The sequence below is a fragment of the Vipera ursinii genome (genome assembly GCF_947247035.1).
Source record: "Vipera ursinii genome assembly, chromosome: 6".
In the NCBI taxonomy this organism is placed as follows: Eukaryota; Metazoa; Chordata; class Lepidosauria; order Squamata; family Viperidae; genus Vipera; species Vipera ursinii.
Genome location: NC_139515.1, coordinates 79,267,335 through 79,547,516, shown reverse-complemented (window position 1 = coordinate 79,547,516; position 280,182 = coordinate 79,267,335). Strand labels below are relative to the sequence as shown.

Sequence of the window (280,182 nt, the reverse complement as noted above, 5' to 3'; positions counted from 1 at the left end):
AGCCCTCGACTTATAACAGTGATTGTTTAGTGATTGTTCGAAGTTACAACGACACCAGTGGTGGGATTCAGCAATTCACACCAGTTTGGCAGAATCGTTAGCTAATTTTTTGTTGCCCAGGCCCGGAATGGGCTTCCGGAAGCGGCATCCACACAGAGAACTGGTTGTTCAGATATATTTGAAGCCCACCACTGAACAACACTGAAAAAAGTGACTAATAACTGCCTTTCACACTTACGACTGTTGCAACATCTCCCATGGTCACATGATCAAAATTTGATGCTTGGCCACTAGCTCCTATTTATGACAGTTGCTATGTCCCGGGGTCATGTGATCACCTTTTGTGTCTTTCTGACAAGTCATTGGGAAACCAGATTCACCCAACAGTCATGTTAACAACTTTGGTGATTCACTTAACAACCGTGGCAAGAAAGGTCATAAAATGGGGCAAAACTCATTTCATAGTTGTCTTGCTTAGCAATGGAAATTTTGGGCTCAATTGTGGTCATCAGTCAAGGATGATCTGTAACTAGGGAAGGTTCCTTGGCAACTACAGCGACTTAAAGATGAACCTCAAGTCAGGAGGGTTGAAGAATAATTTCAGGTGCTGCCTTTGGGGACAAGTCAATGAAGCCAGTTTGGGAGTATTACCTAACAGTGGGAAATCATGTGCTCAAACTGCAGAGGGCATGGGTGGGAAGGCACTAGCAGTATTCTCAAGACCTGCTTGTCACAGGTAATGGCAGCAACCTGGGTTAATGAAAAAACTAAGTCAGGAAACCACAAGGCTAAGGAGCTAAAACAACAACAACTCCAGCTACTCCTGCAATGTTGCAAGGAACATTAGCATGCCACATGCCACAACATGGACATGTTAGGAAAATCAGTCAGAATCGAAGTCAACTCGAGAAATCTTTCAGATCTCTTAGCTAAATAATACTTGTGGAAGTCGCCTTAAAGAGTAGCTCGGTGTTTCAAATGGTGGGCAAGCCTCCTTTGCCATACAGATAATTGAACCAAACCTAGCAAATAACGCTGAACTAGAAAACCAGCTGCCCAAGGAGATAATGGAAAGGTTTGCCAGACTAGCTGATCGGTGGGGATGGAGGGTTGAAGAAAAATATGCAAAAAAAAAAGAAAAAGAAAAAGAGAAAGATAGAAATATTCAGCTCCTCTAAAATACTAGCTAGGATGATACTTTCTGAAGTTAACTGTTCCGGAAGGCAGATGAGAATTGTTTAATTTCACGAGTTGCTCCTGAGTCAGTTGAGGAAAGTAGCTGAGTTTTATGTTTTGCTTTTGGAAATATTTTTTGAGGTGAAAGAGGGGAAGGTGACAGGCCTGCTGGGTACCCTTAATTTTTAAAGAGACAGGCAAAGTTGTAAGTGCAGCCTCTTTGTAGCAGATACTCTGTTTTCCAGCCATTGTGAGACAGCAGTTAAATCAAAGAGAATATGTTTAAATAATGAGCCTTGGGAAGGGAGAAAACAGCAAAACAGAAACAATTTGCGGTGGGGGGGTTTTGCTTTGGAGGCGATCAGTAGCATCAGCACATGAAATGAACTGCTGTGCATCTCTTTCTTTTTTGGCTGCAACAATATTATTTTTATCTGGGGTCTCTTTGACTACCAAGTAGCAAAACACTCCATTAATGCAACAGCGACTGGTTCATACTTGATTTCAAAGAAATAAGAGTCAACATTTCATTGTCAAAATAGAGAATCTTTACTGCTAAACCCCAGGCAAAGACATTGGCAAGTCTAAAGTAAATATGAGAGGTCACCAGAAGTTCAGCCAAGATATTGTTTAGCTTCATAAGCAAAAGGTCACGTCTCATAATAAAAACTGACCTGGGGCCTGCATGTCTCCCAGTGGCTCATAAATAATGGTATCCTTTCCCCAGCTTGCTTCTTTTCAAACTGACCTCTTTCCAAATTTGCTTGGAAAATGAAGATACAGAATTTGTGATCATGTACTGTCTAGGATAACTCACTGCAGCCTACTTGCTACTGCCAATTTGCCTTGGTCCACTCACCACGGCCATCTAGCTGTGGCCGACTCACTGTGGGACAAGAGTTACACAAATATCAAAGAAATGGTGGAATAGAATAATTAAAGCAAGGATGCCAAAGGAGCAACAAAATGAAATGTGAATGATAAAAATTAAAATAATTTTTAAAATAATTTTCAAAATTATTTTAAATAATTAAATGGAATTATTGAATTGTCCTGCAGTGAGTTGTCCAATGGCAAGTTGGCCCTGGGGAGTTGGCTGTGGCAAATTGTCCCATTCCGACTGCAGAGGAGGCAATCTAGAAGGATGCTTGGTACATTGGGAATGTTGAGGGACTTCTGGTTTGCGTCGTGGCAGAACAGGATGCAGGAAGGCAGGGCTCTGTCTTCTGCCCTGATTTCGCCCTGCTAGGGCCCTCAAAAGTGCTTAAAATCGCCCTGAAGAGGCGATGAAGAGGAGGGGTGCCTTGTCAATCACAGAAAGATGGTGGTCTTTCTATTCAATCCAAGGAAAACCCTCCAAACTGGCAAGGGTAAGACCGGCTACATTCCTGTGGCCGGACATTAGCTGCTGACAACCGAAGAGGAAAAAAGCACTTCTTAATACATTGTAAACAGCATGTCTGGAACTGGGTGAGATTATTAATCCTTTCTTTACCATATTACAACTGAATTTCCTGGGAAAGGCTCCCAAGAAGCGAAAAACCTCTGAATGTAAATGGAAGCGGCTTTTTAATTTTATGGGGGACAGAAACATACAACATTGAAGTGGAAGATACAGTTTCAATAAATTTGAGAACTGAGATAACTGTTAAGATTTTCTCTTTGAAAAAAGAAAAAAAACATTGAGGCAAAATATAAGAAATCAATCCTTTGTTTTAAGAGTCGAAAATGGACTTTGAATGACATCTAGTGATGGATTTGTGTATAGCCCTATAATTTGCTTTGCTTGGTGATTCCTACCCTGGGAGAACAGCTGGCAATAAAGTAAAATATTTTGGCATACTTATCATCCAGACCTTCTTGTATTATAAATATCTACTGAGCTTGGACTTTTAACTTCAAGAGCTAGTGGGAGAGAAAGAAAAATTTGGACTATGCGTGGCTGGGAAAGACCTTTGAGCTGTTTTCAGAGAGGTTGAACATTTTGAACACTTTGAATATTGTGGATTAAAACCTTGCCTGATTGACAATTTTTGAGACAAGGGATTACTATAAAATATTGCTTTCAGAACTGAACCTATACTTTGGGATATATTGGATTATAAAGGATACATATAAAGACCAGAAAACTAATCTCCAGGAATGAGGCCTCAAGAAAAAACAAACACCTTCCAGAAAGAAATATATTCTATTCTACAACTAATTCACCAAAAAAATTGTTGAATGCAAAGAGGATATAAAAAAAATCACAATGAGATTAAAAACAATTTAGACAATATAAACAAACAAATCTCAAAATTAAATCTATAACTAGAAAGCTCTCAGATAATGACTACAAAGTATGAACAAATAATTCAGAAATCAGAAGAAGAAACAGAGGAAATGGATTTAGAGATGGAAGAGATAAAAGAACTGCAAGACTTAGCTATAACAACGAAAATGCAAAAGAATTTTTACCCCTTAGGTCTGCAAAATATATTTGATGGCAAAGAAAAAGATTTTTAAAAAAGGAAATATAGACCTGTTAAGGGAAATGTCACAACTTGAGAGACAGGTAATAAAAAGAGAAATGGAGGGAGAAACTCCCAGTTGAGTTGTTTAAGGAATACAAATGGGCAGAATTCCCTCCCCCTCAAAAAACAAAACCTTATCCAAATTGTTTTCCTCATGCCAAGCAATTTTCACGAAAATAGAAAGAAAATTCCTGGGTGATCTAATTGCCCTGGCTTGGAAACTGACTTGTCAAAGGGAGAAAGCAAGAGTCAGATTTAAAGAAATAGAGGACTTGACCTTCTAGAGGGGGCATTATATGTTTAAATACTCTTTTGAATACGATTAAAAGAATGGAATTTTTTTTTCATATATAATTAGACTTTTACAATGAAACATATGATTTAGAATTAAGATAGCATTTTTTCCTCTTTTTTGATATGGGAAATATGAAGATGAGGAGGATTGATTTGAATAAAACTTTCAGCTATATAAATGTAATTAATTTTGAGAAAATCATAACTGATAAAGATATTTCAAATACTGATGGGAAACCAAACTTTAACAAGAGCACGAAAAACAGTGTATTGATTAATGAATTGACATTATTGACTTATGAATTGATATTATCATTATCTGTATGATATTAGTAAAATAGGATGAAGATGCTTATATCTAACTTTGTATACATTAACAGTACCAAAAATTGTCATGGTATAATGAAGGGAAAATGGAAAAAATATGGAGAAGAAAGGAGGATCAGGGAAAAAATACTGGATTGTGCAGTATTGAACAGATTTATATTGAAAAGGTTAATGTTAAATATTTGAACCCAGGCAACACGTTTACTAAGCACTAAAGACTGTAGTTTTTAAAAATTAATAAAACTTTTATGAAAAGAAGGGAATGTTGAAAAGATGCCTCCTGGATTTTCAAAAATATTGCCAAAAGGCAAACTGGTGAGATGTCCCCTTGCTATCCTGTTATGCTTGCACCAATCTTGGATGTCCTCTATGTTTCCAGCTTATCTTTGTCAGAATAAGGTAAAGGTAAAGGTTACCCCGCACATGCGTGCTAGTCGTTTCCAACTCTAGGGGCCAGTGCTCATCTCCGTTTCAAAGCCGAAGAGCCAGCGCTTGTCCAAGGATGTCTCCGTGATCATGTGGCCGGCATGATTAGACACCAAAGGCACACGGAACGCTTTTACCTTCCCTACCGTATTGGTCCCTATTTTTCTACTTGCATTTTTACATGCTTTCGAACTGCTAGGTTGGCAGAAGCTGGGACGAGTAACAGGCGCTCACTCTGTTACGTGGCACTCGGGATTCGACCCGCCAAACTGCCAACCTTCTGATCGGCAAGCTCAGCATCCTAACCCACTGAGCCACCACATCCCTTTTTGTCAGAATGACATATTTTAAAACAAGTACTGGGCTGTAGCCCGCCATAACTTTGACTAAGATACCTATGCTTAGAGGAAGAAGAGCAAGCAAGGTCCCATTCATAGCTATGGTTACAGAATTTTAAAAAAAATCTTAAAATAAGGGTGGGCTGATGGTGACGGGTACCAAAATAAGGGTCAATGGGACACTAGTATTTACAGGCATCTTTTAGCCAATCTCTGATGTATTCGGTTTTAATTGCTACCTTCATTTGTTCCTTCATTTTGTTTTAGTCCATCTCCAGAAGCTACTTTTTCATGAAACAGGTACATTTCACTTTGAGATGTGCAATGTGGGCTTCATACATGTCTACAATCCTTTATCACCGTGGTGGAGAACCTATGGCACGGGTGCCACAGGGTGGCATGCAGAGCTCTCTCTGTGGGCACACGAACTGTCGCCCCAGTCGTAGCCCTTCAGCTGGGTTTTATAAAACCTTTTCGCTTTAGGCCTTCACCGCCATGTGCAAAATAAAAAAAAAGTTTCAATCAATCAATCAATTTCAACTTCTCACTGGAAAAAAAAGATCTCGCAAAGTTGGAATTGATTGATTGAACTTTTTAGTCCCACCCAATCTGCTGTTACCACCGCAGCCACACCCACCTAATGGGCCATGCCCACTCACTTGGCCACACCCACACAATTGGCCACGCCCACCCAGCACCCAACAATACATAAGTGGGTTTTGGGTTGCAGTTTGGGCTCTCGGTCTCTAAAAGGTTCACCATCGCTGCCTTATCCTGAGATCCCTCAGGATTAAAAGGTGGTTCAAGTCAAGTCTGGTGTAAACATGGAAAATAATTTGGTTCATGTCCTGAAATAAGGGTTGCAATTTATTTCCAGGCAAGAAGAAGTCCATGGTTTCTTTCAGGAGAGGGCATTGTAAGGTCTTCTTCCTTTTTATCCGTAGTTTTCAATGCCTCATCATAAGGAATTTAAAAAGATGCCCAGAAGCTGCATAACGGTGGTCATATAGAAGTAGGTCCCTCCTATTTGTCAACAGTTCTCCAGAATCTCTGGCATTGCTACCTTGTGTCTTTGACTGGAGTTTAAACTCGAGACCTTCTGCATATATAACATGCATATTTCGGAGTAAATGATGGATAAACATATGTCATCCAACACCCATGCCTGCTACTTTTCCCCCCTTGGGCTCCAAAAACACAGGCAACCATTAGATGGCAGTCAAGAGAAACAGAAATCTAAATTCTTTACTGCCAAAATGTCTTGTCTTTGTAAAAATGACAGATGTCGCATTGTGCTGCAAGCTCCGCTCTTTTGGGCGTGGATTTGCATGTACGAAGGGGACAGAACTTGCAACAGGAAGGTGCAGTGCAGCCCTTCCACTCTGTTTTTAAATTCCAGGAGGTGTTTATTCCTCACTTAAAGATCAACTAAAGAAAAACGTATTTGCCCTAGGATCCAGTATCAACGGTTCCAAATGAATACTATTGATTATAGCAAGCAAACAACAGGGTTTATTGCTTGAAAAAAATTGAGTGCTGAGAGTCTATCTATCCCTATGGTCTGCTAGACAGCTCACTCTGCATCGGAGGCTGGGGAAGTGATAGCAAACAGGCGATGGAAGATTTGTAGAGTTCAAAGTGTGCCCAGCATTTTTGCTGCCACTCTTAGGTGCTGTCCCCTGGCTGGTTGGCATGGAATGAAGAAAAAGGGAGAAGGGACCTAACATCATATCTAGCTTAGAAAAGGTTGTACTGCTTCTACTGTTCCTAAATTAAATGCATGATCTTGCTCACTACCCATATCAGGGGGTATATTTCAAAATATTAAGTGGCTACAGCTCTCGATCATGAGAGACAAATTAATGTAAATTGAAGACAAACCTTCTAGTCTAGTGAAGTGAAGTCTAGTCTACTGAAGAGAAGGACCAGGGCAGACATGATAGCAGTGTCCCAATATTTGAAGGACTGTCACAGAGAAGAGGAGGTCAACCTATTTTCCAAAGCACCATAAGGTCAGACAAGGAATAACGGATGGAAACTGATCAAGGAGAGATTCAGCCTAGAAATAAGGAGAAATTTTCTGACATTGAGAACAATCAACCAATGGAAGAGCTTGCCTTCAGAAGTTGTGGGAGCTTCATCACTGGAAGCTTTCAAGAAGAGACTGGACTGCCATCTGTCAGAAATGGTGGGTTTCCTGCTTGGGCAGGGGTTGGACTAGATGACAAGGTCCCTTCAAACTCTGTCTATTCCTATTCCTATTCCTATTCCTATTCCTATTCCTATTCCTATTCCTATTCCTATTCCTATTCTATCCTATCCTATTCTAGAAATCTTCTCTCAAGTAGTTGGGACCCAGGTCCTATGGAGTTTTAAAGGTAATAGCCAGCCTTATATCTTTCATGCAGAAACAGATTAGCAGGCTGGCCCTGTTAACAAGGTCCCCACAGACAACTACAGAGGAAGTGATTTAACACAACAGAACTTAGAGTGGTGCCCATGTTCTTTTGCAGATGCCTTGAGAGTAAACCCCTGCTCTTTCCATCTCATGTTTCTTCTTGCTGCCTGACATTAAGAGCTCTAGGTTTATAAAACAGTCCCAATATTTTAAGGGGACCTTTGCATTTTGGACAGGTCATGTGAACTGAAAGATTGGGGGGGGGAGTTGGAGGGGAGAAGGAGGCATTTATTTCTGCTATGGAATGCAAGTAAGTACATGCCATAGCTATACTATGCCTATAGTAGGTAAGAGGGAGATGAGGGAAACTGAAGTGATGCGAGAGTGTCTAAGAATCAAGATTAGAAGATCAAGCGTAATGCATAGATGAGCTATTGGAGAAACTGTGTGTTCATTCTCCCCCTGTTGGAGAGACTGATCAGCCATCAAAGGCTTGGATCAAAGGACTGATACAGGTGCAACCCCTTCGGCAAGATAGGCTGTAATCAAGGAGGACCCACTGATGGAAAACTGCCTGGAGATACAAAGGGAGAGGCTAGTGGTATTTTTTTAGGAAGATGTTGCCCACATTTTGGATTTCCTGAAGCTATTAAAATTTAAAGAAAACAGTGGCATAGAACTGACTGCTCAAAAGGCTTGAAGATGTCCCTGGTGAGAAGAAAGTTCTGCCTCAGGTATGATCCACTTGTCCCTGCTCTTGTTTCTATTTCAAGAATACATCTTGACCCTAAATGGGCTTCTTGAGGTTTTTTTTTTAGAAAACAATTTTTTTTAAAAAAAATGGCAACAGGAGCCTACAGCCATATAGGAAACTGTGAACTCCTATCTGAACCAAGGCAGGGATAGCAGCGAAGAGAAAGAGAAGAGCAACGGTGTTGAGATAAATCCATGATTCAGAATTGATTAGGTTGCTCCTTATAGCTACTGCGCAAGAGCATCTATCGATCATTCTCACAATTCCAAAATTCTATCCATGAAACCTGGAGAACTTGTGGGATGTTAACTTTTGGAGAAGGAAATTAAAGCAAGTGGGGGCATATATATCCCTTGGCAAATGGCTGTTTTATTTTGAGCAAAAATAGTATGTAAGTCCAGAGTTGGGTCTCTTATTGATCAGGCAAATTCCACATCGTTTTTCACAATTTCCCCCCCCCCCAATAATCAAGTATTCCTGATCCTAAGCCAATAGCTCTCCATCGCAGGAAAAATAAATAAATCACCTCCCTCAACTAGGCAAATAATGTCCATTACTTCTAACAGAAATCTTAATTATACTGTCGCCACACGAGACTCCCTTGAAATAAGCTATTGCTTCACATCATTGGTGCCAGGCCTGACCTAATTTGCATTGTGATTAGATTTTCTCCCCCCTCCCACTTTTCAATCTTATATGGCCCTTGCAGAAATGTGCAGAGATTCATAATGCCAGATTAGCTGAAAATTATGTCCCCACCAAATATGACAAAACAGGCTCTGGATAAGTCACAAACCAGCTTTTGATCATTGAAGTACGACAGGAGCTTGGAAGGTAAGATGAAGGGTATCCTTGCTTTGGGGCAGGACACAGCTCAGCGGGAAGACAGACAGTGTTAGGAAAAACCCTGGCATGTTGCTGTCACCCACTGCAGGGGAAATGAAGTTGTCCTCGCTTGAACAAGCTGTCGCTCGCTGCCTGAGGCATTGACAGGTACCTTTCTTAAAATGCTTCACAAGGGCCGTTCTTCACAGGGTGTCTGCACCGCTTGCACTGAGCAAAGGAAAAATTGGCTATTGGTATTGCAGTAAAAAGATCCAGTGAAAAATCAATCTCTTAAAAAAACACACCCAAGTACAGAAAGATTAGCGGCATTAAATGAAGTAATTGGTTGCTGCAAAAGAGCAGGGGGGCTGGACTAGAAGACCTCTAAGGTCTCTTCCGGCTCTACGCTGATTGATTGATTGATTGATTGAAGAAGTACAGGTAGTCCTCGTCTTACAACAGTTCATTGAGTGACCATTCAAAGTTAAAACGGCACTGAAAAAATGAACTTGTGGTTGTTTTTTTTACAGCCACTTTGCAGCCATTGCAGCATCTCTAGGGTCATGTGATCAAAATTCAGCTGCTTGGCCACTGACTCATATTTATGACTGTTGCAGTGTCCCGGGGTCATGTGATCACCTTTTGCAACCTTCTGACAAGCAGAGTCAATGGGGAAGCCATTGGGGAAACCATGTTACTAACTTAACTGCAGTGATTCACTTAACAACTGTGGCAAGAAAGGTCGTGAAATGGGCAAAACTCAGTTAACCAATGTCTCACATAAATTTTGGGCTCAATTGTGGTCATAAGTCGAGGACTACCTGTAAAGGAACCATCAGACTAGGGGTTCTCCATTGTGAGGGGTCCTTGGTGCTGTGCGAGCCTGGTGTTTTCGTGCAGATGTTTCATTACCCAAAATAGGTAATATCATCATACAGTAAATATTGATGTTACTTAGTTGAAGCATCTGCAAGAAAACAACCAAGCTCAGAGAGCACCAAAGACTTCTCATTTCAACCCTGAGCTACAAATATTTCCCTTTACTGGTTCTCCATTTTTTTAAGGCCAACATTGGAGATAAGCTCCTAGGTGCTCTTAACTTAAAGGAGCCCTTGGTCTCTTACAAAACATGATTAGGCAAAACTGGTTAAAGAAGTTCACTACAGTTTTCTAAATCCCTCAGGGTACTTGACATCCTCAGGATTGTCCTCAGGGTGTAGTCAAAAAAGTCAAGATGGTGGCTGCAACAGTGCAAACAAAACTGTCCATTTCTTACGTGGATTTTTATGTAATCATCCCTCGTCACAACTGCCTGGCTCTGATCATATCCTGAGGATGTTCCTGACATCTCCAGGTGGGTGACCTTTAAGAAAACCTAGAGGCATAGATCAGATTGGGAATTTGAAAGAAATATCCCAGAATGGATCTATGGAAAAGCTCTTCCATATGTTGCCTAGAAAACTAGGTTAAGGTAAAGGTTCCCCTGCACATGTGTGCTAGTCATTTCCAACTCTAGGGGCCGGTGCTCATCTCCGTTTCAAAGCTGAAGAGCCAGCGCTTCTCCAAGGATGTCTCCGTGGTCATGTGGCCAGCATGACTAGACGCCAAAGGTGCACAGAACGCTGTTACCTTCTCACCGTAGTGGTCCTTATTTTTCTACTTGCATTTTTATGTGCTTTCCAACTGCTAGGTTGGCAGAAGCTGGGACGAGTAACCGGCACTCACTCTGCTATGCGGCACTCGGGATTTGACCTGCCAAACTGCTGACCTTCTGACCTTCTGATCGACAAGCTCAGCGTCCTAACCCACTGAGCCACAGGTCTGTTAATCATTTGCAGTGGAGGTTGATTCGAACTTTGCTTACAGATACTGCAAGCTTAACCCCAGCTATCTCACTCAACAGGAATTGTAAACTGATGCCTGACAGAGCAGGCAGTACTGGCCTAGATAGCTAAAAAGTCATTTGTATGTTAGCTTCTTCCCAGGCATGAATGAAGAGAAGCTGTAAAATTGTGTGAAGATTAGGAATCTCTTCCTGATTCTTTCCAGCTGTCTTGTCCTCCTGTTGGCATATTTCTAGCCAACATAGTCTAACATACTCAGGTGATAAAAGCTAATTTTGAGCACAGGACAATATTGAAAAAAATTGGAACCAGATTTTCAGTTTGCGGAGGACATTCTGAGAAGGAGCTAAGGGATACCGGGCCTCTCCCAACCCCATATTCTCTCATTAAGTTCCAGTTTGATAGTCTGTCTCCATTCACAAAAATCGCCTTTCAGTGCCCTGGAATTGGCTAGTGGCTTCTAGTTGCTAATAATCATTTCCAAAGGGCATAGGATGATAGTTAGCAATAGATCATAGGAGGCGATTAAATGGAGAGACTAGAGAACTGCTCTGATTTCCAGTATGTTTATGATTGCGTTTAAGGAAATCTTATTTCGCATTTTGAATAAAGAAATTATATGCATTTTTTGTATTATTGTCTCTTGAGGGTTTACTGAGATTCTGAAATTTAAAAAGTATGCTCAAAAACCAGTATTTTACATTCTTTCTATCTATCTATCTATCTATCTATCTATCTATCTATCTGTCTGTCTGTCTGTCTGTCTGTCTGTCTGTCTGTCTGTCTGTCTGTCTGTCTGTCTATCTATCTAATTATTTGCTACTCAGTAGATTTCTAAAGACACAAACACACACATACACAAACACACACACAGAGCAAAATTGTGTAGTGAGAATTCTAGGAACTACTGATTTAACTCATAAATAATAAAAAAAGATCTTTTGATCCCTAAACTGAATAGCATTTATTCATAGAGAGGAATCCGAATCTTTTTTGTCAATTATATTATAATATATTCCAGCTTCCCTTACAGCCTGCTATATCATATTGAAACTTTCTGCAGTGAACTGATTCTTTACTATTTTTTAAAAGATGTACTGTAGATCATCTTTAGGGATTTTTAAATTGCAAGAGATCTAGACCTTGATCTTTTAAAGAAACCTATATTATTCAAACTTCCAGAAGATCTTGAATTGTCTTGAATCTGTGGTGGGGAGGAGCGAATTTAACTTTCCTTCCCTCTCATTTTTTATGTAAGCCGTTTTCAACAAAGATAAATTGAAAAATAAATTACTTAAATCAAATAATAATAATAAGTTGGAAGGGACCTTGGAGGTCATCTAGTCCAACCCCCTGCTCAGCAGAAAACCCTATACCATTTCAGACAAATGGCTGGCCAGTCTCTTCTTAAAAACTTCCAGTGTTGGTGCATTCACCACTTCTGGAGGCATGTCAAGAATGTAGTTGATGTCAAGAATGCACTGCTGAAGATATACAAGTGGAAATCGAACTGGTATATCTGACATTGTTAAGCACTGTGTTCCCCACACTAGAATAAACATTTTGATTTTAGATTGATATAGTCTGTTAGACTACATTGTACTCAATAAAGCATCCTACTAAGTAATGTACATGAAATTAGAAAAGAGAAGCTAACAGGATTCCTATCTACTATACATCATTGTATGTTTGTGTGGGTGTGTGAAGGAACATGCTGTCATTGTTGTTTTAAAAATAACCTGACATAATGTCACTGTTTATGAAGTAATCACTATTTGGCGTTAAATACAAGCAAATCTGGAAAGCAAAGAGGAATCGCTGATTTGTGGCAAAATCATTATCAAACGGAAAAGAATTTGTTTTCATCTTTTTTTTCCTTGATCAAACTCCTGTTGTTAGGTCTCCTGTAGGCAGCAGAATGATGCTCTCTTCTGTTGACATAACAGCTTTTTTTTTTAAGCTTAGGGAGACATTTAAAGAAGAGACTGATTACAGGTAGTATATGAACAGGAACCAAGATTGGGAAGTAATGCCATATTTTCCGCAAGGAGAATCTGTGATCTTATAGCTCTCCTGGCTCAACCAGGAAATGGCAAATTCAAAATGTTTGGAAAGGAAACAGATAGTAGGCACCAGTTGGAGAGAAAACAGAAGATTAGCGTTGACCAAAAGGAAATATTTCACAACTAGAACAGGCTTTCCCAAGCCTGATTAGAATTCTAGACGTATTGGGTCTACGGTCCTTTTGGTGAGCTGGCTGGAATTTATGAATGGACCACTCATGTTGAAGAAGATTGGGCTAGAAAAGAAACTTGAACTTAAATGTTTAGAAGCTGAGCTTGGGAAAGGGGAGAAGAAAGACTGATATCAGAGTGATTTTTCCCCCCACTCTAATACCTACACGAGGCTTTGTGTACCACAGAGGCTATGATCCTGGCTGAGTTTTCTTTACAATATGAACAAACTAACTGAAAGAATGCTAGTTTAGTTATAAAAAGGTAAAGGTAAAGGTTCCCCCGCACATGCGTGCTAGTCGTTTCCGACTCTAGGGGCCGGTGCTCATCTCCGTTTCAAAGCCGAAGAGCCAGCGCTCATCTTAGGACGTCTCCGTGGTCATGTGGCCAGCATGACTAGACGCCAAAGGTGCACGGAATGCTGTTACCTTCCCACCGTAGGTTAGGTGCTGTCAGGACCCACCCTAAACCACGTCTTAGGAAGACAAAACTCTTGGAGCCAAATCTTAGTCCAAAAGAAATCTTTACTATGACATGCTTGGTTGTAGGAATACAAGACAGGACTTAATATTGTTCTACAAACTAAATCCTTATAAAGAGTTCCCGGTTCAACCCCCCCCTTAACCCCATTTGATCAGTCCCCCATCATTTACCTCGTATCATCCCTCTCGTGGGAAAAAGGAACTTAGGACCTTTTATGTTTATTGCTCTCTTCCGTGACACAAGCCAGATGCTCCTACCCTAACCCCTCCTTTTCTTCCTCCAGTTCAAAAGGCTTCTCTTTTCCTTTGAAATGCCTAATACAGGCTCAATACACATTCGTTCCCTCCTCCTCGGGAGATGGCAGGATCCATGTAATAATGTTTTAAACATACATTTATGAATATGATATAAATGGATTCTGACAGGTACTCCTAAACTTACAATCACAATTGGGACCAGAACTTCCATTGCTAAGGAAAGCAGTTGTTAAGTGAGTTGTGCTCAATTTTACAGCTCTTTTTTGCCACAGTTGGAAAGCAAATCGCTGCCATTTAAGTGAATCGCCTGGTTGTTGAGCAAATCCAGCTCCCCTCGTTGACTTCGCTTGTTGGAAGTCAGCTGGGGAGGTAGCGAATGGCAATCACCTGACCCCGGGACTTTGCAACTGTTGTAAATACGTGCCAGTTGCCAAGCATCTGAATTTTGATCATGTGATCCTGCGGGATGCTGCGATGCTTGCAAGTGTGAGTACTGGTTGCAAATCACATTTTTCCCAGGGCTGTTGTAGCTTTAAATGGTCACTGAACGAAAGGGGAGGGCTACCTGTATAAAAACAACAAAAAGGAATGGTGCAATGATCTGCAAACAGGGAAATGAAACAACATAACAGCATACGAAAACCAGCATGAACTACGTAAAATTCACAGTCAAGGTAATCCCATTCATCAGAACAATCAATACAGAGACTGCAGCGGCTCTATCACAGGACTGGGTCCTGATACCCCTTGGCAAAGCCGTGTCTTCAGGGCTGGCTTTGTGAAAAGGCAGCAGAGACGGGGCCAACCTGAACTCTGATGATTCCCGGGGCAGGTAGCAGAGCAGAAAACCTCTCTTCCTGCATAGTGTCGCTCCCCACCTGATGGGACCCGAAGTACATGCCTCTTGCTGGACCTGGTTGAATGGGTAAATGTAATTGGGGAGAGGTGATCCCTCATTTCACAAAGAAGGCATTAACTTATTCTCCAAAGTACCAGAGGGCAGTACAAGAAGCAATGGGTAGAAGCTTGTTAAAGGGAGAGCCAGCTTAGACGTAAGGAGAAGTTTTTTTGACAGTCAGAACAATTAATCAATGGAACAGTTTGCCTCCTGAGGTTGTCCATGCTCCATCATTGAAGGTTTTCAAAAATAGACTGGACAACAATTTGACCAGGATAGTATAAGGCTCCTGCACTGAGCTGGGTGGGGGTGGGGGAAAGAGACTACAAGACCTCCAGGGTCACTTCAAACTCTTATGATTCTATGCTTTTAAAAGGAAGGGCTCTGTTTTGTCCTTAGTGTGACCCTGTTAAATCTTTCAGGGGGATGGAAATGACAGAAAACATCAGGGTGTTTTTTCTTTCACAAGCATCCTTTGCAAAGGAGCTTGCTGCTTGAACGGCTCTCCAAATATTCCGAGGAACCTTACAGGACAGTTAAAGCTGGGTTTTCTGCCAAATGTGTTTTCCTGAGAGGTAAATTAAGACAGCATTTCATTTTTCCCCCTCTACCAATACAATGCCTGGCATTTTCACACACCAGATCAACACTGGAAAGGATTTAAAACTTCTTCGTGAAGATTTTACAACTGATCTTCCCACGTTTTGACCATTAATCAGTCCAGCAATTCTGTTGGTGGACCTTGGGGCCTGCATCCAAGGGCAACTGCACAATAGGGTGAGCTGGTCCAAGGATCTAGAAGAGCAAAGTGTCCTGAGTTAGGTCCCAGATTAATGCAGGCTTGGTTTTATGGTTAAGAGCCTTTGGAAATTTGCATCATTTTAAATAGAGTGAACCCTAACCTGGACTTAGTATATGGCAGGACCCGTGTGGGTGCCTGCATTAGGTATTTACAATTTGAAGTTCTGGCTTACCTGTCTTTGAAGCACACATGTTTTTGGCAAGAAGAAAGTGGCAGATGCGTTTATCAAATTCTGGATATGCCCTTTGGAGGTGAATGAGTCAACAGATACATCTGTAACTTCAGCTGTCAGCTGTGTTGAGAAAGAGGACCAGTTGCATGCATGAGGTATGTTGAATCATCTCTGGCAAGAGGGAAGCTGAAGCTAAAAGCATTTACTCCTTAGACCACAGGGGAGCATCAATCTATGAAGCAAACGGAGAAAATATTTTTTTTTAACATCAAGACACTGGTAAATCACTACAAAGATATACCTAACACAGTGTCTGTCCTTGGTACTTAATATTTCATTCCAGATCTTAATGAACAACAGAAGGGACTAGAACTTGTCCACAGCACTGGGGATGTTAGACACTAAAAGGAACATTATGCTATTTCATTTGGGGGTAGGCTACATTGACTCAAAAAGAAAACCATGAAATGAGCTATTCTGAAGGAAAATATGCTGTTAGAATTTTGTAGCATGTTCTGGGATATAGAGACAGTAGTACTGATGAATTTACCTAGTTGGGGTAATCAAATGTCTGCAAGAAAACAAGAGCGACCCCTGATATACAGACAGTCCTCGGCTTACAGCCAATTTTTTAGTAACCGTTTGAAGCTACCACGGCACTGAAAAAAAGTGATTTATGACTGTTTTTCCACACTTACCACCTTTGCAGCATTGTCATGGGGTCAAAATTTGGACGCTTTCACAACTGGTTTGTACTTACGACAGTTGCAGTGTCCCAGGGTCATGGGATCAAAATTCAGACCCTCGGCAACCAACTCATATTTATGACAGTTGCAGTGTCCCGGGGTCACGTGATCACCTTTTGCGACTTTCTGAGAAGCTAAGTCAAAGGGGAAGCCATTGACTAATTTAACAACTGCACTGATTTGCTTGGTGACTATGGCAAGAAAGGTCATAAAATGGTCAAAACCTCACTTAACAACTGTCTTGCTTAGCAATGGAAATTTTGGGCTCAGCTCTGATTGTAAGTTTAATTTAATTTAATTTAATAATATTTCTATACCGCCCTTCTCCCTGAGGACTCAGGGCGGTTCACAGGGCAAGAGTAAAATACAAAATTACAAATATTAAAAGGAAATTAAATAATTGCCCGATTTTAAAACAATTGATATATTACAATTATAAAACCCCAAAGATAATATTAAGAATACAAAAATAAAAACCCCCACCAATCCCCCATCAGGCTAGGCCGGCTTGTACAAACAAAAAGGTCTTGAGATCGCGACGAAAGGAGCGAAGATTGGGCGCCATCCGGAGCTCTACCGGTAACTGATTCCATAGTTCCGGAGCGCCCACAGAGAAGGATCTCCCCCTGGGGGCCACCAATCGACATTCTCTGATCGGTGGCACCCTGAGGAGGCCCTCTCTGTGGGAACGCACAGGGCGCAGGGAGCTTGATGCCGACAGCAGGTGTTCCCTGAGGTACTCCGGCCCCCTGCCATGGAGGGCTTTGAACACCATTACTAGTACCTTGAATCTCACCCGGAAGGCAACTGGTAACCAATGCAGCTCACGGAGCAAAGGTGTAACGTGGGAGTATCGGGAGACTCCCAACACAACTCTCGCAGCTGCATTCTGTACCAGTTGGAGCTTCCGGGTGGTCCTCAAGGGCAGCCCCATGTAGAGAGCGTTGCAGTAGTCCAGACGAGAGGCCACGAGCGCATGAGTGACCGTGCATAAATCATCCCGGCTTAGATAGGGCCGCAACTGGCGCACCAGGCGGACCTGGGCGAAAGCCCCCCTAGTCACAGCTCCTATATGGTCTTCCAAGGTGAGCCGTGAATCTAGGAGGACTCCCAAGTTGCGAGCCCTATCTACGGGGGGGTAATAGTTCACCCCCCATAGCAAGAGGTGGAATGTCCGAATAAACCCGGGATGAAGGTATGCAAAGCCACTCAGTCTTGTCGGGGTTGAGTTGAAGTCTGTTCCTCCCCATCCAGACCCGAACCGCCTCCAGGCAACGGGACATCACGTTGAGGGCATCACTGGGGTGGTTTGGGGTCGAAAGGAAAAGCTGGGTATCATCAGCATACTGATGATACCCAACTCCAAAACCACGAATGATCTCACCCAGCGGTTTCATGTAGATGTTGAACAGGAGAGGCGAGAGGACCGACCCCTGAGGAACTCCACAAACGAGAGACCTCGCGGTCGATCTCTGCCCTCCTGCCAACACCGACTGCGAACGTCCCTGGAGATAGGAGGAGAACCACTGTAAGACCGTGCCTCCCACTCCCAATCCCCTGAGACGCCGCAGCAAGATACCATGGTCGATGGTATCGAAAGCCGCTGAGAGGTCTAATAGGACTAGAACAGAGGAATGTCCCCTGTCCCGAGCCCTCCAGAGATCATTCACCAGCGCGACCAATGCCGTCTCCGTGCTGTGCCCGGGCCTGAAACCCGATTGGTACGGGTCTAGATAATCCGCTTCATCCAGGACCAGAGGGAGCTGATGCGCCACCACACTCTCAACAACCTTCACAAGAAAGCGAAGGTTGGAGACAGGACGGAAGTTGTTCAATACAACTGGGTCCAAGGCAGGCTTCTTGAGGAGGGGCCTCACCACCGCCTCTTTCAAGACGGCGGGGAAGCTACCCTCGTTCAAAGAAGCCTATATAACTGCCTGGAACCAGCTGCATGTCCTCTCCCGGGCTGCATAAACCAGCCAGGAAGGGCACGGGTCCAATAAACATGTGGTGGTGCTCAGCCTCCCCATGATCCTGTCCACTTCCTCCGGAGTCACAGAATCAAACTCCTCCCAGGTGATATCGACAAGACCGCCCGTGTCCTGATCGTCAGACTCTGCCCAGTCAGAGTCCAGACCGGTCCGAATCTGAGCGATTTTGTCTGACAGATGTTGGTTAAACTCCTCGGCACGGCCCTGCAAGGGATCCTCCCTCACCTCCTGATTTAGGAGGGAGCGAGTCACCCTAAACAGGGCGGCCGGGCGATTATCTGCGGACGCGATAAGGGTGGCGAAGTGGTTAGACCTCGCCTCCCTTATCGCAGCGAGATAAGACCTAATGTGGGCTCTTAGTTGCAATCGGTCGGATTCGGATCGGCTGGATCTCCAACCGCTCTCTAGGCCCCGTCTCCGACGCATCATCTCCTGGAGCTCCGCAGAGAACCATGGAGCTCGACAGGATCTGCACCGGGTCAGGGGCCGCAGGGGTACAACTCGGTCAAGAGCCTCAGTGGCCGTCCTTTCCCAGGCTTCCACTAAGGCATCTGCTGAGCTGTGAGCAAGGGAGGCAGGTGGGGACCCCAGCGCCGCCTGGAACCTCTGGGGATCCATTAAGCGTCTGCGGCGGTACCATTTAATTGGTTCCATACACCCACGGTGGGGGGGTGGCAAGACGGAAGACCAGCCGCAGGAGATGATGATCGGTCCATGACAGGGACATAATAACTGGAGAGCCCCCACCAAGATCATCTAACCACCGTCCAGATAAGAAAACTAAGTCAAGGGTGTGGCCTCCCTCATGAGTCGGTCCCAAAATTACTTGCGTCAGGTCCATGGCCGTCATGGAAGCCATGAACTCCCGAGCCAACTCAGATGATCCTCCCAGCGATGGTAGATTGAAGTCCCCCAAAACTATAAGTTTCGGGAACTCAATCACCAGCCCAGAGAGGACATCGAGCAGCTCAGGCAGGGCTGCTGCTACGTGACTAGGCGAAAGGTACACCAGCAGCAAGCCCAACTGCGCACCAGGGCCGCATCACAGAAAGAGAGACTCACACCCGACTATCTGGGGAACGGTGGCCTCCCGCGGACACAAGGTCTCCCTCATAACAACAGCCACACCCCCACCCCTACCCTGAGCCCGAGGCCGGTGTAGCACCCGGAAACCTGGTGGGCAAAGGTCAACCAGAGGAATCCCGCCCTCTGGGCCCAACCAAGTCTCTGTGATGCAAGCCAGGTCCGCCTGCTCACCCTCGACCAAGTCGCGGACGAGAGGAGCCTTATTAGCGACAGACCTGGCATTCAGGTACACCAGCCGGAGCTCGGGAGGCTGCACATCCTCACTCCTGGGACCTTGGGGCGGAGCCAGAGGGTCAGAGTGCCCCACCGCTTGTAAGCAGCGGAGAGGCCTTCCCTGAGATCGATACGGCCCTCTGCTCCTACATCTGCTGCCATTCCCTAACGTCGTGGGAATGGGTAATCCCATGACCAGCCTTGGAGCCCCGGAGGCAACCGACCCCCGCTCCTCCCCCCGCGATCTACATTGGCACTGGCCTGAACAGAGGTTGTTGGACCGCCCCCCTTGTCCAAACAACCAAAAGAAACCTCCCGCCTCCCTAACCCCCTAAAAATTTAGACAAAAAAATAATCAGGGGCCTCTTGTTAGGTCTACGTCGAAGGCCCCTACCCGTGCCCAGCCAACTCTCAGGGTCCCAATAAATGGGCCCTTCCTCGAGGTTATAATCGGCTAGAAAGGCGGGTCACACCCAGGAAGGGGGAGCACCCCTGAGGGCGAACAAGTCCATGGAAGAATATTTAAAGGAAGGCATAAGAAGCAGTCCGGATAGAAGGCAGTCCATAAATGATAGTCCGTGAGGAGGATCTGTTCAGAGGGTAGATAGGTGTCCCAGACCTCCGTCCAGCCGCTGCCACTCAGCTGGGTAAACCCCCCGGGCAGGCCCACCACCGTCCTCTCACGACGGCCGCAAAGCCAATTCTCAGGGGGATAGTAGTCTGGAACAACCACTCTGGGTATAGCATGCCCCATAGAGCTCTCACCTCTAGGGGCAGCAGATGTAAGTTCAAGCCACCCTCTCACGATGGCTAATACCCAGAGTTCTCTGAATCCTTTGGGGATATTGTTGAGGACTACCTCTATTGTAGAAAAGGTCCTGAGGAAGATAAAGCCTCACGTTCTGCTCTATCAGGCCTTCAATACCAAAATTTGGGCAATTATGATTTTCTGTGGAGACTCTTGATGGAGTGATATATTACAACTCCACAGCTTGCAGAAGGCTTGGATTTCAACTACCATCACTTCATTTCATATGGTTGTAGATGATGAACATTGAAGTCCAAAACTTTGGGGAGGGTCCCAAATTGAGGAAAACAGTATTAGAGCTTTTTTTCAGTCTGGGTCTTCAGAAAGAGAGGATGATTATTAAATCAGCTTAAACTTTCTGTGATAGAACTTCCAGATGCCATGGAAATCTTCAGAGCCCCTCCCAGCAAAATTATTTAAAAAGGAGATCAGGTATGGTTGGAAAGGAGTATAAATGCATTTATTATGCAGCTGATGTTGCCAACTGTAGTTTTACAGCTTCCAGGGACTTGCATGTTTGTTCAAACTGTCTGCTGATGACCTTCAAAAATGAGCAAAGGTATTTCCCCCCCCCAGTCTTTAAAACAGGGAGATATGCATCAATGCACTTACAAGGGGGGGGGGAAAACAGAAGCACTCTTCAGCTATTTCATTATTTCAGAAAAGTAATTATAGGTTTTACATAACAAATTATAGTTTTTTTAAAAAATTCCATTTATATCCAGCCCTTCTCCGAAGACTCAGGACGGTTTACAAGCTTAGCAGTAGCCTTCATTCTATGTATATGCCTGCTTATTAGGGCTTTCACACACACACCCCAAGCGGCATTATTACAAAGTCATCTTAATTGCCCCCAACAATCTGGGTCCTCATTCCCTTTTGCCTGTGTTCTAAGCAAGTAGCATTTGTTATCTCGGTACCACCAACTCCAGAATAATGGGCAGTATTATTCTTGTTGTTGTTGTTGTGTTGTACATTGATGCGCCCAAAAGTTTTTATTGAGGTGACTTGTAAATCTATTGCCTAGTTTGCATTTGAATTAGAAAAATTCATCTGTTATCAATGGATTTGCTAAGATCAGATTTGGAGTTCCAGAAATGATTCCAGTGGAATTTAAAAGAGGGAATTTGAAAAGGGGAAATTCCACATTCCCATCTTTCAGCATACAGAAAAATAGGGTGGCTGTGTGTCTTTTTTTTTTTAACTTCAACCATGAATTTGAGTTTGACTTATGCATACCCCCTTTATATTTCCCTTCTATTAAATTAAGGCCACTTAATACACTTTCTAAATGTTATGCTTAAAGGAATGCAGATTTTAGGACTCTTTCATAGAATCCCTTTGTGCCAGTCCTTGTCCCTATACTGTCATCGCTCTTCTGCAGCTATTAATTTCTGGCTCAGCTAAAGTGCAGGAGGAAATGCCACAAATATAGTTTTGCAGCATTAATTAACTATTTTTACTGGTCTGAACTTTTGCCTTGTCTCAATTCTCAGCTCTCCATTTTCCCTGCTCCAGGATAGTAAGTAAGTGCATTACTGCAGATATAAGAAAGAACCCTTGTATTTGTTATTTTCCCATTAATATGCTACTTTTAATTTTTTTTATTACTTTAATATCAGGATCTTGAGTCAAGCTGGGAATTTTGAAATTTGATAAGATAAGATAAGATAACCTTTATTGTCATTTTTTTTAACTGTGGGCACAATGGCACACATCAAAAATGAAATCTAGTTGCCCACTCTCAAAGTGGAACACATACATGACACACACCTAACCATACTATATACACATATGTATACATCCACACACCTACATATACATAACAAATAAATATTAAATACTGTCCATCTTGAATATATAACGGAAGGAGGAAGCTTGAGAGTTCACAAGGTTAGTGCTGTATGGAATGAAACTATGGCTGAATCTGGATGTTTTCCTACAGATACCACCAAGCCTCCTCCCAGAAGGTAACAAGGAAAACAGGTCGTGAAGAGGATGTATAGTGTCCCAGATAATCCTATGGACCCTGCTCAAGCAACGCTTCTGTGCTACAGTATGTCCTGGATGGATGGGAGGGAACTGCCAATCATCTTTTTGGCCATCCTCACCACTCTCTGCACCGCCTTCCTGTCTGAAGCAGTGATGCTTCCAAACCAGACTGTGATGCTGTATGACAGGATGCTCTCAATCGCTCCCCTGTAGAAAGTGGTCAGGACAGGGGAAGGAAGATATGCTTTTCTCATGTGATGCAGAAAATGCAGGCACTGCTGTACCCACTTCACCAATGTCTCGCTGTTTAACGACGAAGCCAGCCTACTTGTTAGCTGCACACCCAGGAATTTGATGCTGGTAACCATCTCCACAGGTAAGTCATGAATGCACAGAGAAGTGTGGTTGTGCCTGCCTTTTCTGAAATCGACGATGATCTCTTTGGTTTTTCTGGCATTTAAAACCAGGCTGTTTTTCTTACACCACTTCACAAACACCTCAACCTCCTTGAGGTAAGCTTCCACCCTGTCATCATGAACAAGGCCCACTACTGTTGTATCATCTGCGAACTTCACAATATGGTTGGTGGCAAACCTAGCACAACAGTCATGGGTCAACAGGGTGAACAGCAGCAGACTTAGGACGCAGCGCTGAGGAGAACCTGTGCTCAAGAAAATGGTATTAGAGGTATTTGTTCCAGCTTGCACATATTGGGGCCTGTTGGTAATATTTGTTTGGATGATTGGTAAATGCTGAGAAAAAAGTATGCATTCTAATATTCTCTTTTTCATTTGCTTCAGATGCAGATTAGAATAGGCTCAGGAAAGCAGCTTTTCCTTCTATGACTTAAATGCTTCCACCTATGACAAAGTTCTTATGGGGGGAAAAAGAATAGGTGCCTAGTGAAGTATTAAATATTATCTCAGTTTTTTACAATTAACTTAAAATAAATTCTTCATCTTCGTTTTACTTTTTACTGTCTGATGATGACTGCTCTTTAATGTGCTAGGAATATTTTGCTATGTTAGCACTGAACTCAGATTAACTCTAATTATTTCCCAGTTCCCATGCATAGCTGGAAACATTGTATATGGATAATATTTACTGATACTTGTCAACGCTAAATGTCTTTGTGGAACATTTTGCTCCTAGGCTGGATTTCTTCTTAGTGATCAATACAGATAGTCCCTGATTAATGATCATTCATTAGTGATTATTCAAAATTACAAAGCACTGAACAAGTATACTTTCAACTATTTCTTGAAGTTGCAATTATCACAGCAGCCCCAAGATCACGTGATTGTAATTCGGCACTTGGCAACTGGCTTCGACTTATGACAATTGTAGCATCCTCTGACCATTGTCATTTGTGATCTTCCCTGCTGAATTACCATAAGCAGTCAATGGACAAGTGGCAGGAAAGGCCACAAATTGCTACCAGCAATTACCTTTGTTCTCAAAAATAGTTTTTAAGAACATAAATTCATGGATTTATCATACTAGAAAGATCCACCAAATCTAATTACTGCTCAGAGTAGGAATTCAAATTAAACCATCCCAGATAGATGGCTATACAGTCTTTACTTGAACAAATATCCCCTTTTCAACCAAACAATATAAAAAGCATAACAGTAAAATAAAATAAAATAAAATAAAAGCAGCAAAACACAAAAATAATATAAAACCTATAATCAAAATATAATTCAAACTGGTATATACATATTCAACTATCAAGAATCTTTGCTAGGACTGCAAGGAAAAAAATCTTTTAGTTGCATTTTTAAAAACATGTATGTTTTTAATGTAAAGTAGAATGCCTATCTGCTACCATGAAATATGTAGTTCATAATTTCAAAAAGTGAAGATATTAATCTCTTTCAAATTAAATAGAAGGTACATAAAAATATTCTTTAGGTTGCAGACACGTAATCTATTTCTGCAATTAGGACAGTATATATAAAAATGTTTTCTGACAAGTCTCCAATTAATAAAATGCTAAAGGACTAGAAAGTTTCATAATGGATACTAAGTGCAGTATTAAAAGTAACCACTTGCTTTCAGCCCCTGGGCAATTATTTGGCATTCAGAATGGAAAAATGAAAAATAATTAGTGATTTTAACTGAAATGTTTTGCTGTTCAAAAGCAAACTTTAATTTAAAAAAGTGTAGGAAGACAGCATCCCCCCAGAGAAGGAAATAATTTGGGGGATATTAAAAAAATAATCAGAATATATTTCTCCAAAGGAAACCTGGAAACTCTGATTATTGGACTGACTGACCACATTGCTTGAATGTTTAAAGACCTTGGACTGTATTTTGGCTTCTCTTTTGAAACTGCTCGGGCAAGCCTATATTCACACAGACCCGTTAGGTTTATGATGTACGTTTCATTCCTTGTTATCTATGTGGCCTTGAGTACATTCCTCTCCTAATCAGACTGTATGTGAAACTACTCGCAGCCAGAGTCGGCTGAAGGTGTGTGTGTCTTCTTTTGTTGAAGGCTTGCCAGAAACGTGGGAGCATTTGGGGAAAATTTGGAGCAATTGAAAGGCTGTTTGAATTGCCAGCTGACTGCATTGCCTCTGTGCTGTGCCCTGGGTCATCACAGGACTCCTCATTCCAACCCTGAGCTACAAATATTCTCCTCTGTTGAAAACATGAATAACATTCTAGCTTCCTCTTCCCATTGCTTTTTGTCAGAGAAAAGCAATAACTGTGTACACCTTCCCTTAATGTTTGTAGACAACAAGCGCAGAGAAGGATATGTGTGGTACACAAATTGATTCTGGATTTTAATTTTCAGTCTCTATTACTTAGGCTGGATTTTTTATTACGTATCTCTTGCCCTGCAGTTGGTCTCACAGATGGGAATTATGCAATAGGGAACACAATCATTTGCTAGAGACGTATCTTGCATTTCTGCCAGGAATTTCATGAACTGTGTGTGTTATTACCCCATCTTATTTTGCCATCACAACCATCTTTGTGAAGTAGGCTGGGCTGAGAGTCCATACACTCAAAACCATTGAATAGGTTAGGTGAGGGTAGACTTGAACTAAAATCACAAAACTGAACCTCACTTATTTGGCCATGTCATGCAGGGGAATTCACTGGAGAAAGCAATTATGTTGGGAAGAATTAGCGGTAAAATGAAACCAGGCTGCCAAAGAACACGATGGCTGGACACCAGCAAAGCTGACATCAGTCAGAGCATGGAAAAACTCAAGTAGTACCAGATCAGAAGATGTGAAGAGACCTGGATCATAGAATCACCAAGAGTCAGAGACAATTGAATGGACAACATTATCATCATACTTGAACCTGGGTTTCTTTGGACCTAATTCATCACATTAACATCTACATGCTTTGGTTCCTTTAACTGGGGGTCAAAGGGTGTCCTGTCATCTCTGTAATCTACAGAGGTGAAGAAATGTTTGGCTGTGATGGCAACCTTGCCTTCTTATGGCCAGAGCTGACTAATGCTCAAGGTCTTCAGCCAAAGGCACACTCCAGGATCATGTCTTTTAAAAATATGAAACTTTTGGAGAAACTTTTCCTTCCCCTTTCCCTGCAAGTCCCATATTGAAGCCAATTTGATCTAAAAATGCTACACACACCCCAAAAAAAGGTGCATAGCTTTAGAAAGGGCAAAAACACAGGAGCCCAGAAACAGATATACTTTTCATCTGGTTTGCTTACCTATAGAGGAAATAAAGATCAGCATCAGAGGGTAAAAAGAATTATAATCACTGATCTTAGGAAATTGCAGTTTGTGTCTCTCTGTGTGAACCGATGGAATGTCTGAGCTTTCTTACTAACTACTTTAAATAAACCTCTAAAGCTTCACTTCATCATACTAATAGGCAACAAGCTATTCTCTCATGACCCAGAGCTGAAAGCTCCCTATGATCTCCTTTCTGCTTAGTATGCCTGATGTCTTCCAATTTGTTCTAATGATATAATTTGTTCATAATTTGTACCCTTATACAAGAACATGAAAGAACAGAAATGTACGTTCTCACAGAATTTCCAGGAGCCAGAGCTGATGATCCTGTTGAGGGTCTTGTTGATCCTGGAATTGAGAAACTGACGAGTCACAAACACAATGCTCCCTAAATGGTGCTATGGAATCACATTTCTCCCTGGTTCTCTAGAGAAGTCCGTAGAATAAAACAGGCCATAAATAACAAGAGTAGAAGTTGTGTGAGTTTTGTTAAGAGGTCAACTGGCCTTGCTATGATTATGCCTACTACGTGGTGGCTTATTTTGTGGTTTCCATTTCACCATCAAGCAGCCATCCAGTAAAGCTCTTCAGAGAGTTGAAGGGCTTATTGCAGGGGTCTTCAAACTTGGCCCTTTTATGACTTGTGGACTTCCAACTCCCAGAATTCCTCAACCAGCAAGTTATAAAAGGTCCACATTTGAAGACCCCTGGCTTATTGTCATCTGGCCCAGAAAACACACTATTGGAAGATCTATAAATCCCATTAAAGTAGATTTGCAAGACAACTTGAGGTTAAAACCATCTGCATTCATGCTTTAGACAAAAGATATATCGCAGTGTCTATTACGTGGTCTGTCCAATGATATGGGGTCACTTTCAGTTTATGAGTCTTAAAGATGAAGATGATTGCTAGGGCACCACATGTTCTCTAGACTTCTGTCCATCTCATCATATTGAGGTAGCCAAGCGATTATTTCAGTCCCTTTCAATTTGTGTTCAGGTCTGGTTTGGGATAGAAATGCCAATGATTGCTCTAGCAGGTGATCCCTTGGGGAAAGAGGGAATCTGTTGCTCATCTCTGATCCTCACAGCTTTTGACACTGTTGTTCATGGTACTCACTTAAGCCAATTATGTGAGTTGTGGCACACTCTTATATTGGTTCAGCTTCTATCTGCAGAAATGGTCTTAAAGAATAATATTGGGGACTGTGGCTCCATACCTGGGAGCTATGCTGTGGCACGCCATAGGGCACTGCTTTGTCCCCCAGTGAGTTTAATATCTAACATGGAACAGCTTGGGGAATTCCCCAGGGCTTTTGGAGCTGGGAGTTATCGATGTGCAATGACACTCAGCTCTATTTCTCCACAACACTTGAACTGGGGAGACAGAGCAGGTTCAGATGTAATGACAGACTATAATGATGAGATGGAAGAGGATTATTAAACTGAGACTGAATCCCAGCAAGATGGAGACTGGGGGTTGTCTGTTCTAAATAGGACTGCACGTTGTCCAAAAGAATGGGCACATAATTTAGAGATTTTCCTATAATCTGAAGGCTAGTTGCTTTCCATGGATGAATGGTTAGGCAGCTTATCTATCACTTGTTTGCTTTCCACAGACACACTCCTTCCTTCCTTCTGAGGTTGGTAAAATGAACACCCAGATTGTTGGGGGCCATATGTTGACTCTGTAAACAGTTTACAGAGGGCTGTAAAGCACCATGAAGTGGTATATATGTCTAAGTGCTATGGCTATTGCTACCTCATGGAAGTTAAATTTCTTAGTAATGCCCTATCTATAATGCAACAATCCAGATAAGCACTAGATTTACAATAAAGACAGACAGGAAACATTCTCTTCGCTGCCATTTAGTGATCATCTTGAGTTTTGTACACGATATGTCTGAAGGTTACATAAAACCATCCATAAATAATATAATTGTTTAAATATTCATATTTAGATATTTCATTAATGTGGATGATTTCTCTCTTTCTCTGTGAAACACTCACACATTTAACTTCATCTTCTTTTAAGGATCTTTTTCTTGACCTTATTAGACTCCCAATTCTAAGCCGCCTTCTAAATGCTTCCTTTCTTTCCTGGGCTAGCTACAAATCAGTATTAATTGGCATGTTCTAATTGGAAGGAGGAGAAATGTAGCAATGAAACATTTGTCCTAATTACCAGAGGCCCACAGGAATACAATTATCTGTTAGAGATTTATTTGGGTTCCACTTTTAAAAAAGGCATCATAAGAAACAAAGCTACTATCACCAAGATTACCTGAGCTGAAGCTTATTTTACCTGCTAGTAGTAAGACACTCCAGCTTCTGTCCCTTCCCTGGAATTGTCATTTTCTACACTCAGTTTATATGGAGAATCCAGATTACTATTTTTCTTTTCATGACTCTGTAATCCCTTAACTAGGGATCAAGTCAGTGTAACTGAGTGTTTACTGTCCTTCTTGATGCCTACATGCAGTTTGCAGCAGATATTTTCTCTTTGCGCTCTGAGAGAGAAACATTGATCAGTTCCTGGGATTGAACTCTCTCAACCTTCTGAGTGGGAGCGAGCATCTTCACTAGGCCACTCAGAAGAATCCACATTGTATTGTTGCATAAAGTAGTATTTACTGATTTTCCTCCCAGATTAGATTGGTATGTATGTATGTATGTATGTATGTATGTATGTATGTATGTTCTGCCAACCTAGCAGTTCAAAAGCACGTAAAAATGCAAGTAGAAAAATAGAGACCACTATGGTGGGAAGGTGGGTTAGGACGCTGAGCTTGTCGATTAGGTTGGCAGTTTGGCGGGTCGAATCCCGAGTGCTGCGTAACAGAGTGAGAGCCTGTTACTCGTCCCAGCTTCTGCCAGCCTAGCAGTTCGAAAGCACGTAAAAATGCAAGTAGAAAAATAGGGAGCACTACGGTGGGAAGGTAACAGCGTTCCGTGCGCCTTTGGCGTCTAGTCATGCTGGCCACATGACCAGAGACGTTCTTGGACAAGCGCTAGCTCTTCGGCTTTGAAATGGAGATGAGCACCGGCCCCTAGAGTCGGAAACGACTAGCATGCATGTGCGGGGGAAGCTTTACCTTTATGTATGTATGTATGTATGTATGTATTTATCATCATCATCATGCAGCACTGTTGCATCAGAAATTTTTTGAAGTTTTATACCTTCAAATGAAAATCTCCTATGCAGAGATTCTGCCTATTTTTATTTCGTTCTGCTCAGCATGACTGGAGATTAGTAATAGATAAGCCTTTAATTAATCATCTGTGGTCCTATTGGGTCAGGTGCTAGTTATTAGAACCTTTCAATTATTATTATTATTATTATTATTATTATTATTATTATTATTATTATTATTATTATTTTATTTATTTATTATTATTATCATTGCTTTTTCAAAATAAAAAAAACTAATGGGAAATAAGTAGCTAAAATGAAATCCAACCCTTAGAACAAAATGACTAATTAAAAACTACACTCTAGTAATCCCTCACAGATAGAAAGGATTTTTTTCTTTTAAAAAGCAGTATTGGTAAGTAATATTCATTACAGGCAGGATTTCGAAGAGGCAGAGGAACTAGAGATCAAATTGCCAACATACGCTGGATCATGGAGAAAGCTAGGGAGTTCCAGAAAAACATCTACTTCTGCTTCATTGACTATGCTAAAGCCTTTGATTGTGTGGATCATAACAAACTGTGGCAAGTTCTTAAAGAGATGGGAGTACCAGACCATCTTATTTGTCTCTTGAGAAACCTATATGCGGGCCAAGAAGCAACAGTGAGAACTGGACACGGAACCACTGATTGGTTCAAAATTGGGAAAGGAGTCCAGCAAGGCTGTATACTGTCGCCTTGCCTATTTAACTTATATGCAGAGCACATCATGAGAAAGGCAGGGCTAGATGAATCAAAAGTTGGAATTAAGATTGCTGGAAGAAATATCAACAACCTAAGATACGCAGAAAGTGGCAGAAAGTGAAGAAGAACTAAAGAGCCTCTTGTTGCGGGTGAAGAAGGAGAGTGCAAAACTTGGGTTGAAACTTAACATTAAGAAAACCAAGATCATGGCATCTGGCCCTCTCAATTCCTGGCAAATAGATGGGGAAGAAATGGAGGTAGTGACAGATTTTGTTTTCCTGGGCTCCAAGATCACTGCAGATGGGGACTGTAGCCAAGAAATTAAAAGGCGCTTGCTCCTGGGAAGGAAAGCCATGGCAAATCTAGACAGCACACTAAAAAGCAGAGACATCACCCTGTCAACAAAAGTGCGTATAGTCAAGGCTATGGTCTTCCCAGTTGCAATGTATGGCAGTGAAAGTTGGACCATAAGAAAGGCTGAGCGCCAAAGAATTGAGGCCTTTGAACTATGGTGCTGGAGAAGACTCCTGTGAGTCCCTTGGACTGCAAGGCAATCAAACCGGTCAGTCCTAGAGATCAACCCTGACTGCTCTTTAGAAGGCCAGATCTTGAAGCTAAAACTCAAATACTTTGGCCACCTAATGAGAAGGAAGGACTCACTGGAGAAGAGCCTAATGCTGGGAAAGATCGAGGGCAATAGAAGAAGGGGACGACAGAGAATGAGGTGGCTGGATGGAGTCACTGAAGCAGTAGGCGTGAGCTTAAATGGACTCCAGAAGATGGTAGAAGACAGGAAGGCCTGGAGGAATGTTGTCCATAGGGTCGCGATGAGTCGGACACGACTTCGCAGCTAACAACAACATTCATTATTTAATATTAGTGTATAAAGTTTGCTGATCAGGACATAGCTGTGTGAAAACATTATTAGAGAAAAGACTTTGACAGCTAAAATAAATTTTAATTGTTTGAGTTACAAAGGAGGTCCCCATGTCAAATGTTCCATGAAGTAGTTTTGCTAATGGAATGGAATAGAATGGAATGGAATAGAATAGAATAGAACAATCTTTAGCAGCCTTGTTTATATTTCTTAACTTACCTACTCTTTATTACCATAAACCAGGGCTTTTCAACCTTTTCACCCATTGTACCACTTTCAGGATACGTCAACATCTGAGTACCACCAGTTGGATGTCAAGGTGTCAAAAACTTGACCAAAAAAAAAAAAAGGAAAAAAGTGATGACGTACAGGTAGTCCTCAACTTACAACAGTTCACTTAGTGACTGTTCAAAGTTACAATGGCACTGGAAAAAGTACCCAAGCCACAGCCGAGCAAGACACCTGCCTGACCGCCCGGCGGTGCTCTTCCTCCTGTCCGAGGTTTTCATTGTTGTGAGCATTTCTGTTGAGGATTGGCAGCGGGGGTGGGGTGGGGTGTGTTTGGTTTTTATTCCCCCCCTCTGCTGGGTGGTTGCAGCAGGTTTTGGTCACTTCACATGACCCCAGGACACTGTGACCATCATAAATATGAATCAGTTGCCAAGCATCTGAATGTAAATCACAAGACCCTGGAGATGCTGCAACATTCCAGCTGATCGGCGCTTCTTCTGGGCTCAGCAGAAGCGCCAGGATCAGCGCCGAGCTCCAGCTGGAGTCTGGCACTGATCCTGGCGCTTCCGCTGAGCCCTGACAGCCCTAGCCATCTCTCGCTCAGGCTTGTGCGGTGCTGCCACCGGTTCAGCCCCTCCCCCGCTACCACTTTTCTAGGATGGTCGCTTACCACCTGCCAGGTGCCAATGTACCACAGGTGGTACCCGTACCACTGGTTGAAAAGCCCTGCCATAAACAACAGTCAAACTTGGAAACCAATTTAGGGTCTCATTTATTTGTCACTGTAAAATGAAGTATCACTGGTTTCCTCAGTATGAAACAAATCATTAGAACTAGTTCCTTGCTTTTTATTCCCAGCAGTGCTTTTCCAATGTACTTAATTGGGTAAGGGGGAAGTGTATAGCAATACCAAAAGCAGTTTAACTGATATACGTGATTAACCCTCTGAAGGTTACATTTAATCCAGAACAATTATCTGAAATTATTTACTGCCCTCCCCCTAAATGCCTCTGCTAGTATTCTTCCTCTGCCCCCTTCAAAATGCTAAATAGGAAGAGCAATTAATAAAAGAACAAACAAGTGTTCAATTATAGAACACAGTGATTTGAGGACCTTTTAATGTTTCAGACAAATATCTCCTTTTGCTGAAGGATATTCTTTGTTGTTTTCTCATGACTTAACATTATGAGACATCATCTGCTTATTGTCAAAGTGATGTCCAGAACTTTGCTTGGGCTAAGGATGTGTTCACGGTTTTGTTTATTATATTTTCACTGAAATTCGGTCTGATCTCTATATTGAGATTGGACAACCATTTATATAGGGTTTCCTGGTTGAGCAGGGGCTGGACTAGAAGACCTCCAAGGCCCCTTCCAACTGTTATTCTATTATCTTGAATTATTGTAGCAGCCTGTTGGCTGGGCTACCTAAGTCCTCATTCTTCCCTTTGTTTTAATTCAAATTCTACTGTTTATATTTTTCTGAGTCTTATTTTTCCCCTATTTTTTTGCCAATCATTACAGTGGCCTGGTATTCACGAAGGTCACCAGTATATTGCTGGTGCTAACACATCATGCCCTGTACATGGACTCAATCATTTCAAAGACCTGTGGGTGGCTAATGTGCATGATCTTGTTATCAGGTCAGGCATAACTGGTTTCTCAGCCTGCTAGAATAGCCATGCCGTTTGTGAGCCTTTTCACCTACAGTAGCTGTTTCTTTGAAATCAGCTTCTACCACGGTTACACTTGGAATCAGATCTCTTTAAAAAGCACTAAAAATTCTTCCCCCTCCCCCAGGTCCCCATGAATTTATTTTTTTTTTTAAAAAAAACTTACATATTAATCTGAATTCATAATTGTTGACAATATTATGTGCTACAGGCCTTTTGTTTTAGCGATTCCTTATTTTGTATTATGAGGTCATGACTGCTTATGTTAAATTCTTAATTGTTTTATCCTAAGCTTGTACTGTGCTTAAGTTTTAATTACATGATAAATTGCTAGTAGTATTCCTGACAAGGCCCATCAGGATGGCACATACTTCCCAAGCTGTTGCGTGTCTGGCGAATGAGGAAAGAATGATGTTGCAAAATGTTGTCTGTGGAGATTCTCAATCGTCCAGGTCATGGTTGCCCCAAAGGTGTTTTTCCAAAACACAATTGGGCTTTCTTGTTTTTTTCTTTGAAAACGTTTCGCTTCTCATCCAAAAAGCTTTTTCTTGCTCCCAATTCAAGACTAACAGTACTTCCGGGAGAAAGTGAGTAAGGCCTGTTTATTTTCAGAACAATGTTTGACTCAATTATTATGCTTATGTGCTGCTAGAATGATCTGGGTAGAGGCTAACCTGGGTGATTGTGGGAACAGGACTACTGGAAATTTGTATTGCCCTGCTGGAGCTCGTGAACAGACCTTTAAATTCAGGTGGATTTGGTACCTATGTGCAGAATTGATTATAAAGCTCCAGACAAAATTATTGCAGAGCATGCTTTGTTCTGGTTATGGTAAGGCAACAGGTAAATCCATTATGTAGAAGATTAAAAGATATATATTTAGAAAGTATTCATTTTATTCTGCCTCAGGAAAGAAGCTGATAAGTTTCTGCTTCAACAGGGGGGAAGTGTTGGCTGCCAGTGGAGTTGCAGGAGTGAGACATAGAATAATGGAATTGGAAGGGACCTTGGAGGTCTTCTAATCCAACCTCCTGCCCAAGCAGAAAACCCTATACCATTTCAGACAGGTGGTTGTCCAAGCTCTTCTTAAAGACCTCCAGTGTTGGAACAGCCACAACTCCTAGAGGGAAGACACAAAAAAGGGCGCTGGGATTCCTTTTTCTCAGACCAAACATGGATCTTCCCTGCAACTTTCCTCCTTGCTTGCTGGATGTCATTGTTGCTGCCCCAGCAGCAGTAGCGCAACAAGAATTTACAGTCACATCTGGCTCAAGCATGAATTATTCCAAGTGTGGTAGTTAACAATGGCTTACTGTTGGGCCGGCAGGCGCCGCCGCCCAGCAAGCATGGAGTTCCTTTGAAGAAAGCTGTAGCAAGGAAGGCAATATATGTGCACCTGATTTTGGGGGGCTGCAGGGAGGCATGAGGATGAATCAGGCAAGAGGAAAATGGGGGCAGGGAACTAAGATAGATTACTGGTGGGAAGGTTGGCATGGTGGGGGTTGATGGTAGGCTAAGAACATGCTACTGATGGGTCTGTTGACCTCAGGGACAATATCCCCCAAGATCAGTATTGTCCTGAGCTATATTGCCTTGCAAACTTTTGGTCTTTCTGTCAGCCAAAGCAGGGATAGGGTTATTTCCATGGAGGCACAGAGTCTTAAGTATGCAAAGGGTCAGTCCTGGGTTGAGTCCGGCAGGTCACTGCCTTTCTTCAGGATCTTCATGTGACACAGCATGTTTAGCAAGTAGGTTTTCTTCCATTTTTCTAATTGAAAACACTAATGTCCTCCCAAGTCACCTTGACCCAGGTTCAGTCTACATTTGCAACAGGCTGGAATGAGGTCTCTTGCTGTGAGGGGTTAGGGATGCATAGATGAGGTGAAGGACATGCACAAATAGAGAACATCAAGAAGAGGACCTTTGGCCAAATGCACTCGAATTAACACATCATTACAATGCAAGACTGAATAATGAATTATAGAAATTAGCTGTATTTTTATGAACTCTGCTCTAGTGATAATATACTTAAATATAAAATGTAGAGTGTTAAATAAAATGGGGAAAGCAGAATTTTAATGTTGTTTTAAAGTTGCATTTTTCTTTTTTCCAATCATCTTTAAGCTCATTGCTTTAAATATTTAAGTTTTTTTCCCTCGCTCTTGCCCTGGATTAGCAGCTTTCTTCTATCACATAGTTTTGTTTTCATTCGTGTGCTGCCTATGTGGTTATTTGTTGAGAATTTCATTAATATAAAGAGATTGCAAGAGCATCTCAAATTATGAAGAGATCCAGGGAAATTAATTCCCAACCACACATGCACAAAAGCAGACATATTTCATTATCCTGCCATGATACTGAACGATTAATGATGAAAATAATGCTGAACTCAGGAAAAAGTAAACAAAAATTATGAGTATAATTCTGAAGAACTAGAGCACTCTTCAACAGTAACCTTAGTCCTGGTGAGCTAAGAAATGAAGACAAAATAAGTCTAGTATGAAATCCTCAGGACACCAGGAGCTTAATGTCTGCCATAAAACAAACAAACAGCAAAACCATAGGTTGTAAGGGGAAAGATAGTGACTTGACTTATTCGAGAGGAACCAAATAACCTTGGAAGGAAAAATGAATGGCCAAATCAATAAACCAAAGGATTAATTTACTTGTTTTTTGCCTACATAATACCTACATATCTTCCTTACTCCCCACAATTATGTACCAAACAATTCTGAATATGAAGATATCCTGTTTTAACAGCCATCCAGTTCAATTTAATAGTAGAAAATAGAAAATCATAAATTACCTGAAATTGCCCATTATGAAAAAAATGTGTAACAATTATTGCAAAATAATTTTAGCATATGCATATTGTATGTATACCAATGAAATCTTTTTTCCTTTCTTTTGGTAATGTATTTCTCCTTTTATGATGAATGAGTAAAAACTGTGTCATCTGCGAAGATAAATCTGTGGCTGTATGAGATCTATACAGAATGGGATTGTTTGAAATTTATCCTGTGATAAAATAGTTAATTTCTTTTCCTCTCTTGTTGAAGATAGAAGCCTCATGGTTTGTCCACTTGGATAACCCTTCTGGAAAGATTCCTCTCCTGGATTGTGTCTTAGATTTCTTTTAGTAAATATTTTCAAACATATTATCAGCTTCAGTAGTGTAATGTTTGCTATGTAAATAGGAGTTATAGTAGTGTGATTTTATGCATTTTTCCTAGATGTTAAACTCCTTGTAAATACATACAAGATAGCAAACTTAATCATGGGATTGATATGGAAATGTTGGACTAAATTTAGACACAAGCTGCCTTACTAAGAAATTTATCTGCTGCCCATCTCATATCCAATGACTCTTTTGAAGACTTTTGAAGTTCTCCATTAAATTTATGGGCAGGGGAATTGAGATGATTCTTTTGAATTTCTCCTGCGGGAAGAGAAATTCTCCAATAATTTCCCAAGGATATGATTCCATTTTAAAAATGACTAGTAATTAAAAAAACCCAACTGGATAAGTTCCATTATGACGCCACCTCTAATCATGTAAAACTAGGGAGGCTATAGAATGCGGAAAAGATGATTGTGCAATAAAAGATATGATATTCATGTGGATTCCTAGCCACCTTGTAATTAAATACTGTAAATGAAAAAAACACACAACCACAATAGTCCATGCACATGAGAATACCTCTGAAATTCTCTTGAAGGCCATTTCAAAAGCAAATTCCCTTTAATACAGCTGAAGAAGAATCAGTAGAAAAAATGCAGAGAATTTCTCTGCCTGGCACTTGAATAAACACACCTAAGGAATAAGTACTATCAACATGCTGAAAATGATTACTTATTGTATTTGGCTAGGAATATCAAAGCATTTGTTGAAGACAGCTTTCAAGGGAAATTAAGTGATCTTTTAGGCAGCAATTCCATTTCTAACATATGCTCACAATTCAAAATATGTAATCTTCAAAAAACAATTAATATGTCTGCTGCAAATCCAAGACGGCATTTTGAAGAGAATAAATGAAAGTCGCACACAGGAAAATAAATTTTGAATGAAAATTATTATACTCTCTTGGCTTCCTAATATCTCCTTAACAAGATAGAAAATAAATGCAACACACCCAGATTTATTCACATGCCTGAAAGGGGAGGACGGGAAATAATAAACTCTGATCATTTGGGATTTGAAAGAACTTAGAAACATTTTGTAAAATGGTACTGAAGGCACACAACGTGAATTTAGAAAAGAATTAAAGAAGGATGGAGTATTTTGATGCAAACAATCTCAGTTGATGATGCCCTCTGATTTTAGATAAAATACCTCTTTCCTAAAGATTTGGAAGACTGTCCTCTTCTAAAATAGTAGTGTAACAAAATGCATGGCAAAATCTCTATTGGGCACCCAGTTATTTGATGACTAAATTATTTGCAGAAATGCTGACAACCAAATACTTCTTGTGGGAATGGCTGCTGATCAGCTGAGGAATCCTCATCTACCACTTTTACTAAACACAAGAAATGGAATTCAGCAGATTGTTTAAAGCCTTTTCTTTATGATTGGTGAATTTATCATCATTAGTTCTAGAATTAGCTCCAGAAATTCTCAGATGGCTGGAATTTACTGTAATGTGCCCCAAAGGGCTTGATTTTCTCTTGGATCTGCTGAGCTGAACACTTCTTCTCAATTGGGAGAAAAACCTTTGTGAGTCTTCTGCCCAATCCTTCCCCAGAGACCAGGGCTTTGCCAGTAAGTCTATCCCCTTCTTCCCCTCTTTGATCTTGGGTGAAGCTGCATTTGCAACCAGCTGGGTTTTGCCTTCCTGTTCTTGGGCCTTGGGTGGAGCTCTTGGTCCATCTGGGTCTTCACATCCCTTCTTCCAGAGGAACCATCTGTGGACCTGTCTTCTCCTTTCCCAACCAGGAATCAACAACTGCTCCACATGCTTAACTTCTCTCTCCAGCCACTCGAATCACTTCAGACAGACGTTTTCTCTCCTTTCCTTCTCTCTCTTCAATTTTTACGGTAGACCAGTGGAATATCCCCCAGCAACTGAGGGAGTCCTCTTAGGACTCTAGACTCTAACATCGATATCCAAGGTGGGACAAATGGGACTTGTTTCAAAATCTTCCCACAGTAGTCCTGGCTAGGAGCCAGGTCAGCCCATTACACTTTGTGACACTGCAGCTGCCATTCAAGGCCAGAATTGAGCTTCTTTCCCCTTTTTACTCACTCCAATGGTTGCCTTATGCCAACAGAACAGCAACCACACTAGGTCTCTCAAGCCCATATACTACAATCCAATTTCTCTACTTTGAGACATTCATCCTGATATCAGGTGCATGAAAGTTTTATCATCTCAGTTCTGGGACCTGATGAAAGCTTTCAGTGCAAAATGATTCTTCACTGCATCTATACACATGCAAGGCAGAGATGTCTACTACACAAAATTATATATTAAAAGTGTTTGGCTGAACCATAATGTATTTTTAGTTTGTATGCATTAAAATTTGATAATGTGTGTGTATTGTTGATTAAATAAGTACAATATATCCAGTAGTGTCAGTGAGGTGGTTTTTTTTAAAAAAAAAAAAGCAAAATGGCCCATGTAGCCCCCATAAAAGCCTTGCCCCTTTTGTACAATGTGAACACATGTATCAAAGGAGGCATGCTTGCATTTTGATGCTATTATTTGCCATTATGCTTTTTTTGACTTTTCCTATAAATGCTGCTTCTTTTAAGGTTATCAAAAATAACAAGTTAATTCTATTTACCATATTTCCTCCTAATACAAGCCATATATGAAAATGCAAACAGCATGTAAAATGCATTTTTGTAAAATGCATTTGTAAAACAGATTTTTCTGTTTTAGCTTATTTTTATTACACATAAATGTGGACCTTTAAGCCTTCCTGAAAATATTGGCCCTATATTGAAAATATAGGAATATCTTCCCTGACAGCTGAAATATTACATAATCCACATCATTTTCTGTTAGTCATTATTTCAACATCTGCAGTGTCTAGTGATGTAAACCATGCAGTCTGCTTGAAATATCCATCAGTGCAAAGTTGAATGCCAGTTCATGCTGCAATACTTCTATGAATGTACATATCCCCAAGGTCAATCGTGCCACTCAATAAAAGCAACAACATATACAACTCAATATTAATAACATATTGGATTATATAAAGAACCTGTTTCTATGAAATTTAGGTAATTATCAGCTACTGGCATAACACTGCACCAGGTTTTTTTTTTAAAAAAATTCAGAGCCTGGGGCAAATGGGAAAATGAAAGTGCACAAACTTGCCGACAGGGATCCATGTGACTGGGAACTCAGAAATTACTAAAAATGTGTGATGACATATTTGATTGGACCGACCTTTTTTCCAGAAGAGAAGTATGCTAAATTTTAAATTACATGCTTTTACAAATCCCTTGTTTACCTTTCTTGAATCATGAGTACATGCATTGGATGCATGAAAGAATGTCAAAGGTCCAGAAGCTTTCTTTCTTCTTAACAATAAAAATTAGTTACAACCTTCAAAAGATTGAAGATCTTCTAGTTATTACCGTAATTTATTTACCATATGTACAGTATAAGCTGTGCCTGTATACTAGGATTCTGGGTGGCAAATAATACAAGGTAAGCAGTTAAAATTATAGTAAGTCCAAAGAAAGACCCCCAAAAAAACCCACACACAAAAGGCATAAGTACAAACTGGGGGTCTCCTGGAATAACCTGAATTTAATTTAGCTCATGAATATCTGGAAGGAGGCCGTCCTCACCACTAGGGGTAACGAAGAGGACTACCACTGAGAAAGCCTCTTGTCCTACTCCTCATGGATTTTATGGAGGGGAGAAAGGTTGGCTCAACCTCTCTAGATGTTTGCACTAGCCAGTCACATACTAACTTGCCAAAATATTGTCCAATATAACCCAGTATAGGGCCAAGGAGGACTTTAAAATGATGGTTAGCACTTTGATTTGGGTCTGAAGTCAGGTGGCAGCCAATTCAATTACTTCAGAATAGAGATAATTTTACTCACAGCATTGTCCTGTCAGGAATCTTACGACCAATTTTGAACCAGTCTTAGTTACTGATTTGGCTCTCTTTGGAGACTGCTTCTAATGTTGAGTTTAAACTATGTGGCATGAAATAGCATTGATAGGTCTAAGATCACGGTGTTTTTGACAATTTACTGCAGTGTCCAAAGTTGTTTCTGTCCTACAACTGGGTCCGACACTTGACTGGAAAGAATCAAGATAAAACTGTATTGTTAAAACTTCCAGTATTGTCCGAGATTGAACTGCTACCATGTTTTTCACAATCCTCTTCAGAAAAGGATGCTAGAGACTGACAAAATGTTGTCAATGTAGACTGAGTCAAAAAAAGGTATCTTCAGAAATTAAACTATTGTGTCTACCTGCCATGGGAAACATCTTGCCCTCCCTCAAAGTGCTTAGATTTTCCAAATTCAGCTGCACACATACTTGCCTGACCACATAGAGGAGTCAGGAAGAGTACTGGTCAAGATTACTGATGGTAGCATTCTAACCAGAGGACCCTGTCTGCATCTTCAAATTCCATGGTGCAAAAGAAGTCTAAATAATTCCATGAACATAGCTCCACTTATTGCTGTGGACTACCAGTATGTCAAATCAGTGTCCAGAGCAGACATGAGCAATTTTATCTGGTAGGAAACTCACAAGTTTTATTTGGCTATAAAAAAAACCAAGGATCTGGCTGGGGTACAACACAGACATTTGCTTACGCCACTGGCTGTCTCAGAAATTGGGATTCCTGTTGTCCTTATCGTTGGGCACCTTATCTGACATGTTTGAGATCTTTACCACAGAATTTTCTTGGTGAGTTTTTGCAAAGTACGTCACTGATCTTATTGATGAAATGGGACCACTGCAGCATGAATGTTATGAAACCGTACAGGATGACTAGTTAAAAGAAAGAATTGTTTATGGTTACATCAAAATATTATGTTTGTCATTTTCTACAGAAATTTTAATATAACATTAAATGTTTGCACAATGTACTGTTTGCTTTTCCATATATGGTCTAATTTAACACTTATGAAAAAGTATGTTTATTTCTTTCTCATATCAACCATCTGGTTTTATTTTTTCCCTTAAGACTGCAGTAATTGTTCTTGGTAGTCAAATCAGTATCACCTCCTGATTGACTGTTTATGGGATTAAATAAAATAAAGTGTATATTGGCAATGAAATCCTGAGCATGCTTACTTAGAAATAAGTCCTACTGAGTTTGATAGTTTTACATAAATAATTTACATAAAATTGAAGCCTAAAACTAGCATTTTGCATGAACATAGAAATACTTAAATCTGCTGCAGCAAAACTACTATTATCTATTTTTCTCAGTTTTGAATCTACTAAATGGATTTAATTCCACAAAAGTATACTATAAGAATTAGTTCTGTCATAACATTCTATGTATTTTACAAGCACAGCATTTTCATGTTTTAAAAATGTCTACGTACAAATCACAGCACCTGGCTACAAAAACATAGCAGATGACAGAATTTTTGAGTTTTAAACAAAAAATCTAATAAAGCTAAGGGATCATCCACTCCTAAATTTTAAAGTGGTGGAAAATAAAAAAATATTCTTGGGTTCTTGCTGCTAAGAAAAAACCATTAAGCTACAGTGGTAGGACTTCACAGAAATCTGACATCTTTTCTCACATATAGGTGGCCCTTGTTTAATGTTATAATTTGGATGGGCAACTGCTGCTGAGCAACACGGTTATAAAGCCCGACTACGTGATGTGCCAACTTATGATGGAAATTGCAGCAGTTCTGGTAGCCATACATAATAACAGAATCACATATGCCTGAATGTGCTTCCCCACAGGGCTTATCTGAGACATTTCCTCAAGTTTTGATTTTTGGAATAGGCCCTAGTCTCTCTTATCTGACCATAGTCTTGGCAAACGATCTTCCCTCTGCCCTTCCAAGGCCATTCCCTGTGCCAATAAATAATATTTGTAGCTCAGGGTTGAAATGAGGGTTCCTTGACTGCTCTCTGGCTGTTTTCTTGCAGATGTTTCATTACTCAAACTAGATAACCCTCTGGGGCACTGATGATATTACTAGTACTCAAACAGCAACAAGGACCCCTCATTCCCTGTGCCATCTATAGATGGCTGGCGAGTCACTAATCAATCCCCAGATAAAAATGGCCTGGAGACTTGGGAACACCATTTCCTTCCCACCCACCCCCCAAAGCCTCTTGCTCTGCTACTGCCCTTACGTTTTCTTCAGGTTTTCTAATTGCCCTGGAATTACTGAAAATAAAAAATATTTAAACGAGTCTATTATGCATACTAGCTATTATGCAGATTGGAGAAGCTGTATAGGAAGTTATTTCGCACGGGCAACTGATTCAGAGACTTCCTCAACGGCTCCAGCGATTCCAGAGATGGAAGAGGTATTTTGGGGGGAATGAAGGGCGGCAAGGATGAAGGTCTGAGGAACTCCGGCTTCTCAAACGAAGAGGATTTCTCTGTCGTTCCTCAACGTGGCTTCCTAGACGGGATATACAATAAAGCACACAGAGCAAACCGTACATCTCGAAACGCCGGCCCACCACTCCCAATCGCCATCGGAGCAAACCTGCCAGCGGGTTGTTGTTTTTTTTTTAAAAAAAAAACACCTTCCCACATCGCGTTCTCTCCGCCGCCGGGCACGAGAAGACGCTCTCCTTCCCGCCTTTTTCATGGGCTGGCCAATCACGCCGCGGGGCGCGCGGGAAAACCGTTGGGCGAAGAACTCCAACTCGTGACGCCACAAGAGCCCCGCCCCTTTTTTTCCACACGCGCGCGCTTTTTTTTGTTTGTTTTGGGGCCAGGAGGCAGCCTGAGGCGGCGATGTCTACGGGGTTGACGCCCCGTTGCCTCTAACTGGACCGGGTGGGTGGGTGAGAAATATGCCGTGCAAGGAGCCGCTGACCCCATTGCAAGAGAGGAGCGAGGCGGAAAGCTCCGTGAGGAACTGCTGGGAACCATGGAGACCAGATATCCTTGCTCTCTCTCTCTCTCTCTCGGTTTCCACGCGTGGCTGAAGTGCCTTGAGCCCTGTGGGTTTAAGTGGCTTTGCCGTCTGTGGAGACAGAAGCTGTCCTATAAATTTAGCAACTGGGCGAGATTGTAGAGCCCAAACTTTTCTTTTAAGCTCAGTGAGTTCATCCTTGAAAGGGAAGAAAGGTCTGCCGTGTCTTCTTTGGCATCGAAATAAATACCTTAATTTGCTTCTTGTCCCTTGGGAGACATATTTCTCCCACGTGCCGTTATCCCTCTTTTAACAGGAATAATAAATACCTGCCCCACCCTCTTTGAAGAAGGAGCATCGGGCAGCTTATTAAGTGAATTACATATTATAGTTGGTCACAGAATCAGCCAGATGTTTAGACTGGATTTGGCTTTATTTTCCCCAGCCAGCCCTTTCCAAGGACATGGATCATCTTTACAGATACTCCTTAACTAACAGCGGTTGGTTTAGTGACTGTTCAAAGTTACAAGGGCATTGGGGGGGGGAAACGACTTAATGACCATTTTCCACACGACCATTGTTTGTGTCCCTGAAGTCATGTGATCAAAATTAGGACACTTGGCAACATTCATATTTATGACAGTTGCAGTGTCCTGGGGTCATGTGATCACCTTTTGCAACCCTCTGACAAGCAAAATCAATGGGGAAGTAGATCACTTAACAGCTGTGTCAGTAAACAGTTGCAGGGATTCACTTAATAACAGGCAAGAAAGGTGGTAAAATGGGGCAAAATTTACTTAAAGGTTTCACTTGACAGAAATTTTGGGCTCAATTGTGGTCATGTTCAGCAGTGCACTATTAGATTTGTGTGCTGCGTTTCTTATACATAAACTCAGTGTGGTGAATATGTATATAATACTCCTTCCTCTCCTATTTTCCCCAAAACAACAACCATGTGAGGTGGTTTAGGCTAAGAGGGTGACTAACTCAAAGTTACCTTTCTGCCTTTCATGCCTAAGGGATCACTTATTGCTCTGATCACAGAGTGTCTTTTAGTAGAAACTTCCAATTGGGGGGGGGGGGTGATACATTCCTTATCTCCATACTCTACAAAGGCATATAAATTTAATAAAAATCCTTGCACTCTAAAGTGGGAGGAGAAAAAGGAATTGCTGTCTTCCAGATTATTTATTCATTTTGGATTTTTCTTATCCTATATTATTTTTATAAATAACTCTGTGGTGAACATACCAAATACTCCTTATTTTCTCCACACCCCTGTGAGATAGGTTGGGTTGAGAGAGTGTGACTGGCTCCAAGTCACTCATTTGACTTTCGTGCCTAAGGCAAAACTAGAACTCATAAGTCTCCTGGTTTCTAGCCTGGTATCTTGACCACTAGACCAAACTGGCTCTCTTATGTCCATAATACATACTTCAGGGAAAATAATCACCAACAAGAGTGCACTGCTGACTACATTATTAAGAATGTATTAATTCAAAACTGGATTTTGGAGTGAATCACTTGAATGTCATCGATTAATCCTGTGCATAAAGAGGTATTTTTGTTACGTAAAATGCATGGGTTTTGCTTCTCCTTTTCCAATCTGTATAAACCATTGGCTCTCTAACCTCTTTGAAATACATTTTTGTTATTCGCTGGCTGTAACCTTTTTTAATTTGGTTATGTTTTTCAAGGTTTGATAGTTTTCAGCATTTAAAATACTGCCATATATAATAAAGCATTCTTAACTGCTGTCCTACTGAGATGCCCATTTTAAGCATCTTGGAATCAGACATCTTTATATCTAGGTTATCTGCAGATATAACAATTTGGTGTGCATATTTCAGCTTGGCACCAAATCAAAATGAGAATTATGATTTATATTTATTTCTGATTCCCTTAACCAGCTTTTCATTTACATGGTTTTTAAGCATTATCCATGACAGATTTAGAAAAGGAAAGATTAATTTGGAAAGTACCCTGGAACTTCTTAATAAATTTGACATTCCTTTTGATTATATTCATGTGAAATGCATTTTTAAGGTGAGAAATTATTATTTAATCATTTTAGAAGTAATATTAACATGCTTTTATTTTTAAAGATAAATATGTAACATATTAGATATTTACCAATTTAGTTATCATATCCTTCAATTATCATTTGGGGCAGTGGCAATTATTTTGTGGGACAATTGTGTGTTTCTTACAGTGCCATGTATGATAATTAAATATCAGAAAGAAACCAATAGACACACTAAATATCCATGGTAAATTGGTGGAATATCATGCAAGCATTATTGGTAGTGGCCACAATTTAAAATTATTGTATTAGTTAATTTAGTGCAATAGCTGTACATATCCAATCATATATCCTAATTAGGAATGCCCAATTTAATTACCTTTTGCAAAAACGATCATAGAGGTACTCTGTATCAGGGCCACAGTACTGAGATGGAGTTGAGCAGTTGAGCAATGCATGCTCAGTGAAGGTAATTTAGGGCTTTCTTTGCTAGCCAATAAAAGACTGGCATTGTGTTCTCTCTGAAGGGAAGTCCTAATCCCCCTTCCCAGAAACACTGATTTGTGAACTTTGCCTTTTTAAGTGTGGTTAACAGTGATTTCACCAAACCCCCACTGTTCTGTCAAAAGAGTTTGGAGGTTTCAATATTTATAGATTGCTTACATTTCTTACAACTGCAATTTGGATCAGAATTTTGGTTGCAAGCAAGGCAAAGAGAATTGCACCTGATTTTATAAACTTTTTTGCCACAGTTAAGTAAATCATTGCAGTTAAAAGAAGCAACATGATCATTAAGCGAATCTGGCTTCTTGCACTGACTTTGCTTGTGGAAATCCAGTTGAGAAGCTTACAAATAACAATCATATGACCCCAGGATATTGCAACTGTTGTAAATTCAAACAGAGTACCAAGAGCCTGAATTTTGATCACGTGATCATGGGGATGTAGTGCTGATGTTCTCCAAAGCAATGAAGATATGTTTGTTGTATTTGGTGAACTGGCCAGCTGGAAACTCTCCACATAAGCTTGGGTGAATTGATCCCTACTAACCATCTTACAAGATAACTATAAGATTGGGTGACAGCAGCAATAGAAATAGAGATTGCTCTGTTGGACCACAATGCCTTTTTGGTACAATAAATATCTAAGAAGAGTAACTGAATATTTTTTGGTGTTTTTCTTTTTCTATTCATGATATGTATTGTATATATCTTATTTTTCTTTTAAACCAGACAAGTGATTCATTCAAGGCTGGAAACATTACTATAGAGGATTTTAGAAGAATATATCGTGCTATAGCACATAGATGTGAAATTCATGAGCTCTTCACAATCCACTCTCCAAACCACAGAATACTATCACTACCAAATCTAGTTGGATTTCTCAGAAATGAACAGTTTCAGGATAATGCTGATGAAACAGTTGCATCTCAACTTATTGCAAAATTTGAGCCCATTGAAGAAGGTATGCTGTATTTTTAATTTCTGAATATCACATTTTTTTACCAAATGGAATTCAGTAGTACTACAGTATACATAATACTTTAGAAATAAAACATACTCTCAGGAATCTAATTTTTGAAATATAAAAATATGGATCACTTTTAATATTGAAATATCATAGATTTTTCAATACAAATTACTTAAAATATGGCAAAGATGGAATTGTCTTTCAGTTGTCATGCTAAAAATTATTCTTCTATTTTCTGGCATTTCTTAATGGAATGGGGCTGATGGAGAGGGGAATAATTGTGTGCTATTTTGTCCTGCTTTCCAAAGCAGCTTTGGACAAAGGTACCCTGCTTATCTGGTCATTCTTTGGTGGAGCCTTGGTGGAGCAGTGGGGTAATGCCTCCTTAAGTAACACCAGCTGCCTGCAATTAGTGCAGGTTCGCATCCCACCAGGCTCACGGTTGACTCAGCCTTCCATCCTTCCGAGGTAGGTAAAATGAGGACCCAGATTGTTGGGGGCAATTAAGCTGACTTTGTAATAATGCCGCTTGGGGGTGTGTGAAAGCCCTAATAAGCAGGCATATACATAGAATGAAGGCTACTGCTAAGTTTGTAAGCCGCCCTGAGTCTTCGGAGAAGGGCGGGATATAAATGGAATTAAAATAAATAAAAATAAATAAATAAAATTCTTAAAGAAAAGGCCAATATGTCCATATAGGGATTTTTTTTCATTTAATTTAAGCCAGTTTCTGCTGGAATATATAGTGTCCTTTCCTTCATTTGGTGGTGGTTGGATTGAGAAATGATTGCTGCTGAGCTTAGATATTTTTACAATTCACAAGTGATCTAAAATAAAAGATAAGGGTAATCAAGTCTTGTGATGGTACCATTTTATGCATATTGCACTGAAAATTGCACTGGGTAAGGGACAGATATTATGTAAAGGATTAACATTTCCATCTTTCCAATATTTACATCCTGCAGACATAAATAAGAAAATACATTCTGGAAAAAAGTCTCTGGGCAATTTGAAATTTTATTCCTAATTTGTACAGTATTTGACATATGTTGATACAGATTTTTCCCATTAATGATTAATTCAATTAAAAATTATATATCCTACAAATAAACAGTTGCCAGGTCCCATAGACTAATACTAGTACTTCATAGCCAATGGTTTCAAAGACCAGTGATATATTTACTTAGTCTAATATGATAATTCTTCTTATCTGTCTCACTAAGATTTAAGTCAATATAACTATGGCATCTTCAGACTATAAGCTGTGTAGCATGGGAAAAAGTGATGATATTTAGTCTGCAATTGTAACTGAAAGCAGACTGCAGAAAAGTCTTAAAGACAATACAGAATAAAATGACAGATATAATCAAATGCTGATAAATCTGAAAAATCTAATCTTCATTAAATTTACATAGATTCATTCTTAAAAAGATTTAGAATTGCTAATAGAATTTTAAAAAATGACCATACATGAATTATGTGTATAAAATTGTGATATTTTCAAAGCTTGAATGCATTGCAGACTTTAATTTGTACTTATTTTGAATAGTAATATTCTGTTTTCTACTTACAAGGATCCATAAATTAATCTTTGATAAATTTATAAAAATTATGTGACTTTACAGAAACAAAGCTAAAATAGCATTATCAAATAAAATCAGGTGTAGATGTTTAAATGCTAATTATGAATTCTGTTAAAGACTTTAAAGAATAAGATTATTTTAGCTTGGTATTAAGGCATAAGAGAAATTAAGGCCTTCCATACTTAGTCTCAGATTTCCCTCCTAACAAAATGCACATGAAAAGTTAATTGAAAGAACAAGTGTTTCAGAACTTCAATTACCGGTAGTAATATTTATTAGAAGGAAGATTAAGATTACTACATAAGAATCCAAGTGAGTATTCTATTCTTAAATGAGGCACTAATATATAGACAACAACAATGGTCACAGGCTTCAAATTGATGGGAATAACCGAGAGACTAAAGCCTCATACCTTTTTATGTGCCTGCAATGCTTGTGACATGCTTTAAAACGGGCAGACTTTGATGACCCAATTGGTTTTGCCATTTTTAGACTGTAGCTGTCAGAACCCTATGTTCTGTGTGCATGGGATTTCTTATTCTTTTCGGGTTCTGCTGTTCTCCTGGGGTGGGGGGAAGCTTGAGATGCCGATGTGTATTTGCTTTGCTCTGTCTTTTGCTGTATCCTCTTTGATGTGTCTAACGGGGTGAGAATGGAATGTACCTCTGGCCATCTGCCTTATTTCTGAGCGTGGAAGAAACGGCGCAGACACCTAACAGCCTTGGAAGCGGTGCTGTGATGACCCAGGGCACAGCACAGAGGCAATGCAGTCAGCTGGCAATTCAAACCGCCCTTTAATTGCTTAAAATTTTCCCCAAATGCTCCCATGTTTCTGGCAAGCCTCAGAACAAAGGAAGACACACAGACCTTCAGCCGCCTCTGGCAGTAAGTAGTTTCACATACAGTCTGATTAGAAGAGTAATTCACTCAAGGCCATGTAGATAACAAGGAATGAAACATACAATCCAAAATCTAATGAGTAGATGGAAATACAAGCTTGCCTGAGCAGTTTCAGAGAGAAGCCAAAATACAATCTGAGGACTTGAAAATCCAAGCAACGTTGTCAATCACTCCAATGGTCAGAGTTTCACGGTTTCCAGTTGTGCCTTGTGGAGAGGGGTGGGACGCTCTCCTCCTGAGTAGTTGAGCCTGCCTGCATTGTTCCCTCTTTCTCTCCACTCTCCGTGCTCTAGGATCAGGAGGGGGTGGCCCTTGATCATTGCCTGAACTCTGTCTCTCCTGTTCATCCTGTCCCAATCCTGAAGGGCCCTGGCCTACCTCGGCCTGCTCTTCCCCACATTCCTTGAAGCCACAGACACCTCTCCCTCGACCTCCATAGGGTCCCGTTCCAGCTCATTTTCCTCAGCAGATTCAGGTTCCAATGGTGGCATGACAGGCGCCTTATCACTTTGTTCCCATGGTATGTTCACACCTGCAGATTGGCCTGTTTAAACCATCCAGATGGACAGGGTGAGGTTACTATGGACACTTTTGATTACTTGATTCGCACGGGAAACTCAGATCCTGCCTTCTATTCCTGTTGTCAACACCTCCCAATAAAAGTTCCTTTTGAAATGATGCTGTTTCAAGAGTTCTGCTTTTAAGGTGGGTCCTTACATTAGCTATGAATTTCCATGATAGATAATATAATGGAAAAAACCATCTTCCATGTCCTTATACTCTTTCAAATGCAGGGGTCTATAAGCCTGCTATTGTGGGTGAAAGAGATCTCCCTGTTTCTGTTTTGCTATTAGATGTCTTATCAATATGAGAATCAACCCTCACACTTAAAAGAACAAAATAAATGAGTATCAGAAAGGAATAATACTTGTATAGCATGTTTCTGACCTGTAGATGTCAAAAATTGAAGGTACATAAAAATTAAAAGATTTAGGAAAGGATGAAAACAGTAGAAATACTAAAAATAAAGGATTTACATTTTAATTTTCCAGATACTGTAATCCTTGCAAGTTTAAGCATAGCCAAATCCTACATTTGTCTATTCTATGTTAAAAGTAATTAGTGTACTTGGCCTTAATCCCTATAGTGTTCTAACGTTAATTATATTTAGCTCATATGCATTGCTTTAAAATATTTTACAATATTTCAGAATGTGTATGCTAAGTCAAAGTGTTAAATCAGAAATACAGAGAATCTGTCTTGAAATTAGGATTGCCTTGTATGATACTAATCCTGATGCGGATCACAGTCTGGAAAGATTTTTGTCTGACTCTTTAAGTGTTACACTCCATCAACAGTTATTTGGTTATTGCAAAAATAATTTTCTTACCTATATATGAAAATGAAATTGTTTCCGATCCATTTCACTATACATTTCATGTCACACTATTTAGTTGTGGATACTGCATTTAAAAAAAACTGTTTTGAAGAAAATAAAAAGACACTCCCTTGAATAGACCTATACTGTATGCATGTGTGTGTATGTATGTATGTGTGTGTATATGTATGTATGTGTGTATATACACACAGAGAGAGGGAACATCTTCCTGAAATGGATAAAATAAAGTGAAGAAACATTAAAAAAAATCTTACTAATGCATTTTGGGTATTACATGGAAATGTAGAGGAGAATAGAGATTAATTATTCACACTAGTCAGAAAGCGAATTAATGGTTGTGTCCCCATTTCTGTACCTGATGTTAAACTATGAGTAAGATAACGTGATATACTACATAAAAATCAAGATGGAGATAAGATAGTGATGGCTGATTTGGGTGCCATTCATACATATAAATGGAATAAAATGGAATAAAAGTAAGATGGAATTGAATGGAATAGTGTTCATCTAGAAACATTGAATAATCCTCTTACTGGCTTTGAAAGTATAAATGCCAGCTGTAATTAGTTTACCATTCTGAATTGATACAGCACTTAGGGAAAACAGGACTAGTCTCACTTATATAAGCCTACTTACCTAGAGATGAGTACTACACTATGTCTGTGTCACGCCATCTAGATGATGATATGAAACATTTACTAATGAATGTGGTCATTAACACTTAGAACTAATTGGACTATCTATCCTCTATCAAAGATAATTAAAAGTTTGCCAAGAAAAAAAACTAAGAAAGTTTAAAATAGATTACAGGAACCATTGAATTTGGAATATTGTTTATTAAAGTACTTTTGAATTAATTAAATATAATACATATTCTATAAGGATTATTTAAACTTGTTATAAAGGATGATTGGGTGATTTCCATAAATAAAGACACAAAGAAAACTGGAAGCTGTAAAAGACCATATATAGAACTACAGAGTGCTAAAGGGATTTAAAAGTTAAAGGAAAAAATCCTCTATTTTCTATTTCTCATTTCTGGATTGCAAATTAAAAGGAAAATGGTTACTACTAAAAGAACAGCAAAAATAACAAGGAGATCATGGTTATAGAGCAAATAACAGAAAAAGAAATGGTGGCACAGGTTTTATGAAAGATATTTATAGAAATGGGGAAGAAGCATTAATCACAGTATTAGTGACTGAGGTAGCAGCAACTATAACTGCATCAACTAAAAGTCATCTGATTTCACTAGAAAGAATGAAAAGATTTGCAAATATGGAAAAAAGATGAACAAAAACTGAAAGAATCTCTAATACAGATGAATGGTGTGTCATAGTTCCTATAGATAGAGATGAATAAAGTAGAACTCTGAGGCTTGAAAATTCCTCAAAGAACATGTTTATTAGGTACAAACTATTGGCACAGTCAAAAGTGAAACCAAGTCTGAATATACAAATAACAATTGCCCAGTTACAAAGTTTAATGTCCTACCCACAAAACTATGCAAGTAACTACGTTCCCCAATATACTCATTTGGTGGGCTTTTTTATGCAACGCCCAGTACCTGGTCGCGGGAGCAGTAGATGACCTTGGTTCCCATGGGACAGAAAATTATTTTGACTAATGAAGCACCTGGGCAGCCCCTCTCCCTCCGTTCGATGTGGCAACCTAGAAGGAGAAGAAAAAATGGCTGCAGCCACACTCATTGTAGAGTCGACATGGAGAAGTTAAACAGTTTAAAGGAAAAAATGAAATTTTGGAAAATAAGACAAATGGAAATTTGGATAATTTGGCACTACTGGAATCGAGAGAAACACTTTTTTTCTAGGCTGAAAACAGCTCCAGAGGAACCTGGTGAAGATATTAGAGAGTTGTTGAAGCCTTACTAAAATTTTTGGAAGGAAACAAGTGGTCAAATTATGCAGAATTAATACAAGATATGCAAAGATTGTAACAAGAAATGTACCAAGAGATTCATGCTTGTGCTCTTTATCAGGAAGAAAAGAGGCCAAGATATTAACATTGTTATTGATTAACAATTCAGAAATGATTATATTCAAAGATATACTTATCAGAATATTGGAACTGGAGAGGGCACAGTTGCATCAAAAGGAAGGATAGGCAGAACAAATACAATAAGAAATTGAGGAAAAGATATGTTGGGAGCTACAGGGATAAACTTTGTATTGTATTTTTTTCTTCTTGGGAAATCCTGACTCAAATCTTAATAGACTAGAACAGACATGTCAAACTCGCGATGTCATGATGTCATGTGACGTATCAGAGCTTTTTCTCCATTGCCGGCAATGGGGTGGGTGCAGTTTCCTGATGATGCGGCTGGTTCACGGGCCAGCAGTTTGACACCCCTGGACTAGAACAAGTAATTTACTAATTAAATTAACTAAATAAAATTAACAACTGTTTTTCTTTTAAAATTTAGAGCATAGATAGAATGTGTTATGCTATGTGTGGCCCCTATTATGCTGAGCTTGAGCCAGAAGTTGATGGCAAATATTTAATTTTGGCAACATATTTTGGGGTCATTTTTCAGGTTTGGGTGGGTTTAAGTGTAGAATTGGTAGCAATTTGTTCCCCAAAGCTGTCATTTCCCTTATTAAAAAAAAAGAAAACAGGCTTAAAAAAGTGAGCTGTCCCATTTTCAGTGACAATACACTGTTAACAGGTGGCCTTTTTAGGTCCTTCAGACTAAAACACTGGGTTCAACTTTGGACTCTTTAGCACTTGCTCATTCCTGACTTGGTAGAAGTCAATAAGAGTCCTGCAATTAATGTGTAATTAGTAAGTAATCTACCTCAGAAGGTGTTAGGGGAGAGAATTTTTCTGATGCCTTGTACTGTATGTTGTGGTCATAAGTAACTGTAAATGTATCTTATTTGTAAAATTGTACATAGAACTTTAATGGCAAGTAATGAAATTCTAGACAAATGTACTAGTAAGTCATACACCAAACAAGGCAAGTAGTATATGTAGGAAATGTATTAATGGATGGGGTTGTACTTCCCCTGGCAGATGGTGTGCAACTTGGGGGCTCTTCTGGACTCATGACCCCTGCTCAAAGAGCAAGTGGCAGTCATGACTAGGAGAACCTTTGCACAACTTCATGTTGTGCGCCAGTTGTTCCCTTTTGTGGGAGTCCCTGTGCTCAGTCACTCAAGCCCTGGTCGTCTCATGTCTAGACTACTGAAATAAACTCCACATAATACTACTCTTGAAGAGTATTCAGAAGCTACAGCTGGCAAAGAATGCAGCTCCATGGACATTCTTGGTGCCTTGAGGGTGGTCCATGTAGCACCACTGTTGAGCTAGCTGCATTGTTTGCAGGTTGCTTCTGAGTCCAATTCAAGGTGTTACTACTTTAAAACCCTTTATGGCATGGATCCATTACTGTTGCCTGAGGAACTGTCTCACCCAATGGGATTGGCCTGCCCAGTCCAGGCTGGCAGAAAGGGCATACTGCGGCAATTCCATCAGTCAAGGAATTCTGCCCAGTGGGGTCCAGAAATAGATACCTGCCCTTTGGAATATTGTGTCCCTTGAGGTGAGATCTCCACCCATTCTCTTGGCTTCCCAAAAGAGCCTGAAGACCAGGCTCTGCCAACTGGCCTGAGGCCTCTATGGGGAAACATCATACTGGAGGTAGCTAATGAACTAACAGAAGGGTACCTCGCTCCCTTTCTCGCTATCTTTGTCAATTTTAATTTTATTGCTAATATTTATTATTGTAATATTTTAATGTTTTATTCTATTTATTTTACTTGCAAGCTACATAGAGACTCCTCTTGCTGCGATGGGTAGCGTATACATTTCATAATAAAAACAAATGAAATAAATTAAGAATATTCTTGTTATTATTTTAGGTTTCTTTGGTATAATAGTGAGTGGCATTATGGCCTAGTGGTGAAGACTCTTGCCTCCCACTCAGAAGGTTGAGAGTTCAGTTCTAGGTAGTGGCAGAGGTTTCTCTCCTAGGAAGCAAATAAAAAATATCTGCTGTGAACTCTGTAGTGTCAGGAAGGGCATCTGGCCAGTAAACTCAGCTCCATCTAGTCACCCCAACTGTACCCCGAATTAAGGGGTTACTGGGTTGTAAAAAAAAGAAGTTACGTTATAATAGTATGTGAGCTTGTTTGTATATGTAGTCCCTGAGTTTAGCTTGACTCCTAGTAATTTCATGACATGTCCACATAGTTTTTGAGTGGCTGTCTTCCGTATATTCCAGAAAACACTCCTTGAAACTTCCCATATTTGCTGTTCTGTAGCTTAAAAAAACATGTCAAAATCACTGAAATGCACCACAGTGCAGAAAAGTTAACCTTCCATCACTGTATGGCACTTTTATGAGAAAAAATGCCTGAGCAATTAATTTTACTAAATTAAAAGCTAAAATTGTTAAATTATTCTCATGGCTAAATGGCATGAAACTGCATGTCTAGTCCATTTGCCAGTAGTGACTTATTGTTTAGTAGCTGTTTTGCCAGGGATTTCTTAAGTGGAGATTTTTGTTGTAAAGTCCTCCGTTCAGGAAAAATTTGTGAACAGAAATTTAATGTAAACTCAATCAATCTTGCAAGTCATCTTAGAAGAAAATATATTAAGTTATAAGCCTACAAGCATACAAATACCGGTACATTATTTACTGATACAGTTGTGACTGTATTTATAGGCTCCAAAGATGGAGAGAGAAAAATATATATATTGAATTTTTTGGTACTAGATAATAAAGGTTGTATATTAGCAAAAAATTGTTTCTTGATTTGCTTTTCTTATTTTTCTACCGTACTTTTTTTTCTTGCATTAAAAATAGTGGAATATACAATTTTTGTACCCAAGGTGTGTCACAGTCCCATATAGTTAAGATACCGATACAAATCATATCTGTATGGCTATAGCAGATTTCATTGTCTGGGTCTTCCACTTTGCAAAAATTGATGGGTCATTGGGTAGGCTAGATAAAAGCGAGGTTCTGTTTACATTGTGGCAATTTATGTACAGTATCCCATAATTGCATGTGACCACATATGAGTTGTCTTTTGCATCTGGATGAGTATGCAAAGAGAGCCAAAAATGGATTCCGAAAAGGAGCATACTTGTGAAAGATAGTACGCAAGCCAAACTCCTTTGATCTAGTCAGTGGCTACAAGAATTAAATTGTCCTCTTGCCTTAAATATCTGAAACAGTCTTTAATTGCCGTTTGCCTTCATAACCTTTGCATTTGAAAATAGTATTTTTAGTCCTATTGTCTTCTTAGCTTCTTAGCACTTAGCAACAACAGCATCAGATTTGTATAGCAGAGACCTGCTGGAACATTAATAACAGAATGCTTGTGGAGCGTGGCAGTCTTAAGACGCAGTAGATAAAAACAGACCATACGCTGCATATACATTCTGCTTGACGCATTGGAATAGGAGGGTGAGAGATGGTATTATTGTCTTCAGGACTGTAACCTATGTTCTGTTTAACATTTTGAAGTACTATAAAAATGAATGCAGTCATTTAATTAGTTGCAGCTTACTTGTTCTAGGGGCCTAGATGTAGGAAAGTGTTCCTCCTTGACAAATACAGTTACTCTCTTCCTAAAGAACTTGTAGCCTAAGAAAGTGAGCCTTGGAAATAATTAGAATCAAAGGGAAGAATAAAAGTAAAATATGCTTTGGGTGTAAATAAAGCCAGTCATACACTTCATATTCTCAAACCCTCGTTTTATTCGGCTTTTTACATCTTTTTATATCCTGAACCTTGTAAGTCCCAAATGCAAGAGTAAATATATGAAATATATAAATAGAAGCATGTTATACACCTTTTAAAAAAAAGTCCAATAGATAAATTTATGTGCCATATTTTTTTCTTAAAAATTAAAGAAAAGAAAATACTATCCCACCTAAACAGATTTATTTGGAAAATCAGTCCTATTAACAGTAAATGTATTTTATCTGTGCTCTTTTGCAGTATTGCATGATATTCTAGTGTGACTAGAATCCTTTCTTATGTAGAATAAATCTTTCTCCTGTGAAACCTCAAATTTAACTCAGATCCTGGGAGGCTCGGACTCTCATGATAAAAATCCCTTGAGGGTTTATAAAATGGTTATACATAGATGGAGATGGGCCAGAGTCTCTCTATCCAGAGTCACTTGGTAGAGTAAAATGGGCATCAAATAAATTTAATAGATAGATACACCATACATTTATACAGCATTGGTGTTTTATTTCTGTATCTTTATATCAATACTGTGTGATAGAAAGGAGGCAAAACAATCATAATGGTGCTTAATTGACTTTGTTTTGAAGCAACGTCTTTGAACAAATTTGAGATTTTCTATTTACTGAGGAAAAAATTAAAGCGATTTGGGTGTCAAATACAACATGGGCATTAAATTATCCAGTAACATTAGGAAATTAAACCCTTTAAGCAGTGCTTTTTTTGTAAAAGAAAAAGGTGCCGGAACTCACACATGTCATACAACCCACCTTGCCTACTCCAGAAGGTTCTATCCAAAAAAGGTGCCGGAACTCCGTTCTGAGCGTTCTATGAGAAAAAAAGCCCTTCCTTTAAGTAAAGAACAATAATTGGGGAAAATAAGAGCTGCAGCATTGCTTTAGAATCAGAGGACAGAAATCAGTTAAGGAAAGGATTTTAAGTTTCATTGTGTCTGTAAAAATAATTTAAAATTGATTGAACTTAAGACTGCAATCCCCAGTTGAGTCCTACTCAACTATTTTCTAGACAAAATATGAATGGACATGCACTCTGACTTGGGGATTGGCAAAATTGTACCTCTAGGCCACAGAATCAAGTGCAGCCACAGATGCATTTCCTCACAGCCTCAGTAAATTAAAAGAGGTAGAAATCTCATAAGATCATAGTATCTTTTGTCATTTTGACAGTTTCAGATGAGAACTTGCAAGGTGATAGTGCTTTATTTTATTTATTGGGCATCTAACTGATTATATGACAGTCCATACAATGGTGCCCAGGTGAACATTCTGAAAGCCTCACTGGCATAGTACTAAATCTTATACGTGGAAAAGCTATGATAGGATTTATTGCTTTACAATATATACTAAATGCACACACAAGTATGCAGCATAGTATGTTAGCTAATATCAAATGTAGTTTGTGATCTGACTGATAATATTTTCTATCAATTTGAACAGCAAACACTATTCTGAGGGAATTTCACTTATAAGATGTTAGGCTTAACCTAAATAACTGGCAAGAAAAATATACTGAGGGTGCATCAGCAAAAGCTCACGAAAGATATCACTCAATTACTGAGTTGATAAATAAGTTATATGAGCATATAAAATACTTATCAGATGTGATTCATTTTCTTTCAATTCCTCATCACTGAATGCCATAACAGTTTAGATTTTCACATGTGATCTAACATTCTGTGTTACATTAATATATTTAGTCTGGAATGTTTTCGGTTTGTGCTTAATTCTGTTTGTGTCCATGCTGGAGATATGTATATATGTTTGTAATGTTCTGGATTTCAGCAAGGAGAAATAAAGAGATGACCTTTGAAGGATTTATAAGATATGTGACCTCTGAGGACTGCACAATATTTAAAAATGAGCACAGAATCGTTTACCAGGATATGTCCCGTCCGCTCTGTGAATACTTTATTTCATCCTCACACAACACCTACCTCATATCTGATCAGCTAATAGGGTCAAGTCACCTGTGGGGCTATGCAAGGTATTTGTATCCATTTTAAACCATTAGTTTAATATAACAAGTAGTTCAGTAGAGCAGCTTCTTCTGTTTTCCTGAATCTCATTTTTAAAAGCATAAATTAAAGCATCATTAAAAAACCCCACTGAAAACCACAAATAGAAAGCAAAGTAGCTAGACTACAGTTCAGTATGACAGATAAATATTTTAGTGTTGCAATTGGGTTTTGATTTAAAGAGAAGAATATACATTTTCAAAATATAAATATACCAAGGAAACCCATGTAGCCTGTGCCAAAGCATGCTAGGGTAAAATGTTTACTTTCCATAAATAGTCCTCTGCATGATTTATAAACTCATTTCCCCATATTCATGTATGTGTATATATGGAGTGTTCAGAGTTTCTAAGATTTGCTAGAGCCATTTTTGAGGCAGACCATTAAACAAAATGAACAATAAAGGAGTGCGAGAACTTATAGGACTCTAGGGTTTCTCATTAAGAACTAGAATTGTACCATGTTTTGTGCTATACTTTCTCAGTTCCAGGAGTTCTTTAATTTATGTGGATAAATCCTGTGCATGGAAGGAGTGAGGAGCAGATCATAGAAGATTAGCAGCAAGAGGGAAGAACAAGCACTTTGCGCAGACATTGAAACCTAGAATTTTTTAGGAGCCAATGCTGTGTATGAGGTTTAAGAAACATATGTTAATAATTGAGACAGACCTCCCAAGCATACTGATTTCTTGGGCCTGGGAACAATATGTACAGAACATTTTTTTGCTTAAGAGGGAGAAAAAGATCTAATTGAGCCTAGCTGAACTAGTAGTAACTATATGGATGCATCCATCTCATTTTCTTGGCAAGAATATGGTAGTTGCCTGCCATCAATTCTCATGCTAGTGTAGAGATTTTGCCTTGAGATTTTAGGATAGTTTTTTTCTGCAAACACTGATCAGGCTTGACAATGCTTAGCTTTCTAATGTAAGGTACTGACTGAAGTGTCCACTTGTGTATGATGAAACATGTGCATGCCATCAAAAGTTATGAATAACTAACAATATAAAGGAGATTAAAGGAGGACAGGAAAACAGGTATGAGTCAGATCATCAGTTGCCTAAAACTGTTTAAGCATTGTCAAAGGTTCAGTAAGAGTGTAGGAACATATTTGTAGTAGCCCCAGATAAATCACGTTATGGGCCTGCACATAGATCCTTATGGAAGATCACTAAATATTGCTTAAATGATATACTTCAGGATCTAAAAGCTTGTTTAAACATCCACAAGCCTCTTAACACTTTTTGTGTTAAAAGCACAGATTGAGGAATGAACTAACATTGATCTTGTGAAACTTATCCTGTTCTGAGCTGGGCCCCCACAGAAGTACCAAATATTTTAACAGAAATTAATACAATAATAGAGTTGGCAGGAACCTTGGAGGTATTCTAGTCCAACCCTCTGCTCGAGCAGGAGATCTTGTACCATTTCAAACAAATGGCTGTTCAGTCTCTTCAAAAGCCTCCATTGATGAAGTACCCACAATTTCTGAAGGCAAGCCATTCCACTAGTTTATTGTTCCTACTGTCAGGAAATTTCTCCTTAGTTCTAGGTTGCTTCTCTCCTTGGTTAGTTTCCATCTATTGCTTCTTGTCTTGCCTTCTGGTGCTTTGGAAAATAGATTGACCCCCTCTTCTTTGCAGCAGTCCCTCAAATATTGGAACACTGCTATCATGTCACCCCTTGTCCTTTTTACTAGACTAGATATACTCAATTCCTGCAACATCTTTTTATATTGTGTTGACTAAAACTGGATGCAGTATTCCATGTGTGATCTTACCAAGGCCTTATAAAGTGGTAATAATACTTCATGTGGTCTTGATTTTATCCCTGTGTTAATGCAGCCTAGGATTGCATTGGCTTTTTGGGCAGCTAAGGTACATTGCTGACTCATATTTAAGTGTTTTTCCACTAGGACTCCAAGATCCCTCTTGCAGTTGCTGCTATTGAGCCAAGTTTCACCTAATCTGTTATCTGTATATTTTACAAGAGAGTAGTTAATTGTTTCTGGATAGATCCTGGTGGGGTTTAAGAGGTTGGGTACAGGGAAGAAAAGCAAACTAAGGATAATTCCAGAGCCTATTTTGGAATCAGTTGTGACTTAGCATAATCCTGCTGCTACTAAGCTGTTTCTACTTTGTCTCCTCAGAGAATAGCTAACATAATAAGTGTTCGTGCCCTAGCCCTGAGGTGGTACTACCTTCACTGTGTAGGGCATCCTGTTATGTCTATCGTTAAAACAACTTTTGTTAAACCATGTACCTTATTCAATAGGGTTCTGTCAGACAAAATGAGTGAACAAAGAGTTCTAATAGTAGTTTGCCAGTAGAGTTCAATAAAGAGATTAAAAAAGAAGAAAGAACAGATAATCTCTATTTTGAAAGATTATATACACAATTGTGAGGGGTAAAAAGTTTATCTCCTGAATAGCTGCTAAGTGCAAGAGTTGTGCCTTGAGACCTATTGATTGCTCATTCTGAGTATGTGAGTGACTCCTCTTTCCCATTGGCTCTCCTACTTGAATAGACTTAGCTGAGGAAGTAGACATAGTAGGAACAGGAAATAGCCATTTAATATTATTTTTCTTAATGCGAACAGAAGCTAAATTTTAATACAATTGATCGTGTGTCTTGGACTTCAAAAAAGTGGATTTCAATAAATTCAGAGAAAGTTGAATGGATTCCATTTGATAACAAGCTAATGGGAAAATAAGTTTAAGATGGATACAAATTCCAGGAGACACTAAAAGCATAGCTGCAAATAATTCCAATTAATAAGAAGAGTATATAGAAGAAACTAATACAGGTAGTCTTCAACTTACAAGCACAACTGAGTCCAAAATTTCCATTGCTAAGCAAGACAATTGTGAATTTTACCCCATTTTACGACCTTTTTGGCCACAGTTAAGTGAATCACTGCAGTTGTTAAGTTAGTAGCATGGCTGGTAAGTGAAACTGGCTTCCTCACTGACTTGTCAGAAGATCACAAAAGGTGACCACATTGCAACCATCATAAATATGAGCCAGTTGCCAAGCATCCAAATTTTGATCATGTGGCCATGGGGATGCTGCAACACTTGTAAGTGTGAAAAACAATCATAAGTCTATTTTTTTTCTGGTGCCTTTGTAACTTGAACAGTCACTAAACAAATGATTGTAAGTCGAGAACTACCTATATAACTTTCACAAAATGCTAATTCTGCAAACAAAAAAGAGCATAATAGACATTACTAAGGAAGAATAGGTATCGTTAACCTGGAACTGTAGAGAGTGCTAGAAAAAAAATAGGCCCCTTTTAAAAAAAACACCACAATAACCTGTTTAGTGAAAATGACAGTACTAAGACCTCTTTACTTTGAATAAGGCCATGAATTATATCATAGAATTCTGAAATAAGTAGATATAATGAACTGAAGACTAGTTAGTCTGATACCAAATAGCAGATCAAATAATATGTATTTACCAGAAACCAATATATATTTATCAAGAACAAATCTTGTCAGGCTAATTTTATCTCATTTTTAATTTGGATGCTTCTTTAGTAAATATTAAGGGACGCGGTGACTCAGTGGGTTAGGACGCTGAGCTTGTTGATCAGAAGGTCGGCAGTTTGGCGGGTTGAATCCCGAGTGCCACGTAACAGAGTGAGTGCCTGTTACTTGTCCCAGCTTCTGCCAACCTAGCAGTTCGAAAGCACGTAAAAATGCAAGTAGAAAAATAGGGACCACTATGGTGGGGAGGTAACAGCATTCCGTGCGCCTTTGGCGTCTAGTCATGCCGGCCACATGACCACGGAGACGTCCTAGGACAAGCGCTGGCTCTTTGGCTTTGAAATGGAGATGAGCACCGGCCCCTAGAGTTGGAAATGACTAGCACGCATGTGTGGGGGAAACTTTACCTTTACCTTAGTAAAATATTAGAATACCATAGACATAATGTATATTGACTTCAGCAAGACATTTGGTAAAGTACTCCATGGAATAAAGCTGGTTCAAAAATTGAATTCAAATGTTGCTTGAAGACTCTTATCAAATTGGAATCAAATATAATAACTCTTCCATGCAAATTGCATAAAATTGACTGTGATAATTGATATCCTAGAAAACAAAAATTAATTTAAAACAATGTTGATTGGTAGAGAAATGGGGTGAAAATAACAAAATGATATTAAACTTAGACAAATGCCAAGTCAAATGTACAGGTATAGGTATAGGATAATAATACTTGTGAATTTGGAGTAATAGTTAATTGCCAAGTGAATATTGATGCAGTCTCAAGTGTCATTCCAGGCACAACTGACTAAGCAGTGTGATATGTCTATAAAAAAGGCAACAACTTGAGTACTTGTGTCAATTTCTGGGCAATTTACTTTTAAGAGGATGCAGATAAATTATAAAAGATTCACAGATTGATAGGGCTAGAAGGAACTGGGAATATTTAGCTTCTTGAAAAGACGGGGAATAGAAGAGCACTGCAAATACCTGAAAATATTTTCTCAGAAAGTCAAAAACCTATTTTCAAACATTTTAGAGTTCCGAAAATGGAATAATGGATTTAAGTTAAGCTAGGCAAATTCTACTTGTTAGAAAAAAAATACTACCAGTAAGAACAATATGACAATGAACCAAAGTACGTACAGAAGTGGTACACTTTACTCTGGATATATAGAGATTGAGTGAAGATAATCCCTGTCTGGGATATTTTAATTGGGTCTCTTGAATTTAGGGGATGGAATCATTAACAAAACTAGCAAAATCATTGTCTATTAGAATATTTATTTATGATTCTAAAGCTATATTTGATTAAATGAAAAATTAAAATGAAAGTCAAAGTTGGCAAATATTCAATATCTGGATTCCCCATTTTCCTTTTAAAGTATTCCAGGAAATGATGCTGTGTAATGAGTTTTGCAGTTGTTGGGATCTTAAAATCCATTGAAATTAATGGGACCTAGTTTTATGTCCTTTCTTTGGGGTACAAATCTTAATACTCTTGTCCTTCAGGGGCTCACAGTGCAATAGTCTTTTCCTAATGGCGATTCATAGTTTACTTTCCAGAAGCTGTGGAAGCACAATTTGAATAGTGTACCACAGCAATTGTGCTACAACATTAACTTTTGAGAATACTATTGGATAGCCCACTGTGCTTTTTTTTCCCAGAGAAATACTTGCTTTAGAAACTCAACTTCTTTCCTGAGGATTTTTCTGAGCGAACTACTCAAAGTAAAATAAATGATCTACATATAATATGCTTTACATTTTTCTTATACGTGCAGTACTTAACACCATTGTAGCTAGACGACTTTTTAATCATCTCTGGTGCTTTTGTTACAAATGTTTTCTAAGAGTATTTTTCAACCACAGCTTCCGGTAATAATAGCCCTATGATGTGCCATTTCCAAAATGACTGAAAACATGAGAAAACATGAGAATCTTAAAATATATTTTCTATGGAGCAGCATCTCTGAATGTTACCAGAAATAGGTTAACAAAATTTCATGAAACAAATTTAATTGTGTATTGTGTAGCTGGACCAGGCACTGAGTCCTTTGTACCAGATACTATTGCCTTCTAACTGCAGTTAAAGAAAGCTGGTGCTGTCATGACAAGCCTTTAATAAACTTTTAACTCAAAACAATTTTAAATGACCCAAACCCACATATTGTAATTGTTTGTGTGGCAAAATGTCCATATTTTGGTAGAATCTGAAATGGAAGTTTTTTACACTCCGTCCCCCAGCTGTGTTAGAGGACATCAATTCCATTAGCTTTGAACCAGCCTAGGAATGCCAGCAAATTGATTTTCATTTTTAGTTTCTCAGTAACTTATCTATGACTCCATTTCTAACTTTTTTTTCAAGTGCTCTGATGAAAGGATGCCGGTGCCTGGAAATTGATTGCTGGGATGGACCCAATAACGATCCTATCGTTTATCATGGATATACATTAACAAACAAAATTAGCTTTATGACCGTCATCCAAGTGATCGACAAGTATGCCTTTGTGGTAGGTACATGCGTGACATACGTACCAGTTGTTTTAAGATACTCTTCATTAATTACCCACATGCCTTCAGAGTTTTGATAGATGATGAGAATTTAGTAGCATAAAACAAAAGGCACCTACTACATGGGCCATGAAACAATCTGTTGGCCAGAAACTTTTCCTCTTAAAAATGAGTAGAACTAAATAAAAGCTCTGTCCCAACCCATGCTTGCAACTGCAGTGGAAAGGAATAGAGGAAAGAGGTCTCTCATGTATGGTCTCTTCAGCACCAACATGGCTTTGTTCCGCTCACTAGTGTAGACAATCATATTGAAAGGAAAGGAAACCCTTTACAGAAGAAACACTATGAGCTACTTACTTGGGACCACTTTAAGATGCCACAGTATGCCATTTTTGTGTCTTAATGAAAATATCTGTAATTGCAGTATTGCTTATTTTAATTATATGTATTTTCTATTTGTGCAATTAAGGAGGTTAATAACTTTGAAATTGCATTTTCAGGCCTCCGATTATCCTCTGATACTGTCTTTGGAGAATCATTGTAGTCCTAAGCAGCAGGACGTTATGGTGGATTATCTAAGAAGCATTCTGGGTGACAAGCTGGTTACATTTACAATAGATGAGACCATGCCAACTGAATTACCTTCTCCGGAGGTAACGTTTTTTTTAAAATATATATATATATATAATGGTTACTGTTGTATATAGAGACTCTACCATTTTTTATTCTGGATGTGGTTGCACTGCTGCAGGCAGACCAGGTGTGCAATTCTAAACTCAAAACTTCTAAACTTCTTGAGGAGCAGGTTGGTCAGTATTTTGAAGGGGAGCTGGATACTTTTGTACTGTATATTTCAGTGATCTTACTGAAATTAAAAATATACCCCACCTGTTAATGGGGAGTCTTATTGACCTATAATAATATCAACTTATTTTCATAGGCCCTAAAATTCAAAATTATGATAAAAAATAAAAAAATTGGAACACTTGAAGAAACACTTGGAAGGAAAGATATGGATAGTCACGGTCAAACAGGAGAATTTGAAGAGGAGGAAACAAGTGATGATGAGTCAAATAATGAGCAGAAACGCCCTAAACAATCTCCGGTTAAGAAAAGACAAGCACGTTGGAAAAGTGCAGCTCCCCCCAGAAAAAAACAAAAAGTATGTATGTGAAATTAAATTTTCAAAGAAAAATAGATCTTTCTTAGTTCCCGTTTGAAGTTCTTTCTTGATCCTCAAAGGTTAGGAAAGTTCTCAAAGAAAGATATTTGAACTTCAAAGTTGGTTTGTATGATGGATGTGCTGTTATAAACCACACATTAGTATTTATCTCAAGCAGGTTTGCTATTTTTCATTTACCAGAAGTAATGCAATTTGCTTTTCTTAGGGCTATGGAAAGAAAGTGTATGAAAAAAGAATTCAGAGTTCAAGAAATGTTGGAAAATGTCTGTGTTATTGCTTAGTGATGAACTTTTAGGAATGTACCACTTTGCATTCCAGATCGGTTTTGCATGTCTGCTATCTTTTAAATTCAAGCAGGGCTGCCTCTTATTATATTTGTATTTATAAGGATCCTTTTAGTCTATATCTAGTTTTGTATAAACACCTCAGTAAATTTTAGTTATGATTAACTAATTTTGCTTCTTAAATCACTTAAGGTTATAGCAAGATTATTTTTAGGCTTTAAATGATTGCAGGTTATTTGTGTTGGAATAGATTGAGAGTGTAATACGGAAAGTTAAAATTCAAATAAATCCAATCTCACAATCTAATCTTCTGTTATGTTCCAAGCTGAAGTCCATTGTAGGGGGATGATGCAATATGAATAGAAGTGGTTTTTTTTTCCTTCTTAAGGATTGTCAACCAAAACATTCTGATATCATTGTATAAATGTTGATTTTTGTTGTTAGCTGCAAAGTCATGTCCGACCCATCGTGACCCTATGGACAATGTTCCTCCAGGCCTTCCTGTCCTCTACCATCTTCTGGAGTCCATTTAAGCTCACGCCTACTGCTTCAGTTACTCCATCCAGCCACCTCATTCTCTGTCGTCCCCTTCTTCTATTGCCCTCAATCTTTCCCAGCATTAGGCTCTTCTCCAGTGAGTCCTTCCTTCTCATTAGGTGGCCAAAGTATTTGAGTTTTAGCTTCAGGATCTGGCCTTCTAAAGAGCAGTCAGGGTTGATCTCTAGGACTGACCGGTTTGATTGCCTTGCAGTCCAAGGGACTCACAGGAGTCTTCTCCAGCACCATAGTTCAAAGGTCTCAATTCTTTGGTGCTCAGCCTTTTTTATGGTCCAGCTTTCACTGCCATACATTGCAAATAAATGTTGATAGGATGGTAAAAAGATAATCAAATCATTTTTCAATTGTTGCCTCATTACTTATAGATAAGGAAAATAAAGATTGCTTTGGCACTGTCAGAACTTGTGATATATACCAAATCTCAGAAATTTATAAGCTTTGAAGATTCAAGAGAAAATCAGCGTTTTTATGAAAATAATTCAATTGGTGAGACAAAAGCCCGAAAGCTGGCAAAGCTGAAAGGTAATTTTTGGCATTCAGACTAATAAAATAAATAATAGTAATAAATAAGTGTGTTTTTGTCCTTTTTTGTTCATTTTAAATAATGAAACCCAAGTTATTAGTGCACAACTAATGTGATGCACTGAACAATATGCTTTTAGCCCAATTCAAAGTGGAAATAATTCAGATATGAAAGTTACCCTTTCTTATGCCTCTTTCTGTGTCTAGTTCCTTATCCAATTTTTGCACCTGAAAAGCTGGTTATTATCACTTGCCCGCTGCTAACCCTGCCTAAAGTGCTTCTAAATTCAGATTGAGAATATTTATATTAATGTAGGATTTCTTCTGATCCAAAGCCAAAGCATTGGGCATGCAATAAAGATAAGACTTCACATGATATTATGGATGCTTTGTTTTATTAGACCTTTTCTACTGTTTCCATAATAGAATCTGCTGGTACAGATGAGGAATGCAGTATGTTGTGGGCAAACTGCCTCACATTTTTGTACTTTAAAAAAAAGAGCATGCTTAAATGGAGCATTTTATTTTGAGGAAAAACCATCATAGGATTCCAAACCAGGATGTACTCCTTACTGAGGTCGTATCATCCCTGTCAAATTGTTTTCTGTTGTTGTAAATTTGCTTGCAAGATATAGCACCCATTAAAGCAAATAACAGTGTCAGAGAGCTACAATAGAAGCAGTTAGATTACACTCTGAAGTGAAAGCAAGTTGTTAGTTTCTTCTTCAAATAAATATGACTATACATACGGTAATTATATTTTCATATAGTCTGAAGAATCCAGCATAAGGGATGTCTCTGAGATGATCCATATATTTTGATTATGTTAACCTCATAGAGGGATCATATTGATCAATTAGAAATATCTAATAAAATTAAAACATGTATTTGAGATGAATAAAATATCTTCTTTTTAGTGATCATATTATATTTCTTCAGGCAATGTGTGTTTATGCACAGCTGTAGAAGTAGATATGTCTTTAAGTTTAAGTTGATGATGTCAGTTTATATTTAGATTTTAGATTATTTCATTATTGTTTAATTTTGGAACGGAAGGAATAATTATAAATATAAATAATACTTGACATATAAGGACACGGATTGAAGGTTATCATCAATATTCAAAATTTTCACAGTATTTTTTGTTAAAACTGCTCTTAATAGGTATCAAAAGGTTTTGAACATATCCATATGTTTATTTTTTAGTTGTTTTATAAAACTGGCTATTTTTCATGCCTTTCTATAATGCAGTTTTGCATGTGTCTCTTTATAGCAAATGAATTTGTTCAACACACTGTCAGATTTCTCACAAGAATATATCCTAGAGGAATCCGAACCAATTCTTCTAATTATAATCCTCAAGAATTTTGGAATGTTGGGTGTCAGATGGGTAAGTGATTTAAGATTATTATTGTTACTTTTTGCTTATATTTTTTCTTCATATTGCATAGTAATTTAAATGTATTTAAATTACCTTTCAGTGTTGTTTGTGAAACAGTGGTAAGCATGAGTCTTCTAGCATTCTTCCATAACTAACACAAATTCAAAAAAGGGAAGGAGGAAAGACATCTGTATGTGGAAGAGGGCAAATTTGTGGATATAGAACATGGAATAATGGATTTGGAAGTGACCTTGGAGGTCTTCTAGTCCAACCCTCTGCCCATGGCAGGAAATTCTATACCATTCCTGACAAATGGCTGTCCTGTCTCTTCTTGAAAACCTCCAGTGATGGAGCACCAACAACTTCCAGAGAGAACCCATTCCACTGATTAATTGTTCTCACTGCCAAAAATTTCTCCTTATTTTTAGGTTGGATCTGTCGTTAAAGATCTTCCACCCATTACTTCTTATCCTGCCCTCAGGTGCCTTGGGAAATAAGTTGACTTCCTCTTCTCAGTGACAGCCCCTCAAATACTGGAAAACTGCTATTGTATCACCCCTGTGATAAAACTGGAAAGTTTGGTAGCTTGTTCCACCTAAAATGAAATATAGGTGTTTAGAGTTTAGTTTTTGCCTTCTAAGAAATGGCATAATTCTGCTCCCAAAATTGGGCTGTAACAAGAAATTGTAACAACTGTTGATAGACCTATAGTCAGTTTGAACATGCCTTGTATACAAAATTATTTATTTATTTATTTATTTGTTTATTTGTTTGTTTATTTATTTATTTATTTATTTATTTATTTATTTATTTATTTATTTATTTATTTATTTATGGGATTTATATCCCGCCCTATCTCCCGAAGGACTCAGGGCGGCTAACAACAAAACATATAATAAGTACAGAAATTAAGATAAAAATAAAATTAGAATCATCTGTGCAATAAATTAAAAATTAAAAATAAATTAAAAATTGTAAATATAATTAAAATGCCTGTCAGTCCAGGTCAGCCAGGTGGAAAAGGAGTGTTTTGAGGCCGCGGCGAAAGGACGGGAGATTTTGGGCCATTCGAAGTTCAGGGGGGAGCTGATTCTATAGGACTGGCGCTCCCACAGAGAAGGCCCTCCCCCTGGGGGTCGCCAGCCGACATTGTCTAGCCAACGGTACCCTGAGGAGGCCTTCTCTGTGTGAGCGTATTGGGCGATGGGAATTCGTTCCCGGTAGCAGATGGTCCTGCAAGTATCCCGGGCCTAAGCCATGTAGGGCTTTAAAGGTAAGTACCAGCACCTTAAATCTCACCCAGAGGGCAACCGGTAACCAATGCAGCTCATGGAGCAGAGGTGTTATATGGGAGTATCGGGGAGCTCCCATCACTACCCGTGCAGCCGCATTCTGCACCAGTTGAAGCCTCCGGGTGGTTTTCAAGGGCAGCCCCATGTAGAGAGCTTTGCAGTAGTCTATACGGGAGGTAACGAGTGCGTGGGTGACTGTACGTAGGGCATCTCAGTCCAGAAAGGGGCGCAATTGGTATATTAGGCGAATCTGGGCAAATGCCCCCCTTTTTGCGCACCTGAACTTTCTAAATAGCTGGGATATTGACAGCTCCTTTCTATGTGATTCCCGTGGTCATATTATGGTATGAATGGAGTGATTGGTCTTCCAATAACTAGTGTAGAGTTTCCTCTCTTTCTTTAGAGATTATTGGAGGATTCCAACACTAAAATCTAACTCCGTACAGTAAGTAGCACTAGGAATTAGAATAGCTTTCTCAATTTGTCTTTAGAATCTTCAGGCTATGCTTCTGAAAGAACATGACTAGAGCAGATATTTTGCCTAAGAAGAAACTTCCAGGCAGCCATTAATCTTTACTCGTTTCATCCTAAGCTTTAAAGAGTCCATTTCTTAGTTTCTTATATGAAGTTGCAAGAGTTCTATATGTAAAGTAACTTTGTTGACCTTCCTTTGTGCAGATTTATTCTTTTCTTAGAAATGTATAGAGCAGAGAAAGGAATTTACCTTTGTTCTTGCAGCTCTCCTCTTCTATCTAGGCTCCATAGAGTTCACTTTTCACTTCACTTTGTAGCCTCTTCTGCCTTGCGGCAGATGAAGATCTAAGTATAGCTTCATAATGTATTAACTGCATATATAATGTTGTTGAAACACATTAGATTTGGGAGATTATACTTATGAAAATTTTGGCACCTCTTCTCTCCCCCCGCCCCCCGCCCCCGCTCTCTTACACACGCCCCATTTTGGCAGCAGCAATTATTTTTTGCATATATCATTAAACCACGATAAAGAAATGAAAAGGCACAGCTGAATTCAGGAAAGCAAATGTGAATAACGATGGAAGTAGCATTCTTCCAGTAGAGAAGCCTGTAGCAGATTATGAGAACTACTGCACAGGTAGTCCTTGACTTACAGCCACAATTGAGCCCAAAATTTCTGTTGCTAAGGAAAACATTTGTTAAGTGACTTTTGCCTTATTTTACAACCTTTTTTTGCCACAGTTGTTAAGTGAATCACTGCAGTTGTTAAGTTAGTAATATGATTAAGTGAATTGTTTTATTTATTTATTTTTTATTTTAATCCCATTTATATCCCGCCCTTCTCTGAAGACTCAGGGCGGCTTACAATTTAAGCACAAACCAATGTGATGAGCAGTAGCCTTCATTCTATGTATATGCCTGCTTATTAGGGCTTTCGGGGGGGCCCCAAGCGGCATTTTTACAAAGTCAGCTTAATTGCCCCCAACAATCTGGGTCCTCATTTTACCTACCTCGGAAGGATGGAAGGCTGAGTCAACCTTGAGCCTGGTGGGACTCGAACCTGCAATAATTGCAGGCAGCTGGTGTTACTTAAGGAGGCATTAGCCCACTGCTCCACCAATTGGCTTCCCCATTGACTTTCCTCACAAAAGGTGATTATGTGACCTCCGCACACTGCAACCATCATAAAAATGAGTTAGTTGCCAAGGGTCTGAAATTTGATTACACGACCATTGGGACACTACAACAGTTGTAAGTCAAAAGCAGTCATAAATCATTTTTTTTAGTGCTGTGGTAACTGACCGGTCACTAAATGAACTGTTGTAAGTTGAGGACCACCTGTATTTTGACTAAATATTTATTTCTACTGTTAGGTTTAGGTAAGGGAGGAATGGTAAAGCATTTATTTTGCATTAAAAAGTCTTGGACAATATTTAGCAATTTCATGAAGGTTTGGAAAACATTTCCGTTTTAGACTTCTGAATGGTTATTGATATAATACTAATCTAAGTGAATCAACAAGCTATGATATAATAGTGCTTTTCAAGAATACAGGAAAATATGTCGATATACAGTATATTTCATGAGCATTTCATTTCTGAGCATCAAGGCTGAGACTACAGTGCTTATTTGGGGTTCAGTTTCTTTGAAACAAAATCATTGAAGATTGATGCCTTTTGGTGATAGTTATATATATATATATATATATATATATATATATATATATATATATATATATATATATATATATATATATATATATATATATATATATATACACACTGCAAGTAGAGCCTAAGAGCTTCATAATATTAGCATTCTGGTAGATTTTTGTTATACCCCATTTGATTTCTAAGGAATCCTACCACATACCGCAAAGGATGGTGCTCTTTCTGTTTAATAATTTAATAATTGGTCGGCAGTTTGGCGGGTCGAATCCCTAGTGCCGCATAACAGAGTGAGCGCCTGTTACTCGTCCCAGCTTCTGCCAACCTAGCAGTTCGAAAGCACGTAAAAATGCAAGTAGAAGAATAGGGACCGCTCCGGTGGGAAGGGAACAGCGCTCCGTGCGCCTTTGGTGTTTAGTCATGCCGGCCACATGACCACGGAGACGTCCTCGGACAAGCGCTGGCTCTTCGGCTTTGAAACGGAGATGAGCACCGGCCCCTAGAGTCGGAAACGACTAGCACGCATGTGCGGGGGAACCTTTACCTTTACCTTTAAGTGTATCTTGTTTGATTCTTTAAAATGTGTACAGAGAAAGCATAATGAGCAAATACCTATTATTATTAGAAGAATCTCATATAAGAACATAAGCAGTCTTTTGGTCCATTGAAAGACCACTATCAGATTATTTATGGAAATGTCTGGTGGCATTCTCATAGATAAAATTACTGATAGATGTAGACATAGAAAGCCTTCTCAAAAATTATAGAAAAAGAAACATTTTCTGTAAAAGTCTTTAAATTACTCTCTGAATCTCTTTGCAGGAATTTGTTCAGCTGGTTTTTTTTTTGCTTGCTTATTCATTTATCCATTCAACTTAGCTGCCCACTCATTCACCAAGCAACTCTGGACACTTTAGACCAGGGGTGTCAAACTCAGTTTCATTGAGGGCCGCATCAGCATTGCGGTTGCCCTCAAGGAGCCGGGTGGGTATGGCCAGGGTGGGTGTGGCCTACTGGGTAGGCGTGGTTAGAGTGCGTATGGCCTTCTGGGTGGGCGTGGCCAGCTCTACAACATTCACGTCAAAGGTGCCTATGGGGGCCTGGGCAGGAGTGGGACAGATCTGAGGGTCTCTGGCAGAAGGAGGGTCTCTGGGCCAGGGCCAAGGCAGTGGGGGCCGTTCCCTCCCTGTTTTCAGGATGGCTTCGCGGGCCACGTGAAACCACTTTGTGGGCTGGATCCAGCCCCCGGGCCTTGTGTTTGACATGTCTGCTTTAAACAATTATCTTAGAGCAGTTGCAGGCAATCTATATTCTATGAGCCATGTAGAATCTAACTAGCTTTTGGTTGCTTGTTAATTTAGAAGTCCATCTCCTCATCAGTGATGACAAGAACCCATTTTTCAGCAGAAAATAAACCACACCACAGCATCGGTGTGTGTCATGTATGCTATCATAAGGCTCTCAGTCTTTTAGGGAAATGTTGCTGCTTCAGCATTGTAGACCATTGACAACCTTGCTAGGTAGATCAGAACAAAAAACTCAATTCCACAGGAAGGCTGAGAACAGTTATAATTACAGAATCTAATAAGTATAATTGTGGTGTAATTCTTCCTACATATTACAGTAAGACATTTAATTAGAGAGCTGTCTGAGTTGCTTCCAAATATTATATGTCTATTGTGTGCTTGAACTATGTTTCACTCCCTGTTGTCTTAAAGATCATGGTGATCTGTACGTAATCTCTCTAAGATTACTGTCTGCAATCACACATTGATAATTTAATATTTGGATTATTGTTTTGTGCTTTATGTGGTGCTAATGTTATCTTTGGTTCAGAAATTACAACTGATGCAGAATGGTGTGCCAAGAGTGTTGAGAAGGATACCTCAGTATACCATATTATTTATTTATTTATTTATTTATTTATTTAATTAGTTTTATATACCGTCCTATTCCCGAAGGACTCAGGGTGGTTTACAGGGCAAAGTTTAAAAACAATATAATAGTTAAAATAGAATTAGAATTAAATTAAATTAAATTAATTACTAGCCCAACAAATTAAAACAAAGTTTAAAACTTAAAACCCCTCAGTCCAGGCCAGATAGATCAAAGAGCCAAGTTTTCAGGTCCAGACGAAACGAACGAAGGTCGGGGGCGGTCCGGAGTTCCACAGGTAGGTCATTCCATAGGGCAGGCATGCCCACAGAGAACGCCCTCCCTCTGGGGATCACCCGCCGGCACTCCCTGACCGGCGGCACCCTAAGGAGGCCCTCCCTATGGGAGTGCACAGGACGATGGGAAGTTGATGCTGGCAGCAGGTGCTCCCTAAGGTAATCCAGGCCCATGCCATTTAGGGCTTTATAGGTCATCACCAGCACCTTGAATCTCACTCGGAGGGCAACTGGAAGCCAATGCAGCTTGCGGAGAAGAGGTGTTACATGGGAGTATTGGGAGACTCCCATCACAACTCGCGCGGCTGCATTCTGCACCAGCTGAAGCCTCCGAGTGGTCCTCAAGGGCAGCCCCATGTAGAGAGCGTTGCAGTAGTCTAACTGGGAGGTCACGAGTGCATGAGTGACTGTACGTAGGGCATCTCGGTCCAGATAGGGCTGAAACTGGCGCACCAGGCGAACCTGGGCAAAAGCCCCCCTGGTTATGGTTCCTATATGATCTTTCAAACTGAGCCGTGAATCCAGGAGGACACCCAAGTTGCGAGCCCTATCAATAACAGTGTTATTATAACAGTGTTGTGTAGCCAATTCTTGCAGGCATTGAGTGAGACGCAAGGTTCAAAACAGCAACATGCTTTATTGAAGGTCAAACAGAACAGAAGCAACAAGGGAGCTGCTGCACAGTTATTTATATGGTTGGCCGATAGGCGGCGACCAGTAGGTTTGAAGCTAAGGTTTCTCGCCCAAAGACCTCCTTAGCTGGCTGGAGACAACCAGTCTGGGCCGGCTAGCAACCGTTACAAGTATACACGTGAACTAGTATTAGCAATTGAATTAGCAAACAGTGCAATTCCAGCAAACGCTTACAACATATATAAAACCCAATACATTACAAACAGCATTGGAGAATCTGTGCTAACCATTTACTAGGAGCTGCCAGTTTAGGATTTTGCAATTGGCATAATAGGCTTTTTCATTCTTTTAATTGAGTGTTTTAAAAGGCTTTGTTTTATTGTTCCTTTAATGTTTTAATACTTGTTTTAATTATAGGTTACCCTGAACTATTAAGCGATCAAGTAGCATGCAGATACTCTAAAAATACATTTAAAAGCCAAGCCATTTTGTAACCAAATTCCCTGGTAGAATGTTTTTGTGTCTTAGACCCAGTGGCCAATGATTACCTACTATTTGTAGTGTGTTTCTACGTGTACTCTGTGGCATAAATGTGGTGCCCACTCTCTAGAATGCTTCTGGAAATGTTTAGACTCATCTCTGCACCCAGACTTTCTTTGTGTGAACATTGTGTAAGGATATCTACCTGTGGGATCTGTCTCTCTGTGTGTGTTAGTTACAGGAATTTTATAAGAAATATGTTGCTTTTTCCAGGATTTTTTTTCTATTACAGCTTTTCATTTCCATGGCCAAGGATACCAGACACTAGCAACAAAATTAATGCTCCAAAGATGATTGGTTGCTAGCCTTCCTTTTTAAAAGATTTATCATATTTTAGGAGTACTGAAAATGATTATGGATGCAATTTATGCACATTGTTTTGTAAAAACAAAATTTTGTGAGGCCGTAATAATCAATTCTACATTCGATTTCAGACTTTTCAAGAAAAAGCATTTTTGGAAGCAGCAAAATATAGAAGCACAGAAATATACCAACACTATCCCTTAAAATAATAATAAAAAACAATTACTTTTTCCCTCTTCCTTTCAATTGTATTTGATTCTCGGAAACTGCTGGATCAAGTCCCAGCAGTTTTCTTAGCAAGATTTTTCAGGAGTGGTTTGCCATTGCCTCCTCTCTATGGCTGAGAGAAAGTGACTGGTCTAAGGTCCTCCAGCTGGCTGTGAGCCAGGGGGAAGAACTAGAACTCACAGTCTCCCAGTTTCTAGCCTGAAGCCTTAACCATTACATCAGAGTGACTCTGCAAACAAATACTTAACAAATGTAAAAGTAATTTAATTTAATTTAATTTTATTTTATTTTATTAGATTTATATACCGCCCTTTCCCGAAGGACTCAGGGCGGTTTACAGGGCATTTTAAAATCACACCAATACAAAATACAAAAGTTAAAAGACAATTAAAAAGATTAAATTATCCCTGAAAATAAAAACCCCAGTTAAAAATTCTCAGCCTGGGCCGGAGAGCTCAAAGAGCCAAGTCTTCAGGTCCCGGCGGAATGAACGCAGGTCAGGGGCAGTCCTGAGCTCCACGGGCAGCTGGTTCCAGAGGGCAGGCGCACCCACAGAGAAGGCCCTCCCCCTGGGTGTTATCTGCCGGCAATCTTTTACCGGCGGCACCCTGAGAAGACCCTCCCTGTGGGAGCGCACTGGACAAAGGGAACTTGATGCTGGCAGCAGGTGTTCCCTCAATGGTCATAATAACAATGGATTTAAGGGACAGAAAATCAGTTTGACTTTCAGTGTTTCACCAACAAATCTTCCTTATGAAATTTTGGGAATGCTGTAAATACAGTGTATCTTGATTTCAAAAAAGAATATGACAGCATACCACATGATATGCAAATTAGCAAGCTTCTGAATGTGGACTGGATGGCATGAAAACTAAGTGCAACTGTCTTGAAAAATATATTCAGATATTTTGTCTCACCAATTTCATTGAATAAAGTGCATTTTTTACTTTGGTGAAAGACAAAGGCTGCCTTCAAAATGAAAGCCAGGTTTCAGGAATTAGACAAAAGCAAGCATACTCATCTCTCTCCTAAAGAATATAGTTTTAAATTTCACTGGGAGAATGGGGGAGGTTACTTATTTCCAATGAAACTGTTTTATTTTGTAAAATTGTACAATTGTATCATTTTTATATTTGATACATAGCTTAATTATTCAAAGTACTTCATTTCTTGCTTAACCCTAAACCAATGAAATCATTAGTTTTATTTGAGAGGCAGTTGCATAAATCCATTCCAATAATTTAGGGATCATTATCTGAATCCCTTAGTTTAAAAAATGGGCTGAAAATTGTTTATTTAATAAAACATAAAAAGGTAAAGCTTCCCCCGCACATGCGTGCTAGTCGTTTCCAACTCTAGGGGCTGGTGCTCATCTCCGTTTCAAAGCCGAAGTGCCAGCGCTTGTCTGAGGACGTCTCCGTAGTCATGTGGCCGGCATGACTAGATGCCAAAGGCGCACGGAATGCTTTTAGCTTCCCACTGTAGTGGTCCCTATTTTTCTACTTGCATTTTTACGTGCTTTCGAACTGCTAGGTTGGCAGAAGCTGGGACGAGTAACAGGCACTCACTCTGTTACGCGGCACTCGGGATTCGACCCGCCAAACTGCCGACCTTCTGATTGACAAGCTCAGCGTCCTAACCCACTGAGCCACCCCGTCCCTTGTTGTTGTTGTTAGTTGCGAAGTCGTGTCCGACCCATCATGACCCTATGGACAATGTTCCTCCAGGCCTTCCTGTCCTCTACCATCTTCTGGAGTCCATTTAAGCTCACACCTACTGCTTCAGTGACTCCATCCAGCCACCTCATTCTCTGTCGTCCCCTTCTTCTCTTGCCCTCAATCTTTCCCAGCATTAAGCTCTTCTCCAGTGAATCCTTCCTTCTCATTAGGTGGCCAAAGTATTTGAGTTTTAGCTTCAGGATCTGGCCTTCTAAAGAGCAGTCAGGGTTGATCTCCTCTAGGACTGACCGGTTTGATTGCTTTGCAGTCCAAGGGAATCGCAGGAGTCTTCTCCAGCACCATAGTTCAAAGGCTTCAATTCTTTGGCACTCAGCCTTTCTTATGGTCCAGCTTTCACTGCCATACATTGCAACTGGGAAAACCATCGCCTTGACTATACGTACTTTTGTTGACAGGGTGATGTCTCTGCTTTTTAGTGTGCTGTCTAGATTTAACATGGCTTTCCTCCCAAGGAGCAAGCGTCGTTTAATTTCTTGGCTACAGTCCCCATCTGCAGTGATCTTGGAGCCCAGGAAAATAAAATCTGTCACTACCTCCATTTCTTCCCCATCTATTTGCCAGGAATTGAGAGGGCCGGATGCCATGATCTTGGTTTTCTTAATGTTTAGTTTCAACCCAAGTTTTGCACTCTCCTTCTTCACTCGCAACAAGAGGCTCTTTAGTTCCTCTTCACTTTCTGCCATTAGAGTGGTATCATCTGCATATCTTAGGTTGTTGATGTTTCTTCCGGCAATCTTAATTCCAACTTTTGGTTCATCTAGCCCTGCCTTTTTCAAGATGTGCTCTGCATATAAGTTAAATAGGCAAGGCGACAGTATGCAGCCTTGCCGGACTCCTTTCCCAATTTTGAACCAATCAGTGGTTCCATGTCCAGTTCTCACTGTTGCTTCTTGGCCCGCATATAGGTTTCTCAAGAGACAAATAAGATGGTCTGGTACTCCCATCTCTTTAAGGAGTTGCCACAGTTTGTTATGATCCACACAATCAAAGGCTTTAGCATAGTCAATGAAGCAGAAGTAGATGTTTTTCTGGAACTCTCTAGCTTTCTCCATGATCCAGCATATGTTAGCAATTTGATCTCTTGTTCCTCTGCCTCTTCAAAATGCTGCCTGTACTTCTGGTAGTTCTCGATCCAACCCTGTCCCTTAATAAAACATAAATGTAGTTATATAGATAGGAAATAGAAATTCCACAGATACATTAATGGCAATAATACATGAAGAAAATCATAGAAATGTAGTTGATTACAAGTTGTACATGAATTAGGAGTATGAGATAGTAGCAAGAAAGGCAAATCCAATTTTAGATTGCACTGATATAACTTCAATATCATAGGAAGCAATAATTCTACATTTTCCATTGGTCAGAACCAGAATGCATCCTTACTGCACACTCAGTTTGAGACTGTCCTGCTTTGCTATCCATGTAGAATACTGAACAACAGAGTTGGACAAGACCCTGGAGGTCTTTTAATCAACTTCCCACTCATGCAGGAGGCCCTGCTTGAAAACCTCCAGTGATGGAGCACCCTCAACTTCTGGAGACATGCTGTTCCACTGATTAATTATTCTCACTGATAGCTTTAATATGCAACATTCTGAGGGCCTTGATTTGTGGTTCCTTTGACAAACGTGCCAGCTCCACCCAACATAATTCACTATGTGAAAATGTGGCATGCCTAATACTTTGGTCACTCTACGCACTCCTTTTCCATCAGCTAGCTGAACTTTCATTTTTTTATATACTTTGAAATTATGGCTTGGTTGGTTGATCGTTCAACATATCAACCATTCGATAGCAAGAGAAAATTGAAGGGTTCCCTTATCCCTACCTGTCTCTTGGCTGTCATCTTGTGACTATCCAAGATGAAGCTATTGAAGAACTGGAATTTGAGAAAGGATTTAGCAGTGGAGACTGCTGTGAGAGCTGCAAACTATGCTATGAACCTTAAGAATGTTATGCGAGGAGAGGAAGAAGCAGCCACCAGGAGAAAATCTCCTGCTATGCGGTCACAAAAGTACAAGAGATGAATTCTTTCAATTATAGTTCTGATTATATGGGTTACGTCAGGGATAAGCTAGTTAATTTCAAGGCTTCAGCCACTAGAATAGAGATTTTCAAACATTTTCTGACCATAGAACCTGTTAAAAAGCAGTTCCCAGAGCCCCTGATTAAATGTCAAGCCCTAGTGATAGAAACAAAACAAACAAAACTTGCATAAACATACATTATGCAAATGAATATACATGAAAATTCTTCCGCAAAAATGGATAGTGCAATTACAAGCACTGGAATTGGTTTTACTTCTTTTATTTTCATTTTTTTTTCCTGGACTGCCTACAGTTGTATTAGTTTGTAGCCAATGTTCCATATCTGGAAAAAAATTAGAATTTGTATGGAATATCACTTTGTGTGTGTGTGTACGCAATATCAGGCCTTCAGTCCATCAGATCACTGGAGTCATAAATTTGTGTTTCCAATGTTGAAGAACAAGTCAATATTTAAAACTGTATTTTCTAGTTAATCAAGTTTTGTAAATATTCATCTTATACAGTGGCCTTAAATTTCCAAACACCTGGAGTACAAATGGATCTTCAAATTGGGAAATTTTTAGATAATGGTGGCTGTGGCTATATATTGAAACCTGAATTCTTGAGAAATAAAGAGACACCATTTACTCCATATAATATATCTGCAGACCATCACCCAATTACACTTACAATTAAAGTAAGTTCATTACAATTATATTATTATTATTGCTGATTTGCTTTTACAAATGCTTTACTGCAGCTTTCTGGGTTTTCTGCCTGAATTCTTGACAAGCAATTAAAGGAACTCAAGCTCAAATTTTTGCCGGTGTTATTCTTCCAGCATGGTCCCCGTATTATTTATGTGCATATACTTACTATGTTCTTCAGAGAGTTTTATGATAGTACATGATAGCATGTTTCTGAACTATAAAATGATTTCAATGTTCACATTTAAAAATGAGCCATAAGGAGATAGGGATGGTTTCATATATAATATCAAATTTTAGAAGCTGATTAATAATTTTAGTGCTTGCTTAGGGACTCACTGGTGTCTGAGCTGACTATTTGCTCTGTTTTGTTATTTATGTATACTGACTGTTAGTTGTTACTTTATTTGTATAAATATTTTTAATTTAATATTTGTGTTTCTTCCCCGACCTGGTATTTTGAAAGTCTTGAGTTCTAACTCTCAGATTTTGCAGCCAAAAGCTGCACTTGATTAGGAGTTCTGGGAATGCAAATCTCAATATAATTGTCAAGTGGCAGATTGAGGAAGGCTGCATACAGTTCTAAGATATAAATACAATTGAAAAGAATAAAATTTAATTTTAAGCAGACACAAGTAGTATATACAATTAATTGGATTGCTATGTTGTTGGCTGCTGGATAAGATGACTCTTGGCTAAGATAATGCAGCATGGATATAAATATATGACCCAGGCAGATCATCAGTTAAGCTTGGTAGCATCTAAACTAGATATTAAATGTGAATTATAAAAATCTGGTTGTTTTGAAAATACGAAAAAGATAGAATTTTCTAAATCTTTTTTGCTAGGGATAGTCTTGATTTATTGATATCAGATGCAGATTTTTGTGTGTTAGAAGTAGGATCAAATATGATACTTCATCACATCCAGAACATAATAAGGTGTGATACTGTATAATAAGGTATGATATATTCACAATAAGGTATGAGTATGAAGCCATTTCAGTTCTTTAATTCATCCTTAGACTATTGCAACCAATCAAAAATGAATGGATGGCCAGGCTTCTAAGATGGTGCTGTGCTGTGTTTGATACATAACAATTCAGATGGAAGGACATGTTCTTCTTAGCACTGTCTCATTACCTTGCCTTTGCCTTTACAAAGTCCCACAATGGAAATTTATACTGAGTAGTTTTTTCCCCCCTTATCTTTTATTGTTTCCTTAAACTTGGCTTATCTTTCTTTATAAATTCTGGCAGAGAGAGATTGAGAGAGCATGTAGCAGTTTGATCGCAAGTTAAGAGACTGAACTGCAAGTTGAAAAGCCCAATTTTCAGTCCCACCTTCGGCATTGAAGTCATTTGGATGACTTTGGGTAGTCATTCTCACTCAGCCCTAAAAACAAGGCAATGGCAAACCACCTCTGAAAATAATAATAATAATAATAATAATAATAATAATAATAAATAATAATAATAATAATAATATAAAGTTGGAAGGGACCTTGGAGGTCATCTAGTCCAACCCCCTGCTCAGGCAGGAAACCCTATACCATTTCAGGCAAATAGCTGTCCAGTCTCTTCTTAAAAACCTCCAGTGTTGGAGCATTCACCACCTCTGGAGGCAGGTTGTTCCACTGGTTAATTGTTCTAACTGTCAGGAAGTTTCTCCTTAGTTCTAGGTTGCTTCTCTCCTTGACTAGTTTCCATCCGTTGCTTCTTGTCCTGCTTTCAGGTGCTTTGGAGAATAGCTTGACTCCCTCTTCTTTGGGGCAGCCCCTGAGATATTGGAACACTGCTATCATGTCATCCCTCACCCTTCTCTTCATTAAACTACACATACCCAATTCCAGCAGCCGTTCCTTATATGTTTTAGCCTCCAGCCCCCTAATCATCTTTGTTGCTCTTCTCTGTACCCTTTCTACAGTCAATGAAACAATGCAGATATAAATCGAAAGCAACCTCCAGCACTGCGTTCTTACTGCAGCTCAGAAAGGTTTAGTTTATCATAAGACTCCCATTGAGGCAGCCTCTGAAACAAGTGTGCAAGAAGAAATTTTGGGAGAGAAATTGGGAGAATTTTTTGGCAAAGCCCACCTGGTTGGTTTTCAGTGATGGAATTATTGGAGATTCATCTGTGTCCAATACTGTCAGTCTTTTCCCCCAAAAAACCCTGAAGGCAGAACTTTTCTAGAGGGCTTTTGGGGCCTGAGGCCATGTACTCTCTTGAGCTTTTGTTCTGTGTCTGTGTTTTATACTCTTATTTTACAGTTTTACTTTGTGAGCCACTGACGTTTCTGTGATTCTGGGGGAATAAAATATTGATTAAAAGTAAAGAAACTGCACTTAAAAAATCAGTTTAACGCAATGTTGTTCTTTTTTACTTTTTGTTCTGGAGGCTATGAACCCCACCACTCCCTGCAATATTTTATGATAGCCTTTGAAGCTTTCTTAGGAAAAAATATTAATGTCTGTAATAATATTAAATAATAATAATAATATTAATAATAATTTTAAATGTTAGTGTCCTAATTAATACTGGTCTCTTTTCCTGCATCTATGCAGCTTATTAGTGGCCATCAGTTACCACCTAGCAACCTTTCCAGAACTAACAAAGCCGACCCTCTTGTTATACTAGAAATTTATGGCATTCCAGAAGACCAGGCAAAACAACAGACTTGTGTTGTGAAGGGCAATGGTAAGTGGATTATACTGATTCTGCCAGGCAGCCTTCTTTAGCCTGATAGCTTCCAGACAGTTTGAATCTACAATTTCCCAGAATTTCATCTCGTCTGAATGGCATTGAATTTGGGAAGGCATGGTATACTGTCTTTAATAATCTTGGAATTTCGCACGTCTTAACATAATTCCCTGCTCAAGGCGCAAAGCAATGAGTTTCCATCAGCACAAACATCCTTGGTGTGTTGAGGCTTCTCAATGTCACCTTGACTAGCCTGCCTTTCTGCTGTACTTTAGAAAAGTTGTTATAGGTGCCCATGGCTGTATACTTTTCAATAAAGATATATGAGTGGACAATCCATAAAACAGGTTGGAAATTGTTAATATATGCTAAACACAGTTTGTTTTCTTATCATGCATGTTTTAGAACTGAGCGGTTTTCAGCAGAAGTGCAGTACAGTAGGCCAATAGCCATTGCAAAGGTGACATTAATTTTTGAGATCTTCATGTGAACATCACCATATTTTTAAAGAGAATAGATGAGATTGTATTTCTCTTGATTTCATTATGACCAAAGGCATAAGCTTCATTAATGATATATTTCTTGTTTTGTGAATCATTCAATTTTCTATTCTTGTAGTCACTTGGAATAAGCAGAAAAAAGAAGTGAGAAGAAATAATGATTAACACTCGGAAGATAAAAGTGTTTTAAGGCTTATTGTTCATTTTATATTGCTTTTTTTATTTCAGCTTTGTGTCCTAGGTGGAATCAAACATTCACATTTGATATTCATGTTCCAGAGCTTGCCTTAGTTCGTTTTGTTGTAGAAGATCAGTTTTCTCTTGCTTCCAATGATTTCCTTGGTCAATATACGTTGCCACTTTTGAGCATAAATAGAGGTATTACATTGACTGTTTTTGTGTACAAAAAGGTGTTCCAAATCTTTTTTTATTATAACATTTCTTTTGATTAATGTATAAAACATAGCACACAAGACATTGCAATATTGTTTCTATTATTGCTGGTCTGGAATTGTTCAAATAACTATTCTTCCCCTAATTTATGACATTGTATGATTGAATGGTGGGTTGACTTACATTTTTTCTTTAACTTTCAAATATTACAGTTATGAGCCGTACAATTTTTCCCTTTTACGTAAATCAACATGCTAGTGTTCATGTGAAATCTTTCTCAGTGTCTGGAAGCTACAAACTTCACGTTAATAACAGGAGTGTTTAATGCACACTTCCACATATTGCTTATTGCTTATCTTCTCTTACTAAGTCTGTTTAAATGTCAAAACACGCATTTATGGACTATTGCAGTATGTACAATGTTTGGAGATTCCAATGGAGAATAATGAATGTAGCTCAGAGTTGAACTATGGAGTCCTTGGTGCTCTCTAAGTTTGATAGTTTGCATACGGACATTTCATTACTCAGTTATCGTCACTGAAATGGGTAATGAAATGTCCGCAAGCAAACTACCAAGTTTAGAGAACATTGAGAACTCCACTATTTGGAGATTCTTTTTGAATGACCTGCAGCTGATTATTTTCATTTTGATTCCTATAATATCACTAGTCAACACTGCATCTCCAAAGGTTGCTCGGTTCTTTGTAGGGGCAGTATGTTTACTGCTTTCCTTTTTCAGTATTGCCTTTGCTTACAGACATTTTGAAGTGGGATAATCTGCAGTTATGGATCAAGAGAAGGAACTTTCATAACTAAATGAGAAGAATGAACAGAGTCTGAAACAGGTGTTCAAAGAACCCAATGAGTAACATGGGATGAAGACTTTTGCTTAACAGTGAAATTTGCCCTATATCAAGTCAGTTATTGCTCATAGTGCCTAGCATGAATCCTCAACTATTTTTTCTAATCCTGCATAAAGTTTTCATAGATTAAACTGAGCACCTTTCTTATTGCGGAACACATTGAAACCATTAAACTTTCTTCCAAGGTTGTCTATAATTGCTGCATTTTTATAATAGTTTGTAGCTAGTGTAATTAATTGTGCAAACTTCTCTACTAATGTAGTTGAAATTGCACTGCTTTGTTTTTCCCATAAAATGAAAGAGTCATGCTCTTACATTGGAACAAATTCTTCTCTAACACGAGCAAATAAGGATTTGTACTAAAATACAACTTTGATAGAACCAAGTTTTTGTACTGGTTTTGATGTTTCCGATTCTTGGAGGAATGAGTTTTAAACTAAGGCTTTACAAGATGCAGCCTAGATTAGTGGACAGAGAGAACTCAAAAACTTTCATCTTAGATTCTATTTCATGATAGTTATATAAAATCACAGACCATAGAGCTATGTTATATATGTATTATTGTGTATTTTTCACTTACAATACATTAATTGATTGCTATCATATTGCAGGTTATCGTCATGTTCCACTTTTTTCCAAACTTGGTGTCAGCTTACATCCTGCTTCACTCTTTGCACATATTTGGTACTCAAGAAATAATGTATGTTAGGATTTCCGCCTATTCCACAATAAAGATCCAGTGGTTTAATTATATTAAGCATTCAGTATGACATTTTTCCTGAATTAATTTTATTCCATATGTATTAAACCCCCACAAAATATACCTTGCTGAGTAAGAATACCCCCCCTGTTGTATTTCTAACAGATCAGTACTTTTCAGAAAATGCACTAAAAAGAAGAATTTCCTTGATGTTTGCCCTAGCAGTTTAGCATTCAGTTAAGTTCCATAAATATAATACATAAATACTTTTAGTCTTATTTGTTTATCATGACTAATTGCTGCTAAAAATTTAGTTTTTATACATTTGTTTGCATTAAATCAAAAGCAATTACCAAATTATATATCTTAAGTTTTCAAATTCAGTCAGTTAATATAGTTTAATTTCTGCCTATCTATCCCCAGATATATCTTGTATGCGTTACAGAACACTTGTATATACCTCATAGATGAATACAGGTGATAATATTTCAGCTTGTAAACTGGTCCCTGGATTACAGATCCTAATTTTGATAAAATATAATGAACAGGCTTGAGATATAACAGGCTTTGGCTGTTTTTATTGTTCAAAATGTACCAAAACCGAACAGGAAAAGCTGCATATGATATAGCTACAACTAAAGCTTGCAATCTACACTTTCTCTGTCTTACTCCAAAGTGTTACATGACAACCTTGGTTACCCAAAGCCATGATAAACAACAGAGATTAATATAGGCCCATATGGCATGAGACTTTGCAACAGAATGGGGAAGGTGGCAAACTATGATGTGTACATTCAATGCAGAACTACAGTAATAAATTATAGTGTGAGGAAGGAGGCTTAGGTTAGACATTAGGAGGAACTTCCTATCTATATGAGTGGTCAGCTGTCAACTGGTGGAAAAAGCTACAATATGACTGAATTCTCTGCTAGAAGTTTCCACATTGAGGCTGGATGGTCATCTGTTGAAGTTCTAGTACTGTAAATCCTGTACTCAACAGGAATTTGGGTTAGATAACTTTTGTGGTCACTTCCAACTGCTATACTGTCAGCTGCTATGGTGTTGGTACACAAGTACAAAATAGTAGCATTTGTGTGTTGACATTACGTCCATATTTTTTTTTCATTTTCTCATAATTTATTACTAATACGGCTGTTCTCTTGTGACAATCATAAGAGTTTTGAAAGATTAGGAATTTGAATGAAAGTGGAATAAATGATAAGCAACATGAATTAAAGTAATTAAAAAAATGATATGACATGTATCTCAGATTTTGAGAAACATTAAGGATATAAATAAATGTCAAATTTTGTGGAGTTGATAAATACCTGTTGGAAAATGAAGATGTAGGTTTAATTCTAAATGAAAGGGCTAAAATGGATATAGTTGTGGGATTATATGAAAATAGGAATCCCTTGGTTAGTGATGGTTGCTTGTTATATTCCTGTGAATAGTGATAAGGATCGGGTGTGAGAGGTGGGGAAAAATGAGGAACATCCTTCATGAGATCCAGGGGGGAAAATATTCTGTTAGATAGGTGGGAAACAAGATGAAAGAATATAGAAAAAGGGAACAATTCAGAGGCTCAAAATGAATGAAAATGATGACCAGCAAGTACTTGCTTAGAAAGCTTCATTCCAGGCAGCTTACAATCAAAATGTTGCTGTCTTTGTAATATTTGCTTATAGCAAGTGTTTCCCCCCCCCCCCATAGTAAATAGTTCAGCTCTCTTGAGGCATATTAATGCTCAACTAGCTTTTCTCGGGAAGACTTTAATTAATTTCAAGAGTGGACTGGGGTGACAGCAGTGTCTATTCTGTTCTGTCATGACAAAACGTATTCTTTTTTAATCTTTATTTTTCTCTTCATTACAATTACCCTTCAGCCCCAATAGCTTTTTAAGTTGTGAGCTATTTAAATAAGATTTGTTTGCCTTGAAACTATTGTGTTTTCCTGAAAAAAAGCCATTTTCTGCATGGAGTCCCAGACGTACTCAGTGTTTTGCATCTTTTGAACAAAATGTCATTTATGGAGCAACATCATAGTTATAATACTGCGATATGGCTGCAATCCAAGGATGCACAAAAATGTTTTAGGTGATAAGGAATTGTGTTTCTCAAAAGCTGCTGCTTGTAATATGGAAATCTATCAAATTAATGCTGGGAAAGATTGAGGGCAATAGAAGAAGGGGACGACAGAGAATGAGGTGGCTGGATGGAGTCACTGAAGCAGTAGGCGTGAGCTTAGATGGACTCCAGAAGATGGTAGAGGACAGGAAGGCCTGGAGGAACATTGTTCATAGGGTCGCGATGGGTCGGACACGACTTCGCAACTAACAACAACAATCAAATTACAGTGGTAAGAATAAAAACCAACACAGGTAGTCCTCAATTAATGATGGTAATTGGGACTATCTAAAACTGTCACATTGCCCTTCCAGCACAAATATATTCCAAGCTGCTTGATGCTAACATGAGATTGGTGCTCAATATGCCAGGTTGCTTTTGTAACTTTCATCTTTCTTTTATTAGAGTGGGCTTTGAGGCAGTTTTGCACTTGATGACTTCCGTGACCTTGTTTCAAATTATCACGGGCCTGAAGCACAAGCAAGAGCACATGGTGGATCTGATGTAACTGTCATGCACTTGGAAGTCTGCCAGCCTGTGTCTTAAAATTTCCTGGCAGCTTCCCTACTGAGCTTGGTTGTGGAAAGCCGGCAGAAAGTTTCCTCACTTAACGACCATACTATTTGGGTTAAAAAGAGCAATCAGGTCTGCAGAGATTGCCATTGATAAGTGATGTTGTCATGGATTATAACCACATTGCTTAGCAACAGAAATTCCAGTCCCAAGTGCCTTCATAACTTGAGGACTAACCTATAATAGAAATAGTTTTCAGGCATAGCAAATTTATATTATTTACTGAGGAGTAAAATAACATTGGTTCTGATCAAACAAAATTATTCCATTTTCAGAAGGATTGTTGTTACGTATTATTAAACAATTTCCTTGCCCCGATGCGCTGGCTAGAGATGAACTGAGTTTAGCCTAACTCCATCTATTCAAAAATAGTTCTCTCGAGAAATGTTGTTACCTTTGAAATTTCATTCTGCAAAATACATACAGATGTTTTTTTAATGTTGAAGTTAATGAGAACCATTTGCAAATAGAAGAGTAATAATTCCATGAAGATAACTAAATGACAATGGGCCATGAAAAACTCGTTATAATATCTCTGTGATTAGTGGTCTATTCTCTCCTCAGTGGTGTTCCTCCATACATATTCTCCAAGGCAAACACTCAGCAAATATTGCAGAAGTACTAGTAGAAACGGGGGGAAAGAAACTAATGAATAAATAATTCAGTTGTCTAAGACAATCTTATTACACGATTCCCCTTTGCGTATCACTTTTCTTTGTCTTAAGTGAATACTGTTCATCCAACTATTAAGTCTTTCAAATGTTCTACTACTTTCTATGATGTTATGTTTTTTTTAAATACATGTGTTACAATGACCCAATTCTATCCAAAAAGATAAGATGATAGATGTTCAAGTGCTCCTATATACAAAAAATAATAATTAATGATATAAATCTATCCTTGAAGAAGAACTGGCAAGCCAGACCCTACTTATTTAATCTGGTACTGCTCTAAACATCATGTCTATATCATTCAATTAATCAATATGGTAATCTTTGGACATCTTATATTTTGTTTAATCAAGAAGGTATGGCAAAGAAGCCAATTTCAAAGATTTAATTTTGAAATCTTAGGATTTAAATTCTAAAATTTATGCCCTATCCTAAATGTCCATGAATTGTATTTACTTAATGCAATTTATTATTGAACTTTGCCAACAGTACTGAATGTGGCAGACAAAAAAAAATCAAAGTAATTAATTTGCAGCTAAAAACAATTCTTATATAGTTTTCAGCACCATAAAAGTATCTGAAACACCTAGCATGCCTTAAATTCAGTCAAAAATCAGGTAAAATAAAGATGCTTTTGCTGGTCAGCAGGGAAATACCAGAAGATAACTTCCCTGACTAACTTTGGTACAGAATTCCAAGGTGGCTCAATGCATCCTACAACTTAATACAAAACATACACACAGATTAAATAATCCCTGAAGATGTATTTCTAATGACCCTGGGTCAGAAGGAAATTGTAATTTGAGGCTGTAGGTCAGGGGTGTCAAACTGCCAAAGCTGCACCCACCCCATTGCCGGCAATGCAAAAAGAGTTATGATACGTCGCAAGACGTCACATGACGTGGCGAGTTTAACACCCGTGCTCTAGGTTCTTCAGTTGTTTGAAGTGCTAGAACAGTTGATAAGTGAAGATGTTTTGCATACTGTTATGTTTTCTCCTCCATCCTTCTTTGGATGTCAGACAATGTATGATTTTCCCATTAGGAATTTGAGACGTATTAATATTTTAATTTGGGATTGTTTAATTTTACTGCCTATTTGAATTAGCTGTTTTTATCATATTTTAATGATTGGCATTCTCTCTTTATTTTCAAAATCCATTTAGAACAGTAAAACATTATTAGACCACTTCAAAGCTGACACCTCATCTATTTTAAAGTTTTAATAAACTATTATCAACATAGGGATTTTACAATTTTACTCTTATCCAATGTAGTTATCTTTGTTTTTCTTAAGAAGTGAATGATATTAATAAGTCCTTCAGGTTGTTTTCTCTATTTTATGATGGTGTAAATAATGTCACCTTTATCTATAACGCCATGTTAAAGAACCTCCTGTCTTCTGTAAACAGTCTGGCTGTTTTGCTTTATGTTCAAGGAAAGAAATGAAGTAGAAATACTAACCTAGACACCACTGACCTGGATAGTGTTTATTGTGAAGGACTGCATATTTTCATGAATCATCGGGCAATAAATCAAAAAGATCAGTTGGAATGTACTACACAGCTGTTTTATTTGGTCATTATTTCATTCACACAGGCACTGCAGCCACTACAATGATTCATCATTTCCAAGGGCCTTCACCTCTTTTCTCTTAAGTCCTCATCAGTACATCCCAAGCGATTGAAGTGCGGGTAACTGGGAGCCTTCTCCGAAACTGTATCCATGTTTCATTTGACAAATCGTAGAGGCTTTTCACAAGATCCATTTGAAATTTGTTATCTTCAGCTTCAATAAATTTCTCAAAATCCAAGGCAAATTGGTCCCGATGAATTAAATATATGGAACCTTCAGCAGTACTACTTGCTGTCCAGTGAAGATTAGCTGTTTTGAAATAATGAAGCTGTACTTTTAAGTCCCCTCTGATTTCTGAAACAGGCGGACTTACTGCAATGATCCATTCTGATTTCCAGTGAAAGTTCCAGAATCTCCTATTCTGGTGGCTTTCCATGCAGACCACAAGATATGGTCTATTTCTAATTGTTTTTCTGTAAACCCGACAAACTCCTGAGATGTAATGCCTCTTCATGTATGCTTCCAAGGTCACATTAAGGGTTTCTCGCCACAATTCTGCCTTATCTCTCCTGATATTACAATAAAGCAGAATTTTGTCAGCTCTTCCATTCAGGTGATCGAATGTGAAGGAGAGCTTGATCTGTGGATCAAAGAAGCGGTCACCTTCCATGTCATTATGGCGAGTCACCAGAACTCTCTCCCCTTTTATTGTTGCGGTGGTGAAATTTTTCTTGGAATGATTAGCGCACACCTGAGCAACCTCGTACTTCATGAGTTTATCATCACAAACCAGAAAGCGAAGGTCTTCAAAAACATTCCTGAATTCACCTGGAGGGCATTGTTTTAACAAGCTGCATATGAATTTTATTTTGAGTGCATTAGCTGCTTCTTCTTGAGATACGTCGGTTTCCTCAGGGGGTGGTTGTTCTAAATCAGGCAAGGCGTCTGCAAAATGAAACAAGAGCTCTTTCAAATGTTCATGAATTAAACGTACACTGCTTACTGACATCTCTTCCAAAATAGAACGAAGTAGTTTTTCATTTTGAGTCTTTATTAATTGTCACTTCCAGAAATGAGTCTAGAACTTTCTAGGATTAAGCTAGATCTAGAATTGAATGTGAGCTCATCAGGAGTTTTAATGGAAGCTGTAAGATCTTAACATAGCAATTCATTGCAAACTAAATTTGAGCCAGCGGTGATGCTACTGAAAACACCCCTCCAATCCTAAAAATGAAATGCAATTTATGTTACATCAACTGAAATATTATTTATCACATTTGTAAGGCTGCCTGACTTCATAGCAACTCTACATGGTGCGCATATTAAAAATAAATTAGCAACAGATAAACCATACAACAGATTTCCAGAGAAAATAACCAACATTTTCTCAATCATACTGCATTCCCTCAAAGGGACTACTACTCAATCTGATACAAGGTCTGGTGAAAATGGCATAATTTAAGAGCCCATTTCAACAAGGCTATGATTGGGGCAATGCGACTCTCTGGACAGATGCGGTTCCAGAGGACAAATGCCACAACAGAGAATGACACTGTTTTAATTGCTGGGACGTAAAACATACCAGCTCTGTCAGATTGAATATTATAGGCGCACTCTGAAGGAGATATAGCATGTTTCATTCAGGCAGGCCTTGCGGAGGGCTTTATACAGTAGATGTAGAGGGCACAGAGAATGATCATGAAGGAAGGAAGAAAAGACCATAGCAAAGCAACAATCAGATAAGTTGGACTTGACCACATTTGAAGCCACTGGTTTGGCTAAATGACTCAGACCATCCCTAGTTCACATAGAGATAAAGCAAGGGGGGAAGGAGACTACAATAAAAGAAATACCGAGATACAAGATGTGGATTTGTTAGTCAGGTCTACTTTAAAGGGACGACACCATTCTCGTAAGTCTCCTATTCCAGGGGTCCCCAAACCCTGGGTCATGGACCGGTACCAGGCTGTGGCCTGTTAGGAACCAGACCACATTGCTGGAGGTGAGCGGCAGGTGAGCAAAAGTGTGCATGCACGGGATCTAGGTTGTGCGCTCCTTCCCCCCACCCCCGATCCATGAAAAAAAAAATCAAACACAAAACTGGTCCCTGGTGCAAAAAAGGTTGGGGACCACTGTTCTATTCTGCATCTAGACGGGCAGTTACCTTGACGACTAGAGATAGCCTCCAATTCTCAGAGCACGCACTATCAACAACCTTGCTGCAGCGTTGCTGGATGTACCAGCAGCAAGTAGATGTTCAGATAACCTATTTACAAAATATGGAGTCCTCGGTGCTCTCTGAACTTGGTTGTTTGGTTGCAGACATTTCATTACCCGACAAGGTAAGACCCTCTGTGAATGAGCGTTGTTCCATGTTTATATGCAGAAGTTTGGCATGCCAATTTTAATGTGTCTATGGGGTGGGGTGGGGTAGGGGGGATGCAGTAGGAGGAGATGGCTTTCTCCTTGGTTCCTCCTTGATTAGGGCACTGTTTTCTGCTATTAATCCTTGTTTATTTGAGTCTTAGCTACTGGAGACGATGTGTTCTGGTCTTTTTGTTTCCTTACTGCTTCTTTACTGCCTCTTGAATGGTGTGTAAATATGGTATGTAAATATACGTTGACAGCATCCAAGCACACTTTATTGTTTCTATTACTTTTTGTTTAGATTCAAAGCGGAGGATAGAGTAGCTGCAGTTACGTAATGCAGAGGGGAGCTTGAACATTTCTGCCAACCTGTAGTTAGGCTCAAGCAGCCCACACAAGTCTCAAAGATGCTTTTTTAAAAAAGGCAACTGGATTGTTTTTTCTCTTGAGGAAGAAGAAAAAGACATTTCGCTTCTCATCCAAGAGGCTTTATCAGTTATGGCATGATGGTTGGGGCGATGGAAGGATTAGTTCTGACAGGATGGGAGCAGGTTGGACCAAGGGCACAGATAAACCCCCAAGTGGCCTCAAGAGCTCTCAGGGAGAGTGCTAACGACCAGATGACTGCAAAGCAAGATGATCCTTCCAACTCCCCTACCTTCTGTCAGAACTTATTTCTAATTTTTAACTAATTTCTCATTTGACAAATTTCCCTGAGATGCTAGGAATCACTGTTTAAGTCCCCTGAAGATAGAAATAATATCCTGCATGCCTTCTGAAAATTTTAAGCATGGATAGAAAGGCTGAGATCCAAACAATATGAGATGTTCCTCAACCTATAGGCTAGGATGTCAACCAAGATCAAAGGAAAAGGGGAAGAGTCAGTGCATGTTAAGGCATGGTCACAGTTGTAAGATTAAGGGCAGCTAGAGTGACTCTGAAGAGTAACTTGAGTTTTATCTTGCTTTTACCAGGCGTTTCGGGTTGCTGGTCTTTTGCCGCTTGGGTATCCACTGCTTGCTTTGCTGCCGCTCCTGGCGCAGTCGCTGAAGGCTGTGGTTCCGTTGTTGGTTTTGGTGTTGGTTGAGTTGTTAATGGGGCTGCCGCAGGAGGAACAGCGGGGGCTGCTTTTTAGATAGATAGATAGATAGACAGACAGACAGACAGATTAAAAACAAAGAAAAATAACAACCCACAAAGACAAAACACTCGTTACCTTCAATTAAGTAGCAAGGGGTGACTTACCTGTTCCTTGCTTTGCTGCTGGTGCCCCTGTTGGAGCTTGTGGTTCTGTTGTCGGTTTTGCTGCAGGAGGAACGGTGGGACATGCTGATTTTTTTAAAAAAAATATAGACATTAAAAATACAAAGAAAACAACACACAAGGAAAGAAAAAGGAAAGATCTTTTCTGTAAGTAATTGATAAGAGATGACTTACCAGGAGCTTGGGGACTGGCTGCTGTTGCTGGTTGCGGAGCTGTTTAAGTTTTTTTTTTTTAAATTTTATTTCCCAGTGCATTTGGCGGAAGAAATAATAGAAGAAAAAATATTAGGACTTGTATATTAAAACTTGGCACAAAGAACAAACAATGAAATGTATTATCTTCAATTAAATAATAAGGGATGACATACCCGGTGCTTGCTTTGCTGCTGCTGCAGTTGCCGAAGGTTGAGGTTCCATTGTTGGTTGAGTTGTTAAAGGGGCCGCGGCAGGAGGAACGGTGGGGGCTGCTTTTTAGATATAGTTAGATTAAAAACATAAACAAAAATAATAACCCGCAAAAGAAAAAAAAACAAGGAAAGATATTATCTACATATTGTTATGTATTATATTTATGATTTAATTCTTTTTTTAAATTTTGTATTTTATTTTATTTTTTAACTTTTTATTGTTGTGAGCCGCCCTGAGTCCTTAGGGAGAAGGGCGGCATATAAATTTAATAAATTCAAATTCAAATTCAAATTTAAGCAATAATGGGAGACTTACCTGGTGCTTCCTTTGATGTGGGTGCAACCCCTGGAGCTTGTGGTTCTGTTGTCGTATTTGGTGCTGGCTGAGTTGTTAAAGGGGCCGCCGCAGGAGGAACGGTGGGGGCTGCTGAATGTTTTTTATAAAATATAGACACTCAAAACACAAAGAAAAATAACAACCCACCAATAAAACAAAAAGGAAAGATGTTTTTTGTAATAACTGATAAATGATGACTTACCAGGAGCTTGGGGACTGACTGCTGTTGCTGGTTGTGGAGCTTTTTTAAGGTTTTCAGTTTCAAGGGCATTTGGCAGAAGAAATAATGCAAGAAAAAAAATATTAGGACTTGTATATTAAAATTTGACACAAAGAAAAAAAGGAAGAGTGTTATCATTAATTAGGTGACTTAGCAGTAGCATTAAACCTAAGACTTATATACCGCTTCATACTGCTTTACAATCCTTTCTAAGTGGTTTACAGAGTCAGCATATTGCCCCCAACAATTTGGGTCCTCATTTTACCAACCTTGGAAGGATGGAAGGCTGAATCAACCTTGAGCCAGTGAGAATCGAACTGCTGACTGTTGGCAGAATTAGCCTGCAGTACTGCATTCTAACTACTTTGCCACCATAACTTACCTGGTACTTGAGTTGTTGCTGGAGCAACCCCTGGAGCTTGTGGTTCTGTTGGTGCTGGCTGAGTCACTAAAGGGGCTGCTGCAGGAGGAACGGTGGGACCTGCTGAATTATTTTTTTTTTTAAATATAGACATCAAAAACACAAGGAAAAACAACAACCCACAAAGAAACAAAAAAAAAGAAAAGATGTTATCTGTAATTATCTGATAAAGGGTATTTACCAGGAGCCTGGGGACTGACTGCTGTTGCTGGTTGTGGAGCTGTTTGAGGTTTTCATTTCCAAGGAGATTTGCCATAAGAAATTATACAAGAAAAAAAATTAGGTCTTGTATATTGAAGCTTGAAAAGAAGAGGGGAAAGCAGAAATAATGATACTGAATTTATATTTTTGCTTTTCAATATTTCTGTAGTAAGACTGTAAAATTCAGTCAATGTGGAATGTGAAAATCCCCATCCCACCTTGCAGTTTAACTTCCTGTTGAGGCTAAGACAGTTCTGGAGTGGACTTCTTGTCTGCAGACTGATCACTTACAAGTTGGGGAGGAACTTTTGGATCTCTCACAATAATTGCGTTTGAGAAACCGCAAGTGGTTGGAGTATGCAGAACTTATAAATAATTTCTGTTCCAAACCTCAAATAAATAATGGTCCAAATTATTCATTAAATGGTATGTAAGGTGTGATCCCCACCAGCCCGCACGCAATCCCACCCAGCATCACAAAGTTATGCTCCTGAAATGTGTTGGCAAATAGACAATTTAGTTGATACAATTTTTTTAAAAGAAATGTAATTAGGAACAGACATGGCAGAAAGAAATCAATTTCAGCCTATTTTATGGCATATTTTGAATAGAGCCTGAGGGTTATCAACTACTAGGATGTCTCTGGGAAATAGCCTGTCTCCATTTCATTCTTAAATCTCACAAAACTCTCTTGAAGGCTACAAATTTGCCTGAAAGTGGTATTTTGGGAGAATTTGGAGTCAAAACTGGTATCGAACTGGGAATGGTTTTCATCTCAGAAGTTACCTATTTCTATTTGATAGGGCCCGCAACTTGGGTGTCCTCCTGGATTCACGGATCACTTTGGAAGATCATATAGGAGCCGTGGCCAGGGGGGCTTTTGCCCAGGTTCGCCTGGTGCGCCAGTTACAGCCCTATCTGGACCGAGATGTGCTACGCACAGTCACCCATGTGCTCGTGACCTCCCGGCTAGACTACTGCAATGGTCTCTACATGGGGCTGCTCCTGAGGACCACTCGGAGGCTTCAGCTGGTGCAGAATGCAGCCGCGCGAGTTGTGATGGGAGTCTCCCGATACTTCCATGTAACACCTCTTCTCCGCGAGCTGCATTGGCTTCCTGTTGCCCTCTGGGTGAGATTCAAGGTGCTGGTGATGACCTATAAAGCCCTAAATGGCATGGGCCCGGATTATCTAAGGGAACACCTGCTGCCAGCGTCAATTGCCCATCGTCCTGTGCGCTCCCACAGGGAGGGCCTCCTCAGGGTACCGCCGGTCAAGGATTGCCGATGGGCAATCCACAGGGGGAGGGCATTCTCTGTGGGCGCGCCTGCCCTATGGAATCAACTGCCAACGGAACTCCGGACTGCCCCGACCTTCGTTCATTTCGCTGGGACCTAAAAACCTGGCTCTTTGAGCTATCTGGTCTGGACTGAGGGGTTTAATGTTTTTAAATTGTGATTTAATTTTTGCGGCTAGACTTAATTTAATTTTATTTTAATTTTATATTGGATTGTTTTTAAATTTTGCCTTGTAAACCGCCCTGAGTCCTTTGGGAATAGGGCGGTATATAAACCGAATAAATAAATAAATAAATAAATAAATAAATAAATAAATAAATATTTCACTCTTAATCTCCTCCACAAAATGAATGAAAATGTTCTAGTAGCATCATCAATCATTTTATGGCTTACTGGGACCCAACAGAAGGTTGATAGGCTGAAATGAGATCTACAATCCAGTGAATGTTGCCCTTCCAGTCTTATGGGTCTGACATGTTCCCAGGAGCTACCAACCAACACTATCCAGGTTCCTCCTAGAAATTCTGTTTTCAATGGAAATTATTTCCTGAGATCAAAATACCATCACCAGAAGTTCTTCAAACTATCAGCTGGGTTGTCAGCCGACATCTAGGAAACAGCAGAAAAGTCAGTGTGCATTAAGGGATTTGTGCCATTAAGGGCAGCTAGAGTGATGCTGAAGAGCAATCTGAATTTTATCTTGGTTTTACCAGGCGTTTCTGGTTTCTTGTCCTTTGCAGCTTGGGCATCCACTTCTTGTTTTGCTGATGCTGCTGGTGCAATTCCTGAAGGTTGTGGTGCTGTGGTCGGTTTTGGTGTTGGTTCAGTTGTTAAAGGGGCCACTGCAGGAGGAATGGCAGGAGCTGTTTGATAGATGATAGATAGATAGATAGATAGATGATAGAAAAATATAGTTAGAATAAAAACATACGTAAAAATACCAACCCACAAAAGAAAAAAACCCAAGGAAAGGTATTATATTCATTTAAGGAGAGAGAGAGATTTAAAAAGCATAACAATAAGAACCCCAAAAGAAAAAAACAAGGAAAAGTGTAATCTGTCATGGTTCCGATGCTAAGATCAACAAAATCAGAACTCGGAGGATAGAGGTTTCCTCAAAGAACATGTTTATTGGTTACAAAATATCGGCACGGTCAAAAGTGAAACCAAGTCTGAAATTCCCTCCGAAGTGTTACACTATTACAAAGTCAAACTTCCCATCTCATTGCTATATAATCATCTACATTCCCCAGTAGAATAACTTGGTGGGCTTTCTAACAAAATGCCCAACCCTCTTAACCTAACTGATAGAATGACCTTGGTTCCCATGGGACCCAGAATTGTTTAGACTAGGAAAAGGACTCTGCACCCCCTCCCTTTCTTGTGGCAACCTAGAATGAGCAAGATGGCATCAGCCAGGTTCGTTGTAGAGTTGACATAATCTTTAAGTAATATGGACTGACTTACCCGGTGCTTGCTTTGTTGCTGGTCCACCTGCTGGAGCTTGTGGTTCTGTTGTCGGTTTTGGTGCTGGCTGAGTCGTTAAAGGGACTGTCGCAGGAGGAACAGTGGGACCTGCTGATTTTTTTAAAAAATATAGATATTAAAAACACAAAGAAAAACAACAATCCACTAAAGAAACAACAAAAAAGATGTCATCTCTAATTAACTGATAAGGGATGACTTACCAGGAGCTTGGGGACTGGCTGCTGTTGCTGGTTGTGGAGCTGTTTGAGGTTTTCATTTCCAAGCAAATTTGTCAGAAGAAATAATATAAGAAAAAAAATATTAGGACTTGTATATTAAAGCTTGAAAAGAAAGGGGGGAAATAAGCAGAAATAATGATACTGAGCTTATATTTTGCTTTTCAAGATTTCTGTAGTAAGACTGAAAAATTCAGTCAATTTGGAATGCAAAAATACCCATCCCAAACAATTTCAAAACAAGGAAAAATGTTATCTTCAATTAAGTAATAAGGGATGATTTACTTGGGGCTGTTTTTCAGCTGTTTCAGGTTTTCCCCCCAAGTGATTTTGCCAAATTTTATTGTTACAAGAAGAAATATTAAGCCATGCATATTGAAACTTAATAGGAAGGAGAACAAAGCAAAAACTTTTCAAGGTTTTTGTAATAAGACTGAAAATTCTTGCTGAAGAGATTCACTTTTCAGAATGAAATGGACAGTATATAAATTTAATAAATAAATAAATAAATAAAGACAGTTTGGAAGGTCCGAAACCTCTTATCACCTTGAGCTTTACTCTCTGGTTGAGGCTGAGATGGTGCTGGAGTGGGCTTCTTGTCTGCAGGCTGATCACTTACAGGTTGGAGAGGGCCTTTTGCACTCACAGTAGCTGAAAATGAGAAATTGAAAATGGTTTGAGCATGCAGAACTTAAAAATTATTCATAAAACAATACGTAAGTGTGGTCTCCATCACCTCATCTGCAGTCCAATCCAACACCACAAAGCTAGTCTGAAACATGTAGGCAAATAGACAATTGTGTTGATATGATTTTTTTTAAAAAAATAATAATTCAGAATATGCATGCCAGAAGGAAACAAATTTCAGCCCAGCAACTAGGATATCTCTGGGAAAGAGCTTGTCTCCATTCCATACTTAATAGCAGTAGCAATAATACTTCGATTTATATGTCATTCCATAGTACTTTACAGCAGGTGTCCCCAACCCCAGGTCCGTGGACCAGTACCGGGCCGCAGCATGTCAGCAACTGGTACACACAAACAAGCAAAGCCCCATCCACACGATGCAGGCAACACAAAACCACGCACCCTCCAGTCCGCGGAAAAACCTCTCTCCACAGAACCGGTCCTAAGTGCCCAAAAGGTTGGGGACCTCTGTTTTACAGCACTCTCTGACTGGTTTACAATGTCAGCCTATTGCCCCCAACATTCTGAGTCCTCATTTTGCTGACCTCAGAAGGATAGAAGGCTGAATCAACCTTGAGCGGGTCAGGATTGAAGTCCTGGCTGTGGGCAGAGTTTGCCTGCAATGCTGCATTCTAACCACTGTGCCACCAGGGCTCCTTAAGTCTCTCGAAACTCTCTTAAAGGCCTTAGACCTGCTTGAAAGTGGTGTTTTGGGAACTTTTGAAATGGAGATTGTAGGACTGGTTTTTATCCCAGGTGTCACCTACGCCCTTTTTTCACTCTTAACTACCCCCACAAAACAATTGAAAATGTTCATTCCAACATATTCTTGTGGCATCATCACATGATCAGATGGCTTACTGGGACCATCCAGAAAACATGTAGATTGAATTGAGACTCACAAACCAGAAAATGTTGCCTATACTGTATACTGTTGTATGGGTGTGAAATGTTTTCCTGAGATTACAGGCAACATTGTTTAAGTCCCCCATATATAAAAACTACTTCCGCTGTGCTTCTACATCTTTTTAAAGCAACTGTAGAGGGCTGACACTCAAATACCCTCCTCAGATGTTCTTTGAGTTATTGGCTAGGATGTCAGGCAAGATCAAAGGAAAAGCAGAAGAGTTAATCCATGTTAATGCACGGCCACCCCTCATGTTATTAATGGTATTCGGAATGTCCCTGACAAGCAATTTGAATTTCATCTTGGTTTTACCAGGACTTTCTGGTTTCTTGTCCTTTGCAGCTTGGGCATCCGCTACTTGCTTTGCTGCTGGTGTGGCCCCCGGAGCTTGTGGTTCTGTTGTTGGTTTTGGTGTTGGCTCAGTCGTTAAAGGGGCTGTCACAGGAGGAATGGTGGGACCTGATTTTTTTTTTTAAAAATGACATTAAAAAGACAACGAAAAACAACGACTCACAAAAAAAGGAAAGATGTTATATCTAATTAACTTGACAAGAGGTTATTTACCAGGAGCCTGGGGACTGACTGCTGTCACAGGTTGTGGAGCTGTTTGAGGTTTTCATTTCCACGGGCATTTACCAGAAGAAATAATACAAGGAGGAGGAAAAAAAAAAGTAGAACTTGCAGGGTGAAACTTGAAACAAGAGGTAAACATAAGAAATGTAATGATCCTGAAATTTCATTCTGCCTTTCAAGATATCTGTAGTAAGACTGAAAATTCAGAGAATTTGGAATATCAGAATCCCCATCTCAGCTTGCACTTTAATTCCCTGTTAAGGCTGAGATGGTTCTGGAGGGACTTCTTGCCTTCTGGCTGATCAGTTATAAGTTGGGGAGGGACTGAGGGGTCCTTGGTGCTCTCTGAGCTTGATTGTTTTCTTGTAGACGTTTCATGGCCAACTAGGTAACTTCATCAGTGCTAGTAAGGGGATAGGGTTTGCTTTCATTTTATATCCTAGTGCATGAGTGTCAAACTGCCGGGCCACGGGCTGGTTGCATCATACAGAGGCTGTGCGCACCCCAGCTCCGGCAATGCAAACAAAGTTGCGATATGTCGTGACACGTCACGTGACGCGGCGAGTTTGAAACCCGTGTCCTAGTGGCTGACTCTAGTGGAAATGTTCTTGTAGGTTCTTTGATTGGGCTGTTTCCTGATAACTTGTTTGGCAGTTCCTTGATTGGTGTGTTCAGTATTTCTCCAAAGACCCCTCATTTCAACCCTCAGCTAAAAATATTCTCCTTTATGGGGAGGGACTTTTTCACACGAATATGCAATTCACATGAAACATGGGCTCAATGTTATTTCCCATATCAAATGGTGAAATTATAACAGTAGACATCCTCATGAATAAATACATTAGGCAAAGAAATTTTTTGTTTCATCCATGCTGAGAAGATCTAGACTTAGAGAGATATAAAGGCTCCTGTAGCTCTTTTTTTCTCCTTTAGGAATTCTCTATGTTGATCAGCTACCACGCTGGGTCCCCATTCCTGCTTCCAATTGGTTTTAACATTGAATTGTTTTCTTCTGAGATTGTGTCTCCCATTGGGTTTCTGGCATTGACACAACAGCCAATGAATAAATTGTGTCTGCGCACAGTAGGAGCCTCACATGATTCTGCTTTTTTCTCTGGATCACCGGGCCAAAAAAACCCCCAGTCACAACTTCCTTAAATCATGGGCTATATTTTGCTAAGCCATTTGCCCACTTACAGTTCTAAAAATATTTTTTTACCAACAAATAACTAATAGTAAAAAATCTCTGATCAGCTAGAATGCCTACATTGTGACAATTTACTTTTTTTTGTTTGTGTTAACTTTTTACCAGGTTTTTCCAGTTCCTTTGATGTTGGAAGGTCCACAGGCTGTTTTGTTGTTGTTGTAGCATCTTGTGGTTTTTTAACTTCTGTTGGTGCTGGTTCAGTTTTGGAAGGGCCTGCCTTAAAAGTAACACCTCGGACTGGGATTTTGGGAGAAAAAAAAATACACATAATGTATATATGCCCCAATATATTTATTTTCTGGGAAAGCTTGCCAGAACTCTGTAACATGAACACTGAAAAACGTGTTTAACAGCTTTGAAAAAAAACCAAGGAAAACCTAACATGCGGATATATAAACCTTAATAAGGAATAATCTTTCCCAGGAATACACTGTTTTTACCTTTAACACTGGATGATTTTGGAGTGGAAGATATAGTGTTCTAGTTATACTTTTTTCTCTTAGACAGTTCAGTAGAAGATGCATCTAAGCAAGTGCAGTGCACAAAAGGTTCATCTGCAAATTAACTGACATTTATTGTTTTGCATTGGGATGAACAAGGTTTTGGGAACAAAGGATATAGCATGGTTTCAAATAATATGCTGAACAAAATGCTTGACCAATGCTGTGATTGGTCAAGACAAACTGGTTTTTAAAAAAGTTGACTCACATTTCAGTGTAGTTAGTTGAGGACACTTACAGATAAAGGTGATCCTTGACTTACAAACACAACCGGAACTAGAATTTCCATTGCTGACTGAGCAAGAAAGTTCTTAACTGAGTCACGCCTGATTTTATGACTTATTTTTTTTGGCCGTTGTTATTAAATGAACCACTGCACGGTTGTTAAATGAATCATATAGTTGTAAACAAATCCAGCTTCCTCCTATTGACTTTGCATGTTGGAAACTGGCTGGGACGGTTGCAAATGGTTGTCACATGATCACATGACAAATGTATCTATGACAAATATATGCCCATTGCCAAGTGCTGGAATTTTGATCACATGACCACGGGGAGACTGCAATGGTTGTAAGTGCAAGGACTGGTCAAAAAATCATATGTCTCACTGTCACTAAACTGACGGCTGTACATCAGTTTGCCACAATTTGCCTCGTGATATAAAATTTATAGTTTGGCACCTGATGTTGGAGGGGGGCATGGAAGCAATAAGATTGCTTCTGGCAGCCATATGTAGCTCAGGAGATTATCACTCTAGTTAAGTGTATCTAGATCAGGGGTAGGCAACCTCGGCTCTTTCATGACTCATGGACTTCAACTCCCAGAATTCCTGAGCCAGCTTGGCTCAGTTTGGAAACCTCTCTTTCCCCTCAGCATGGCTGGCTCAGGAATTCTGGGAGTTGAAGTCCATGAGTCATAAAAGAGCCGAGGTTGCCTACCCCTGATCTAGAGTGACCCTGAAGAACAACTTGAGTTTTATTTTGGTTTTACAGGGCGTTTCGGGTTTCTTGTCCTTTGCAGCTTGGGCATCCACTGCTTGCTTTGCTGTTGCTTCTGGTGCAGGCGCTGAAGGTGGTGGTTCTGTTGTTGGTTTTGGTGTTGGTTGAGTTGTTAATGGGGCTGCCACAGGAGGTATGGCAGGAGCTGTTTAATAGATGATAGATAGATAGATAGATAGATAGATAGATAGATAGATAGATAGATACAAAGATAATGATGATGATGATAGATAGATAGATGATAATGATGATGATGATAGATAGATGATGAAGATGATAGATAGATGATAGATGATAAATAGATAGATAGATAGATATAGTTAGAATAAAAACATACGTAAAAATACCAACCCACAAAAGAAAGAAAAAACAAGGAAAGGTATTATCTTCATATAAGCAATAATGGGAGACTTACCTGGTGCTTCCTTTGATGTGGTTGCAACCCCTGGAGCTTGTGGTTCTGTTGTCGGTTTTGGTGCTGGCTGAATTGTTAAAGGGGCTGCCGCAGGAGGAATGGTGGGGGCTGCTAGATAGATAGATAGATAGATAGATAGATAGATAGATAGATAGATAGATAGATAGACAGATAATGATGATGACGATAGATAGATGATAGATAGATGATAGACAGATAATGATGATGATGATAAATAGATGATAGATAGATGATTGACGATGATAGATGATAGATAAATAGATGACAATAGATAGACAGACAGATGATGATGTTAGTTGATAGATGATGATAGATGATAGACATAGATAATGATGATAATGATAAATAGATGATAGAGATAATAGATGATTGACGATGATAGATAAATAGATAACAGTAGATAGATAGATAGATAGATAGATAGATATAGTTAGAATAAAAAATATGTAAAAATAACAACCCACAAAAGAAAAAAACAAGGAAAGTTATTATCTTCATTTAAGCAATAATGGGAGACTTACCTGGTGCTTCCTTTGATGTGGTTGCAACCCCTGAAGCTTGTGGTTCTGTTGTCGGTTTTAGTGCTGGCTGAGTCGTTAAAGGGGCTGCCGCAGGAGGAACAGTGGGACCTACTGAGTGGTTTTTATAAAATATAGACACTAGAAACACAAAGACTAACAACAACCCACAAAAACAAAACAAAAAGGAAAGATGTTGTCTCTAATTAACTGATAAGGTGTGACTTACCAGGACCCTGGGGACTGACTGCTGTTGCTGGTTGTGGAGCTGTTTGAGATTTTCATTTCAAAGTAATTTGCCAGAAGAAATAATACAAGAAAAAATAATACAACTTGTATATTAAAACTTTGCACAAATAACAAACAAGGAAAGGTGTTATCTTCAATTAAGTAAGAAAAGGTGACTTACCTGCTACTTGCGTTGCTGCTGGAGCAACCCCTGGAGCTTGTGATTCTGTTGTCGGTTTTGATGCTGGCTGAGTCGTTAAAGGGGCTGCCGCAGGAGGAATGGTGGAACCTGATGAATGGTTTTTATAAAATATAGACACTCAAAACACGAAGAAAAACAACAACCCACAAAGAAAAAAAGAAGGAAAGATGGAATCTCTGAATGATAAGGGGATATTTACCAGGAGCCTGGGGGCTGCTGATTGTTGCTGGTTGTTGAGCTGATTGAGGTTTTCATTTCCAAGGCAATTTGTCAGAAGAAATAATGGGAGAAGAAAAAAATATTAGGATGATAGAGATAGATGAATAAATAAATAAATAATAGAGAGCCAGTTTGGTTTAGTGGTTTGGGCACCAGACTAGAAAGTGGGAGATGCTGAGTTCAAGTCACATCTTAGCCATCAAAGCCAGCTGGCTGACTTTGGGCCCATCCCTCTCTCTTTCAGGACTGTTGTTGCAGGGAAAATTAGGATGAAGAAGGTGTATGGGGTATGTTCCCCATATTGAATTATTTGTAAAAATAATACAGGTGTGATGCAAGAAAATAAATAAAAATAATATTTTTAAATAAATAAATAGATCACCATTATCATTTTAGCCATTGTCTATCCACTGCAGCATGAAAGTCTCTTCCTCATGTTTCCAACCAATACAATCCTGAGCTGAGCACCAAAGAATTGAGGCCTTTGAACTATGGTGCTGGAGAAGACTTCTGTGAGTCCCTTGGACTGCAAGGTGATCAAACCGGTCAGTCCTAGAGAAGATCAACCCTGACTGCTCTTTTGAAGGCCAGATTCTGAAGTTGAAACTCAAATAGTTTGGCCACAATGAGAAGGAAGGACTCACTGGAGAAGAGCCTAATGCTGGGAAAGGTTGAGGGGAAGAGAAGAAGGGGACGCCAGAGGTGGCTGGATGGAGTCACTGAAGTAGTAGGCATGAGCTTGAATGGACTCCAGAAGATGGTAGAGGACAGGAAGGCCTGGAGGAATGTTGTCCATGGGGTCGCGATGGGTCAGATACGACTTCATAAATAACAACAACGTACACTATATATATATATATACACATACATACATACAAGGAAAAATAATGAAACTGAAATTATATTCTGCCTTTCAAAATTTGCTTAGTAAAACTAAAAATTCAGACAATTTGGAATGTCAAAATTCTCATCCCACCTTGTTGAGGCTGAGATGGTTGTGGAGTGGACTTCTGGTCTCCAGGAAGATCACTTCCAGGTTGAGGAGGGACTTTTGCATCACTCACAATATCTGTAGATGAGAAATACCAAGCAGTGTGAGTAAAGAGGGCTTGTGAACAATTTATATTACAAACAGGAACAATGAGACAATAGCCCAAGGTATTCATTTTTCAGTAAGCAATTCATGCGAAACTAAGTTCCTCTTTTATTGCATATATCAACTGGTGAAATTATAACGGAGCAATTCCTTATTAAGAGATTTGGCGTGGATGGAATTTTTTTCTTTGACGTATCCTAAAAGGTTTTCAGACTGGGAGAACGGATGGATGTCTGGCAAAAGGAGGATGTGTCCTCTTTGTTATCCTCATGATCTCCATCTGGAAAGCACAGCCTTAAAATCAAACGTTGTCCAGCTTTGTAAGTATCTCTTTCTGAGCAGTTTTTCTCCATGGCACACTGCCTCCTAAAGAAGTACTAATGGAACCTCAAGTTAACAAGCTCTGCTCTGATCTTGATTAGTACTCTCTCTCCAGCTTGCACTGATGCCTGAAATTGTCAAGACTTAATCAGTTACAGGTTGAAGGCTTTTGCCCCTTAACTGGTTCTGACACCTTCCTGTAATTGAAAATCTTTCTTATGCTGGAAAAAGTAATTTCACATAGGCTCATTCTTGTAGACCCAAGTACTACCAATGCCTCCTCCTCCTCCTCCTCCTCCTAGTTTTACTTTTTAATTTTTTTTGCAGGTTACAAGAAAATCAAATAGTGTGTCCTCCCCGCCCCCCGCCATTTGTTCTGTTTTCCAAATATCCATGTTCTCCGTTGCCAGGTTCAGAAATTTGATAATCCGATTCTCAAAACCAGGGAACTCCAAACTTGGCAATTTTGAAACTCGTGAATTTCCTCTGCCAGAATTTCTTAGCCAGCCATTCTATCTAGATTGCAGTACAGATAGTCCTTGACTTACGATCGCAATTGAGCCCAACATTTCTGTTGCTAAGCGAGGCATTCGTTAAAGTGAATGTTACCCCATTTTACTATCTTTTTTGCCACCCTTGTTAAAAAAAATCACTGCAGCCATTAATAGCACGGTTGTTAAGTGAATCTGGCTCCCCCATTGACTTTGCTTGTCAGAAGGTTGCAAAAGGGGATCACATGACCTTGGATATGCCTCAGTTGGCCAGACTCTGAATTTTGATCACATGACCATGGGGATGCTGCAATGGCCATAAGTGTGAAAAACGGTCATAAGTCACTTTTTCCCATGCAGTTGCAATTTCGAAAGGTCACTAAATGAACTGTTATAACTAGAGGACTACCTGTACTAGAGGCGTTTCTTTCTTGTTTGCTTGTTTTGCAGATATTCACATCTAGCCTGATTAGGATGTTGGAGACCTTGTGTGGACTTGCCTGACACTGCCTAAGTGTCCTCATTGCTTAAGCTTTTTGTATTTCCAGATATGCTTCTCCTCTAACATCTGGACCACTTTCTTTGTGACAGACCCAAAAAACTAGTCACAACTTCCTTTACGGATGGTATTTTGCTAATACGTTAGCCCACATACATTTTTAAAAATAATTTTTACTAACAAAAGATTGATAGTAAAAATCTCTGGCCAGCTAGAATGCCCACATTGTGACAATTTACCATTCTTCTAGTTTTACCATGTTTTTTGGGTGCCTTTGTCTTTGATGTTGGATTGTTTGGTTGTTGTTTTAGCATCTGAAGATAGTGGTGGGCCTGGGAGTTAGGGAAAAAACCCAAACCATATATTTACATAATCCAGTTTGATTCACTGGTTAAGGCATCGGACTAGAAATCAGGAGACTGTGAGTTTATTTATTTAAAATATTTATATAGCTACCCATCATATACCAAACCCCAAGTGGATCCCAATCAAGAATGAAAACAATATAAACACCATATAAAAACTACTCTCTATTCTAGTTGTGCCTTAGGCCTGAAAGCTGGCTCAGCGGCTTTGGGTAAATCAGTTTTTCTCAGTCCATAACATCAGCTTGGGCAACAAGCTAGTCCAGGGGTAGGCAACCCTGGCAATTCCTGAGCCAGCCATGCTGAGGGGAAAGGGAGAGGTTTCCAAGCTGAGCCATGCTGGCTCAGGAATTCTGGGAGTTGAAGTCCATGAGTCATAAAAGAGCCAAGGTTGCCTACCCCTGGCCTAGGCCTAGGCCGCTTTATGACTGGTGGACTTCAACTCCCAGAATTCCTGAGCCAGCCATGCTGAGGGGAAAGGGAGAGGTTTCCAAGCTGAGCCATGCTGACTAGGCAATTCTGGGAGTTGAAGTCCACGAGTCATAAAAGAGCCAAGGTTGCCTACCCCTGGCCTAGGCCTAGGCCGCTTTATGACTGGTGGACTTCAACTCCCAGAATTCCTGAGCCAGCCATGCTGAGGGGAAAGGGAGAGGTTTCCAAGCTGAGCCATGCTGACTCAGCAATTCTGGGAGTTGAAGTCCACGAGTCATAAAAGAGCCAAGGTTGCCTACCCCTGAGCTTGTCAGTCAATTCCTGTTGCAACCCATGGATCAACACTAGATTGAGCCCAAAAAAGAAGAGCGGACTCTACACTTGTGGGAAAACACTAGGAGGGAAGGGGAAAAAAAACTCCATATATCTATTTTCTAGAAAGTTTGCTAGAACGCTGTAACAAGATCAATTGAAAAAAAAAATACTTAACAAATCTGGAAGAAACCTAAAGAAAGGTAAAGGTAAAGGTTCCCCCGCACATGCGTGCTAGTCGTTTCCATCTCCGTTTCAAACCCGAAGAGCCAGTGCTTGTCCGAGGACGTCTCCGTGGTCATGTGGCCGGCATGACTAGACGCCAAAGGCGCACGGAACACTGTTACCTTCCCACCGTAGTGGTCCCTATTTTTCTACTTGCATTTTTTTTACGTGCTTTCGAACTGCTAGGTTGGTAGAAGCCATGATGCAGAAGGTGAGGTAGTTACATTTTGATAATTTATCATTTCTTTGGTTTTACCAGGTTTTTCCTTTGTCTCAGAGGTTGGAACGGCCTCAGGTTGTTTTGATGTTGCTTTAGCATCTGTAGGTGGTTGACTTGCACCCTCTTTTGGTGCTGGTTCAGTTTTTGATTGGCCTGTTTCAACCGTAGCAGCAGGATCTGGAATTTTGGAGAAAAAAATAAATAAATACGAAATACCTCTTACAGAAATTCATGCATTTTTGTTTCTGTAAAAGCTCTCAATGGTGAGATGGGTGGAGTATAAATTTAACAAACAAATAAAGCTTGCTAAGTCCCTTAATCCCACTGAAAAGATTGTTTAACAAATTCTGAGGCTAAAACAGAAGTCTAAAATATTGACTCTGTGTATGTGTATGCACGTGGGCCTCAAAGGACAGATGCTAAGCATTTATATTATTAGGAAAAAACAGCTACATCAAACAAAAAGAGGATATATTACCCTTGTTTTTAGCATTGGAGGACCCTGGCGTTGAGGTCTGGTTTGCTGTCTTCTTTTTTGAAAACATTTACAGCGACTGCAAATGAATATAGATGAGAAAATTGTTATGTTCTGCACACAAAATGATACCAATTCCGAGGATCGGTTCAGACTGTCACGCACTGTGACCTGGAGAATTGCCAGAGAAAACAATTGTTTTGTCATTCTATGACATCAAGGGAAATGGAACCATCAACGTTTCTTGATGGTTACATCTGGATTCAAGAGTTTCTGAGTTTTCCGCAGTGCAGAGCAAGATTTATGGAAAGTTCTGAACAGGAGTGACTATAGCTTGGATGTGCTACTGTCATTTGCAAACCTTTCAAAGATTTGTGCCTCTTTAAAATTTTTGCATAACTTATATGCATTTAATTCAATAAATTGAGATGACCGTACATCTAATTATTATTTTTTAAATGTCAGGTTACAAATTAGTTGATATTAGATAGATAGATAGATAGATAGATAGATAGATAGATAGATAGATAGATAGATAGATAGATAGATAGAAAAGACAATTTTGAACTGAGATAGGGAACTTTTTGATACTGAAAAGAGGCACTTGGACTTCAAATAATGCTCTGGACATCATGCTTCAATGTTTTGGATTAGAACAAGTTCTTTTTAATGGATTCACATCCAAATTTAATTAGTTTGTTTACTAATTTCATAATTTTTCCCATCAGGTTAAAACATTAAAATTTGGTACCTGTATTGCTAGCGCTGTGAGAGTTACACCAGAACTTCTCTGGGATGCATGTGACTCTGGGACCACAGACTGTATCATTCTATTGTGTATTAAAATAGTCTAATAAATTTTTGATTCATCATGCATGTGAGATACCTATCAGTGATGTTGTAGTCATAGTCACAAAAACACGTGACAAACGTTTGGGTATCATTCATGTTCCCTCTATAGCTCTTGATAGGGTAGCACAAAGGTCTTCAAACTTGGCCCTTTTATGACTTGTGGATTTCAAATCCCAGAATTCCTCAGCTAGCCATGCTGGCTGAGGAATTCTGGGAGTTGAAGTCCACAAGTCATAAAAGGGCCAAGTTTGAAGACTACTGGGGTAGCATGTTTCCTGAATCCAACACTGATCATTGTAATTTCTTAAGACTACTATAATTTGTATTATGTGGGCTAGCTTTGAAGAAGCTACATCTGGCATAGACACAAAGGCATGTTTGCTGATGGGAGTTAAGCAGTATGGCAGTTGTACCTTTTCCTGGATTATGAAACAGTGAGGACAACAGGTCATATTTTGGTTATATCTCAGTTAGACTGAGCATTTAGATGTATTCCAGATCCCATGTTTTGGATCATAGCAACAGCCAGTCTGATTGACCAATTTCAATCTATTTCATATTCTTTTCAATTTTCCTAATGCATACTAGTAGAACGGTTTGTCTTCAGAAGTTGTGGGTGTTCCATCACTGGAGGTTTTTTTTTAGAAGAGATTGGACAGCCATTTGCCCAGAATGGTTTAGGCGGGTCTCCTGCTTGAGCAGAGGGCTGGACTAGAAGACCTTCAAGGTCCCTCCCAACTTTGTTATTCTGTAATCTGTTATTTTATGGGAACCTTTTGCACTGAAACAAAAATCTTTCCAAGAGAATATTAACTGACCAAATATTAAATAACTTTGCATTCAACATATTGATTTATTTACAGGGAAAAAGAGGATTGTGTTATTGTTCGTTTAACTAGATGGAGAATTGCAGGTAGTACATTCGTGTTGGCTGCTTCTACACAAATTCCTGACAGTTAGAACAACTAACCAGTGGAACAAGAACAGAAGTGGTGAATGCTCCAACACTGGAAGTTTTTAAGAAGAGACTGGACAGCCACTTGTCTAAAATGGTATAGGGTTTCCTGCCTTAGCAGGGGGTTGGACTAGATGACCTCCAAGGTCCCTTCCAACTTCTTCTTCTTCTTCTTCTTCTTCTTCTTCTTCTTCTTCTTCTTCTTCTTCTTCTTCTTCTTCTTCTTCTTCTTCTTCTTCTTCTTCTTCTTCTTCTTCTTCGTTGCGAAGTCGTGTCCGACCCATCGCGACCCTATGGACAACGTTCCTCCAGGCCTTCCTGTCCTCTACCATCTTCTGGAGTCCATTTAAGCTCACGCCTACTGCTTCAGTGACTCCATCCAGCCACCTCATTCTCTGTCATCCCCTTCCTCTCTTGCCCTCAACCTTTCCCAGCATTAGGCTCTTCTCCAGTGAGTCCTTCCTTCTCATTAGGTGGCCAAGGTATTTGAGTTTCAACTTCAGGATCTGGCCTTCTAAAGAGCAGTCAGGGTTGATCTCCTCTAGGACTGACCGGTTTGATCGCCTTGCAGTCCAAGGGACTGGCAGGAGTCTTCTCCAGCACCATAGTTCAAAGGCTTCAATTCTTTGGTGCTCAGCCTTTCTTATGGTCCAACTTTCACTGCCATACATTGCAACTGGGATGATGATGATTAATTATTATTATTATTATTATTATTATTATTATTATTATTATTATTATTATTATTATTATTATTTATTTATTTTCATCATCGTCCCATTGGAAGTCCTCTGGTCTTGTGCATGGGTAACGAAGTGTCTAGAGATCACGAGCACGTGATTATTTGGTGCAGGCAGCCTTTAAACTCAGCAGGGGTCTTCAAACTTGGCCCTTTTACGACTTGTGGACTTCAACTCCCAGAATTCCTTCCGGAATTCTGGGAGTTGAAGTCCACAAGTCGTAAAAGGGCCAAGTTTGAAGACCCCTGCAAGACTGGCCAGAAGGCTGAAGCCCGGCGGGGGAGAAGGAACGCCCTTCTACATAGCTCCCCCATCACCTCCCGCGGGCGCTGGGCAAGCGCGGCCGTCGAAAAGCAAAGGCAGGCAGCCCCTTGCCCGCCCCTTGTGACGTCGAGGTGGCCCCGCGGAGCTGCCGGCTGGCGCCACAGAGGGTCACCTCCCGCCCGGCTTTCGACTGGCCGCGGGCAGGCGGGCAGCAGGGAAGAGGAGCCGCGGGGAAGATCAGCGAGCCGGGCAGCGCGCTGGGAGCTGCTGAGACCATCGCAGTAAGGAACAGGCGCTCGGGCCACGCGGAGGAGGGAACGGCAGCACCATGGAGAACAAATATCCTTGGCTCGGAAGGAGGAGAGGGAGGGAGGGAAAGAGGGAGGACAGCCTTGGAGTGCCGCTTCCCCAACGCGGCGCCCTCCAGCTGAGCAGAGACCGCAGCACCCCAGATTCCTCAGCCGTTGAACCCTTGGTCGGATTGGCGAGGGATTCCTGGTGTGTGTGTGTGTGTGTGTGTGTGTGTGTGTGTGTGAGAGAGAGAGAGAGAGAGAGAGGGGGGGGGGTCCCCAGGTTATCTGTGGGCATCGTTTTTGAGCAAGGATGCACCACCTGTTGAGTGCAGAGGAGAGCAGCAAAGCGAGGAATTCCTGGTCTGTGTGTGTGTGTGTGTGTGTGTGTGTGTGAGAGAGAGAGAGAGAGAGAGAGAGAGAGAGAGAGAGAGAGAGAGGGGTCCCAGGTTATCTGTGGGCATCGTTTTTGAGCAAGGATGCACCACCTGTTGAGTGCAGAGGAGAGCAGCAAAGCGAGGAATTCCTGGTGTGTGTGTGTGTGTGTGTGTGTGTCTGTGTCTGTGTGTGTGTGTGTGTGTGAGAGAGAGAGAGAGAGAGAGAGAGAGAGAGGGGTCCCAGGTTATCTGTGGGCATCATTTTTGAGCAAGGATGCACCACCTGTTGAGTGCAGAGGAGAGCAGCAAAGCGAGGAATTCCTGGTGTGTGTGTGTGTGTGTGTGTGTGTGTGTGTGTGTGAGAGAGAGAGAGAGAGAGAGAGAGAGGTCCCAGGTTATCTGTGGGCATCGTTTTTGAGCAAGGATGCACCACCTGTTGAGTGCAGAGGAGAGCAGCAAAGACGTTCAGGGGACCAAGGTTGCTAAGGTTGAGAAACGCCAGACCAAACTCGCTTGCTTATACTGGACAAGTGTTGCTCAATAAACGACACGGGTTTTATTCCCATTCGCTTGGAATGCTGCATCCGGGACTGGAGGCTAAAACATAGAAAGAACGGTGGCTGGAATTGGCTGTGTCTAGTTCAGGGGTAGGCAAAGGCTCTTTCATGACTCATGGACTTCAATTCCCAGAATTTCGGAGTCAGAAAGGGAGAGTGAGCCTTTCTGACTCAGGAATTCTGGGAGTTGAAGTCCATGAGTCATAAAAGAGCCAAGGTTGCCTATCCCTGGTCTAGTTTATTTATTTATTTATTTATTTTATTTTAATTCCATTTATATCCCACCCTTCTCTGAAGACTCAGGGCGGCTTACAAGCTTAGCAGTAGCCTTCATTCTATGTATATGCCTGCTTATTAGGGCTTTCACACACACCCAAGCGGCATTATTGCAAAGTCAGCTTAATTGCCCCCAACAATCTGGGTCCTCATTTTACCTACCTCGGAAGGATGGAAGGCTGAGTCAACCTTGAGCCTGGTGGGATGTGAACTTGCACTAATTGCAGGCAGCTGGTGTTACTTAAGGAGGCCTTAGCCCACTGCTCCACCAAGTTTAATGAAGAGAAGGATGAGAGGACAATGGATGACATGATAGCCATGTTCCAATATCTCAGGGGCTGCCACGAAGAAGAGGGAGTCAAGCTATTCTCCAAGGCACTCGAGGGCAGGACGAGAAACAACGATGGAAACTAATCAAGGAGAGAAGCAGCCTAGAACTAAAGAGAAATTCCTTGACAGTTCAAAGAATTAATCAGTGGAACAACCTGCCTCCAGAAATTGTGAAGGCTCCAACACTGGAAGTTTTTAAGAAGAGACTGGACAGCCATTTGTCTGAAATGGTATAGGGTTTCCTGCCTGAGCAGGGGGTTGGACTAGAAGACCTCCAAGGTCCCTTCCAGCACTGTTCTTCTATTCTATTCTAAAAGTATTCTTAGAAAGTCAATGTCCCCTTCCTCTATTTTTACAGTTATTGATAGCAGTAATGTTACTGTTTTCTAACTGTCCACAAGTCATAAAAGGGCCAAGTTTGAAGACCCCTGAGTTAGAACAATTAATCAGTGGAACAACTTGCCTCCAGGAATTGTGAATGCTCTGGCCCCCTTTCCTGATGACATTTTGGAAGATGCTCAAAACATCTCCCCAAATGCTCCAGCTAGTTAGCTTTCATCATGTTCTTATCTTTTATTTATCTTATTTCTGCCCAGCTACAATTTTTATGTGTTTTTAATTGTTTTTACTCTGACCTTAATACTTATTGTGGGTGTTTTTAATGTTTTTCATAAGTTATAAACTTAGATTCCAGCGTGATATAAATGGAATAAATGAATGAATAATCATAACTTTGCTGTTGGAGGGCTTTTTTATGAGTAGTATGTCAAGAAGTGCAAAGTAGGGTCCTGCGCTATAGGGAACACCATTTTTTGTACACAGGTACACATTTAATCCTTTTGTTGAGGATTCCCAGTTTTGGTTTATTGTGTGAACTCTTTCGACATTACTCCAATACTTTGCAACAAGCAAAGCTTCATCTGAATTTAATGGCAGCTTATGGATATCCTTATGTATAGTTTTGGTGTGTATCCCTAAACTGGGAGTCACTAGGAGTTGGGCACCATGTAAATTTGATATATTACTTACTATTTATTTATTAGATTTTTATGCTGCCTTTATTACTTTATAAGTAACTCAGAGTGGTGAACATACCTAATAACACTCTTTCCTTCTCCTATTTTATCCACAACAATCTTGTGAGGTGGGTTGGGCTGAGGGAGAGAGTGATTGACTCAAAGTCACCCAGTTGATTTTCATGCCTGAACTAGGACTAGAACTCACAGTTTCCTGGTTTCGAGGCAAGCACTTAACCACTCGGCCAAACTGGCTCTTATTACATATAATGCAGGGAAATTATTATTATAATCTCCATAATTATAAATTTTTTCAAAGAGGATAGGGAAGTTGTTTTTCCATGGGAGGAAAACACCCCTACTATTTTAATTATATTTCACTTAGAACATTGCTGTACAAAGTTATTTTGTTCTTCTAAAGCTGAGTCTAAATGAAATAGATGAATGTAATTAAGTGCATTTGGTCATAGAAATCTTAATGTTAAAAGTCACGAGATTGTCTCTTACCTATTTTCTGAATTACGACTGTCAATGTTGTCAATATTTTCTGGATTAAGATTGTCAATGTTGTTGAAAGTTCCCTTAATTCACTTTTCTGCACATGGTTCGTGGACATGATTTATGATGAATTTAGAGAAGGCAAGATCAACATAGATAAGACCTTAAAGCTGCTCAATAAGTTTGAAGTCTCTTACGATTATGTTCATGTGAAAAAAGTTTTTAAGGTGAGAAAAACATTATTTTTTTTTAAAAAAATGTTTTGTTAAAAATATGTTGAAAACCATTTTCTCAGATGTTGATTGGACCAATTTCTAGATTAAAGTTTTCTTTTGATATGGAAATGTATGTTGTTAGATTTTTTTTATCTCACTTTTATTATTTTTATAAATAACTCAAAACAGTGAACATCCCTAATATTCCTTCCTGCCTCTTGTTTCCCCCCAAACAACAAACGTATGAGGTGAGTTGGGTTAAGAAAGTGTATCTGGCCCAAAGTCACCCAGCTGGCATTCATGACTAAGGTGAGACTAGAACACAGAGTCTCCTGGTTCCTAGCCTGGTGCTTTAACCACTAGACCAAAGTGGCTCTGATTATTGATAGGTAATTTTGCTGGATTTATAAGGAGAAGCATTTATTACACATACCATGTTTCCCCAAAAATAAGACCTGGTCTTATATATATTTTGCCTCCAAAAGAGGAACCAGGTGTTATTTTGGGGGGATGTCTTACCCGCTTACCTTAGGACCGTCACAGCTAAGCTTCCCACGCTCCGACATCTGCCTCGCCTCACCGGCCCACTTCTTCTGCAGCCGCTCACCGCCGCTCTTGCATGTCGCCCCCGGCCTCCATTTTGCCAACAGAGGCCTTCAGCAAAGCTCTGGATTGACAAGCGCAGCCTTTCCTGAAGGTGAAACGGAGGCTGGGGAGCACAGCGCGCATCAATCCAGAGCTCGTTTCTCAGCTGCAGAGGCCTTTCTGGCAAAATGGAGGCCAGGGGTAACGTGCACGAGCAGCGGTGAGCGGCCGCAGAAGAAGGGCGAGGCAGATGTCGGGGCGTGGGAAGCTTAGCTGTGGCAGTCCTAAGGTAAGCAGGTAAGACATCCCCCCAAAATAACACCTGGTACCTCTTTGGGAGGCAAAAAATATATAAGACCAGGTCTTATTTTATTATTTTGCTGGCAGAGGCCTTTCCTGAAGCAAAATTGGGGGGGGGGGGCAATGCATGTGAGTGGTGGCGAGTGACTGCAGAAGAAGTGGGTCAGCGAGGTGAGGCAGATGTCTGGGCGTGGGAAGCTGGCTGCAACTGTCTTAAGGTAAGTGCGTGCAGTGTGTGTGTAGACTAGCATATTTCTCTGTGTTTTTCAGCTGCATGAGATAAATGAAGATAAATCATTGCATTGCTATAAATTTGACTGTGTTTCAATCTTACCGATTATCAGTTCTCTCCTGCTTTCTTGCATATTTAGGCTTAACATCAGATTAGAGGTAGTCCTCGACTTATGACCACAGTTGAGGCCCAAATTCCCTTTGCTAAGCAACACTGTTGTTAAGTGAGTTTTGCCCCACGTTATGACCTTTCACAGTTGTTAAGTGAATCACTGCAATTGTTAAGTTAGTAACCTGGTTGTTGATCGAATCTGGATTCCCCACTGACTTTGCTTGTCAGAAGGTCGCCAAAGGGGATCATATGACCCCGTCATAAATATGAGTCAGTCACCAAGCATCTGAATTTTGATCACGTGATCATGGGTTTGCTGCAATGGTCATAAGTGTGAAAAACGATCACAAATCACTTGTAACATTGAATGGTCACTAAATGAACTGTTGTAAGTTGAGGACTACCGTAATGGCTTATCTTCAAATGAAAGACAGCTTTCCCAGAGTTCACTTCTTCATTTTATTATTTATACTGCCTTATGCATATTATTAAACTTCTTCTCTCTCTTTTTTTTTTGGTAGAAAAATGACAAACAGAAGTCTGGACTTATTACCATGGAGGATTTCAGAGCAATCTACCGAATGCTTCTGCACAGACCTGAACTGCTTGAACTCTTCAACAGCTACTCATCAAACAAAAAAGTTCTATCACCAGGAAATCTAGCTGAATTTCTCAGAAAGGAGCAATTTGAGCTTAATGCTAATGAAGGAAGAGCTGTTTCCCTCATTAATCGATATGAGCCCATTCATGAAGGTACCCCAAAGTTTCTAAAGTTACGATTTAATTCATGGAACTTCATTTTCTAAGGAAACAATGAAGGCTGAAATAGAAATAATGCAAACAATTGTCACACTTCTTTAAGAACATACTTTTTTGTTGGAAGAAGTCATTGGTCATTGTCTGTTATCATAGTTGTGTCTTCTGTACCATATGTTTATTTAATAGATCAGAATTGTCATTTTTAAGTGATGTGTAAAAATTTAAAATGTGTACAATCTTTAAAACAACCTGAATTATATGTTATGCATGCTTTTATGAATTTAAATTGTATTAATTTATTATACAGTATATAATATGTATTAATTTATTAAACTGCTTCTATGCTAATTAATCGTGTCCTGAGAAGATGATCAGAGAGCTCAGCTTATAAATAAGCTTTATAATTCTCTATTTAAAAATGATTCTCCTATGCATACAATGAGGAAAAACATTGCAACTAATTAGATTTTTTTCCGAAAGCATTATGTTTACATTTCTTGTTGAACACTTTGTCTATTTTAAAAGAAAAACACTGGTTTACAGTATGTATGTTGTACTATACAGTATTGTATGGATGCTTCATCTTAGTAAATGTTTCATTCAGATATTAAATGTGACTAAAGGAATAACAGTTCAAGTCATTGTAACTTATGAGATTAGCCTTTTGAAACTTTTTTTCCCTGCAGCAGCCCTAGACTGATAATTTTACAGTTCATATTGCAATAGAGGCAACTGGTAAAATGTTGGAAAAATATATATATCTCAAAGCACCTCAGTGTTTTTGATTAATAGCACAACCTTACATTTGCCTATTAAACACAATAGGACATAAGCTGAGTTGACATGCCTATGTATACACTTGAATATAATGTTCTAGTAAACCTGTAATGACATAAGAGTTAATGTCTTATATAAATGATTTCTCTTTGCTGTCCAAAATGTACTGCCACCCAGTTAAAAATAACCAACTGATTTATAATAAATTTTAAAAAAGAAGACAAATTTTCATTGGTAAGGGCATTTCAGCTTTCTGTTATTGTGAGACAGCCTCATTACAGGTAGTCCTCCACTTATGACCAGTTGTTTAATGACTGAAGTTATGAGGGATGTCCCTCAGAAGGTACTTATGATCTGTTTCCACACTTCTGATGCCCACCCAGTACACTCACGTGACCCATTTCATGTACTGAACAAATGGCCCCCACTACGGCTGTCTTAATATTGTCCTGTGGTCATGTGACTTTCACTTACAATGGCTTTACCGAAAACCAGTGTTTACTTCCAGTTTCGGCAAAAAGGCGCAAAGCGAACAATGGATCTCCTTAATGACTGTGGTGTTTGCTTAATGACTGGAGGTTTCTTAGTGATCATGGAGCTTTTAATGGCGGGCTCCATTATAGTTGTAAATCGATGACTATCTGAAATTGGAATAATATATTTTTTTTATTACATTTATATCCCGCCCTTCTCCGAAGACTCAGGGCAGCTTACAAGCTTAGCAGTAGCCTTCATTCTATGTATATGCCTGCTTGTTAGGGCTTTCACACACACCCCAAGCGGCATTATTACAAAGTCAGCTTATTGCCCCCAACAATCTGGGTCCTCATTTTACCTACCTCAGAAGGATTTGACTTTTTACCACGCTTGGAGGTATTATAGGCAAGCTTACAACACTAACAAAATTAGTGTAAGCCGCCCTGAGTCTTCGGAGAAGGGCGGGATATAAATGGGATTAAAATAAATAAATAAATAAATAAATAAATAAATAAATAAATAAATATGAATATGTTTCAGTATTACTAAATTGATCATAAATAAAAACACACCAACAAAATCTAAAACATTTCTCAACCCTGTTTTAAGAGTCAAACTGTTCCCCCCCCACTATTTTTTGTACATTAGGCCCTTTAAACTTTCTGCAAGTTTTTGTGATTTTGGCACGTACACAGCTTCACTGATTTCTAAAGTGACTTCATCTAAAAGTTAACCAGTAATTGTAATGTGATGGTGTGTTCATTTAAAACATTGAGGCCAAGTTATATAATCCTTGGGTTTTAAAAAAAAATGCTCTATATTTAACATTGGGTTGGCCTAAAAATACAGGTAGTCCCCGACAACTGAGCCCAAAATTTCTGTTGCTAAGTGAGAGGGTTAAGTGAATTTTGCCCCATTTTACAACCTTTCTTGCCACAGGTGTTAAGTGAATCACTGAAATTATAAAGTTAGTAACACGGTTGTTAAGTGAATCTGGCTTCCCCATTGACTTTGCTTGTCAGAAGGTCGTAAAGGGTGATTACGTGACACAGCAACCGTCATAAATTGAGTCAGTTGCCAAGTGTCTGAATTTGATCACGTGACCGAGGGGATACTGCAACAGTCGTAAGCGTGAAAAACAGTCATAAGTCCCTTTTTTCAATGCTGTCATAACTTCTAAGGATCACTAAATGAAGTGTTCTAACTCAAGGACTATCTGTATCACTTTATTTTTCTTACACTGTTTTAAAAAAGCTTGGATGTTCATATTATACAATGATTATGTGTAGAAATATATTTATATACAAAATATTTGCAAAGTTGTTTTTTGTACAGTTTTTACAAAGCCGTATGCGATCTTATGGAACTGTATTTATGGAATTGCATGAATTAACTGATTCCTGTTCTCTCTTGGAGAACTTGTGTGTTTGTATCAATAATGTATATAAATGGTGATAATGAAATAAAAATATGAACTGTTATACGGTTAATTCCTTCTTTAGCACTAATTCTTGCTACTGTAACTTTATTTGGGTTTTAAATTTAGTAGATGAGCATAGTTCTTTTGCTCACTTACATGACAATAAACAAAACTACTACACTGGGTGGAAGCTTTAATCTGTATTTCTGTTATTGTAAACTCCTGCCTGTCCAATTAGCTTGTTGCAGTAAGTGTCACATTCCCATCCTTTACCATGGCTTAATTTTAAAAAAAGTAGTCAATACATTGATCATTAATACTACTGATTACCATAACTGTTCTTGATATAAAGAGCTGTTATAATACTAGCCTATGACATCCAGATTAGTCCACTGCACTGCCTTGTCACAGAAACCTATCATAATATCCGCACTTCATTGCTAGTTCTGGCTTTTGTGACCATCCTCCTCCAACGAACTCACGCAACATCGAAACAATTGTTATAGGTTACCGCCAATCTGTGAAATTAGGTATTTTATAGAATGCCTAGCAAAATCCATAGAATGCCAAAAATGGAACGTCAAAAGTGTGTAATGCTTAATATGTCACATACTTCCTAGGCATTCTGTGCAATGCCAAAAGGCAAACTGGAAAAGTATAAACTATTTCCAGTAAAGTGCCGTTCTAGCTTTCCTTATTGCAACAAGTAAATTCTGTAAGGAAGTCCTGTATTTTATTTTTGCATTTTTTTTCTATCGTTTTCATATACATCAGACATGTCAAACACAAGGCCCGGGGGCCGGATCCGGCCCGCGAACTGGTTTCATGCAGCCCGCGAAGCCATCCTGGAAACAGTGAAGGAATGGCCCCCACTGCCTTGGCCCTGGCCCAGAGACCCTCCTTCTGCCAGAGACCCTCAGATCTGTCCCACTCCTGCCCAGGCCCCCATAGGCACCCTTGATGCAAACGATGTAGAGCTGGCCACGCCCACCCAGCAGGCCATACGCACTTTAGCCACGGCCACCCAGTAGGCCACGCCCACCCAGGCCATACCCACCCAGCCCCCTGAGGGCAACTGCAATGCTGATGCGGCCCTCAATGAAATTGAGTTTGACACCCCTGATATACATCTTTTCAATAAACCCTAACCCTTTCCATGGCTCTTTTTTCATACTTTGCCTAAATAGTCCTTGTCATTCTGCAGAACGCCTGGGTATCACATACAATGCCTGGTGTCCATGGAGGTCATCCAGGTCATGGTTATCCCAAAGGTGCTTTTTCACGAGGCAACAGGACTTTCTTGTTTTTCTTTGAAGACATTTCACTTCTCATCCAAGAAGCTTCTTCAGCTCTGACGGGATGGTGGGGGAAAGGAAGGATTTATATTCCTTGCAGAGAGCGGGTCATTTGCATTCTTTTGGAGAGTGGTTGAGGTCATTTGGAGGTTTACCTGTGTCCTCAGGGTCACCTGAGCAGTGCAAATGAGTGGGGAGCCTTCTTGGCCGCAGGATGTTTTTTTTTTCCTCCTATAGAATTCCTATACGATGCCAGGTTTTCACACATTGCTGGTAACAGATATATATAAAAAAAATCAACAAGAAGGGTTAGGCAGTACATTGTTTCATCCATACCTTTTATATTTTAAATGAAGTTTGCAAGATTCTCTGTTAGAAGTAGCATTCGTGGCCATTCTCATATTCCTGATTTCGCAGCTATATTATGATATTTTTTTAATGTACATGCTACAGGAAGCAGGCAGCAATCAGCTCCACTATGTGTAATGATTTATACCTGCTGAATAAAATACGATTCAGAAGATTATGAGGTATATCACCATTGCACTCTGGGTTCGTTTCTGACAATGGTTACTTGGCCACATGTTTTTCGACGGGAATAAAAGTAGTTCAGAAAAATCAACTGTTGCAATGGGAAAGGTTGAGTGTTTCACCAATAGGAATGTTTTATACAAATATCCAAGGGACGCGGTGGCTCAGTGGGTTAGGACGCTGAGCTTGTCGATCAGAAGGTCGGCAGTTTGGCGGGTCAAGTCCCGAGTGCCGCGTAGCAGAATGTTACTCGTCCCAGCTTCTGCCAACCTAGCAGTTCGAAAGCATGTAAAAATGCAAGTAGAAAAATAGGGACCACTACGGTGGGAAGGTAACAGTGTTCCGTGTGCCTTTGGCATCTAGTCATGCCGGCCACATGACCATGGAGATGTCCTCGGACAAGCGCTGGCTCTTCGGCTTTGAAACGGAGATGAGCACCGGCCCCTAGAGTCGGAAACGACTAGCACGCATGTGCGGGGGAACCCTTACCTTTACCTTTATACAAATGTCCATATGAAAATACAGCAGAGTTAGAAAGCTTAGGTAAATAAAAAAAAACCCTGATGCATGGGCTATAGAGCTGTTTCCAATTCAATTCATAATTGGGAGCTTAGACAACAATTGGATTTCTTACATTCATTGATTTTATTGGGACGATGTGCTTAGCATTCCACCTGAAACCTCCACTTTAAGGCTTGAAAGGGGTTCCGCTTAACTCTAGCTTTATTGAGCTTTTTCTGCTAATGGTAAACAATCACAAATGCCTTCTGTCCATTTGAAAAAAACAAACAACTAAGTAGTTCACTGGGAAAGCGATGGCCTTCAATCTGCTGGGTCCCTTGTTATTCTTTCCAACCCCACAGACTATTGGAAGGAAATTATGCTAAGATTGTGGGGTTTTGGGTGTCCACCAGCAGGATAACTCCAAAATCAAACAGAACGAGACCAGATTTATTGGTGGAGGAAGCTAAAAAGGAGAAGATGGACTTTGAAAACATAGTCCAGATGTGGCTGTGGAAAATAACCTCCCAGAAAAAAGATTTCCCCAGTGTTAGGAACTTGGAATGTTGGTCTGTTTTAAGCCTTCTTCCTTGCCTTCTTCCTTCTCAATCAAATTTATAAGCTGCCCAGCATTTCCCAGTGCACAATAATCACACAAGGACAACACATTGTTTCATCAAAAGAATACACAGATGCTTCCTATAGCCACGGTTAGTAAAAGGGTTGGAATTGGGGAGAATTACAGAATGAAACCAACTACATCAGAATTTTCCAAACTGTTTCACCAAAACTTGATAGGATTCATCAAAGACTAAGGTCAACCAACCCTCTATGCTCCAAATTAACTCAGGCACAGCAGGAACATCCAAAACATTTTTTTCCCCTAAGGTAGAGCAGAAAGGAGAGAAATGAAGGCCATCACCTTCACCTACAAAAACCACCTTGGTTGTGCTGAGTTCTCCTTCAAAAAAACAACATCACAACTGTTACTGGGGCCCTGTTTTCCTTGCTTTCCACAAATTCAGTCCTGCCTTTAGTTTGAGACTGGTATAAGATAAACAGGCCGTACCAATACATAAAATAGTAGACTCCATACCTCACACCAGGCTTAAGTCTAGGAAACCAATCTGGGATAACATACCCACAGCCTTACGATATAGATGAAGAATGGTGATTAAAATAGGCGACTTTTAATAACCATAACCAAACAGATCATACAGATCCAACAAAACCACTTCCAGAATGCAGCAGCCCCCCTCTCCCCCAAAATACGGAGCCACCTGAATAGACTCAGAACAGGCAAAGCTCTTTAAGTGGGGAATGGCTGAGAGCCCACAGTGTGACTGTGGTGCTCCAAAACAAACGATAACACAAACGTTTCCTCAGGAAACTTCAAGGCAACCGGGATGGTCACACCACAGCCACATCAGAAGCAGTTAGATGGTTAGCTTCCTTATATAACAAACTATAATTCCATCCCATTGTGACTTTATGGTGCCATATTATGGGGATTTTATTATGGTTTTATCTTAATTTAGTATTTTATTTCATATATTGTATTGTCCACATACTATTATGTGTGTGTGTGTGTGTGTGTGTGTGTCTATGTATAAAAAGGTAAAGGTTTCCCTGTCAGATGAGTTCAACTCTAGGCATGGTGCTCATCTCCATTTCTTTTTTTTGCCTCCAATATTTTATTATTTTTTTATAATCACAAATCCTTAATATTTTATCAGCAACGTATTGACTGGGTTTCAATATTTAGCTTACTAATACATGTTAAACTCCTTTCTCTCTACCTCGTTTTTCTAGCCATTGATAAAAGGTATCCCATGTTCTAAAGTATTCCGAATCTTCTTTCTCTTTCATTTTCAGTGTCAGTCTCTCCAATTTCTTCACAGAAAATTAAGAAAATCTTAATTTTCTTAACTATCTCTTCCTCCACTGGTAGTTCTTCATCTTTTCAATGTTGAGCAAATACAACTCTCGCTGCAGTTAACACTTGTGACATTAAGTATACACATCTCTGTTTCTTGACTGAGGGAGCCAGCGTTGTCCGAAGACACTTCTGTGGTCATGTGGCTAGAATGACTTATGCGCCAAAGGTGCACGGAACACTGTTATCTTCCCACCGAAGTGGTACCTGTTAATCTACTTGCATTTGCATACTTTCAAACTGTTAGGCGTGCAGGAGCTGAGGCAAGTAATGGGAATTCACCCTATTGCATGGACAACCTAGGCCAGGCATGTCAAATTGCCGGCCTGCGGGCTGGATGCATTACACAGAAACCGTGCCCACCCCATTGCCAGCAATGGAGAAAAAGTCACGATATGTCATGCGACATCACGTGAGGTCGCGGGTTTGACATTGCCTGACCTAGGCTATCAGCTCTCCAGCCGACAAACTCAGCATCTTTTAATCACTGAGCCATTGTGCCTCTGTATATGTATGCATATACATATATGTATATATGGAGCAGCGGGCTAACGCCTCCTTAAGTAACACCAGCTGCCTGCAATTAGTGCAGGTTCGCATCCCACCAGGCTCAAGGTTGACTCAGCCTTCCATCCTTCCGAGGTAGGTAAAATGAGGACCCAGATTGTTGGGGGGCAATTAAGCTGACTTTGTAATAATGCCGCTTGGCGGGGGCCGAAAGCCCTAATAAGCAGGCATATACATAGAATGAAGGCTACTGCTAAGCACATTGGTTTGTGCTTAAATTGTAAGCCGCCCTGAGTCTTCGGAGAAGGGCGGGATATAAATGGGATTAAAATAAAATAAATATTTATTTGATGATGTTTCACTTAAACTAATATTTGCACATCAGTGATTGCATGACCTCTGTAGATGCCATACACTAAATAAAATAAATAAATAAAAGCCCTGCCTGCTCCCTTTCCTGGAGCAAGGCCAAATGGATGTTTTAGGCAGACACAGTCTTCTTTCTTGGGCGGTGATTCTCACTATGGACAGGCAGCAATTGGGACCTGTTTCATTTACTGCTGATTTCCTATTGTGAGAGCTTTTTGCAACTCGAAAAAGGGCTCGGGGAATTTTTTGTTTGAAAAGTAACAAGTTCAATTGCCTGAAAAACTTTGAAAATCCTTGATTTAGGTAACAACAACACATAAAAGAGAAATCCTTCTAGAAGGCATAAATTGCTGACTCCAGATGTGCAAAAATCCTAAATGAGATTAATTTCAACACTTTTTCCGGACCCCTCAGAACAGTATTTGGCATAATTTACTATTTGCTTTAGCACACTCAGGTTTCAAAGTTTTATCAGCTCTGAAAGTGCTTAGACCTGCTGCTACTCATGCTAGCAATTACAAGCACTCCTAAAGTAAGTAATGTTGTACAGCCTTACCCAATCTAATAAATTTCAAATATGTGCGGTTATTCCCCCATAATTCCCAACCATGACCTGTTTGCTGTGCCTATTGTGGGAATTGGTTTCACCAATATTGGAACCAGTAAAGTAAAGTTTGGTATGCCAAAAAGTTTACTACTATAGGATTTGCTACCCTTAGCAATACAGGTAGTCCTCACGTTATGACCGTCATGGAACCTGCCCATTATGGTCATAAGTCAGAATGGTCATTAAATATATGATTGTTTTTGCAGTGGTTGTTATGAGAAAGGAGCAGTCATAAGTGCAAACGCCACAGTTGTTAATTGTGCTATTGTTTACTGTTTGCTGTCAGAATCCATTTATATCACATTTCATAAATGTATAGGTAGAACAATGTGCTTATTCTGGGGATTCTGCCATCTCTCCGAAGGGGGGGGGGAGAAGGTAGATTTTAGGCATCTTCAAACAACAGGGAACATTTGAACACAAAAGGAAGCAATAACCATAAAACCAAGGAGAGTTCCCTTTCCCATGGAAGGCCTGACATCTGACCAAATGGATGAGGGGAGGGGCTGAAATGGGAATGCTTTATATAGGATTGAAATGTAACTTTGTTAGATTCCATCTACTGTCAGGACCCACCTCAATCCACATCTTAGGAAATAAGAACTCTTGGATGCAAGTTTAGTCCAAAAGGAAAATGTTTACTAGGATGGAATCGATTGTGGCAATACAAGACGGAATCTAACAAAGTTACATTTCAATCCTATATAAAGCATTCCCATTTCAGCCCCTCCCCTCATCCATTTGGTCAGATGTCAGGCCCTTCCATGGGAAAGGGAACTCTCCTTGGTTTTATGGTTATTGCTTCCTTTTGTGTTCAAATGTTCCCTGTTGTTTGAAGATGCCTAAAATCTACCTTCTCCCCCCCCCCTTCGGAGAGATGGCAGAATCCCCAGAATAAGCACATTGTTCTACCTATACATTTATGAAATGTGATATAAATGGATTCTGACATTTGCTATATAGCATGGTTTTGCCAAAAACCAAAAGAAGGGCAGGTTTTCAGCAAAAACATTCTAAGAGGCAGCCATAATATGACTGTGAGGCCTGCAAGTGCCTATACGTGTGGCCATGTTGTTGCACACCCAACGCGATCACGTGACCACAGAGGGGGATGGGAGAGCAATGGTTGGAACTTTGAATCCAGGTTTGCTTTTTTTCAGGTAGGTTATAACTTCAAACAGTTGCTATGTCATACGTTGAGGACTATCTGTGTGATTCTTTCTTTCTTACTTCTCTCTTTTGTCATACTTATAAATTTAACAATCGTACCAGGATTCGGAAGTACAGAAGAAGGAAATGGAAGGAATGGTAGTGGTAAATAGGGATTAGATATTTTATTATTTCTGGTGCATGTGGGCAATCAGATCTGGACTTCAAAAACCTAAATAACCACTAAAAGATAGCAAAGAGGGGAAGGGAATCCTCCCTCTTTGTTGTGACCTGCTGATTATCCGAAATTTTTATGCAGACCAGATTTGGTAGCCATAATTTGAGAACCACTGTGGTTATCGTTATTTACCAAAATATTTCACCTTTCTTTTTAAAGGACTCATATATTATCAAGAGTGGAAATCAGGTTAAGGGGTTTCATTGGTCTGTAACTCCAAAGAAATAAACTCGCAGAGCGACGCCAGGTTTGAAGGGAAAGTAGGGAAAATAGAGAAAAACATTGCCTCACTTCCCGTTTTTTTCTGTTAAAGGACTTTCTTCCTTTGAAGCCAACGGGAGGAACTGATCTCCATTAGCTTTAGGTGAAGTGCAATGAAATTTCTTTATCAGTGCAGGGATGGACTGGAGGCTACGGAAAGCAGGTGTTTGGGGGATATTTTTTTTTAAAAAAACAGATATTAAACTATTAAGGAAAAAAAGGACCTAGGGTAAAAATATCTAGTTTTGAGGCTCACAGGTTGCCAAGAAAAGTTGGGGTACCTACAGTATAATGTGTCAAACCATGGACTTCTTCTCTCTTTTTGTCCTGTTGCTATAGGAATCTAACCATTGCGATTTTATGATCTTGTTAACCCCGAGCAACTGTATTTTCTCCAGCGCTTCTTGCTTATTCAAATCAAGGCTTAGTGCAATCTGTGAATCTAGTTTCTGAAGTCTTAACACCTTAACTGGCAATTGTGTTGATGTTTCCAGAGTCTTCCCCCCCCCCCAGGCTGATCTGAGATCAAAAGAAGTCTGGTAGCACCTTTTCGGAGTAACAATTTTTATTAAGAGGCATAAGGTTTGGGGGAGTGTGTGTGTGTGGGGGGGAGCTACAGTTCACAGACTGTGAAGTTGTGGTTGAAACTGATGTAGGATTTAAGTTGGATGAAGCGAAGACAAGGCAATTCTACAGATGGAGGTTATGTGTCAGAGAGACTACATGTATTTTATCAATTAAAAATATGGTAATGTGTTGAAAACCCATTGTTTTCATTGCTGGTCTGAAAAGGTGCTACTAGACTCCTGATTCCATACGATCTTGAGAATGTTGCAAAGATCAAAAATATGAAACATGGTCATAAGTCACTTTTTTCCAACAAAGTTGTAACTTTGAATGGTCACTAAGGGTTTGAAGTCGAGAACTCCCTGTATTAAGGATATATCTTGAAAGTCTGAAAGTATTTCTCTCCCCAACTTGCTTTTACAAAAATCCAAAAATCTAAGGAGAGCCCTTTCTGAGTCTTTCACCACAGCCCCATTTATTCTTCTGGCTTAACTGACCATCGTCTAGTCTGCGGATCTTCCTCCTGTTTCATTCAAGATCATTCTCACATACCATTGTATTAATTGACTTACAACAGGACTTAAAATGTGTTTGTTATTCAGCAATTACGTTTACGTGTCCGCTCACCTCATTGAAAGTAACCCTAATGCAAAATGATCTAACTAGGTTTGTTCTCCTAAAGTAGCTATTAAAATAAACCCTTTTCTGGCTTTACAGAATTAAACTAATCCCAAAGTTGCAGATTCACATCATTCTGGGGGACAATATTCCCCAGAGATTTATTTTTTAAAAAAAACTTTCAGCAAACTGCTAAAATCCTGGTTGTTCCTTCAAGCTTAGGGCTAGGAGGGTGGTTGAGTCCCTTTGAAGTGGGTTTTTTTTTACGGTTTGTGTTTTTGATTCTGTCTTCTGGTCATTTGTCTTCTCCCCCCCCCCTTGATATGCTTTCTTTTAATTGTTTTATCTGTAAGCCACCCGGGGTTGCTATGGAGTTGGATAGCCTTGAAACTGAAATAAATTTTAAAAAGCATGCTTGGCTACCTAAAAAGGAAACAGTATTACATAAAATCAAACTTCTTAGGTTGTGCGAATGCAGGGGCTCCTGTGTGACAGAGATAGCACCCATCTCTTTGTCTGTAGAAGCTTTCTGATCACTAGGGCCAAAGGCAAGAGCAAGGTTGTGAGATGGGTCTTTATCAGTTGTCCTTCTGGCTGTTTTTCATCTGTCAGTGAATCTTTGGGTTTAAAAAAAACAGCAGAAAACCTCCTACCTCTTTCTCCCTCTCTCTCTTTTGTGCTTCCCTCTGTTCAAGATGTAGTTTGGGCAGGAGGACTCCTCCACTGTCTTTCATTTCTAATGCAGTGAATGCCTACTAGCATTCGAAAAAACAGAGTAACAGAGATGGGAGGGACCTTGGAGATCTTATAGTTCAACCCTTTGCTGAAACAGAAAATCCTATGCCATTTCAGACAAATGGTTGTCCAATCTCTTCTTAAAATCCTCCAGTGATGGAGCACCCACAGCTTCTGGAGGCAAGCCATTCCACTGATTAATTGTTCTAACTGTCAGAAAATTTCTCCTTATTTAGAGGTTAGTTCTCTCCTTGATTAGTTTCTATCCATTGCTCTTGCTCTGCCTTCAGGTGCTTTGAAGAATAGGTTGACCCCTTTTCTTTGTGGCAGCCCCTTGGACGTTGAAACAGTGCTAGCATGTCACCCCTTGTCCTTCTTTTCATTAAAAAACACATACCCAATTCATGCAACTGTTCTTTTAGCCTCCAGTCCCTTAATTGTCTTTGTCATTCTTCTCTGCACTCTTTCTAGAGTCTCATCATCTCTTTTTTTTGTATTGTGGAACCAAAAGTGGATGCAATATTCAACCAGTCTTACCAAGGCATTATAAACACTTCATGTGATCTTGAGTCTATCCCTCTGTTAATGCAGCCTAGAACTGTGTTGATCTTTTTGTCAGCTGCAGCACACTACTAATTAAGTGATTGTGAACTAGGATTCCAAAATCCTTCTCACAATGATTACTATTGAGCCAGGTACCACCTATTTTATATCTGTGTATTTTGCCTAAATGGAGAACCTTACTTTTCTCACCACTGAATTTCATTTTGTTAGATGGGGCCCAGGGTTCAAGTCTGTCGAGATCCTTCTGTATTTTGAGCTTATCTTTTGGAACAGGGGGGGTCTTCATACTTGGCCCTTTTATCACTGGGAGTTGAAGTCCACAAGTGATAAAAGTCCACAAGTCATAAAAGGGCCAAGTTTGAAGACCCCCTGTTCTGGAGTGTTGGCTATTCCTGCTAGTTTGGTGTTGTCTGCAGATTTGATGAGTTCCTTTTCCATTCCCTCAACTAAATCATTTATAAAGATATTGAGGAGTACTGGGCCCAAGACAGATTCAGTAATAGTTGCAATGAGGCATACTCTGCATCTGAATTATGTATTATGAATATTTCCTTTTTTAAGTGGGTAAGTAGTAGAGAAGATATGCACTTCAAGGTTGCACTGTTGGATCCTTAATGTTTTCTGAGCATGGCTGTTTCCTTGCACAAGTTCAACACTTGGCTAGTCATTGCAAAGCAGAGTTTCCCTGTCAGTCTTCTTCTCTGATAGTTCCTTGGTTAGGGTCTTATTTCTTCCTTGATTGTTTCTTCTGCTTAATGGGACTTTAACTACTAGGGATGTTATGTTTCCACATAAGCATGAAACAGCACCAGGTAAACAATATTAGCTTACCGAGAAATGAACTATCTGCAGGAAAACAAACAAGTTCAGAGAACTTAAATAGTGCTGCTTAATTATTTGATCATCTTTTAGATTCAGCATTTGCTCAGGAGCTCATTTCTAATACCTTCTGAATCCAAATCTCTAATGCTAACTGGCCAGGTTGTGCGATGGATAAAAATGGACTCTAGGCAGCTTTTCTGTTTTTTGGGCTACCATTTCCCTTGATCCTTGTGCACGGTTGGCAGGAGACGTCTAGCCTTCAACAAGTTCTAAGATGATTTTGCTAGGAAGATAGAACTGGGATACTGCTGCAGGAGCAGAGAGAGATAAAGGTTGGAACTGTGTAGTGCTCCAGATTAGAGATATAAATGTAGCACTATACATACATGTTTACATTATACTACCCTCCAGGGAAAGACATAGCTGCTTTAAAGAGCTGTAGACAAATGCTATATTTGCATTTCCAGCAGATTCTGAAACTTGTTTTGAACTTGTAGCAAATTCCTGAACCATTGCATAGCCTGAATAACCTAAATATAAAATATCTAGGTGTTATCTGTTACTTGAGCAGTGCTCTTGTTTGCTTTCTTATTCTGTTAAAATATAGCAGGGGAAGGTAGTTTTCATATCAAAGTATACATCCTCTCTTGCGGCTTCCAAGCTCTCAGCTACATCTAGCCCAATTCTGAACCTTGGGCTCAGTGTGACTTGCAAAAACGGAGACAATTCTTTTCCTGCTAAACAATACTATAGGGTTTGGAGTGATTCTGTTTCCCTCAGTGTCTGAACTTTATTGACAAAATAAACCACTGTAATTGGTGTAATGGGTGGAACTCTGGATTGTAGCCCTGAATAAGTCAACATTCTGTGTGACATACACTTTGACTATTACAAACTTAATCTCCAACTGGTACAGAATGCGGCCGCGAGAGTTGTCTTGGGAGTTTCCCGGTACTCCCATGTTACACCTTTGCTCCACGAGCTGCATTGGTTACCAGTTGTCATCCGGGTGAGATTCAAGGTTTTGGTTATGGTCTTTAAGTCCTTACATGGCATGGGTCCGGAGTACCTCGGGGACCACCTGCTGCCGGCGTCAACTTCCATCCGCCCTGTGCATTCCCACAGAGAGGGCCTCCTCAGGGTGCCTCCGGTCAGAGAATGTCGGCTGGTGGCCCCCAGGGGGAGGGCCTTCTCTGTGGGCACCCCGGCTTTATGGAACCAACTGCCGGTTGAGCTCCGGACGGCACCGGATCTTCGCTCCTTCTGGCGCGGGCTAAAGACCCATTTATTTGAACAAGCTGGCCTGGCCTGATGGGGGACGTTAGGGTTTTTAATGGGTTTTTATACTGTTACTGTTTTTATCTGGGCAATTGTTTAATTCTCTTTTAATTTTTGTATTTTCTATTTATATATGCCCTGTTCACCGCCCTGAGTCCTTCGGGAGAAGGGCGGTATACAAATTTAATAAAATACTAAATACTAAATCTGGTATCCAGAATATTCTCAGCTTTTTGCAAAAGTATTGGATCAAAGGTTCACAGCTAAAGAAACTTCAAGAGACATGAATCAAAAGGAATTGGAGGTGATAAGGGTCATGAAAGTAAGAGGGTACTTGAGTTTAAAACAGAATTCAGGCTTCCAATATCATTTTGAAGCACAATTGTGTAACAGATGGAATCAATACAAAGTTTTAAAAAACAAGGGAGGGACAGAAATAGAGAAGAGATTTCCCGTAATGGATATAGCCCATGGTGTTGGGATTATGCCTTTTGGTGTTACAAGCCAGTCTGTCACTTGCAGGCACAATTTATTTTCAAGGAGAGAAGAATAAAAAGGGGATACTTTTTGAAATGTATCTCAATAAGAGGGAAAAAAAACCACACTAAGCTGGATCGAGGAGGTGGAAGTGAAAAGCATAGAGATAAAAAAAGCATATTGAGCACAATGAACAGATAAAAAATAATAATCTAGGTTGGGATATGGAAAGAAATTGCTTGAAGAAAAGGATAAAAAGTACCAAGATCAGTAAAACTGTACATTAAGAAATGAAACTGTGAATGTTTTGAAAATTATTTGAGGAGATGCTTCAGAACGTGTAGGCGGGCAAGACCAGCATCTCTTTAAAGCAGCTACTTTTGGATGATGAATTCTAGAAAAACTAAAAAAAATATTAGCTTTAAGAAGTCGACTCTTTTGAATAACCATGTCTTTAATGCAACTCAATAAATTCATTAGCATGTCTCCTTAAATGAGCTTCATCATTAAAACAACCACATCTTTAACGTGGCTCATTAAAGTAGCTGCCTTTTTACAGATTTACCTGCTTTAAAGAGATGCTGTATTTTTGCCCCCCCCCCCGCATTTGGAACCCACTCTTCTGAATATTTTTTTTTAAAACATGTACAATCCTAAAAAAGTAAAAATAAGAGCAGGCTAATTTTAGATTTGGTAAAAAGAGCTTTAGACAGAAGCAATGCAATTTTAACCAATTAAAAATATGCATATCAGAGAAACTAAACGCTTCTTATCTGGAAAGCTAATTCAATTAAGAATTTATTAGTAATATATTAACTGTTAAAAATAATTATAAAGTTGTTATTACACTGTTGGCACACAGCCACATTCAGATTTAAAATGGAGGAAAAAAGGGACTAAGAAACTGCTCAGTGATATCCATGAACATCACTGGGGAAAAAAAAAGGGCAAAAAGGCACATGGACAGGAGGAATGACCCATCTTGTCTCTTTTGCTCCTCCGCTTCCCTGTGGAAGCTACTCTTTGTTAAGCCCCATGTAGCCAGTCAAGAAGCAAGAACTATACAGACTTCAGAAAAGTCTCCTTTAATGCCACACAAGGGTAAATGTAAAACTGAAGAACTAAAGAAACCCCAGCATCGTTTATCTTAATTAAGGTAGAATTTCTGAATGATTTGAAACACTTCTTCTTATGGTTCTTCCCACTTGATCTAAGTTCCATCTGACTCACCTTTAATCAGTTGATTATTTACCACTACTCTCCCTTCCACTCTTTCCCAGCCTCAACACACTCTCCTACACACTCTCTTACTCTTAACACTTAGAAGCCTAACACAGCAGAACGGAGGTAGTGAGGATGATGTCACATTTATCATCATTAAAAGAGCTATTTTCACATTCTCTGCTCTGTGGTGGCTCCATTCTGTTGCTTGCCTACAACCTTTGCCTTTCCTAGAGAATCAATGAACTGAGCTAATATTTCGGCACTCAATCATCCCTGGGTCTCTAAGCTGTGGAAAGTTATCTTTGGGCTGCAAAGAATTGAAAGGGCATTTTCTAGAATCCACACAGGGAAAATCTGTCTCTTATGTGATTGTCAACATGCTGCATGAGCTGAGAGTACAGAAGTATCATCAGGATACAGTCTATGAACACCATCTTGATTTTTTTTTAACCACACCTTGTGGACACGTTTGTGAGGTTATCTTGTGGAACAAACCTGAGTGAAATATTAAGTCATCGACCACACTCTTTGCAATAGGGTAGGGATGTGTTTTTTTTTGATAAACTACATCTATAATTCAAAGATGTATCTCAGTCAGAAGAATATCTGAGTCAGATGAAGAAGGATAAATGGTTCCATTAGACAAATAGGAAAATAAGAGAGTGAAAACCTTTTTGATGTTGGCCCTGAAAAGCTATATCTCCTAGCCTGAAAACACGGTAGCAGTAAATCTCAGTTTAAGGCCAGCAACATTTCTATGTCTTCTATGCTGCAAGAGACAGTTATTAATGGTGGAACAACTGAGCTGGTTTACCCAACCAGCTAAATGACAACTCCAAATGATCAAACTCCACTTCACCAGCAATATCTACAAGCAGGGCCAATGATGGGACCAGGATCATACCATTGCAATGTGACTACTTCATGATATCACACTCGAGTTTGAGAAAGCCAGAGTTATGTCACAAGAGTGAGATGCCCTTTTCCTTGTTGGAAAAAATGCTTTGAATCCTCTGAGCCTATCTGTTGTTCGGGTCACATGCTATGCTGAAATAATTATGACTTAATGTGATGTCTTGCTTCAGACAAGATATTAATGGAGTATCTGGGTTTCCCATAACAGGGAGAATCAAAATTACCAAGGGCCAATTTAGCTTTAGAGAAATATATTGAGAGAACCAAGGCACTGCAGAGAAAGGTTATGTATTAGCTTAGTGTTTCTCAACTTTAGCTACTTTAAGACGTGTGGACTTCAATTTCCAGAATTCCCTAACCAACATAACTGGCTGGGGAATTCTGGGAGTTGAAATCTAGATATCTTAAAAGTTTCTAAAGTTGAGAAACACTGTATAAAAGAGAACTTCCCTCAATGTCTCAAAGAAACTATTGTCGTTGCCCCAAATAAAGAATTTTGTTTTTCAACACTACTATAAGCCTATGAAAGAACTATGCCTGGTTCCATGTCCATATTTGGTTAAACTAACTAGAATTTTTGCAGGTCTCCTGATTGGACAAGGCTTATGTAGGGTTTAATGACATGAAATAAAGTAAGCCTTAATGTGCAATTTAAGAACTGGTGAAATGATATGTGGACCATTTCTACTCTGCCTAGTTTCACTTGGAACATAAATCTGAAAAACTGAGCTTGTTTCTTTTAATTCCACCACCACCTTTAGCAAGAAGCCAGAAGGAGATGACCATCGAAGGCTTTATACGATTCATGCTGTCAGAAGAGTGTAGTATATTCAAAATGGAGAACAAAACAGTTTATCAAGATATGAGTTTCCCGCTGTGCGATTACTTCATATCGTCTTCACACAACACTTACCTTATCCAGGACCAGCTAATAGGGCCAAGTCATCTGTGGGGCTATGCCAAGTATGTACTTCTCTTGGGAGAGAAAGAAGGAATGGTGGATAGAAGTCTAAAAGGAAGCTGCTCAAAAATGATAGCTACACCAAACCCCCAAATCTGTATAGAATAATGAAAAGGATTACCTGTTTTATTCAGGTATTCCTTTTCTCTATTTTAACCTTGCTTGCACCTGTGTCAGAAACACTGCGGCACTTGTCCTGGGGTCATGTGGGTTGAAAGAAGTAGCCGGTGACATCACCATTGCCCAGGGAACACCCAATTGGGGGCTCCTTTCATTTCCCCACAGGAGCTGGAGCAAAGGACGGGAGCTCAACCCCGCCCCAAGGCAGCACTTGCACCTCAAATGTGGGCTCACTAATCTCCATCCCTGCATCCTACCCACGTAATCCACCATGCTTTTTTTCTCTTCTAACCAAGACAGAACCTTGATATATGTAGTTATGCAAACATTTATGGAATATGCCATAATATCTAATGCTATTATTTGAAATAAGCTACTTAATTGAATATCTAAGACTTTCTTAACTATTCTTGTAATTTATTAAGCTGAAGGTAGACTAATTAGTCATTTCCCCCCACTGAAATCAATGGGATAAATATATATATATATATATGTAAGTAGTCATTGACTTACACTCAGATTGTAGCTAAGCAAGACAGTAGTTAAGAAAGTTTTGCCCCATTTTATGACCTTTCTTGCCACAACTGTTAAGTGAGTCACTCCAGTTAGTGAAGTTAGTAAGTAGTGAAGCAGTTGTTAAGCGAATCACTGCAGTTGTTATGTTAGTAACGCAGTATGTTAAGTGGATCTGGCTTCCCCATTGACTTTGCTTGTCAAAAGGTCACAAAAGGGGATCACATGACCCCAGGACAATGCAACCGTCATAAATATGGGTCAGTTTGAAGATCACATAGGAGCCGTGACCAGGGGGGCTTTTGCACAGGTTCGCCTGGTGCGCCAGTTGCGTCCCTATCTGGACCGAGACGCCCTACGCACAGTCACTCATGCGCTTGTGACCTCCCGTTTGGACTACTGTAACGCTCTCTACATGGGGCTGCCCTTGAAGACCACTCGGAGGCTTCAACTGGTGCAGAATGCGGCTGCGCGAGTTGTAATGGGGGTTTCCCGATACTCCCATGTAACACCTCTACTCCGCGAGCTGCATTGGCTTCCGGTTGCCCTCCGGGTGAAATTCAAGGTGCTGGTTATTACCTATAAAGCCCTACATGGCCTGGGTCCGGGTTATTTGAGGGAACACCTGCTGCCGGCATCAAACGCCCTTCGCCCAGTGCGCTCCCACAGGGAGGGTCTGCTCAGGGTTCCGCCGGTGAGAGATTGCCGGCGGGTGACACCCAGGGATAGGGCCTTCTCAGTGGGAGCGCCTGCCCTCTGGAACCAGCTGCCGGTGGAGCTGAGAACTGCCCCCGACCTCCGATCATTCCGCCGGGGCCTGAAGACCTGGCTCTTTGAGCTCTCGGGCCCAGGCTGAGGAGAAATTTTTTAATTGGGTTTTAAATTGTGTACAGGGTTAATTTAATATTTTTAATATGGTTTTAACTTTTGTATGTTGGATTTTTTAATTCCCTGTAAACCGCCCTGAGTCCTCAGGGAAAGGGCGGTATACAAATGCAACTAAATAAATAAATAAATAAATAAGTTGCTAAAAGTCCAAATTTCGATCATGGGGATGCTGCAATAATCATAAGTGTGAAAAATGGTCATAAGTAATTTTTTTTCAGTGCTGTTGTAACTTTGAATGGTCATTAAACAAATCATTGTAAGTCAAGGATTACCTGTAGTTTGTATCATTATTATATAATAACAAATGAATGTAACTGGGGGTTAATTCCTTTTACTGGTCTTAGGATTATTTTTGTTAACTACTACAAAAACATGTTTGAATGTGATATATCTGTAAACGTATACATAAATAAAATTGATATTGAATGAATGAATGAACCTTTATTATCAAAGTACAACATGTGTGCAGTGAGATTGGCTGAGCCACCCTTCATGCCCCTCCACAACTCACAGTGACGACAAACCCACCATCTTGTTACACCATGTGAGCTAATTGCACAACACACCGGCCTCGCAAGCCAGTCATACATAGAGTTATTTCCCGTTCAGGAGCCTCACAGCCCATTGGTAGAAGAATAACTCTTCCAGCATCAGACATGCTGCAATGTTGCGATTCACTTTGAAATTTTAAAGTTTATTTCTAAATATTATTTATCTGTAACATTTATCTGAAATGAGCTCTACTTTAGGCTGCTTCCAGATTTAAGAACGGAAATAGGACACAATTCAGGATAATTAGTGTAGCCAAAACAGGAGACTAAAGGAATATTCAGCTTGCTGAAGTGACTCTTGTTTCAATAATTCCTTTGCTGTAGTTGACTGTGGCAAAAGTTTGATATCTTAGGGGAAATTGTACTGTAAACATTCTGTTCATCATTTTGTGCAAATGGAAAAGCAAATGCAAACAGATAGCAATTAGAATACCGCAATATGAATGCATAGATATCAACATAGCCAATGTATCATAGGATGACGCTTGACAACTTCACTGGATTTGTCACAGCCAATCAATGAATGCAATTTATTTGAGAGGTGTGTATGCCTAAGTTCTATTGTATGGCTTTCTCTTTGCAAGAAACAATGGTTAAACGAATGTTGTCAGCTTGCAGGAGGAAGGATATATTCTTTCTTTAGCAAGATCAAACAATTCAGGAGTTGCGGTTAGTCAGTTATTGTGGCCATGCTTTTTGTGTAGCTTCTAGGCAATGAGATTTGGAGATGCATAGGGAAGATGCTCAGACTTTCCTGATACTAGACATATGTTTATATCTTTATGATTTGGAGAATGGACTAAACACACGGGCGGACCTATATGAAAAAGTCTAAAGTACTGTTTTTTGATGAAAAATAGTAACACTTAAAGATATTACCTCCAAGAACCTTGGTCCAAAGAACAAGGGGGAAAACAATGGAAAGGTTTTAACATACTCATATTTTGAAATCTAATTCTTCCCCCCCCCGAAGCTTACACTTTTTATAGGGATTTGGGAAGGATTCTGAAATGGTTTAAGAATAGCATAAAACAAATTACACTAGTGTTCCAAAACTCAATGTCCTCGAGTACATTGGAAAAGATGGCACACCATTTGGATTACTATGAGTTGTAGTTACAAGACATCTGCAAGGTGAAAATTTACTTATAGTCTTGCCTTTTAGTCAGTAGCATATGCGCAAAACTCACAAAGAACACTGGAATGCCACCAAGCTGAATTAAGTTATCTCTGCGGGTCAGTCAGATCTGCAGGCTTTAATTCCCAGAATTTAGAGTTACTCCTACCCTTATTGACAATTCAGGGAGTTAAAATCCATACATGTGAAAGGTAGCAGCTTGGAGAAGATTGGATTCTCCTTTCAGATCTTTTCCAAGCCATGAAACTCATTGAATTACTTTGGTCTAGTCAGTGTTGTGACTTTTATCTTCTGATGTGAAGATAAAATTAATATAGTTTTCAATAATTTTGAAGAAAAGCTACACATGATGGGTACTTCAAGGTCATATCATGCCTCATAACTCACCAATATGGGTGATCCTCCACTGGGAGAAATTGTCAAATACATCATGATTTGAATATAAAGGTGTAGAAACCAAGCAACCTACTGATCTGTAGGTACAAAACAGTTGTGATGAGTTTTGTGTTCTGTGCGAAAACAAGCTCTCACCCAATAAAGAGCTATTGAAAAATAACCTTGCAAATTAGAAAGCACATTCTGATTTAACCACCCAATGCTTGTAAATTGTCACCTTCAAGTTCCTGACCAAGTATAGACAGCATCAAAACAAAAGCAGCAACACAGACAACTCCACAATGAGTTCTGCTGAAATGGATGCTGAAATGGGATGTTTTGTTGCATTGCTGAAAACCCTCCAAACACATTTTTCTTTTAAAAGTTCCCTTAGAAGGGGATGCCGCTGCGTGGAGATTGACTGCTGGGATGGGCCAAATAACGAGCCAGTGGTTTATCATGGACATACCCTGACAAGCAAAATTACCTTCCAGAATGTCATCGTTGTTATAAACAAACATGCATTTGAGGTAGGTGGTGCCCATGGTTGACCAAAGCAGAGGCAACTGTCCATAATTCATAGAGATGGATGAGCGTGGATGGCTTCCTATCCTATAGATGTAACTGTTCCCCTTATGTGTAATTGCCAGATAATTTATTTATTTATTTTAATTCCATTTATATCCCGCCATTCTCCGAAGACTCAGGGCGGCTTACAAGCTTAGCAGTAGCCTTCATTCTATGTATATGCCTGCTTATTAGGGCTTTCACACACACCCCAAGCGGCATTATTACAAAGTCAGCTTAATTGCCCCCAACAATCTGGGTCCTCATTTTACCTACCTTGGGAGGATGGAAGGCTGAGTCAACCTTGAGCCTGGTGGGATGCGAACCTGCAATAATGAAGAGAAAACTTAGGCAGATGAACTTTAAAGATGGTTCTAGCTACTGGTTGCAAAGGAACATAAAAAGATTTTCGCCCTGTCCATCTTGATGAGGACAACATCACTGAAAACACCATTGGTGTTTTATTGCTCTATTTATTCATAATATTTCTATATTGCCCCATAACAGCTCTGAGAAAATAGCACATCTTAAAGTCATCAACTTTCAAAATGACTATTTTAAATAGTATGTAATATGATAAAGTATATAAGTAGGACATAAGTTCAGATATTTAACATAACAAGTTAAAGTAACAAGAACATTTAACTTTGCTTCACTGGTAACAGCAAGGCCTTTGACTATGCAAATAATGCTAGAATTGGAACATATTAAGACTGATGAGTGTGCCAGAACAACTGATTAACTTAGGAGGAATCTTTATAGAGAACTGTGTAAAATCAGAGTCTGGAAAAACAGAGTGATTCAACATAAGGAGAATAGCCCTGTATTTATTTAGGTCACGCAACAAATTTGTTACAGCAGGTTTAAAAGCAATAAATGCTGGCATCAGATATACAGATGGTGGCAAAGTAAAGAAGACTTAGACAAAGTCCTTCAGAAAGTAAAAAATGAAAAATGAAACATCTGAGCCAATATTAAATATAAGGTATCTACACCACCGGCAATCAAACCGGTCAGTCCTAGAGGAGATCAACCCTGACTGCTCTTTAGAAGGCCAGATCCTGAAGGTGAAACTCAAATACTTTGGCCACCTAATGAGAAGGAAGGACTCACTGGAGAAGAGCCTAATGCTGGGAAAGATTGAGGGCAATAGAAGAAGGGGACGACAGAGAATGAGGTGGCTGGATGGAGTAACTGAAGCAGTAGGCGTGAGCTTAAATGGACTCCAGAAGATGGTAGAGGACAGGAAGGCCTGGAGGAACATTGTCCATAGGGTCGCGATGAGTCGGACACGACTTCACAACTAACAACAACAACAATCTACACCACCATCGGCAAGTTTTGTGAAGTTTTGTGACTATAAAAGACAGGAAGCTAGTAGATACTTTTATTTCTTTATCTTTATAGATAAAGAAGGATAGTGGGTTGAAGTAGTAAAGAGATTAATCCTTGGCAGGAAAGCCATGATAGATGTGGACAAGGTGATAAAGGATAAGGTTATTGTTATGACAAGTGAGTTCACCATAAATAAAGGAAGGGTCTTTTCAGTGGTGTCACAGTGAAATATTTAGAAAGTGCAGGGAGAAAAGACATTGATGCTTTCACTTTATGGATTTGGAGATGAGTACCACAGAAAGCAAGAAGAATCAATCAATTGGTCCTGGGCTAAGGAAAGGCTGACTGTTTTCTTGAGATGATGGTGAGTTAGCAGAAATTCACATGATTCAGACATGTGAGGAATGGGCTAAAACAACTCTGCATGTCTAAACTGTGGTAAATGAAAAAAAAAGGTAAAAATGGATAGACAGAATCAAGAATTTCCTTGGAAGAACTACTGATAGTTGTCAGCATCAAGTCAACATGGCAGGCATTTATGTGGACAATTGCTGCCAGTTGGACCCAATTTAGGACCAACTGACTAAATTGTGCCATTATCATACCAGTTATCTTAATGAGCTTTTATATTCCAGCCCACAATGAAATATGAAATCTTAGATTGTCTGTTCAATCCTTTATGGAGATTGTCAGTCATCCATGTCATGGTTGTCCCAAAGATGCTTTTTCAAGAGGCAACTAGACTTTTTGTTTTGTTTTTTCTTGAAAACATTTAACTTCTCGTCTAAGAAGCAAAACTGAAGAAGCTTCTTGAATGAGAAGCGAAATGTCTTCAAGGAAAAACAAAGAAAGTCCAGTTGCCTCTTGAAAAAGCACCTTTGGAACAATCCTGTGGTACATAAATCAATACTCTTAGTAGCATAATATCTAGCTGCATCTCACCGTATCTTGACTAATTCTAGATAAAATTCCATAAAGGGACAGCCTCATGGAGCATTATAGACCTGGTTGGGGGATAGGATCAACCTCCCTAATTATATACAGTATATATATATACAGTAAAAGTAGATAAAGATCAATACAAACTAAAGAAAAGAAATATAAATCTTAAAATGCGAGAAATGGGAGAAAATAGTAGAAGAAAAAGAGAAAAGAAGGAAAAAAGATTCAGAGAAGTTCCTTTCAATCCATTTGTATCTATTCCGTATTCTTAATATGGCAGGATGAACTTATTATTAGAGATAAATCAGCACATGTGTTTTAGTAGAAATACCGTTATTTTGGTCATTGACTTACATAACAGGTAAAATTCAGAGATAAAATTACAAATGTCCCATTGTACTAATCTAATCTATATCAGAGCTGCTTAAGATTTAAATCACAAAGTATAAAATTTTGATACCAATACCGTTAAGATGTCAAGATTAAGGTTATGAAGACAAGGGGAAGTATGGCAGAGATGCATACAGTTTGGATAAAACAGTGGGATAACAACCGAATATTCTTTCTTTCTTTCTTTCTTTCTTTCTTTCTTTCTTTCTTTCTTTCTTTCTTTCTTTCTTTCTTTCTTTCCTTCCTTCCTTCCTTCCTTCCTTCCTTCCTTCCTTCCTTCCTTCCTTCCTTTCTTTCTTTCTTTCTTTCTTTCTTTCTTTCTTTCTTTCTTTCTTTCTTTCTTTCTTTCTTTCTCAAATGGAGATTAACCATCTCCCACACTGAACTACTCTGGACAGTGTACAATTAAAACACAGAAACGTAAAATGTGTTATGTAAATATAAACTATCCAAACCATTTGAAATATAGTTTAAAATAGCAGATGCAAAGGATAAAATTATTACATTACTAAATCTATATTTAATATCAGTATTGTATGTGTGAGACTAGAATAGTATGATGTAAAATTAAAGAGATATGACAATAACACAGAAGGCGAAAGAGCTAAAACTACGGGAGGTGTGCAAACGTATGGGGATAGTCTTTGTCGGTCCCGATATGCTTTGATTATGTAGAACAGGGGTCTTCAAAGGTGGCCCTTTTATGACTTGTGGACTTCAGCTCCCAGAATTCCTCAGCCAGTGTGCACTGTGGCTGGCTGTGGAATTCTGGGAGGTGAAGTCCACAAGTCATAAAAGAGCCAAGTTTGAAGACCCCTGCTGTAGCATATCCTATAATCTCTTCAATTTATTTGCAGGCTTCTGATTACCCCATCATTTTGTCACTGGAGAATCACTGCAGCCCTCCACAGCAAGAAAGGATGGCAGCTCACCTCCTTGACATCCTGGGTGATAGTTTGTGTACTACAACCATTGACAATGCTGTGCCAACAGAATTACCCTCCCCAGAGGTAAAAATCATATGCTGCTCCTTCCTTAGAAAAAACAAAAAAATATGGATGAAAAATGGGTATCTCTGCTATGGATCGTTTGTCTCTCATGAAAAAATTAATTTGGGACCAATTTTGCTGGGAAGAGGTGGCAATACACATTTTGCTTCCAGTCAATGCAAAGCTTAGAATAGAATAGAGTTGGAAGGGACCTTGGAGGTCTTCTAATCCAACTCCCTACTCAAGCAGGAAACCCTATACCATTTCAGACAAATGGTTGTTCAATCTCTTCTTTAAAAACTTCCAGTGTTGGAGCACCCATAACTTTGGTAGGCAAGCCCTGCCACTGATTAAATGTTCTCACTGTCAGGAAATCTCTCCTTAGTTCTAGGTCAGGGGTAGGCAACCTTGGCTCTTTTATGACTCATAGCTGACTCAGGAATTCTGGGAGTTGAAGTCCATGAGTCATAAAAAAGCCGAGGTTGCCTACCCCTGCTCTAGGTTACTTCTCTCTTTTAGTTTCCATCCATTGCTTCTTGTCCTGCCCTCAGGTGCTTTGGAGAGTAGTTTGACTCCCTCTTCTTTGGGGCAGCCCCCGAGACATTGGAACACTGCTATCATGTCACGCCTAGTCCTTCTTTTTATTAAACTAGAACACGGGTGTCAAACTCGCCATGTCATGTGACGTGTTGCGACATTTGCAATTGCCAGAGCTGTGTGTGTGTGTGTGTCTGTGTGTGTGTGTGTGTGTGTGGTCTCCGCATGATGGAACTGGCCCACAGGCTGGCAGTTTGACACCCCTGAACTAGAAACGTATCTTAATTGTCCTTGCCATTTAGTTTTGTAGCTTACCATGCTGAATAGGTGCCCTTTCCCCCTTCGTAGCAATTGAAATTAAAGATCCTGATAAAAAATAAGAAAGCTGGATCACTCCAAGACACCCTTCAACGGAGGGGTCAGAAATACCAGGGTCTTACAGAAGAAACGGAGGATACCCTGGAGTCAGAGGATGAAGATGACGAACGTAGCGGACGTATGCTAAAGAAAGTGCTCATTCGGAAGCAGACTAAAGAAAAGGGCAAGGTAAGCCAAGGGCCATTATCCACAGCAACGTTGCCTTCATACTTTCAAAATAAGAAAACAAACACTTGCAGGCTCGACAAGCTGGGCAAGAAACTGCAAGAATTGACTTCCAAAGACATTAAAGTCCCAGTGAGTAGATTTATTGCAGGAACACTAATGAAGCCATCGTGAAAGAATTCCAGCTGTGGAATTCTGGGAGTTGGTCCACACATCTTCAAGCTGCCAAGGTTGGGAAACACTGCCCTAGGGCAGGGGTAGGTAATCTTGGCTCTTGTATGACTCGTGGACTTCAACTCCCAGAATTCCTGAGCCAGCATGGCTCAGCTTGGAAACTTTTCCCTTTCCCCTCAGCATGGCTGGCTCAGGAATTCTGGGAGTTGAAGTCCACGAGTCATGAAAGAGCCAAGGTTGCGTACCCTAGGGATATCTATGTTCTTTCTCAGGGCCTTGCTCTGTCACAGCCTGTCTTTTGTGTGCTTGCTTCTTCTCTCTCATTCTCTCAGTTGCTTACTCCATCTCACTCACAGCCTCTTCCTCTCTCTAAAAGCACATAATGGGGGCAACTGGCAGTTGCTGATGAGTAAAGTCCCTAATTCTTTGCCATCCTGTTAGCCTTATAAGGAAGTCCAGGGAAGAAGCACAGTGAGGAGTGCTAGCTTTGTCTTTTTTTGTGTGTAAATATTTTATTAATTTTCTAATTTTGCAATCATAAATACTTAATAAACAGTGTGTTGTATGGGTCCATTGGTAATTCAGTGGTACATATTAATTTTCTCAGTCTAGTTCCAATACTACACCATCCAGTGCTTCCTTGACCCTCTCTTCTTCCGGTAGTATGCATTTTTCCACACTGGGCAAATAAAATTCTTGTTACTGTTAATACATATACAATTAAATATAGACATCTTCCTCACATTTTTCTGGTATTATGCATAATATCAATAATGTCAGTTTATAATATCTTTTCTATCCAAAATATATCTCAATTGCATTTGCACTTAAAATCCATTTGTTCCATCAGTATCCTGTTTTTCCCGCTTTTTTTTTTTTAAAAAAATTCCCATCAATGTTCAAAATATCTCTTATAATTGCTTATAATTTTCTCATAATATATTATATTTGGGTAACCAAAAGCTTCCCTTATTCATCCTTTTTAGAATTTTCATATTTCCCAACTCATAACAAAATGTAATATTCTAGTTAGAAATCCTATCCTTCTAGTTATAATAACACTTTTATTTCTAACAGTTATCTATTTTCTTAACCATATTCAAACATCTGTTTAATAATATAATATCCTGTGTCTATCGCTTATAGTTTTCTCATTGTAAATTATATTTGGGTAACCAAAAGTTTCCCTTATTCAGACCCTCTTGACATTTTCATATTTCCCTTCTCCTAACAAAATATAGTATTCTAGTTGCATATCCTAACTTTCTAGTTGTAGTAATACTTTTATTTCTAACAATTATCTATTCTCATAGCCATGTTCAAACATCTATTTAATAATATACTGTGCCATCTAATGGGTCAAAACCTCTATTTTCTTCAGTCTTACTCTGGCTTTCTTCCTTTCCAACTAACTTTCCATGTCAATGCATTTGAGTCCTCAAGTAGTTCTTCCCCTATTTGAGCTCTGTCTTTATTGTAAGGTTACATAATCTTGCAATTCTGAAAAATCCCTTCCCATCCCTCACTTTTATTCTCCTGAAAACTAAGGAATATCTTCTGAGATGCTTACATTATTTTTCCTCTTTAGGCTCAAATTTCATTTATCAGTTTATTGTCTAGGCCAGAGATAGGCATCCTTGGCTCTTTTATGACTTGTGGACTTTGTTTGCTGTCAAGGCACCATCAAAGGAGCTGTGCTGTTCCAATAGAAATTCCACCTCTTTCGTATGTGCATGAAAGTGACATCACAGTGCACATACGCAGGGGGTGAAGCTTCTTTCACACTAGCACAAAGCTGCTTTTGTCTTTAGCAACCCACCTAATCCCTTGCCATCGACATGTCCACCACAATCCAGCCTGGATAATTCCATCAAAATGTTTTCTGTAGGAAAAAAATGTCTGAAGCACAAGGGTATGGTCCAGAAACTTTTTATATGCAAAGATTCAAATATCCTGAGACCATCTTCATCTTTGGGACCATCCCAGGGCTAAAGAACTCTTGTTCAAACTGAATGGGAGGAGACTGAAGAATGTGTCTACCTAGATCAGTGATGGCGAGTGCCAAACTCCAACCCAAAACCCACTTATGTATCGTCGGGTGCCAGGTGGGTGTGGCCAATTGGGTGGGTGTGGCCAATTGGGTGGGCATGGCTGCGGCGGTAACGGCAGACTGGGTGGGACTAAAAAGTTCAATCAATCAATTCCAACTTTGTGAGATCTTTTTTTCCCCACAAGAAGTTGAAATTTACTGATTGATTGAACTTTTTTTTGTTTTGTACACAGTGTTGGAGGCCTAAAGTGAAAATGTTTTATAAAACCCAGCTGAAGGCCTAGGACTGGGGCAACGGCGTGCGTGCCCACAGAGAGGGCTCTGCGTGCCATCTGTGGCATCCGTGCCATAGGTTTGACACCATGGACCTAGATTCTAGAACTATACTGTCTTCCCAATGTTATCATTCCTGATGTACTTAAACGTGATGCCACACATTACTTTCGCTTCTGAGAGGCATACCATTTGTCAATCTCTGTTCTTAGGACCATAAAGTCAAAGTTGCTTTGCTTCTCTCTGAACTTGTGATTTATACTGCTTCTCGGAAGTTTGTGAGTTTTGAGGATTCTAGGGAGAAGCAGAAATGCTACCAAAATAATTCCATCGGAGAGACGAAAGGTCAGAAGCTCATCAGCAAGAGAGGTAATATAGAAGTTTCAACCCTCAAATAATACTTAAGTGAGCTGCATGTTTCTCTATTTGTTTTGGAGCCAGCATATTTGTTTTCATCAGTCAGCCATACCCTTCTGAGATTCGAACCTGGGCTGATTGCACATTAGGCAGTTGTTTTAACCTTTAGGCCACAAGCTCTATCTCACTTTGTTAGCTGAGAAGCAAGGGAGATATGTGTTAAATGCTTGTTAACTATTTAGATTACCTTGCTAGGCCCCAAACATGGGACAAATCTTTATTTCCTGTTTTGGCCTAACCGAAGGCCATCCACAGGCAGTAGTCACAACAGTGACAGCTCATATTTGTGTAAATTTTAGATTGCTAACAAAGAATTAAAGGGAGACTGATATGCATTTCAAACTTATTTGTTTTCATCAGTCAGCCATACCCTTTTGAGATTCGAATGTGTTAACAAGCATTTAACACATATCTCCCTTGCTTCTCAGCTAACAAAATGAGATAGAGCTTGTGGCCTAGAGGTTAAAACAACTGCCTAATGTGCAATCAGCCCAGGTTCGAATATATATATATATATATATATATATATATATATATATATATATATATATATATATATACACACATATATATATATATATACATATATATCTAGCCTCAGTCCTGAGACTTCTCACTACCTTCCATCTAAATGCTAACCAGGGCTGACCCTATTTGCCATTTTCTTTTAAGATCAACCAAGTCAGTTAAACATTGCCACCTAGCAGGGCAAGACAGAAATATACTCTCCTGCCTGATATTTACAGTAGATGTAACCTCGAGGCTTCTCAATTTATCTACCTTCCTCCCTTCTGCTACTTAAACTGGAATAAATCTTCCAAATTGGACTTCCAACAGTTGGCTTAATCATGCCATTTTTCTTCAAGAGGATGTTCACACAGAACGTGGCCCATAATGCTTGCATAGGTGTTCTGCCAGAGATAGGGATCAAGGCAAAATCTTTGAGCGAGTTGGTTGTCAGGATAGTTGGCCTTTTTGAAATTATCCAGCAAATGTAAAGGTAGAGAAATTGGGTGGACAATTTATCTGAATTTCTTCAGGAAGAGGAGACATTTCAGACACCCCCTCCCCCTTGCTGACAATGGTACTCTTGCTGAAAACAACTAAAGCAATAAGCAATAGGAGTTTCCTCTTGGTGCCTTGTCTTGATCTTTCATGAAACCATGAGAAGGCAGGTTGACTGCTCACATTTAGCCTATATACATCCCTTGGTCACCCCAGAGATAAGGAAGTTCAAGAATACCCGTAACAATTCTCCTGAAATTCTTTTAACTGAATTGCTGTTAAATCAATGTAGTTCCTTCATGGCTAAACTACTTTCAGATATATTGTGCCTTTGAGTCATTGTTGACTCCTGGTGATGACTTGACTAGTCCTTGCAGTTTACTTGGCAAGATTTTTGGAAGTGATTTGCCCTTGTCTTCTTCCTAGAGCCGAGAGGGAGTGACTGGACCACACCTGACTTTCACACCTAAGGCGGGACTAGAACTTACAGTCTCCTGGTGTTTGGTCCCAAATCATCCAGATATCTTTCATGCTTAAGGCAGTGCTGGAATTCACAATCTTCCAGTTTCTAGACTAGTGCCTTACTACTACTCCAAACTAGCTCTGGTGCTCTCTCTCCCAAAAGGCAGACAGCATAAATACATGTGGTGAATTTGTTGTCAGCATACACAAATTCCCTTTTAAAATATTATCAACTTGGTATATTTGCTATTTTAAAATTGTCTGTAGCCTTTCCTACACTTATTCATTTCATTTAAAATATTTACATATTGCTTCTCTTTGCAAAAAAAAAAGGTTTGCAATAACCTCAGAAAGTAGGTCAAAACAGTTGAGAAAAGCATTCTTCGAAACAATGCAAAAATATGCATAATAAAAGAAGCAATAAAAGGAGAAATGAACCAATAACAGAGAGTAACAAAATTAGGTATATTTCTTTGCAATAACATTTTGAACACGTCTTTTTTTTTTTGCAGCTCCTGACTTTGTCTTGCACACAGTCCGCTTCCTTACAAGAATCTACCCCAAGGGATCCAGAACAGACTCTTCAAATTATGATCCTCAAGAATTCTGGAATGTCGGAAGCCAGCTAGGTAGGTCACTTAGATCTAGTCAAATCTGCTATGCTGAACAAGATTTATATTGGGAAAGTATTCACTGGGGCCAAAAGAAATTGGTATTCAAGTCTTCTAGAAAGAACCATAGGCCTAAGAGAAGAACAGAGAACAAGCATGGTGGGTTCCATTCGTTGATCAAAGAAACAAGGGTCACTGATGCTATTTCCCCTCATTAGTCTTTGGTAGAAACCAGAATATAAATTTAATAGTAAAGAAATTACAGCTAGTAAAGGAAACTTGTCTGTGGTGGATATAAATGTATCTACTTACATTTCTCTGCTTCATCTCAAAGTTGATGATAAGGATCAGGATTGTGTGCCATTAAGGTGGTGTTGACTTCTATCAAGTACACAGATTTTTTTTCCCCCGTGGTGAAGTTAATTCCAAATCCTGAATTTAGAGAACCAAATTTCCCTCTTATAGCTCCCCTTTACACTCCATTCCTTTTTTTCCTCTGGCTTTCTACTTTGTAAACATGATATGGCAGTTTTGGAGGGCCAATTCCTGTGGAACCTTCTCTTTATATTTCCTAATCTAGTGATCAAAAGGGGGAAATAGAATTAAAGACTTATCCCATATCCCCTTTTTACTTATGACTCCTGTTCTTTGTCTACATTAACATTTCCCAACTGCTTCAACTCCCGAAATTCTTAGCAATGGCCTGTTGGCTTGGGAAGTCCACATATCATGAACATACCCAGGTTATGAAATGGTGGTCTAGGAGATTGCTAATGTGAGGACAGTTCTTTCTGCTTTAATTCTCAGATCAAATGCATGGACCATATACTGTTTGACTCTCCTCCTGGTAGGAGGCAGTTAATAAAGTGGTAGGCTTTGCTTAGGTCTATAATTAATTCCCAGTAAGTAAATCTTTTTGGTTTACTTATCAACTCTACTTCACTAACATTGCTCAAGTGAGATTTCTGCTCTTAGGAATGTGCTATCTCTCATTCTCTCACTCTCATTGTTGTTAGTTGCAAAGTCATGTCTGACCCCTCATGACCCCATGGACAATGTTCCTCCAGGCCTTCCTGTCCTCTACCATCTTCTGGAGTCCCTTTAAGCTCAGGCCTACTGCTTCAATGACTCCATCCAGCCACCTCATTCTCTGTCATCCCTTTCTTGCTGATGACACCCAACTTTTTTTCTCCACCCTGAACCAACCCAGTGATGCCCTCACCATGATGTCCCATTGCCTGGAGGCGGTCCAGGTCTGGATGGGGAGAAACAGGCTTCGTCTCAATCCTGCCAAGACTGAGTGGCTGTGCATACCGGCATCTCGGGTTAACCAGACTATTCCATCTTTAACGATGGGGGGTGAGGTGTTACCCCCCGTTGATAGGGCTCGCAACTTGGGTGTCCTCCTGGATTCACGGCTCAGTTTTGAAGATCACATAGGTATCTGTGACCAGAGGGGCTTTTGCCCAGGTTCACCTGGTGCGCCAGTTGCGACCCTATCTGGACCGAGATGCCCTACGCACAGTCACCCATGCGCTTGTGACCTCCCATTTAGACTACTGCAACGCTCTCTATATGGGGCTGTCCTTGAGGACCACTCGGAGACTTCAGCTGGTGCAGAATGCTGCTGCGCGAGTTGTGATGGGGATTTCCCGATACTCCCATGTAACACCTCTACTCCGTGAGCTGCATTGGCTTCCAGTTGCCCTCCGGGTGAGATTCAAGGTGCTGGTGATGACCTATAAAGCCCTAAATGGCTTGGGTCCGGGATATTTAAGGGAACACCTGCTGCCGGCATCAAGTTCCCTTCGTCCTGTGCGCTCCCACATGGAGGGCCTTCTCAGGGTGCCACCGGTAAAAGACTGCCGGCGGATAACACCCAGGGGGAGGGCCTTCTCAGTGGGTGCACCTGCCCTTTGGAACCAGCTGCCTGTGGAGCTTAGGACTGCCCCCGACCTTCGGTCATTCCACTGGGACGTGAAGACCTGGCTCTTTGAGCTTTCCGGCCCAGGCTGAGAGTTTTTAAATGGGGTTTTATATTTGTTCAGGGATTAAATTTAATTATTTTAACTGTCTTTAACTTTTGTATTGTATTGACGTTTTTAAATACTTTGTAAACCGCCCTGAGTCCTATGGGAAAAGGGCGGTATATAAATTCAATAAACTAAACTAAACTAAACTAAACGTTCTTCTCTTGCCCTCAACCTTTCCCAGCATGAGGCTCTTCTCCAGTGAGTCCTTCCTTCTCATTAGGTGGCCAAAGTATTTGAGTTTCAGCTTCAGGATCTGACCTTCTAAAGAGCAGTCAGGGTTGATCTCCTCTAGGACTGATCGGTTTGATCGCCTTGCAGTCCAAGGGACTCGCAGGAGTCTTCTCCAGCACCATAGTTCAAAGGCCTCAATTCTTTCATGCTCAGCCTTTCTTATGGTCCAGCATTCACAGCCATACATCATAATTGGGAAAACCATAGTCTTGACTATATGCACTTTTGTTGGCAGGGTGATGTCTCTGCTTTTTAGTATGCTGTCTAGTATGTTGTCTTTTTAGTATGCTGTGTATGAGTGTGCTGTCTCACTCTTATATACACACACATTCACTCACTCACAAAATACTTTAACTTTCAATAGACAGGATCTCTGTTTTATGATTTGTGCCCCTACGGGAGTCAGTAATTGTTTGAAAAGTAGGCAAAAATATTGAAAAACGTTTAGCTACAATTGTGGGTTACTGCTAAGGAGATCGGAAAGTTCTCAGGGACAGTGGAGCCAAAATATCTTAGTCCGCACATCCCACTAAGCTGTGATTTGTTTACTCAGTTAATTACAGTTGGCTGAATTCACATGAAATATGTATTCTGTTGTGATAAAACTGGGTCTAGAGCAGCAATGAGATGGCCAGAGATGAGATCAATCTCATTAAGGATTGCGAACAACTTAACATTGGGGTAGGAGGAAATTAAGAAAAGTGCATGACAACCACACAAATTCTGCAATCTACACTGAAATGCAGATAAGTAAAGGCAATATTGCATGATGGCATCACTGGACAAGGAGTTCAAATCAATCAATCCTAAAGCAAATCAACCCTGATTGTCCTTTGGAAAGACAGATCCTGAAGCTGAGGCTCAAAAATTTTGACCACCAAATGAGAATAGAGGACTCATTTAAAAAAAACCTCTGATGTTGGGCAAGACTGAAGGCAAAAGGAGAAGGATGGCAGAGGATAAGATGGTTAGATAGTGTCATTGATGTAGTGGACATGAGTTTGAACAGACTCAGGGAGATAGTGGAGAATAGGGGGCCTTGTGTGTGATGGTCCATGGGATTATGAAGAGTTGGACATGGTTTAGCAGCTGAACAACAACAATAAAATCACTGCACACATTTCATTTTGACATCATGGAGGTTGACTGCAGATGCTACTGATGACAATCATATAGATATAATATAAGCCCCCCTCCTGTTGAGAGTATTAAAAAAAAGCAATTGGAAGTATCCACTTTCAACTTACAAGTTTTCCAAGTTAACCTGGGAAATGAAGTCCACTATCCCAGCCAGAAACGCATCATGGTAGGAAAACTTGATCCAGGGATTGTACTGATTATAGAAAGAAGCATAGAAGTCTCCTGATGTTCACTTTCTGCAAGTTCTGAGATAGTAAGACTAGAGTGCATGTCTTCTAAACAACTGTATTTGTCCTTTGTTGTTTTCATGTATTGGGAAGGAGAGCCACTTTGATATAGTGATTAAGATACTAAACTAGAAACTGGGAGACTGTGAATTCTAGTCCCTCCTTATCCATGAAGCCATCAAGGTGACCTTAGGCAGGTCATTCTCTCTAAGCCATAGGAAGAAAACCAGGACAAAACACTTACAAAATGTTGCCAAGGGACCTGTTCAGGCAGTTCCCAGGAGTCAACACTGACTTAAGGCCCACATGCACACAAGAGCAATAAACTTATTGTATGGAATCAGATCACTGTTTTTTTTTAATCTACAGCAGCTGGTGGGGGTCTTGCCTGAGAAGAGGGTGACAGGTAAATTCCACCCTCTTCCGTTGTGTTCAACAGTCATTGCTTTGATTTCACTCTTAATGGCCTTACTGGAGTGCATAACATAAGATAAATTCTTCTAGTTTATGATAGGAACTCCTTGACACCAAAAGCTTTGATGAGAGGCACTGTATACTTGTGCACCTTTTCCTAGCATGAAAAGAACATTAATTGCACGTTGCTCAGGACTAGGGAAGCCTGTCTTGCAGAAAATTGGATGTTTGTGAAATACAGAGGCATCGGAAACAAAATATTGATACCTAGGGAAGGAGTGAGTTCAGTTCTTTTATGAACTGAAATGAAGGAACTCAATCAGAGAGTGTCTTTCTTTGGAGATATGATGCTTTGACAGTAACCTATTATTTTCAGGCAACCCTCCCCTAGCCTGATTCAACACCAGGTCTAACCCTTCCAATCCACAATTTATATTCAGAGTTTTTTTTAAAAGGGACAAATAATAATAAATAATAAAATAATAAACTTTTATTGTCAAAGTACAACATGTGTACATTGAGATTAGCTGAGCCTCCCCCCGTGCTCTCTCCCCCCAACACACAGTGACAACAAACCCTCCATCCCACCACACCATGTGAACCAACTACACCACACACCGGCCTCCCAAGTCAATTCTGCATAAGATTATGTCCCATTTAAAAGCCTAACAGCCCACGGATAAAAGCTATTTTTCAGCCTGTTGGTACGGCTGGCTATATTCCTATATCTCCTACCGGATGGTAGGAGAGTAAAGAGATACCGTCCAGGGTGTGAGTCATCCCTGAGAATCTTCCTCACTCTTCCAAGGCAACGAGCCCTGGCGATGTCATCCAGTGGTGTCAGGGAACAGCCCACAATGTCTTGTGCTGTGCTCACTACCCTCTGCAATACTTTCCTATCCGTGGCTGTCAGACCAGCATACCAAACCACAATACCATACGAGAGGACACTCTCTATAGTAGAATCTTGAAAGGGTACTCCAGAATAAACAAGCAATTGCAAGCCCAATCATAGGAAAGACACTTGATTCTCCATCCTCATAGAGATGGCTCTTAGGTTGCTGGGATGAGAATTCACCAGAATAATAGAATAACAGAGTTGGGAGGGACCTTGGAGGTCATCTAGTCCAACTCCCTTCTCAAGCAGGGGACCCTATACCATTTCAGGCAAGTGGCTGTTCAGTCTCTTCTTTAAAAGTTCCAGTGATGGAGCACACACAACTTCTGAAGGCAAGGTCTTTCACTGGTTATTGTTTTCACTATCAGGAAATTTCTCCTTAGTTCTAAGTTGGATCTCTCCTTGATTAGCTTCCATCCATTGCTTCTTGTTCTGCCTTCAGGTGCTTTGGAGAACAGGGTGAAACCCTCTTCTTTGTGGCAGCCCCTTACCCCACCAATTGAAAATGTTCCCCTATTAACTTTTTTATTTTTTACAGTAGATAAATGGTAGGTCAAATCAGTTGGGTAAATAGAGCTGTGGAAGTTTATAAATTCTAGACCTGTTTTGCAAGGATGGAACCTATTATTGTTGAAATACATCAGTATTCAACTAGGGAAGATAATTTATTTGTATTGTTTTGGTTTTTTTATGCACTTTATTGTCTTTCTTAGTTTTGCTTCTTTTTGTTTCCTTTTTTTCCCTGTCGAAGATTGTATTTTAACTTTGGAAATGAAATTTTAAAAAAAAAATATTTAAAAAAGAGAAATATGTTTTTGCTTTTCTTTGTATTTTTTTCCTACAGTGGCCTTAAACTTCCAAACACCGGGTGTGCAGATGGACTTACTTATTGGAAAATTTTTGGACAATGGAGGCTCTGGTTACGTTCTGAAACCAGAATTCTTGAGAAGAAGAGACTCTGCTTTTGACCCATTTAACGTTGCTGATAGGTACAATCCAATTACACTAACAATAAAGGTAAGACCGTTTCATGGAAACTTCACCTTATCTCAGAAACAATTCCTTCAGATCATGAACGGAGTCAACAGCAAAACATTTGACTAGAAAAGACTAAGGAAGTTATACTTCTACAACCAAGCCATCATTATCCTTGGCATAGGTTGCCTTCAAAAGTACATGTGATATCTCTTTCTCAGGATGCTCTTCTCCTGGATAGACATACAGATTACAGAACCACAGAATTGGAAGGGACCTTAGAGGTGCTCTAGTCCCAACCCCTGCTCAAGCTGGAGATCCAGACAAATGGCTGTCCAATCTTTTCTTAAAAGCTTCCAGTGATGGAGCATTCACAACTTCTGGAGGCAAACCATTCCACATTAATTGCTCTCACTCTCAGGAAATTTCTCCTTAGTCCTAGGTGGGATCTCTCTTTGATAACTTTCCATACGTTACTTCTTGTCCTGCCCTCAGATAGTTAGGAGAATAGGTCTATACCAGGGGTCAGCAACCTGAAACAGTGAAAGAGCCACTCGGAACCGGTTCCCTCACAAAAGGAAAAACTGGGAGCCGTAAAAAAATGTGTGCACATGCGCATACATGCATGCATGCGCAGAACAGGGTTTGACTGAAGAGTGGAGCCAAGGCGAGATATGCACCTACCCTGCATATTTGAATTGATTGGTTGAACTTTTTTAGTCCCACTTTTTTTTTTGGACTGCACATGGCAGAGGACTCTGGAGCCGCAGGTTGCAGACCTGTGGTCTATACATTTCTTCAACTGATACTTAATCCTTTTAGAAAGTAAGGGAACAGATTTTAGTTAACATATTTGGCCTCACCGTGTTGTAAAGCATTCAGATAGTGAAGAATTGTCACAAGAACAAGATCACTAATTCCCCACCAGTGAATGGCTTTGCTTGCATAATACACTGAACTGAAACTCGCAAAATGCTTCAATCAATGCCTAAAACAGATACTCAGCTTGTAGTTCAATATATCTCACATCAAATAAAAACAGTTTTTAATGGTTAAGTTAACCGTTAGAGCCTGTTTGATATAGTGGTTTCAGAAGGCAGGCTAGAAGCTTGGAGACCATCTATTCTAGTCTTGCCATATGCACAAAGTCAGCTGGGAGACTTTGGGCCAGATGTTTCCTCTCAACTCCGGGAAGAAAGCAATAGGAAATTATTTCTGAACATGCTTTCAAGAAAACTGCAGGGAATATAGTTGCCCAGAGTCAAAACTGATTTGAAGGTGCAAAAAAGAAATTGTCTGTTATTGGTCATAGTGTTTGGGCAGGTGTTTTGTGAATGGACCACAGTATTTTATGTTAGAGACAACTTGAAGGTATGGAGGACTTAGAATAGAATAACAGAGTTGGAAGGAACCTTGGAGGTCTTCTAGTCCAGCGTTTCCCAACCTTAGGAACTTGAAGATGCGTGGACTTCAACTCCCAGAATTCCCCAGGCAGCTATGCTGGCTGGGGAATTCTGGGAGTTGAAGTCCACGCATCTTCAAGTTCCTAAGGTTGGGAAACACTGTTCTAGTCCAACCCCCTGCTCAGGCAGGAAACCCTATACCATTTCAGACAAATGGTTTTGAACCAGGATGACTGGAAACTATCTTGGTGTTTGGAAGAAACACAGGCAGGGCTGAGTCAAAGGGCGCCTGCTTCATCGTCAGGTGTGGGATTCAGAGACCAGTCATCGCAGGGTGTCCCAAAATGTCTGTCTGCCTATGCAGAGTTTATTGTATTTATACAGTTTTAACAAGCAGGAAAGAGTGCTCAGCAAAAGCATTGTTTATTGGTGTACTCCCTAGTCAATCTTAGAGAACATCCCAGCCAGGGCACAGTCTCTCATATCTAGATGGTTCCTGGCAGTCCTTGGAGGTGCTAATTGGAGTGAGCTCATAGACATGTGGATAACAGGATACTAAGGCAGGCAGTTTGCTGCACGTGGTCCCTTCACATCCTTGACCTCCATCTCTACAGTCAGGCTGAGAACCTGGGCACTTGTAGCTCAGGACATCCCAAAGAAGAACCAGCTCAAGGAAAAGTATATTTCATTTTGCAAGCCACCTGTGAAACGCACCAGAGTTATCTTCTTAAAAGGTGGACAGTTCCTCGCATGTGTACAAAATGTTTCTGGGAGGGATAATAATTCATTTCTAGGCTGCTTCTGCCCTTGCTTAACAAAGGTACACGGTTAGAACATTGAGAATGGTGTGGAAAAGATAAGAGACTTGCTGTCTCTTGGGAGGCCTGTCTGATTATACTAACATTTCCCGGGGGCACAAATGGAGGGAGCCTAAAACGCCTCGTCCCTCTTTCTGATGCAGGCAGGCAAAGCAGCCATTATAACTGGGAGATGCTGCTTGGGTCAAATAAAAAGTGGTGTCTGAGAGCAGAGTCCAAGTCAAGAGCAGTAGGAAGAGCTACAAGAGCAGTCCTTGTAGCTCTGTATATTTTCTTGAAAGCAAACATTCTCTTTTAATTATTCATTCATCAGGTTAGGAATACGTATTCTGTTGCAAGCTTACATAAAACGTTGCTTCAATCTTTTATCAAATGCCATTCTAGAACTCTGAAAATTTTTTATCCTGCACACATAATCCTAATTTAATAAAACTGATACAAAAGGTTATTCAAGATAGTTTTAAAAAAAGATCTCTATCCATGTATGAAAGTACCTAGGACTGTGCAATTGTAGGAGATGACCAATCTGAGCTCAAGGACAGGGTCAAATGCACCATCAGTTTGGAGACACTATACCCCCCCTCCAGGAGACCTAGGTCCAATCCCCCCACACTTTGAATTTTGTTGACTTTTATCTGGTGCCAATTTGCCTTGACCATTGTTAGATTGGATTCTTGTACATAGGTAGTATGAAATAAACTCATAGTGCTTTTGAACTATACCCTGGCTCCTGATTTCTTGTGCCTGACAATAATTGGATAATTAGTTGTACACTGATATAACCCAGCGGTCCTATAAGGATGCATACTCATATACATGTCTTTTCTCCAGATTATCAGTGGCTATCAGCTGCCTCCAAGTAACCTCTCCAAAAGTAACAAGGCTGATCCTTTAGTCAAAATAGAAATTCATGGTGTTCCAGCAGATATGACAAAAAGGCAGACTTCCGTCATAAAGAATAATGGTAAATTGAATGAAATAGGAAATTTTGAGAGTTAACTCAATGATCTGTAAAGCCTATCAGACTTAAGAATGCATGGAACTATCTAAATTTCTCTCAGTTAAAATATTGCATATATTACCTTATTTTTCTATTATATCAAAAGTTCTTCAGATTTTTTTTTAATCAATAGAGTCAAATGCATATTTTTTGTAAATGGTTTACACTGAACTTTCTGTAATGCATACTATTTTTAATGCATGGTTGTTACAGATACAATTATTATTTATTTATTCAATTTCTATAGCATTCTATAATCTATAATGCATGGCTATTATTAATACTAATTTTTGTATGCATCTTTCAGCAACAGGATTGATTTTTAACCCAATTGCAATTATTTTGTATTGTAATACATTACATTACGATACAAAGTTTGTAACATTATACAGACATAATGTTCAGAAATGGAAGATGTTTTTGTGTGTAATATTTCCAAAGATATCCCCATTTTTAATTTAGATCAGGGGGTCTTCAAACTTGGCCCTTTTATGACTTGTGGACTTCAAGTCCCAGAATTCATCAGCCAGGCATGCTGGCTGAGGAATTCTGGGAGTTGAAGTCCACAAGTCGTAAAAGGGCCAAGTTTGAAGACCCCTGATTTAGATGATGAGCAGAGAAGAAGAGATACAAAATTAATTTATAGGTGTTTGGTTATTTTAGTAGGTTATACGTTATGGAATGGGAGGAAATGATTTTTTTTTTAAAAAAATCCCTGATCAAAGTTGCTGATGTGCCCAAAAGTTGAAGAGTCTTAAGGAACAATGAGTCATAAATAAAAATTATTTTATACTACCATAGATTACACCTTTAAGCTATGAACACAATGAAAGCAGTTTAATGTTGACACCTGCAATTTTAAAAATATGTAGTGCAGTTTATATCTCAGACAAACCTAAATTAGGGCAAAATATCCACAAAAACCCACCCAATTCATTAAGACAAAGCCTGTACAAAAAAGGTTATGATGGAATCAAGAAATGTACATTAGGGAATAATTGTGTAAAACTGTACTGCATTAGAAAAGAAAAAAATACAATACAGGTAGTCCTTAACGTACAACCATAATGGGAACAGTATTTCCATGCTAACCAAAGTGGTTGTTAAGTGAATCGTGCTCAATTTTGCAACCTTTTTTGATTTGTTGTTAAGTGAATCATGCGGTCATTAAGCAAATCTGGTTCCCCCATTGACTTTGTTTGTCAGAAGCCAACTGGGAAGGTTGCAAATAGTGATCACATCACCCCAGGATTCTGCAACCATTAAAAATTCATGCTGAATTTTGATCATGCTTACCGTGGAGATGCTGCGATGGTCATAAGTGTGAGTTATTTTTTTTTGGTGCTGTTGTTTTTGAATGGTCATTAAACAAGTGGTTGTAAATCCAGGACTGTATGCATATTTTAGGAAAATATTGTACGTTGAGAATATGTAGGAAACAGAACAGACGTACACACAAACATATGATTTTTTGCTAGCTTTCTTGAAAAAGATTTTTCCACAGACTGGAAAGTGTGTGGTTTTGTGTGCTGCTTGCATCCCATGGATGGGGCTTTGCTTGTTTGTGCGGACCGGTTGCTGGCATGCCGTGGCCCGGTACTGATCCATGGATTGGGGGTTGGGGACCCCTGAGCTACAGGATATTCTGTATGCATAATATCTTATACTTCACCTGAATTTTGCTTTCTTATAGCATTCAATTGCTTTTGCATCAATACGTTCATGCAAAATGTTGCGTTAAGAACCCCAAAACAATGCAGATATTACAATGCATTAATTCTTCTTGAAAACAAGACCATGTAAACATCTGCAGAAGTCCAATATCTAAAAATCTCTTGGGTTTTAACTTAGCTCTCTTCTTTTGGATGTCAAGTTTAACCAAAATCTATTGGGGAACCATGAAGGTTCTGAAATAGGGACTAAGGAAAAAAAAAAAGGTGCCTTGGTGTTTTCAAAACTCAGAGCAGCTCTCATGATTAAGACTCAAATTATTAACAAGAGTTTTCTTATCTGCTTTTCCAGCTTTGAATCCTAGATGGAATGAGACATTCACCTTTACTGTCCACGTTCCAGATCTTGCCTTAATACGCTTTGTAGTAGAAGATCAGATGGCTGTTATTGCCAATGACTTCCTTGGCCAATTTACTCTGCCACTTTTGAGCATGAATAAAGGTAAGGGCATTATTTTCTGACTAATGAGAGATAACAAGCAATTGCTTGCCCTTGAAGAAAACCAAGGAACAGTGTAGGGTGAGGAGAATTACCATCTGTAGCACAAAACCTGGCAGCACAATATTTGATTTAAAAGTCCTATCGTTAATGTCTATGAAGATTCTCAGTCATCCAGGTCATGGTTGTCCCAAAGGTGCCTTTTCAAGAGACAACTGGACTTTCCTTGTTTTTCCTAGAAGACATTTTGCTTCTCATCCAAGAAGCTTCTTCAGCAAAGGCAGCAAAATCCACATTCTGGACTGCTGGTTTGAAAGAGGTGTCAAAGAGGCCATCTACATTAAATTTGAACAGCCCTCTCTCAACAGAGGGGAGGGATACAACACCACCTATCTCCTGTTTACAACACAGTCCTTTCAGCAGTTCCAAGAAGGTTCGACACCCATTTGCACTATTCAGATGATTCTGAGGGCACAGATAAATCTTCAGGTGGCCTCAGGAATTCTCAGAAAGAGTGCTAATGATCAGATGACTGGAAGGAATATAAATCCTTTCATTCCCCATTGCAAGAATGGTTGCAAGAACTGGGCTTGGCTACTCTAGTGAAGAGAAGGACCAGGAGTGACATGATAGCAGTGTTCCAATATTTGAGAGGCTGTCACACAGAGGAAGGGATCAGCCTGTTTTCCAAAACACCAAAGACCAGACAAGGAACAATGAGGGACTAGAACTCACACTCTCCCAGTTTCTAGCTTGGTGCCTTAACTACTAGACCGGCGGTCTTCAAACTTGGTCCTTTTATGACTCATGGACTTCAAGTCCCAGAATTCCTCAGCCAGGCACACTGGCTGAGGAATTCTGGGAGTTGAAGTCCATGAGTCATAAAAGACCCCTGCACTAGACCAAACTTTGTGAGGGATGCTGGAAGTTGTTCTCCAGCAAGGGTGACTGGCTATGTTTTGCTTAGCCTAACATTATTTTTAATCTTTTGTACCACAGATAGTAGTTCATATGTAAGGGACTTCATGTTCTGAGACTGTGTTCTACAGAGGTTTTTCTAACTCTATGTGCCTTGGCTTACAATGTAGCCAAGCAGTTAAAGAGCTAAGAGGTTGTGAAGGATGCTAAGCCTAGATTCTATATTCTGATAAGGAACCCTGCCAGTTGTGGTTCTTGTTTATAATCATGCACATTGTAGTATAATGGATTATTGTAGCTATTGATCACTTAAGGGATCACATATTGACACCTAGTTATTTGGGCTGCCTGCATCTGTTGTAATACTTACAGATTTACTGGTGTTCGATCTTCTAGAATTTGCAGTACAGTAAGCATCAGAAGAGAGGGACGTGGTGGCTCAGTGGGTTAGGACGCTGAGCTTGTTGAGAAGGTCAGCAGTTTGGCGGGTCGAATCCTGAGTGCCACGTAACAGAGTGAGCGCCTGTTACTCGTCCCAGCTTCTGCCAACCTAGCAGTTCGAAAGCACGTAAAAATGCAAGTAGAAAAATAGGGACCACTCCGGTGGGAAGGTAACAGTGTTCCGTGCGCCTTTGGCGTCTAGTCATGCCAGCCACATGACCATGGAGACGTCCTCGGACAAGCATTGGCTCTTCGGCTTTGAAACGGAGATGAGCACCGGCCCCTAGAGTTGGAAACGATGAGCATGCATGTGCGGGGGAACCTCTACCTTTACCTTTACCTAAGCATCAGAAAACCTAATTCCTGTCTTTAGCTCATCAGTAGACAAGATATAATACATATCACAACCAAGGGAAGAAGCTATGCTCTGAATTTAGAGAATAGGAAAATGTCAGACTATATTTAATATACAGACATTGTTCTGAAGTGGAGGCCTCTGAAGTCAAACCAGTTTCCAGTTTCCAGCCATCAACTCATCTAGAAATGATCCCTGCAGGAAAACAGCTTGTCTCCCTTTTTCAAATGGAGGTTGTAAAATACTACTTTGAATTTAACATTACATACACAGCCCAATCAAATAGCCTTTGAAATGCTCAGTTATATTTCGTGCTAGGTTTTGAGGCCCTTAACCATAATAAAAATAAAAGTTGATAGTGCATAGAAGAACGATAAGTCATCAGTAAAAAGGAGTGAGAATGATTTGAATATTTTTACAAAAGGAGGGGAATAAACTCGGACACTCTTTGTTATCCTTCACTGCCTCTATGGAAGTCCTTTCTTGATTTTATCAAAACTTCAGTTATATACTGACGGTCAGTTTGGTCTAATGGTTAATGCACCAGGATATAAAGTGGGAGACACTGAGTTCTAATCCAGCCTCAGCCATGAAAGCCAACTGGGTGACCTTGGGCCAATCACACACACACACACACACACACGCCTCAGTCCAATCTACCTCACAGAACTGTGGCCAAAATAGGAGAAAGGTGTGTTGGATATATTTACCACCTGGATTTATTTGTAAACATAATAAAGTGGGATACAAATTAATAAATAATAAATAAATATCCTTATGTCTATAAAAATTATAGTGCACACTTATTAATTTGCACATTTAAGCTCTGCCTAATTCTGAATTAGACTGAGTCCTGATTGCTTTACAAATACCCTGACTTGTTTGGAGGATTTAAATGAACCAAAATCAGATTTCGATAAGAGAAGATATTTTATCTAAAAGTGTTTTAAATGAGTTTAGGTTTGTGTGATGGAAATCAGTCATGTTCTCTAGTTCATTTCTTATGTCATTACAAACTTGCAAAAAGCATACCATTCCATTTGCAAAATATTTTTCTGGGTGTAATATTGCGTACACATCATCATAAAATATCCAAAAAATATTAAGCTGTATTTCACACTGCATGAAGCATCATGAAATATTTAAGACTCTAATGAGATGACAAACTTGGTGTGCTGTCAGAGAATATCTATAACTGTTATTATGGAAGGGGAAAACATCTATATTTCAATAACAGAGCACCTAAAATCAATGATAAGATATATACTTGTGTATGTCTGTATGAAGTTAGCCAGAGTAAACAGAAAGAGACGGATTTTCTGGAAAATCTATATCAAATTGATCTTTGTTCTCTTTGAAACTGCACAAAGAGAAACAATTGGTTAAAATTTTGTAAAAAATATATGGTTCTTTCTCAGGAAGTGTCTTTCTGCACATGCCACAGTGTGCATGTAAGCCATAGTCCAGGTAACATTAGACTAGACTAGACTAGACTAGACTAGACTAGACTAGACTAGACTAGACTAGACTAGACTAGACTAGAATAGAATAGAATAGAATAGAATAGAATAGAATAGAACAGAATAGAATTCTTTATTGGCCAAGTGTGACTGCATACACTGTTGATCCATCTAATTCAGTAAGTCAATGTGGATGGTAAGTTTTGTTTGGCATGTTTGCATTGTTGTCTTCTTGGTTTTCCTTCAGGTTATCGCCACGTTCCATTGGTCTCCAAATTTGGAGTTACCCTCAAGCCTGCCTCTCTGTTTGTCTACATATGGTACTTTCAACAGTAATGTCATCGCCCGGTCTTCCATCTGTGAGTTTTAATAAAGCAACCATGGTCCAAGCAGGTGGCATCTTCTACTTTCTAATAGAAGAGCTAAGTGTTTGCAGTACTTGAAATACGGTGCCTATGGAATAGGCATTGTGGCATGGATGTGATGTTGGTATGTGCGTGTTTTTTAATTGTTGTGGAAGGAAAGCTTTATACTATCTCCCTCCACCATAATTTGAGGCATCACGGTTGTTCAGCGGTTAACTTCTTGAGCTTGGAGTGATTAAGATGCTAGAAAGGTTTGAGACGCCAAGTGATGGGGTGAGCTCCTGTCCTTGCTGCATTGCTAGAAAGGAGATCTAAAAAAAACATGCATACTTACCGATCACACTATTCCTTTTGGGAGTGTGCGTGTTGGGGGGGGGAAAGCAGAAAGGGACTAAAAAATAATCAGTCATAGACATTAAAGGATGAAATAAGAGTAAAGGAAAAGAAATTTAACTATGTCTGGTTTATACCGACATCATTCACTAGAAATCTCTATGTCTTCCTCTACTTAACACAGTTCCAGCATAAACATACTGTATATTGAGTCCTGCATTATTTTTCTCTGTTTTCTAAACTTCTCTATTCTACCTCTTTTTGAGCTTCTCAATAATTCCATTCAACCAGATTTATCAATCTTTCCTCTTTTCTTTTTTCCTCTTTATGTTGTTTTTTAAAATTTGATCCTCATTTATTCTCTCTATATTAAAATTACATTGAATATTCTCTCATATGGTCAAACTGCAACAAAGTAACTATGTTTGAACTGGTCATTTTTGGGTCCAGAACCCATTCATTTTTTATTCGTTCTCTCCTTGTTTGATTACAGATGCTTCGTAAATAAGCTACTCCTATCACACACACAAACACAAATGCACACACACAGACACAGACACACTTTCTGTTCGCCAGAATGCCATATGTTAATCTGACCTATTAAAAACACACAACTAAAATAAGCAAAGGACTGGAGGACTTTTAGGAGCAGGAGTTGAACGGTGGGAGTGATTTTAGCTTAGAAGAATGATGAGTTGAGATAACTCACCTCCAGCCCCTAGTTACAGGAAGGTTTAGATTTTTTGATAGTTGAATTCCTACCATATGACATGAATTCCTTCATATCATTGAAGATGTTGCCTAGTTGGGTAATGAAATGTCTGCAAGAAAACAACCAGCTTCAGAGAGCACCAAGAACCCCACAGGTCATCTCTCTTGAATTACTACACACAGACAAAACCTAATGATTTAACTCATCTACAAAATAGATAGATAGATAGATAGATAGATAGATAGATAGATAGATAGATAGATAGATAGATAGACAGACAGACAGACAGACAGACAGACAGATAGGCAGGCAGGCAGGCAGACAGGCAGACAGACATATTAATTTAAGAAAATGGGAAGTGAGCAAAGACATTCATTATTTTTCTGAACCATAAATTCTTCAGGAAGACAAGTTACCAACTGGCTGCAAAGCCATTGCCTTAAATCAGAATAAAAGGCTCAACTTCAGAAGACGTGCTCCTCATTTAAAATTCACTTAACAACTGTCTTACTTAGAAACAAAAAAATTCAGTCTGACTTCTGATCCTAAGTCAAAGACTAGCTGTGCAGAGTCAGAGAATCAGAGTCAGAATTGGGTGTTTAGCCCATCTTACTTAAGCACAACAATTGAAATGAATTTAGCCCTGAAAGATTCTCTCTGGTTACTAAAAAAAAAAAAATCTAGCAAAGAGGAAGTCCATCACTTCTCCATCTCACTGGTTCCACTAGCAAAGAGTTCTTAAACTTTAGGAAGTTTTCCTTAAGATTCTGCTAGAATCTGATTAGCCAAAATGGATTTTGTGTCCTGAATTTCAGATGTTCTCTGCCATCCTATTAAGGGACAAAAAAATTCAAGTGGCAATGGCAAGACTAACAAAACCAGGAATCAGTTAAGCACCTCTGCTACATGTCTGTCCTAAATTGCCTACTGCTGAAGATGTTTCAGTGATTAAAAAACCAGGACTGGAACAGCATTAACCACATTAGCCTGTAATGTGTACTTAGACCTTTTACCTCGGCAGCAACTGCACACTGCAAAACAAATAGATTGGCCTTTTATGCCCCCATGCTAATGGGGACATTTGCACATAGAGGGTAGACATTGCATGTAGATAACTAAATGACAACGGACCATGAAAAGCCATTATAATTTCCTCATGATTAGCAACTTGTTATGTACAGTTAGCAACCTCCTTATGCACCTATTCTCCAAGGCAAATGCTTAAGTTAATGTGGCAAAAGGGGTCACTCTGGGAAATGAGGAGGGGGAGCCACATCCTAATGAACAAATAATTCAATTGTCTCTGACAATGTTCAAATTACATTCTTCTCCAGTGGGGAAGCACTTCCCTGCATTCAGCTGATCAGTTGTTTTGTTGAGTAATCAACATCATCACTACTCTGTGAAACATAACCTGCTGACTTTCATAGTCGGAAGGAGAGGAGAGTCTTGGGAGTTATGGACTGCAGCATATACAGCTACTAAACATGACTTGCAATGAATGCAGAAAGGGGAAAAAATGCATGAATTGCAACAAATGCAGAAAGAAAGAAAAATGCATGAATTGCAACAAATGCAGAAAGAAAGAAAATGAATTGCAATGAAAGCAGAAAGAAAAAAAATAAATAAAAATACCGTTAACAGAAAGCTTAACGCTTTGATAGGTGAAGAAAGTCAACATATGCAGCGAGGTTTTGCGGCTGTTTTTATTCCTACAAAGAAATTGCACACAGGTTAAGGCGCCAACATTTCATCACCATCCCGGAGCATAGAAGATGCAAAATGAATCAAAGCTCAGAACCGCAGCCTTCAGCTGTTGACCACAAAGTCCGATTTGCCTTAATGAACAAAATAGTAACAATGCAGATACCAACATTACTGTGGTGCTTTTTGCATGTGTCATTGTTCTGTTGAGAGCCATAATTGCTATCAGTCATAGCACTGATCCCATAGCAATGGGAGACAAAGTCCACATTCTGCACTGAAAGGACTGCTCGAAAAAGAGGTCAAAGAGGCCATCTACATTAAGACAGCTCTCTCTTAACAGAGGGGGAGAGACATGACACCACCTATCTCCTGTTTAGAACATAGTCCTTTCAGCAGTTCCAAGAAGGTTTCACACCCGTTTGCACTATTCAGGTGACTCTGAGGGCACAGATAAATCTCCAAGTGGCCTCACTGACTCTCACAAAGAGTGCTAACAACCAGATGACTGCAAGGAATGTAAATCCTTTCATTCCCCACCATTCAGTCAGAACTGAAGAAGCTTCTTGGATGAGAAGCAAATCATCTTCAAGGAAAAACAAAATTCAGTGGCCTTATGAAAAAACATCTTTGGGTCAACCATGACCTCAGTGACTGAGAATCTCTATTGACAATGGGAGAAACCCTAAAAAATTATTGACAAGTTTCTGGAGTGCCCATTGAGCAGACAGTTTTGGTTGGATAACCAAATCTTTTCCCTCAGTGTACAAAACTAGCCCAAACTGGCCAATGATTATTTAAAAAAAAAGGGAGCGGGAGTTCTCATCAATGGTAGAGTTCAACATTTGTGTATCTCATGGTGGACCTGCAACTCTTACAATGCCTAGCTAACAGCAGAACTGAAAGCTGAGATAAAGTTGATGAAAATAAATGGGATGGTATCCAAAATATGAGATTTGTTGTGAGGAACTATGTGCTGAATTATCACAAATGAATTCAGCTAAAATGTATAAGATAAAATTAACACCGACCAGATATTTTGCTGGTCCATTTCATCTGCCAATCCAACTGCTGATCAGATACTGAGGATATGTGAAACTGCTCATCTAAGAATAAGCGTCCTATAAATTATTAGCCATGATCAAAAAGCAACTGTTTAGGAGTCCATAAAAGTGGCCATCTTATGCTATGAACAACTGAGTCTGTTCCCTGACAAGACCAATACAAGAAAGAAACTCACCTGTGACATTTCTTCTCACATAGATAAATCATAATGAAGTCCAATGAAACTGATCATCAAGGACCAAGAAAATCTGTAAAGGAAAACCAAAGTGATTTTTAACAGTGGTTGTAGCTTCCCTGTTGTTCTACACATAGTGTACACATTTGCACAGAATAATAATAATAATAATAATAATAATAATAATAATAATAATAATAATAATAATAATAATAATAATAATACAAAATCCCTGGGGCCAAAGTATAAGAGGTGATATCTTCACCAGAAGATGTTTGGAATTGCCCAAGATGGGCTTCAAAATATGGATCTGATTAAAAGTGAAATCTTCTCCAATAAGGATACAGACTGTTTGGTAGTTGTGAAGTTATCTGATAAAAATTGAAGGAACCCAGAGCTTCATTGCAATAGGCTGACTCCGTAAACCACTTAGAGTGGGCTGTAAAGCACTGTAAAACGGTATACAAGTGCTATAGCTATTGCTATTGCAATCCTTGCTTTTGAGAAAGGCCATCACCTTGTTGAGTGAAGAAAGAAGAGACTGTAAAGTGGAACTTAGTTGAACTTAGAAACAAAAAAAGTCTGGTTGCATCTCCATGCAACTTGTAAATACACTAGGTGTAATTATCATACCTAGTGATGATTGTGTATACTTGAAAAGGAAATAAATAATAATAATGATAATAATAATAAACCTTTATTGTCAAAGTACATGTGTACATTGAGATTAGCTGAGCCTCCCCCCGTGCTCTCTCCTCCCAACACAAAGTGACAACAAACCCTCCATCCCACCACACTATGTGAACCAACTACACCACACACCGGCCTCCCAAGTCAATTCTGCATAAGATTATGTCCCATTTAAAAGCCTAACAGCCCACGGATAAAAGCTATTTTTCAGCCTGTTGGTACAGCTGGCTATATTCCTGTATCTCCTACTGGATGGTAGGAGAGTAAAGAGATACCGTCCAGGGTGTGAGTCATCCCTGAGAATCTTCCTCACTCTTCCAAGGCAACGAGCCCTGGCGATGTCATCCAGTGGTGTCAGGGAACAGCCCACAATGTCTTGTGCTGTGCTCACTACCCTCTGTAATACTTTCCTATCCGCGGCTGTCAGACCAGCATACCAAACCACAATACCATACGAGAGGACACTCTCTATAGTAGACCGGTAAAAGAGGGTCATTAGCTGTTGTTCTACCCTTTCAGTAGAAGATGTCAGCTCTCAAGACTGATTTAGTGACCAGAAGCTTTCTTCCAGTTGCTGTAAATTTATATAATGCTTTTGAGTTTCTTGGAGTGAAAAATGTAAAGGGGGTACTTTTTAGATGACTGTGTGAACACCTTACCAATTGCACAGGCAGGGACATCTGCATTCATCACAGAGATCTTTTCTGGATCCTGGTAACATAGAATTGGCTAAGAGATAAAGATTTTTTCAGATGGTGAAATAGTTGGAGAGCCTCTACATCATTAAATTGAAATTTGGTTTACAGCAAATTGGAAAGAGGTATCACGTTGGGAAGGATGCAGTTGTAATAATTGGCAAAGACTAAAACGTTCAGTATATCTTTTATACACCTGTATTTTCTTCCTATAAAAGCATCATCTCTTTTGAAGAACTTTTTTTCTGGATGCCAACTGCAATATTCCAATCTGTTGTGGACTGAGTTTTTCACCCTGGCATACAGCTAATGAACCTGAAGGTGATAAAACATGACTCAGATATGCTGCTAATGATCTAATGAACCAGCGGAATTTATCAGCAATTTGTACAAGTATTCAATTAAGGAATAATCTAGAGCAGTTTCCCCCCCCCCATCTTTGACAACTTGAAGATCTATGGATTTTAATTCCCTGGGGGGTTCACAGCCATACATCTCAAAGTTGCTAAGGTTGAGAAAGACCAATTGAGAGCATTCCAGAAAACATCATTAAGGAGATTCTTCTAAAGGCACAGGTCACAATCTTAGGAATGTCTCAGTCATCACTTACCTGTTTTCATACATTTCATGGTGATAAACATCTCCTCCATCCTTCCAATCATGCATTGAGTACAACATAAGACTTATTAAGGGACAATTGCAGAAAGACTTCGCCAAACTCAGTCATTTTGCAAATGAGTGACCATAAAAATTTAATGACTAAATGAGGAGAACTTACTTAACATTAACCACTGCTATCAAGCCGATAAGAAATATTGTTCCTGTTGGGATAGAATGGAAGGGAAGCCTTTTCAGACACAACACCTTCTGATTCAGAAAGACAGAGAAATGTCTTTGCTCAGTTCTAATTTTTTGTTGTTGTTGATGAACAGTTTGGAATCTTCCCATGAAGTAAGGAACCTGCTAAATGCTGTATTTGCCCAACAACTACAGATGCCAAGTCATCTGTGCTCATAGCATCTCCTTTGCTTATCATAACTCCTCTATTTTATTGCCAAAAGTGATTAGAACTTTACTTGCAATTTGTCCTATTTGAAAGCCACAATTGCTATCAATCACTCTTAAGTAATTGGCAGTGCTGGCCTAATGTTGAGGAAAAAGAACAAAGCAAAACAAAGATACTGAGGTAGTAAGTCCTTGCAGGTAGCATAGTTCTGCTCTTTGTAAGACAGGCCTTTTCTTACTTCAGTGGTCAAAAAGAAGAGAAAGTCAATGGATCCTGATACATAGTTTTGGATGCAAGAAAAAGATCCATGATGTTCAGGATTCAGTAAAAACTGTAAAGGATACTGAAGAAGCTCAGATGGCAGGTTTAAATCTGCAGAACAGGACTTTCCTCCTTGATGTAGCTAGTAACTTTGTTGGAGAAATTCTTATCGTTCCTGCTCATACTATTTCTTCACCCTAGAAGCTTCTATGGCTTTTGGTCTCTTGGACTTGGACTCCATAACTCATCATCTTCAATTGGAGGAGAGGTTGCCTTAAGTTGTTCCCTAACATTTGGCTGGGATGCCACTGCCTCCTGCAAGTTCTTGCAGACTCGAAATAAACATTTATTTATTTATTTATTTATTTATTTATTTATTTATTTATTTATTTATTTATTATTTAAACTTATATACCGCCCTTCTCCCGTAGAACCCAGGGCGGTTCACAAGGCAATTAAAACAATATGACAATACAAAATTTAATAACAAATTAAAATAAATTAAATTATCCTTAATTAAAATCTAAAACCCTTAACTCTAATTAAAAACCCAATTGCAATAGGTTAAAAATTAAAAGTTCTCAGTCCTGGCCGGAAAGCTCAAAGAGCCAGGTCTTCAGGTCCCGGCGGAACGAACGAAAATCTGGGGTCATGGTAACCATCTAGCAAAAGATACACTTCCTGGTTTAATGAAGGAACATGTACCATTACCTATGTAGACCAAGATTGCCTACAACATCCCCAAATTTAATTCTTTCATCAGATTCCAAAGGAACACTAGGTTATCATGAAATTAGGTTACTGAACTCATTAAATCTGGCAATCCCGGAAAATGTTGGCCAATGTTATTATTTATGTGTTTTTGAAAAGATGTCTGAACCATTGAGTCACACTGCATGTTCTCTAGTAATATTACCAAGAAGAATCCAGCAATCTGCACATTTACTTTTACACATGGGAAAATAACATGAAAAATCAATTTCATAACATTATTTTTTTTATATAATAATGTCCTTCACAAAAATATTTGAAAAAGTCAGCCAGAGATGGCACGATTTGTACAGAATGAGTAATTAGAGTAGTAATAAATGATAGATAACCTAAAATAAATGTTTAAACATCTAAAAAATAAAAAGATGCCAGACACTTAATACATTAAAACGAACTATGAATTTTGAGACCTAAGACTGAGAAACATGTGATTAGAAGATTGATGACTCATTCTGATTGTGTTTCTTTCTTAATAAAAGTGAGGAAAAGTAAGAGATATTACAAATGTATTCCCCTCCTAGTCAATCATAAGCATAAGCATAATAGTAAAGTTGGAAGGGACCTTGGAGGTCATCTAGTCCAACCTCCTTCTTAGGCAGGAAACCCTATACCATTTCAGACAAATGGCTGTCCAGTCTCTTCTTAAAAACTTCCAGTGTTGGAGCATTCACAGCTTCTGGAGGCAGGTTGTTCCATTGGTTAATTGTTCTAACTGTCAGGAAGTTTCTCCTTAGTTCTAGGTTGCTTCTCTCCTTGATTAGTTTCCATCCGTTGCTTCTTGTCCTGCCTTCAGGCACTTTGGAGAATAGCTTGACTCCCTCTTCTTTGTGGCAGCCCCTGAGATATTGGAACACTGCTATCATGTCACCCTTCGCCCTTCTCTTCGTTAAACTACACATACCCAATTCCAGCAACTGTTCCTTATATGTTTTAGCCTCCAGACCTCTAATTATCTTTGTTGCTCTTCTCTAGTTGGGGTAATATTAATTTTCCACAGGTTTTAATATTTGAATATATTGACCAATCATTTTAGAATTCCTCTGCTTATTTTATTTTATTTTATTTATTTATTTCGATTTTTATACCGCCCTTTTCCCGAGGGACTCAGGGCGGTTTACAGGGCAAATTAAAACAGTACAATATATACAGGTTAAAATTAAATTAAATTAAATAGCCCCAAAATAATTAAAATTAAAACCTTAACCCAAAACCCTCAGTCCAGGCCGGCAAGCTCGAATAGCCAAGTTTTTAGGTCCCAGCGAAACGAGCGAAGGTCGGGGGCCATCTGGAGTTTCACAGGCAGCTGATTCCAAAGGGCAGGCGAGCCCACCGAGAACGCTCTCCCCCTGGGGGCTGCCAGCTGGCACTCCCTGACCGGCAGCACCCTAAGGAGGCCCTTCCTGTGGGAGCGCACAGGACGATGGGAAGTTGATGCTGGCAGCAGGTGCTCCTGAAGATAGTCCAGACCCATGCCATTTAGGGCTCTATAGGTCATCACCAGCACCTTGAATCTCACCCGGAGGGCAACTGGAAGCCAATGCAGCTCGCGGAGAAAAGGCGTTACATGGGAGTATCGGGAGACCCCCATCACAACTCGCGCGGCCACATTCTGCACCAGCTGAAGCCTCCGAGTGGTCCTCAAGGGCAGCCCCATGTAGAGAGCATTGCAGTAGTCTATCTGGGAGGTCACAAGCGCATGAGTGACTGTACGTAGGACGTCTCGGTCCAGATAGGGCCGCAACTGGCACACCAGGCGAACCTGGGCAAAAGCCCCCCTGGCCACGGCTGCTATATGATCTTCCAAACTGAGCCATGAGTCCAGGAGGACGCCCAAGTTGCGGGCCCTATCTACGGGGGGGTAACACCTCACCCCCCATAGTTAACAATGGAATAGACTGGTTAATCCGAGATGCCGGTATGCACAGCCACTCAGTCTTGGTGGGATTAAGTCAAAGCCTGTTTCTCTCCATCCAGACCCAGACCGCCTCCAGGCAATGGGACATCACGTCGAGGGCATCACTGGGTTGGTTCAGGGTGGAGAGAAAAAACTGGATATCATCAGCGTACTGATGATACCCCACCCCAAAACCACGAATGATCTCACCCAGTGGCTTCATATAGATGTTGAACAAGAGGGGAGAGAGGACCGACCCCTGAGGAACTCCACAAACGAGAGGCCTCGGGGCTGACCTCTGCCCTCCTGCCAACACCAACTGTGAGCGGCCCAGGAGGTAGGAGGAGAACCACTGTAGAACAGTGCCCCCCACTCCCAACCCCCTGAGACGCTGCAGCAAGATACCATGGTCGATGGTATCGAAAGCCGCTGAGAGGTGTAATAGGACTAGGACAGAGGAACAACCCCTGTCCCGAGCTCGCCAGAGATCATTCACCAGTGCGACCAATGCCGTCTCTGTGCTGTACCTGGGCCTGAAGCCTGATTGGTACGGGTCCAGATAGTCAGTTTCCTCCAGGAACAGAGGGAGCTGACGTGCCACCACTCTCTCAACAACCTTCGCTACAAAGCGAAGGTTGGAGACAGGATGATAGTTGTTCAAAACAGCTGGATCCAGGACAGGCTTCTTGAGGAGGAGCCTCACCACCGCCTCCTTCAAGGTGGCAGGGAAGCTACCTTCCCTCAAGGAAGCAGTTATTACTGCATGGATCCGGCCTCGTGTCCCCTCCCGAGCTGCATACACCAGCCAGGAGGGGCACCAGTCCAACAAACAAGTGGTGGAACTCAGCCTCCCCATGATCCTATCCACATCTTCCGGAGTCACAGGATCGAATTTGAAGTAGCCGAAGGACCACTCGGGACGACAGGCTAGTAACAACAGATTTATTTAAGAGCAAAGGCAAACATAGAATAACTTGTCCGGCTTTTATAGCCGGCAGCTGGTAGTGAGGACCAATCAGCGGTGTTCATTTTGGCGCCCTGTCAGGCAGGGGCCAATCCGCGTCGTCTTTTGTTGACAGCTCCGGCTTCCGCGTGTCTTGGTGTTTTGACAGCCGCGAGCTGTCAGTGGTTGCGCCTGCGCTGTACGGTGGACGCTTTGACAGCTCAGGCTTCTTCGTAGTCCGGCGTTTGACAGCCGCGAGCTGTCAGTGGTGGCGCCTGCGCGGTGCGGGGAACTTTGACAGCTGTCAAAGTTCCCGCGTGTTTTCTTGTCAGGCTGCTTTTAGTTTATACGCTTGCTGCTGCCGTATTATTTGAACAGTTAACATATATACATCTCTCTCAGGGGATTGTTTACATATATAACACACCCCTTACCCCTCCCCTGGTGCATTTCCGTCTTCTTGGATGTTTGAACCTGCCCACTGATAGTCTTTTAGGTAGGTGGGTGGTCTCCGATTCCTGTTTGAGCGGCGAAGGGGTGGAGGGTGGTGAGGTTCCGGGTCTTCGTTTTGGTGTTCTTCTTCCTGGTTTGGAATAGGCAACATTTCCGGTGGGAGCTGTATGCTGGCATTGGTTGGTTGCCCAGAATTGTGTGGTGGTTGTCTGGGTCTGAGCTGATCAATATGGCGGCGTATGTTGCCCTGTGCTTGCGTAGCTATAAGGTATGAGATGGGCCCTGTTTGTTTTATTACTGTTCCTTGGACCCACTTGGTTTTATCTGTGTATGATCGTGCCCAAATCAATTGACCTGGGTTGAGTGTGCGGGTAGGGTGGGGGTGTGGTTCTTTTTCTGGATACGTGTCAGGGTGCAGTCTGTCCAGACGTGTTATTAGCCTTCTCCCCCATCTTAATTCTGCTGGTGATTTGCCGGTCGTAGAGCATGGTGTTGTGTGTTGTGCTAAGAGGAACTGGCTGAGGCACCTCTGCCAGTTTCCTTTAACGAATTTTTTTAATGCTTCTTTCGTGGATCGTACCATAATTTCAGCCATTCCGTTTGACGAAGGGTGGAACGGCGCCGACGTGACCAGCCTAATACAATTCTTCATAGCGAAGATCTGAAATTCACGAGAGGTGAATTGAGGCCCGTTGTCAGAAACTATGGTGTCAGGTAAGCCGTGCGTAGCGAATATTTTCCGTAAAGCTTGAATAGTGGCTTGGGACGTTATTTTTCTAAGGGGGGTGACTTCCAGCCATTTTGAGTGGCTGTCTACTACAATTAAGAAACTTTGGCCTTGGATGGGTCCCGCAAAATCTACATGTATACGTGACCAAGGGTTTCTTGTTGTCTCCCATTTATGGATTGGAGCCTGGGGTGGTTCATTCCTGGTCTCTTGACAGGTATAACACCCACCTACGTACTTTTCTATTTGTTTATCTATGCCTGGCCACCACACATAACTTCTAGCCATCGCCTTCATTTTTACAATTCCAGGGTGTCCTTCGTGTAAAATTTGTAATGTTTGGTCTATGTTTCTCTCTGGTATGATGACCCTATTTCCCCACAGCAGGCATCCTCTATGTGTTGAGATCTCATTTTTTCTGTTATAATAAGGTTGGAATTGAGGTTGTGGATTTTGAGCTGGCCATCCTGTTGTGGCCCATTTGAGGATTCTGGCAAGTATTTTATCTTTGGCAGAATTATTAGCTATGATGTTTGCAGTCAGGGGGCATTCTGGAAGTTGGGAGATTGCTAAAATCTGGCTGGCTGGGGCTGGGTCTGGGTCCCTGGTTTGTATGGGCAGTCTGCTGAGGCAGTCAGCATGACCCAATTCTTTACCTGGTTTATGTATTAGTTGATAGGAATAGGCTGCTAAGAAGGTTGACCATCTTAGCATTCTCGGGGAGAGAATTTGTGGAGTAGTTTTGTTCCACGTGAATATGCCTAGCAGGGGTTTGTGATCTGTAATTATAGTAAATGGTCTTCCATACAGGTAATCGTGAAATTTTTTGACCCCTGCTACTATTGCTAGGGCTTCCCTGTCGATTTGGGCGTAGTTTCTTTCAGCTTTGGTTAGAGTGCGTGAATAGAAGGCTATGGGTCTTTGTGTGCCGTCCTTGAATATGTGACTTAAGACAGCCCCGATTCCATAGGGAGAGGCATCGCAAGCGATGCATATTGGGGTGTCCTCCCTGAAAAGGGTGATAGTTGAACTGTGACAGATAATCTTTTTTAAGGATTGGAAGCTATTCTCATGTTCTTTGGTCCAGGACCAAGTTGTACCCTTGTCTAGGAGTCTGTGCAGAGGCTCCGCAATAGTGGCCTTATGGGGGATGAAGGCATGGTAAAAATTTAACAATCCTAAAAAGGATTGCAGCTCTTGCTTATTCCTAGGACTGGGTGCGGTTTGAATAGCCTGTAGCTTTTCTGAGGTGGGGTGGATGCCCTGGCTATCTATTTTGTACCCTAGGAATTCAGTGGATGTGACTCCAATAGAGCACTTTTCCCGCTTAAGTTTGAGGCCGGCTTCTCTGAGCCGGCTTAGCACAGCTGACAGCCTGTCAGCTAAGTTCGCTTCGTTTTCTCCGGCGATGAGAACATCGTCGAAGTAGGGGCAGACCCCGGGTATTCCTTTCAGGGTCTTCTCCATGATACCCTGAAATATACCCGGGGCCGCCGATATGCCAAATTGGAGCCTCTTTACCTTAAAGGCACCGCGGTGGGTGACAATTGTCTGGGCCTCCGCAGTGTCCTCAGTGACAGGTAGCTGTAAGTACGCCTGAGCGAGATCGAGCTTGGCGAAAAGGGTGCCCGAGCGGATGGAAGCAAATACGTCCCTTACCGCTGGCACCGGGTAGGCATGGGGGCTGAGGGCTAAGTTGACTGTCGCCTTATAATCAGCGCACAGTCTCACTTCCCCATTAGGTTTGATTGGGGTGACGATAGGGGTCTCCCAGGTTCCCCCTTCTGTGGGCTCAAGCACCCCTAGTCCTATGAGGCGATCAAGTTCGTTTTCGATTTTTTCCTTAAGGGCAAAAGGTACCCTCCTGGCTCTTATCTTAACTGGTTGGATTGCAGGGTCTAACTGTAAGGAGATGGGGGGACCCGTGTATTTCCCTAAAGTGCCATCGAAAACGTCGGCGAACTTATCGCAAACGGCTTCTAGGCTGGGTGTTAGGATGGTGTTAACCCCAGTTAAAGCGATACCTAATGGACTGAACCAGTTTAGTCCTATCAAATCGGTGCGGTTCCCTGGTGTGACTAAAACCTCCAGGGGCCCCTTGAACCCCTTGTACTGCACTACGACCTTGGCTTTTCCTTCCACCGGAATGGGGGTTTTCTGGAAGTCAGCTAGGTGTACCTGAGTTTGTTTCAGGGGGATTTGTCCTCGGCCCTTCTGACAGATCTCCTGATAGGTTGTTAGAGAAATTAAGGAAACTGCCGACCCGGAATCTACTTCCATGTGGCAGGGCACCCCCTGAATCCTGACCCAGATCTTAACCTTGGAGCTTATGCTGTTTACCCTGTCCACAATCTCTACCTGGGGCCCTGGGTGGGGTTCTCTGCTGGCCTGGGCAGCTGGCCTACCTGGGGGGTTTGCCTCCACCTCATTGATGTTGTCCCGGCCCTTGCTGCGGCACACCGGCTTGATGTGGCCGGTCTTCCCGCAATTGTGGCATTTCGCGTTCCTAAAACGGCAACCTCCTCGGGCATGATTGCCCCCGCAGCTGGCACAGGCGGCTCGTTGCTCGTAACGCGGTGGCGGTGGAGGGTTCCTGGCTCCCCGGCGGTCCGACGTCTTTCCCCTTCTCGGCTGTCGGTGCTCCATTCGGCGTTGTAGGGCTTCTCCGTCGGTGAAATCTACCGACTCTCCGCTGTCGCTGAAGGCTGCGCTTTCCTGGTAGACGGTCGCGGGGGTCTCTGGGGTCGTGTTGGTCGGCTTCTTCTTGTGGCTGTGTTCGTATGCCATGATCTCCCTGGTCAGCTCGGCCAGGTTCATGTCGGGTTTGGACGTCAGTTTTTTTTGTAGCTTCTCGTCCCTCAGACCGATCACCACCTGGTCTCTGATGCGGTCTTCCAGGTCGGGGAAGCAGCAGTTCCTTGCGGCATGCCTGACCCCGGCGATGAATTCGTTGGCGGGCTCGTCCTGCCGTTGTTTCTTTTGCGCGAATTGCACCCGCCAGTATAGTTCTGATCGAGCCGGCATGTAGTATTTGCTCAGCTGGTCCACCAAGTCCGCGTAGGAGACTTCAGTGATGGGCACTGGGCTGAACAACCCGACGGCTGCATCGTACACCGGGGGCCCGCTGATGTACAGCAGAGCGGCGGCCTTTGCTCGGTCGTCAGTGATCTTACTGACGAGGAGGAATCCCTCGACTTGGCCGAGGTGTGATTGCCATCTCTCGGGATGGCGGGTATCAAACTCCCTCACACGGCCGAAGTTTGCCATGTCGTCCGGTCCTGGGTTGCTCCGATGGAAGTTAAAACTTCCGTGACAGCTCTTGCCGGGAACTCCCTTCCTCGGCCGTGACTTCAGCTCCGGAGCGATCCCACCTTCGTCGCCAGTGAAGTAGCCGAAGGACCACTCGGGACGACAGGCTAGTAACAACAGATTTATTTAAGAGCAAAGGCAAACATAGAATAACTTGTCCGGCTTTTATAGCCGGCAGCTGGTAGTGAGGACCAATCAGCGGTGTTCATTTTGGCGCCCTGTCAGGCAGGGGCCAATCCGCGTCGTCTTTTGTTGACAGCTCCGGCTTCCGCGTGTCTTGGTGTTTTGACAGCCGCGAGCTGTCAGTGGTTGCGCCTGCGCTGTACGGTGGACGCTTTGACAGCTCAGGCTTCTTCGTAGTCCGGCGTTTGACAGCCGCGAGCTGTCAGTGGTGGCGCCTGCGCGGTGCGGGGAACTTTGACAGCTGTCAAAGTTCCCGCGTGTTTTCTTGTCAGGCTGCTTTTAGTTTATACGCTTGCTGCTGCCGTATTATTTGAACAGTTAACATATATACATCTCTCTCAGGGGATTGTTTACATATATAACACAGAATTCATCCCAGATAATATTTCCAAGACCGCTCGTCTCCCCCCCGTCCGACTCTGCCCAGTCGGAGTCCAGACCAGTTACTTAGCAACTGATTAACGTTATGACAGCCAACCCCAGGGCTACATACAACTCAGATTAAAAGTTCCAGTGGCCACCACCCAGGTCACATGATTGCATTTCAGACACTCAGCAATCAACCTACATTTATGCTTGCCATGTCCTGCAGTCACATGACTGTGATTTATGATATTTTTGCTGGAAACAAGCATTTAAGAGACCTAGTGGTGCAGTGGTTAGAATGCAGTATTGCAGGCTAATTCTGCCTATTGCCAAGAGTTTAATCCTGACCAGCTCAAGATTGACTCAGCCTTCCATTCCATAAACTCAAATACTGCAACCAATTTTGGTCATCATACCACAAAAAAGATGTTGAGAGTTTGGGAAAAATTCAGAGAACAGCAACTAAGATGATCAAAAGCCTGGAGACCAAAACATACGAAGAATGGCTGTGGAAGTTGGGTTTGGCTAGTCTAAAGAAAAGAAGAAATAGGAGAGACATGATAGCAGAGTTCTAGTATCTGAGGGGCTGCCACAAGGCAGAGGGGGGCAGGTTGTTCACCAGAGCACCAGAGGGAAGGACGAGAAACAGTGGTTGGAAACTGATCAAAGAGAGAAGCAACCTGGAATTAAGGTGAAACATCCTGACAGTGAGGACAATCAACCAGTGGAACAGCTTGCCTTCAGAAATCGTGGGTGTTATGTATCCAGTGCAGGCATCTACATAGCAACAGCCACTAGGGGGCGTTGGCCTGGACGGTTTTGGCGGGAACCCTAGTTTCGGCAGGAAACCTAGGGTCAACCCCATTGGCAGGACGCCTACCTGGCTAGGTATTTAAGGAGGCCAGGTAGCCCTCGTTCCTCAGTACGTTACCCCCCCCCCCATAAAAGAGCTGAACACGTACTCCGGCTGGCGTCTCTTCCTTGCGTTGGACCCACTACATTACAGTGGGTGCCCCATCAATGGAGATTTTTAAGAAGAGGCTAGACAGTCACTTGTCTGAAATGCTATAGGTCCTCCTGCTTAAGCAGGGGGCTGGACTAGAAGACCTCCAAGGTCCCTTCCAGCTCTATTCTATTCCAATACTTTCTGACTGCTGCATTACTTAATGAACACTGCAAAAAAAGTTGTAAAATTGGACATGATCACATGGTGACCCACTTAATGACCAACATGACTTACAACTGAGTTCATTTATACTTGTAAGTCAAGTAAATCACTAATTCTATTTATGATGCTTAAGCATACTTTTTTTTTCAAAAGAAAGCAAATAACTGACATTCAAACAATTCCATTACTGTACTGGTCTAACAGTCTCCTCTACCATTTTGTGTTGTAGTTGCAAAAGAATTAAGTTACCCTCTTTTGCGTTATTTTTTATTTCTATCCTATCCCTCATCCAAGCGTTAAGGTTAGGGTTACATATGTCCCTTCACCTTTTCAACCTTGCAACAATCCTGCAAATAAAACCCTTTAAAACCTCTTGAGTGCAAGATTAAATCTGAAACGCGAAAACCCATCTCTCATCACTTGTATGACACAGAGCACAATATTGAAAGACCACTTCACATGGTTTAAAATTGCAAGCATGAAAATAGTTCCTGCATTGCTGCTATGCCTTCAGCAAGCATTGTGTACACATCTCTTAAAATGGGAAAGTTGTTTTCTTGGTATGATAATTCGGTGATTATTTTGATGGCAGCCTTGAGTTTTCCAAGTGGTGAAAGAGTGTTTGTGCCCATGTTAAACAGCAAGCTCATTTGCACAGCCATCTTTTCAACCTATATTCTCTTTGTAGGAAATGCAGGCAGATTGTGCATTTGACAACATACAGAAATAATTCATCTCCCAGGCAGATGCTTTTAGTCAAAGTTTTATTTTGATTTTTTGCATTCAAGCAAGAAATGAAAAAGAGAGTTTCAAAAGGACAAATTGCTACAGGCTGTTTGGGTTGGATTTGGTGATCCAGAACTTATAAATGTTCTACATATTATATAAATAGTCCTCAGCTTATGTCCATTATTCAGTGACTATTCAAATGTATGACAGCACTGAATGAGGGAGATTTATAACTGGTCATCAGAGTTCCAGCCCTCACAGTGTTCTTGCAGTCATGCAGTCACGATTTCTGATGTTCACTGCCAGCTTCCCACAAGCAAAGTCAGTGGAGACGCTGGCCGGAAGTCAGAAGCTGCAGTTGCATGAGGTCCTCACTTAGTGACCCATGTGGTTCTTCCTTAATGATGGCAACGAGGGTTATTGGAAATGCAATTGCTGAGGGGCATAGTCACATGACATTGCACTTTACCAATAACATCAATTCTGGCTCCAATTGCTGTTACCCAAGGTCTATCTGTGTAGCTTCTCCTTCGGCTAGCTAATTGATATATTTATCCTAAAGTGAGTATAAAAGGTAAAGGTAAAAGTTCCCCCACTCATGCGTGCTAGTCATTTCCAGCTCTAGGGGCCGGTGCTCATCTCCATTTCAAAGCCGAAGAGCCAGCGCTTGTCTGAGGACGACTCCGTGGTCATGTGGCCGACATGACTAGACGCCAAAGGCGCACGGAACGCTGTTACCTTCCCACCGGAGTGGTCCCTATTTTTCTACTTGCATTTTTACGTGCTTTTGAAATGCTAGGTTGGCAGAAGCTGGGATGAGTAACAGGCGCTCACTCTGTTATGCAGCACTCGGGATTCGACCCGCCAAACTGCCGACCTTCTGATTGACAAGCTCAGCGTCCTAACCCACTGAGCCACTGTGTCCCTGTAAAGTCAGTATACTGCTCTTCAAAAATGGACTTTCCCGAGGGAAGTGTTAGCACATTAAGAGAAAATGCTCCATACCAGACCATTATGAGCTGTTACTCTTCAGAACGGACAACGCTGTTCTGAAAAAAGAATGATTAGGGAACTGGAGACTAAAACATATGAAGAATGGTTGCAGGAATTGAGTATATCTAGTCTAGTAAAAAGAAGGACTAGGGAAGGGGTAGGCAACCTTGGCTCTTTTATGACTTGTGAACTTCAACTCCCAGAATTCCTGAGCCAGCATGGCTCAGCTTGGAAACCTCTCCCTTTCCCCTCAGCATGGCTGGCTCAGGTATTCTGGGAGTTGAAGTCCACATGTCATAAAAGAGCCAAGGTTGCCTACCCTGCTACATGATAGTGTTCCAATGTCTGAGAGGCTGCCACAAAGAAGAGTCGGGTCAACCTATTTTCCAAAGCACCAGAAGGCAAGAAACAATGGATGGAAACTAACCAAGGAGAGAAGCAACCTGGAACTAAGGAGAAATTTCCTAACGGTGAGAGCAATCAACCAACGGAACTTGCCTCCAGAAGTTGTGGGTGCTCCATCACTGGAAGCTTTCAAAAAGAGACTGGACAACTATTTCTCTGAAATGGTATAGAGCAGGGGTGTCAAACTGCCGGCCTACAGGCCAGACACATCACGGGGAAACCATGCCCACCCCTTTGCCGGCAGTGGAGAAAAAGCTCTGATACATCTCATGATGTCACGTGACGTCGTGGGTTTGACATGGCTGGCATAGAGTCTCCTGCTTGAACAGGGGGTTGGACTAGAAGACCTCCAAGATCCCTTCCAACTCTATTATTCTATATTTTATGTTCATTGACTAAATAGACAAATAATCCAAACAGGTATAGGACATAAGCCTTTTCCCAAGCAAATTGGAATAGATAGGCTATCAAATGAAGATTAAGGACTCATAGTTAGGGATAATTACAAGATAGTGGATGCCTAATTCTGGATCAGGCATCACTTCCAGGTTCAAAGTTTTCTCCACAGACACGAAGATTAGAAGCTTACATTCCCTTCTTTTCCATGATGCTTGTTCCGTAGTGATTTATTGTGTTTACATAATGTACTTAAACACAGTTTCTGAACCACTGGGCTTTTCAATGCATTAAGTAAGAATGCACTAAAGTTAAAAAAACAAATCAACGGGCAGGTTTGCATAAGATTACAAACCACAAAAACACCAACCAAGTTCAGCGTTAAGCAGCATTAACCAGATGATTTACTAACTGCAGTGTATGAAACATGGCTATGATAAATAATTCAGCCACATGCAAATTCTATGGTTGCAGTTAGAGAGTAGCAATAATAGTATAAGGATCAGATTTATTTATTTATTTATTTTAATTCCATTTATATCCCGCCCTTCTCCCGAAGACTCAGGGCGGCTTACAAGCTTAGCAGTACTTAGCAGTACTTAGCAGATTACTACTCTGTTTGTTCCATCAGCTTTTTCTTACAGGGACTAGCCAGATTTCCCAAAGGAGATATATCAGCCAATGGATCCACAACATATGACTCCAAGTCTTGCTGCCAAATTTGGGGGACATAATTGCTAAAATTATCTGGTTTCCTCTCTGGAGCAGCGTGGTAGCCTAAAGGTGGAACTCTTGCCTCACAGTCAGGAGGCTGTGAGTTTAATTCTAGGTAGCAGCAGATATTTCACAGAAAGTATCTGCTGTGAGCTCTGCATAGGTGTCAGGAAGGGATATAGCTAGTATATGCTCAGCTGCTCCATTCAGTTGTCCCAATTCCATTCCAATGCAATGTTGTTAAAAAGAAGTAATGTGGTTTCTCACCTTTTTCAGAAAAAAACCCCTTATATGAAGACCACAATCAGCCACAAAATTAGTTATTTCTAGAGGCCAAAGAGTGAGATTACATATTCCCATTCTTTTAGTCTCCCAAAACACACAAAATTAAATCATTTCCTGTACAGGCTCAAGCTTGGAGCAAAGATTCATCACTGCCTTATAGGTCATAGTAGATGACATATTAAAAGGTCTGCCCCCAGAAGGTTGAGGGATTTCACTGGATTTCCAAAGGTTTGAAGAGCTTCTTGACTAATTTAGTTGGTGCTTCCAAATTTAGTAACTTTTAGACTTGTGGACTTCAACTCCCAGAATCCCACAGCATGGTTGGCTAGGGAATATGACCAGGGGCATATCTGATTAGTTTTCTTTTAATGAGTTCCAGTTTTTGAGGCCTGATAATATGGACAAGAAGTTTGAACAAATTAGGCCACTGTGAAAAGAAGACGGAAGTGTAGGATTGAAATCTGAGATGGATAGAAATATGGTCAAGGAATACTTATTAGGTACTTGAATTTTCATAGTGTTTTTTAAAGTTCAATAAAGCAGAGTGTGAAACAAAATAGATATACAAAAAATATTAATTCTTACTGTATGGGACAATTTTATAAGTATCCAATACCTGTAGGACATGGAAGAACAGAATCCTCTTTTCTCCAGTAGTAAAGGTTTAGTTATTTTGATAGTACACCTAGAATTAGAAAATCTAGACACAATATTTCCAAACTGCAGAAGAACAGAGAAATTTCTTCTTTTTCTAGTATGGGCAAAACAAGCTAAGAATCAATGATCCAAAAATCCAAAATCAAGACCTTTGGAAAAGCAGCTGAACAGAAAACGGTTTAGAAGGAGAAATAAAATGTCTCCTTTTAAATAAATAAATAAAGTAAACAAAAAAGCACCATTTTATATTTTAGAGATATTATTAATGCCAAGGACTAAAGAAGTTGTATCATCATCAGGGCTTTTTTTCTCAAAGAACACTCAGAACGGAGTTCCGGCACCTTTTTTGGATGGAACCTTGTAGGGTAGGCAAGGTGGGCTGTATGACATGTGTGAGTTCCGGCACCTTTTTCTTTTACAAAAAAAGCACTGGGTAATATCACCAGCACCCAGGGCTTTTTTCCTCATAGAACGCTCAGAACGGAGTTCCGGCACCTTTTTTGGATGGAACCTTGTAGGGTAGGCAAGGCGGGTTGTATGACATGTGTGAGTTCCGGCACCTTTTTCTTTTACAAAAAAAGCACTGATCATCATTATGCCTCTTAGGTGACATTACATTCTTGTTGCTATTTGCTTCTTTTCTTCCAGGATGGAGAGTTAGTTCTTGATGCGTTAAACTTTTTGAAACCAATAAGCTGGCACAGATTTTATAGAGAATGCAAGAGGGAATCTATATAACAAGAATATGGTGGAAACTGTATAAACCCATGTTTGAGGGCCATTTTTGTTGCCTCGAGATGTGCGAGTAAGAGTACCCTCCGATGTGAGGTTAAATGACTAGAAAAGTGTCACGGCCTGATGGTTGAGAAGTTATTCCTTAAAGATTTAGTTCCCACCTGACCTATTACCCCTTGTATTCTCCTAGCTGGAAGGATGCTATTGAATCCAAGCTAACATATTTGTGGATACTCAACTAGTGTCCTTCTTACCCTGGATTAGGAAAAGGCCAGATATTTGTTCCTGTAAGGATGGATAATATGCAGCAACAACCAAATAGATTTTGGTGCTGGCCTAATATTTAAAATTTCCACATCTCCAGCTTAGTTACCATCTATGCTTCTACTCACAGAGACGATGAATGCATGTTGGGATACTTGAAAGAACAGGTTAGAGAAAGGCCCCCCAAACATGCAGAACTACTTCTAAGCAGTTTCCTTTATGGTTTCCCATCCACAGTCATACATTTTGCCAAATTAAAGCAATTACTTGTTTCTTTAAAGATATACTCTGAGAATGTCTAGGGAGGAGCTATCTTAGCCCTCTTTTTTCCACCCAAACTATTTAAACTTGGTTGTTTCTTGGTTCTCTAGAATGGAACCCGTCCCTCTTGGAAATCTAGGTTACATTCCACAACAGATAGATAGTCACAGAGAAAATCTATTTAAGTGATTGTGAGGAGTTGGAAAACAACTTGATGGCACACAATCAATCAATCAATCAACTGGACTGATATTCCAGAGTCCCTTGGTGGTTAAGAGGAAATTGAACTAATTATCCATGTACTGATGTTCTGTATCTATAGGAATATACAAAATACTTTCATTTCACCTGTTTTGAGACTGTTTCCAAAGTAAACAGGTCTTTATTATCTAAAGTTCCTACTTTCTGATTCCAGTGCTAACCTTACTAATACTGTGACTAATTTTGGTGTTCCTGTAATTAAAATGCATCATTAAGTATTATATCCTGGACTGTTAAGTTTTTGGTTTTATGTTTTTATCTGGATTATTGATTTTAATAACAATTAAATAAAGGGAAAGAATGTTGGAAACTCAATTTTATTGCTTGGCTTAATGTCAAGCATCTCTATGAATTAAACCACTGTGTGTATTTTCAAGCTATACCAAAAACAACATTTCAATTTCAATAGAAGCTATTTATGGTAGCAGCTTAAGTTGTTAGAAGCAATCCTCTGTTATTTTTGGCATCCAAAGCCAGCTTATTATAGTCTTTTTAGCAATTAAAATGACTGCAGAATTAGAGTAACCACAATTTCCTTTTTGAGATATGAATGCTAATAATAAAAAGGGCAAAGGTATGTGGAATATAGCATGCAGATTTAATCTTAAGATATTATACTTTCACAGATTCCATAAATTTATTTTTCTATGCTCCTTTTTTGTGCGGAGGAGGTAGACCAGGCTGCAAGATACAAATGCTTCCTTAAAATTCACACCCAAGAAAATGAGCCAGATTGTATCTAATCATTAATCATTTTTGTTTCTCCCATACTACTCCCACTCCTAACCCTCACTAACATGGTGGGATTTGCTTTTTTTTATTGAGCTAAACACAGAATAAGCTGTAGAAATGTATGTTAGTACCAATATACATGATAAACGCCTTATAAATAGTTCTGATATAAAAGGAATAGAACAGAACAGAACAGAATAGAATAGAATTCTTTATTGGCCAAATGTGATGGGACACACAAGGAATTTGTCTTCAGCACATAAGCTGTCAGTGTACACACATACAACAACAAAGTGATAGGTTATAGATCATAAATCATAGTTACAATCATTAATCATAAGATACAAACAAGTGATAAATCATAAGATACCAATAGGAGAAGATAGTTGGAAAGATGAGAAAGATAATAATAGTAATACAGCCTATTACATGTGTAAATTTGTTACAGTAGGCCTAACACAGTCCTGTGGGAATTAAGTGTTCAGCAGAGTGATGGCATGGGGGGAAAAACTATCTTTGACTCTACCTGTTTTGGCATGCAATGCCCTATAGCAGCATCCTGAGGGCAGTTGAAATCGTTTATGTCCAGGATGAAATCCTCAATGGAAGGCAGGCTGGGTGCAGATATTTTTTCTGCAGTCCTAATTATCTGTTGAATTTGCACCTGTCCTGTGCCAAACTAGACAGTTATTGAGGTACAAATGACAGACCCCAAAATTCCTCTGTAGAACTGTATCCTTGGGCAATAGAGCATTTTACCGAGTCTGCCATCTTTAACAGAATATGGGACAACAAGGAGTATAAAATGGTTGGGTAGAAGAAGTGCTATAATTCTCAGCTTACTTTGTATGAACACATTCATTCTATTTTCATTTTGACTGCTGTCAGGTTCAGGAAGTCAGGAATCAGGATAGAGTTCAAAAGTACTAAAGTTTATTTCATGCAACCTATACACAAGAATCTGAACAACTCTGGCGAATTGGCTCCAGAAAAAGGTCAATGGACTTCAAAGGGAGCTGAACTTAGATCTCTTACAGGGGCATAGAGAAGCCAAACTGAGGATGTGTTTGACTCTGCCTTTAAGGCTTAGCCTGGTCATTTCCTACAACTTCACCCATAGCAGGAACTAAATTTTAGTTTCTTTCTCTCTTAAATGGCTTGCATTTTAGGAAGTTGGCAGGGAAGAAGTACTTTCAGGCTTGCAAAGTTCTGAGACTGTAATCTTATAATGAAGGTAGTGCAGTATTCATGGTTTGTGCTTTTTGTCTGGACCACCTCAAAGGGTGACATCCAACCAGCAACTTCTCTGTGCATTTTAGTTGTTGTTTTTGACTAGTTTTCTAGCACAAAACCCAGGAAAAAAGGACCCAGATGGCATGTGAAATAAGGCCGTGGCTGGCATATGCTATAGCATGCATGTTATAGCAACATGTACTGTATCTGTGTGTAAAAAGCACACATACTTTATTTATTTGACTGTCACAGCTTTGTCTTAGTTTTATAGAAATGATGCTCGAACAAGTTGTTCACACAAACACATATATATCATGGCTACAGATGTGTACTATTAGGAATGCAATTTTCTTGGTTGGCTAATATTCTACTCCAGATATTCAAAATCACAGCACTAACCTTTAGTCCTAAGAGAGGGCTATCCAGAGGCTGGTCCAATATTTATTTTATCCAGTCTAATATTTGCTTTACAATCAATGAATGAAGTTGTGATTAGAGTTCCACTAGGCAAAGGATCACTGGCTTGTACAAATATTTATTCATGAAAGCAAAGCTACATTTCTCACTTATTTTTCTTCCTAGAGGATCATCAAGCGAGTTAGAACTATAAGTGGGACTCTTAGTAAGAATATAGAATGATTCCTTTGCAATCAGCAAGCTGAACTCTTGTTTAAGTCCTCAATTTTGTAAATATAATTGTGTTGAATATTTTTGGAAATCTTTTCTCTTCAGTAGGCCCCAAAGAATAGGACACTCAGACTATTAAACTAAACTTTCAGCTGTCTTCAGTGTTATAACATACTACATGAGTTGTCATTTTAATGTTATTGTGGGTATAAATGGGTACCTATCTAGAATCTAAGCCTTGATGTTCCTGGAGAGTTTAGAATTTGCAAGTCCGATATCGAAGGTGGTTCACACAGCAGAAGATACCATGATAATTACACTTTACAAAACAATTTATTAATGTAAATCCAGTACTTACCATGTGGACAGATTCCTTTCACAACAGTTTTAGAGAAATTGGGCAGAGAAGGAATGTTGCGTGCTAGGGACCTACATTTTGTGGGTCCCAGGAGGTGGACCTTCTGTATTGTAGCACCCAGCCTATGGAGCATTCTCTGCACCACATCAAAGTGAGGTCCATTTGTGTTATCAGTCTGAAGTCCCTCAAGACCTGGTTATCTCATCAGGCCTGGTGGTCCTGAGTTGCTGGAAACATTCCTAGATGGCTCCATTGTAGTTGAACTTCTATTATTCCTGTGTGGTTTACATATTTAAAATTTGTATGGTGTTTTAATAATGGCTTTTAGCAGAGACATCACCCTGTTAACAAAAGTGCATATAGTCAAGGCTATGGTCTTCCCAGTTGTAATGAATGGCAGTGAAAGTTGGACCATAAGAAAGGCTGAGTGCCAAAGAATTGAGGCCTTTGAACTATGGTGCTGGAGAAGACTCCTGCGAGCCCCTTGGACTGCAAGGTGATCAAACCGCTCAGTCCTAGAGGAGATCAACCCTGACTGCTCTTTAGAAGGCCAGATCCTGAAGTAGAAACTCAAATACTCTGGCCACCTAATGAGGAGGAAGGACTCACTGGAGAAGAGCCTAATGCTGGGAATGGTTGAGGGCAAGAGAAGAAGGGGATGACAGAGAATGAGGTGGCCTGATGGAGTCACTGAAGCAGTAGGTATGAGCTTAAATGGACTCCAGAAGATGGTAGAGGACAGGAAGGCCTGGAGGAACGTTGTCCATAGGGTCACGATGGGTCGGACATGACTTCACAGTTAACAACAACAACAACAATAATAATGACTTTTAATATTTTATAATGATTGATTTTTTATAGTTGTTTTATTGATTATTGTTCACTGTCCAGAGTTGCTTCTTATGAGATGGGTGATTATCTAAATATGATTAATAAATAAATTCCTATGATGAGCCAAAGCAGGAAACCCTATACCATTTCAGACAAATGGTTGTCCAGTCTCTTCTTAAAAACCTCCAGTGTTGGAGCAGCCACAACTTCTGGAGGCAAGTCATTCCACTGGTTAAGTGTTCTAACTGTCAGGAAATTTCTCCATAGTTCTAAGTTGTTATTGCCTTGATTAATTTCTATCCACTGCTTCTTGTTCTGCCTTGAGTTGCTTTGGAGAATAGGTTGACCCCTCTTCATTGTGGCAGCCCCTCAAATATTGGAACACTGCTATCATGTCACCCCTAACCCTGCTTTTCATTAAAGTAGACATACCCAATTACTGCAACCATTCTTCATATGTTCTTTATATGACACTATATTTTAATTAAACTTTTTGACAAAAAAGGATGCATGGCCTTCAACTCCCAGGATTCGCCAGCCAGCATACTGGGCAAAATTAAATGTTTACGGATGATCCTGTTGTTCTGCAAGGATAACTAAACATGTTATTTCACTACAGTCCTATTGATTGCAGACATTTTCCCAGACACGTATGCAAGATCCATAATTCCATTTTATATTTCTCTGACACAAGAGTCCAAGGTCACTTCATAAGGCCTCATTTTCTACCCCAAGCCTTTTTTCACTTTATAGTTTATGGTTTCTCTCCTTTACACCACTGGCCCTACTTAGGAGTCAATGTCTTAAAAAATGTCACTTTTTCTTTCATGCTGGACTCGGCTCTTTATTGTCCATTTTCCTGAGGCAAAAGCAGGACAACAGCATAAGGTAAACGAAGGATGACGGGCACCCTGCCAGCTGTGTTGCTAAATCACAAATGAGAAAATACTTTTGCTGTTGTGGGAGCCTGAAAGGGGAAAGAAAGCAAAAGGAAAAAAAAAGGCGTTTGCTTTGCAAAGTAAAAATAATGGAAAACATTAATTCAGCAATTTTGGAGCCTCAAGTATTGTTTGGCTGAGTGGACAGACGTAATGGATTCTGAGTGGACAGAGGTAATGGTATATGTTATAGGAAATATAACATAGGAACTGCTGGCAGGTTAGAATGAAAAGGATAAATGTGTTATATTGCTTGAAAAGGAATAAATTGCCAGCAATTTACTCTTTCCCCTGTCGGCCACATTACCAGAGACAAAAGCTGTTAGGCTTCATATGCCAGCAAAAGTGGGCTGGAAATACCCACCCACCCCTCATTTTGCAAACACACAAACACACCACACACCAATTATCTTTCTGTTCTCCTTTCTTTTAATCAATTTATACAATGGCTTTACTTAGACGCTGATGATAATAAGTTGACTTTAACGATGAACCCCTGATGTGATTCTTATGTTGAAGGGTTGAAGGGCTGCCGTTGTTTTCTGCTCTAAAGTGAGGTATGAAACTCTCACATTTGTTTGACAGAGGGGACTGAAACCTTTTAATGCAGAATGTAGGAAGGCAATGGAGTCTGTTAAAACATAAAATTAGCAGCTGTGTTTGGTATTGTGTCCCATTTGTATGCCAAAATCAAAGGCAATAGATTCTGGATACAAAACCCCATTTTTGGTTTTGTATCTGGATGCTAGAAAGCCATTTAATTCTGTGTCTTTTAAATACTTTGGCATTCAATTTTTTTTATCAAGAAAAGATACTGAGGTAGATGTAGCTTGAGATGGTTACCAACCTGAAGCCTTTAACCACTAGACCAAGCTTTGGCATAACAAACAATGATAGTTGCATTAAGTTTGGTGTGGTGGTTAAGGCACCAGGCTAGAAACCAGAGTTCTGGTTCTGAGTTCTAGTCCTGTCCTAGGTATGAAAGTTAGATGGGTGACTGGGCCAGTTACTCAGCCCAACTCACCTCAAAGGTTGTTGTTATGGGGAAAACAGGAGAAGGAAGGAGTATTAGGTATGTTCACCACCTTGAGTTATTTATAAAAAATAATAAAGGTGGGATATAAACAAACAAATGTATTTAGCCATTAAATTATACTATATCCAATTTATGAGCATTTGCAATATGTTAAGGACTGAAACATTTCTTAGACTGTGCTTCTTCCTTCTCCTCCTTCACAAGCTAACTCTCCTACAAGTCCACTTGGACTTGGAAACATGTTCTGCATCAACTAAACTACAGTTTATTATGCTACTGATTTCTTGATTAAAAAGGTAAAGGTTCCCCCGCACATGCGTGCTAGTCGTTTCCGACTCTAGGGGCCGGTGCTCATCTCCGTTTCAAAGCTAAAGAGCCAGCGCTTGTCTGAGGACGTGTTCCATGGTCATGTGACTGGCATGACTATACGCCAAACTGCCGACCTTCTGATCGACAAGCTCAGCGCCCTAACCCACTGAGCCACTGCGTCCCTAAAGATTCATTGATTATGTGCCATTAAATTGGTTTCAACCTTTACTGAGCACAGAGATAGATTTTCTTCGTGACAGTCTGTCCCTAGCCTGGTCTTTCAGGTCTCCCAAAGCTGCAGTTATTCCTGTGATAATAGGTCTATCTGTCCATCTTCCAAGTCTGTCCATCTTCCCGCTGGTCATGCTCTTCTCCTTCCTTCCACCTTTCCCAGCATTAAGGCCTTCTACAAAGGGCTAGGCCTGTTTAAAGTAGGATTATTTGAGTCTGGTCATTTGTGCTTCAAGTGAGGACCCTGATTTGATTTGTTTGATGTTCCGTTGGTTTCTTTTCTTTGGCTGTCCACAACATTCTCAGGAGTCTTCTCCAACACCACATTTCAGAAGTGGCAATCTCCATCCAGTTTCTTCAGAGTCCAACTTTTCATTACATAAAGTGTCACAAGGAATATTATTGCTGGCAATACTCTGATATGTAAGTTCAGACACATAAATGACATTTGAATATCTTTTCCAAGACCTTCATGGCTGCTCTATCAAGTTTAACTCTGTGGTATATTTCTTCATTATGTTAAATTGACTGAAAGTGTGATCCATGGACCATTTTAGATTTCCCTAATTATATTTAAAAGACCTGGCCTCTTGGGCTTTCGTTATAATAATTCTTACTTGGCTAAGATCCAAAAGAAAGTTGAGTTTTCAGAGAAATGACTTGGAGCAAAGCTATCCTACTACTGAAAAACCCAAAGGCTTCTAGATTCTGAGATTCAACAGCAAGTCAAAGAGATCTTCTTGGTGGAGATTCCTTTGAATTAAGTTTTAAAGCAGGTAAATTATCTCTTTGAATAAAGTTCCTACAGCTTAAGCAGAACATAGACTTAACTCAGTTTCCTGCTGAGGAAGTTTGTGAAAGAGCCTGCATCTCTCTCCCCCCCCCCCGCCTTTTTAAAAAAGTTGCTTCTATAGCTTAAAGTGGTTGTAGACTATCATAAGATGTTTATGATGCCTATGAAAATGTATGGATTAAGAAAGACACTATTAACACTGATCCTTGAATAAAAAGGCTTTGAAGATAGCTGTTCCATCAGTTCCTCAAAAATATCTCATGTTTTATTTATTTTTTTAAAGTGCTGATTTATGTTAAACTGTATACTAAGCACTAGTTGTAGAAATGGGAGTGAATGATAAATTAGTGCAGATATTTCTAAATTATGATTTTTCAAAAGATCAGTAATAATCTAATTAAGTCCGGGATGTCCCATTTTAATAACGTTGGCATTTGCAGCGTTGAGATACATTGAAAGTAAGCCTATAGGGGAACCATATTACAAAAATTATTATCTACAATTTTATGAAAAAAATGAGATGGAAAGTAATTTCTGCAGGAATATATTTCTCCCTTGCCTTGCAAGATCATAAATAAGATATCCTGATAGTAATATATCTGAATTGCCTGCAACATGCCATGAATAAGAGATAGCTCTTAATCCAGTCTCATTTTTTTTAAAAAAAAAAATCTCCCCCCCCACCCAAAAAAACCTTGAAAGTTCCTTGTTTTTTTACAGAATGGAGAATATCCTGTAGGACAGCATTAACAAATATAAAGTAAATATGTATGAACAAGAGGAAATGTCACCTGAATGTAAAAATCTATTGCCATGATTACTAATCAATTCAGAAGTGTGGAAATGAATGATTTTTGTCACTGAAGTATATCTGCAAGTTCTTCAGCTTAGAGAATTCATTTCCATCGCACATAGTAATGATTAACATCTGTACCTTTAATAGAAGAACATACAGATGATCCCTTCTCAGATTGATAATGGGGATATCAAAAAGGTGGCTAGTTTCTTCCTTTCAGGATCAACCAATGAAGAAAAAAGCTATCAAGAAATACATACCCACTAGCACATGGTATAGTAGCAATGAAGATTTTGCAAAAGATGTCAAGAAATAATAATAATAATAATAATAATAATAATAATAATAATAATAATAACAACAACAACAACAATAACAACAACAACAACAACAACAACAACAACAACAATAATAATAATAATAATAATAATAATAATAATAATAATAATAAGTTGGAAGGGACATTGGAGGTCATCTAGTCCAACCCCCTGCTCAGGCAGGAAACCCTATACCATTTCAGACAAGTGGCTGGCCGGTCTCTTCTTAAAAATGTCCAGTCTTGGAGCATTCACAACTTCTGGAGGCAGGTTGTTCCACTGGTTAATTGTTCTAACTGTCAGGAAATTTCTCCTTAGTTCTAGGTTGCTTCTCTCCTTGACTAGTTTCCATCTCCATACCTACTGTATAAAGATGAGAATCAAGCAAGCTGTGGGGATTGTGACACTCTATGGAAGCAAAAGTTGGATTTTGGAAAAGCTGGATAGAAAGACTATTCATGCTTTTGAATTTTGGCATTCAAAAAGACCTGTGGGGAATCGAATGGATATTCAAGAAAACAAATGGATCATTAAACAAATCAACCTGAGCTCTCGTTGGAGGCACAAATGATAGGCTGAAATTATCATCCCGCAGACACCTAATGTAAAGACCTAGCTCTCAGGAGAAGCCAATAATGCTGGGATGACAGCTAGCAGCAAGATGGATGGACTCAGTTACAGTGGCAATGGATGCAAAATTGGAACACTAATGGACCAGCTCCTACCTAGCCTCCTAGAGAAAAAATCCACCCATTGTCAAGAATCAACACTAATTTTATGGCACATAATCAGTTAAGTATTATTCGATATATCAGCTAAATGAATATGAATTGCTAAAGAGTGATAGCAGGATGGAGATAGCCCTGTGTCTAAACTTCCAAAGGGACGTGGTGGCTCAGTGGGTTAGGACGCTGAGCTTGTCGATCAGAAGGTCGGCACTTTGGCGGGTCGAATCCAGAGTGCCACGTAACAGAGTGAGCGCCTGTTACTCGTCCCAGCTTCTGCCAACCTAGCAGTTCGAAAGCATGTAAAAATGCAAGTAGAAAAATAGGGACCACTACGGTGGGAAGGTAACAGCGTTCCGTGCGTCTTTGGCGTCTAGTCGTGCCGGCCACATGACCACGGAGATGTCCTCGGACAAGCGCTGGCTCTTCGGCTTTGAAACGGAGATGAGCACCGGCCCCTAGAGTCGGAAACGACTAGCACACATGTGCGGGGAAACCTTTACCTTTACCTTTACCTAAACTTCCAAATATACTTGGACAATGGATGTGATTTAGAAGTCTTAATCCTATATCTCACCATTATTCTTTGTACTAATAATTCAAGACTGTGGACATATCCAGCACACTTTCTTCCTCCTATTTTCCCCACAACAACACTTCTGTGAGGTGGGTTGGGCTGGTTCAAGGCCTCCCAGCAGGCTTTCATGGCTAAGACGGGACTTGAACTCATAGTCTCTTGCTTTCTAGCCTGACAACTTAAGCACTAGACCAAACTGGCTCTCTCTCTCATTTAGACTGCTTATGGATAACTCATTTCTTTCTGGTCCATTGAAACTGTTTTCATTCTGCTCTTGGCACTGGATACTTCCCCACATCCACTATTCCTTCCATCTGACAGAAGGAATCCATGGTGCCAGAGACAAAGAATTATATTTTTCCAGTGTTTCCCCCCCCCCATTAGTGCTACATCTAAGAGCTTCTGGTGCCTTGCATTAAATCTTAAGAACAGCATCAGTTGCCAGCTTTGTTTTTGAACAGAGGTTAGCCAAGAATGTGTGCCAATATAAGTTTGTGTCACTGTGCCAATTTGAAAAACACACTAACTTGGCCAAGGTAGAGAGCGCCATTGCTGATCAAAATGCTATGATAGATTGGAAGCGGTATTGAAGTATGTGCAGGATGGAGATGAAGTAGATGAGGTAGCTTTCTATGCCTCTAAGACAGAGGTGGGGAACTATGGCCCCTTTGTGACTCGTGGACTTCAACTCCCAGAATTCCTGAGCCAGCCCCACCCCTGCTCTAAGAGAACATTTTAAATGTGATCTTTTCTCTTGGGCCCATTTAGTAAAAAACACATCCCAGTGTGGGGCTCAGAGTTGTAGCCAATGACTGCAGCAGGTGAAAGTGGTTTGTCTTAGTTTTCCTTTGAGGAAGGATGTGCCAGGAATGCTGAGAATCAAATCCTTAAAAGGCCCAAGCCAAACCCCTCTATTCGGGAGAGATGTATTCATTAACAGTGCAAAAAAACAAACAAACAAACAGAAGGGTAACCCCTGAACACTAGAGAGTTCAAAAAGATTTTGTTCATTTCAAAGAGTCATCTATGAGAAAGACATATGGAAACTGCAAAGCAGATTTTTCAGAATCAGTCTTGCACCAGAGGGAGATTGTGTGCGAGAGAAAATTTGAAACGTAAAAACAACAGGAAGCTTCAATGTTCTTCATTTATTATTTTTTGAAAGCATCATTCAGGCATCTGTTCTTCTGAAGGTGAAAGGCTTTTAGAACAAGGGGTGCAAAAGATAGCTGAGGATGATATATGAGGCCCATTAGGAGGGCTAGTTTGATACAATAGTTATGACACCAGAAAATGGGAGATTGTGAGTTCTACTCCTGCCTAAAGTATGAAGCTAGCTGGATGACGTAGGGCCAGCCAGTCACTCTCAGCCATAGGAAGAAGTAGTAAATGGAAAATCACTTTCAAATCCTGCCAAGAAAGCTATATGAGCTACTCCAGGCAGTTGCCAGCAGTCAATATTGACTTGAAAGCTTCCCCAAACCTTTCAGATCAGGCGTCTCCAACATTGGCAACTTTAATACTTGTGGACTTCAACTCCCAGAATTCCTCATCCAGCATGTCTGGCTGAGGAATTCTGGGAGTTGAAGTCCACAAGTCATAAAAGGGCCAAGTTTGAAGACCCTTGCTTTAGATCAGGCACGTCAAACTGCCGGCCCGCGGGCCAGATGTGTCATGCCGAAACTGCGCCCACCCCATTTCCGGCAATGGGGAAAAAGTCATGCTACATCACACGATGTCATGTGACATCGCAAGTTTGACATGCCTGCTCTAGATCATAAAGGATAACACCTAAATTGGGGGCATAAATCTTGATTTTCACTTACACACACACACACACACACACACACACACACACACACACACACAGCATCCCAAATCTTGAAGAAGCATTGGATCCTGGCTTCTCTCATCTACAGTCCAACATGGGAGAGTTGAGAAACAGATTGTCCTTCTATGTTTCTGCTCTTTTTGAGACATCAAGACCCAGCACAGAAGAAGTGACTAGAGCAGGGGTCAGCAACTTTGACAACTTTAAGACTTGTGGACTTCAGCTCCAAAAATTCATCCAAAAATTCTGGGAGCTGAAGTCCACAAGTCTTAAAGTTGTCAAGGTTACTGACCCCCTGGACTAGAGTATCTCCAAAGAGACACAGAACTCTTCTAGGTCAGACTCCTAATTTGAATATACTTGAGGCCGTGCAATTCCTTCATGTTGCTGAAGGTGGCTTTTCATTCCTTCACCTCATATCAAAAAGCTCTCTTCATGCTTAAATCTTAAATTTCCATTCTTCATCAGACTCCGTGACAACAAGAAAGTTATGATTAAGTTGTCAGCAGACTAAATACAGCTTGTGTTACAATAGAATTTGCCGTTGCTAATAAGGACTTAACGGTGGCTGTCAAAATTCATTGTTTGGGGACTTCAGAGGTTGTCAGGTGCGATTACAGCATTCCAGTGACAGAGTTTCCTGGAGCAAGGCCACACGTGACAGGATTTCTTTGCACCTTATTATCAGGGCCATACTTAATTGACCCCCATTTCTGGCAAATGGCAGTACCAATAGGCATTTGAGAAACCAGTATTTTCATATTTTTTTCTCATTGCAGAGCAATGCAATGATCTGGGAATTGTGAGAAACTGAGAAACCAGTAATTTTGATTGGTTCAAGGGTGTTTTTATCCAAACAGAATACATTTCCTCCAACCGTGACATCTTAAACTGGGAAGTGATTTAGTCTGAGGAGAATAATAAGCCCAAAGTCTGCATCTATGTTTCTTGGCTGAACAGTGATTTGAAGCTGAATCTCCTGAATCCTAATATAATTGTTAGAGCAGGGGAGGGCAAGTACGGCCCCTTTATGACCTGTGGACTACAACTCCCAGAATTTCTGAGCCAACGTAGCTGTCTCAGGAATTCTGGAAGTTGAAGTCCACAGGTTGCCTATTCCTGTGTTAGAGCATACTAGCTCCCATAGGTGGAAAAGATTTGTCTTCAGGTGCAGATCTTGAATGAATGAAGGATTGTTCTTAATGATGGAGATCTTTTTTTAGCTTTTATTTTATTTTTTAGAGCCTTGGTGGAGCAGTGGGCTAATGCCTCCTTAAGTAACACCAGCTGCCTGCAATTAGTGCAGGTTCGCATCCCACCAGGCTCAAGGTTGACTCAGCCTTCCATCCTTCCGAGGTAGGTCAAATGAGGACCCAGATTGTTGGGGGCAATTAAGCTGACTTTGTAATAATGCCGCTTGGGGGTGTGTGTGAAAGCCCTAATAAGCAGGCATATACATAGAATGAAGGCTACTGCTAAGCTTGTAAGCCGCCCTGAGTCTTCGGAGAAGGGCGGGATATAAATGGAATTAAAATAAATAAAAAAATAAAAAATATTTTTATCTCAACACAAGAGAATATCTGTAGCTCACTGTTAAACTTTGGAATCCTTGCCACTCTCCGAACTTGGTTGTTTGCAGATATTCCATCACCCAACTACATAACATCATCAGTGCTGTTGACGTTACTTAGATGTTACCTGGTCAGGTAATGAAACATCTGCAAGCAAACAACCAAGCTCAAGAGGGCACCAGGGACTCACTTTTTATCTCACTTAATTGAAAAAGCCCATTCTGATGGGGAAAATCTGTTTTGCAGGGGTAAAATAGGGTTATCAGGTAGTTTCTGCAAAAGGTAGGGAACAACAATGGAAAATTTGGGGCACTTGTGGTGGGACATTCTGCAGCCAGGATTGCATCTATGAAAATTTGGTTTTTGTTTTTGTTTTATGGAGAAGGAGACCCATCTCAAGTTGTTCAGTACATTTAAACATATAAATTTAAATGGCTAAATGTCACAGCAGCTCATACTATTAATAAAGCCTGGGTGACTCTGGAGTAGCGGGAAAAGCAAGGAGATTGTCGTTTACTTGCCACAATAATTTGCAGAATCATCTCTTTCCCTTGCTTTAAAAATAGAAAATTTCCTACACTTTTTTCCCCCCTGCCAAGCAGGAGGATAGCCTGGTATGCTTCCTGCCAGCCTATTTCTGTCTTACGTCATGAAGCTTGGACAGAAATATTTATTTGGCACTCTATGCCTGGTCTGACCACAACATCTTAAACACGAGAGTCACAGAGCTGGAAATGGGCACAAAAAAGAACGTCCAGTGTGATTAGGAATAGGGAGAAGCTCCCTGTGAGGAAAGACAAGATCTATTGGTGTGTAAGTACAAAAACAATAACAGAATTGGAAGGCACCCTAGAGGTCTTCTACTCCAACCTTCTGCTCAAGCAAAAGACCCTATACCATTTCGGATACATGGTCGCCCAATCTCTTCTTAAAAGCCCCCACAACTTTTGGAGGCAAATCATTCCAGTGATTGATTGTTCTAGCTGTCAGGAAATTTCTCCTTAATTCTAGGTTGCTTCTCTCCTTGATAAGTTTCCATCTGTTACTTCTTGTCCTGCCTTTAGGTGCTTTGGAGGATAGCTTGACTCCCTCTTCTTTGGGGCAGCCCCTCAGATATTGGAACACTGCTATCATGTCACCCCTAATCCTTCTTTTCAGTAGACTAGACTGAGGAATGCTGGCTGAGGAATTCTGGGAGTTGAAGTCCACAAGTCATATAAAAGGCCAAGTTTGAAGACCCCTGGACTAGACATACCCAACTCCTGCAACTATTTTTCATGTTTTAGCCTTCAGTCCCCTAATCATTGTTGCTCTTCTCTGCACTCTTTGTAGAGCCTCAATATTTTTTATATATCAATGAAACTAAAACAGGATGCATTATTCCAAGTGTGATCTTACCAAAGCATTCTAGAGTGAAAGAAGGCTAGGTAGGCATGGTAGAAGTGTGTAAACTTATGCATAGCATAAGTAACATAGCTATAGAGAAGGAGTTTTCTCTCCCTGTCAGACTCACTTTTTTGGAACTAAATGCAGGAAGATTTTGGATCAAACACTTCTACTATGCAATGGAATTTGCTGTACCTTGTGGAATTCATCATCAGCAGTGTGGGATAATAACAACCAACTTGAAGAAATTTTGAAGTAAAGATTCACGGAGGATCAGGCTATCAATGGCTAATACTACCGACAGTGTTTCACTACCTCCTGAATCACAGGATGTAGGACGAGTGGAAATGTTCCTGGTTTTTACTTATAGCTATAACAACCTTCCAGTTTGAGATTCTGCTGGCTTATTAGCTCATTAATAAACAATTAGAGGCTTTTGTAAGCAATGAATTAACGTTGGCAAGAGCAATTAGCTTATTTGTGCCTTTGCCTGCTCAAAGTAACATTTCTTTGATACCTATTGGCAAAGGCTAGAGAGGTCACCCACAAAAACTTCATAGGTTGAATACAAATATCTCCTATGTAGACTACCTGATAGCTTGTGGCTTTGACCTTCAGCTAAGATACCTTGCAAGCAAAGCTGTTACTGGAGTCAAGGAAGATGGTGTGATATTTAGCTTAAACAGTGGTTAGAGTGTCTGAACAAAAGTCCGGAGGTAAGCAAAATTTATTAGTAGTATATTAAAAAACACACTTAGAGCTAGTCAACCTATATGACAAGGGTCTTCAAACTTGGCCCTTTATATGACTTGTGGACTTCAACTCCCAGAATTCCTCAGACAGCATGCCTGGCTGAGGAATTCTGGGAGTTGAAGTCCACAAGTCATAAAAGGGCCAAGGTTGAAGACCCCTGCTATGTGATAATGAAGTAGAATTAAATAATTAATGGAGTATTATTGGATGCCTTCGCTTTGGCCGCATGTGTGACTGACATGTAACTTTGTGACCCATCAGCAGTTCTCTCACTTTTGGTTCGTGTAGTAATTTTGTTTTTTAAATCCCATTTATATCCCACCCTTCTCTGAAAACTCAGGGCGGCTTACAATCTAAGAAGCACAAATCAATGTGCTTAGCAATAGCCTTTATTCTATGTATATGCCTGCTTATTAGGGCTTTTGCCCCCCCCCAAGCGGCATTATTACACAGTCAGCTTAATTGCCCCCCAACAATCTGGGTCCTCATTTTACCTACCTGGGAAGGATGGAAGGCTGAGTCAACCTTGAGCCTGGTGGGACTCGAACCTGCACTAATTGCAGGCAGCTGGTGTTACTTAAGGAGGCATTAGCCCACTGCTCCACCAAGGTCTAGTGATTAAGGCACCAGTCTAGAAAGCAGGAGACTATGAGTTGGGGTCCTGCCTTAGCCATGGCAGCCAGCTAGGTGACTTTGGGCCACTCGCACAACCCACCTCACAGGGTTGTTATTATGGGGAAAATAGGAGGGAGACACATTGTGAGTGTCTGCCTGGAGTTATCTGTAAAAATAATAAAGGTGAGATAAGAATGAAGGAATGAAGGAATGAATAAATAAATAAGTAAGTAAGTAAGTAAGTAAGTAAGTAAGTAAGTAAGTAAGTAAATAAATAAATAAATAAATAAATAAATAAATACATACATACATACATACATACATACATACATACATACATACATACATACTGTGTCTGATTTCTGGCAAGCTCCTTGGGTGTGAAACCCAGAAATGTCCTTTTATGCTCATGTACAGAAATAAGAGTTTTGTGTTTCCTCAGTTCCTGTGTGAACATTGGCTTCTTCACACTGGGTTCTCCTACCTAGCCAGCCAATAAGAAAGAGGACCATTAATACTACTGGCTGCTAGGAAGTGACAATAGAAGTGCTTCTGCCTCTCTAGTCGCAATTTAGAGTTTGTGAAATATATCAATTGTCCACTGGGAGGCACAGAATGCTAGGTAGGTAGACAGGTGAGCTACCTGTTAGGCCTCTCCCAATAGCCCAGTGATGGCATACCTTTTAGAGACAGAGTGCCCAAACTGCAACCCCAAACCCACTTATTTATCGCAAAGTGCCAGGGCTGCATCAGCACTGTGGTGCTCTCAGGGGAGTGGTGGGCGTGGCCCACTGGGTGGGCGTGGCTGCAGTGGTCACAGCAGACTGGGTGAGCATGGGCGGGGCCAGGGTGGCAGGGGCCAGTCCCTCGCCATCTCCGCCATCTTGGTTGCTCACTTCCTGCCCTGTCGCTTCCAAATGCCACGTGCTCACATCTCTGGTGAACTCTGCTGGAGCAACAGCGTGTGTGCCCATAGAGAGGGCTCTGAGTGCCGCCTATGGCACGCGTGCCATAGGTTTGCCACCACTGCTATAGCCTTTTGTTCTTGTTAGATGGAAACATAAATTCCTCCAAGAATATCCACACTGAATCTACACACAGAATTAGTTATAAGTTTAGCCTTTAATATTCTGAGGAGCCCAAATAGACCTAGATTAGAAATGGAAAGAAAGCTTTTTATAACTTGCTTAGCAGATGGATTTTCTAACATGTTTCAGTTATGAGACATGCCATTCCCAACTTTTCTCTATGTGTTATTATCCTATTATTCACACTTTAGAACTTTCCGAGCAATAGCTGTCTATGATTATAGAGCAGCTATGATTAATATCTTGTCAGAGGTATTTGATTTACAGGCAGATTAATCAAGAAGGTAATAGCAATCAATATTAAAAAGAGTTATAGGTTTGGGGATATGTCAGGAGTTGCTTTCAACAAAGCTAAAATGTATTTATTTATTACACAAATTTATATGGCTGCCCAGCTCACACAGAGGTGACTCTACGTGGATTGCAATATTACAAATCCACAACATAAAAACACATAAATTTTTCTAGAGATATCTGTTCCATCACTGGTTCATCCTCACATTTTCTCATATTTTCCTAGACAGTTTGGAAAAATTCTAAATTCCAAAATAATCTTATATGAATAGTTTTCAACTGATGTCATTCATTTGATGGTTAGTCAACCTGACAATGGTAAAAAAAAGTTATCCAAAATTTAGCTTTAGGCTTGTTTGTATTACCTGAACAGGTTTCCTACTTTCACCTTTCAAAATAAGTGTGTTTAGAATTGTACTATAAGGCAATGGTTCTCAACCTTGGCCACTTGAAGAGCTGTGGACTTCAACTCCCAGAATTCTCCAGCCAGTCAGCTCTAAGGTACATAAGATCTAGTACAGGGGTAGGCAACCTTGGCTCTTTTATGACTCGTGGACTCCCAGAATTCCTGAGCCATCCATGCTGAGGGGAAAGGAAGAGTTTCCAAGCTGAGCCATGCTGGCTCAGGAATTCTGGGATTTGAAGTCCGTGAGTCATAAAAGAGCCAAGGTTGCCTACCCCTGGTCTAGGCCATCTAACCATCTAACCATTGAAGCACAGCATCGTTTATCTAAAAGACATCAGAAACTGGACCAGTAAATGCCTTCAAATTACCCAGCCAGTCACAATGTGATCTACTGTTTGATGTGGGACCCCACAATCACACTAAGGGGATGATACTATGCCCCATTTATACAATGAGTCCAATGGTGGGATTCAAATATGTGAACAATCGGTTCTCTGTGTGGATGCCGCTTCCGGAAGTCCATTCTGAGCCTGGGCAACAAAAAATTAGCTACCGGTTCTGCTGAAGTGGTGCGAACTGGCTGAATCCCACCACTGAATGAGTCCCGGAAGACACTATCTGAGATGTGAATCCTATTCAGGATTGTCCATTGGCGGTAAGATAGTTCAGAGCCTGGCACCTTTTGCATAGGATTATCTATATGTCTTCTTATGTCTGGGTGTTCACCAACCCATTTGGCTTTCTATTGGGAATCAGTGTTAAAGTTGTGGAGCAGATGTTGTACAAATGCCAGTCAGGGCTTCCTGATTGGAGTCTTCCAATCAATAAATGTGGAAAGTGTCTTGTAACACAGGCCTTGGACTTTCAAGGACATGCCAGGGGCCATTCTTCTTTCTCCCACAAAAAAGTTTGTTGGTTACTCCAGGTTGAAATTAGTGTAGTGCAATTTCATTTACATGTAATTACTATTAAATACTGTCAACTGATTACTCTGTATCTCTGGTAAAGATTCACTGCACTCAAATTTAATTTATGTTGACTTCATAGAGAGGTCCATGAATACCAAAGGAACAAAGCTGATAATAATGATTGTACAGCAGGAAGAACCAAAATCAATTTGTTTTTCTTTCAAAGGCCTGTTGAAATACCGAATTCTTTATGCACTCTCCTAACCTACAAAACAGGGCTAATTGCATCATTGAAAGTCTGATAAAATAATTCAGCATCTAAATCTAAACAACCCTGGGCGAGTGCAAAGACCTCTATTTGCGTAGTAAACTATTTACTCCTTGTTTCACATTAACATTTAATCATAAAATTTGGAGGTTGCTGGGAATCCCAGCTTGCAGGCAGCACATAGTTTGAAGATCTCAGATATATTTATTACATAGGCATAAACAGTGGTGGGATTCAAATATGTGAACAACCGGTTCCCTGTGTGGATGCCACTTCCAGAAGTCCATTCTGGGCCTGGGCAACAAATAATTAGCTACCGGTTCTGCCCAAGTGGTGCGAACTGGCTGAATCCCACTTCTGGACATAAAGCAAAAGACCCAGAAAAGTTTATGCAGAAAGAACCCTTGAGATATGACATAATGAAATAAATCATCACGTACTTGGCCATCTATATTTCTGTTCCAATTGTCCTACAGAAGTTCTTTCTTACAGATCCATTTTCTCTCAGAGTCTTCAAAATATGCAGGAATTCTCCAGTCCCCTGATTTTGGGAAGCTATATGAACTCTGCTCCTTTTCTAGTGACTCTTTCTTGTAAGCCATCATGAGCCCTTTTTGATGAAGCGGAGGAGGTCCCGTGTGACCCAAGTGGAAAAAGAAGAAAAGAAAATCAATGTGCCTGGCTGCACATCAAATAACTGAAGTAACCAACTTTATACGATCGATTGACTGACTGAGAAGTACATTTGGGGGATTGTGGCCTTTGACAAACTTTACCTTGCACTTCATCTGGTTTGTCTTCTGTAAGGCAAAGGTTGCAGATTTAATGAACTTAATAACACCAGTATATTTAAAGGAAGTGGAAAGGCCTGGATTCTGAGACTTTGTAAGTCTGTTGGTTCAGAATGTATCTTTGGTTCTGTCATCAAAAATAATAGCAGCAGTCGAAATAATAGCAGTAATTACAGCCCCTGTAATTGTAACATCTGTAGTGCCTTTTCTGAACAGATTCAGCCCAACCTGACTTGAAGTCAACTTGAGAGATGACGTTTCTCCACCAGAAGTGCAAGGAATGTGCTCTGGTGCCATGCCTTTTCAATGGTGTTCCTCATATTTTAGAACCATCCTGCACCATTACCCTATACCCATTTCATAAAAAGTTACATTCTGATATGCATTGAGGTGGACCTAGATTAATTTTGCATTGGTATTGATGGAGTGGCTATGATTGTAGGAGAAGAAGTGGCACAGTTGAGGGTGGTAGTGGTGGAGTTAAGAGAGTTATCAATTTGGAATTCTTATGTTGCCACAAGTGATCCAGCCTCTCCTGAATTCCACTGACTCTTATCTAGCATCAGTTTAGTGCTGACCATTAGTTGACTAGATTCCTGTGTATAAGCATGAGCAATAAATCTGCTGAACTAGAACTAGAATCTGTGATCCAGATTCTTTGCACCTGGCAATGATTTTTTGTTATTTAGTATGACTGGCTTTAGTTTCATTGCCCTGTTAACGCTGTAGTTTTTCAAGGTTGGACAGTCTACAATGAATTATATGAATAAATAAAATAAATGAAAAACTTTCTCTTAAATCCTGAGAGTTGTTGCTCGGTTTCATAGTATCTCAACCAACACTGCAAGATCCTGACAACCATCTACAATATTTTACAAAACAGCACGATGTGAATACAAGATTGCTATTCGTGTTGAAATAAATTTGGCACGGAGGCACCCATTTCCATAGCCAGCAGCAGAGTACAAAATCACACATTTCAATTTTACTCACTAATAAGTGTAATTACCTGCAATATTGGAAAATTAAAGCCGACACTAATTAGCAGATGCCGTCTTAATCAACACCCATGGGCCACTTCCCATTTGCTTCTTGAATCCTTCTATGTTCATTTTACCACAAAGCCAGATGTTTACCTTTACATGAAGGCTAAAGGAGAAATTGAAATTATTGAAAGGCACCTAGGACATAGCCTGAATATGAAACAATTTGGGCACATAGGAAGCAAGCTGTCATCCTCTAACTCGAAAGTCTCTCAACCTTGGCAACTTTAAACTCAGTGGACTTCAAGAATCCCCCAGCATGCCAGGGAATTCTGGGAACTGAAGTCCATACAGCTTTAAGTTGGTAAGGCTCAGAAACACTGCTCTAACGATTAATTAATCTAGCCAAACTTTGTCATTCCAGACTGGCAGCAAGTTGACACTGCATAATCCCAGGCAGAGATTCGGTTACATCCTTTGCCATCTGATCTTTGTATAGTAGAGAATCACTGGGAATGAGGCTAAGACCTTCTTGTATGAAGAACATGCTTTCCGCTAAACTGCAGGTCCTTCCATATCTTGCTGGGCGCAAATGCCCCTTCTAAACTCTCTCCCAAATTTGTGAGCCAAGAAATTGCAAAATGGGGGGGAAGTCTCTGAATTTCTCCAGGAATTACTGGCAATACTGTCTAAGGATCCAAGGAAGGAATTCCCTTCTGATGTCTTTCTGAGTAGTGAGATGAGGCCATTGAAATGGAGTGCAAGTAATTCTGGTTCACAGCCTATATAGACTAGACCAGGGCTCTTCAAACCTGGCACCTTTAAGACTTGTGGACTTCAACTCTCAGAATTGCCAAGTTTGAAGGCTCCTGGACTAGACAGAATCCTCCTGAGAGAGAACTTTGATACAAACCTAACCAGGAGATTAGTGCATATTTTCTGACTTTGGACAGATCCACTGACTACCATCTCCTTGGGGCTCCCTTATTGGAGGAATGTTGTCCTTCCTTCCTTCCTTCCTTCCTTCCTTCCTTCCTTCCTTCCTTCCTTCCTTCCTTCCTTCCTTCCTGCCTTCCTTCCTTCCTTCCCTCCCTCCTTCCCTCCTTCCTCCCTCCCTCCCTCCTTCCTCCCTCCCTCCCTCCCTCCTTCCTTCCTTCCTCCCTCCCTCCTTCCTTCCTCCCTCCCTCCTTCCTTCCTTCCCTCCCTCCCTGCCTCCCCCCTCCCTCCCTGCTTCCTTCTTCCCTCCCTCCCTCCCTCCTTCCTTCCTTCCTTCCTTCCTTCCTTCCTTCCTCCCTCCCTCCCTCCTTCCTTCCTCCCTTCCTTCCTTCCTTCCTTCCCTCCCTCCCTCCCTCCTTCCTTCCTTCCTTCCTTCCTTCCTTCCTTCCTTCCTTCCTTCCCTCCCTCCTTCTTTCCTTCCCTCCCTCCCTCCTTCCTTCCTTCTTCCCTTCCTTCCTTCCTTCCCTCCCTCCCTCCTTCCCTCCCTTCCTCCCTCCCTCCTTCCTTCCTTCCTTCCTTCCTTCCTTCCCTCCCTCCCTCCCTCCCTCCTTCCTTCCCTCCCTCCCTCCCTCCCTCCCTCCTTCCTTCCTTCCTTCCTTCCTTCCTTCCCTCCCTCTCTCTCTTCCTTCCTTTCTTCCTTCCTCCCTTCCTTCCTTCCTTCCCTCCCTCCCTCCCTCCTTCCCTCCCTTCCTCCCTCCCTCCTTCCCTCCCTCCCTCCCTCCCTTCCTTCCTCCCTTCCTTCCTTCCCTCCTTCCCTCCCTCCCTCCCTCCTTCCTTCCTTCCCTCCCTCCCTCCCTCCCTTCCTTCCTTCCTTCCCTCCCTCCCTCCCTCCTTCCTTCCCTCCCTCCTTCCTTCCCTCCTTCCTTCCCTCCCTCCCTCCTTCCCTCCCTTCCTCCCTTTCCTTCCTCCCTCCCTCCCTCCCTCCCTTCCTTCCTTCCTTCCCTCCCTCCCTCCTTCCCTCCCTCCCTCCCTCCTTCCCTCCCTCCTTCCTTCCCTCCTTCCTTCCCTCCCTCCCTCCCTCCCTCCTTCCCTCCCTTCCTCCCTCCCTCCTTCCCTTCCTTCCTTCCTTCCTTCCTTCCTTCCTTCCTTCCTTCCTTCCTTCCTTCCTTCCTTCCTTCCTATCATTGCTTCTGAATCCAAAAGAACCTGGGCTGGGGGTTGTACAATACATAAGTGACATTTATTAAAGAATTCTAAGTTTAGGAATTTGTTTTCAGTGACAAATTGAATAGCAGCTGGCATTCTGTTGATAGGAAGGTCCGTGAAAGAGTTTCTTGAACTTTCTTCATTAAACGACATTATAATTTTGGGTTAAATCCAGAGTCAAATCCACTAATCTGAATAAACCAGAGTAAGAATGCCTTGCTGACCTACTGTGGATCAAAGCATTGGCACTATTCATTGGCTGTACCACAGTAAAATATTCTTTATTATATAGACATGGCGCTTATACAATCATCTTTCAGTAGGTGAAAGCCATGTTTGTTTTCTTTTACTTTTGTCGAAACTTCATTTGGAATCTGTCTAATTATTTCTTTCCTGTTAAACTATTCAAATTGGTTTACCCATGTTTGGATGGCTTGAGCAACGTTTTCAACAGTTGTTTAAAATATTTTTCTTAGATGTTTTGTTACAAGACTCCTTGGCAGAATAATACAAATGTTGAAAATTAATACCTGGATATTTTTATTGTAAGTTTTTAAGAAAGACGCCTACATTGTTGCCAGTCCATGATAGTTAAGTTTAGGGTGTTATGTTGCAGGTACTTGTCTGTTTGAATTCTGAAGTCCCAGAGCAGTTTAATCTTATCATTTTCTATGACATTATTATTATTATTATTATTATTATTATTATTATTATTATTATTATTATTATTATTATTATTATTATTATTATTAATCATCACACAGTCAGCCAGATGTTCAGACTGGATTTGGCATTTTTGTCTACCTATCGAGTCCTTACCAAGGACCTGGGATAGGCAGATGTGGATGTTTGATGGTATTACAGATATCGTCGCAGGATGGAAGCAGTTCCTAGTAAGGCCGCCTTTTGCAATTGAGTAATGGTGAATTTGTCAACGCCAATGGTGTGCAAGTGGTGCTCCAGTTGTTTTGGGATTGCACCCAAGGTGCCTATTACTATTGCTTGCCTTTGCCACAGTCTTTCTATTTCTATTTGTAGGTCTTTGTATTTTGTTATCTTCTCCAGTTCTTTCTCGTCTATTCTGCTGTCTCCAGGCACTGCCACGTCCACTATCCAGACTTTTTTGTCTTTCTTATCGACAATTGTTAAATCCGGGGTGTTATGTTGCAGGTGCTTGTCTGTTTGAATTCTGAAGTCCCAGAGCAGTTCAACTTTATCATTTTCTATGACTTTCTCTATTTTATGATCCCACCAGTTCTTGCTTACAGGAAAATGATATTTCTTGCAGATCTTCCAATGCACCATTGTTACTGTTGTTGCTGTTGTTGTTGTTATTATTACTATTATTATTATTCCTCAAGGAAAAAAAAACAGCCTTGGTGGAGCAGTGGACTAATGCCTCCTTAAGTAACACCAGCTGCCTGCAATTAGTGCAGGTTCGCATCTCACCAGGCTCAAGGTTGACTCAGCCTTCCATCCTTCCGAGGTAGGTAAAATGAGGACCCAGATTGTTGGGGGCAATTAAGCTGACTTTGTAATAATGCCGCTTGGGGGGGGGCTGTGAAAGCCCTAATAAGCAGGCATATACATAGAATGAAGGCTACTGCTAAGCTTGTAAGCCGCCCTGAGTCTTCGGAGAAGGGCGGGATATAAATGGAATTAAAAGACCTGGAGGAACATTGTCCATAGGGTCGCGATGGGTCAGACACGACTTCGCAGCTAACAACAACAACAAAAATAAAATAAATAAATAAATAAATAATTGCCTTTTGAAAAAAACACCTTTGAGACAAGTGTGACCTGGATGACTGAGAATCTTTGCAGACATTTTGCCTCTAACAAGAGGGAAATATTTCTTGTCGGAGAGAAGAAGAGGAAAAAGACGTTACAATAAGAAATTGTTCGACAAGAGAGTGAGAGCAGGATAGAATGATACGTTTCTCCTTTCTCCTCCCTTTCCTTGTGTTCCAGCTCACATTTACTTCTATTCCAGTCAAATGGCAGGCAGTCCTGAATGGATTATCCCTAAAAAAAAGGCAAAAAGGATAGTTCAGAATTCCGATGTGGAAGACGTGGCTAGAGGGATAAGTGTCAGGCAGTATTAATAAGGAGGCAGGGAGGGAAGAGAATGCATGAGTAGATTTTGGGACCTCTGAATTGCTTCTGAAATTGTTTCCAGCTTCTGTTTTGTTCTGCTTTGCTTGCTGATTGTATCGGAGACGCAAATAGACCCAAGGAAATGGCACCCGATTGGAATCTTCACCCTGGCACCAACTTAATCTTGTTTTATAAGATTGTCTCTGGCTCCTGAAAAGATTTCTTCTGCACATCTTTATAGAATATAGAGAAATAGATTTGCTTCACCACAGGTAGAGACGCTGCTGCTATTCATTTCCAGATCAACAGTGAAAAGGTTCATTACGGGCTTTCTTGTAACAAGAAAGAGGATGGGATAAATGATAGACTGACTTTGCTCAATGCCTTTAGCGCTCTTTCGTTTTGCCTGCTCTGGACCCAAGGAAACTTAACTTTTACTCCCTGTTTGCCAAAATTGTATCTGGTCACGGGAATCCTCAGCCTTTGTTCCAACATCTCAAGGGGATCTCATGTTAAATAGGGGAACTGTCCTGGGTTTTGGAATCTGTAAAACAGATAAATTGTATTTGCAGAAAGCACGCATGTGTTCTCTTCCCCTTCCCCCCTCTCTCTGCCCTGCCTAAGCCCAAAGGCAACACAATGAAAACCAATCAAACACAGTTTTGAGAGTTTTCTGGCCATAATTGAGCCTGGCAATTCAGGTCATATGTTCTGACAGTCATAAAGTGGGTCATAAAGTGACTGGCCCGATTTTACGACCTTTCATTCAGCAGTCATTAACCACCATTGTTCTCTTTATGGTTCCTGCCCCCCGAAACCAGAAGTAAATGCCGGTTTCTAAGAAAAAAAGTGTAAATTATAGTCATGTGACCCACGGGTACTACAAATGGCTGTAAAAGCAGGACAGTTGCTTAGCACCCAAAATAGAGTCCTGTGACCGTGGTGGGCTGCAGGGTGGATGTCAGTATTTTGGAACCAGGTTGTAAGTAGCTTTGGGGGGGGAAAGCTGTGGTAATTTCAAATGGTCACTAAGTGATCCATCATAAGTCAAGGACTACCTGTAAACAAAATCTCAGAAGACCGAAGCTATAAATTTCTAATTTAAGAGATATACTCTTGAGAAATTCTAGTGCAGTGATGGTGAATGTTTTAGAGACCGAGTGCCCAAAAACTGCCTCTGCCCCGCCCCTGCCCACCCTCACCCTGCCTGCCCACAGGGCCACCTACCACCTCCACGGTCCATCTCAGAAGATCGCCCAGGTGGCCCAGCAGTGCCATGGTGGCCACGCCCTCCAGCCATGACAGGGTGTGAGGGCGAGTCTTGTCCCTGTTGCCCGGCTGCCATGTCCTTGGCTGCAGTGCTCCGTGCGGGCCGTGCCTGGGTGGGCAACTCCTCTGGGGGGGTGCTGGTGAGGAGCGGGGCCACAGGAGGAGGTGGAGCTGGGGCAATGGCGTGCATGCCCACAGAGAGAGCTCTGAGTGCCCCCTCTGGCATGCATGCCATAGGTTTGCCACTACTGTTCTAGTGTGTGTCTACCCTAAACCGTTTCCACCTTCCCACATGCAGTTCAAGACCAGGCTGTCTCTTATCTTGAGCCCATCTCTGGAATACGCTCCCTGGAAAACTGCCAACACTCTCCCCTCCTCCTTCAGCTGCTATTCCATCACACTCATATAAAGAGAGAAAAATCAGTAGGAGATAGTAGTAGGATAGTTCATTAATAATAATTCTTATTAAGGGCTTTCTATTTAATAATTCATTGCATGCCAGAGATCTAGTCATGGGCAGCAGGAGAAAATAACTATTTTGGTCTAAGGAGATAAGTGACCGAGGCAAAAGAATGAAGAACGTACTTGGAAGTGTTGCCCACTATGAAACATCACAGTGTTTCCTATCTTACTACCATTTACATCATCTTCATAATTCTACCACCTGCTCTTTGAAATAATATAACAGTTGTCTATTACCATTATGTTGCTACATTGATGGTTGAATTAATCTAGAACAGGGGTGTCAAACTCAATTTCATTGAGGGCTGCATCAGCATTGCGGTTGCCCTCAGGGGGCCGGGTGGGTGTGGCCTACTGGGTGGGTGTGGCTAGAGTGTGTATGGCCTGGGTGGGCGTGGCCAGCTCTACATCATTCGCATCAAGGGTGCCTATGGGGGCCTGGGCAGGAGTGGGACAGATCTGAGGGTCTCTGGCAGAAGGAGGGTCTCTGGGCCAGGGCCAAGGCAGTGGGGGCCGTTCCCTCACTGTTTCCAGGATGGCTTCGCGGGCCACATAAAACCACTTTGCGGGCCGGATCTGGCCCCCGGGCCTTGTGTTTGACATGTCTGATCTAGAAGATGATATCAATCTAAAGGGGAAGTCTTGATTTTGTGATTCCTTAAATGTCCTAGAAAAAGTTCCATTGCACATCTTGGGCGTAACTTTGGCTGAATAGCTTTTTATTGAGCTTTTTGGTTTTTTTTAGTTTTTAGCTCAAACATGATAGAATCATAGTTAAGGAATACTTACTAATCCTGAATGAATTCAGATTTTCAGGAAGAGACAGATTACTTGCTAGTATCCTGAAATATATTATGGATAGGGTAGCTGAGCTCCTTATCTTTGAGAAATTCTGGAGATGACTAGAGAAGAGTTATTATGGGTCTCTATCTTGGGAAAGGAAGAGAAGGGAAGGGGAGAAAGAGAAGAGGAAACTCAAAGTGATATAAACCATTCTTTACATATCTGAAAAATATCTCACCGATGAAGGTCAAGATCTGTCAGCTGTCATTTCAGAGGGCAGGACATGGAAGGCATAAATCACCAAAGGCAACTTCAGAAGAGTATTAAGGAAAACGTCTTAGTAGCTATGCTGCTTTGTAACTACGGAGATTCTCAGTCATCCAGGTGATGATTGTCCCAAGGCTGATTTTTCAAGAAGCAACTGGACTTTCTCTGTTTTTCCTTGAAGACATTTCGCTTCTCATCCAAGAAGCCTCTTCAGTTCTCTAGTTCAGTTCTTCTTCAGAGAACTGAAGAAGCTTCTTGGATGAGAAGCGAAATGTCTTCAAGGAAAAACAAAGTCCAGTTGTCTCTTGAAAAAGCACCTTTGGGACAGTTGTGCTGCTGTACCACATACAGAGGTGTGTTCTTTTTGTAAATCCACAGATGTTACAGCCCAGATATTTAGTTCTTGTAAAAAATATATATATTTAATTTTGTTCTGGGTGATAAAAGTGCTAGAGGATGTTGTCAAATTACAATAATCCAAGGCAAACCATTCAATATCACAGTAGTCCAAGTCTATGCCCCAACCACCAGTGCTGAAGAGGATGAAATTGACCAGTTCTATGAAGCACTACAGCACCTTATAGAACTAACACCAAAAAATGATGTTCTTATCATCATGGGGGATTGGAATGCTAAAGTAGGAAGCCAAAAGATAACTGGAATAACAGGCAAGTTTGGCCTTGGAGTGCAAAATGAAGCAGGGCACAGGCTGATAGAATTCTGTCAAGAGAATACGATGGTCATAGCAAACACTCTTTTCCAACAACCCAAGAGACGGCTCTACACATGGACATCACCAGATGGTCAACACAGAAATCAGATTGACTATATGCTCTGCAGCCAAAGATGGAGAAGCTCTATACAGTCAGTAAAAACAAGACCAGGAGCTGACTGTGGCTCAGACCATGAGCTTCTCCTTGCAAAGTTTAGGCTTAAACTGAAGAAAGTAGGGAAAAGCACTAGGCCAGTCAGGTATGAATTAAATCATATCCCTGTTGAATATACAGTAGAGGTGACAAATAGATTTAAGGAATTAGATCTGATAGACAGAGTGCCTGAAGAACTATGGACAGAGGTTCGCGACATTGTACAACAGGTAGCAACCAAAACCATCCCAAAGAAAAAGAAATGCAAGAAAGCAAAATGGCTGTCTGAGGAAGCTTTGCAAATAGCTGAGGAAAGGAGGGAAGCGAAAGGCAAGGGAGAAAAAGAAAGATACACCCAATTGAATGCAGAATTCCAGAGAATAGCTAGAAGAGATAAGAATGCCTTCTTAAATGAACAGTGCAAAGAAATAGAAGAAAACAATAGAATAGGGAGGACCAGAGATCTTTTCAAGAAAATTGGAGAAATGAAGGGAACGTTTAATGCAAAAATGGGCATGATAAAGGACCAAAATGGCAGGGACCTAACAGAGGCAGAAGAGATTAAGAACAGGTGGCAAAATTACACAGAAGAACTATACAAGAATGAGCTTAACGTCCCTGATAATCACAATGAGGTGGTCACTGACCTCGAGCCAGACATCCTAGAATGTGAAGTGAAGTGGGCCTTAGAAAAGCTGAGCAACAACAAAGCTAGTGGAGGTGACAGTATTCCAGCTGAGCTATTCAAAATCTTAAAAGACAATGCAGTAAAAGTGCTACACTCAATTTGCCAGCAAATTTGGAAAACTCAACAGTGGCCACAGGATTGGAAAAGATCAGTTTACATTCCAATTCCTAAGAAAGGCAGTGCCAAAGAATGTTCAAACTATCGCACCATTGCACTCATTTCTCATGCTAGTAAAGTCATGCTTAAAATCCTACAAGCTAGACTTCAGCAGTATGTGGATCGAGAACTACCAGAAGTGCAGGCAGGATTTCGAAGAGGCAGAGGAACTAGAGATCAAATTGCCAACATACGCTGGATCATGGAGAAAGCTAGGGAGTTCCAGAAAAACATCTACTTCTGCTTCATTGACTATGCTAAAGCCTTTGATTGTGTGGATCATAACAAACTGTGGCAAGTTCTTAAAGAGATGGGAGTACCAGACCATCTTATTGGGCTCTTGAGAAACCTATATGCGGGTCAAGAAGCAACAGTGAGAACTGGACACGGAACCACTGATTGGTTCAAAATTGGGAAAGGAGTCCGGCAAGGCTGTATACTGTCGCCCTGCCTATTTAACTTATATGCAGAGCACATCATGAGAAAGGCAGGGCTAGATGAATCAAAAGTTGGAATTAAGATTGCCGGAAGAAATATCAACAACCTAAGATACGCAGATGATACCACTCTAATGGCAGAAAGTGAAGAAGAACTAAAGAGCCTCTTGTTGCAGGTGAAGAAGGAGAGTGCAAAACTTGGGTTGAAACTTAACATTAAGAAAACCAAGATCATGGCATCTGGCCCTCTCAATTCCTGGCAAATAGATGGGGAAGAAATGGAGGTAGTGACAGATTTTATTTTCCTGGGCTCCAAGATCACTGCAGATGGGGACTGTAGCCAAGAAATTAAAAGACGCTTGCTCCTGGGGAGGAAAGCCATGGCAAATCTAGACAGCACACTAAAAAGCAGAGACATCACCCTGTCAACAAAAGTGCGTATAGTCAAGGCTATGGTCTTTCCAGTTGCAATGTATGGTAGTGAAAGTTGGACCATAAGAAAGGCTGAGCGCCAAAGAATTGAGGCCTTTGAACTGTGGTGCTGGAGAAGACTCCTGCGAGTCCCTTGGACTGCAAGGCGATCAAACCGGTCAGTCCTAGAGGAGATCAATCCTGACTGCTCTTTAGAAGGCCAGATCCTGAAGCTAAAACTCAAGTACTTTGGCCACCTAATGAGAAGGAAGGACTCCCTGGAGAAGAGCCTAATGCTGGGGAAGATCGAGGGCAATAGAAGAAGGGGACGACAGAGAATGAGGTGGCTGGATGGAGTCACTGAAGCAGTAGGCGTGAGCTTAAATGGACTCCAGAAGATGGTAGAGGACAGGAAGGCCTGGAGGAATGTTGTCCATAGGGTCGCGATGGGTCGGACACGACTTCGCAGCTAACAACAACAACAACAAAGACAATCAGCTGATTTGCTTCACATTTTGTTTAAAGTGGAGTGTGCTTCCCAAAACTCTTCACTGAGGTGCTTTCTTTAAACCATCATTGAAGCAAATCACCAATTCAAAGCTTTGCACAGCCCTATATAGTAAAGATAAGAAAGATTTGACAATAGTGTTAGACAGAAAAATAGTCACAAATTGAAATCCACTCTGTTTGAGTTACAAATAGAAAAGAAGCTTATTAGACTTCACAACAAAGTCTAACAAGTAACGGTTTGCAAAGCGTGGCGGATTCAGGAAGGCAAACAATGCCATGTAGCCAAGCACTGAACCACACCCCAAAATTCCAAAATCACATATTATTATACATCCTATTGCGACGCCCCATTTCCTCCCCCATGGCCCCATTGGCTTAGGCTTTGGAGGTTACAATCTATCAGAAGCGCCTAAACAGAATACATTATCTCTGCCCCTGTTTGCTTACATTATACTAATAAGATCCCTCCCCTACTATCCTGTTTACTCAGACCATATATGTACATGCTTATCAATTCTAGAGGAGAGATGTCTCCCATCTTCTACACCTGCCAGGGGTACCAGGCACCAGAAGGTACTTAAAAACAATTCCTAGATGGTGACTCGCACTGGGCCCCATGGTAACTCCTGTTCTCCCCCTCCCTCCACCTGAGGCTTGTATTTTTCCCCATATACTCAAAGCATCTACTCAGGCAATTGATTATAAAATGATTATTATAAAATATAAAATATGATTACATGATAATACTAAAAGCATATATATTTTTATTTTTAAATTTCCTCACTACTTCCAGTTATTTTCCACAATAGGACTAATTACTGAGGGGACATTTTGAACATCCATTCTCCCAATATATTCAAGCAGAGAGGGTGGAGAGCGATGTTTCAAAGAGACATTAATTGGGGTTCTGGCATTAGACTCAATGTTCTAAACAGCTCCTTTCAAAGCTATAGTTATAACTGAGTGATTAGAGCATTGGACGTGGACTCAGGAGACCCATATTCAAATCCTCACTCAACCCCGGAGCAGACTGGTGACTGTAAACCATTTGCTACTCTTCAATCCAACTTTTCCTTGTGCAGCAAATTTCATTTGCACTTGTTTGAGCTCTCGAGAGAAAATGAAAAAGATGACGACATTGATGAAAATAACGGTAACAATCTTTGGGAAACCTGATTATAATTTTGGGCATCTATCGATTGTTTCTGAATTTCCTGAATATGGTGATGTAATCACCAAATTAAAAATGGTTGTTGAAAAGGATGAGGTTAAATTTTGTGGGATTTTAAGATAAAAAGTGATACACATCTAGAATGCAGCACACTACCATAACAATAGTTGAAAAGAGTAAATGTTATCGATGGGGCAATACATAGAGAGAGAAGAATTGAGGAAAAGCAATTGGAACAGATTTAAGGAACCCTGGTGGCACAGTGAATAGAAAGCAAAATTGCAGGCTAACTCAGCCCACAGTCAGGAGTTCAAGGTGGGATGGCTGCATCATGGTCTACATGGGACTGCCTTTGAAGACCACCCAGAAATTACAACTGGGGGAGCTTCCCCAAGAAAGCAAACATTCTCTCTTTATTTTTGGTCTGTTTTAGACAATATATTTTATTTTCAAATATATCCTCCCTGTCTTAAATACCTTCTTAGCTTTTTCTATGTTCTTCCTTTTCTGCTATTTCCTTTGACTGATGAGCCGTATTTTGTCAAGTTGAAGCAATCTGAAATGTAATGCACAGTGAATTCGGTTGATAAAAGAGATGGCATATTTGTTTTGTAAAAAAAATGCAGATGACAGATGAATTCAATCATGTGATGAAAGAAAGGGAGGGAGTATGGGAAGGAAGGAAGGAAGGAAGGAAGGAAGGAAGGAAGGAAGGAAGGAAGGAAGGAAGGAAGGAAGGAAAGGAGGAAGGAAGGTGAGTTTAACAATTGGCTGTTTTTTTTAAAAAAAACAACTTGTCAGTCTTGGTAAAGGCAGTATGAAGGAAGAGATTATTAGAAATTAAATATCGTGGTACAGAAAGTTAAATGAAAAAGCCAATAAAATACAATTACAGTTGCTTTTTTAATTTAAGATCTTTCTATGAGTTCAATATCCTGGTGTGAGTTTGCTTAAAAATATACAACATATATTCTTTTTTTCCTCTGCTTGATTTACTGCTAAACCAGAGAGATTTGGTTTATTGCTTTAAACACTAATTCAACACTAATTCAATTATTAGATACATATGCCAGATTGATATGGGTTAAGCAAAGCATATAAACTTTGCAGACTTCTCCAGAAGACATTACAAGCAGAAAATTAATCAGATTGTTGGGGGCAATAAGCTGACTTTGTAATAATGCCGCTTGGGGTGTGTGTGAAAGCCCTAACAAGCAGGCATATACATAGAATGAAGGCTACTGCTAAGCTTGTAAGCCGCCCTGAGTCTTCGGAGAAGGGCGGGATATAAATGTAATAAAAAAATAAAAAATAAAATAAAAAATGCATTCCCATCCTCCCCTGCCCCCACCCCCCCGTGCCAGGCTGCCAACCCGGAAAGATTGGGGAACGCTGTCTTAGTACATTGCTTGGACAATTTCTAGGTTCCTGAATGGAATTTGAATTTCAAAGAACACCAATAATCTTTTTTTTTGGTATTGTATTATTCTTTTATCAATCAGAGCGAGTGAAAAACATGGCAAACTTGACTTCCTGGAGCTACTTTGCAGACTTCGTAGAGAAGCTCCATCACCTTCGTAGAGAAGGTGATGGTCAGCTAAAATTCTCTCTTTTATTTCCATTCTTGGAACACTTTGATGGAAACGCCCTCCCCCCTTTAATTTTTTTTTGCCAAATGTGTAAAAACAAAAAGAAAAGGAAAAATATTAACTAAAATAATTTGGTCTTTCTTCAGAATAAACACCTCTCTTGATATGTCTATGCAGTTGAAAACTGGGTTGTAGCATATGAAAAATGCAACACCTAAGGAACACTTCACTTCTAATCTGTACATGGGCTCAAAGTGAATTTCATCTAAACCAACTAATGTATCAGCAGTGGGGAACATCTTAGCAAGAGCAGAGAAAGGATGGTTTATACCAGGGGTAGGCAACCTCGGCTCTTTTATGACTCATGGACTTCAACTCCCAGAATTCCTGAGTCAGCTGACTCGGGAATTCTGGGAGTTGAAGTCCATGAGTCATAAAAGAGCTGAGGTTGCCTACCCCTGGTTTATACAGAGATGAAACAAATCACCTTGTAAGTGATATGTGGATTTTTCAGTCCATATTTTCTTAGTCGGAGGACATTTCCCCCCCCAATTTTCCAGGTGTGCTAAAGCTATCTGAGAAGAAAAACATGAGAGTTTCTTCTGTTTCTCTCCGAAAACCAGTGGAAAATATAGTCAGATGAAGCAGTATTGGGGTGAAGGTTTTAGGGTCCCTCATATGACTTATGGACAAAAGTTTGTCTATTATATTTCTCTCTCTCTCTCTCTCTCTCTCTCTCTCTCTCTCTCTCTCTCTCTCTCTCTCTCTCTCTCTCTCTCTCTCTCTCTCTCTCTCTCTTTGTGTGTGGTTCCTAGTAGCTTCAGTGTTCTTTCACAACATCAGAAAGACTGAAAGTCAGAAAGAACAATAATAATAAAAAAGCACTCTCCGATTTGAAGAGTTTGAAAGGAGACCCCAGGATACACAGCAGAGAAGCCGGTTGAAAAAGAAATGAGTCTTGAGTGGTGCACTTGAAAAGGGGGGAAGGCCTTTCATGTCAAGCCACCCTGATTTCTCCATTTCCCTCTTTGTCGGCTGCTCAGTAATAGATAGGTTAACTGAGGCAGATTCGCTATGGGGGCGGGGGGTGGTGGTGGTGGTGGAGGGATGTTAGCTCAAGTTACTATGGCTGCAATGTCTTGTGAATCAGTTTCAAAGAAAATGTTATCTCCTGGTGCCAACAGAGCCAGGGTGATGCTTGAAAAGGAGGAAGAATTTTGATGTCCTTCTGTCAATGTTTTAAAATACAATAACAAGGCAGATTGCTACACGTTCATCTTCTCAATCTTTCTTTGACAACGTCAACACAAAGTCTTTTGCCTCTTGAATTTGTGTGCTATGTGTGTAAGTGGGGGGGCGTGTGCACACACACGTGCAAGTTCTATTTTTCTGTATAACACTCGGCGTAGATAGACACCATGGAGACTGTTTAAGGAAGTGTAAAGAAAAAAAAAGAATGTAAAGAAACTACTAACAACCAACTATCTGAGACTGCCAGGGAGAAATACAGAGTGCCTTGAAGGAAAATATTGGGTTTCCATTGCATAGCTGTAGATTTATATCTTAGACCAGGGGTGTCAAACTCAATTTAACTGAGGGCCGTATCAGCATTGCAGTTGCCCTCAGGGGGCAAGGTGGGCATGGCCAGGGTGGGCGTGGCCTACTGGGTGGGCGTGGCTAGAGTGCGTATGGCCTACTGGATGGGCATGGCCAGCTCTACATCATTCGCATCAAGTGTGCCTATGGGGGCCTGGGCAGGAGTGGGACAGATCTGAGGGTCTCTGGCAGACGGAGGGTCTCTGGACCAGGGCCAAGGCAGTGGGGGCCGTTCCCTCACTGTTTCCAGGATGGCTTCGCGGGCCACATGAAACCACTTCACGGACCGGATCCGGCCCCCGGGCCTTGTGTTTGACATGTCTGTCTTAGAACATAGAATAACAGTAGTGGAAGGGACCTTGGAGATCTTCCAGTCCAATCCCTTGCTTGTGCAGGAGACCTTATAACATTCCAGACAAATGGTTGTCCAATCTCTTTTTGAAAACCTTCAGTGACAGAACAATTACTGGAGCCAAATTGTTCCCCTGATTATTTATTCTCACCATCAGGAAACTTCTCATTAGTTCTAGATTGTATCTCTCTTTAAAGATCTTCTACCCATTACTTCTTTTTCTCCCTTCTGGCTTGTTACATTGACCCCTTTCTCGGTGAAAGCCCCTTAAGTATATTGGAAGACTACTATCATGTCACCTCCAGTGCTTCTTTTTGTTAGACATACTTGTTCCTTCAACTGTTCACCATATATTTCAACCTCCAGAGCATCTTTGTTGCTCTTCTCTGTATTCTTTCTAAGGTCTCAGCACCTTTTTTTTTGTATTGTGGTGATCAATACATTTGCAGTATTCCAAATGTAGTCTCACTAGTGGGCAGCTGCATCATACTTCTGGCTCATACTTAAGTAGTTGTCCACTACTAGGACACCTGGTTCCCTCTCACCATTCATCTATTTCATCTTTTGAATGGAGCTTTGACACCTGGTGGCTATATGGTCATGATAATATTGCTGTTTTTCCCTGGGAGAAATATAGAAGTAGATTTTCATTTTTTTAAACTATCCAGTCCAATCTATTGCAATGGGATTGCTTGAAAATCATCAATTAATAATCAGGTGCAGTCCTGCTGAGATTTTTTTCAAGATCAGCCAATGTCACCTAGATGTTGCCCTTTATTATGATCTTCATCTCTACAATCAATTACATCTTGTTGAGTAGAACTAGTAGGATTTCTTGCAGAGGTGAGCAGACTTTCTTATGGTCATGAGGCTTCATTGATGATTTAAGTAAAGTGCCTTTTTGAAGTGTTAAAATGAAATAGAGTGTCACATCTAGTTAACAGATCAGCCACACCACTTAGCTCCAGTCCATGACAGTGGCTTTTAGGCATGTGTGCTGATCAATCACCTTTAAAGCAATCCCATCCAAACACCTTTCCCAAAGTTAGGAAAGTAGCTTTTAGAGAAACGACATCACCGCTATCATTACAGTACTGGAGAATGTTGACAAGCTTTCTAAACTGTGTTTGTTTTTACTGTAGCTCAGGGATGTCAAACTCACAATGTCACGTGATGCGCCATGATGTATTGCGACATTTCCCCCCATTGCTTGAGCTGAGGTGGGCGCGGTTTCGGCATGACGCCTCCGGCCCGTGGGTTGGCAGTTTGACACCCCTGCTGAAGCTACTTCTTCTGTATGCATGGTGAACTAATGTAGGAGAAGAGCAGACAGAACTAGGCGGTAGAGTTAAACATGTTATCAGCTTGGAATCATTGCATTGCCACCAGAAACCCAAGTCCAGCCCTCCTTGGATTCCATCGACTCTTATTTTACACCAATTTAGCTTTGACCATTAGTTGAGAAGATACTTGTGTAGAGTTCATATTTCTGACAGTTGCACTGTCCTGAGATCATGTGATCCTTTTTTTCAACCTTCTGATAAGCAAAGTTAATGGGGAAGCTAGATTCACTTAACAAATGTGTTACTATTTTAACAACTGCAGTGACTCACTTAACAAATGTGGCAAGGAAAGTTGAAAAATGGAGCAAAATTCACCTAACAAATTTCTCACTTAGCAACATAATTTTGGGGCTCAGTTGTGGTCATAAGTAAAGGACTATCTATATTAAAATAAAATCTAAGTTATATTATAAGCTCCTTCCTGTGTGAATCACACAACTGGGGTTACTTTTTTTTATTGGGCCCATCTTACTAGAGCAGACATGTCAAACTTGCGATGTCACGTGATGTTGCACAATGTATCAGAGCTTTTTCTCCGTTGCTGGCAATGGAGTGGGCGTGGTTTTGGGATGACACGTCTGGCCCATGGGCCGGCAGTTTGACACCCCTGTACTAGAGGGATATGAAAGTTCAAACCTAAGCAATTTTGTATTCTGTAATTGCCAAGGTCTATTTTGGATAATGACCTATAAGGCAACTGTTCTTATTTAGCATAACAAATAAGCATTTATTGAACAAGGAATATATTTGCCCTTTTGACTTCTAAATCGGTGCAGGGTAGGCTGTCATGGGAGAGAGAAAATGTGTAGACAGGAAGTTGAGAGACCAGCCATGTACAATAGGATGACAGATGAATCTCACCAATCAATCTTCAATATCCAAATAGGGGCATTGAGCATTGTCCATGTTTTTCACTACAATATTTTTGGAAAGTGCTCGGTGCTAATCCTATGCCTTGAGAAATCTTGCATCTGGTCTCTTTCATTTTACCCTTGATAGTTTAATAGCCTCTTGTGCATTGTACTTTTTTATTGCCAAATGAGAATTCATGATGCTAAACCAAAAAATAAAAAATAAAAAAAATAACATGGATTTCAGAAACAATGTTTTAAAACTCCAGATATGGTTTACACTGTGATAACGTGTAACTTTATCAGTCTTCTATTTCAAGCCTACAATATATTTTTCTTCCATGCTCCATCTGTGATTGCAATTGCTTTGCCCCAGTGTCACACCACTCAATTCTTTTGTCATTTAATGAAGCAACACTACAGGTGACTAAATGGGAATGTAGGGGCTGGTCTTTCATGGGTAGGAAGGTTGACACAAATACCTCCATTAGGAGACACAGCAAGCCTGGTCTGGTCCACATGTTCATTAACTGGGTTCATGGAAACAAACCTATACCCAGATCTACTCATTTTTCTTTCTCACAACCCTCAGAGGAGCACTGGCACTTAGACACTGCTTTAACAGAGCTCTCACATTAGCTTGCTGGAAAATTAACCCATCTTCAGGGTGAATTAATTAACCCTAAATTAATTGCTCCTTAAATTAATAAAACTGGCTGAGCCTGAGTGACCTGCGAAGCAAAAAGACAACGGTAACAGTAAGATATGTCCTCCTGAACTAGATCACCTATTTCAGAAATGGCATTTGGAATTGTTACCTGAGAGCTATTTTCCCTTAACCTCTGCTTTCTTCAGCCATTTTCTGAAACTTCAGAAACAGAGGAAAAAGCTCTTTAATTCAAGAGTTAGAAACAAGACACTTAAGGGATCATCTGGCCTTTCTAGTCTACTTAAGGCTTAGCCCCACATTTGATCTTTGATCTGAGAAACACGTTGAGATTTTTGGCCGAGAATTGCCTTAATTCATGAACCATTGGGGTGAACTCTCCAGGGTCCTGAAACGACTCCAGCCCTATTATGTCTTCCATTTTCTGTTTGCACAATATGCTTAACTGACTCACTTCAAAACTACAGGTTTTGACTTACACGTGTAAATCCTTGACTTACAAGTGTAATGGAGCCTGGGAATTATGGTCGTAAGTCATGTCATCGTAAAGCAGATCATCACGTGGCAACCTGATTTTATGGCCTTCTTTTGTGGTCTCAGTCATTAAGCAAACCAGTATTTGCTATGGGACATTTTTTTTCCAAAATCTGGAAGTAAATGCTGATTTTTAGCAAAAACATTGTAAATTGAGACCACATAACTGTATACATTACAAACAGCCATAAATGTGGGTCAGTTGCTGAGCACCCAAAATGTAGTTATGTGACTATTGGGGGGGAGCATTGTTGGAACTGCAGAACTGGTTGTAAATATTTTTTATGGTGGAGGGTTGTTGTAACTTTGAATAGTTGCTAAACAACTGGTCATAAGTCAAGGACTATTGTAAGCAGCTCTATTTGACTAGCTCATGAATCTTAGTTAATTTTACCTTTTTGGGGAGGGAGGCATCTAAGAACTTGTGTCAAACCAACCTACTGTATTTAGATGGTTTATGATGACTTATCTCACACAAACTTGGAAATTGTCATCTGAGCCAAGTTCATGGTAAGTAATCCCATATGGACTTCCTCAGAATCCTCATTTAGGCTTGCTTTGGCAGTAAACTAGAACAAACAACATGGACATTTTTGGTCTGATTCGGAGAGAAATGATGATAAATTGACTTCACATAGCATGCTAAATTATTTCTCTCCTCAAAAGAAGGGAGGGGAGAGGGATAGGAAAAAAACAGCTGCAGAAAGTTAAAATAAGAAATACTGTAGGTACATTGGATAGTCACAGGACAGCAGTGTGGGTGGAATGATAGTGCATGCCCAATGCTATCATCATACAAATAATGAAACTTGCATTAAATGTTATGGTTCAAGTACACAGTGTTTGCATGATGATAGTATTCCTTACACACCCTCTACTTCAGGGGTGTCAAACTCAATTTCACTGAGGGCCACATCAGCATTGCGGTTGCCCTCAGGGGGCCGGGTGGGTATGGCCTGGGTGGGCGTGGCCTACTGGGTGGGCGTGGCTAGAGTGTGTATGGCCTACTGGGTGGGCGTGGCCAGATCTACATCGTTCGCATCAAGGGTGCCTATGGGGGCCTGGGCAGGAGTGGGACAGATCTGAGGGTCTCTGGCAGAAGGAGGGTCTCTGGACCAGGGCCAAGGCAGTGGGGGCCATTCCCTCACTGTTTCCAGGATGGCTTTGTGGGCCACATGAAACCACTTCGCGGGCCGGATCCGGCCCCCGGGCCTTGTGTTTGACATGTCTGCTCTACTTGATATCATTCTAGCCTGTTACAGTTATCGCAGACAAAGTGCATTTTCTGCAATAACTATATATACGTGTGCATGAAAGCAATAAAATAAGAATAAAATGAAAAGTTAAAGAAGTTAAAATGCTGGGTGTTTCAGTTTTCACAACAGAGCCAAATCCTAAATCCATGGTAAGAAAGCAGCTTATGGCCAAACAAATTTATGGCCAGATAAATAAACTACTATGGCTTAATGTGGGAGGATTCATTCACACAACATGGGAAGAGAATGACTATATGAAACGGGACAACTTGCCATGGCCATCTTGCCGAGGCCAATCTGTTGTGGTCATCTCGCCCAAGGGACAATTCCAGGTGGGATAACTCAACACGATAACTGTTATCCACCACTGTTTCTTCGACATTATCTCCATTGACAAAAATGAAAATAATGCAGAAGAAATAATGATGAATTATATTTTTTGTTTTGTTATCATACATGGATTATCCCATGGTAAGTTGGCCACGGTGAGGTGGCTGCAGTGAGATGGCTGTGCCCAGTTGGCCATGACAAGATGGCTGAGGTGAGTTGTCCTAGACCTGTTCTTATAACACACTGCACAATAAACTATCCAACATCCCTTTATCATAAAATTTTGTATGAAGAGAGGGAAATCTAGGGGGCAGCTAACAGCAAAAACCACAGGATGATTTGAGAAATACATAGCAGTAGGATTGAATTTCTATTCAATTCTCCTCAAATTTGCCTGGATACAGTCAATATACAATATTTTTAACTTGCTTAACGAATTCACCAAATCTCATAAAGAAACTGGCCAGGGTTAAAACTAACAAATTAAGTTGGCAAATCACAAATATCCCATGTCCTGAGATTCTTTTCTCCACTCCCTTTAGCCCAACAGGCTGCTCAGTCATCCACACAAGTTATCCATTTTTTTTCCTGGATTGGTGTGCACTGTATGCAATATACAAGCTCTTGTATTATGCTTTTATTTTCCCATTCTGGAGAAATGCAAAGCAACAGAATAACAGAGTTGGAAGGGACCTTGGAGGTCTTCTAGTCCAACCCCCTGCTTAAGCAAGAAACCCTATACCATTTCAGACAGGATGGTATCCAATCTCTTCATAAAAACCTCCAGTGTTGGAGCACCCAAAACGTCTGGAGGCAAATCATTCCACTGATTAAGGAATACCTCGGGGACCACCTGCTGCCGGCGTCAACTCCCCTCCGCCCTGTGCGTTCCCACAGAGAGGGCCTCCTCAGGGTGCCTCCAGTCAGAGAATGCCGGCTGGTGGCCCCCAGGGGGAGGGCCTTCTCTGTGGGCTTTGTGGAATCAACTGCCGGTGGAGCTCCGGATGGCACCGGATCTCAGCTCCTTCCGGCGCGGGTTAAAGACCCACCTGTTTGAACAAGCTGGCCTGGCCTGATGGGGAGTTAATTTGGGTTTTAAATATTTGTATATTTTATTGTTTTATCTTGGGCATTAATTTAATTCTATTTTAACTTTTGTAGTTTTGTACTTTTATCATATGCCCTGTTCACCGCCCTGAGTCCCTTGGGAGAAGGGCGGTATAAAAATTTAATAAAAACTAAACTAAACTAAACTAATTGTTCTAACTGTCAGGAAATTTCTTAGTTCTAGGTTGGATTCTCTCTTGATTAGCTTTCATCTTTTTCTTCCTATCCTGCCTTCAGGTGCTTGGGAGCATAGGTCTTCTTTGTCACAGCCCCTTAGATATTGTAACACAGCTATCATGTCATCCCTCGTCCTTCTTTTCATTAAACTAGACATACCTAATTCCTGCAACCATTCTTTGTATGTTTTATCCTCCAGCTCTCTAATAATCTTTGTTGCTCTTCTCAACACTCTTTCTAGAGTCTCAACATCTTTTTTTATATCATGGTGATCAAAACTGGATGCCATATTCCAAGTGTGGTCTTACGAAGGCATTATAAAGTGGTATTAACACTTCACATGAACTTGATTCTATCCCTCTACTAATGCAACCTAGGACTGCTTTGGCAAACATAGAAGAGTTGTACAGATTTGAACTATATTTCTATTTCAGTTCTGACACTGTTTTTTTTTTAAAACATAAATTAAGGTAAGTTAACGTTAAAATGCAAATTAAATCAAGTTCTTCCCCATCCTTGCTTCCTGCTTCTTCATTTTCAGCAAAAGTTACCTAGTTTCTCATTCACTCATGAAAATACCAAGCGAGTCTTTGCAGGGATTTATGGAACCGATATCATCTTTGCCTTGCAAATTCTTTCTTAGCCTTCCAGTTAAGAAAAGGGGCCTCATAGGACTGGCACTTGTGGTGAAACTGTAGGTAATGAGCACAAGCATGCTTGAAGTGTACATTTCACAGTCTGGAGAGTTGAAGACCCCATTTGCTTCCATTCACTTCTTCAATGCTGCCATGGGCTCCTAACAATGGCTCATTTGCATTCTATTTTCATTGTGACACAATTGTATTTGGCTAAAAGTCTCCAGAGGCATCAGGCAAGCTTGAAACAGATGCAGCTGACGCAAAATTGGAGAAAATAATCAGCTGCTTAATGCTCTGGAAAATCACCTGCATGACCTTTGGGAAAAAAATGGATGGCCACGTCCCCTTTCTGGCACAGGCTTTGCAGAAGGTAGAACAGCTCAGAAGATGTTTTTCTAACAGCTTTTGAAAGCCGTGCGCTCAACTCATGCAGAGCTGAAAGCTATCAATGCCATGAGAAGTAATGGGGGTGGGTTTTTCCCCTACTGTAGAATAAGCCCTAACCCAAATGAAGCCTTCCTAATAAAAAACAGAGACAGCTTGGTAAATAATCCAAGCACTGCTAACTAATTTCTGGCAAGTGAAAATTGTTCCGATACAAACATTTGAGGCTAAAGATACACAGGGAGGAATATAATGGGGCTTCTTATCTTCTCAGGATTGATCTGGATAATTTCAGAAAGACCACAGAGAGGACTATCTTTTGATCTTTCTGGCAACTGATAATTGTTCAGTGCTATAAAGCCTGATAATTCTATTGGTTATCAGTCAATAGTACTCATAGATAACTATGGATAAATCTCAGATTGGTTTAATGTTCTTTACCTAAACAGTATATGAATGATTGTAGCAGCAAAATCATTATAAATTGTGGAAGGAACACACCTTTCCTGTAATGTGCCCTGTTAATCTATTGCTGTGTTTTGACTGAGTGATTCCATCCCCACATTTTGGCAAGCAAAGGATGATGAAAACAGATTTCCTTTCTCTCTTTCTTACTTTACTTTCCTAAACCTGCCTTGTTTTTTTTTAACATGAGAAATTTTCTTTTAAAACATTTGTAATATTCTCAGATTTGGGCTGAGTGATTAATAACCATTAAAGAACATGTAAATTATTTGTCATTGGAGAATATCTCGATGCTTAGAAAAGTGGAAAGGAATTGAGAGAAAGGCAATCAAAGAGAAAGTAGTTAGACAGTATCAGTGATGACAAAGCGTATGGTCACCAAACTTCAAAGAAACAATTACTAATATACATGAAATGGGACCTCTTTTGACCAAGGGTCTCAAAGCCTGGTTCTGCCAATTGATTTGGGCCCCCAAAGGGGTCATTTGATGGTGAAGGTGGATGGTGGAATAAAAGAGAAGATCGTACTTCCTTACCACTCATGTACTTGATTCCTACTTTTATCTAATTCCCATTAAGTTTAATGTTTTCAATGTTTTTATATTTGTGCTTTTATTACATTGTTCAAAAGCATGAAAATTTGAGTAGATAAATAGGCACCACTTCAGTGGGAAAGTAATAGTGTTCAGTGCACCTTTGACATATAGTTATGCAGGGACGCGGTGGCTCAGTGGGTTAGGACACTGAGCTTGTCGATCAGAAGGTTGGCAGTTTGGCGGGTTGAATCCCGAGTGCTGCATAACAGAGTGAGCGCCTGTTACTCATCCCAGCTTCTGCCAACCTAGCAGTTCAAAAGCACGTAAAAATGCAAGTAGAAAAATAGGGACCACTACAGTGGGAAGGTAACAGCGTTCTGTGCGCCTTTGGCGTCTAGTCATGCCGGCCACATGACCATGGAGACGTCCTCGGACAAGCGCTGGCTCTTTGGCTTTGAAACGGAGATGAGCACCGGCCCCTAGAGTTGGAAATGACTAGCACGCATGTGCGGGGGAACCTTTACCTTTACCTATGCTGGCCACATGACCACAGAAGTTGTCTCTGGACAACACTGGCACCCTTGGCCTAGAAATGGAGATGAGCACCACCCCCTGAAGTCAGACATGATTGGGCTGAAGAAACCTTTACTTTAAGCCACCCAGAGTCACTTTGGATGGCGAGATGGGTGGTATATCTAAGTAAAGAAAGTAAAGAATCAGATGAAACTAAATCACCATGCTTCCAATAACTAAGATCCCCACTGCTAGCTGGCAGAAGGAAACCAGCAATATTTACCCCTTGTAGAGATGGGGAGGACTCATAGCTTTTCTTCCTGGCCACTGTCATCAAGATTTATGTACATACCTTGGCCTAGTTTCAATTTCCTTTAATCCAGCCTTTAACTACTTCTCTGTCAGTTTGCCTACTCTCTTTGCCACATAAAATAAGTTTCCATGACTTTGACAAGGTAGCCTTTTCAGCAAAGGTACCATGAACAATGGGCCTTACATTACAGAAAGCAGCTACCACCTGATATTGGGGAAATAAATCACAAAAAGTAATTAAACCCACCCAAAACAAAAGGCTGCACACAGGGAGAAAGCCTGCAAGAAGCTGGGCTCTGCCTCACCTTAATAAAAGAGGATTATTTTTATTCTCCTCACTTCCCAAGGCCCTACTCTTCCTCGGCTTGACTTTCTTGCCCTTTTAGTAAGCTGATGTGGGTGAGTTTCAAAGGGGGGGCACTGTGAGAGTCACCCCAATGGAAAAGTGGCTCACACACTTTTGTGGAATTTCTGCAGCTATCAAAAAGTCTGCTGCTTACTATTAAAGACAGAGGAGATCAACCCTGACTGCTCTTTAGAAGGCCAGATCCTGAAGCTAAAACTCAAATACTTTGGCCACCTAATGAGAAGGAAGGACTCACTGGAGAAGAGCCTAATGCTGGGAAAGATTGAGGGCAAGAGAAGAAAGGGACGACAGAGAATGAGGTGGCTGGATGGAGTCACTGAAGCAGTAGGCGTGAGCCTAAATGGACTCCAGAAGATGACAGAGGACGGGAAGGCCTGGAGGAACGTTGTCCATGGGGTCACAATGGGTTGGACACAACTTTGCAGCTAACAACAACATTAAAGACAAGTTGCTCACAAAGAACAGTTGCAGGAATTGGGTATGTCTATGTCAATGCAAGAGACGTGGGTTAGGACACTGAGCTTGTCGATCAGAAGGTTGGCAGTTTGGCGGGTTGAATCCCGAGTGCCGCGTAACAGAGTAAGTGCCTGTTACTCATCCCAGCTTCTGCTAACCTAGCAGTTCAAAAGCACGTAAAAATGCAAGTAGAAAAATAGGGACCACTACGGTGGGAAGGTAACAGCATTCCGTGCACCTTTGGTGTCTAGTCATGCCAGCCACATGACCACGGAGATGTCCTCAGACAAGCGCTGGCTCTTCGGCTTTGAAACGGAGATGAGCACTGGCCCCTAGAGTCGGAAACGACTAGCACGCACATGCGCCTTTGGTTTCTAGTCATGCCGGCCACATGACCACGGAGACATCCTCGGACAAGCGCTGGCTCTTCGGCTTTGAAACGGAGATGAGCACCGGCCCCTAGAGTCGGAAACGACTAGCACGCACATGCGCCTTTGGTTTCTAGTCATGCCGGCCACATGACCACGGAGACATCCTCGGACAAGCGCTGGCTCTTCGGCTTTGAAACGGAGATGAGCACCGGCCCCTAGCGTTGGAAATGACTAGCACGCATGTGCAGGGGAACCTTTACCTTTACCTTTACCTATGCCAATGCTGCTAACATCGAATGCTCTTGCTTTGACAAAAGATGAAGAAGCAGCTATTTCATATTTAAAACTTGTGTGTTACTTTTAGAGCTAGAATCAGTTGTTGCTGGGAGGGAAGAGGAAGAATGTCTCTCGAGGCTGTCTTGAAATAAGAGAAGATAAGAATTTGTCCGGCTGTCTAACAGAAGGGAAAACTGACCCTTCAAACTAATTGGAGAATGTGATTAATGACAGCAATGAAAAGGAGGAGAATTGTGTTTAATATATTGTGCTAAGGGGAGGGGAATTCAGATTCCAGCTTCCAGCAAGCATTGCCGATGTTATAGGGCTCTAATAAAAGACTTCTAAGTTAAGCAATGCCTCAGAGTTCTTTGAAGAGCTCATCCATTGGAAACTTGACAGTCTAATTGAGTGAAAAGAAGGACAAGGGGAGACACGTTAGCAGTGTTCCAGTTTCTAAGGGGCTGCCCCAAAGAAGAGAGATTATTGTTCAGGGGAAAATAGGAGGAAGAAGGTGTATTGGATATGTTCGCCACCCTGAGTTTTTGTAAAAATAATAAAGCTGGGATATAAATAAACAAACAAATAAATAAATGGATAGCTAGCTACCATGTTTTCCCCAAAATAAGACCTAACAGGAAAATAAACGCTAGCGTGATTTTTCAGGATGCTCGTAATATAAGCCCCACCCCCACCCCAAATAACCCCCAATTTAAGATTGTCGGCCGGACAGACACATTTAGTACCGTATTTCCCCAAATATAAGCCTTAACTGGAAAATAAGCCCCAATGAGTCTTTTGGAGCAAAAATTAATATAAGACCCAGTCTTATTTTTTGGGAAACCTGGTAGTTAGATAAATAGATGGATAAATGGATTTTTATCCCACCTTTTTGTTACTTCATCAGTAATTCAAGGTGGTAAATATGCTAATACTCTTTCCTCCTCCTATTTTCTCCTCAACAACAACTCTGTGAGGTGAGTTAGGCTGAGAGAGGGTGACTGGCCCAAAGTCACCCAGCCGACTTTCATACATAATGTCTCCAGCTTTCTAGCCCAGCATCTTCACCTCTACACCAACCTGGTTCTCCCCAAACCTGCTTAAATGCCCTAAGCATACTGTACGCTGACTATATTTTCTTTGAAAAAAAAAATACAGTAAAATAAAGGCCAGACCTGAAAAAGAGGCTAATCTGAAAGGATCAAAATATTGTTTATCCTTAAAAGCTTTGCTTTACAAAGGAAAATTCAAGAGCAAAACCAAGAAAATAAATAATATCCCCAATAAATCCCAAGGACACTTTTGTGAAATGAAGGACTACTATCTTTTCTAATAAAGGATGTATAGTCAGTGTAGCGTACAACAGAAAACCAGAAGTCTCATTTGCAAACAAAGAACTCAGATGAACAAGCCAGATTTTAAGCCATGTTAACCGAAGCTCTCACTTTTTGATTGGAATGAAAAGACAGCCCTTTTCTGCTGCCATCCCATGCAAAATATTCAAGCCATGAAGAATTTCTATAACCTATTTGTCAACTTTATTATCGTAAAAGCTCTTTCCTCCCACCCCTCGCCCATAATTGAAAGTTAATTATCGGTTTATCAAGCAAAACATTAGTGTCTTAATAGGCTTTAGTGAAATTGTGGAAGTTGAGAGAGAAACTGAACTCTGGTGGAAAATAAATCTAAATAAGCAAGCATATTTTTTTTAAAAAAAATCCATACAGTGCTGATTAGTAAAGATATATTATATTTATGCCTGACTGTAATGTTAAAAGGAACAGACTCTGTGGATTGATCATACAGTGTTTTCAGTCCATTACTAATCATGTTAACTTTAAAAACAATAGCTTCAGTTTGAATGTTAATACATTTAATGAAAATTTAATTTATTTTCATCATCTGGAACAGTCTGCAAGGTGAAAACAAAGATTCACCTTTGCTTCACATTTCCTTGAATTTTGCAGCAGCGTTCTTCACAGAAATATATACAGGTTGTCCCTGACTTATGACCAGAATATTCATTTCTAAGCAAGATGGTTGCTAACAAAGTCAGGCACGATTTTACAATCTATTTTAGCACGATTGTTAAGCAAATCATTGCCGCTGTTAAGTGAATAATGGGGTTGTGAAGCGGACCCCATTTCCCCTTTTACTTTGCTTATTGGAAGTCAACTGGGAAGGTTGCAAGTGGTGATCAGCTGATGCTGCAATCATCACAAACACACACTGGTTGCCAAGCACCCAAATTTTGATCACATGACTGTGAGGTTGCTGCAATGGTCATAAATGTGAGGACTGGTCATAAGTCAATTTTTTCAGCGCCAACCTAACTTCCAACAGTCGTAAGTGGAGGACTACCTGAATTTTTAGAGAAATGGATATAAAAAGGCAAGCAATGTTTAGGTCTATTCTATTCAGAATTTTAAAATTTCAAAACAGCGTGGAAAGAGAAGGCAAGGACTTTAAGGCTGAAAAAAAACACGCCTTCAGAAATTGATGTTTAGTTTGATTAATGCTTAAAATGCTATGATGATAATAGATATGATTACAATAAATAAAGTCATCTTCAAGCTGAATGTGTTTTCTCAGCAATACTTCAGAAATGGTTTGCCATTGCCTTCTCGCACATTTATTTATTCATTTATTTGCTTCCCTGTCTAGTTCACCACCCTCGGGTATCTTCATGGTCCTCCGGCTTTGCTAGAGGGGGAAATAAAATTGCATTAAGGTCATGCTTTAAAATGTTTTTGAGAATGTATATTTGCATTATCAGTTAAATTTGGAAACACATGGGTGCACGTGTCCATGTCTGTGTCCATTTTCAGGTTAAAATTTGCATACTATGTGTCTTTTAACTTTTATCAAAGTTAAAGCTTTCTGTGGTTTTCATATTACTTGGGCCTTATTTGAATCCGTGTAGGATTCGGATTAGGGCAGGGGTTAGGTTTAAGTTAAACACTCTAGGTCTGCTATAGCTCAAAAAGCTATTTTTCCTACATAGGAATGGATGTACTGTATGCATGTATTTGTATCCCACCTTTATTATTTTTATAAATAAGGCAGCAAACATACAGTACCTAATACTCCTTCCTCCTCCTATTTTCCTCACAACAGGTGGGTTGGGAGGAGAGAGAAATCCATTGTCGGTGAGCCTATTGTAACTTTGAAAGGTCACTAAACGACCAGTCGTAAGTTGAGAACTACCTGTAATAGAATGGAGATGAGCATGGACCTTTTAACCGTGAACAGCATTTCTCAGCCTTGGTTATTTCCAGGTGTGTGGACTTCAATTCCCAGAATCCCACAGCCAGCGTGACCATTAATGAGAATTTTGGGAGCTGGAGTCCACACACAGAAGTTGGCAAGATTGAGAAACACTGCTTTAGAACAGGGGTCTTCAAACATGGCCCTTTTATGACTTGTGGACTTCAACTCCCAGAATTCCTCAGCCAGCATGTTTGAAGACCCCTGCTTTAGAAGGACAATAGCAGACTGCAGCTAAAATAACAGCCTAAACTGGAACAGTCAGTGTGATTTCCCTGGATGTTGAGGTGCCCCATTGTGGACACCATTAAAAATATTGCAAACTTAAATCAAACTTAAATCAACCTAGTAAATAAACACTAAGCCATGTTAAGAAATAAGACATTAAAGGTTGCATCTAAGATATGCTTGTATAAGATGATGATGGTGACGATGATATTTTTGAGCTGAAATCTAATCTTTAGTTAATGAGATTCAAGGTGCTGGTAATGACCTACAAAGCCCTATATGGCATGGGTCCGGATTACCTACAGCAGCACCTGCTGCCAGCGTCAACTTCCCTCTGTCCAGTGCGCTCCCACAGAGAGGGCCTCCTCAGGGTGCCTCCGATCAGAGAATGTCGACTGGTGGCCCCCAGGGGGAGGGCGTTCTCTGTGGGCACGCCAGACCTGTGGAACCACTTGCCGGTTGAGCTCCGGATGGCCCCCGACCTTCGCTCCTTCTGGCGGGATCTAAAAACCTATTTATTTGAGCAATCCGGCCTGGTCTGATGGGTTTGGGGTTGGGTTTTTAATATGGTTTTAACTATTGTATATATCGGGCATAAATTATTTGTTTTTTAACTTTTGTACTTTGTTTTTAATATTTATTGCCCTGTACACCGCCCTGAGTCCTTTGGGAGAAGGGCGGTATAAAAATCTAATAAATAAATAAATAAATAAATTAACCCGTGAGTCTAGTGGGTTTAATACAGTGTTGGCTTGTAGTTCTACTTTGCTTCTTCCTAAACTATGCGCAGCTGCAAAGTTAAACATTTCTCCAGGGTGTTAGCATCTTGTTTGACAACAATACTTACAAGAAGATTTTTGTTGTTTGCACAATGCCCTGTATGCTCGTATATCCCAAGGAAGACACCATGAAGAAAGAAACAGCTAATCCCCTATTTGATGCAAGGATGTAAGTTACTAAGCAACTTTCACTAATATTCATGTGACTTACGTGCTATATTAATTGTAGGTAAACATCGGGTTCTGGGTTTGCACTAATTCAAGGCATGGGTACATTTGTGGTGGTGAGTGAGGCAAAGAGGGTGTGGGGGGGAAACATATGACGTTATGAAAAAGACCAGCATTTATTTTTAACCCAGGAACCCAGAAATTGCAGTCTGTATTAAAAGCGTATAATCAGTCAACACTAAAGGAACAATAGGAATCTCCACTGTTGGAGCCTGAAGGGGTGGGCTCACCACAGGCACTGTACGGTAATTTACAAGGCTAAAAACAGTCAAAGCTTTTAAAAAGAGCTTGGAAGGTGGTATGCAGAAATGGACTTTGCCTGGCACAGGCTCAGTCGTTTTCCCAGTCCACCATCTCTGAGCTTTGTAGGTTTTTGGAACCCTTCTCCTTGCTCAAGAAAAACCACACAAATGGTTTGGCCAGAGATGAGAAGGTTTGCTGTAAGCGTGATCCCTTTTTTGGGGGGTTTGGAGCAATGTCTTCAGCCTTGGTCATTTTGTGTTGATTAATTGCTCTGTTCTGTCTGCTGACAGGACTAACAGATAGAATTTCCTTCAGAGTTTCCCAATCATATTTAGTTCATAGATTAACGGCTCAGAAGAAAGGTAGAGGATTGACAAGTGATGTTGGGCACACAGTGAGTTCAGATGTTTCATTCCGTATTCAGTTTTCCCCTCTTTTTCAAGTCTCTGTCTTCCAGTCCCTCCCTCTCTCCTTCCTTTCTCTCTTCTTCTCTCTTTCCCTCCCTCTCCATCCTTTCATTCTTGTACATCACATGTACCCTCTAATTACGTCAACCAGTTTACTTTCTCATCAATCTATGTCACTATTTAACATCTATTCATATGGATGCCAATACAGGCCTGTATCTTATTTCCATTCAAAAATCATCAGAGCACAAGAAAGCTTTGGGCAGATCCTTTCCCACCACTATGAAAAGAAGTCAGAACTCTCTCTTGTTGAATGAACATTTGCCACTGCAAATCCCTAAATCCTATTTAGAATTGGACTCCATACGTTAGTTTACAAGCTTGCCTCCCACTGTTAAGGAAAAGAAATTAGATGTTAAAAATAGATAGATAGATAGATAGATAGATAGATAGATAGATAGATAGATAGAAAGAAAGAAAGAAAGAAAGAAAGAAAGAAAGAAAGAAAGAAAGAAAGAAAGAAAGAAAGAAAGAAAGAAATAGATGATGGATGATAGATAGATGGGTGGATGGATGGATAGATAGACAGATAGATTGGTAGATGATAGATGATAGATAGATATAGATAGATGGATAGATGAATAGATAGAGATAGATAGATATAGACACAGATACAGATATAGATATAGTCTATATCTATATCTGTATCTGTATCTGCATCTGCATCTATATCTATATCTATCTATCTATCTATCTATCTATCTATCTATCTATCTATCTATCTATCTATCTATCTATCTATCTATCTATCTAGATATAGTCTATATCTGTATCTGTATCTGTATCTATATCTATCTATCTGTCTATCTATCTATCTATCTATCTATCTATCTATCTATCTATCTATCTATCTATCTATCTATCTATCATCTATCTATCATCTATCTATCTATCTCCATCTATCTATCTATATCTATCATCTATCATCTATATCTATATCATATAGATATAGATATACATAGATAGATATAGATAGATAGACAGACAGATAAGTTTTCCTTCTTTCTCTCCTTCCCTTTTATTTATTCATTAGATTTTTATCCTGCCTTTATTATTTTAATAAAGAACTCATGGTGGATAACACACCTAATCTTCCTCCTTCTCTTTGCCCCTCAACTACAACCTGTGAGGTGGATTGGGCTAAGAGAGAGTCTGTTTCATCCCAAAATTCATAAGGAAATATAATTTGGGGCCTGCCCCACCCTCCAATTTCACAGCTCCTGGCTTCCGCTGCCCTTCCCCACAAAAACTCTTTTCACGTGGGACTTGCATTGCTCTTTAATAGAATGTCAGCCTGGAAAAAAACTTGATGACTAAGATGGATTAGGCCACTCCTGGAACGCCTGAAGGAGCTGTGTGCTCCTTTCACATGCCTCTCTTAGGAAGCTTTGATAATAGTTGCATTGACTCTGTAATGAGTACACAGCTCACAAATGGCTGGTTTTTATGCTGTGTGTCTGCAGGAGTAAAGCTCTGGGTTTTCCCACAGTTTCACTGGTTTGTTTCTTTCTCCAATCCCAGGAGCAATTTACTGGCTGCTGAAAGAAGAGAATGTGCTTGCCTTTATCAAAGAAGAAAAGAAATTAACAACGATGCCTTGCAGAGAGAAAGAAAGAGAAGAACCATGTGCCATGGTCATAAATACAGAATCAGGGACTATGGGAAAAGAAATTCCTGAGCATGCAGAATTAGAACAAATTAGTTGCTTTACTACGAATGTAGGGACCATGTAAGTAGTCCTCCACTTCTGAGGACAATTGAGCCCAAAATTTCTGTTGCTAAACGAGACCATTGTTAAGTGAATTTTGCCCAAAGTTAAGACCTTTCTTGCTACAGTTCTCCAGTGAATCACTGCAGTTGTTAAGTTAGTAACAAGGTTGTGAATTGAATCTGGTCTCCACATTGACTTTGCTTATTGGAAGGTTGCAAAAAGTGATCACGGGACCCCAGGATACTGCAGCTGTCCATAAGTATGAACCAGTTGTCAAGCACTGACCTGCAAATTTTGATGCTGCAATGGTCGTGGGAAAATGGTCAGAAATCATTTTTTCCCAGTTTTGTTGTAACTCGGAATGGTCACTAAATTAATGGTTGTAAGTCGATGATTACCTGTACTTCTCATATCTGCCAAGGAGATTCTGTGCAATATGAAGAACTCTGGGCATTTGCTGGCATTTTATGTGGCTCTGAGCATAAATTACTTTTTTTAGAGGTAGCCTGTGGGTCCAGTCTCTGAGAATAATCCTTTCTTCTGTTACGTGCCGAGTGTGAGCCATGTTGGCGCAGTGGTTAGAATGCAGTACTGCAGGCAAACTCTGCCCACAGCCTGGAGTTCGATCCTGACCAGCTCAAGGTTGACTCAGCCTTCCATCCTTCCGAGGTTGGTAAAAGGAGGGCCCAGATTGTTGGGGGGAAATAGGCTGACTCTGTAAAGTTGTTGTTGTAAGGGAAAATAGGAGGAGGAAGATGTGCTGGATATATTTGTCACCTTGAATTATTTGTATAAATAATAAAGCTGAGGTACAAACAAACAAATAATGAATAAAATAAAAGGGAGTGAAAAGAATAATCAGTGAATGGTGTGAGCTAAAACATCTGATTCAGTTTATTTGCCTCAGGCTGAACAAATCTAAAGTGGCTAAAGTAGTTTTCAGGCTAAGTTGTCTCATGAGCTAACAGAAAAGGTCAATTTCACTTACGTACTTTGCAACTTGTGTAAACCACCTGTCTTCAGGTTCTGAGTGGTATAGAAAGTAACGAGAAACTCTTAAAACAGACTTAAGCATAAGACTTGAGCATTAAGAGAACGTGATGGCCATTCATGGCTGTATTTTAGTTGAATAATGATCTTGGCTGCTGTTTGTATTTACTATCTGGATGTTTTTACTGTTTTATTGTTTTCCATTGTTTTTACTGTTTTAGAACTTTAGAATTGTAAGTTGCCCAAAGTCCCTTGGTTGAGTTGGGTGGCTATAGAAACTGAATGAATGAATGAATGAATGAATGAATGAATGAATGAATGAATGAATTCAAAGTCTTATTGTATAGCAAAGGTGATAGAAAAGAAATATTCTTAAGCAGCTATAGAAATATCAAAAGGATTTAGGAGCCATGTATACCCTTGGGAGCAACACGTTGCACAGCCTGGAGGCTGCTATTGAAGAGGTATGCCTTTTGGTCTACACCTCTCTTCTCTTTGGTCCATACCCTACCTACCTACCTAGATGCATACATGCATACATATTTACTTAATTCAGTCCTTGGCTGCATTAACAGAGGAATAGAATCAAGATCATGCAAAAGTACCATTTTATAATGCCTTGGTAAGACCACACTTGGAATATTTTCTGACAGTTAGAACAATTAATCAGTGGAACAACCTGCCTCCAGAAGCTGTGAATGCTCCAACACTGGAAGTTTTTAAGACGAGACTGGACAGCCATTTGTCTGAGAAGGGGTTGGACTAGATGACCTGCAAGGTACCTTCCAACTTGATGATGATGATGATGATGATGATGATGATGATGATGATGCATCCAGTTTTGGTCACCACGATAAAAAAAAGTTGTTGAGACTCTAAAAATAGTGCAGAGAAAAGCAACAAAGATGATTAGGGGACTGGAGGCTAAAAGATATGAAGAACAGTTGCAGGAATTGAACATGTCTAGCTTAATGAAGAGAAGGACTAGGGGTGACATGATAGCAGTGTTCCAATATCTCAGGGGCTGCCACAAAGAAGAGGGAGTCAAGCTGTTCCCCAAAGCACCTGAAGGCAGGACAAGAAGCAACGGATGGAAAATAATCAAGGAGGGAACCAACCTCGAAGTAAGAAGGAATTTCCTGATTGTTAGAACAATTAATCAGTGGAACAACTTGCCTTCAGAAGTTGTGGGTGCTCCAATGCTGGAGGCTTTTAATGAGAGATTCGATAACCATTTGTCTGAAATGGTATAGGGTTTCTTGCTTAAGCAGGGGGTTGGATTAGAAGACCTCCAATGTCCCTTCCAACTCTATTATTCTGTTATTCCCATGAGGTTGAGGTATTCTTCTTAGAGCCACATTGCTCAAGGCTTTATATATAATAAATTGAATTTGATTGGTTTTGTACTTTCAAGTCTGTGGTGACTCCTTGCTGACTGCATGGAAAAATCCCTTCTGAATTACTAGAAGTGATTTGCCATTGCCTTCTTTCTAAGGCTGATAGAAAGTGACTGGCCCAATGTTACCCAGCTGGCTTCATGCTTAATGGAGGACTAGAACTCACAGACTTCTGGTCTCTAGCCTGGTGCCTTAATCATTACATTGAACTGGCTCTCTGAATTGAATTAGACCCAGAAGCCTACTAGTGATCAGCATACCCACCAGAAGGTGGACATAACTCCACTCTAATGGGTTTTCATTACGAGTCTGGTTTCTGCTGTCTGTTCCAGTTAAAATAATTTTGAAAGCAGCCCACTTATTTCCTGGGTTGCACCTTAAAGTTAAGCAATGTTGGGGCAGAACTCTTTATTGCTCTACATACTAAGCAATTCCAGACAGTTCATCTTAAGCTACAATTACCATGCAGGTGGTGATTATCCAACCCCTTGCAAAATCCAGGCTCTTTTTATATTTGGGCAGCTTTTATGAGATGGATTTGCTAAGTTCAATTGCTAAGTTGTGTCGACTCTTCAAGACCCCGTGGACTATACCACGCCAGCCCCCCCCACTATCCTCCACTGTCCCCATGAGCCTGCCTCAACACATGCCCACTGAGTTGATGACAGTACCTAACCATCTCATCCTCCACCATCTCCTTTTGCCTTCCATCCTTTCCAGTGAGTCCTCCCTTCTCATTCAGTGGCCAAAGTAATTGGTGTAAGGAAAACAGCCTAGTTTTAAATATTGGAAAACCCAAAGAGATCATTGTCGATTTCAGAAAAGGCAGGCACAGTCACACTTCTCTGTGCATAAATGATTCACCTGTTGAGATGGTTACCAGCATCAAATTCCTGGATGTGCAGCTAACGAGAAGGCTGGCTTGGTCGCTCAACAGTGAGAAACTGGTGAAGCGGGCACAGCAGTGCCTGCATTTTCTGTGTCGCAGGAGAAAAGCACATCTTCCTTCCCCCGTCCTGACCACTTTCTACAGGCAAATGATTGAGAGCATCCTGTCATACAGCATCACAGTCTGGTTTGGAAGCATCCCTGCTTTGGACAGGAAGGCGGTGCAGAGAGTGGTGAGGATGGCCGAAAAGATCATTGGCAGTTCCCTCCCCTCCATCCAGGAGATAGCACAGAAGCGTTGCTTGAGCAAGGTCTGTAAGATTATCTGGGACACTACACATCCTCTTCACGACCTGTTTTCCTTGTTACCTTCTGGGAGGAGGCTTCGTGGTATCTGTAGCAGAACATCCAGATTCAGCCATAGATTCATTCCATACAGCATTAACCTTGTGTTCTCTAAGGCTTCCTCCTTCCATTATATATTCAAGCTGGACAGTATTTAATATTTTACTGTTATGTATATGTAGGGGTGTGGGTCTGTACATATGTGTATATAGTATGGTTAGGTGTGTATCGTGTATGTGTTCCACTTTGAGAGTGGGCAACTAAATTTCATCTTTGATGTGTGCCGTTGTGCCCACAGTAAAAAAAAATGACAATAAAGGTTATCTAACTGAGCTTCAGCTTCCATATCTGACTTTCCAGAGAACAGTCGGAGTTGATTTCATTTAGGATTGACTGATTGGATGAAAAATTAGAGGAACACTCTTGCCCTTCCTGTTCTGTGGAGATGCACCTTATGCCACATGAGATGTTGGGACACTGGGTGGCCAACAGGTAGCACGCCGCCCATCCTTGCATCTGAGGAGAGTGACAGAGAGGTGGCGAGGAGGTTTTGAAGCTTATATTTTATATAGTGTCCTAGTGACGCAGCACCACATGGGATACTCCCATCTCAGTGAAGCTACTACCTTGGGGAGGGATAAGTATCTACCAGTGTGTGGGGAGGGCACCTCTTCTGAAGGGTAGAAACTTGCACTAGAACTGATAACTGCCATTTCTGTTCATGTGAGAAGGACAGATTTGCCAGCCATTCAGTTTCTTTCCCAAATTCTTTAGCTGTTAAGTCAGGAACATTCAATCACTTTTCTCCAAGACCATAACTTTTCTCTTCTATGAATTGAATTATTGTGAATAAGTTCAAGGTCTTTAATGTTGTCCCGGCTTTCTTTCTTTTTATATATAATATATAACATGGTTTTGTTCTGACTTCCTCAATACATCAGAAGTTATTAAGCAGTGTCTTTTATTGATTCCAGATGATATTTTTCCCCCTGGAGGATATAATTCATCCTTTCTGGGTTAGAACCCCAGGGCCCTGACAGAACAGAGTCAGCTTCAACTGGTAACTTAAATATCAATTGAGATGTTACTTTAGAAATGGGACGTTTATGTTTGCTGAAAGTTACAGACACTTTCCAGAAAGAATGGCTCTATCCAAGATGCTTTGCCAAATTTAGTGCTGGAAAAAGATTCTAAGTGGCATGGTGGGCTAGTGGTGAAGACACTTGCCTCCCACTTGGAAGGCTGAGAGTTTAATTTTAGATAACAGCAGATGTTTCTTTCTCTTTGCACACTAAGAAAAAAAAACTGCTGCAAACTCTGTGTGGCATCAGGAAAGGCATCCAGCCAGTAAACTCTCAGTTTTATCTAGTCACCTCACCTCTACCCTGAATTAAGGGATTACAGGGTCATAAAAAGGGAGTCACTGCTGGAAAAGATCAGAGATGGAAGACGAATCTAGGAGAAGGGATAGATTTTTTTATGGCTAGGCAGAAAAAAGAAAACTATGGCAAGGTTTGTGATTAACAATTATCCCACTACACCCTACAAAAAGAATCCACATTTGATGGAGAGTAAAGGTAAAGGTTCCCCCACACATGCGTGATAGTCGTTTTCCAACTCTAGGGGTCGGTGCTCATCTCCGTTTCAAAGCCGAAGAGCCAGCGCTTGTCCAAAGATGTCTCCGTGGTCATGTGGCTGGCATGACTAGATGCCAAAGGTGCACAGATCGCTGTTACCTTCCCACCATAGTGGTCCCTATTTTTCTACTTGCATTTTACGTGCTTTCGAACTGCAAGGTTGGCAGAAGCTGGGACGAGTAACAGGCGCTCACTCTGTTACGCGGCACTCGGGATTCAACCCGCCAAACTGCTGACCTTCTGATCGACAGGCTCAGCATCCTAACCCACTGAGCCACCATGTCCCTTAATGGAAAGACAAAACCAATTCCCACAAAGGAAGAGTTATTGATAAACGTAATGAAATTAGCGGAGGTGGCAAAACTGACTGCTTTCTGTAAAGAGAAGAATTCATCAAATTTTGTTTCTACTTGTATTGTTTGCTCAAAATTGGAAAAAAAAAGAAAGAAAAGATGCTTCTGTGGCCATGTGGCCAGTATAACTATAGGTACCACTTCGGTGGGAAGGTAACAGCATTCTTATGTGTAGGCTTGAGCAATAAGTCTTTGAACTGAAACTTAATGTATAGTCCCTATCATTTACACTTGACATCCTCAAAATATTGCCCACTCTTGCTTTATAAGAGAAGGAATATTCTATGACACTGTTTATTCAGTTTATAAGAAATCTGTAAGTGGGAACAAGGGGAAACTTGCTCTGTTATAGATATGGTATGTCAGAGTTCGGTTTTCTTGATTTCAGTCAGCCAGGGCTGGGCAACCTTGGCTCTTTTATGACTCATGGACTTCAACTCCCAGAATTCCTAAGCCAGCCATGCTGAGGGGAAAGAGAGAGGTTTCCATGCTGAGCTATGCTGGCTCAGGAATTCTGGGAGTTGAAGTCCACTATTCATAAAAGAGCCAAGGTTGCTACCCCTGCAGTAGGCCTTACTAGGGATGACTGAAGTTTTAAGATACATGGAAGATACTTGGTTAAAAATAACTGAATTTGACAAAATGTGTCAAAGAAGAACAAGTAAGCTGTTGCCCAAGGTTTTCCTAAAGCTTTGGAAGTGTTTCAAAAAGAATTATTCTCAGAAACCTTTAAGCCACTTTGACTCTCTCTGCTTAGATTCATCTGAGAAATATGGGCCAAAGAATTGATTTTGCCTCAGAGAACATTGAAATCTCACAAAGTTGATCTCCCATGAAACACAGTTTTCCCTGTAATCAGCCAGTCTTGAAAGCCTGTGCCTAATCGAAATAACGTCTTGTTAAGAAAACTTGAACGAGTTATCAAAAAAGAATAAAAGTTGAAAGGAAATCTAACACTTCTTTGCAGGAATTTGATTGAAATGCCCCGCAATTGTTGAATTTGTTGGCCTCTGGCACCTTCGTAATAAGAATTTTTCTAATGTATTCCAATGGGTTTACTGTCCAATAACTGTCTAATAACTGTGCTTAGGTTTTCCATGCTCTAGTGCAGGGGTCCCCAAACCCCAGTCTATGGACCAGTACCGGGCCATGGCATGCCAGCAACCGGTCCACACAAACAAGCAAAGCCCCATGTGCGAGGTGCAGGCAGCACACAAAACCACGCAACCTCAGGTCCATGGAAAAACCTCTCTCCATGTAACCAGTCCCTGATGCCCAAAAGGTTGGGGACCTCTGCTCTAGCGTCATTTCACACATGCACTTACTCTGTTCAGGGAGTTTCACGACTGAGCAACATTTATTTGTTTCCCACTTTTATTTTTTTATAAATTACTCAAACTGGCAATCACATACAATTCTCCTTTCTCCCATTTCCTCACAACAACAACCCTGCAAGGGGAGTTGGGCTGAAAGAGAGGGACTGAGCCAAAATTGATGCATTTTCAGGCTGTCCAAGTACATCAGTGGACAAATAACATCATGCGTGTCAGGGTGTAAGGAGCTATATATTTAAACATTTATTTGATACCTTGCTTTTCTTTAAGGGAACTCCAGGGCTTTAGCTAAAAACAAAATGATGGCATAATTAGCAATAAAAATTGTGAGGATATCCTAGAGTTCAGCTTAACTGCGGGTGATTCCATCCATGCGGTTTTCTTGGCAGTGTTATAGTTTGCCGTAGTTGCTCTTCCAGGAATCAACCTTCCTCCTTTAGCTTCATAGTCACAAACCTGAAATTCCTGTGTGATTTCTCCCTCAATATTCTAAGCAGAGCTAATCCTGCTTAATTTGTAAGATGTGCTGCCATCTGCTGCTCCTCTCAAAGCAGCACTGGAATACAAACATGGAAAGAGCTGCAGATGAGAGAGAGAGAGAGAGAGAGAGAGAGAGAGAGAGAGAGAGAGAGAGAGAGAGAGAGAGAGAGAGAGAGAGAGAGAGAGAGAGAATAAGTCACATGCTAATGCAGAGATGGTTAAGGTCACTCCATTTAAGAAACAGATTTTCTAAGAAAGGAAATGCCTTTCTAAAATTAAAAAAGAATGGATTTTTTTCTCCTCTAGCCTACAAAAGACCACTGGAAAGGATTTTTATTCTGGTGTATTGGGACATAGAATAACATTGCCAAGGATGATCTCACAAGATGGATAGGTTTGCATGGGACAAAGCAATTCTTCATGCATCTTGGTTCAAAATTATGAAGACGTTTAAAGGTCATTCCCCCCCCCCCACACACACTTTTTATTGTCTCATAAATTGGAACCCATGCATCTGTTTCAACCTAGCAGAATTTGCTCCTTAAAAATGCCCCCCCCCATGAAATTCCTAACTGGGGACAATAACCAGCATTTTTCACATCCCTGGGAATTACATTTGGCTTTTGCTACAACAGGTGTTTGGTGATGTTAAACCAGGAAAGAGAAAGAGTGCTAATTGCAAACTCATTTTGTATATCTTTAAGAACTCTGCATGAACAAGTTGTTTGAATACTATTGTAATGGCTGGGACAGAGAAGGAAGGAAAGAAGAAAATGTTAAGATGATAGGAAAGGAAAATACAAATAAGTATTAAAGTGAAAACATTGGGGTTTGTAACGTAAGAGAGATTTAAATCTACTTCTCTTACAGAAACATGGATTGCATCTCAATTTTGTGAAAATCTGTTAGATCACAAGAGATGGCCATTTTCTTTGATGTCCCATTTATGAAACATTGATATTCTATGAGAGAAATATACTTCCATTTTTGGAAACGGGCATAAAGGTAGAGCAGTGGGCTAATGCCTCCTTAAGTAACACCAGCTGCCTGCAATTAGTGCAGGTTCGAGTCCCACCAGGCTCAAGGTTGACTCAGCCTTCCATACTTCCGAGGTAGGTAAAATGAGGACCCAGATTGTTGGGGGCAATTAAGCTGACTTTGTAATAATGCCACTTGGGGGGTGTATGAAAGCCCTAATAAGCAGGCATATACATAGAATGAAGGCTTGTAAGCTGCCCTGAGTCTTCGGAGAAGGGCGGGATATAAATGGAATTAAAAAATAAATAAAAATAAAGGATTAGCCACAGAATTCAATCTTTCAATCAATCTAATCTTTCTCCTGGTTCAGCAGAACTGCAGAGCGCTTTGTCTGGAGTGGCATGGTTTCAGGGGAGCCAATGTCACCAACTTTTCTTTCAAAAGCTTTCATGTTCTTCTTGGGCACAATGTTCCAGAGAGAGGGAACCAAGATGGAGAAGATTCTTCACCCAGAACTTGATAGTTGAAATTCCTTGGCCAGTGGGGTCTGTATCATCGTCCTTCCGTTTGAGCGAATTCATGATACACAGGATAGGATTGTTGTTTTTTTTAAAAGAAATTGATGGTTAGGTCTATCAGCCAGTCATGTAATTCAGACACGGAAAGTGAAAGTTAACAAAGGATTATCTCTTCCACTTGGTGGTTTCAACCTTGATCTGTAAGCATCCATAGGAGATGCAAGGGAGGAAATGTATCTTGCAACATCCTAATGCAAATTTTGCCCCTTATGTACCTGCATGCAAAGCCAATATGAATGGGTAGAGCTTGTACGGGGCCATTGTGATTCGCGTTTCATTATTTTGGCATCAGTGAGGAATAGAGGCCCAGTTTTTGACTGGCTCCATAACAGACTTTAATTTTATTTTTTTCATGCTTAAAACCAACCAACCAACCAACCAACCAATCAACCAATCACAGCCATCCAGCCTCTATAAATGAAGAAAGCTGCTACTAATGTCAGCAGAAGAGCTCTCCAGTGCAGGCCTGACAAAACAACAACTGATGCCTCTACAAATCATCTGAAGTTTAAGAAGTAGATCCCTCAAACAGCCACATCTTTCTTCCAGGCTTGTGGAGAAACTGGAACATAAAACAGAATCATAGGGCCGGAAGGGACCTTGGAGGTCTTCTAGTCCAACCCCTGCTCAAAGCCTTACACCATCCTAGTCGAATGGTTGTCCCGCCGTCTAGTCTAATGAAGAGAAGGACCAGGGGAGACATGATAGCAGTGTTCCAATATTTGAGGGGCTGTCACAGAGAGGAGGGGATCAGCCTGTTTTCCAAAGCACCATAAGGTCAGACAAGGAATAATGGATGGAAGCTGATCAAGGAGAGATTCAGCCTAGAGATAAGGAGATATTTTCTGACAGTGAGAACAGTCAGCCAGTGGAACAGTTTGCCTTCAGTTGTTGTGGGATTTTCATCACTGGAAGCTTTCAAGAAGAAACTGGACTGCCATCTGTCAAAAAGGATATAGGGTCTCTTGCTTGGGCGGGAGGTTGGACCGATGTCCTACAAGGTCCCTTCCAACTCTGTTATTCTGATTCTGATTTTTGAAAACCTCCAGTGATGGAGCACTTATAGCTCCAGGAGATAAGCTCTTCCATTGATTGTTTTCATTGTCAGAAAATTTCTCCTTACTTATGGATTGGATCTCTCTTTAACAAGGCTCCACCTATTATTTCTTGTCCTGCTCTCTGGTGCTTTGGAGAATAAGTTAAACACTCTTTTCAGAAACAACCTCTCAAGTACTGGAAGACAGTTGTCATGTCCCACCCCCCAAATCCTTGCCTGCTTCCCTCAACCATTCATCATACTATTTAGCCTCCGTGCCTTCTATCATCTTTTGTGTCAGTACCTTTAATGAGGCATAGAACCATGCCAGGCTTATGAACACTCAGAGTCACTTCTTCCCAATTGTTTTCAAAGCAGCCCTTCCACTTCCCACATGAATGTTAAACAAAGTTGATTTCTCCCAAAGGGTTTTGTCCTTGCTTGAACATCTCTATTTTAACAAGACATTCATCAGGGAACTACCAACTCAGACAAACTATCAAATAGAAAAAAAACCCCCAGCCTTATCAAGGAACCATCAAGACAATTCCCACCAACACTGATGGGGTAAGCCCCTTGGATATAAACAGAGAGCTAACCCCACTCCCTTCTAGCACTGATGATGTCACCTAGATGGGTAATGAAATGTATGCAAGAATGCTAATATTCCATCATCGTTTTATTTACTTGAATTTATTAGCTGCCCAACTCCAATTTTTCATTCCTAATCTGACGCCTTCCAGATTTGTTGGACAGTTTCCAATGGTCTATGCTGGCTGAGGATGATGTGTGCTGTAGTCTGACAGACCCAGGTGGCATCAGCTGGGTCAGGAATGTTCCCGGCAGTCAAGAAAATCTTTCCCTTTTCCTTCCTTTCCCGTCACAGAAGGAACCTGAGAGCCTTTCAGTCCCACACAAAGCAGTAAATTAATCTCTTTCTAAAGCTTACGATAACATTGTTAGAACTGACATATCAGCTCCTGTCCAGACAGTTGTAGATTTACTTGGAAACAGCTCTATTTGCTTCTCGCCAGTGTTTAATTTTACTCAGAAGCTGCCAGCACTGAACGGCCTTTATTAAGTGCCAATCTGAAAGCAGGGTCCACAGCAGATATGCAGGAAGAAGAGTAAAACTCATTTTCAGGGGTGTTAAAAACCTAACATTATGGACATGTTACAGGTTTGCAAAGGAAGCATTGCTAGCTCTAGTGGAGGGCTCTTGAGAATCTCTGCTCGATCGATAGACTTCTCCTATATTCTTATTTTTATTCATTTTATTAAAAGCCACTTTAGCTCAGAGACAAGTGCTTTAAAGGTAGTGTGGGAAGACAGCCCCCCCCCCCAGAGAAGGAAATATTAAAAGGGCAGAAAAAATATATTTCCTAAAAGGATCTTAAAGAGGCAGAAAAGCATGCCCAGTTTTCTTAATAGCCCCAAGTCTCCTGCCATCAAGCAGAAACCAGCTCTGTAGAAATGCAGATGTAAATAATCCAGGAAGGTTGAAGGCCCCCAGCTAGAAGCTTAGGAAGACAAAAACACCTAAAATCTACATACTCCACCCAAACTCTAAGACAGGACATAATAGGATTAACCCACAGATGCCAAAGAGCACACCCAGACTTAGGTCAGAATACGTGACACAGGAAATACAAAGCCTCAAACAGGAACAGGAAACAATTTCAAACAAAAGGCTCCAGAGGGTATAAAAACCCACTCCCTACATGTGCTCTCTCTTTTTTTCCCCCCAGAGCCATCTTTCTGTCTGGCTCTCCTCTTCAATAAAAAGCAACCTTCTTTCTAACGCAGTCGCCATGTTGTTTATTCCCAGCTTGGACTGAACCATGATGAAGACTTTTCCTTCAACAGTAGGAATGGCAATGGAGAGTTCCCACTACTCCTATATTAATTATTTTCCAAATTGAGAGGCTGCCCAACTCCTTGGCCACTCTCAGTGGCTGACAAGTGAAAAAGAAAAGCAACATAAAGGGCTAAAACAACAAGCTAAAATAGCATAGGCCAGAGGCCCCCAACATTTTGGGCACCAAGGACCAGTTGTGTGGAGAAAGTTTTTTTCTGTGGACTGGAGGGGGTGTGGCTTTGTGTACAGCCTGCATCCCACGGATGGGGCTTTGGTTGTTTGCACAACCCCATTGCTGGCATGCCACAGACTGGTGCCGGTCCACAGACTGGGGGTTGGGGACCCCTGGTATAGGCGATCAGACAAACAATACATCAGGCCATTTGGCAGACACAACAAATGCAACAAAAGTGGGAAGGCATCTTCCAATCATCCAATCTCAAGTCCTGGAGAATTATCAGGTTATACCAAGTTTTCTAAACTCTACAAATTTAGGAAGGAGCTGCACAAATCTCCTGTAATGGAAGGTATGGATGACCTTGATGATCAAAAAGAAAAAAAAGTGTTGCCTCGGAAACAGATAAGAGGAAGAGGAGTCCTCAGCCGCTTAATGTTGGGAGGAAGAAACTTAGAAAGGACTTGCTCTAATTGATGGAGCCGATAAAAATGGTAGCAGGAAATTTGTATCTTCAAACTTGCAAGATTTTTTTAAATTTTGCCTTACAATGAAGTAGAATTAGCTCATTTACTCATGTTTTCCATCTGGCTTGCCTAAGGAAGGTTGACATCTCTGGAGGGGCATAATTCCAGAAGGGAGTTACTGCAACAGGGAGGGTTCACTTTCTGGACCCTGCAAGATAACTCTGTTTAAGCAAACAAATCAAGAGTGTTTTGAGAAGTTTTATATCCACATATATTTTATTTTTATACTGTTTCCATATTCCATTAAAATATTAACAGAATCCACAATGGTCTGAGAATCAGTCTCTCCAAGTTAATCAAATTAGCAAACTTCCTCAAACTCCAAAATACGTTACCCAGACCTAATCCACATATCAAAGGATAAGGTCTGCAAACACAATAGAGTTAATTAAATTAAGTCTCCCAGCAGAACTGTATGTTCACAAGGATACTTATCCCCCCACGCCCCTCAGCATGTAGATACTTCTGGACAAGCTCCCCCTGTAAACGTTGGCCACTGTACCCTATTTCTCTGTAGCCCGCTCCTAAAAGCAAACTCTTTTGCTTTTCAGAATAAATATTTCTTCCTTCCTCACAGCTGTCTGGATCTCATTTTTATTTATTCTTGTGCAACCTCAGCTAGAGCTGGAACCCCAAATTATTGTTCTGACAAGGGCGTCCAGAACACTGGAGTGCACCAGGCGGGCAGAAACAACAGTCTCATATGAAAGGAACGTCAATCTAAAATAGAAATTTGGGAAAAGAAGACAGAGAGAGAGAGAGAGAGAGAGAGAGAGAGAGAGAGAGAGAGAGAGAGAGAGAGAGAGAGAGAGAGAGAGAGGGAGAGGGAGAGAGAGAGAGAGAGAGAGAGGGAGAGAGAGAACTGGGTGAAGAAGCATGCATTAAAAATTATGCAATGGTTAAATTTACCCAACTTTTTTTCTAAGTTGTCTCGGCAGATGGCAGCACCTATTAAATTTGTCTGGGCTTGGGTGCCCAATAGGATTGGACTTCTGTAATACTTGTATTAAGAGGATTTGCAGATCAAGGGTTTTGTAGAAGCTGTCTGCCATGATTGCAATGTCATTTAGCAGTTGCAGCTTAAAGATTAGAGTTTCTGCAGATGAAAGGCAGACCTGATGGAAAGGAGGAATAATGTATTTGGTGGGTGTTTGTGTGCAGGAGACTTGTTACTGGAGATTACTGTATCTCTACTACTTCTCTATTCTGGGGTGTAGCTTGGGCTGAAGCTTTGGAGGATCAGAGAAGAGGCCTATCTTTTGATACCGGTTTCTAGTATTGTCATATTCTTTAGCGGTGAGAAGGATCCTGAAGTTGTAGATCTGTTACTCACGTTTCATGTTTTCTCTGTGACGGGGAGAGAGGATAAATCCTCATCCATTTTTCTGCTTTAGAGGTAGTCCTTGACTTACTACTGTTCGTTTAGTGACCGAAGTTACAACACCACTGAAAAAAGTGACCTGCGACAGTTTTTCAACTTATGACCATTGTAGCATCCCCATGAACGAAATTCCAACGCTTGGCAACTGGCTCATCTTTATGATGGCTGCAGTATCCCGTGTGTGTGTGTGTGTGTGTGTGTGTGTGTGATGTGATCCCCTTTTGTGACCTTGTGACAAGCAAAGTCAATGGGGAAGCCAGATTCACTTAACAACCGTGTTACTAATTTAACAACCTCACTGCTTCACTTAACAAATGTGGCAAGAAAAGTCATAAAATGGGGCAAAGGTCAATTGTGGTCATAAGTCGAGGACTACCTGTATTTGATTATGCTGGTCTACAACCGTAATAAAATTTTGGTTTGATATTTGAATTAAAATTAGATTATCCAGAAACCAAAGAAATGTCAGCTCAACTGTGGTTTTGTTTTTTTAAAAACCTCAGATATAAAAAGGAAAACTGCTTTTTTGCTGCTTCCAAAAAACTGTGGCTGTTCTCACATAATGACCAGGAGCTGAATGTAATTTGAAAGCATCTTCTCTTTTACCTTTCATTGTGTAACACAGGGGTCTTCAAACCTGGCCCTCTTATGACTTGTGGATTTCAACTCCCAGAATTCCTCAGCCAGCATGCCTGGCTGAGGAATTCTGGGAGTTGAAGTCCGCAAGTCATAAGAAGGCCAATTTGAAGACCCCTGGTGTAACATTTAAATGTTCTGTCATGAATCTTTGAAACAGGGAAGATGACTCAGCTGCAGAATGGATGAGCAAGTCACACTTTTCACTTCCTCAGAAACACTTTTCAAAAGGTAACTTCACAGTTTTTAAAAGCAAAATAAAATGGCACACAAATGAACTATAAAGTGAAGCTAGGGTTGGAAAGATTTTTGTATCTTTTCCACTGGTTGTTTGGGATTCTTTCTCTGACTTAAATCCACTGTCAGAAAGAAAAACAAAACTAATCCCTATAATTTGCTCAGAATAAATCCCCTCAAATGAAGATTGGGCATAATTCCAAGATTCAGAAAAACTGATTAGCTTGTTAATTGGTTATATATATATCATAAAGAAAAGAAACAGGAACACACTATTTTTATACACCCACAGAGTGCATACAGTCTTTGGAATAGTTCCAATGGTAATTAATTTCAATATTTACTCTAACATGACTAGACTCTCATCCAGATTACACATATTTAATGTTATCTATCCTGTATCTCCTGTATTTTGTAACATTACAAATGAAGGTCACTAGAAATATAAATCCAGTCTGGTTTATTTAATAGGAAAATATTCTCACTCCCCCACTTTGTCTGTCTGTCTGTCTGTCTGTCTGTCTGTCTGTCTGTCTGTCTGTCTGTCTGTCTGTCTGTCTGTCTGTCTGTCTATCTATCTATCTATCTATCTATCTATCTATCTATCTATCTATCTATCTATCTATCATCATGTCTGTCTGTCTGTCTGTCTATCTATCTATCTATCTATCTATCTATCTATCATCTATCTATCTATCTATCTATCTATCTATCTATCTATCTATCTATCTATCTATCTATCTATCTATATTTTGGATTCATTCTTTATAGTCACTAAAAATCCACATCTTTTTTGTTTATATTTCCCCCCAAAATGCAGAACTTTGTTATGAAACCATCTTTAATATCCTTTTAAAAATGCAGTTTTTCATTTAAAGTAGTTCCTTTTTACCCACATTTCCCAGACGTAGGCATTTTAAATATATCAACCTAAGCAAGTATCCATTTTTGCATGCATCTCATAACAATTCTCTAATAAGCCAATGGAATTGTCTAGAAGACCCCAGTCAAAGTCACCCTATGTCATAAAACTTACAAATCTGCTTGCCTAGAAATGCAGGGCAGATTCCTTTTTTTAAAATCAGTATTTTGAGGCTTCAGAGGTAATGTTGATTCACTTTCTATCATCGTGCAGCATTTCTTGACTTCCCCTGGAATTTGCAAAAACCAGAAAATGCTTCTGCCCACAGTTAGTCAATGGAAGAGGAAGGTGTGGACATCATGGAATATGGGAATGACTATGGAAGTGGGAGGGAGGAGAGAGATGCTACCTAGAGAATGATCAGATATAAGGGGTAGGAACCCAGAATTAATAATGGGCAGAGAAAGAAACCTAGAAATGATCTGTCTTAACTTTTGTTGTTGTTAGTTGAGAAGTTGTGTCTGACCCATTGCGACCCCATGGACAACGTTCCTCCAGGCCTTCCTGTCCTCTACCATCTTCTGGAGTCCATTTAAGCTCACGCCTACTGCTTCAGTGACTCCATCCAGCCACCTCATTCTCTGTCGTCCCCTTCTTCTATTGCCCTCAATCTTTCCCAGCATTAGGCTCTTCTCCAGTGAGTCCTTCCTTCTCATTAGGTGGCCAAAGTATTTGAGTTTTAGCTTCAGGATCTGGCCTTCTAAAGAGCAGTCAGGGTTGATCTCCTCTGTCTAACTTATCAGTCAGTAAAAAGCCTGCCTGTATTTCAGGCAGGCTTGCTTGTTAATGTAGCCTTATAATGAAATAGAATTAGTTCATCTTGTGTTTTCAGTCTAGTCTGTTTGGAAGGCTGACGGGGGAAGAGACCAAATCAAATCAACCCAACCCTTTACTTTTTTGCTCTTAGAAATGAGCTGGGATCCCACTGCTTTGCAAAGCAGCTGTGAGAGCTTTTTGCTGGAATCTTCAAAGGGAAACACTCCTTGAAAATCTACACAGCTCTGCTGTACTGTGTGATTGAATGAGTATCACCATAAAATAGAAGACCCAACAACACAGATTCCCTTAGCCAATTCATCCTTACTTATTTTGCAATTTATTAGTCTTCAATGAACTGAATTGAATCAGCCCTGCCAAGCGCTTTGATAGACTTTAGAGATTGAACTGACAATGTTGTTGTTTTTTTCATCTAGAATTACCAATGTCTATTGACCACATATTGCTTTAAAAACCCCCCAGAGAGGCTCTGCTTTCCTTTCCTGAGTGTATAGTTGTTTTGCGGTCAAATGCTATTCAGGAAAACCTATAGATGTCTGCTCAAAAAAAGCCCCATTAAAATCTAATAGGATTTAGTTCCTAGTGAGTATTTATCAGATTGTCTTCTAATTGTGTGAATCTAATAAATCGATCATTAATGGTGCTATGCTGTTCTTTAAAACTTATAGATGTAGCTAACATTTTTTAAATAATAATTTTCTTAAAATTACAACTGCAACAATAAAAAACAATACGAACTAAAAAAAGAATAAAAAGAAAACAAAAGATGCAGAGAAGAAAACATAGAAAGAAAAATCAGAAAGAAAAAAAAAGAATATAATAAACAAAAAGAAAAGAAATATACAGTGGTACTTTGGTACTCATTTGTTTTAAAACTCATCAAATTTAGTACTAATGCATTTTGACGCAAACATTTTGTCCTGGTACTCATCATTTGTTTGGTACTCAACATACAAGCTGGAACTCACAACATTATTCCTTAAGGGGAAAAAATTGGTATTCATCGTTTTTGGTACTCATCATGCCTCCCAGAACCAATGTACAAACAAAGCAACAAGGTACCACTGTATAAAATAATGTCTTCCCTCCTAATCACAAGTACAATTTCAATAATTTATCATCTTCTCTTAAAGTACAATACATAATACTTTTAATTCATATCCCATCTCTTATTTATAAACATATCCTTAAAGCCTTGTCATTTCAGTCCTAATGTCAACAAAATCCACTAAGGGTTACCAGAGATAACAACATAGCTAACCCTAATGAGATAAATTAACTTTCTAGTCCTTCCTTTTACTTCCAACAATTTTAATTTTTAGTTCCTTCAAATAAGGTCCTAGATTTCCTTTCATCTTTTCCTTGTATCTTTTCAGAAAATTATTCAAGTTACTCTCTTGGTTTGTTATTTGTAGATCCCTTTTAATAATTAAGACATCATCCAGTTTCTTTTATACGTCCAGTGTAGTGTATTTTTCCATGGAATTACTATAGCCTCTGATTTTTAAATTCACTTTCAAAGAAGTCTCAGCCTTTTTAGATAAAACTTGTTCCTGTTCTATCACATCTTTTAAACCCAGTCTCTCTATAGAGGCAGACCCTCTTGAAACTAATTTCTGGGCCTATGCTTGAAAAATACCCTTCAGTATTTCCAATGTTAATATCCTTTGCTTCATTTTGTATTTGCATGTTAGATTTAAGTGTTCTTCTCCTTTAATTATAATCCTTAGTTCCCTCTTCAATTTTTAAAGTTATTTTTTAAAATTTTTTTTTAAAACAGAAACATTTTCCCACTGGACAAATCCTTATAATTCATTCCAAAATCTTATTTGAAATTTATCTAGACCCTTAGTCCAGTTGTAAGTTTCTAAAAGTTTTAATCCTGTTTTTGCTGTTTATTCCAAAATGATTTTTTTTAAAGTCCTTAATCTTCTATTTAAAACTTTTGTGCGGAATGAAGGTAACGTGTCTGGTGCTATAAAACTAAATCTTCCTAAGGGATGGAAATACACATTCTCATCCCGTCTGAAAGTAAGAGGACCACTGGACAAAATTGCTTGACAAGATCAGTCAAAGTAATGGAATGTGCACCTGGAGAAGCAGTGGGAGGGGTAATTTTGGTGACACAGAGCTTTCCCAGACAGAAGCCCAGTTTAAGAGACGGCACAGTCCAAGCTGGATGTGAGAGCGGGGAAGAGGTTCAGAGTAGCTCAGTATACTTAATTAATTTAATTTCATTTTAACTTTTGTATGTAAAGCTTTTACTGCCCTGTACACCTCCCTGAGTCCTTCAGGAGAAGGACAGTATAGAAATTCAATTATAAATAAATAAATAAATAAATAAATAAATAAATAAATAAATAAATAAATAAATAAACAAACTCTAGAACAGGGGTAGGCAACTTTGCCTCTTTTATGACTCATGGACTTCAACTCCCAGAATTCCTGAACCAGCCATGCTGACTCCGGAATTCTGGGAGTTGAAGTCCACAATTCATAAAAGAGCCAAGTTTGCCTACCACTGCTCTAGGATCTCTCAGGATATATCTAGTACCTTAAGAAGTTATAGCTTGAGTTTGGCTAGATTCTGTCCATTAGATGAAAGCTAATAAAGGATTGAACTTGATTGGATTTTGCTGCAACTTTGGACCTGGGTCTGACAGCCCATATCTAATCAAAATAGCAAGCATTTAGAAAGACCCTCACATACTTTCTGTGCCACTGCAGGATGAATACGTATCAAAGTGGTTGCAGGAAATTTTATTCTAATATACAGTATCTGTCACCAGCTCTTTGGAATACAACTAAGCATGTAATGGAAGAGACAGCAGAAGACAATGCCACTCGGATACACTACTAGATTCAATTGGCCTCAGCTTTTGTATCATTATTAGACAGACATTCAGCAAAAGCATCTCACAGGTACCATATCCATTGACCTGAAGTTATCTTTAGAAGGCAGAGGCCCAATGCAGACAATGCCCAAATGCTTTACATGTTCTGAACTAAATTCACTAAACTTGCAACTAAGTTCACAACATTGGGCAATGACATATCTTCCCTTTAATCAACTGTGCAACTTATTGTCCTGAGATGGCTTCATTGTCCACCTACCAAAATCGTAGTGCTCCTTTTCTTTATTATCATTATGACCATCTCTGCTCTCTGAATATCTATGCCAGTGTTTCTCAACCTTGGCTCCTGGAAGTATGGAGACTTCACTCACAGAATTCCCCAATCAACCAGGAATTCTGGGAGCTGAAGTCCAACCCCTTTAAGTGACCAAGGTTGAGAAACACTGATATATGCAGTGCCAGGAATGAGGAGAGAGGACCCCAATCATTCACAGGTCTCTCTGGGCAATAAAGCAGGATGAACTCCAAAGGAGAAAGCAAGACAGTGAGTGGAGGCTATGAAAGGGAAGCAGTAGCACATGGGTCCCCAACCTTGGCAACTTTAAGATTTGTGGACTTCACAGTCCACTGGTCTTAAAGTTGCCAAGGTTGGGGACCCCTGCAGTAGCATATCTCTAAGGCCCATAATCTACTGGGAAAGTTTGACCAACCTAGATCTAAGACTAACTGTAGTTGTTAGTTGTGGGAAGATGGCTGTAGCAATTAGATACAGAGTTAATAAAGGCCTTGATTTTCCTGGGAAAATCTGGTTTCCACCTGGTTTCTACTACTGCGCTGTTTATCTATGTAGGACAAAATATATTTGCAACATCTAGGATGGAAGCAATGCATGGTAGCATCTTACAAAAAAACCAGGAAGCAATGAGGTTTGCTCATGTAACATTTCTCTTGCCAAAGTGTGCAGGCTACCGGGGTGCTGGAAGCAATTCAAAGCTGTAGGTATCCCTTCTAAAGGCCTCCATAGTCTAGAACAGTGATGGCTAACCTTTTAGAGACCGAGTGCCCAAACTGCAATCCAAAACCCACTTACATATTGTCGGGTACCGGGTGGGCGTGGCCCATTGGGTGGGTGTGGCCCCTTGGGTGGGTGTGGTAATGGCAGACTGGGTGGGACTAAAAAGTTCAATCAATCAATTGCAACTTTGCATGATCTTTTTTCCCACGAGAAGTTGAAATTGATTGATTGATTGAATCTCTTTTTTTTTCTTTTCACATGGCAGCAGAGGCCTAAAGCGAAAAGGTTTTATAAAACCCAGCTGAAGACCTAGGACTGGGACGATGGTGCGTGTGCCCACAGAGAGGGCTCTGTGTGCCACCTGTGGCACGTGTGCCATAGGTTCTCCGCCGTGGGCCTAGAATCAGGCTACTTGCAGGACCACCAATCTCTCAGGATCTCTGTGTTCAATCGGATTTGGCAGTTCTTCAGAGCCCTTCTGTGAAACAGTGTCATTTGACACACATGCTCTCTTTCTGTCACAGTGCCTGCCCTATGGGATAGCCTCCTCTGAGATGTGGACAGCCCCAACCCTCTTGCTGTTCTGCAAGCCATGAAGCCCTGGCTTTGAGATTGGGTGGTTAGGAGACCTTCTTTGAGCCAAAGAGCCAATAACATTCTCTTTATGGATGTATTGAGGTGATGCGAGACTCTCTGAAGAAGCATTTTGCATTGAGTCAAAATCTCTACTGGTAGTTCCAATAGCTTTTAGTTCTCTAGAGACGACTCTTCCAGTGGTCAGTGGAAATCCTGGTGGTGCCATGGTCAGAATGCAGTATTGCAGTCAAACTCTGTCCACAGCCTGGAGTTTGATCTTGATGACGCTCAAGGTGGATTCAGCCTCCCATCCTTCCAAGGTTGGTAAAATGAGGAACCAGATTGTTGAGGGCAATATGCTGGCATTGTAAACTGCCCAGAGAATGGAGCGGTATATACAGTAACTCTAAGTGCTATTGCTACTGAAATCAGAAAGTTGTGTGGCCACTTTGTTTTGCTCAGGAGTAAGGGAGCTACAGTTTCATGGAGGACCTTGGAAGTTGTACATCACTCAACCCTTTGTCATTGTGTAGTTTCCCCCCTCCCCCCTTGCAGATCTGCACAGGTCTTCTGTTCCACTTTCACCCACTCCCCCAATTGTGAGAGAGTGACAGATTTGTTAGAAGTGCAAAAGAACAAGAGATGATTTAAACATTTGATGGATTGATGGTAGAGATTTTTCATTGAGAACTCACTATGCAGAGGGCCTGAATTCTTGCTTTAGGCACAATTAGCTCTGATGGGAATGACCCCAAAAGTCCACAGCATTTGGACAAGAATGTCCAACAAGTCATTTGTAGTTTCACTGTAGTGGGAGAGAAAAATAATACATAACACTAGGGAAAAGTATTTTATTTATTTATTTATTTAATTAAATTTCTATTCCGCCCTATTCCCGAAGGACTCAGGGCAGTTTACAGGGCAGCATAAAATACAATATAAAAGATAATATAAAATTAAAATACATTAAATTAATTAAGCCCAATTAAAACAATATTTAAAAAGCTAAAACCCCTTCAGTCCAGGCCTGATAGATCGAAAAACCAGGTTTTCAGGTCCCGGCGAAATGAACGCAGATCGCGGGCGGTCCTGAGTTCCACAGGTAAATCATTCCAGAGGGCAGGCGCGCCCACAGAGAACGCTCTTCCCCTAGGAATAACCCGCTGGCATTCCTTAACCGGCGGTATCCTGAGAAGGCCCTCCCTGTGGGAGCGCACGGGACGAAGGGAGCTTGATGCCGGCAGCAGGTGTTCCCTCAGATAACCATTAAGGTTATCATTAAGGGCTTTATAGGTCATCACCAGCACCTTGAATCTCACCCGAAGGGCAACCGGAAGCCAATGCAGCTCACGGAGTAGAGGTGTTACATGGGAGTATAGGGAAGCCCCCATCACAACTCGCGCGGCCGCATTCTGCACCAGTTGAAGCCTCCGAGTGGTCCTCAAGGGCAGCCCCATGTAGAGAGTGTTGCAGTAGTCTAGACGGGAGGTCACAAGTGCATTTTGCCCTTCTAACGTGTAGAACTTTAAGGAAAGAGCCCTCTCCATGGGAGGTGTCTTCTTTTTACAAAGCTGAAGCATAGTGACCCTATTAGATTGCCTACTGAGAAGAAAAGGGATTAAATTGATTTCTAGAGTAACAGCTTGCAACAGAAGATCGTACAACACAGCATTTATATCCTGCAACTTTAAATGGCATTTGAACAACAGTTCAAAGGAAAATTACAACAGATTCTTCAAATGTAATTAGCTCTCCAAAGCAAATGACTCTTCAACAAAAAAAATTAACTTTTTCTAAAATGCTAGTAAACAGGAGCCTTGCTAAGAGAAAGTTTTGTCCCTGGTCATCATCAATCTAATGGCTTTCAAAGGTGGGTTAGGAAGGAGATTTCTGGATGTATACTAAAACAGAAGTGGGCAACTACTGTATGTCAACTTTATGACCTATGGACTTCAACTTCCAGAATTCCTGAGCCAGCATGGTTGGCTCAGGAATTCTGGGAGTTGAAGTCCACAGGTCATAAGGTTGCCACAGTTAACCACCCTGTGCTCAAAGGTAGGCAGGATATATACAGACGTTGGTCATGCTTCTCCAACTGGTCACATTCTAGATCTGTCAGAGGAGAATTGATGAAGTCATAACAGTCTCCTGAATTCCTGTCCAACCCATCTAGAACATGACTACAGGTAATCCTTAATTTCTGACTGGTCACTGAACAACTGTTCACACTTATGACAGCCGTATCAAAAGCTACCTATGACCTTTTCTTGAAGTTATGATGGCTGTACACACAAACACAAATAGTCACATAATCACAGTTAGGGCACTTGACAACCAGCTCCCCTTTATGACTGTTTTCAGGGTCCTGTGTTCATGTGACCATGATTTTTGATATTTTTGGCTGGTTTCTGGCCTTTACTTTCAGTTCCCGGCTAAAAATGTCCAACTGAGAAAAACTGATTTGGTTAACAACCACCATGTTCACTTAATGACTCTTGCAAAAAATGTAAAAAAAAAAGAATCAGGTCTGGTCATGGGATGCTCAGCTTACAACTGCAATGACTTGCAACTACAATTCTGGACTCAGTTACTGTCATAATTCAAGGACTACCTAAATGCTTCTGGTTTGTGGATTGAAGACAATGCATGGTGAATTGAAAACTATCAGGTAGTTGATCCTTCAAACACCCCAATATTTAAATCTTGGTCCCAAATTTAAAAACTCAGTAATACTATTTAAAAACCATTCCTGGATAGCCATGAATAGCAGAGATACTGATGCTAACCCTTCTAGAGGCCATCATTGATGTCTGAGTCTCCATATAGGCTGTCCAATTTCATCCAACTCTGTTGCTCACCACCAAGTTCCCGTTTTGTCCTTCAAAGATTCTTTTAAAAGTACCTCTGAAAAGAAAAAGAAAAAGGAATCCCTAATGCTGAAAGAAAATGTGCAACGTATACCCAATTACATGAGTATGAATAATGTAGTGCACACACTTTTTTCCAATCTATATTGACCTTGGCCTCTTCCCATAGATAAGCACTGATTATTGCCATTTGCATATTCCATTCCCATTTTCAAACCAAACACTGTCAGTCAGAGGAATTATTTGCAAAACCATCATATCCCTGCACAGTTCATTTCTCCATTCGGTCCCTTTAATCTCGGCAACGAGTACCTTAAAACCTACATTTTGTTTGGCATTCTCAAAGGAGGGGAGGAAGAAAAAAAATACCCGATCTCATTTGGATTCTTCTTCTTCTTCTTTTTCTTTTTTCTTTCCCCTTGCAGGCTTAAACATTTACAATCTGCGCAAGTCTTGATCAAAGCAGCTGTTTTGGAGACTGTTGGAAATTAAATTAGAGAAAATGTTACAAGGACAGATGCAGGTGAGATCTGTAACCAGTTTCTGCAATTTGTCTCTCTGTGTGAGTTCTTCAAGTCGGGGTTGACTCCTAGTTATTGTCTGGATGAGACCCTGCAATTCCCTTGGCAATATTTTGGATGTGGTTTGCCATTGCCTGTTTCTCAGGACTGACTTACTGGCCCAAGGTCACCCGTTTGGCTTTATGCTAAGGTGGGACTAGAACTCATGGTCTCCTAGTTTCTAGCCTGATGCAATAACCAATACACAAAACTGGTTCTCTAGGAGAAGTACTGTTGAAGCTCATTCTGGGGATTGTCCCCCATTTTGTCTGCTGATTGGAAACAAGACTACAAAATCTGAGAATATCTGTGATCTATAGAGTGATATTTAATTATTGACGGTACAATAAACATATCTCTTATCCAATCTTAACCCTAATGAAATTGTTAGTTTATTCCTGAGAGAGGGGCCTCAAATTCATTTATCTTTTTAGAGGTTGTAGTACTGCAAGATTTGAGATTCCCTGCTGTAATCAGAATTCAATCTTCAAGTCAGATAATTAATTGCATTTTAATACAGCTTTCTTGTTTTCCTGAAAACATGTGTGCAGAGCAGGAGTATTTATTTCAAATGCAAAACGTTTCAAAGGTGAATATCCCATTTCATTTTAAAAATCCTGGTGGTGCGGTGGTTAGAATGCAGTATTGTAGGCTAACTCTGCCCACAGCCTGGAGTTCAATCCTGATGGGGGTTCATGGTTGATTTAGCCTTCCATCCTTCTGAGGGCAATATGGTGATTCTGTAAATGGCTTACAGTCAGTTGTAAAGCTCTATGAAGTGGTATATAAGTCTAAGTGCTAGTGCTATTTCCAAATCTCAGTCTTCAAGAGAGTTGGATCATCTGCTGATATCCAAACCTGGAATTGTGCCATGAACGTATGTACAAATTTCATTCCAATAACTGAATGTTCCTCAGAAGAAAAATGAGATAACAATTGATTTCTGCAGAGATATTGAGAGTTTGATGGAGAATAATATGGACTTTCACTGTTTATGGATGATATTTACTTCATACTTTGAGATAAAGTATTCAGGGCACACTTTCATTGCTTTAAATTTAGCAAGGTGATACCATATTATGGTTTTGCTGAGCACATAGTCTTGCTCTCTGCTAAGATATAAGGTATTATTAGCTGAGGCATTAGATTTAATTTTCTCTTTCCTATGCCTCCTCTCTCTCTCTCTCTCTCTCTCTCTCTCTCTCTCTCTCTCTCTCTCTCTCTCTCTCTCTCTGTGTGTGTGTGTGTGTGTGTGTGTGTGTGTGTGTGTGTGTGCATGTGTGTGCGTGCATGCCATATTGATTGGGTCTAAAAGACTTGTTCAACAAACGTGGATAAAATGAGTTGTGGATTTCAGATATGTCCGCTGCAGTGAAGAAACTAACAGCTTTAACCAAAATCTATTACCGGGTGACATGTTGAGAAATTTATTGAACTTACTCTGTTCTAAGAGGTACTAGTTAGTAAAAAAATTACTCATAGAGTGGGTTCAACCATCATCCATACATTTTTCATAGGTTTCTTGGCCATGATACATTATACCCATACAAATACACTGATTATGGCTTAACAGAATGTGCTGCTTTCCACATGCTAAGGCAGGGGTCTTCAAACGTGGCCCTTTTATGACTTGTGGACTTCAACACCCAGAATTCCTCAGCCAGGCATGTCTGGCTGAGGAATTCTGGGAGTTGAAGTCCACAAGTCATAAAAGGGCCAAGTTTGAAGACCCCTGTGCTAAGGCATAGCAGATTCCAATACAATATTGAACCTCAACTATCTTCTCCATTCAGTCCAGCCACATAATCTATAATCTTTTTATATCCAAAAAGTTAGAAGACAGTCTTGTTTGATTTGCTGAAAGATTGTCTTTAAGGAAGCAGTAGGAAATGGGTGTGGGGTTAGTATTCGCTGGCTCTCGCAATCTGCTATTACAGCCCACTTTGTCTTCTAGCACATCTAGATTGCTAAAATATAGAGGCTCATCTCCTCTCTCAAATAGTAGGCATGGCTCGAAGGCTTACAATTGCTATTCATACCCACACATGTTGGTGTAAAGTACTATAATTTCAGGGCTGCCTTCTGTTTCAAAGCAGCTGCGGAAAGTAGAAGTTGGAATACTTTAAGACTCTGGGTGGTTAATCAGCCTAATAAATATATAGTGTGGAAACCGAGTTGCAGAAACCGATCCTCCAGATGTTACCAATTCCTACGCCTCGGCAGCAGGAACCAGCAAAGGGAACTTGGTCAACAGACCAAGTTAATGGAAAGGGAACTTGGAAGATGTACTTTGGCAGTAACTGGAAAGCCACAATGTCTGCATCTCTGAAATTAGCCACACATTTCTAGGATCTAAATGGGTCTGAAATCCTGTTGGATGATTATAAATCAGAACACGACGTCTGACAAATCTGTTCTTGATCCTGAAGGATAGTATTAAAAAAAAACATGAATTTATCATGGTGTTTTTAGCTGAACTATTAATAATAACAAGGCCCTTTGACTCACCTCAGAGTAGACAAAAGAGGAGGAAGTTGAAATATTTTGCTGTGTATTAAACTTTTTTAACATTTTACTGTGTTTTTCTCCCCCCCCCCGCCCTCAGAACTGTGAAGGTACATTATTTCATTAATTCTGTTGCAGGTATGTATTTCTCTTCTTAATTTGTTAGCTCAATTGATTACAAGTATTTTTAGCTGGCAGTCTTTGAATATCCCACATGTCTGGGTCGCCCTTGTTTGAATGTGAATGTGCCTATTCAAAGGGGAAGGTAATATCACATTGATGCAAACCAGTGGTGGGATTCAACCTGTTCGCACCACTTCAGCAGAACCAGTAGCTAATTTTTTGTTGCTCAGGCCCAGAATGGACTTCCAGAAGCAGCATCTACACAGAGAACCGGTTGTTCACATATTTAATTCCCACCACTGAAGCAAACTACCAAGATTCTGGTTTCATTTTACTATGTGAATGTACAGTAATATATAAGTAGAATGGATGGATTGATAAGGGGTTGAGAGAGATGCCACTGCAAAGGTAAATCATGAGATAATTAATTTTGCCCTCCCTTCTTTGAGTTTTGGTACAATATCCTTGGAAGAGCGTGAAGATAAACGTAAATATATAGGTCTCAAAAATGCTTTTTCAAAAAGTAACTGGACTGCTTTTTTTCCCCCCTTGAGGAAGAAGACATTTTGCTTCTCATCCAAGAAGCTTCAATGATCCTATATCAGAACCAATGAAGCTTCTTGGATGAGAAGCAAAATGTCTTCTTCCTCAAGGGAAAAAAAATCTTATTTGTTGTGTAGTGGGTTTCTTGGAAGCAGGAGGCGAGACGAGAGGGTTCAAACAGGAACATTGCTTTATTGTAGAACAGGAACAGAACTAGAAACCAAGGCTTCTACGCAGCTACTTATATGGTTGGCCACTAGGCGGCAGCCAATAGGTTTGAAGGAACCTATTCCCGCCCCAGAGCCAACCAATGATCGTCCTGGAGACTGCATGTCTGGGCAGCCAGCGACCGTTACACAGACACCCTAATTAGGAGACGACATTGGTCGCGCTGGTGAATGATCTCTGGAGGGCTCGGGACAGAGGATACTCCTCTGTTCTAGTCCTATTAGACCTCTCAGCGGCTTTCGATACCATCGACCATGGTATCTTGCTGCGGCGTCTCAGGGGATTGGGAGTGGGAGGCACGGTTCTTCAGTGGTTCTCCTCCTATCTCCTGGGACGTTCGCAGTCGGTGTTGACGGGGGGGCAGAGGTCAACCGCGAGGCCTCTCGCTTGTGGAGTCCCTCAGGGGTCGGTCCTCTCGCCCCTTCTGTTCAACATCTACATGAAACCGCTGGGTGAGATCATTCGTGGTTTTGGAGTTGGGTATCATCAGTATGCTGATGATACCCAACTTTTCATTTCGACCCCAAACCACCCCAGTGATGCCCTCGACGTGATGTCCCGGTGCCTGGAGGCGGTCCGGGTCTGGATGGGGAGGAACAAGCTTCGTCTCAACCCCGACAAGACGGAGTGGCTGTGCGTACCGGCATCCCGGGATATTCAGGATATCCCACCCCTCATTATGGGGGGTGAGTCATTACCTCCTGTAGATAGGGCTCGCAACTTGGGAGTCCTCCTAGATTCACAGCTCTCTTTAGAAGATCATATTGTAGCTGTAACTAGGGGGGCGTTCGCCCAGGTTCGCCTGGTGCGCCAGTTGCGGCCCTATCTAGACCGGGATGCCTTGCGCACGGTCACTCATGCGCTCGTGACCTCTCGTCTTGATTACTGCAACGCTCTCTACATGGGGCTACCCTTGAAGACCACTCGGAGGCTCCAGCTGGCACAGAATGCAGCCGCGAGAGTTGTGTCGGGGGTCTCCCGATACTCCCATGTTACACCTTTGCTCCGCGAGCTGCATTGGTTGCCAGTTGTCTTCCGGGTGAGGTTCAAGGTGTTGGTAATGACCTACAAAGCCCTCCATGGCATGGGTCCAGAATACCTTGGGGAGCACCTGCAGCCGGCGTCAACTTCCCTCCGCCCAGTACGCTCCCACAGAGAGGGCCTCCTCAGGGTGCCGCCGGTCAAAGAATGCCGACTGGTGGCCCCCAGGGGGAGAGCGTTCTCTGTGGGTGCACCGGACTTATGGAACCATCTTCCGGTAGAGCTCCGGATGGCGCCTGACCTCCGCTCCTTCCGGCGCGACCTTAAAACCCATCTCTTTAAGGAAGCGGGCCTGGCCTGATGGGATGGGGTGGGTTTGTTATTATGACTTTAATTTTAAATTTGTACTATGGGCATTGTTTAATCATGTTTTAATAATTTTAACTTTTGTATCTGTCTTTTACGTATTGCCCTGTTAACCGCCCTGAGTCTCTTGAGAGAAGGGCGGTATATAAATTAAATAAATAAATAAATAAATAAATAAATAAATAAATAAATAAATAAATAATTAAGCAATCTCAAGCAGCATTCAAAGACAGATCCACAGATGTAAATATACAGGTTTAGAAAGCTTCAGACTAAATTTAGACAATTGTCTATTGGAGACGCTGCAGCATTTTCTCATCAGGCAAGCTGGGTTAGATGATCTGAAGAATTTCCTTCAGCTGTAGTTGTTTTTTTCCCCTGGAATATTTTGAAAACATTTTGCCTAGTTTTCTATGAATTCATATCCAAAGCTGCTAGAAAAATGTTACATGTCTTGATATTCCTTTAGGTTTTTATATTCCTCCTAGATCAGATTTGGAGTTTTGCAAATCTCACCGTTTCCAAATCTTGAACTCTCTTTCTTAAACATAGTTCAGGCCATTTTGGCTACAAAGCTTGCTGAAGACAGGAAAATTATGAAATGTCTTTGGTATTTTTGTGTCTAGGAAGAATGGCTGTGATGCTGTCCCAGAATCTCTCTCTAGCAAGCTTCTACCCATTGCATCTTGTTCTGCACTCAGATGCTTTGGAAATAAGTTGACCCCTCTTCTTTGTGAAATACTGGAAAACAATTATCATAAACCCCGCCCCCAATCCCTCTCTTTGATAGGCTAGACCAGGAGTGTCAAACTGCCAGCCCATGGGCTGGATGCATTATGCAGAAGCCGCGCCCACCCCATTGCCGGCAATGGCAAAACTGTCCCGATACGTTGCTTTTCTTAGAAGGCTGACATCCTATTCTCTTCTCTCTTCATAACTGTGCTTACAGATAACCAGGCAAGAGAGAAAGCAACGATAGTGCAAAAAACTGGAGGTATCTGAGAAGTACCATGAGGGCTTATAGAATCAGTTGCCGGTTGAGCTCCGGACGGCGCCTGACCTTCGCTCCTTCCGACACGATCTGAAGACCTATCTATTTGAACAAGCCGGCCTGGCCTGATGGGGGATGTGTTGGGGTTTTTATTGCGTTTTTTTATACTATTATTTATTGTTTTAGCTCGGGCTTATATTTAATTCTCTTTTAACTTTTGAACTTGTATTTTATATGTGCCCTGTTCACCGCCCTGAGTCCTTCGGGAGAAGGGTAGTATACAAATATAATAAACTTAAACTTAAACTTTCATTAGCCAATAGGAGCAAGTCAGCCCTGATTTAACTGTAACACGACAGGCATTCACCCTGGCTCCTGATTGTGTCCCCTGCTCTAGTTTTGCCTACAGCGAGAGGTAGAAGTTTCAGAAGAACAAGAAGCTAAGATCCTGTAGGACTTCCAGATCCAGGCAGGCAGGCAGGTACTGACCAATCAGTCAGACACTGTGGTAGTAGACACCGACAGAAGACAACAGTGGTGAAAGGTGCAGTGGTGCCAAGTGACAGAAACGTCAGGAAGGAGTAGGAGAAGCTGGAGAAGTAGCTTCTGAAGAAGGAGCTAGAGATGATGTGAAAAGCAAAGGCCAAAGCCGTCCCAATAGTATAGAAACATTCAGGACTGTGACTCGCAAGCTGGGACAATAGCTCCAAGGATCCCAAGAACAATATCAGAACTCCATGTCTAGAAAAGTTCCATGCCAGGAATGGCTAATTTGCACAGAACCATCAAACTCCCAGGCGTCTGATAGAGAACTTGAGGTTGATGAAGAGATGTACTAACCAAAGAGATGAGAAAAGGTTTTTTTTTTATAAACACACACATACACAGAGAGAGAGAGAGAGAGAGAGAGAGAGAGAGAGAGAGAGAGAGAGAGAGAGAGAGAGAGAGAGAGAGAGAGAGAGAATTGAGTCAATTTTTAACTCCTAGCCATTGCCTGGACTAGTCCCTGCAATTTTCTTGACAAGGTTTTCTTGGAAACAGTTGCCATTTACTTCTTCTTCTGAGGGATGAGAAAGAGTGACCGGCCCAAGGTCACACAAATTGACTTTGTACCTAAGGCAGGACTAGAACTCACAGTCTCCCAGTTTCTAGTCTGTTGCTTTAAGACCAACCTGGCTCTGTAAAAAAAAACATAAACCCGGGGAAAAAGAATGGATATATAAACAAAACTGCATCATAGGATTTACTTGTCAAAGAATCAAATCAAATCATTATTATTACAGCTACAGGGCTGAAATAAAATACAGCGAAACAAGAAGAATGAGTACACAATGCTAGAAATAAAAAAGGCATAATAATATAAAATAAAGTAAGAAAGAACAGAAGGTAAGAATTATTGCCATTCTTCAATAACAAGGAGAGACAGATGGTACGTATAGAGGGGAGAAACAAAAATGAGCAGCTCCGGAGGGTGTATCTGAATCCTGGTTGGACAGAAGGAATGACAAAAATCATCCTGTTACCTGGGAATTTTGGTTTGATAGAAGATGTCAGTCATCCCAGATTCTCTGCAAAACGAGCAGGAAAGAAGCATGTGGCTGTAACATTTTGCTGAGCCATATGCCACCAGGGCATATGGACTGACGTAAAGGAATATTTTTGTAATGTACCAACAAAACCACTGAGGGGAATGTGCTCAGCCCGATTAAAGTAAAAATCTATCAAAGATTCTAAACAGCAATGAAAGAACATTAGGAAGTTTGTGCATGCTGATTTTTTTAAAAAAAATCCCACAGGCTATAAAGTAAGGATCCAAGCTCAATTAAAAATAATAATAAAAAAACCCATCCCAGATACAGGTAGTCCTCTATTTACAAGTTTATTTAATGGCCATTCAAAGCTACAACGTCACTAAAAAAAACTGACTTATGATCATTTTTCATACTTATGACCATTGCAACATCCCCATGGTCACATGATCAGAATTCAGATGCTGGGCAACTGACTCATATTTATGACGGCGGCAGCGTCCCGGGGTCATGTGATCACATTTTTGCAATCTCTTGACAAGCAAAGTCAATGGGGAAGCCAGATTCACTTTTATATGATCCATCCAATCAGGAGCCATGTCCCAATCTGATGATGTCACAGGACTCACAGGTGATCGGACTCGGCTGCCTGATGAGATCTATAAATCAGATTAGAACGAGGACCCTATTTTGTCTCATCATTTTGAATGAGCCAGTAGCCTTATTTGGAGAGGTCAATGTAATTTTTGTGTTTTGACCCAGCCCTGTTCAAATAAAATTGAACTAATATTAGTGGGTGGAAATCAATGCCTAACCAGGCTCTACGAATTTAGAGGAGTTGTTTCCCCCCCGCCCCGTAGAAAATTAATCAACCAAGTCTTTTTCAGCACAGCTTTGGAGAGCTGCCATGCCTTCAAAGGATGGGTTTTGAAATAAGCTTCATTCTGAGCATCATTTAAGAGCTGAAAGAAAGAGTCCAAGGGGGGAAATGAGAGAAGGATGGCCAAACCATTCACGAAAAGAGCAACAAAAACCAAAAGCTAAAGTAAATAATTAATGCACCGACACAGAAGCCACCCCCAGTCAGAGTAATAAACATGTTTCTGTTTAATTTGTATTTGCTGGCTCTGAAAAGAACAACAGTACTGAGAATGGGTATTTATTTCTTGGCAGGTATCAAGTTCTATTTGATGCTAAAAATATTTTTTTAAAAAAAAAACATAGAATCAATAGAGATCTGCCACTTATTAGTTTCCATGTATTTTTATTTTTTATTTTTTATTTTATTTTTATTTTATTTTTTATTTTTATTTTTTATTTTTATTCCATTTATATCCCACCCTTCTCCGAAGACTCAGGGCGGCTTACAAGCTTAGCACTATCTTGCTACTCTCTCTTATTATTTTATTCATGCCAGTGATATGTTATTGGAGACTTAGCTGGGGAAAAATACATACACAATCTTTTAAAAAAACTAATTCAACTTGGACTCAAAGTTTTCCAGATTATCAGTGAGGAATAAAATCCAGTCTTGAAACTGAGACTAAATCAGGTGGGCAGCCTAGGACTTTATCAATGCATGATTTAAGTCTAAGCAAAATGCACTGGACTGTTTGAGGGAATATTAGGTCAAAATGATAAAATGTATTCTGGAAGGGATCTGTGTTTAAGGCATTCTGGGAATGGACATCCATCTTTTCCTGTTTACCAATTCTTTGCATGATGATGGTTGAATATTTATTTGCATACCTCATCCAGATTTTTTTCAAGGATTTGCCCTGCATTTTATTTTAGGAGAAAAAAAATCATTCTTCCTTCCAAAGTTTTGATATCGTTATATGAGCTTGGAAATAAATGTTGCTACTTTAAAAAGTTTTCTCATTAAAGCTAATGCAATTTTTAATGCACCTATATTCCCCCCTCCCCAGGTTCAAGAAAAAGATGTGTCCATTTTTTGGAACAGCTGAGAGGTGCTGTGTTCATGCATAGCCCAAATCACCTTTTCACAATTTTTTTCAAAGATGACCACTCCTGGTAAATTGTAGCCCTATTTGCTTGCCATTTATTGTGCACATTAATCTGCTCTCTTTTGGCTACTGTCTGCTTCATTATATGAGGTTATTATATTTAGGCTTTATGCCTTTTGCAGGCTATTTTAAGTGGCAGAATAAACAATTCTTTGTGATGGCGACAAACATTGTGGCTTAGGGTGGGCATGTTGCATTGATGGAAGAGTGCAGACTGTGAAGTAAAGCTGCCTAAGGCAGTGATAGCGTTAAGACGTTTAATTTTCAATTTTTCCCTGCCCACTTTACACACATTTATGAAACCTCCCGCCAGTCCTTTCATTGTTGTTTTGTGAGAAAGTAGTGGCAAACTTATTACGGGTGATCCTCAACTCACAACCACAATTTGGATCAGAGCTGCCACTTAACAAGGCAGTTGTTAAGTGAAGTCATGCCTGATTTTATGGCTTCCCCTTCCCCCCATGATTGTTAAGCAAATCCCTGCAGTTAAGTGAATCATGTAATCTGTCGACGCTGCTAACATTGGATGTTTCTGCATTGACAACAGATGGTGATGCAACCATTTTCTTCTTTTTGCTTTTAGAGTTAGATGATGCTGGGGGTGGTGGTGGTGGTGGAGGAGGAATGTGCATGAGAGTCTAGCTAGACATAATAATACTGAAACTAGTGTGAGAACCAAGGTTATTGAAAGAAGAGATGATAAAGACTTGGCCGGCTGGAGAGCTGGAGGGAAAGCCTGCATTTCAAACTAATTGTGGAATGTGATTTATGACTGTCAGCTGGAAGAGGGAATTGCACTTTGATACTATGTGCTCAGGGGAGGGGAACTCAGTTTTTGTCTTGGATTGTGTTAGAGCCGATGCTAGGCTACTCAAATAAAGATTCTTTATTTCTTTGAAGAGTTTCATCTGTCGGAACCATGACATTATCATTACCATTGCCTTTGCTTGTTGGAGGCCTGTTGGGAAGGTTGCAAATGTCGATCCCATGACCCTGGGATGCTGCAGCTGTTGTAAATGCATGCTGGTTGCCAGATGCCCAAATTTTGATCACATGACCATGGGAATACTGCTATGGTCATTAAGTGTGAAGCCTGGTCACAAGTCCCTTTTTTCAATGCTGCCATTACTTCAAACAGTTGCTAAATGAATGTTACTTGAGGACTTTTGTTGTTGTTAGCTGCGAAGTTGTGTCCGACCCATCGCGACCCTATGGACAACGTTCCTCCAGGCCTTCCTGTCCTCAACCATCTTCTGGAGTCCATTTAAGCTCACGCCTACTGCTTCAGTGACTCCATCCAGCCAACTCATTCTCTGTCATCCCCTTCTTCTCTTGCCCTCAATCTTTCCCAGCATTAGGCTCTTCTCCAGTGAGTCCTTCCTTCTCATTAGGTGGCCAAAGTATTTGAGTTACTTGAGGACTAGCTATAATTAATAAAAAAAATCAGCATTATGAAAAACAGGCTTAACCTGTCACATTTCTATAGGTTGCAAAATTATAACCTCTTGCAAAATGCAGATCTCTTTGTGCATTAATGCTCATATCTATAACCTGAATATCAGTTTAATAGATGGATTCGGAAGTGTATGTGATGGTAATTATGCAATATCCCTTTGTTCCCCTTTGTGGTGCAGTCCCCAATAAAATATAAATATCAAAAAGATCTATATTCAAATATCAATGTCTGGGCAAACTAACCATTGAAGTGCAGCATTGTTGAAATTTTAAAAAATCATACACTGAGCTGGTATATGCCTTCAGTTTACAGCAGGTCACAATGTGATCTACAGTTTGATAGGGGTTCTCCACAGACATACCAATGGGAGGATACTATACCCCATTTATACAGAGAGTCCCGGCAGACGCTGTATGAGGTGTGAATCCTATTCAGGATTATTTTTTTATTTATTTATTTTAATTCCATTTATATCCCGCCCTTCTCCGAAGACTCAGGGCGGCTTTACAAACTTAGCAGTAGCCTTCATTCTATGTATATGCCTGCTTATTAGGGCTTTCACCCCCCCCCCCCAAGCGGCATTATTACAAAGTCAACTTAATTGCCCCCAACAATCTGGGTCCTCATTTTACCTACCTCGGAAGGATGGAAGGCTGAGTCAACTTTGAGCCTGGTGGGATGCGAACCTGCACTAATTGCAGGCAGCTGGTGTTACTTAAGGAGGCATTAGCCCACTGCTCCACCAAGGCTCTTTATCCATTGCTGATGTGGTAGTTCAAAGTCTACCACATGGTAGTCTTTGCTGATATGGTAGTTCTATTTATGATATGCCATAGTTCCCATGAAAGTTTGAGATCAGTATCACCATGCTGGAGATTGTGCCCCTTGGTGTAGGGCAACTGTCCTTGACAATGCTCTACAAAACAATCTTGAAAGGAGCAACAAAGGTTTTTATGTAGTTTCTATTGTGAAAAGTGGGTTGGTGGGAACTGAGAATTAAAAGTCAAAGGGAGTATTCAAGAGACAATTCTTAGGTATTAATAAAGGAGAATATTTGTTATTGCTATTCCCAGATCTAAAATGCCATTGCTGCCTCACACAGTTTTATTCTAGTTTTATTCTAGCTCACTTATAAAAATCATCCAGAAATCTTTGAGCAGTCAAAATATAGAAAGTGATCTATATTTTATATATTTAAAACAGGAAAAAAAATGTTGGAAACCATTCTGAGCATATGAAGCCTATTAAAGGAAATTAGCATCTGAAAATGTCTCCATAGGATTCCTTTGATTTGGGGCAGTTTTAGCTTTAGCACACTGGTGGGTAACACTTCACCCCCTCTATATGAGGGCTTTTCAACCTTTTCACCCACTGTAGCACTTTTAGGATATGGCAACATCCAAGTACCACCAGTCGCCTAGCAAGGTGTCAAGAAGATGTTGCACAAAGACTGCAGGTGGACAGCAAGGAATGCAACGTACTTCCAACCCATTAGCATCTTTGATTATTGTGCAAATGTCAGTTTTGGCCTTCCCATTTATGTTCATCCTAGCATCTAAGTTGGGGAAAAGTAACCTTTGACCTATCAGATGCTGCTGAACTACAATACCCAGCACTTCCAACATTGACAATGGTAACTAGATTGCTGGGAACTATAGTTCAGCTACATCTGCAACTCCTGGTCCACTAGTTTTCCATCAGTGTCCTAGAACAGAGCTTTTCAACTTTTTCACCCATTGTACCACTTTTAGGATATGGCAACATCCGAGTACCACCAGTCACCTAGCAAGATGTCAAAAACTTGATGACCAAACAAAACAACAACAAAAGGAAAAAAGTGATGAAGTACAGGTAGTCCTCGACTTACAACAGTTTGCTTAGTGACTGTTCGAAGTTACAATGGCACTGAAAAAAGTGCCCCCCAAGCCCCAGCCGAGCAAGACACCTGCCTGCCTGCCTGGCAGCGCTCTTCCCCTGTCCGAGGTTTTCATTGTTGTGAGCATTTCTGTTGAGGATTGGCAGCAATGGTGGGGTGGGGAGGGTGTTTGGTTTTCATTCCCCCTGTCTGCTGGGTGGCTGCAGCAGGTTTTGGTCACTTCACATGACCCCAGGACACTGTGACCATCACAAATATGAATCAGTTGCCAAGCATCTGAATGTAAATCACAAGACCCTGGAGATGCTGCAACATTCCAGCTGTTCGGCGCTTCTTCTGGGCTCAGAAGCACCAGGATCAGTGCCAAGCTCCAACTGGAGTCTGGTACTGATCCTGGTGCTTTCGCTGAGCCCTGAATGCCCCCAAATAGCGCTGATCCTGGTGCTTCCACTGAGCCCTGACAGCCCTGCAGCTCCAGCTGTCTCTCGCTCAGGCTTGTGCGGTGCTGCCACAGGTTCAACTCATTCCCCTTCCCCGCTACCACTTTCCTAGGATGGTCGCGTACCATCTGCCAGGTGCCAATGTAACACAGGTGATACCTGTGCCACTGGTTGAAAAGCCCTGCTCTATGTTGTCTGTGTGGATAAACAAGGTGTCTTTTGCCATCGCTAGATAATTGCCTTCTGTTCTGCTGAAAGGGGAGGCAAGTACATTCACAGAGTAACTTCTGCCCAATACAAACCCTATGCATTCCAGCTGACCAAACAATAGATGAACGAGATATACAGAGAGATACATTTCTCCTCCTCCTGTTGATTGTCTTACTTCTAACATGCTCAAACAATTGCAGGCACTGTCACCCCTCTATGGTCAGAAAAGAGTCTCATGTGATCCAGAAAAGCGTGTGTGTGTGTGTGTGTGTGTGTGTGTGTTGTGAAAACTGGATGCAGGCAACCTGCATCGTCTTAGTTTTCAAGACAATGAGAAAGAAGAATGTCAACCTCTCCATCGCTATGGTAGAGTCTCTTACCTGGGCTAAATTTTAGGGATTAGAAATGTTCTTATAATGAAATTGGCCCAAAAAACCCAGCACTGTTCTTTTTCTTTATTATACAGCTGTGGAATCCTGTTGCACGCAGAGCTCCAAATTATAATTTTAAGTACATAAATGGCATCTGCTGGCATCAGGTTGCTTGCCTGAAGTCTCAGTATGTAGGCATTCAATCATGTTGTTAAATGCAGAATTTTTTTGCCTAAAGGAATTCTTCCCCGCTGCCTAAAGTGGTGGCTCTAAGTAAAGGAATATCTTTTGCAGCCTCCAAATATTTTTTTTCCCAATAGAAGGTAGAGAAAAGTGGAAAAACCTTACAGTTTGCTGAATTTTGTGGTCTTTTGTCTCATGAGTAATGAGGTTTTGTCCCTCTCTGACTTGGCAGGAATCTAAACCGCAACTTCTTATCCATTTCTAGTTCCAAAAACTAATTACACTTGGGACCTAAAGAGAATCAGAATTTACAGCACAGTTGGATGTGGTAAGCAAATCTCACCCCACAAACAGGCTTCTCAGGTGTTTTGAGATAATGCATCTACAATCAATTTTTGATTTGAGAAGAGGATGGGTAACTGGATTAACTCTTAGTTTCCCTTCTGCATTGCTGAAGCCGAATGGCCTTGAATTCTGCCTTAGGAATCTGCACCAACCAGTTGTGTAAGAAATAAAATATTGATTGCTGGATTCTCCTGGACCATCACTCTGTGCCAGCCTAACACTCCTTTGTTTTGGGGAAGGGATGAGAAAAACACAATTTCCTTCAAAAGTCATGTTGAACCCCTTGCAGACATACTTTCTAAAAAAAAAAAAACCATACACCCTAGCCCAGGACAATATTTTGTTGGAAATGCTTTTATGCTGTATTGATTTCACATGAATGCTTTTGATCAGATTTTGGTTATTCTGCAAATCATTTTACCACCTGGAATATGGCATCCAGTTTTGGTTGCCGCGATATAAAAAAAAGATGCTGAGACTCCAGAAAGTGTGCAGAGAAAAGCAGCAAAGATGATTAGGGAACTGGGGGCTAAAACATATGAAGAACAGTTGCAGGAATTGGGTATGTCTAGTTTAGAAGGACTAGGGGGTGACATGATAACAGTGTTCCAACATCTAAGGGGTTGCCACAAAGAAGAGGGGGTCAAGCTATTCTTCAAAGCACTTGAAGGCAGGACAAGACACAATGGATGGAAACTAAGCAAGGAGAGATGCAACTAAGGAGAAATTTCCTGCCAGAACAATTAATCAGTGGAACGACTTGCCTTCAGAAGTTGTGAATGCTCCAATAAAAAGGTAAAGGTAAAGGTTCCCCCGCACATGCGTGCTAGTCGTTTCCGACTCTAGGGGCCGGTGCTCATCTCCGTTTCAAAGCCGAAGAGCCAGCGCTTGTCCAAGGACGTCTCCGTGGTCATGTGGCCGGCATGACTAGACGCCAAAGGCGAACGGAACGCTGTTACCTTCCCACCGTAGTGGTCCCTATTTTTCTACTTGCATTTTTACGTCCTTTCGAACTGCTAGGTTGGCAGAAGCTGGGACGAGTAACAGGCGCTCACTCTGCTACACGGCACTCGGGATTCGACCCTCCAAACTGCCGACCTTCTGATCGACAAGCTCAGCGTCCTAATCCACTGAGCCACGAGGTTTTTAAGAAGAAATTAGTCAACTGTTTGTCTGAGATGGTATAAGGCAGGGGTGTCAAACTGCTGGGCCCCGGGCCAGATGCATCATCTGGAAGCCGTGCCCACCCCATTGCCGGCAATGGCAAAAATGCTCCGATACGTTGCACAATGTCACGTGACTTTGCTAATTTGACATGTCTGATATAGTTTCCTGTTTGAGCAGGGGGTTGGAATAGAAGGCCTCCAAGGTCCCTTCCAACTCTGTTATTCTATTATTCTGCTTCTATGGAATCAATGAAATTACCGAGCTGAACTTTTATGATTTCAGCTGTTCCACACAGCCCCTCATCCCTGGGGACCATTTGATCACATAGTTCCTGCTGAGGAGGTGATGTGTTTGGAGGGACAATTTTCTTTGTCAAAAGCACCCTGTAATTTCCCCTGGGGAAAATGACCCAACTGCAAAGTTCCGCTGTTAATTTTTCCCCAAGTTGCCTTCCACTTCAAGGTCCAGAAGACAGAATACTATTGCCATTCAAAGTCCACGCTCTCCGCCCTCCAGCAACCATTCTCTTAAATGCTGCTTGTAGCTTCTCATTTGCAAGATGATGGAGATTAACTCAGCTTGACTTTCATCTTCCTCTGGTTAAAAAGAAGAAGGGAGAAGGCAAAATAAAGCTATCCCAGAGAGGACGTCACGGGTCAGCTCTTAATTGAAATGAGTCATTTGAAATTATTAATCCAGCTCTTAGTTTAATCCCTTTCTTTTGCTATCCACATTCTGCACGTCTCACCAGAATGGTACAAATAAGCGGTTATGATTCCTTTCCTTATCATTACAGCCCAACCTGAAATTTACAAGTGCTTCTAACAACAAGAAAATTGGGCAAAGGTGGTAGCCGTGCCCTATGAGATCATCCAAAGAAGGGAAGCTTTAGGAATAGTATTTTCAAGAAAAGACCAGGCTGGTCACACTAATGTATCTTTCATCGAGAAAGAAGTGAGCTCCAATTAAAAGATGACTCAAAGGCTGCTGCTTGCAATAGGAACAGCATACCAAAAGATCAAACCTATTAAAACCTGTAAGGCCATATCAGTAATTAAACAATACCTGTCTCTAAACTTATACCTTCTGGGTACCAATTGTCATGTTTAAGACTTTCTGAGAGGAATATCATTTGGCCAGCAATAACCAGCTCATGGAAAGGTCAAGATGTGTATCAGGTGAGGCCAGTGATTGAGCAA

At 40.5% G+C, this 280,182-nt stretch overlaps 3 protein-coding genes across 3 annotated transcripts; 2 read left to right on the top strand and 1 right to left on the bottom strand.

Annotated features, from left to right (window-relative positions):
* Positions 1 to 40,808: 40,808 nt before the first annotated feature.
* Positions 40,809 to 85,010, top strand: LOC310642677 (1-phosphatidylinositol 4,5-bisphosphate phosphodiesterase zeta-1-like; the record flags this gene model as incomplete). Its single annotated transcript, XM_083366563.1, has 13 exons — positions 40,809 to 40,840; positions 44,907 to 45,042; positions 46,252 to 46,483; positions 57,896 to 58,097; positions 63,986 to 64,130; positions 64,632 to 64,784; positions 65,072 to 65,293; positions 66,522 to 66,678; positions 67,952 to 68,068; positions 79,664 to 79,836; positions 82,410 to 82,542; positions 83,274 to 83,423; positions 84,913 to 85,010. 13 exons carry the CDS (start codon positions 40,809 to 40,811, stop codon positions 85,008 to 85,010), a joined length of 1,950 nt encoding a protein of 649 aa, XP_083222689.1.
* Positions 85,011 to 90,024: 5,014 nt separating this feature from the next.
* On the bottom strand, positions 90,025 to 90,954 carry CAPZA3 (capping actin protein of muscle Z-line subunit alpha 3; the record flags this gene model as incomplete). The annotated part of the gene is made up of 1 exon (XM_083366562.1): positions 90,025 to 90,954. The coding sequence occupies one exon, from the start codon at positions 90,952 to 90,954 to the stop codon at positions 90,025 to 90,027; it is 930 nt and encodes a 309-aa protein (XP_083222688.1).
* Positions 90,955 to 112,975: 22,021 nt separating this feature from the next.
* On the top strand, positions 112,976 to 164,357 carry LOC310642675 (1-phosphatidylinositol 4,5-bisphosphate phosphodiesterase zeta-1-like; the record flags this gene model as incomplete). Its single annotated transcript, XM_083366561.1, has 13 exons — positions 112,976 to 113,029; positions 115,288 to 115,455; positions 117,193 to 117,424; positions 135,460 to 135,661; positions 139,630 to 139,774; positions 143,336 to 143,639; positions 144,405 to 144,550; positions 147,257 to 147,413; positions 149,441 to 149,557; positions 155,327 to 155,499; positions 158,510 to 158,642; positions 160,701 to 160,850; positions 164,269 to 164,357. The coding sequence occupies 13 exons, from the start codon at positions 112,976 to 112,978 to the stop codon at positions 164,355 to 164,357; spliced, it is 2,070 nt and encodes a 689-aa protein (XP_083222687.1).
* Positions 164,358 to 280,182: the final 115,825 nt, after the last annotated feature.